Source organism: Microplitis mediator, chromosome 11 (genome assembly GCF_029852145.1).
Source record: "Microplitis mediator isolate UGA2020A chromosome 11, iyMicMedi2.1, whole genome shotgun sequence".
In the NCBI taxonomy this organism is placed as follows: Eukaryota; Metazoa; Arthropoda; class Insecta; order Hymenoptera; family Braconidae; genus Microplitis; species Microplitis mediator.
The window spans coordinates 12,111-264,586 of NC_079979.1; the positions used below are offsets into that span (position 1 = coordinate 12,111).

Genomic DNA, 252,476 nt, shown 5'->3' on the forward strand with positions numbered 1-252,476 from the left:
CCACAAAAAGTCCTGAGAAAAATTTATTTTTTGAGTTTCGACCCATATAAGGATGGCTGGACATGGGTGGAGATGGGTGGAGATGCCAAAATGTATTTTTTTGAAGAGTAGCCCGTAACTTTTGCCCTGTTGGAAATAACCCCACACAATATAAACGTTTTTTGTTCCTTATGGTGTCCTGTAGTAGAAAGACCACAAAAAGTCCTGAGAAAAATTTATTTTTTGAGTTTCGACCCATATAAGGATGGCTGGACATGGGTGGAGATGGGTGGAGATGCCAAAATGTATTTTTTTGAAGAGTAGCCCGTAACTTTTGCCCTGTTGGAAATAACCCAACACAATACAAACGTTTTTTGTTCCTTATGGTGTCCTGTAGTAGGAAAGACCACAAAAAGTCCTAAGAAAAATTTATTTTTTGAGTTTCGACCCATATAAGGATGGGTGGACATGGGTGGAGATGGGTGGAGATGCCAAAATGTATTTTTTTAAAGAGTAGCCTGTAACTTTTGCCCTGTTCGAAATAACCCAACACAATACAAACGTTTTTTGTTCCTTATGGTGTCCTGTAGTAGGAAAGACCACAAAAAGTCCTGAGAAAAATTTATTTTTCGAGTATCGACCCATATAAGGATGGGTGGACATGGGTGGAGATGGGTGGAGATGCCAAAATGTATTTTTTTGAAGAGTAGCCCGTAACTTTTGCCCTGTTGGAAATAACCTAACACAATATAAACGTTTTTTGTTCCATATAGTGTCCTGTAGTAGGAAAGACCACAAAAAGTCCTGAGAAAAATTTATTTTTTGAGTTTCGACCCATATAAGGATGGGTGGACATGGATGGAGATGGGTGGAGATGCCAAAATGTATTTTTTTGAAGAGTAGCTTGTAACTTTTGCCCTGTTGGAAATAACCCAACACAATATAAACGTTTTTTGTTCCTTATGGTGTCCTGTAGTAGGAAAGACCACAAAAAGTCCTGAGAAAAATTTATTTTCTGAGTTTCGACCCATATAAGGATGGCTGGACATGGGTGGAGATGGGTGGAGATGCCAAAATGTATTTTTTTGAAGAGTAGCCTGTAACTTTTGCCCTGTTGGAAATAACTCATCATAATAATAACGTTTTTTGTTCCTTATGGTGTCCTGTAGTAGGAAAGACCACAAAAAGTCCTGAGAAAAATTTATTTTTTGAGTTTCGACCCATATAAGGATGGCTGGACATGGGTGGAGATGGGTGGAGATGCCAAAATGTATTTTTTTGAAGAGTAGCCCGTAACTTTTGCCCTGTTGGGAATAACTCATCATAATAATAACGTTTATTGTTCCTTATGGTGTCCTGTAGTAGGAAAGACCACAAAAAGTCCTAAGAAAAATTTATTTTTTGAGTTTCGACCCATATAAGGATGGCTGGACATGGGTGGAGATGGGTGGAGATGCCAAAATGTATTTTTTTGAAGAGTAGCCTGTAACTTTTGCCCTGTTGGAAATAACTCATCATAATAATAACGTTTTTTGTTCCTTATGGTGTCCTGTAGTAGGAAAGACCACAAAAAGTCCTAAGAAAAATTTATTTTCTGAGTTTTGACCCATATAAGGATGGGTGGACATGGGTGGAGATGGGTGGAGATGCCAAAATGTATTTTTTTGAAGAGTAGCCTGTAACTTTTGCCCTGTTGGAAATAACCCAACACAATATAAACGTTTTTTGTTCCTTATGGTGTCCTGTAGTAGGAAAGACCACAAAAAGTCCTAAGAAAAATTTATTTTTTGAGTTTCAACCCATATAAGGATGGGTGGACATGGGTGGAGATGGGTGGAGATGCCAAAATGTATTTTTTTGAAGAGTAGCCCGTAACTCTTGCCCTGTTGGGAATGATCCAACACAATATAAACGTTTATTGTTCCTTATGGTGTCCTGTAGTAGGAAAGACCACAAAAAGTCCTAAGAAAAATTTATTTTTTGAGTTTCGACCCATATAAGGATGGCTGGACATGGGTGGAGATGGGAGGAGATGCCAAAATGTATTTTTTTGAAGAGTAGCCTGTAACTTTTGCCCTGTTGGAAATAACTCATCATAATAATAACGTTTTTTGTTCCTTATGGTGTCCTGTAGTAGGAAAGACCACAAAAAGTCCTAAGAAAAATTTATTTTCTGAGTTTTGACCCATATAAGGATGGGTGGACATGGGTGGAGATGGGTGGAGATGCCAAAATGTATTTTTTTGAAGAGTAGCCTGTAACTTTTGCCCTGTTGGAAATAACCCAACACAATATAAACGTTTTTTGTTCCTTATGGTGTCCTGTAGTAGGAAAGACCACAAAAAGTCCTAAGAAAAATTTATTTTTTGAGTTTCAACCCATATAAGGATGGGTGGACATGGGTGGAGATGGGTGGAGATGCCAAAAAGTATTTTTTTGAAGAATAGCCCGTAACTTTTGCCCTGTTGAGAATAACTCATCATAATAATAACGTTTTTCGTTCCTTATGGTGTCCTGTAGTAGGAAAGACCACAAAAAGTCCTGAGAAAAATTTATTTTTTGAGTTTCGACCCATATAAGGATGGCTGGACATGGGTGGAGATGGGTGGAGATGCCAAAATGTATTTTTATGAAGAGTAGCCCGTAACTTTTGCCCTGTTGGGAATAACTCATCATAATAATAACGTTTATTGTTCCTTATGGTGTCCTGTAGTAGGAAAGACCACAAAAAGTCCTGAGAAAAATTTATTTTTTGAGTTTCGACCCATATAAGGATGGGTGGACATGGGTGGAGATGGGTGGAGATGCCAAAATGTATTTTTATGAAGAGTAGCCCGTAACTTTTGCCCTGTTGGGAATAACTCATCATAATAATAACGTTTTTTGTTCCTTATGGTGTCCTGTAGTAGGAAAGACCACAAAAAGTCCTGAGAAAAATTTATTTTTTGAGTTTCGACCCATATAAGGATGGGTGGACATGGGTGGAGATGGGTGGAGATGCCAAAATGTATTTTTTTGAAGAGTAGCCCGTAACTCTTGCCCTGTTGGAAATAACCCAACACAATATTAACGTTTTTTGTTCCTTATGGTGTCCTGTAGTAGGAAAGACCACAAAAAGTCTTGAGAAAAATTTATTTTTTGAGTTTCGACCCATATAAGGATGGCTGGACATGGGTGGAGATGGGTGGAGATGCCAAAATGTATTTTTTTGAAGAGTAGCCCGTAACTTTTGCCCTGTTGGGAATAACTCATCATAATAATAACGTTTTTTGTTCCTTATGGTGTCCTGTAGTAGGAAAGACCACAAAGAGTCCTGAGAAAAATTTATTTTTTGAGTTTCGACCCATATAAGGATGGCTGGACATGGGTGGAGATGGGTGGAGATGCCAAAATGTATTTTTTTGAAGAGTAGCCCGTAACTTTTGCCCTGTTGGGAATAACTCATCATAATAATAACGTTTATTGTTCCTTATGGTGTCCTGTAGTAGGAAAGACCACAAAGAGTCCTGAGAAAAATTTATTTTTTAAGTTTCGACCCATATAAGGATGGGTGGACATGGGTGGAGATGGGTGGAGATGCCAAAATGTATTTTTTTGAAGAGTAGCCTGTAACTTTTGCCCTGTTGGGAATAACCCAACACAATATAAACGTTTTTTGTTCCTTATGGTGTCCTGTAGTAGGAAAGACCACAAAAAGTCCTGAGAAAAATTTATTTTCTGAGTTTCGACCCATATAAGGATGGCTGGACATGGGTGGAGATGGGTGGAGATGCCAAAATGTATTTTTTTGAAGAGTAGCCTGTAACTTTTGCCCTGTTGGAAATAACTCATCATAATAATAACGTTTTTTGTTCCTTATGGTGTCCTGTAGTAGGAAAGACCACAAAAAGTCCTGAGAAAAATTTATTTTTTGAGTTTCGACCCATATAAGGATGGCTGGACATGGGTGGAGATGGGTGGAGATGCCAAAATGTATTTTTTTGAAGAGTAGCCCGTAACTTTTGCCCTGTTGGGAATAACTCATCATAATAATAACGTTTATTGTTCCTTATGGTGTCCTGTAGTAGGAAAGACCACAAAAAGTCCTAAGAAAAATTTATTTTTTGAGTTTCGACCCATATAAGGATGGCTGGACATGGGTGGAGATGGGTGGAGATGCCAAAATGTATTTTTTTGAAGAGTAGCCTGTAACTTTTGCCCTGTTGGAAATAACTCATCATAATAATAACGTTTTTTGTTCCTTATGGTGTCCTGTAGTAGGAAAGACCACAAAAAGTCCTAAGAAAAATTTATTTTCTGAGTTTTGACCCATATAAGGATGGGTGGACATGGGTGGAGATGGGTGGAGATGCCAAAATGTATTTTTTTGAAGAGTAGCCTGTAACTTTTGCCCTGTTGGAAATAACCCAACACAATATAAACGTTTTTTGTTCCTTATGGTGTCCTGTAGTAGGAAAGACCACAAAAAGTCCTAAGAAAAATTTATTTTTTGAGTTTCAACCCATATAAGGATGGGTGGACATGGGTGGAGATGGGTGGAGATGCCAAAATGTATTTTTTTGAAGAGTAGCCCGTAACTCTTGCCCTGTTGGGAATGATCCAACACAATATAAACGTTTATTGTTCCTTATGGTGTCCTGTAGTAGGAAAGACCACAAAAAGTCCTAAGAAAAATTTATTTTTTGAGTTTCGACCCATATAAGGATGGCTGGACATGGGTGGAGATGGGTGGAGATGCCAAAATGTATTTTTTTGAAGAGTAGCCTGTAACTTTTGCCCTGTTGGAAATAACTCATCATAATAAAAACGTTTTTTGTTCCTTATGGTGTCCTGTAGTAGGAAAGACCACAAAAAGTCCTAAGAAAAATTTATTTTCTGAGTTTTGACCCATATAAGGATGGGTGGACATGGGTGGAGATGGGTGGAGATGCCAAAATGTATTTTTTTGAAGAGTAGCCTGTAACTTTTGCCCTGTTGGAAATAACCCAACACAATATAAACGTTTTTTGTTCCTTATGGTGTCCTGTAGTAGGAAAGACCACAAAAAGTCCTAAGAAAAATTTATTTTTTGAGTTTCAACCCATATAAGGATGGGTGGACATGGGTGGAGATGGGTGGAGATGCCAAAATGTATTTTTATGAAGAGTAGCCCGTAACTTTTGCCCTGTTGGGAATAACTCATCATAATAATAACGTTTATTGTTCCTTATGGTGTCCTGTAGTAGGAAAGACCACAAAAAGTCCTGAGAAAAATTTATTTTTTGAGTTTCGACCCATATAAGGATGGGTGGACATGGGTGGAGATGGGTGGAGATGCCAAAATGTATTTTTATGAAGAGTAGCCCGTAACTTTTGCCCTGTTGGGAATAACTCATCATAATAATAACGTTTTTTGTTCCTTATGGTGTCCTGTAGTAGGAAAGACCACAAAAAGTCCTGAGAAAAATTTATTTTTTGAGTTTCGACCCATATAAGGATGGGTGGACATGGGTGGAGATGGGTGGAGATGCCAAAATGTATTTTTTTGAAGAGTAGCCCGTAACTCTTGCCCTGTTGGAAATAACCCAACACAATATTAACGTTTTTTGTTCCTTATGGTGTCCTGTAGTAGGAAAGACCACAAAAAGTCTTGAGAAAAATTTATTTTTTGAGTTTCGACCCATATAAGGATGGCTGGACATGGGTGGAGATGGGTGGAGATGCCAAAATGTATTTTTTTGAAGAGTAGCCCGTAACTTTTGCCCTGTTGGGAATAACTCATCATAATAATAACGTTTTTTGTTCCTTATGGTGTCCTGTAGTAGGAAAGACCACAAAGAGTCCTGAGAAAAATTTATTTTTTGAGTTTCGACCCATATAAGGATGGCTGGACATGGGTGGAGATGGGTGGAGATGCCAAAATGTATTTTTTTGAAGAGTAGCCCGTAACTTTTGCCCTGTTGGGAATAACTCATCATAATAATAACGTTTATTGTTCCTTATGGTGTCCTGTAGTAGGAAAGACCACAAAGAGTCCTGAGAAAAATTTATTTTTTAAGTTTCGACCCATATAAGGATGGGTGGACATGGGTGGAGATGGGTGGAGATGCCAAAATGTATTTTTTTGAAGAGTAGCCTGTAACTTTTGCCCTGTTGGGAATAACTCATCATAATAATAACGTTTTTTGTTCCTTATGGTGTCCTGTAGTAGGAAAGACCACAAAGAGTCCTGAGAAAAATTTATTTTTTAAGTTTCGACCCATATAAGGATGGGTGGACATGGGTGGAGATGGGTGGAGATGCCAAAATGTATTTTTTTGAAGAGTAGCCTGTAACTTTTGCCCTGTTGGGAATAACTCATCATAATAATAACGTTTTTTGTTCCTTATGGTGTCCTGTAGTAGGAAAGACCACAAAAAGTCCTGAGAAAAATTTATTTTTTGAGTTTCGACCCATATAAGGATGGCTGGACATGGGTGGAGATGGGTGGAGATGCCAAAATGTATTTTTTTGAAGAGTAGCCTGTAACTTTTGCCCTGTTGGGAATAACTCATCATAATAATAACGTTTTTTGTTCCTTATGGTGTCCTGTAGTAGGAAAGACCACAAAGAGTCCTGAGAAAAATTTATTTTTTAAGTTTCGACCCATATAAGGATGGGTGGACATGGGTGGAGATGGGTGGAGATGCCAAACTGTATTTTTTTGAAGAGTAGCCTGTAACTTTTGCCCTGTTGGGAATAACTCATCATAATAATAACGTTTTTTGTTCCTTATGGTGTCCTGTAGTAGGAAAGACCACAAAGAGTCCTGAGAAAAATTTATTTTTTGAGTTTCGACCCATATAAGGATGGGTGGACATGGGTGGAGATGGGTGGAGATGCCAAAATGTATTTTTTTGGAGAGTAGCCCGTAACTTTTGCCCTGTTGGAAATAACCCATCACAATATAAACGTTTTTTGTTCCATATAGTGTCCTGTAGTAGGAAAGACCACAAAAAGTCCTGAGAAAAATTTATTTTTTGAGTTTCGACCCATATAAGGATGGGTGGACATGGGTGGAGATGGGTGGAGATGCCAAAATGTATTTTTTTGAAGAGTAGCCCGTAACTTTTGCCCTGTTGGGAATAACTCATCATAATAATAACGTTTTTTGTTCCTTATGGTGTCCTGTAGTAGGAAAGACCACAAAAAGTCCTGAGAAAAATTTATTTTTTGAGTTTCGACCCATATAAGGATGGGTGGACATGGGTGGAGATGGGTGGAGATGCCAAAATGTATTTTTTTGAAGAGTAGCCCGTAACTCTTGCCCTGTTGGGAATGACCCAACACAATATAAACGTTTTTTGTTCCTTATGGTGTCCTGTAGTAGGAAAGACCACAAAAAGTCCTAAGAAAAATTTATTTTTTGAGTTTCGACCCATATAAGGATGGGTGGACATGGGTGGAGATGGGTGGAGATGCCAAAATGTATTTTTTTGAAGAGTAGCCTGTAACTTTTGCCCTGTTGGAAATAACCCAACACAATACAAACGTTTTTTGTTCCTTATGGTGTCCTGTAGTAGGAAAGACCACAAAAAGTCCTAAGAAAAATTTATTTTTTGAGTTTCGACCCATATAAGGATGGGTGGACATGGGTGGAGATGGGTGGAGATGCCAAAATGTATTTTTTTGAAGAGTAGCCCGTAACTTTTGCCCTGTTGGAAATAACCCATCACAATATAAACGTTTTTTGTTCCATATAGTGTCCTGTAGTAGGAAAGACCACAAAAAGTCCTGAGAAAAATTTATTTTTTGAGTTTCGACCCATATAAGGATGGGTGGACATGGGTGGAGATGGGTGGAGATGCCAAAATGTATTTTTATGAAGAGTAGCCCGTAACTTTTGCCCTGTTGGGAATAACTCATCATAATAATAACGTTTTTTGTTCCTTATGGTGTCCTGTAGTAGGAAAGACCACAAAAAGTCCTGAGAAAAATTTATTTTTTGAGTTTCGACCCATATAAGGATGGGTGGACATGGGTGGAGATGGGTGGAGATGCCAAAATGTATTTTTGTGAAGAGTAGCCTGTAACTTTTGCCCTGTTGGAAATAACCCAACACAATATAAACGTTTTTTGTTCCTTATGGTGTCCTGTAGTAGGAAAGACCACAAAAAGTCCTAAGAAAAATTTATTTTTTGAGTTTCAACCCATATAAGGATGGGTGGACATGGGTGGAGATGCCAAAATGTATTTTTATGAAGAGTAGCCCGTAACTTTTGCCCTGTTGGGAATAACTCATCATAATAATAACGTTTTTTGTTCCTTATGGTGTCCTGTAGTAGGAAAGACCACAAAAAGTCCTGAGAAAAATTTATTTTTTGAGTTTCGACCCATATAAGGATGGCTGGACATGGGTGGAGATGGGTGGAGATGCCAAAATGTATTTTTTTGAAGAGTAGCCCGTAACTTTTGCCCTGTTGGGAATAACTCATCATAATAATAACGTTTATTGTTCCTTATGGTGTCCTGTAGTAGGAAAGACCACAAAAAGTCCTAAGAAAAATTTATTTTTTGAGTTTCGACCCATATAAGGATGGCTGGACATGGGTGGAGATGGGTGGAGATGCCAAAATGTATTTTTTTGAAGAGTAGCCTGTAACTTTTGCCCTGTTGGAAATAACTCATCATAATAATAACGTTTTTTGTTCCTTATGGTGTCCTGTAGTAGGAAAGACCACAAAAAGTCCTAAGAAAAATTTATTTTCTGAGTTTTGACCCATATAAGGATGGGTGGACATGGGTGGAGATGGGTGGAGATGCCAAAATGTATTTTTTTGAAGAGTAGCCTGTAACTTTTGCCCTGTTGGAAATAACCCAACACAATATAAACGTTTTTTGTTCCTTATGGTGTCCTGTAGTAGGAAAGACCACAAAAAGTCCTAAGAAAAATTTATTTTTTGAGTTTCGACCCATATAAGGATGGCTGGACATGGGTGGAGATGGGTGGAGATGCCAAAATGTATTTTTTTGAAGAGTAGCCTGTAACTTTTGCCCTGTTGGAAATAACTCATCATAATAATAACGTTTTTTGTTCCTTATGGTGTCCTGTAGTAGGAAAGACCACAAAAAGTCCTAAGAAAAATTTATTTTCTGAGTTTTGACCCATATAAGGATGGGTGGACATGGGTGGAGATGGGTGGAGATGCCAAAATGTATTTTTTTGAAGAGTAGCCTGTAACTTTTGCCCTGTTGGAAATAACCCAACACAATATAAACGTTTTTTGTTCCTTATGGTGTCCTGTAGTAGGAAAGACCACAAAAAGTCCTAAGAAAAATTTATTTTTTGAGTTTCAACCCATATAAGGATGGGTGGACATGGGTGGAGATGGGTGGAGATGCCAAAATGTATTTTTTTGAAGAATAGCCCGTAACTTTTGCCCTGTTGGGAATAACTCATCATAATAATAACGTTTATTGTTCCTTATGGTGTCCTGTAGTAGGAAAGACCACAAAAAGTCCTGAGAAAAATTTATTTTTTGAGTTTCGACCCATATAAGGATGGGTGGACATGGGTGGAGATGGGTGGAGATGCCAAAATGTATTTTTATGAAGAGTAGCCTGTAACTTTTGCCCTGTTGGAAATAACCCAACACAATATAAACGTTTTTTGTTCCTTATGGTGTCCTGTAGTAGGAAAGACCACAAAAAGTCCTGAGAAAAATTTATTTTTTGAGTTTCGACCCATATAAGGATGGCTGGACATGGGTGGAGATGGGTGGAGATGCCAAAATGTATTATTATGAAGAGTAGCCCGTAACTTTTGCCCTGTTGGGAATAACTCATCATAATAATAACGTTTATTGTTCCTTATGGTGTCCTGTAGTAGGAAAGACCACAAAAAGTCCTGAGAAAAATTTATTTTTTGAGTTTCGACCCATATAAGGATGGGTGGACATGGGTGGAGATGGGTGGAGATGCCAAAATGTATTTTTATGAAGAGTAGCCCGTAACTTTTGCCCTGTTGGGAATAACTCATCATAATAATAACGTTTTTTGTTCCTTATGGTGTCCTGTAGTAGGAAAGACCACAAAAAGTCCTGAGAAAAATTTATTTTTTGAGTTTCGACCCATATAAGGATGGGTGGACATGGGTGGAGATGGGTGGAGATGCCAAAATGTATTTTTTTGAAGAGTAGCCCGTAACTCTTGCCCTGTTGGAAATAACCCAACACAATATTAACGTTTTTTGTTCCTTATGGTGTCCTGTAGTAGGAAAGACCACAAAAAGTCTTGAGAAAAATTTATTTTTTGAGTTTCGACCCATATAAGGATGGCTGGACATGGGTGGAGATGGGTGGAGATGCCAAAATGTATTTTTTTGAAGAGTAGCCCGTAACTTTTGCCCTGTTGGGAATAACTCATCATAATAATAACGTTTTTTGTTCCTTATGGTGTCCTGTAGTAGGAAAGACCACAAAGAGTCCTGAGAAAAATTTATTTTTTGAGTTTCGACCCATATAAGGATGGCTGGACATGGGTGGAGATGGGTGGAGATGCCAAAATGTATTTTTTTGAAGAGTAGCCCGTAACTTTTGCCCTGTTGGGAATAACTCATCATAATAATAACGTTTATTGTTCCTTATGGTGTCCTGTAGTAGGAAAGACCACAAAGAGTCCTGAGAAAAATTTATTTTTTAAGTTTCGACCCATATAAGGATGGGTGGACATGGGTGGAGATGGGTGGAGATGCCAAAATGTATTTTTTTGAAGAGTAGCCTGTAACTTTTGCCCTGTTGGGAATAACTCATCATAATAATAACGTTTTTTGTTCCTTATGGTGTCCTGTAGTAGGAAAGACCACAAAGAGTCCTGAGAAAAATTTATTTTTTAAGTTTCGACCCATATAAGGATGGGTGGACATGGGTGGAGATGGGTGGAGATGCCAAAATGTATTTTTTTGAAGAGTAGCCTGTAACTTTTGCCCTGTTGGGAATAACTCATCATAATAATAACGTTTTTTGTTCCTTATGGTGTCCTGTAGTAGGAAAGACCACAAAAAGTCCTGAGAAAAATTTATTTTTTGAGTTTCGACCCATATAAGGATGGCTGGACATGGGTGGAGATGGGTGGAGATGCCAAAATGTATTTTTTTGAAGAGTAGCCTGTAACTTTTGCCCTGTTGGGAATAACTCATCATAATAATAACGTTTTTTGTTCCTTATGGTGTCCTGTAGTAGGAAAGACCACAAAAAGTCCTGAGAAAAATTTATTTTTTGAGTTTCGACCCATATAAGGATGGGTGGACATGGGTGGAGATGGGTGGAGATGCCAAAATGTATTTTTTTGAAGAGTAGCCCGTAACTCTTGCCCTGTTGGGAATGACCCAACACAATATAAACGTTTTTTGTTCCTTATGGTGTCCTGTAGTAGGAAAGACCACAAAAAGTCCTAAGAAAAATTTATTTTTTGAGTTTCGACCCATATAAGGATGGGTGGACATGGGTGGAGATGGGTGGAGATGCCAAAATGTATTTTTTTGAAGAGTAGCCCGTAACTTTTGCCCTGTTGGGAATAACTCATCATAATAATAACGTTTTTTGTTCCTTATGGTGTCCTGTAGTAGGAAAGACCACAAAAAGTCCTGAGAAAAATTTATTTTTTGAGTTTCGACCCATATAAGGATGGGTGGACATGGGTGGAGATGGGTGGAGATGCCAAAATGTATTTTTTTGAAGAGTAGCCCGTAACTCTTGCCCTGTTGGGAATGACCCAACACAATATAAACGTTTTTTGTTCCTTATGGTGTCCTGTAGTAGGAAAGACCACAAAAAGTCCTAAGAAAAATTTATTTTTTGAGTTTCGACCCATATAAGGATGGGTGGACATGGGTGGAGATGGGTGGAGATGCCAAAATGTATTTTTTTGAAGAGTAGCCTGTAACTTTTGCCCTGTTGGAAATAACCCAACACAATACAAACGTTTTTTGTTCCTTATGGTGTCCTGTAGTAGGAAAGACCACAAAAAGTCCTAAGAAAAATTTATTTTTTGAGTTTCGACCCATATAAGGATGGGTGGACATGGGTGGAGATGGGTGGAGATGCCAAAATGTATTTTTTTGAAGAGTAGCCCGTAACTTTTGCCCTGTTGGAAATAACCCATCACAATATAAACGTTTTTTGTTCCATATAGTGTCCTGTAGTAGGAAAGACCACAAAAAGTCCTGAGAAAAATTTATTTTTTGAGTTTCGACCCATATAAGGATGGGTGGACATGGGTGGAGATGGGTGGAGATGCCAAAATGTATTTTTATGAAGAGTAGCCCGTAACTTTTGCCCTGTTGGGAATAACTCATCATAATAATAACGTTTTTTGTTCCTTATGGTGTCCTGTAGTAGGAAAGACCACAAAAAGTCCTGAGAAAAATTTATTTTTTGAGTTTCGACCCATATAAGGATGGGTGGACATGGGTGGAGATGGGTGGAGATGCCAAAATGTATTTTTGTGAAGAGTAGCCCGTAACTTTTGCCCTGTTGGAAATGACCCCACACAATATAAACGTTTTTTGTTCCTTATGGTGTCCTGTAGTAGAAAGACCACAAAAAGTCCTGAGAAAAATTTATTTTCTGAGTTTCGACCCATATAAGGATGGGTGGACATGGGTGGAGATGGGTGGAGATGCCAAAATGTATTTTTTTGAAGAGTAGCCCGTAACTTTTGCCCTGTTGGAAATAACCCCACACAATATAAACGTTTTTTGTTCCTTATGGTGTCCTGTAGTAGGAAAGACCACAAAAAGTCCTAAGAAAAATTTATTTTCTGAGTTTCGACCCATATGAGGATGGGTGGACATGGGTGGAGATGGGTGGAGATGCCAAAATGTATTTTTTTGAAGAGTAGCCTGTAACTTTTGCCCTGTTGGAAATAACCCAACACAATATAAACGTTTTTTGTTCCTTATGGTGTCCTGTAGTAGGAAAGACCACAAAAAGTCCTGAGAAAAATTTATTTTCTGAGTTTCGACCCATATAAGGATGGGTGGACATGGGTGGAGATGGGTGGAGATGCCAAAATGTATTTTTTTAAAGAGTCGCCTGTAACTTTTGCCCTGTTGGAAATAACCCAACACAATACAAACGTTTTTTGTTCCTTATGGTGTCCTGTAGTAGGAAAGACCACAAAAAGTCCTAAGAAAAATTTATTTTTTGAGTTTCAACCCATATAAGGATGGGTGGACATGGGTGGAGATGGGTGGAGATGCCAAAATGTATTTTTTTGAAGAGTAGCCCGTAACTTTTGCCCTGTTGGGAATAACTCATCATAATAATAACGTTTTTTGTTCCTTATGGTGTCCTGTAGTAGGAAAGACCACAACAAGTCCTGAGAAAAATTTATTTTTTGAGTTTCGACCCATATAAGGATGGGTGGACATGGGTGGAGATGGGTGGAGATGCCAAAATGTATTTTTTTGGAGAGTAGCCCGTAACTTTTGCCCTGTTGGAAATAACCCATCACAATATAAACGTTTTTTGTTCCTTATGGTGTCCTGTAGTAGGAAAGACCACAAAAAGTCCTGAGAAAAATTTATTTTTTGAGTTTCGACCCATATAAGGATGGGTGGACATGGGTGGAGATGGGTGGAGATGCCAAAATGTATTTTTTTGAAGAGTAGCCTGTAACTTTTGCCCTGTTGGAAATAACCCAACACAATATAAACGTTTTTTGTTCCTTATGGTGTCCTGTAGTAGGAAAGACCACAACAAGTCCTGAGAAAAATTTATTTTTTGAGTTTCGACCCATATAAGGATGGGTGGACATGGGTGGAGATGGGTGGAGATGCCAAAATGTATTTTTTTGAAGAGTAGCCTGTAACTTTTGCCCTGTTGGAAATAACCCAACACAATACAAACGTTTTTTGTTCCTTATGGTGTCCTGTAGTAGGAAAGACCACAAAAAGTCCTAAGAAAAATTTATTTTTTGAGTTTCGACCCATATAAGGATGGGTGGACATGGGTGGAGATGGGTGGAGATGCCAAAATGTATTTTTATGGAGAGTAGCCCGTAACTTTTGCCCTGTTGGGAATAACTCATCATAATAATAACGTTTTTTGTTCCTTATGGTGTCCTGTAGTAGGAAAGACCACAAAGAGTCCTGAGAAAAATTTATTTTTTGAGTTTCGACCCATATAAGGATGGGTGGACATGGGTGGAGATGGGTGGAGATGCCAAAATGTATTTCTTTGGAGAGTAGCCCGTAACTTTTGCCCTGTTGGAAATAACCCATCACAATATAAACGTTTTTTGTTCCATATAGTGTCCTGTAGTAGGAAAGACCACAAAAAGTCCTGAGAAAAATTTATTTTTTGAGTTTCGACCCATATAAGGATGGGTGGACATGGGTGGAGATGGGTGGAGATGCCAAAATGTATTTTTTTGAAGAGTAGCCCGTAACTCTTGCCCTGTTGGGAATGACCCAACACAATATAAACGTTTTTTGTTCCTTATGGTGTCCTGTAGTAGGAAAGACCACAAAAAGTCCTAAGAAAAATTTATTTTTTGAGTTTCGACCCATATAAGGATGGGTGGACATGGGTGGAGATGGGTGGAGATGCCAAAATGTATTTTTTTGAAGAGTAGCCTGTAACTTTTGCCCTGTTGGAAATAACCCAACACAATACAAACGTTTTTTGTTCCTTATGGTGTCCTGTAGTAGGAAAGACCACAAAAAGTCCTAAGAAAAATTTATTTTTTGAGTTTCGACCCATATAAGGATGGGTGGACATGGGTGGAGATGGGTGGAGATGCCAAAATGTATTTTTTTGAAGAGTAGCCCGTAACTTTTGCCCTGTTGGAAATAACTCATCATAATAATAACGTTTTTTGTTCCTTATGGTGTCCTGTAGTAGGAAAGACCACAAAAAGTCCTGAGAAAAATTTATTTTTTGAGTTTCGACCCATATAAGGATGGGTGGACATGGGTGGAGATGGGTGGAGATGCCAAAATGTATTTTTATGAAGAGTAGCCCGTAACTTTTGCCCTGTTGGGAATAACTCATCATAATAATAACGTTTTTTGTTCCTTATGGTGTCCTGTAGTAGGAAAGACTACAAAAAGTCCTGAGAAAAATTTATTTTTTGAGTTTCGACCCATATAAGGATGGGTGGACATGGGTGGAGATGGGTGGAGATGCCAAAATGTATTTTTGTGAAGAGTAGCCCGTAACTTTTGCCCTGTTGGAAATAACCCCACACAATATAAACGTTTTTTGTTCCTTATGGTGTCCTGTAGTAGAAAGACCACAAAAAGTCCTGAGAAAAATTTATTTTCTGAGTTTCGACCCATATAAGGATGGGTGGACATGGGTGGAGATGGGTGGAGATGCCAAAATGTATTTTTGTGAAGAGTAGCCCGTAACTTTTGCCCTGTTGGAAATAACCCCACACAATATAAACGTTTTTTGTTCCTTATGGTGTCCTGTAGTAGGAAAGACCACAAAAAGTCCTAAGAAAAATTTATTTTCTGAGTTTCGACCCATATGAGGATGGGTGGACATGGGTGGAGATGGGTGGAGATGCCAAAATGTATTTTTTTGAAGAGTAGCCTGTAACTTTTGCCCTGTTGGAAATAACCCAACACAATATAAACGTTTTTTGTTCCTTATGGTGTCCTGTAGTAGGAAAGACCACAAAAAGTCCTGAGAAAAATTTATTGTTTGAGTTTCAACCCAAATAAGGATGGGTGGACATGGGTGGAGATGGGTGGAGATGGGTGGAGATGCCAGTATGAATTTTTTTGAAGAGTAGCCTGTAACTTTTGCCCTGTTGGAAATAACCCAACACAATACAAACGTTTTTTGTTCCTTATGGTGTCCTGTAGTAGGAAAGACCACAAAAAGTCCTAAGAAAAATTTATTTTTTGAGTTTCGACCCATATAAGGATGGGTGGACATGGGTGGAGATGGGTGGAGATGCCAAAATGTATTTTTTTGAAGAGTAGCCCGTAACTTTTGCCCTGTTGGAAATAACCCATCACAATATAAACGTTTTTTGTTCCATATAGTGTCCTGTAGTAGGAAAGACCACAAAAAGTCCTGAGAAAAATTTATTTTTTGAGTTTCGACCCATATAAGGATGGGTGGACATGGGTGGAGATGGGTGGAGATGCCAAAATGTATTTTTATGAAGAGTAGCCCGTAACTTTTGCCCTGTTGGGAATAACTCATCATAATAATAACGTTTTTTGTTCCTTATGGTGTCCTGTAGTAGGAAAGACCACAAAAAGTCCTGAGAAAAATTTATTTTTTGAGTTTCGACCCATATAAGGATGGCTGGACATGGGTGGAGATGGGTGGAGATGCCAAAATGTATTTTTATGAAGAGTAGCCCGTAACTTTTGCCCTGTTGGGAATAACTCATCATAATAATAACGTTTTTTGTTCCTTATGGTGTCCTGTAGTAGGAAAGACCACAAAGAGTCCTGAGAAAAATTTATTTTTTGAGTTTCGACCCATATAAGGATGGCTGGACATGGGTGGAGATGGGTGGAGATGCCAAAATGTATTTTTTTGAAGAGTAGTCTGTAACTTTTGCCCTGTTGCAAATAACCCAACACAATATTAACGTTTTTTGTTCCTTATGGTGTCCTGTAGTAGGAAAGACCACAAAAAGTCCTGAGAAAAATTTATTTTTTGAGTTTCGACCCATATAAGGATGGCTGGACATGGGTGGAGATGGGTGGAGATGCCAAAATGTATTTTTTTGAAGAGTAGCCCGTAACTTTTGCCCTGTTGGGAATAACTCATCATAATAATAACGTTTTTCGTTCCTTATGGTGTCCTGTAGTAGGAAAGACCACAAAAAGTCCTAAGAAAAATTTATTTTTTGAGTTTCGACCCATATAAGGATGGGTGGACATGGGTGGAGATGCCAAAATGTATTTTTATGAAGAGTAGCCCGTAACTTTTGCCCTGTTGGGAATAACTCATCATAATAATAACGTTTATTGTTCCTTATGGTGTCCTGTAGTAGGAAAGACCACAAAAAGTCCTAAGAAAAATTTATTTTCTGAGTTTCGACCCATATAAGGATGGGTGGACATGGGTGGAGATGCCAAAATGTATTTTTATGAAGAGTAGCCCGTAACTTTTGCCCTATTGGGAATAACTCATCATAATAATAACGTTTTTTGTTCCTTATGGTGTCCTGTAGTAGGAAAGACCACAAAAAGTCCTGAGAAAAATTTATTTTTTGAGTTTCGACCCATATAAGGATGGGTGGACATGGGTGGAGATGGGTGGAGATGCCAAAATGTATTTTTTTGAAGAGTAGCCCGTAACTTTTGCCCTGTTGGAAATAACTCATCATAATAATAACGTTTATTGTTCCTTATGGTGTCCTGTAGTAGGAAAGACCACAAAAAGTCCTGAGAAAAATTTATTTTTTGAGTTTCGACCCATATAAGGATGGCTGGACATGGGTGGAGATGGGTGGAGATGCCAAAATGTATTTTTTTGAAGAGTAGCCCGTAACTTTTGCCCTGTTGGGAATAACTCATCATAATAATAACGTTTATTGTTCCTTATGGTGTCCTGTAGTAGGAAAGACCACAAAAAGTCCTGAGAAAAATTTATTTTTTGAGTTTCGACCCATATAAGGATGGGTGGACATGGGTGGAGATGGGTGGAGATGCCAAAATGTATTTTTATGAAGAGTAGCCCGTAGCTTTTGCCCTGTTGGGAATAACTCATCATAATAATAACGTTTTTTGTTCCTTATGGTGTCCTGTAGTAGGAAAGACCACAAAAAGTCCTGAGAAAAATTTATTTTTTGAGTTTCGACCCATATAAGGATGGCTGGACATCGGTGGAGATGGGTGGAGATGCCAAAATGTATTTTTTTGAAGAGTAGCCCGTAACTTTTGCCCTGTTGGGAATAACTCATCATAATAATAACGTTTTTTGTTCCTTATGGTGTCCTGTAGTAGGAAAGACCACAAAGAGTCCTGAGAAAAATTTATTTTTTGAGTTTCGACCCATATAAGGATGGGTGGACATGGGTGGAGATGGGTGGAGATGCCAAAATGTATTTTTTTGAAGAGTAGCCTGTAACTTTTGCCCTGTTGGGAATAACTCATCATAATAATAACGTTTTTTGTTCCTTATGGTGTCCTGTAGTAGGAAAGACCACAAAGAGTCCTGAGAAAAATTTATTTTTTAAGTTTTGACCCATATAAGGATGGGTGGACATGGGTGGAGATGGGTGGAGATGCCAAAATGTATTTTTTTGAAGAGTAGCCTGTAACTTTTGCCCTGTTGGGAATAACTCATCATAATAATAACGTTTTTTGTTCCTTATGGTGTCCTGTAGTAGGAAAGACCACAAAAAGTCCTGAGAAAAATTTATTTTTTGAGTTCCGACCCATATAAGGATGGGTGGACATGGGTGGAGATGGGTGGAGATGCCAAAATGTATTTTTTTGAAGAGTAGCCCGTAACTTTTGCCCTGTTGGGAATAACTCATCATAATAATAACGTTTTTCGTTCCTTATGGTGTCCTGTAGTAGGAAAGACCACAAAAAGTCCTAAGAAAAATTTATTTTTTGAGTTTCGACCCATATAAGGATGGGTGGACATGGGTGGAGATGCCAAAATGTATTTTTATGAAGAGTAGCCCGTAACTTTTGCCCTGTTGGGAATAACTCATCATAATAATAACGTTTATTGTTCCTTATGGTGTCCTGTAGTAGGAAAGACCACAAAAAGTCCTAAGAAAAATTTATTTTCTGAGTTTCGACCCATATAAGGATGGGTGGACATGGGTGGAGATGCCAAAATGTATTTTTATGAAGAGTAGCCCGTAACTTTTGCCCTGTTGGGAATAACTCATCATAATAATAACGTTTTTTGTTCCTTATGGTGTCCTGTAGTAGGAAAGACCACAAAAAGTCCTGAGAAAAATTTATTTTTTGAGTTTCGACCCATATAAGGATGGGTGGACATGGGTGGAGATGGGTGGAGATGCCAAAATGTATTTTTTTGAAGAGTAGCCCGTAACTTTTGCCCTGTTGGAAATAACTCATCATAATAATAACGTTTATTGTTCCTTATGGTGTCCTGTAGTAGGAAAGACCACAAAAAGTCCTGAGAAAAATTTATTTTTTGAGTTTCGACCCATATAAGGATGGCTGGACATCGGTGGAGATGGGTGGAGATGCCAAAATGTATTTTTTTGAAGAGTAGCCCGTAACTTTTGCCCTGTTGGGAATAACTCATCATAATGATAACGTTTTTTGTTCCTTATGGTGTCCTGTAGTAGGAAAGACCACAAAAAGTCCTAAGAAAAATTTATTTTTTGAGTTTCGACCCATATAAGGATGGCTGGACATGGGTGGAGATGGGTGGAGATGCCAAAATGTATTTTTATGAAGAGTAGCCCGTAACTTTTGCCCTGTTGGGAATAACTCATCATAATAATAACGTTTTTTGTTCCTTATGGTGTCCTGTAGTAGGAAAGACCACAAAAAGTCCTGAGAAAAATTTATTTTTTGAGTTTCGACCCATATAAGGATGGCTGGACATCGGTGGAGATGGGTGGAGATGCCAAAATGTATTTTTTTGAAGAGTAGCCCGTAACTTTTGCCCTGTTGGGAATAACTCATCATAATGATAACGTTTTTTGTTCCTTATGGTGTCCTGTAGTAGGAAAGACCACAAAAAGTCCTAAGAAAAATTTATTTTTTGAGTTTCGACCCATATAAGGATGGCTGGACATGGGTGGAGATGGGTGGAGATGCCAAAATGTATTTTTATGAAGAGTAGCCCGTAACTTTTGCCCTGTTGGGAATAACTCATCATAATAATAACGTTTTTTGTTCCTTATGGTGTCCTGTAGTAGGAAAGACCACAAAAAGTCCTGAGAAAAATTTATTTTTTGAGTTTCGACCCATATAAGGATGGCTGGACATCGGTGGAGATGGGTGGAGATGCCAAAATGTATTTTTTTGAAGAGTAGCCCGTAACTTTTGCCCTGTTGGGAATAACTCATCATAATGATAACGTTTTTTGTTCCTTATGGTGTCCTGTAGTAGGAAAGACCACAAAAAGTCCTAAGAAAAATTTATTTTTTGAGTTTCGACCCATATAAGGATGGCTGGACATGGGTGGAGATGGGTGGAGATGCCAAAATGTATTTTTATGAAGAGTAGCCCGTAACTTTTGCCCTGTTGGGAATAACTCATCATAATAATAACGTTTTTTGTTCCTTATGGTGTCCTGTAGTAGGAAAGACCACAAAAAGTCCTGAGAAAAATTTATTTTTTGAGTTTCGACCCATATAAGGATGGCTGGACATGGGTGGAGATGGGTGGAGATGCCAAAATGTATTTTTTTGAAGAGTAGCCCGTAACTTTTGCCCTGTTGGGAATAACTCATCATAATGATAACGTTTTTTGTTCCTTATGGTGTCCTGTAGTAGGAAAGACCACAAAAAGTCCTGAGAAAAATTTATTTTTTGAGTTTCGACCCATATAAGGATGGCTGGACATCGGTGGAGATGGGTGGAGATGCCAAAATGTATTTTTTTGAAGAGTAGCCCGTAACTTTTGCCCTGTTGGGAATAACTCATCATAATGATAACGTTTTTTGTTCCTTATGGTGTCCTGTAGTAGGAAAGACCACAAAAAGTCCTAAGAAAAATTTATTTTTTGAGTTTCGACCCATATAAGGATGGCTGGACATGGGTGGAGATGGGTGGAGATGCCAAAATGTATTTTTATGAAGAGTAGCCCGTAACTTTTGCCCTGTTGGGAATAACTCATCATAATAATAACGTTTTTTGTTCCTTATGGTGTCCTGTAGTAGGAAAGACCACAAAAAGTCCTGAGAAAAATTTATTTTTTGAGTTTCGACCCATATAAGGATGGCTGGACATCGGTGGAGATGGGTGGAGATGCCAAAATGTATTTTTTTGAAGAGTAGCCCGTAACTTTTGCCCTGTTGGGAATAACTCATCATAATGATAACGTTTTTTGTTCCTTATGGTGTCCTGTAGTAGGAAAGACCACAAAAAGTCCTAAGAAAAATTTATTTTTTGAGTTTCGACCCATATAAGGATGGCTGGACATGGGTGGAGATGGGTGGAGATGCCAAAATGTATTTTTATGAAGAGTAGCCCGTAACTTTTGCCCTGTTGGGAATAACTCATCATAATAATAACGTTTTTTGTTCCTTATGGTGTCCTGTAGTAGGAAAGACCACAAAAAGTCCTGAGAAAAATTTATTTTTTGAGTTTCGACCCATATAAGGATGGCTGGACATGGGTGGAGATGGGTGGAGATGCCAAAATGTATTTTTTTGAAGAGTAGCCCGTAACTTTTGCCCTGTTGGGAATAACTCATCATAATATAAACGTTTTTTGTTCATTGTGATATCCTCTAGTAGAAAATGCCCCTCAAGGTCCTAAGAAAAATTTATTTTCCAAGTTCAGGCCCATATGACAGAGGGTGGACATGGGTGGAGATGGGTGGAGATGGTTTTAGATGATTTTTTACAGAGTGGCCTCTAACTTTGCTCCTGTTGGGAATAACTCATCATAATATAAACGTTCCTTGTTCATTATGATCTAGCGAAGTTAGATTAGACGTTTTAATTGTTTGACAAACTTTGTTTATTTAAGAGAATATATCGATCAAAGTTTCCATCCACTGCACAAGTGCAACAAAGATAGTACTGTTCTTGTACTTGAGTTTAGTAGAGAGAGAAGTACGAACCCTTATTATATTATTTTTAGATTAAATATAATTGAAAAATATTAATTTTATATTCAGATGAAAACCTTCTAGAATAGGATTTACTTTCAAGTATTTAATTCCCTGGTGGAAATTTTTAAGAATTTTCTCTGAAAAACTCAGTTTTAAAATTCTAAAGACTTTTTTCGAGTTTTTAAGGGAAAAAGTCCGAAAAATTTCCACCAGGGTTCTTATCTTTTTTAATACTTTTTGATGAGTATTATTATACAGAGATATCACACTCAGGTGAACATCCATAGGACATCATAACTCACAAAAGTTTCTTTGAATTTTTCGTCAAATTTACGTCAACTTCGGACTTTTCCGTTTTTGACGACAATTTATATACAATTTGCTATACAATTCGACATAAATTTAGTATCTGAATTAGAATTCAAATTCACTTGAAAAGTTTACTAGCAAAGGTTTATTGTCAATTTTCAGGCAAAGTTTTACATCAATTTATTGGTGATTTGACTTGAAAAATTGAAAAGTATTTTTTACCCTCAAATTGTAGACATACTTAATAATGCGAAATGACCGTCATTTTGAGTTTTGGTCACACGACCTGCAGATTCGGGCAGCAAATTTGAGGAAATTTTAATGTGAAATTACTGTCAATTTCATACTAATGTGGCTATTAGGGAAGCTACAAAATAAGAACGATATACTGATAGCCACACTTTCGCCTTCGGCTCGGGCGCCAATTTTCACGCTCGCGTCATAACCACAATCGCACTCGATAGATAAACTACTATTCTTGGAGACGTATTAGAATTTTTGAAAATACGAAATTTCTAGCCCTCTGTTAAGGTTTTAAAAAACGCTAAAGACTCTCTATTTTAAGTTTTTAGTGTTTGTCCGTAAATTAAATTGAATTGAAAATTGGTTTCCGTTACCCCTTAAATTTTCATTGAAAAATTCTTCCCCAATCTACCATCGATCTACCAAAGCTGAGTATTCAAATACTCCCGGGTGAAATAACCCAGTATAGATAATTTATTTATAATGATTTAATTAATCAACCTCCCGATAGATGGAGGGACATACACACATGACATTTCTTGTACGCAGTATATACAATATATACTGTTCTACTTTAACGACGTAGGACTCTACCTTGTCGTCATGTCGTCAATTTACGGTTATCATCCATCGTGTAATTTTATCCAACTTAGTGTTGATTTTTCAATTTAATGTACATTGTCAAATAAACAATAAATATATTTAATTATATTTATAGTGTTAATTATTAATATAAAATATTGATAGTTATTTTAATCATCATGGACGATTTGCAAAATTATAAGTTGCAATTGCAACAGGTATGGTTTTTATAGTATTTTTTAATTATAACCTATGAATATATATTTTTAAAAATTTATTTATAATTAAGGTTGAAGCTGCGTTAACAACAGATCCAGCAAATGAGGAATTAATAAAATTAAAAATTGATTTAGAGGAAGTTATAGAATTAACTCATGACTTGATTAAATCACAACAACAAGAAAAAAAACAATCCAATGGAATGGATCCTAAAGATCCAATATTATTAGCTGTTTTAGCAAATAAATGGAAACCAGGTGATGAATGTATGGCTCCTTGGAGTGAAGATGGAAAGTAATTATTTCATTTTTTTTAATAAATTATAATAATAATATCAACATTCCATTTTAAATAACTTCAATTATATTTAAACAGATACTATGAAGCCACTATTGATGCTATTAATGAAGATGGACTAGTTAATATAACATTTAAAGAATATAAAAATACAGATGTAACAATGTTGAATCAATTAAAATCAGTTGCTAAAAGACCAGCATCTGATTGGGCTGACCAAAAATCAAAGTAAGTTATTTAAATTATTTCATATCTTTATAAAAATTATTACGTGTGTTGGAAACTCTTAGTCAATCAATTTATTCATGTTTAATTATCTAGAAATTAGAAAAAAAAAAAATTTGTTAATGATATTTTATGTATTTATTATTACATATTAATTTAAATTCTTTTTTTCTCCCCTATTCTGTGATTACGTATCCTGTGTGTGTATACTTATTCATCATCGTACGCAAACTATCCCCAACGATTACTTACTTATTACATACATTAAATATTGATATACAATATATATACATACATTTCCAAACATAATTTGTGATTATTTCGTTAAGAAAAAGGTAAAATTATTCTTCGATAATATGTATGTATTTAAATGTTTTTATTATTACTCGTTTTGTTACGACTTGTGAGCACTTATAATTTTATAAATTGTATAAATCAAAACACATTGTCAATTTATATTATTAATTTTAATTAATATTAATAATGTTTTCAAATACAGAAAACTACAAGCAGCTGGAACTGATCCAAATAAACAACGTGAATATTTAAAAAAAAAGAAACAAAAAAAGTTACAACGTTTTAAAGAACTTGAAGAAGAACGAGAGCAAGAAAAAAATAAATGGCTAGCATTTACAACTAAAGTAAGTATTATATATTTATAATCTTATTCTTATCATTATTGTTGATATAATGATTTTTATTATTATTTTAGTCTGCAAAAAAAGGAGTTGTTAAAAAAAGTATATTTGCAACTCCGGAAAATGTCAATGGAAGAGTTGGAATAGGAACTTGCGGAGTAAGTGGTAAGGAAATGACTAAATTTAGTAACGGTGAAAAATGGAGAAGAGGAGCTTAAAATAAATAACATTAACAATAATAATAATAATAATAACCCTTGTATGAATAATTATTTAGAGGAAAAAAAAAAACTTTTTCTTTTTTTATTTTCTCTGTTTGAATCTTAAATTAACAATAGCAGTAACTGTACATACCATTCAATACAGTTTAATAATAATTCTGCTATTAATAATAATCGATTATATGGTTCCATGTCGTATCGACAATAGCCGCAACACATACAATTATTGTTATGATAAATATATATAGATATGCATCATCTGTGTGTTATAAGTAAGTGTGTATGTATGTATGTACGTATGTGTGGATGTATTAATACGTTAGAATGTTTAAATTAATTAATAATGTAATAAAATTATAAAAAAATTAATCATCTACTTATCATTAAAAAATTTTTATTTTTTTTATTATAAATCCAATGAATTTTTTTTGTCTAAGGTAAATTATTATCTTTTTAAATATATTTGTCATGCCTATTATGTAATTTACTCTATAATTGATAATAAGTAAATATATTTTTTAAGATTCTTTTCTTTTATGGTTTTTTCTCTTGTTAAATAATAAATAGGCACACTGATATAAACTTTGTTCGATATATCAATATGAATTCGATACGAGAAATGTGTATGTAAGTATACCTTAATATATAATACATTGTACCCACCACAGTCAACTACAGTCTACACGTCTACAGTGTATTATTTTATGATATATAGATATAATATATATATACTTTTAAAATATTTATTAAATATACATATTTTAATTATGAATAAATTTTTCATTTAATTAGAAACATTCTTTTACTCAGTATAAATACGCACAAATTATTGTATATATGTAAAATTCATATTCAAATTAACATTTCATATGATTTATAATAAGTATGTGTTTTACAGTTATTTAGTTTCATTATCTATATATATTACTTGTGTAGTATGATTTTAGTGACAAATAAATAAATAGATAATTATAAATAAATAATTATTTTACCAATTAATTAATTAACTTATGGAGGTTAGAAATAATATTAGTAGTAGTAGTAGTAGTAGTAGTGGTAGCAGAGGAGACCATCAACAAGATAACAACAAAATAAACTGGACAAAATATGGTCTAGGTGTTAATGACAATCATAATAAAAATGATGATCAACAGTTAAATAAAACACAAAATTTTGACACTATATCATCAAATAACAATAATAATAATAATGATAATATAAATTATGATGGTATCGGATCAACTGGCAATGCAGCTATAAGTGCTAATATTTATCCATCAGGTGACAATGAATTATATGCCCAAGAATATGTAAGTAATTTTATATTTAAAAAAAAAAACAATATAATCAAAATAATAATAATTTATTTGCTGTAGAATGCTGATCCTTGGTGGAAATCAAATTTTTTCATATCTCAACCAGTGTTATTTGGTACTTGGGATGGTGTATTTACATCATGTCTTATTAATATATTTGGAGTTATTGTTTTATTGAGATCAGGATGGATTGTTGGACAAGCTGGAGCTTTAAATGCCGTCTTAATTATTTTTTCAACCGGTAAAATTATCTTGTTATTATTATTATTAATATATTTATTATAATTTTTATATATATTTTGTTTAGTTTGTGTAGCGTTAGTAACTGTGTTGTCAGCAGTTGGAATATGTGAAAGATGCAGAGTTGAAAGCGGTGGAGTTTATTTTTTACTTTCACATGTATTAGGATCAAGATTTGGTGGATCCATTGGATTACTCTATTGCTTTGGACAAGTATTTATTAATATTTAATCACACATTTATTAAAAAAATTAATAATAATTATTTACACATTACTATCTATAGGCAGTCGGATGTGCATTAAATGTATTAGGATTTGGTGAATCAATGGCTGAATTAGTTAATCTTGAAACTCCATGGACACAACGTGGTTTTGCGTGTGCTGCTGTTATTTTATTATCAGTTATAAATATTGCTGGTGTTAAATGGGTTATTAAATTACAATTTATTCTTCTTTTAATATTATTACTTGCAGCTGGTGATTTTATTATCGGTAGTTTTACTCACATTGATTCAGGTATTATTTTTTATATTTATATAATAGGTATTTTGTAAAAATTTTAAATTTTATTATTATTATTTTAGCGGCAGGATTTGAAGGTTGGTTATCTGGTAATTTACGAAATAACACATTTTCACAATATCAAAGTGATTATGGATGGTTTACTGTTTTTGGTGTTTTTTTTCCAACTGTTACTGGAGTATTAGCTGGAATAAATATGAGTGGTGATTTACGACACCCTTCAAAGAATATTCCTAATGGTACATTAGCAGCATTAGGAACTGGGTAAATAATATATCATTAATATTATTATTATTATTATTATTTCTTATTTAATAAAATTTTTTGTTTTTTAGGGCAATACTTTATTTAATATTTTCTCTATTTCTCGCAGCAACATGTACAAGAGCTGCATTACTTGATAATTTTATGATTGCATCAACTGTTTCGGAATTTTCAGTTTTATTATTAGCTGGGCTTTATGTATCATCATTTAGCAGTTGTTTAGGAGCAATGTACGGTACACCACGTGTTTTACAATCAATTGCTGGACAAAATGTTATACCTGGAATAAGTTGTCTACAGCATGGTCGTGGCCCAAATAAAGTACCAATATATGCAATGATTGTTGTTGCTATTGTTACATTAACATTTATTATTATTGGTGAAATAAATACACTTGCGCCAATAGTTACAATGCCATTTTTATTAACATATGCATGTATGGATTATGCTTATTTTGCATTGGCACAAACTTTTGATCTTCAACATACACGTGAACAAAGATTTAGAGTTCAACAAACACCAACTTTTGAAGATAATAATTATGGTACTGCAGCTAACAACATTGAATATAATAATCATAATTTCAATAATCAAAATTTTTATAGTAATGATTACGATACTAACAATGATTTAGACACATTATTTCCAGAAAGAACTCGGCATAAAAATTTAATGGTATGTTATAATACTAAAAATAATTAGTTATTTACAATAATAATAATAAATTTACATTTAACAATAGAGAAATTCAAGTATTACTTCTGAAAATAACAGTACAATTGGAAATAATGATTTATCATTATCCTCATCACCCAGCAATGAAGATAATCAAAATAATATATCATCAAATAATACGACAGCAGATTTAAATCGTCGTAAAAATCCGCATATTCATGGTAAATTAGGAAATTGGTACAGTCCGCTTTGTAACAGATGGTTTTCATTATTTGGAGTAAGTTTTTTAAATTTATTTAATTATTATTATTAAATACATAATTATAATAATATTTATTACAGGCACTTGTTAAACTTTTAATAATGTTTCTGGTACATTGGGGATATGCAATAGCAAATATTGTTGTTGTATTTGTTGTCTGGAGTTACGTAGGTCATGCAAATCCAGCAGTTAAACCTGGTGTATCCGCTGAATTTAAATTATTTGAATGGTTAAAAAGTTGTATATTAAGACTTATTGGTCGTAAAATTTATGATTATGAACAAATTGTTGTAACACCAATACATCCTGGTGTTGATATATCATCAGCCCAATTAAATGAAGAAAATCAAGATTTTGCTGGACGACGAAGGTATCATCAGACTGCTACTGTTACAGGTCAATATGTTCATGTTGATTAATATACAGACTGATTAACAATTTTTATTCTTTTTTTTTCTTTTATTTTTTTACTTAAACTATTATATCCATTATTATTATTTTATAACATATAGTTTTAAAAAAATAAAAGTGTGAAAATTAATATTAAGTATTAATCTAAGTTTTTTCCATTTTAATACTCTGTAAATACCAAATAACTATAATAATACTAAAAATATATTTATATGATATTTAAATTGAATTTTTATTTTATCCTTATTAAATTATATTCAACTTATAATAATAATAAAAATTATGGCGATGATAGTTGCGCGACTGGGATCACGATAAATTTTACCGTCAGTATACCTATATAATATATCTATAAAATTATACAAATTAGTACGTGTGATACTGTATATATATAGTAATGGTTGCGGTGGGGTTGACGATCTGTTGGTGGTAGTGCGAGGATTCACCCTGTACCGGCGCTTCAAACGGCTTCGAAATAGACGAAAGAGGAAAGACGAAACAGTTCAGTGCGCGACTGGCCATCGACGTGCCTTCACGACTGGTGGTGCTCCTGAGTGCTCCAGTGTATCTATGTATTATACATATATATTTTTTTATATATGCATATATGTGTATACAAATACACATTAAAAAGGATCCATCTATTAATCAACAACAATATTTTAGTGAGTTAAATATTAAATGCTTTTTATTATTAATTAACTTTTGTCATGCATGTGCTTAATTTATTCATTTGATTTTTATATTATTGACAGTATAATTAAGTTTTTTAATTTTTTAACGAACGCGAGTTATTGAGATTAGCAGTAGAAGAATAAAAAAAAAAAAAATGTGTAAATAATTATATTACTTTAGACACACACACTTAAACAAGAATCCTTTGTATATATATATATATATATGAGATAAAATAAATTGACAGAATAGTTGATTGGAAAAAAAATTAATTACTTTTACTTTAAACATAATAAATTAATTAATTAAAAAAAACAATATCATAATTATATTTATATTTTTCTATTAAGATATATGTATTGTTTATCGTGCAGTAATAACAACTAAACAGTTTAGTAAAGTATATTAGTGACTACTGGTGTAAGTTGTACTAAGGGGGATAAAGTTTGTGTTGTATTTAGTACGTATACTATAAGCAGTAGCAGTAACAGCAGCATAGCGTGTCTGGTGTACTATACTGGATTCATGAATGAACGACCACTTTCTCTACTTTCTCTCTCTTTCTCTCTCTCTTTCTCTATCTCATCGTATCGCGGGGTGTATAGTGAAGTGATGGTGGTTTGGAGGTAGTGGTGGTAGCAGCAGCCTCTAATGGGCTTCCTTTCTCTTTTACACGTATAACCGTTTATTTTTCCAACCACTTGACGCATCTATTTATATAATGTACAAAACCTCCCCAACGCATATAATTTATCATCACCTACAATTATATATATTCTATTTATTCATCTTCAATTTAACTACCCCAATATCTCTATAGGACATTATTACAATTTAAATTTATTAACTCTTTCTGTAATCCTACGAGTAAAAGTATATTTTTTAAATTTTATTATCTTACAATTCTGTCAATTTTTAAGTAGATTTCATACAAGTCTATCTTTTGCATTTGTCCTAATGGTGGAATTTTGTCATAATCTATCATAATTCATCGAGTAGGTTCCAAAAATACCATTGGTTCGAAAGGTTATATATATGTAATATAACGCGCCATGTTGCGACGATAGCGACCACAATTTTTAACCGATCTTAATGAAACTTGGCACACTCATTCTATGAACGATTTTTACGTTTAAGTTCGACGATGCACAAAATCGGTCAACTAGTTTAGTAATGGTGGACATTTTAAATTCTGAAAATAACGAAAAATCCTACTTTTTAACGGCTATATCTATCCTTATTATATAAAAAAAAACTTGATAACCGATAGAAAAAGCTATATTTTCCTTTTTTTATTTTTTGTTTTACAATAATTGTTTCACTTTTAATAAGGGTTCAAAGTCACATAATTGACTCATGTGTTATGGTGATAATGCCATTGTTTATATCTTTGAAAATGTTTGATGGGTGATTATTAAATTATATATACTTATTAAAAGTGGAACAATTATCGTAAGAAATCTACTTCCATTTCGGATGCCGAATGGCTTTTTTTTTTTTTTTTTTTTTTGTTTTCAAATTTTTATGACTGAAATCTTTAAATGAATAATATATAATATAGCTATGCGCATGTATATATATTTAAATATTTTTAGAGATAAGAAAAAAATAAAAACCATATTACAAATAGGAAAATTATGCTATTATATTGTAAAAATTAATTTCATAATTTTTTTTATCAAGTTAAAACATAGTGGAGTGTCTTATTCTTTATAAACTGCGCGCATACGTAAACACAATGACACTAAACTTTTGAGCTAATTGGTATAATACGTATTATAGACAATAAAGAAAAAGCTTTTAAAAAATAAGATTGCTCAACTATCAATTAAAGAAAAAAAAAATGTATGATCTTAAGTTTTACTGTGGTCAGTCAGTAGATTTTTTAACACAAAGCAGATCGACAGAGAGTAAACTAAATTTATCACATATTTTATAAATTATTATTATTATCAAGATACAACACTAGACCTAATATCGTCATTGCTCATAATAGTCATAATGCATTTCATACATACAACATGTCCATTGCTCTCGATCACTATTATGTGCTTGCAATATGGGAAATTCTCTGTCGCATACCAGTCAGAGGATCAAGTATCTCTTATAATATATAGATATATACATCATGTATATATTCAGTGTACCGATGATACTACTAGGTAGTACTACTTTATATATATATACAATACATTAAAATTGAAAGCGTTTGCGCAAACCCGTCACTCGTTTACTCATATATATAAATATATCCTTTCTGGACTAGCAGAAAGATTTAGCGTCTTGGCATTCGAAGCGTGAAATCGCCTAGCGTTGCAATTTTTCTTTTTTCAAGTCTTTCTTTTACTTCCTCTCTCAGCTTCCGTCGCCACTATCAAGCCCAGGATTACTTTATTTTACGATCGTCAAGGCCTGCCACCGTTCTATAAAATTCCAAAAAATTTTTATACTAATAGATAATAAAAAAAAATTTAATTCAAAAAGTATATTATATATAACATAAAATTTATAATAAAGTTAAAAAGGGAAATGTAATGTAATTGTACACAGCTAACATATATTTAACAATTATTTTTTATTTTTTTACTCTAAATAAGCTTTTTACGTTACATAAATATATATATATATATATATATATATATATATAAATAAAAACGCACCCTTGACGGATAATAAAGTGAATGGTACTTGGTAGATAACACATGGATAGCTTCTTCATTCATGATAAGTATACAAAAATGAAAAAAAAAAAAAAGTATTATATGTCATCGACCTATAGTGTAGTAGCAACAGTGGCGGCAGTCGTTATTACGACACAAATATATACTTCTTCTACTGTGTATTATATATATATATTTACATAACGTGTAGTGTGTAGAATATTCAATGTGTTATATATATAATAGCTATTGTTAAGTGATACAAAGAATTTTACATCACAAGAGCGAATAAAGTGTCACGTGTGTCTGTTCTAGAGAGCATGTATCGTTATTTCTTCCATCTACACTTGACTCATTTTTTATTATTTTTATATACTAATAGGGGGTATTAGGGAGTCTTTTACGGGAGTAGTCGTAGTCTCATGAAAGCTAGCTTTCTCATTATGATTAATGTTATTATATAATCAAAACATTAACCACTAAAATTGTATACAATTTTTTGCTTACTTATCTAAATTGATTTATTTATTTATTTATTTATAAATATAAGAAAACAAATAAATAAATAAGAAAAAATAAATATTGTATACTATTTTATTTATGTATTTACTTATAGTAGTGTCGATGCTGCTAGTGGTCCTGGTGAGCCCTCCAAGTCGACTATTTCATCCAACCGCAAATTCGATTTCGTGCGAATGCGATTTGAGTTTACCGTAATCCCGTTATTTCCTTCTCCTCTCACCACCCACTCGATCCCTGGAATTTACTTCTTCATTCCTCTCACTCACGCTTCCTGGTTTTCCTCTTTCTCTACCTCTTTCTCTACCTCTTCTGCTGATGCCCTATACTATCTTTTAATCCGTGCGATCCGTCTACTGCGCTCATTTATAATTTTATTTTCCTACCGTTTCGATTTTTTTTTTTTTTTTTTTTAACTACCTCTGACTCTGCTATTCGTTTACTGATGCAACTTGGTGTATATATATATATATAGAATTAATAATTTTTATACACTTAACAATAAAAGGGGGGGGGGGGCAAAACAGGGCCCTTAAGGAAATACTAAGTTTTCGAATTCATTTTTGCGGGCAAAATGAGGTACCCACTAATAAAAGTGAAAAAATAAAAATTTCCGGATATTAAATAGATTTGATTAAATTAAATTTTTTTTTAAATTAATTTGCATAGAGTAAAATTACATTTTACCTGAAATATTGGGTACAATGGAAGAAAAGAAATTTTTTAATAGTTTTTGTCATAAAACAAAAGTCATTAACGTTTTTGGACTGACATTCGATTTATGAAAAATTTCAACAAAAAAAATTCAAAATAATGCTCAATTATATTTACAAAAGAGATTTTGGAATGTTTGAAAAATATTTAAAGAAACAAAACTCTTTTTTTATAAAATTTTGCTCGTACCCCCCGACCTCTATATATATATGTTGAATAGAAAAATAATTTTACAAAATATCTTAAATTTGAAACAAATATTCAACTTTAAACCAAAAACTCAGTATTTAATCTTTATCACATGTATATTATATCCATCACTTACACGCAGATAATTTTTGAGTGAAAATTATTTAAATATTTAGATATTTACCACATGTTCTCACAATATCCAACTTTTTGGGTAATTTTCTATCTGCGTGTACCTAACGTATGTAATAATTTGTGGTAAAGCCAGCAAGTGATAATACAGTGCATCAGTCATCCACTCTCACGACTAATCAACGGCTATTTTTTTTTCTCTTTAATATATTTAAATATACACACTAGCAGCAACGCTTGTATAAATTTTGTTACATCAATTTATACTTTAACTCTGTATTTTCTTATATGCTTCATAAAATAATAATTATTACTTTTTCTTTATATTTACTACCTAAACTAATTGTAACTTTAATGTAATGTTTTGGTCATGATCATAAAGAGCATTGCTCCATGATCGAATAATAAATAAATAAATAAATATACACAGAAAAAAAGGACTTCTTAATGCAAAAAATTTTTACTCGCCACTAGAAAATTTTTGCATTAGAAATCGAAAAAAAAAATATTATCTTGGGACAAGAAAAAATTTTTTATAACTCCTGCGTTTATAATTCAATATTTCAGGTCTATGCCTTTGGCTTGACCTTTCGGAGATTACCTACAGTCTCCAACGTGCATAGATATCCAAATTTTGTTAAATTTGACCATCTTAGGGGCTTAAGAGGTAACAATTTTCCCACCTCTCAGCCCTCGATAGTCATTTGCCGGCTAGCGCGATTTGTTTTACGCATCAATTCGCGATCTGATCTTCAGTACGCTATTGTTTTTCGATGTGTGTACATGTCCAAAATATAAACGTTGTGTAACGTTCGTTAAAACTTGTTCGCTAAAAGTGGCTATTTTGGGGCGAAAAAAGATTTTTTGCGTCGAGAAATTTTTTGTTTTCAATTTATAATATAAAATATTTCCTACGCCAAGAAACTCTTTTTTTTGTACACTGTAGTATATATTTATATATTGCAATATATTTGCCCTGCTTATAACTATGTATATTGTCAGATATAGTATGTATGTATATACATATGTATTAAACAAAAGTACACGTGTGTAGATATATAGTTTTTCAGATCGAATATCACATATACCATGATACGCGACGACAAGAAGCCTTAATTTATCTGGAATCGAATTCTGATACGCGTGAAGCCACATTATAATCCACATCTATCAAGTTAATATATAGTATAGGTATAAACTATAAAAAAGGGAGTATTAGACTGGATTCCATTTTAATACCGGCGTATCTATAGTATTTCTTGGTGGTCATGTTATAATTCGTAAATTTTATTTTTCGAATTTATCAGAGATATATTTAATTCAAAATTGCTATATCATAATCAATTAAATTTTTTTTAAATATCGATTAGCAGTAGAAAAAATGGTAATAGCTTAATCGGTGCTATTTTAACACCACAGCAGAAATTAAATTTAACACCCAAAAACTTCTTAACACTGGACACCGCGCAGACTTTACACCGATTTTTTTTTTTTATCAACAAAAAAAAAAGAAGCAAAATTGTAAAGGGCGCAAGCGCTGGACACCTGTACTATGTACGACATATATGTATACCTACTACTGCTATGTCTGATGGTATTGCTGTTGGCGCACAGAATTAAATTTTTTAACGAGCTACTATCATCCCTTGTGTCATCCATATGACTAGTTCAACTACTCGTAGAATAAAACATATATACGTTACTCTATAACTATATATATATATATATATATATTTGTATCGTGTATAATATGTACATAGTCTGCAAAAGACAAATACGCACAAATAATATACTATACTATTTATAAGTGAAAAAGAAACCTTAAAAATCTAATAACATAAAAAACAAATTACGAAGAATTAAATGTGTCCTGTTGTACAGAATAAATAAATATATGGACTCATTGGTAAATAAATTCGATTAAACGATAAGTTTAATACCTAGAAGGGTGCATTTTCAGATACGCCAAAGTATTATAGTTTTATATTATAACTCGCGTCATAGTAGTAGTAGTAGTAGTAGTAGTAGTAGTAGTAGTAGTAGTAGTAGTAGTAGTAGTAGTAGTAATAGAACAAGCAGTAGAGCTTACTACAAAGCTCTGTTTGGTTGTCACCGGTGTGCAAGAACCTAACCATGATAATATCTTTGACTTTGGTGTGTCCAGTAGCAAGCCGGGATTTACACTCTGAATTTTATCTCAATATACATATACCAAAGACAATATAACTCTCTTTTCATTATTTACTCAAAGACCATTCCCCCTTCCCATATCATACAATACATGATCGTATAAGTATTCAATACTTGTGTTTTGTTATTAAACAAGTTTTTACTTGTTTGTTTTATCATGATACATCTTAAATATCTGGGAAAAACGGAGCAAATTATCATATTTTTAATTTTTCGACGCCGATATATTCTGAACTAATTAACCGATTTTGACGTTCAATGTGGCAACCGACGCGTTTTACTGGGTTCTAGAGCTGCCTAGATTTAGGAATTGGTCAAATAAGTCACTTCAATAATAATTGAAAAATACCGTTTTTCACAATTTTTTTCTCCCACGATATCTTTGAATTTTTTTTCAAGCGGGAATATTTTTTTTGTTCTATAAATTGTTAGTTTTTCAGGTAGGACAGAAAAAAAAATATTGCCTAAATATGAAACACCCTAAAACACCCTATATATATAAATATATATATAGGAGAGAATATGTGCGATTCGTTTCGACGCACAAGCTTGTACCAACCACTATACTACCGCACGACTATTTAAATAATTACCCACGCTGCCTCTGTTAATTTCGAGGGTAGCCACGTACTTCATATATATATATGCACTATTGCAATAATAATAATAATCAGTGAGGAAATATACCTAATACGAATAAAAGGTTTATAGAAATCGTTATTTATTTTTTGTCATATCAACCGCGAAAGTTGGATTTTCAAGCAACATGCAGAGGGCGCAAAAACTATACGATTTCTGGCAATCTATAGTTTAGTTAACTTTCCTCGAACTTGTATCGAAAAGTAACTTCTCTCTCTCTATTTGTCTCTACATTCCTACACGACTTAAAACATTTTTGACTGTTTCTCTCTCAAATTCAACTTCCGCCGTTGATATGACAAAAAATTTTGTTCGATACTTTGTGCTCAAAGGTAGGAATAGAACCCTGACAGACTTGAAATGCAAGCACACGTTTGAGGCTATGGATACATTCTCATCAAGACTTCGTACTATAATGGTCTTGATAAAGAAAGCGATCATAGCCTCAAACTCGTGACGTCACTTCAAGCCGTCAGAATCCCTACCGTTCCGTATACGTATCGAAAATAACTAATACCATGCATGATGAAATTTATTATCGGCCCTTAATGATATGTAATGAAAAATTTTTTAGAATTTATATTAATGATCAAATTAACCGAATCGAATCATAAAAAGCAAGATTACAACTATCAAAAATATAGCTTAGCTTATTGATTGTAGAGATGATTGATAAACGAATAATAAAAGATATAGTAGTTGTGTATAGTATTATATATGTACTGAGATATGAGGTATTATATATACATTGAAACTGCTCGCACGTACCACTCACCACCACCAACAGCAGCAGTACTCGCTACCGATGGCGAGTATAGAATTTCCATCGAGGTCTGTTAAGTCCTTAAGCGGCTTACGATTTTGCGTCCAATGCTTTATTCTCTTTATCTCTTTTTTTTTTTTTTTTTTTTTTTTTTACGAGTGATAAAAAAATGAGTAAATTTGAAAAAAAAAAAGATAAGCTAATAGGTTGCGGTAGAGTCAAAAAATTCTATGGTTAAAAAAAAAAAGGAAATAAAAATAGGAAACTATTTCATATATTAATTTTTTTTTTTCAATAAACTATGTTTATGGAAAACTAGTTGATAATAATAAAATGATGGGCGAAAAAAATATCCTATGACATTTCGTAATAACTCGGACAGTTTCGAGAGAAAAGTGAAATCGTGATGGAATTTAATATGGATTCAATTTTGAATAACTTTTAATTACTTTTTAAAAATTATATTTATAATAAAATGATAATAGGCCAATTTTATATAAGGTTTGGATTGGAAAAAAAAAGAAAGTTAATGTCTTTAATATAAATAAAAATATCAAACGTAATTATAGATTGGTAACAAATTTTAAAGAACATTTAGATCAAAATGTAGTTTTTTTGTCCATGCATTTAATTTTAAAGCGGTTAAATACCCGTGACAGAGTAGTAATGACAACGGCGAACGTTACCACTCCGCCTACGCGTTTATGCTCGACCTACCGTGTATTTGGCCATTGGCCATCTATATTGCTAGTGATACACTGCGCAGATGTATCTATGTATACAACTATACCCTTTAACTCACGTCAAGGACCAGCCACCGTGTTATATAGTAATAGTGGTGGACTATCTACCATACATATATATGTTCCATATATACAACATAAAATATATATGTATAGATGTAGTATGTCCACCCACATCGCATTTATAAAAATATAAATCGACATTGCATTATTCAATTTTTATGTACCAATCTGTATAGTAAATATATACTATATTATTTATTTGCCTGCTTGTCTGTATGTCAATACACTGTAAAAAATTCGCGGAGTGAATGAATTTTTAATTATTCACTCCCCTCAGAGTGAAATTCACTCCAGAAAGGAGTTTTGAAAATATTATTAATAAATAATAACTCCACTAAATAAAATCAAAGTAAAAACTCGCGTATTACATGACTGATTAGCTGATACGCACACACATATTCGGGCACACACACGCACACGCAATAGCGCACTCATGAGTGGGTGCACCCACATATGTACACCCGCTTGCACCCGAACACATTTTTGTTGTAGATAATTTTATTTTTAGATAAATTTATTGTTAGAGCTTGAAAAGCTCATAAAAAAATAATTGCATGTCACAGCATTTTCGAGATCGAAGAGCTCGAAAATATATTCACAGTGATGTTTTCAAGCTCCTTGAGCTTGAAAACACAGGCAAGTTTTTGGGCTGGTCCACAGGGCCAACCAACGCCCAGATTTTTTTTCTTGCGCAAAAAATTTTTTTTTGTGTTGAACTATAATTTTTTCCACATGCACTTAAAAAAAAAAATGTTGCTCCGAAATGACGTACCCTAATATATATATATAGATGGTTTAGCAGAGAGTGTGATAGTGGAGAATTGCTACTGTTGTTACAGTAGCAAGTAGTATATGAGATGAATTCACCCGAACATACAGGACATGGTCAGCAGCATCACATAAACCATATAATATATACACACACGACTACATCATTATATTTGTGTATTATGCATATATATATATTTAAAACTAGATGACTACTAGTATACTATTATACAATACCTAATTCAAGCATTACAGCATCAGAGACTGACATACACCAGCATATATACATATATATGAGTTTTGGGCTATACAACTACGACTACATACGATGACTACGTCGACGACGACAACGACGACGACGATGATAGGGATATATGTGTAGCCGTCACTGTTGCGTAACTATATGTTCTATCATGTAATGAATAGGACATAAATCTCTGGAGGCTCACTCTCCAGCTTATTCTCCGTATGACCAGCCCTGTTAACTCTATGCACTAATGGCCAGTGATACGTAATCAACTTAAATAAATATATATACACCTTCATGTTATACACTGTAAAAATTTCCCGGAGTAAACACAGAGTAAATCAAGATTATGTATTCGTTGCGAAACATAATATATGTTTTTTTTATTGTGAATAAACAATTATAATTAAATAATTTTTTGTTAAAAAATATCTATTTCTAATTATGTAATCGATCTAAAAGTTTTTAAACAAAAAATTTTTTTTCATAAATTGACATTTAATTACAAATAACTCAAATGTTTTCAGGATTTCGAAAACTTGACAAGAAATAATTTTAGCACGCACATACTCACACACATACATACATACACTCGGACATGATTCTGAAAATAGTCAGAATAGCTTCCTAGGATCTTAAAACGTCGACATCTGATGAAAACTCAATTTTTGAAAATCGAGGTGAAAACAATAACTTCCCGAATTTTTCGAAAATTGTCGATTTTCATAGCGGGAAGTTAAAAATTTTTTTCGGCATAAGCTAGTGTATATACATATATATGATAACAATAAAATGTTGATGAATATTCAATAAGAAGATGATGAGTTTGACAAACTATAAAACTGTAGATGGAGAGACGGTATTATGAAAAGTGCAGACAAATAGACAATCATCAGAGCTCGACAAAAGTCTATCTAGCCGGAAATTAAACTTGCCGCTTAACCGTCCAGTTTACTCAACTTGACCCTTCATTTCCGTAGACCCAAGTCTGTACAGCATATAGCACATAACGATAATAATTATATACTTAAATTTTTCATTTGTCTATTCATAAAAGACGAAAAAAAAGTTTTTTTATATTTGAATAAAAGAAGAAGAAACGAAAAGTTTCGTCGTTTTCGTATCAAAAAATATAGTACTGCAAAAACTATATAGTAATGAATGTGAAATTTAAAAGCAAAACATAATTTTTTTTCTAAAATCATATTACACTTGAAATTGCTAAAATCAATTAATGCGTAAAATTAAGCTCAAATGAAATTGTATTTTCCTAAAAATATGTGCATAATCTGTTATTGCTTACACTGGTATGCCAGTATTTATGATCTATTGTATAAAATTTTTTAATTATCGAGAATGAGTAAGTTTTTGAAACCATATATATATATATTTTTTTTTTAATTTAGTTGTTTGCACAAATATCAGAAAAATATATATATTTATTTGTGCAGTAACTATTTGTTTGACAAATTGAAAAGAAAAAAAAAATAAATAAAGGGAAATGAACAAGTAAAAGAGATGAGAAAGAAGGGACGATGTATTTTTCACTAATTACCACTCTTTTGCGCGCAAATAGAAGGTATATATATATATATGAATAACTTTGATGAACATAGATTAAAAAGTGTTCGACGAAAGGAGACGTCGTGAAAACAATGAGTGCAATAGCCCATTGTTTAAATCACTGAATATCTTACAAATCGGTCAACTCTACGCTAAAACTTGCATGCTAAGATATAAAAAAAAACATGTCTATAGTGTGTATTGTTTTACTATAAAAAAAAAAAAAAAAAATTCATTTTTCTATCATTTGTAATAAGAGCTACAACTATATATGTATATAAATGGAATTGACGGGTGACACGCACAGTCGGCTTATAAACTTATATATAATCTATACCATTATTACAGTTTCTTTATACGTATCCTTATATGCTTATATTTTTTATTTTATATAATATATAAAATTAATTTATCCGTAATTTTTCAAAGTAAAAATATATTATACTGAACATTTAATATTTATATAATTTGAACAGTAATTATTATTATTTTTATAATTATTATTAAAGAGATTTTTGTAATTGAACCATTACGCGGATTAATTCATCTATTCGGGTCAGCGACTCGTCCGGTCGCGGTTGCACCACGACGAAGCTCGACAAACGTTGCCAGGGATGAGTGAGAACGAGGGTGGGAAAGAGGGTGGGAAAGAGTAATCGATCGGGTTGCGCGCCCGATAGATACGATACGCCAGAGAGAGCGGATCAGTCTAATTTCGGACGAAAACTGTCTACGTCATTCCCGGGAAATGGGGAAATTCTCCCTGTGCCTATTCTGCTGTGTATCTATATGTTCCTATACAGCTTATAGCCATTACTTAATCTATTTATGGGCATACAAATTATTAGAAAATAGGCAAAAATGGAAAATACAATACAATTTATGTTTTAAAAATTAAGTAAGCGCACATAAAATACTATAATTTTTAATTTTTTTCTATTATATATACAATTTGGTATAACCGTAAAAAAAATTTTAAATAAAAAAAAAGTTCTAACAGTATAATATTAACGTACGTATACATTTTAAGTATAAGAGAGTTTGTAATATGTCAGTACAAGAGTATAAAGGTGAGGGGATAACATTATCTCTCAGTAGAGTGCTACTAGACTAGAGTAAGGCTAAAAATTTTATATCTTTTAATAGCCCACTCTACACTTGATGGTAAAATATACTGAAAGTTATGCATAACTCATATTACCGTTTAAAAATATAATAGATAATACAAAATCTTATACTTTTTGTAATAACATATATATACAAGCCGAAAAATATAGAGGTTTAGTTTATAATAGTTGTGTAATTATGGGTGTCAATATAATAGTCAAAGTTTGTTATAAACAAGTTGAGTAGTCGCGTGCGCGGTGCACAAGAAGAGAGCAACAAGTGATATTATTAGATAGGTGAGCGGGTAAATAGTGAATGATAATGCATAACTCTTGGTCCCTCTCTTATTCTCTGTCTTTCTTACTCTTAGGTGTCTTATATCCATGTAACATATAATGTTATACTCGATCGTTGACAACAAATACGACACTGGCGTTTATACTGCAGCCAACTTCTCACCCTACGTACACTACCCATAACATTTCTACTACTATTCTACGACTCTACAAATTTCAATTTATATTATGCAGCTACGCTACTTCTGCTTTATTTAAGTACCGGTTTAATTCTTCCCATTCTATATTTTCTTATTGTAAGCAATACGGTAATAGTATATAGATAAAAGATCAAATTCAAATTATTAACGCGTTTAATTTCTATTTTATATCGTAAAAAATTATTATGATTATTATAAGAATATATATAAATATATACATAATAATAATATAGTATACAACGTCAATTATATTATATTTTTTTTAAAATACGAGAAAAAGTATAATTTTTTTTTAGTGTCATTATTTAACTTGGTTTGATACAATGAGATCTTTCACTATCCTGTTTATCAGTATAAAATATATTTTTTAAAATCGTAATAATTCTAAAATATCTCTATAAAACTAAAACACACTTATTTTTAAAACTTTATAAAAAGGGGATTTTTTAAAAGTATTACATTATTCATATTCATTTTTCATAATGGCTAGCTCACAACACGGCTCTTGTATATATATATTTATATATGTATCTCTCTCTTACGTCTACTCATTCTTATCATTGTCTACACTGATCGCTCTGGTTCTATATCTTAGGAACTCATTGACTTTTATACGTCGCTCCTTGTTATTCACAACTACTATACGTCGAATTTGAAAATGATGACGATCACAATAATCACGATGGCAGCCCTCATGAATATTCATCTATAATATCTATATATTATTATTATACACCACTCAAGTTTAGCTTGTATGTGTGTTTTGTTAATTATTTATATAATATTTTTGAATACATTATTATAAATATATATATATATTACAAAATCCCATGACAAAATTTTCCACCACGAGTTGGGTATTTTTGTTTGGATTTTGTGCAGTGATCTTTTGCACACCCAACACCCACCGGAAGCGGATGTCCGCAGTCCATGAAAAATGGCCGTCGTCGTATTTCCGCCATCGCGAATCGTGCTGCTGTTGCTGCTGTTGCCGCTGCTGCAGAGTAACTTGTCCTCTCTTTTTCATACTCACTTCCTTTTTCCAGTTTATTCTAGCTCTCTTTCGCTCTATACTTTATTTTCTGTTTATTGCTATGCTGATATACCCTACTACTGTAGTAGTGTACTTTCCCATCTCTCACCCTTTTCATTCTAGTTATACACAAAATATATAATAAAAAAATTATATATATCATCAATTTTCCATACACATCATTCTTTATATATGAATGCATATTTGCGATGATTATTATAGAAATATACAGTATTATATAAATTTACAATCATTTTTTATTTATGTTATTGTATCAATTACAGTTAATTTATCATTTTTTTTTGCATATTTGTACACATGAAAAAATTTTTAACAATTAAAAACTACTTTATGAATTTAATTTATTATACATAAAGAAAGAAATTAAATATGAAATATTTTGTAAACATTAAAAAAAAAAAAACACTAAACAAATATTTAGTGTATGTAGACAGTACGTTGTATAAAGAGATATCCTCTAGATCTATATATATATAACTAGTTTGAAGTTTTGAACAAGCGTGCGCACAATATAATCTAAAATGCAACGATAATGAGACTTGTGCAAACAAAGTTAACATTTATACTTGTATAGATCAAAAGTTTACTTTTTTCGTTGAGCAATGCATATAATATATATTTTTTCTATGCATGGAATTTAAGTATATTATTATTAAATATGATTATCCCATTAAATACATACATATACTGTATTATATTATTAAATATATAATATAGTGAAAGTTGTGCTTTAGAATCACTGGTTGGTTGGTTATCACTTGGATCCTTTGATCCCTTGACACTGTTTCCCTACTTTTGCGTGTGCAGTTTCCACCTTTGTAACACGACCTGTCTCTGCCCGCCGGCAAGCGGGAATCTATTGGATGTTTCAGTAAAGTTTCGAGAATGCACTGAACCGAAAAGCTGTATGAAGACGAGTGGCGAGTGTGGACTGTGATGGCAATGGATCCTACTTCACTATTGCTACTACTACTACTACTACTTATCAGTGAGTTTATCAATATTTATTATACATTAAATATATATATAACTTTTGAGAATTCCTAATTGAACATTTCAGTTTACAAATCGTTATATTTGCCGTAAAGATTATATATAAATACAACTATCTTATAAAACATATAATGTGTATCGGTTGATTATTTTTTTTTCTTTGTTATATGAATCAACTTTTAAAAAAGTGAAATACTTGCAGTATATAGTATGTGGCGTGTTGCCAACAACAATAAAAAATTGCCATCTGCGATTAACGTAAATTCATACAGAAACAAAGCTTATCATGTATTGCAATAATATTTTTTAAAATTTTATTATATTTCCAAAAATTAATATTTTGTACAGTAAAAAAGGGTTAGTTTTTTTTTTTAAATACCTTTAGATCAATTATCGGATATGTATATAAAATATATATAATTGTTATTGTATTTGTCAATAAAGCTAATAGTGAAAAGAAATATATACATAGTTTACGATATTGAGAGTAGTAAGTAACCTCAGGATGGATTTAACGACGTTAAATTTTAGCTTGAAGATCTCAAAAATGGCTGAAATTTTTTGAGTTGGTTTTCAGAATCTCCTATTAATTTTAATTAATAAAAAATTATATTTTATATTGAAATCATTTACATAGATATGAGATTTTATTTATATGAGAAAAACATAGTACACGGAAAGAAAATTATGGCAAGTTTTGCTATGCATTATGGGAATTATACCTATACTATTATAGGGATGGTTCTCATAATATATGGAAATAGTTCCCATAATATTATAAAAATTTTTTTTTGCAAAATAGTGTAGAAATTTCCCTCATGATATGAAGAGATTCAAATCAAGTTTCCTCGACGCTACATTTGTTAAAAAATAAAAAATTTTTCTAAAAATTTTAATGTATTTACCAAATGAAAATTTTTTTTTCAATGTTTGAATTTTTGTTTTTATGCTTAATAATATTTCTGTGTATTGTAGAAGTGATTTCCACACTTTTCTTTAAATTAATATTTTCATGATAGTATGGGAACCATTCCCATAATATTATAGAAACCATTCCTATAATTTATGGTCGTAATTCTTATGATGGTATAGGAAAAAATTTCACAAAATTATGGGAACAGTTTTCATAATTTTCTTTCCGTGTATTAATAAAAATATTAAAGATATAATTTCGAATAATTTAGAGTGAATAAAATAAATGAACAAGTGACAGAATTGAGGATCCCTGAGAAAGAAAATATATATCTGTACAAGATTTACAGTGACATTAGAAGGTAGTAGTAGTAGCTAATGCTAGCATTATTATTGTTATTAATAGTAGTAGTAGTAGTAGTAGTAGTAGTAGAAGTAGTATCGGAGGCCGGATTTTGTAAAAAATACAGACAGAGCGAAAAAAAAAAAAGTAGCGGTGGCAGATCACCCGCGCGACTACCCTCTTCCCATACATTGGGATGGTTTCGTTCGTCCCTCTGTATCGATTTCTCTCTGACGATATATAGACAGAGAATATATTTTCTAGTGATACTAAAACCCTTTTCTGGCACCTCGTGCGCCGACTAGCATCACATTTCGCTTACCTCTTCGTGTGTATTATCTTCCATCACGATCATTTCCTTTCTCTAAATTATTTAATTTCCTTAACTTTCTTCGATACTCAATATCTATCTATCATTTATTATTTATTAATCCATTATTATCAATACCATTAACTTTATTCAAGTATTTTTTATTTTTGTTATTTTTATCATCATCATCATTAACACATGTATAAAGTATAATTTATTATTATCATCAGCATAAGTTGCTTGTCTAGCAACTCCGTGTATATCAGCCTTATATTAATTAGCTAATTCATGAGACTGAATTTTTTCTCGTCACCCATCACCGCTTGCGCCGTTGCACCGTTAGCGCCCGTAGTTCATTTTTTTCATGAAACCAGTGTACCGAGAATTTATTTATATATATACATATATATATACTTGTACCTAGAGGAATTCAGAAGTATCTCTGGTATTATGCAGGCGAATTTATCATGTCTCTCATATATACACATTTCTATATATGTACAAGTATAGATTTTTACAAAGAGTAACATACTTACGACAGTAATCCATCATCGTGTAAACATTATTTCACCGCACATAATCCATCTTCGCAACTCTATACACATTTTATTCTTATCATTTTTTAATTACTTATCAAATATTTATAAAAAAAATTTAATTCAATTCTATATCAAATTGAATGATAATTAATAATTTCAAACAATTTAATTTTTATTAAAAATGAGACCAATAAAGTGATCTTATAAATGTTCCATCATGGACATGAAACAAAAAAAAAAAGTAAAGAGTTAGTTATAAGAGACGAATTAGTAGACTCCGTAGTAGTTTTTGTTGTCCGTGTAAAAAGTAACGCGAGTCACAAACTCCTATGCAGTATCGAACCTTTTGTTTCTCATTCCTGGCGATTCAATGCAATTCAAATAACGTGTGTGAATGTGCATTATATATATATAGAGCTGACAAACAATCGTTGTCTCTCTAACGCGCACTTTCAACACCCATTTATATATGTTCTTGAATATACATATATGGTAACGTAATAACGTTCGATTATTGGCAGTCACGAGCCGCATGGCATGTATGAGTCTTGCTCGTATGTCAAAGTACATAACAGCACACTCGCGCGCCAATACCATATATACACGATCGTGTCGCATACGTAGCTTTAGCTACCCCTCTATACTCTACTCTACTCTACTCTACTGTACGACCATACCCTCTACCTTTCATATCACTACCACTGTACTACACTTACACATACTCTCTCACTTTAGACCGTCGTCGTCTATGTATACCGCCATATTCCCTTTATCATTTTCACCCACTACTATACATATATATGAATATAATAAATGTACAACACAAGCAATCACACGGTCATTCTCGTATGTGTCTTTATATATATATATACCCTTATACAAGCCAAAAAATACATATATGTACATAATATACGAGAAAATTTATATAAGAATATTATTTATATTGAAATGAATAAAAAATAAAATATGAAGAGTGAGAAAGAGATAAAAAGAAGAAGAAATATATTAAGTTTACTATATATTAATATCTTTTGCACACGCGTTCACAATTCATTTCTATCTTTCCTTCTTTTTTTTGTTTGTTTCGCGTCACAAACTATTTTTTCGTTCACACCCTATTCGCTCGCCTGTTTATGTTATTTGCTATTCATTTTGTTTTTTTTAAATTTTCACTATCTCGTTGATATTTTCTTCATACAACATCGCAACACCCTTATCTTTCTTTTTATATTTTTCCCTTAACCCCCCCCCCTCCCACTGATTATCCGCCATTTTTACCCTATTCAAATATTTTTTTCATTTATTATCTCGACAGTTTAGTCATCTTACCTTATATTTATCTTTTTTTCCATAAATACACAGGTGACTTTACGCTCTTTCGCAATAAAAAAAATTTAAGATTTTTTTCTCTTTCATTATCTGCTCATGACTTTCAAGCCATCAGTATAGTCCTCTTTTCTTTTGCTGTTTATAGTAATATACTTTTTCTATCATTTTATTTTTTTCTTTTTGTTTTTTTATTTTTCCAGTTTCATTTCCGGTGTGTCCGCTACTATCACACTATTCGACGGGGAATGAAACTGTTCGAATGAACGAACAGGCGAGTGGAGTATATAAGATTCTGAGAAATAAATTCAAAGTATATAAAAGTATTCTATCATCTTATATATAATATACATGTATATAAGATGATATATAAAGAAGAATTATTTATAATTCGAATTGAACCTCAAGTCATTGATCCCTATTGAAACTTTTTTAACAATGGATTCGAAATATTTTTTAGTAAAAATTATTTATAAAAGAAAGAATATCTTTACTTTATTTAACATATTGTATTAATACTTGAAAAATAAAAAAAAAATGAAAGGATAATATAAAAGCTGTTCAATAAAAGTAGTAATAGTGATGATGATATTGATGTTGATGTTGATGCTGATGATTATGATGATGATGATGATGATGATATATAGGCAATAGCATGAGAGTATCAGAGGGAGGAAACACGGTGACTAGACTGGCTTCAGTGGGTTACATATACTGGTTCTTGATCTAGCATGCATCCACTCTAGTAGTACTATGAAATGCTGTAGCACTACAGCAACACACTATACTATACATCAAGCACTAGTACTAGTGATCCTAGTGATGTTGCTGCTGCTAGTACAGCTACAGCAGCTACAGCTATTACTGTATTGTATCTGGTATATGACGACGATCAGGGGAGAAAGACCGACGAATGGCGTGCCGATATAATCGGCTTATGAGCGTCGCGGCGCCCTCGACATTTATATATGTACATATATACTTATACTCTGAGCGAATGGTTTCAATGTGATCCTCTAAAATCCACCTCTCGATATTCCCTCCTATACAGCAAAGGCTGCTGTATTAACGCCAACAATCTATACTTTCTATCTATCTGTATATATATTATATATAAATAAAACTATATTTTATCCAGTTTTATATATTGTATCTCTATAAAATATATTTATTTATTTATAATATGTATTGTATGAATATATATATTATATAAAGATGAAATAGACAGTGGAGTATATAGTGATACAAGGCAGTATATTCATCGTACAAGTAGTATTGATGCATATAAATATATATAGATATATAGGTCTGGTTGAGAGACATCGATGACACTATAGATATTGACAAGACACTCGAGTAGTCCAGCACCACCCACTGTCGACGACGTCAGGTTCTAGTCGCCCAGTGCTCTCTCGTCGAGCTGAACCCTCTCATCCTAGCTCAAACGCTACTGCTACTACTACTGCTGCATATATCTATATATCTATATATCTATATACCTAGCATATATCCATATTAATTGTAAGTATGACGGTACATATACTTCTTTCCCTTTTTGGCGATCCAATCTCTTACTCTACTACTACTGCTATTATTATTATTATTATATAAGTATATTGTGTAACATAGATACACATAAAAAATATTTTATATAAATTAAGAATTTATTTTATTAACAAACATATTATTATATTAATGTAGTTGTAAATTTTATTATTGAGTTAAAGTAAATAAAAAGATTTAAGTATATCTTAGGGGTATGTGCATAGTTCGAACTTACGAATTGTTCGTGTTGGATCGAATAGAATAATTCCAAAATTTTCTTTTGAGCGACTTAAAACTTTAATAGTTTTTCAAATAATTCAAATTTTTGTCTGAGATAAATAGAGTACAGACACAAATTTGCAAAAAAATTATTTTTGATTACTTAAAAAATTAAGTTCTCCATTACATAAAATTTGAATATGCGAAAGCTGATCAGAATTTTCTCAATTTGAATTGAGTAATTTGAAAAGTCGAAAATAATTTAAAAACTTTTGGATAATTCCTAAATTGACGAATAATTCGATTCGATTCGGAAATTCGATTCGATTCGAACCCGATTTACACAACCTTAGTATAATATATATATTAGGATCACAAGACGAAACATATTGGTATAGAAAAAAAAGAAAAAATAATTAATAAATAATCGCAATACAAAATGTATAAAATTCAGTGTGTTTCCTCAACCGACTATATATGCTGTATATAATTTATTTTGTGTATTTTTACTCTGTGTGTCTGGACGACAGATAAGAGTCGACAGATGAAAAGTATAAAAGAGTGTAGAAAAAGTAGAAAATGGTTGATGTGATGTTTGATGATGGGAATAAGAGAGAAAGAAAAAAACAGTCGAGTGGTATAAAGTCGTAAAGAAACGGGAATGGAAGATGTAAAAGCCAAGTGAAAGAGCAAGTCGTGAAATATAAAAGAAATAAAAAGAATAAAAAAAAAAGAAAAAAATAAAGAAGACGAAAAGCTCATAACGTTCCACCGCGTGCACGAATCTAAAATCTAAAGACCGGTCAAATATTTGCCAACAAGTTCGTATCTTTTTCGCCTCTGCAAGCCCTTTAATAAGTTTTTTATTGGACTTAATCTTTATTACTTATCAGAGTAATGAAAATCATCATAGATCGTTCGAGATATATATAGGTATATTCAATTACATTTTCCCCTAGAGCTAATGCTATAACTATTAAACAATATTATAATCTTCGAAAAAAAAAATATTTAGAATGCCTTATAACATATATATTATGTGTCACGTAAATAATCAATTGGATTCAAATTTTTTTATTACTATTGCAGCAGTCATAATGTGATTTTATTTTGTTGTATACAACAAACAACAGACAATGATAATAATAATACATATAAGGAAAAAAAAAAACATAGCTACGAGCTATATCCTACATCCTAGTCTTTGAGCTTACTAATTAAATTAAAAAGTGTCCCTCTTTTATTTTTTTCCAACCACTCGCTATTCTTTCCCCACACAGGGGTGGGCTACGTGAGCGCACTACGAGCTACATGTTACGATGCACAAGTGTCTCTTGTTTTTCATTTCAAGATTTATATATATATATAATAAGTGGAGGGACGGAGACCAAGAACGCATCATATCACATCACGGAATTTCGTTATATTTACATTCCACTCGTCTTCACAAGGGCATCGTGCATCAGCAGTCATCATATATATATATATATATATTTATAAATATTAGCATGACGTGGGGTATGTGGAATCGATATCTGCTGGTACAAAGTATATATATTGGTAAATAGATATGAAGGAAAATTTTACATTAAAAAATTTAATTATGATTTAATTTCATGAATTATGTCACATAAATGAAATATATATTATGTAGTAATAATTAATATATTAGGATAGTTATCATTAAAAATTTTGTGATTGTAATAATTACGATTTAGATATAGTATATACTATAGGAACTACAATGTTTTTCTTTCCGTGTACTGGTGCAGAGTACATGATTATAAATAAATATGTAGTTCTATATCTGATATGATAAAGTAGAGATATGTAAACATCATGGGCATTCATTTTTTACTATATACATACATTGCAGTATTTTCAAATAAAAGTTTTCAAAATTAAATTTTTGATTGGTTTATAAAAGTTACGGGCATCAAAGAAACTAATGAAATGTTGATTGTCTATATATATGTATCTGAAAAATAACGAAAGCGATATTATATAAGTGCACCGAAAGACTTCGGATAAAGAAACCTGCATGATTATTTCACACACCCACCTAATTTGAAATCAAAATAATATTTGATAATCGTCAACGATAAAACATCTTAATTTTTTTTTTGTTTTTTGTTATTATTTTATGAAATTAAAAAATAAAATGATAATTGGAAACAAAAGACTATTTCATTATTATTATATTTTTATTTTTATTTTTTATTTTTTTGAACGATCGAAGCGATTGGAGAGTAAATTAACGTGAGTAATGGAGTGACTGACACGATGATAATGGGCAACGATCGGGCGTTCGTGACGCGAATGTGAAATCACCTCAGCTGTAGCTGTAGTTGGGTGATGCTGGAACGAGAATTTCTGGTCCTACTCGCACCTCCGGACACTTGGCTCATTCATTCTTTCTCCAGTCTACCGGAACTCCCCAATCCTCCGTCGCCGGTACTTTTATTGCAATTTTTTTTTTTTTTTTCTATTTAACTCCCTTCATTCTCCTTCTACTTCTACCAACATCCTTTTTTTACATACACACACACATATCTATCGGTATATTTGGATTTTTCTACTTCGTTTTGTTATTCTTGCCTATACTTTAGTACGTCTTGGCGCAGTCACGGGTCTCGCACGTGCTCAACCCATAAAAATTAAGCCCTATTCAGTGCGCGCGCGAATACTACCTTGACGAATAAGAACGAAAGAAAGGAAGACGCCGAGGAAATTAAATTGACAAAATAAGAAAGACCGGGACAGTAAAAGTATAAAAGAAACTTAGGTACGCGTGCGCAGAGGCACAAACACTCTAAGAAACGTTATTCGCTTGTACGCTTTTCCAACTCTTTATATATTTTCCTTCTTTGCTTTATTTATTTATTTATTTATTTTGTTTATTTTCTGAGCGAAATGTCAAAATAAATGAAAAATATAAAAAGAAATGGTGAATTATTTTTAAACGACTCGCCACGCTAACTTGTCCTGAGGTATTTTCATTATTTTATACTTAATTTTTTTTATTTTTATTTACATTACTACAGGTAATAGAAAAAGTAGTTTGAAAAATATTTAAACTTTATATTATAAAATTATAGATACAAGTCACAAAATGAATTCAATTGATTTTTTTTTTACTTTTTCTACCTCTAAGATATAAAAAAATGTATTTGTCTATTTGTCTATAAAAGAAAAAAGTAAAAGAACAATTGTGCTTCTGTCACTATATACATATATTGTGAGAGTAAAAGACAATTAAAGATAAAATTACAATTCTACACAAATATAGATATACACATCAGACATCACATTCATTCAACACAAACTACCATGTTATGTTGTCGCCACACATCAAGTGCTTTTGAGAGATTTTTATTGACATTTTGACGAGTATAGAATAACGAAAAAACGAAAAAAACGAAAAAACAAAAAAAAAAACTTTCAGACCAAATAATATATTTTCTTATAAATAAATAAAATTTATTGAAAAAATATATATATTTTATGTATATAGTAGATAAATGAAATGTCAATTTATGTAGAGTATATATAAGCTGGTTGAGAAAAGTAGATTATATGGTTAGCCTGATGGAATAAACTTTTTTTATGCATATAGAGAAAACCACCAGGTATATATAATATATATTATAGAGACTTTTTTTTCTCTTTTACCCGCAAGACAATTTTTCGAGTAGTTTAGAATACGTTATCATCCTGCTCGTCGTTTTTATATTTACATATATGAAAATGACGATATGGTCCTCTTAACCATTGCCATTGATCGCTTATATATGCATGGTTCATGTTTTATCTCTACAAACTTTTAACTAATAAATTATTAATTTATTAATAATAATAATTTTAAAGCATTTAATCTAAATCTCAAATTTAAAACGTTATTGCTCGGCGGTCTCTTTGGATCAGAGCATTATAGTATAATAGAAGTGCATGGTAGAAGAGACAAGTCGACCAATTAAATAATTCATCCGATGAATTATTTCCATGGTTAATACTACTCTGATGCCTGGCGCACCACCGTCACTGCCGACGCGGTATGCTGGTATATCGATTTAACTCCAGAACGGATCTCGATTATATTTTCGTCTCGGGTCATATCATATATCCGTCGACCTGCTACTGTCATATACACTTACTCATATACCTACAGATTTACGTGTGACATTGCCCACGTACATCACAGCAATGATATCCAGAATTAGATAAAATTTCATCATCATCATCATCATCATCATCATCATCATCATCATCAATGGCCTCTATACTAACCGCTCATCGTCACCATATATCATATCTTCAATCATATATATATATGTAAATTTATTTAAACAACCTATATATTCTCTATTCTATACATATATTGTGTATACACAATACAATCTCTCTCACATTACAGAGTAGTATTTGCTATTAAATTATTCGACTATTAGTTCAAGCACTGGACACAAATATTTACACACATATACGTGTAGTAGTATCATCACAGAGAGACAGTAGCAGGGTAAATGCATACTCGCAATCCGCGCCTCATTACAAAATGAATAAACGTAATCGGGGATTAACCTCCCAGGAAAACTATATTCCCTTTTTACTCTTGATTTTACTCGCCGAGTTTCCTATTTATTCGACTAATCTTTACTTTTTTCCCTGATTATTATTATTATCATCACTTATAATATGGTATATATTTATGCTCAATCCCATTAATCAATAATAACACTCGTGTGATATAAATAAACCAATACAATTGTTAAACTCTAATTATTTTATCTTTTCCTTCCCCTCCCAGCGTTATTCTCGCAAATAACCAACATTACTGATATACGTAATTATTAATTGAACCAGTAGCATTGCCACCATTATTCAACTAACAACAGATCATCAGCATAATTATTATACATACATATATAATATTAACATTGTGTGCAAAATCCATATATTTTTATTATTATCAATTATTCAAATCTTAAATTTCGATTATTAAACAGGAAACATATTTAATTATATAACAGAGGAGTTATTTTTTAAAAATATAAAAAACATTTTTTTTCTTTATAATGATGTAATTAATAAAATTTATATATATAAATAAATAATGATTATTTTCAGGTGATAGCTGTGTTACTGTATTTGGTCAACAGGGTCCAGTATTTGTGCTTGAACCACCAAGTACTTTGGTATTTTCAAATACAACAGGTTCACAATTAAGCTGTTCAGCTCATGGAAGTCCAACGCCTCATGTCACATGGATTACAAGTCCAGATCAAAGGACCGTCACAGCTGTTCCAGGTCTCAGGTATATACATTTAAATAATTATATTTTTTAATCAAGTACTATACACTCCGATATACCTTAACAAATCTCTCTCTCTCTCTATCTCTCTAAATATATATCTGTGCGGAATATAATCTTAACACAGAAATAAATATTCTATTACTGTTATTACTGCTAAAATACTAAAACTACTACTGCTACTGCTGTTGCTGCGACCGTACTGGAAAGCAATAGTTGGCAAAATCCATTTCCTTTGGTTAATCGAAATCTGGATTTCCTTCTTAATATCCTACTCTTAGACATGTATATATATATATATATATATAATTATATGTGGACCAAAAGCAGAAAAAAATATTATAAAAGTCATTTAATGAATATTTTTTTCTTTTGTGATTAATAGAAATTAAAATTTTACTTAAAGTAATACAACAATTAAATAATATTATCAATAAAATTGTTATATAGATCATTATTATTATTTTTATTTTTTTTGAGATTTTATAATTATATATATTTTTGTTTAAATACGTATATAAATATAGATATATAAATAGTGTACAGAAGAAAATAAGGCAAAATAAGACAAGCAAATCAATACATGTAGCAGCAGTACAGCAGTTCGAGTAACTTTTTTCGCGTTTTAGAAGAGAAGATATATACCAGATATATACCAGGAGTAAAAAGTGTCCGAGTCGGGAACCAAGATATCTCCTATCGATCGTCTAGTATAGTCGTTTGGTCGTCGTTGAGAGTTAAATGGTCTGCAATCGTAAAACTTTAAGGGATATGCGATTTTACTGCTGAATGGGAAAAAAAAAAATCCTAATCCTAACGTGCATACATATATATATACAGTAGCTATAAACTCTCGGCCTTTCACTATAGGCGTAAATTTTATTTTTAGCAGTATAAACTTTTTTAATTTCCCGATAAGAAAATTGAAAATTTTCAAAAATTCGGCAAGTTATTGGTTTCACCCCGATTTTCGAAAATCGAATTTCTAACAGATCTTGACGTTTTGAGGTTCTAGGAAACTATTCTGACTAATTTAAAGATCATAGTCGAGTGTATGTATGTATGTAAATATCTACTGTAACTTTTGAACGGATGAACCGATTTTGATCGTCGAGGTGGCGTTCGACGCGGCTTGTTAATATCTTGAAGCTGTAAAAATTGAGCTTGATCGGTAGGGTGCGTTCGGAGATATTCCAAAAATTAAATTTTTTCAAAAATGTTTTTTTTTTATAACTTGTAATGTAGTCGATGGATTGATTCTAAAATCTAATCAGCTCTAAAACTTTATAAGCCGCATTGAATGCCACCTCAACCATCAAAATCGTTTCATTCGTTCAAATGAAACCGTTGTCGAAAGAATTAAAAACAAAAAACAAAATTTTTGTTAGTATTTTTGAAATTTCTCAAAAACGACTAGATAAATCAATTCCAAAATCTAATCAGCTTTAGAACTCAATAAAACGCGTCGATTGTCACCTCAACCGTCTCAATCGGTCAATTCGTTTGAGAGATATCGTTGGAGAAAAAATAGTAAAAAAAGTTTTTTTTCAAAAACAACTTCTTACAAAAGTATTTTCGAGCTCCTTGAGCTCAAGGAGCTCGAAAACAGCGACAAGTTTTGGGGCTGGCCCGCAGGGTCAACCGATATAGACCGATTTTTTTTTAAGCAAAGTTAATAAATTACTTATACTTATTATTAAATTTTTATCACATTGGTTCTACGTATGCCTCAATAAAAAAATTTGATAGTTTTCGCAGACAACGCGAACCAAAAAATGATATTATTTTTGTTTGAAAGTCTTTTATTCCATAGCTAACGATATTTGCTTATTTCATATGCTTTTCGCAGACAGTCAAAGAAAATACGGGAAAACGACAAGCTCCTGCAGAAACATGTCAAATATGTATAAAGACTAGTAGTCAGCTGACATCGTGTTCACCGTGATCGTCTTCTTTGTATATAGAATATATATTCTTTTATAAAGTTTATAAAACCTTAACAACACACATCACACGATGACGTGATTTAAGCTACTTCTTATATTAAAATTAAAAAAATTTCTATATATGTTTAAGGAAAAATATTATTTTGATCAAAGTATAGTATAGAGAGAATAAGTTTGATGATAGTTATAATGGTTTTGTTTAATTTTTTTATTTCAGACAACTATTGGGTAATGGGACTCTCTACTTTCCTCCGTTTCTTGCACAGGACTTTAGAGCAGAAGTTCACAACGCACGATACCGATGCCGAGCCAGCAATTCAGTTGGTACTGTTATATCTCGTCAAGTTACACTTCGTGCTGGTATATTTTTTTTATTTTTATAAATTATTTTAAAATCAATGCTAGTGTTTAAATTTTATATATTTATATTTGTATCAAAACAGTTATTACTTGATAATAAATTCAAAAGCAGTATTATTGCACGTGTTATGAAGGTAATAATCTTACCTATCTAGCTACCGCGATCCTGTCTTACTATATATATGTAGGGATAATAAGAGAGAGAATGCGAAAGAGAAAGAGAAAGAGAAGGGGTGAGATAGTTGATCCTACACTTTATTCTCATCCCCTAGACAGCTTGTCCGTGAAATACCTTCTCCACCTTTCCTATACACATTGAATTTAAACCTTCATCCATAGTATGTACCATCTACATTCAAGACACTCAGATCCAATTACATCTCTCGTGTATCAGCAATTGAATTCGAATACGATGACAACAAAGACGAGGAAGACGACTACAAAAACAACAACACTTTTTTCATTTATTTTTTTCATCTTATATTCCTGATGTTGTTCTTATCTTGTCAAGTACTTTAGAATATATTATTGTAATTTTAATTTCATTTAATTTAATAATATTGATATTATTATTATATAATTTATTGAATATCAATAAAAATTTTCAAATTCAATTCAGTACATTAAATTTTATTATATAATATAATAAAATGAAGAAAATAAAGTATGATTTGCGCATGGACTAACCCGGGGCCCCGTGCACGTGATATGCCATTTAAATAGCTGATTATCCCAGCATACACACCATCAGTTTATGTATGATAAGCTCTACTTCGTACATCTTTTCGTCGTCAATTCCTTTCCTAGTTTCCTACATGCCCGTCCTTACATCTATATATCTCAGTTTTAGATCTTTCTTTTACATCTTATATATTCTATATATCATGCAATCACATCAGCATTTATATCATATGAAAAACTGTCATTGTTATTATTGTTTGGGTCGAGATGATATACGATAGCGGCTGGCAAAATTGGATATCTAAAAACTTTTTTCGACACACTTTAGTTTTACTGCAAAAATTATATTTTCTATTTCACTATGGAAATAATTTTATTAAACTTTCTAATATAAATATAAAAAAAATTTACTTTTCATGGCAATTATATCATGTATAGAACAGTAAAAGATATACGAGTACTTAACTCATAAAAAATTTTTATTTTGCTCAGCTCTCGTCTATAAACATAAACTATTTTGACACATTGTAAATAAAATGTACAATTATAGATATTCAAATTATACGAAATTCTGGTATTGCTTCAATTATTATATATTTGATTTTCTTTCCACGCCAAATAATATAAGTAATATTAAAATATATAGACTCTATACCCCCTAATTAAATTGCTATCAGATTTCTATGCCGCCAACGTCAGAAACAAGATTGTATGAGTTTGCCGCAACAGAATATATGTATTTAAAATATCTCGTATTTGACGTCAATTCTATTAGGTCTGGGTATTTTTCATCATATATATATCGTGCAGTACTACTCTCTTACTGAGTGATGTTTCATTACCCTTTGGAAGTAGGCTGCAGAAAGAGCGCAAGTGGCGCTTATGCAATATATATTTTCTAAAGACTCTCTCTTGGATGTAGAAGAGGAACGTTCATTAAAATATGTTTCGTTCTACGCAGTAATTACATATTTAATTATTTAAACGAGTGACCTGGCATTCATCAACATTTCTTGCGAATTTTTTCTTATTTCTGTCTCGCAGTCGTGTGCCTGTCACGTTCGTTAAATACACGTCCCATACCCCAACTATATATTAATTATTAAAACCCTAAAAGCATACTTTCTATATATATATTATAAAAAAAAAATAAATCCTAGTTTAAAATTTAACAGTAAATTATTTCGTGTACGCTAAAACTTTTTTTTCGTATAATTAAATCAATCTAAAGCGTATTATGAATATATAAAAGTAGATATATATGCGACATCAAAAAGAGAATAATTAATCATGAGAAAACTTTTCCCCCGTCTCTACGAAGACTACAACGACGGACGATTCAATTTATGTATCCTCAGGCATTCAAGAAGAGGATATAAATATATATATATATATCGGAATAGTGCATAGGGTGGTATCTTACTTCAAGTTCATTTACTTCCTCTTTCTAGATCTTACGGTCTTGTATATATAGAAATTATATAGCATTCAAAAAGCATAAGTGATTGCACACTTACAACTCTTGAATGCTTTCCCCCCAACTCGTGTTCCGCCCTCTTATTATGATCTATATAGTATATATTTTATCTAGAGTTACAATCTCATGTATATGTTCAACAGAAGAGTAAGTGCAAACCTTTGGAAGGCCAAAGACGCGACTAAACAGAATTGAAAAGAACCTCGACTTATCTAAAATGACATCGGACCAAACAGTTTTCGAGAGGGCTTATTTTTTTTTTTCCTTTTTTTTTTCATTGTTTTTTTTTTTTTCTATAGCTCATATAGTCATTGTTAAACTTTATTCTTTTATGACAGCCCTTCTCGCGCTTTTTACTCTCCGCCTGCTCTTATTCTCTTTTTCAGTAGCTCTCTGTTATGCCGCTACTGTTGTTACCTATATGTACTGATGCATCTTACCCACCCACCTACCAGCACCTGCTTGCACTCGATTTTATCAAGAACCCTTTACTATTTCTTTTATTTTATTTTTTAATAACTTTAAGGCTTAATACTGAAACTATATCTCACATAATACTCATTAAAATATTTTTTAAAATTATATGCATATATTTAAAAATTTTGTAACAAGCGCGAATATTTTTCTAAATTTTACAGGATTAATACTGTTTAATATATTTATCTAAAAATTAAAATATTATAACCTTGAACGTATATAATTTAGAAAAAATGTAGGTCGTAACAAATCTCCTGTAATGACACCGAGTACATTTTGCTTTCGAATTAAAAAACAGAAGAGATAGAGAATTATTTTCTTAATCTTGTACTTTTTGACAATGTTTATATAAAAAATTTTTTTTATGAATTCATATATTTCTCGATATTATTCATTATTCTCTTGAACGATGTAAACAGATTTATAAAATATATAATACATAGGGCAATTTTCCAATACCGAAGAAAAGTTAATTTTGATCAATTTGAAAAAAAAAAAAAAATAAATAAATAAAATGAAAATGCCTTTGAAACGTAAAAAAATATCATCACTGAAAGTTGTATATCCATCAGCATTGCGCTCCGATTGAGATCCTATACTTTCTCAGGTATATTGGCTTCATTTTCACATTTTATATCATCCGTCTCGTTTCACCATGATTTTATTTACTTTCCCCTCTCATCTTCATTGCCGTCGTCACCACGTAGTCAACGACGCCATCGTCGCTTATCATTCGGCCTCAAGCTATATATACTATACTATATAATCATACATATGCATACAACAGTAGTGTAGTAGCTTTAAAGCTAGTGATACTACTAATACTACTACTCCTTCTGCGACTATCGTGCGTGCGTGTATGGAATATCCTTTTCAATTTTATTTTGCTTTTTTTTTTTTTTTTTTTTTTTCTCTATGTTATGGACTACTCACACAAGGAACGGAAGAAAAAAAATTGACATTTTTCACTGGTTTATATTTTACTCATAAAAGAATGATCGATTGTTGAATAGAACCACTCTGTATATATATATATACATACATAAATCAGACTGATTTTCATTCGCAACTCTTGAGTTGCACATCACACATCACAATGAATAAAAGCCGCTACATATGTATATACTATGTGCAGAATATATATATAAATTATAAATCGGACTAGAGCATAAAAATCCTCTTTGCGTCGTACTTGATTGGATCGTAATCAATCACGTGGTATTTCTTATACGAGTACAGCAACCGATGATAAAGCTTTACGGAAAACCCTTTCAAGTCAAAGTATATACATATATAAAAACAGAAAAAACTGAAAACTGTGCTTACTAGATAGGATATATGTATATATGCATGTCACATAACTATAAAACATATATCGAAATAAAAAAAAAAAAACTTTTTTTTTCTCTTTCATTTTTTCCTCTGATCATGTCGTAGTAGTAACTAGAAATCATGTACGTACAGGTGCTTTAGCAATCGTACTCTATGACGAAAAAAGACTTTATGTATATATATAACTTTTTCTTTGTTACATTCTATGCTATATATATTTATACGTTTACTTTTTTAAATTTTACTCTCTTATAGTTCTCACTGTACCTGGATACGACGTGAGGGTAAACAGATCGCCGGTTGTCGAAGGTTGTAATGCTGTATTGTCTTGTACTGCGAGAGAAGACGTTAAAGAACATTTAACAGTGACGTCATGGTATCGAGACGATGCCATTTTACTACCTGGTAGTATTGATACAGGTAAATTATTCATAATTATATAACTTGTACATAATAACAATATAGATAATAAAAAGTGTTTTAAACTAAGTATAGTAAACGAGCCAGATAATATAAAACGCTAGCGTCTAGATCCATTACATATATATATTTATATAAAACTAACTTGAACCCTTATTACGATCATTTAGTATTTCGTCTTAACAACAATCACTGAGACTTAAACTCACTGTACTGTAATCTTTTATTCGTGAGCTCTTTTGCTTATTATTCTTACTTAGTTGCTTTATATAATAATTGCCTTAATATCATTATTATTTTAATAAACAAACCGCAGTGATCAGACTATTTATAATGCAACGGGTATTTCTAAATAAATCACGTGTATACTCTCTTAAAATGAATCAGACAAAAGTGCTGCAAATCAGTGAATATTCGAATCTTTTCAAATAAAAAAATCTGAAAAACGATTGACCCTGTGGACCAACCCCAAAACTTGTCGTCGTTTTCGAGCTAAGAGAGCTCGGACACGTTATTATTGGTAAACTTTTTGAGCTAAAAAACGGCTGGACCAGAAATATATACATTTCACTGAAAAAAAGGAGCTCGTAAACGTTATTTGCAATGTATATTCGAGCTCGTCAAGCTCGACGATACCCAGTGATATACATTAGTATTTTTGAAACTAATTCGAAATTAATGAGAATAGCTTCCAAGGACCTGAAAACGTTGATATCTGTTGAAAACTCGATTCTCGAAAATCGTATACCAAAACCAATAACTTGCCGTTTTTTTTTAATTTAAAATTTTTTTAACAGGAATTCACAAAATAATATCTCATGTGAATGTTATTAAAAATTTAAAATTATACTCAATTTACTATAACATTTGTTTAATCATTCTCAATCTCTATGTACTTAGTCTTATTAAAGAAAAAAAAAACGTTTTATTTTCTCTCATAATTATCAACCCTCGACCTCATATGTAAACTGGGTATATATATATATATATATATTTACTGAGTGGATATCCCGTAGTTGACATATACATACAAGACTATCAGAGTCAAATCTCTTTTGTTTTTCACATTTTTTATTCTCTTGTCTATTTCCTCTCTCTTTTTTCTCTATACAACTATTATGCCTTTGTATTTTCACTTCGACAGACTCCCAGGGACTCTTTCGTTCTTTATCTTTATTTTTTTTTTTCTATTCCACTATTAATTTTCTATTTTTTTTCATTTTTTTTTTTTTTTTAATACTTTTTGTCTCTTTGAATGTGATTCTTTTTATTTTATAATCAGTTTTTATTTTAAATTTTAACGTTAATCGACTTGTCGAATAACTATGTATCGAAAAATTATGTCGATAATTTAAAAAATATAATATGTAACTGTAATAAATCATTATAATATTAATAATTATCTAAATATGTCTAAAACATATACGAAACAAGTATTTATTTTCCTCTAATCAATATAATTTTTCTAATAATTTTTAAACTTTTCCTATGAAATGAAAATTAAAAATTTAGTTGCAAAAAAAAACTTAGAAATTAGATTATGTAAATAATATTTTTTAGTTAAAGAGCTCATTGAGCTGAAAGACACCGGAAAGCTTTAAGGCTGGCCCTCAGGTTAAGCATTTTTTTATATTTATATAGAGTATAAATGTTTACATAACACTCAAATGTAACGACAAACTTTACTCGATTAATATAATAAATATATACATATAAGATTCGTTTTCTACAACTTTATAGTCCTTTTTCGTATACCTTTATCAAAGTTCTCTCTATATGTATACTATATATGTATAATTCTGATAACTAGTATATAGTGACCAGTACATAGTCCATACTATACCTCACGACACTTAAGCATTCATGTTCCATACATATTTATGCAACTTGGTTTAACGTAACAGGTTATACTTACTATATAGCACCACTACTACTACTGCTACTATTACTACTACTACTACTATTACTATTACTATTACTATTACTATATAATATTATACGATTTGGCTTAGGAGTAGCATGCGCGCCCTACCATTCAGGTTTATCCCGTCCACACACTACTCCAACCCTTGTTCAAGTATCTCTCTCATCCCTATCTCCGATTTTACACCAACACAACTACTTGATATCCTATGTATATATATATATATATGAATAATACTGTGCAGGTCGTATCGTGCGGGCGTGTCGAGGTGTGATACGTTTGTTTTATACCTCCACAAATATAAATACCACATATTGTATTTTAGTGTGTATACACACAAAGTCTATTACCTATTTCTCTAGCTTTTCAATATTATCCATATAACTCAAATACACGCATGCCATTAATTTACATATTACTTAACCGTAAGTGTTATACATTTTTAAATGGAAAAAAATTTCCAATAGTATACTTTTATCGATTTTTACCATATCACTACGAAAATTAAAAATAAAAAATTTTGCAAAGTCGGGTCCTAACATGCCCTATTTTCTGAAACAAGTTTTGCAGTTGGCCCGTAAGGTCAATCGTTTGCCAGATTTTTTATATAAATTTCCAATAATAATAATAATAAAATCGTTAAAGCGTTATTTAATCTATTTATATATACACATATATATAGAAAAAAGTAAATAAGTTAAATTGAATTGATTGAAAAAATAGCTAGAGAAAAGAAAATGCAATTGTATATTACAAGTTTATATATGTATGTGTGCATGTTGTAGGCGAATGGTTGTGAGTTATAGAGTGAAAATTTGAAGAAATGAGTAAGATATATCTACAGTATATATATATATATATTCTACACATGAGAAAATAGATAGAAGTTATATAACACGCAGAGGGAATTGTGGGAATACCGGCTATTTATCTCAACGTATTTTTATTCCATCCGCGAAGGCGATATTAAATTGCTTCTTCTTCTTTTTTTTTATATTTTTTCTTCTTTTTCCTTCGCAGTAGTATAGACGGAGAGAGCATCAGACGCACGCTTTGCCGCCACCAATACTCAACCCCTTTTTCATCTTTTGCACGTATCCACTTCATACTATACTTAATTTTTTCGTAAAGCTTCAACACACTAGATAACTCCTACTACCTATTACTGGATATTCTTTTTATACATTTTTTCACTTTACTCTTATACTTGTATTAATAAATTACCCTGTCCGATATTAAAACTTTTAAATTATAAATAAATAAACAGGTGGAAGATTTGTCGTAACTTCTCAGGGTGATCTTCACATTAGAAATACTCGAGCAGATGATGGTAGAGCTCTTTACTGGTGCTTAACTTTACATACTTTAACTGGAGAACGCAGAAAAAGTGAACATGTTACATTAACAGTCACAGGTATAAAAAAAAAAAAAAAAGCTTAGAAAATATGGTAAGAAATTTGACGAATATTAATAATTATTGATTATTTAAAAATAGAACCTACAGGATCAATGCCCCCAAGATTGATGCAACATTCACAAATAGCAATATCAGCGGAGAGAGGATCAGATGTTCATTTAACTTGCTCAGCACAAGGTAGTCCACCTCCTCAATTTACGTGGTATCGTGACGTCAATGGTCAGTATTAAAAAAGAAACAAGAAAAAAAGTAGAGAAAAAAAAAGATTAGATGGTAATTACATGTGTATATATAGGACATTCGATACCGGTAGAATCGTTTGGACGAATTCAACTTTGGGGTGATTTAATGCAAATCCGTCGGGTTGATGCCCAAGACGCCGGAAGGTATATATGCCGAGCAAGTAATCAATTTGGAGAGCAAAGAGCTGAAACTCATTTATCTGTAACGTCAAAGTTAAATGCTCGAATTCAACCACGACTTCAAGTTATTAATTCTGGAGAATCAGCAACCATGAATTGTACAGTTGAAGGTTATCCTGTTGAAAGTGTTGAATGGTTACACGATGGAGTACCTGTTCTTAGTTCACAGGATACAAGAATACGATTATTAGCACCTTTAGTTCTTATTGTTGGATCCGTAGGTCGTAAAGACAAAGGAATGTATCAGTGTTTAGTAAGAAGTGACAAAGAAAATGCTCAAGCAACTTCTGAATTAAAATTAGGAGGTAACATCAACACAATCACTACCAATAATGACAATATTATTTAAATAATTATAATTTTTTATGTATTATTTAAAAGATACCGTTCCTGAACTGCAATATACATTTATTGAACAAGCCTTGAGGCCCGGTCCCCCAGTGTCGTTAAGATGTTCGGCAACTGGTTCACCACCACCCTCATTCATCTGGTTATTAGACGGTGAACCCTTGAGCGAAATTGCTCAGGGACACAGGTATATAACTATTATTATTATTAATACTTGTTTAGAATTTAAATTAATAGTTGTAATGTTATTTATGTAGATACGCTATAGGACAGTATGTTGATCAGTCGGGGGATGTAATAAGTCACTTGAATATAACATCAGCTGGTGCTGAAGATGGTGGACTATATGCATGTGTTGCAAGAAATACTCTTGCTTCAGTTGAGCATAAAGCACGATTAAATATATACGGACCACCTTATATTCGTTCAATAGGTCCAGTACGTGCTATTGCCGGTATAGATACAACAATAGCTTGTCCATATTCTGGATATCCAATAACAACTGTCGAATGGTCAAGAGGTGGAGTTGAATTACCTTTAGATATGCGACATCGCGTTGATACTGAGGGATATTTAACAATAGCAACAGTTGATCCAGATGATGCTGGTACTTATACTTGCACTGTACGTGCCAGTACTGGAGAAACTGCCAGCAGAGATATTAAATTAACTGTCAGCAGTAAGTTTATTTAATAACAAAAAAAAATAAAATAATAATAAAATAAACATAATAAAATAGGTCCACCAGTAATGAGCCCATTTGCATTCCCACCAAATTTACAAGAAGGTAGTCGAGCACAAATCACATGTGGTGTTACTTCTGGCGATCTACCAATTTATTTTTCTTGGCTCAAAGACGGTGAACCTTTGCCTTCATCACTTCGAGTAACTCAATTATTATTATTATTATTATATTTATTTTATATTATTGATAATTAAAAAAAATGATTTAATATTTTAATAACAATAGATTGAAGAAAGAGGAGCTGAATTTTTTAGTTTACTTGTTTTCAAAGAACTAACATCACGACATAGTGGAAAATATACATGTGTTGCAACAAATAATGCAGCTAAAGTTAATCATACGACAGAATTGTTGGTAAAAGTTCCACCACAGTGGACGTATGAACCTCAGGATGTAGCTAGTCTACTGGGTAATCCATTAAATGTTCACTGTGAAGCCAAGGGTTTCCCACCACCACGGATTACCTGGCTCAGAAGTAGAGGAAGAAATTCAAATGACTATCAGCAGTTGGCTGAGAGTTTGGATAGTAGGATTATGATTCTACCAAATGGATCTTTGTGGACTGCCGCAGCGGGTCCTCTAGATGAGGGCCACTATCTTTGTCGAGCTAACAATGGTATTGGCTCGGGTCTCAGTAAAGTTATTTACGTTTCAGTTAATGGTAATAATCATAATAATAATAATAATACTATTCAATATGTTTATATATTATTATCATTATAAATTTTATATAGAACCTGCTAGATTTGAAAGCCAAAGTAAAAATGTAACAATAAGACGAGGCGATGCAGTAACACTTGACTGTATTGTTATTGGTGATAATCCAATAGAAGTACAATGGTTACATAATAATGAAAGAATAGATACCAATAGCCATAGACTGAGTATAAGTCAAGTTAAAACTGATACTGGATTAAAATCACAATTATCAATAGGTATAAGTGATAGACAAGACTCGGGAGTTTATCGATGTACTGCTGACAATGCATATGGAAGAAGTGAACATTTAATTTATTTAGCTGTTCAAGGTATATTTTTATGCATAAATAGTTTTTTTTTTATTTTTACAATTACTAATATAATGAAAAAAAAATTTATGTATCCATCAGAACGACCAGATCCACCTACAGCACTAGAAGTTATTGAAATTGGCTCGAGATCAATTCGGCTATCGTGGCGTAGGTCTTTTGATGGAAATAGTCCCATCAGAAATTACATTATTCAATATAGAGCTTTAAATCACGGTCCAGTTGACGACTGGGATCCTTCGAAAACACATAATGTTACATTTACCCCGGGTAGTAATTCAAATATTGCCAGTAATAATATTATTATTAATACCGGTGGCTCTATAAATTCAATTCAAAATCAAAATAATATTTTATTATCAACATCATCATCACCATCTTCAATGTATGAAAATAGTGGAAATGATGATCAAGAAATAGCATTAGTGGGTGGTCTTCATCCAGCAATAACTTATACATTTCGTATTATTGCAATAAATTCAATAGACGCAAGTGAACCAACAGAACCACCAGTTGTTGCTAAAACTCAAGAAGAAGCTCCTACAGAGCCACCACAAAATGTTAAAGTACAATCAGGTGGATCTGGTGAATTAATAGTAACATGGCAACCACCACCAAAAGAATCATGTAATGGTGATTTATTGGGTTACATTGTTACTTGGTCAGAACACTCGGCATCAACATCAGGTGTTAATCAAAGTAAAAGTCTTACTGTTAATGGATGGGCCACTACTAAAGTTCAATTAACAGGATTAAGAAAATTTACAAAATATGATATTACAATAAAAGCATTCAATAGTATTGCTGCTGGGCCTGCTAGTCCAACAATTGTTGGTACAACACAAGAAGGAGGTAATTAGAATAATTAAAATAAAATTATAACAATATATGGCGCATTTCACGCCAAATCGACCACGTTTGACCCCGACCCCTTTCGATTTGGCTGAAAAATTTTGAAATTGAAATAGCGATGATAAACCAAATGGCAATTTTTTTTTTTCATTTTCTTTGTTTTCACGTGTAGTTTTTGAAAAAAATTATAGTAAAATTATTTATAGGTATCTTCTATTTTTTTTCAATTTTTAAAAAAAAAATCCAAATTTTTTCGAGGATTATCACTTTCAATTAATTTTTTCGTCTTAATTTTTCAAAAACTGAAGTCGTCAAAAATTTCCAGAGTGATGTTTTATAAAATAAGCCCATTTGGGCAAAAATTTTTTCTTCAATTGATTAGAAAAAATAGAAGGAAAATTCCGCCCACTCTGGGATTGGCGTGAAAAATCGCAGAATAAATTGAAATTTTTTTTGAGAAAATAAAAAAAAAAAAAATAAAAAATGGCCAACTTTAAGAAAATTATAGTTTTTCTCAAAAAAGTCGAAAATTTCATAGTTTATCATCTTAAAATTTTTTTGTATCTTTTTCTGAAAAATACATTCAAAGACAAAAATTAAAAAAAAAATGTCCCAATTAGTCAATTTTTAAAGAAGCTATAGCTATTTAAAAAAATAAATGCCTTATTTTTGAAAAACTCATAACTTTTTTTGGACTGGTCAAAAAAATTTGAAAATTTCCTGAAAAATGATTTTAATGGGGTAGAAAAGGAAAAAAAATTTTCAGCCAAATCGAAAGGGGTCGGGGTCAAAAGTGGTCGATTTGGCGTGGAATGCCCCATATAAATATTTATTTAATAATTAAAATTATTGTTATTATTATGTAAAGTACCTGAAGCACCGCCAACACAAGTTATTTGTTCACCACTATCATCACAAAGTGTTAAAGTATCATGGAGTTCACCACCAGCTCATCAACACGGTGGAATTATTCAAGGCTACAAGGTATATTACAGACCAGTACCAACTGATAATATGGAGATATCAACAGTTGGAGAAGTTAAACGTACATCAAGTGAAGAAACATATTTACATACTTTATATAAATACACAAATTACTCAATAAGAGTATTAGCATATACAGGCGCTGGTGATGGTGTTTTAAGTTCACCAATTTATTGTACTACCGAAGAAGATGGTAATAAAATAATAAATAAATTAAAATATTTATAATTATTATATTATTTAAATAATTTTACAGTACCAGGACCTCCAGCTGGGATTAAAGCACTTGCTCTTACAGCAGAAAGTATTTTAGTATCATGGTTACCGCCATTACAACCAAATGGTAAAGTATCTCAGTATACAATATACAGTAAAGAAGCAGGAGCAAGTCGACATAATACTCATACAATGCATGAACCCCCATCATCACCAACAGATACTCTTACAATGGAATTACGTGGTCTTACAGAAAGGTAATTAATCTAATGATGATGATAATAATAGTTATAAATATTACTTAATATAATTTGTTTCTTTTTGCAGCCAGTTGTATGAATTTTGGGTATCTGCAACAACGGGATTAGGTGAAGGTGAACCAACAACAATTGTTACTCAAACAACAAATACTCGAGCACCAGCACGAATAGCATCATTTTCACAATTATTACGACGTGCTGTTAAATCATCAGTTAGTTTATCGTGTTTAGTTGTTGGTAATCCAACACCACGACCAATTTGGAATTATAAAAATAATCAAATATCAACAGGACGTCAATATGAAATAACTGGTGAAGGTAATTTAAATATTAATGGATTAGATAATTCACTTGCTGGAAATTATACTTGTTCAGCGAGTAATCTTTTTGGTGATGATTCAATAACATATACAGTTGTTGTTGTTATGCCACCAAAAGCACCACAATTAGAATTACAATATACAACAACTCATAGTATTAAATTACGTTGGAATCGACCAGAAAATGGTGGTGCAACAATACAAGGATATGTATTAAGTTATAAACGTGATCAAGGTGGTTGGGAAGAAGTTATGTTGTCACCAGAACAAACAGAATTTACATTAAATGGATTAAAATGTGGTTCATATTATTTAGCACATTTAACAGCCCACAATCGTGTTGGTACTGGTGATCCAAGTTCGGTTATTAGTGCAACAACAAAAGGAACAAAACCCCAATTACCTAAAGAACGTGATATTATTATAACAAATTCAACATCTGTACGATTAAATTTATTATCATGGCCAAATGGAGGTTGTCCAATTCATTATTATACTGTTGAATATCGTAGACGTATTAATTCCGAACCATGGATATTGGTTGCCAGTAAAGCAACTGAAAATTTAATAATACGTGATTTAAAACCAGCAGCTTGGTATACCTTAAGATTGACTGCTAACAATGATGCTGGTGCTACTCAAACTAAAATGGAATTTGCAACAACAACATTGAGTGGTATAAATATTGGTCCACCAAATGACTTAATAATGGATGATGAATTTGTTAAAAATCAACAATCAAATAAAATTTTTTATATTGTTGTTGTACCACTTATTTGTGCTATTATTTTAATAGCATCTGCTGGTATACTGGGATATGTGATACTAAAAAAAAATAACAGATCATCTGGTAGTAGTTATTTAGGTGAAATTTTACCACCAGGACAATCCTCAAATCAATCTGGATTAGGAATAAATCCACAACATCATCAAACTCATCATCTTCATCATATGTCTAGCTGTATGTCAACAGTACAATTGAAATCGACAGCAGAACGTGATAATCGACGTAATCATCAAGTATATACTAGTTCTCCGGTTAAACAACAACAGCAACAGCTATTACAACAACAACAACAACAGCTACAGCTACAACAACAACATCAGCAAGATAATAGCTTACACAAAGCTACTGATCATGGATCAGGTAATTATTATTAATATTAATTAATGAATGCCACTACGCTGCAGTTGCACGGTCTGTTGTTGAGCTGCAGCGCATTTCGAAATGCACTCCAGTTGATTTAATTTGCGCACTATTCGAACATTATTATTAATAATATTATTTTTTTCAACAGAAATGTATGAAATAAGTCCATATGCAACATTCAGTGTACCAGGAAGAGAAAATCGATCAGTAACAACAGCGACATTAGATTATACCATGCAATTTAAAACATTCGGTCATTTAGAAAATGAAGACATAAATACAATTGATTATGAAAGATCAACAAGTGTTGTGGATTTTGAACGGTACTTAATTTTTGATTCATTTTATAATCCCTATTCCTTTATATAAATTCAATTTGTTGTTCTTGTTTGTGTACAATGCTTGTAGATCTAAAACCCCGAGATGGCACAAACAACGTTATTTTCCAAGTATTGCTGAAGCCGAAAGTAAATTACGTGCATCAAGTCGTGCTGCCGTAACAACTGGTGGCTCTGGAAGTGATACATCTGGTAGTCCATGTGGTGAATGTGCTGGTCCTAGTTATCGTGTACCAGTAAAACCTTGTCGAGGTTTTTATAATAATAATAATAATAATAAATAATAAATATTAATATATTTATTTTTAATATTATTTTAATTTTTGTAGATGTATTTTCACGTGGAGTAGAATCAAGTACAGAATCAAATAATGAGGGATCACCATCATTAGGACGAAGACCAACAAGAAGTCGCCAACAGTCGACCCGGTCCACTCGCAGGTAGCCAAGGTTTGTTTGAATTTCACGCAATAGTATACACTTTTTTATTATTAGTTATCATCATCATCATAATATATATAATAAAATAGATTATAAAGATAAGTGATAGTTAATATTTGTATGTTAAATAAAATACAATATATAGTTCAGTGGAGGATATGACGCTTTTACCACCAAGTGGTTTTAGCGATAGCCGCGAACTTAGCGAAGCTGAATGTGATCGTGACCGTGATTGTCATCAAGGATTGTCTATTGCAACCACCCGACATGGTGGTAGTCTTGGTAGACTTCCCATTGAAGCTGTCGAAACAATGCTTGCCAGGTATTTTATATCTTTATATTTTATAAATATCTTTAATTATTATTAAAATTTATGACTTTGTTTCTCTACAGGTATCAGCAGAGAAAAGAACAAGAGAAACTAGAATTTACAATACACGTATAATTTAAGTATAGTTTCACCATAATATTTAATAATTAGTTTAGTAGAAATAAATAGCCATCAGTAAAATAAATTTGGTCAATAAATCTTCGCGGGACGATGAGCATCAATGGCCGATAATTATATACCAATTTAATATATATAGTATTTGAAAAAAAAAACTAAATCAATACTAATACACAAGATTTAAAATCTTTTCATTTGAAAAGTAACTAAATAAATAGTTTAGCCTAATTACTTATAGAATCCACATCCATCTGAATAATAGTAGTATAAATCTACCCACACATATTATATACATCCGATATTATACAACATAAAGCTTTGTCTGATTAAGAGCCAGTTGTAAATAATAATTACTATCAGTATTGATATATATATGACAATTATATAACTGCCACACGAAATATACAAGACTGCCCTTCATATTGTAATACTAATAATATTTTAAGGTTCAACAACAACAACAACAACAACAACAATAAAATATATAAGTGTATAAATGATTATTAGTTTAGATTTACTATGGGGCAATAATAATAATTATAATAATGAATTGAATGAGAGAGCACACAAGTCTAATATTGAAGAGAGTATAATAAATAAATAAATAAATAAATGAAAATGTCAATAATAATATAGGCGTTTACACCATTATTATACACATAATTATTATTAATAAAAAAACCTAATGTATTATTTAAAAAGATTTTTATATCGAAATATTTGTTGTTTTTTTTTTTATAAAATGATTTTAAAATTGTATTGCGCAAAAAATTGTAGATAATGAATAATTTATGAATTATTTGTAATTAAATATACTTTTTAACGTTGAATTTGGATACGAATATATTGTTGTTGTTTTTATTTATAAATAATTATCATGCATTTAATTTTTTTTCACTCACCATTGGCTGGAACCTGCAAATTGAGTGTCAGTTATTCTCTGCTCCTACTGCTAATGATTTTGCTGTTCTATAAAAATACATTTTTTCATTTAATATAATGATAATAAAAAATATACACAATATTTTTAAAAATTATTACCATTATTTAAGATTAGCCTGTAATAATTTTAGCCAATAAATTTATAAGTCGATTATTTAAAAATAAAAAAATTTTGACATTTTTACAACTCGATACTTAAAAATTTATCAATAATACTATTCATCTAACCGTAAATTAATTTTAATTATATAAATTATTATTATAAACACAAAATATTCTCAATTAATAAACCGAGAGGAATAAATTTAAAGCCGCGCACTCACTGGACCTTCCACCATTTTGTTTTTTAAACTTTCAAATCCCCCTACCCCCTAGCCGCAGTACAAAGCTTTTGGCGCCATCTAATTTCAAAACAATTTCTAACTTATCAACAATTTTTTTTTTCGTGCGCATTAAATAATAAAAAAAAAAAAATATCAAGTGATTCGGGAGACAGAAGTATTGAAGGAAATAATTTTGGTAAATAATTAATTATTTTTTTAACTATTAAATTTATTATTATAATTAAAGTTATTTATTTAAATTTATTATTAAATTGATTGAGTATATATTATTATATAAATATACAAATTTATTTGGTGTTTTGATTTTCGAGCGTACTGTCAAAATGTAATCCATTAGATTTAGGTTAATTTTATTATTTATACATGTTGAATTATATAACAAAATAATAAATAAAAAATAATTACAGAAAATGTTGCGAGTTCCTCTAGTGCTGAGAGGAGGGCAAGTTTCGTCTTCAACTCAAAATCTTTCATCAAATTGTATTAAATTTATTTGTAAATCTGGTATTGCAACTTCATCAAAAAAATGTCAACAACCAGCAGCAGCAGCAAATGATTTAATTGAATTATTTATTGATGATCAATCAGTAAAAGTACCACCAGGTACAACTGTACTTCAAGCAGCAGCTAAAATCGGAATTGAAATACCAAGATTTTGTTATCATGAACGTCTTGCTGTTGCTGGTAATTGTCGTATGTGTTTAGTTGAAATAGAAAAACAATTAAAACCAGTAGCAGCTTGTGCAATGCCTGTTATGAAAGGATGGCGTGTTAAAACAAATTCTGATTTAACACGTAAAGCAAGAGAAGGTGTTATGGAATTTTTATTAGTTAATCATCCATTAGATTGTCCTATTTGTGATCAAGGTGGTGAATGTGATTTACAAGATCAAAGTATGGCATTTGGTAGTGATCGTAGTAGATTTACCGATATTGATTTTAGTGGTAAACGTGCTGTTGAAGATAAAGATATTGGTCCATTAGTTAAAACAATAATGACACGTTGTATTCATTGTACTCGTTGTATACGTTTTGCATCAGAAGTTGCTGGTATTGATGATTTAGGTACTACTGGACGTGGTAATGATATGCAAGTTGGTACATATGTTGAAAAAATGTTTTTATCTGAATTATCTGGTAATATTATTGATTTATGCCCAGTTGGTGCATTAACAAGTAAGCCATATGCATTTGTAGCACGTCCATGGGAAACACGTCGTACTGATAGTATTGATATATCTGATGCTGTTGGTAGTAATATTGTTGTATCATCAAGAACTGGTGAAGTATTAAGAATATTACCACGTGTTAATGAACAAGTTAATGAAGAATGGATAAGTGATAAAGCAAGATTTGCTTGTGATGGTCTTAAACGTCAAAGATTAATAACACCAATGGTGCGTATTGATAATAAATTAGAAAATGTTGAATGGGAAGGTGCATTATTAACAGCAGCACGTAAACTTGAAGCATTACCATCTGGTAAAACAGCTGTTATTGCTGGTAAATTAGCCGATGCTGAATCACTTGTTATATTAAAAGATTTTGTTAATAAATTGGGTGGTGAATTATTAGCCACCGAACAAACTTATCCAAATGATGGCTCTGGTATTGATTTACGTAGTAGTTATTTATTAAATAATAAAATACAAAATATTGAAGAAGCTGATGCTGTATTATTAATTGGTACAAATCCACGTTATGAAGCACCATTGATAAATACACGTTTAAGAAAAGGATATTTACATAATGAACAAAATATTGGATTAATTGGACCTAAAGTTGATCTTACTTATAATTATCAACATCTTGGACAATCACCAGATATTATAAATCAGTTAAAAGATAATAAACATCCATTTAATGAAATTTTACGTAATGCTAAAAAACCAATAATTATATTGGGGGCTGATCAGTTGACAAGAAAAGATGGACAACAAATTCTTTCTGCAACTCAAGAGCTTGCTAAAGTTTTGGGAGAAAACACTAAAGTATAATAAAAATTCATCAAAGTTATTATTATTTATATTAATTTTTAATTTTTTTTTTTTTCAGGTCTCTGATTGGAAAGTATTAAATATTTTACACACAAATGCATCACAAGTTGCAGCATTGGATTTGGGTTATGGTACAACAACTTTAAGCGAAATAAAAAAATCACAACCAAAAGTTTTATTTTTACTTGGAGCTGATGATTCAAATATAACACGAGAAGATTTTCCAAATACATTTATTATTTATATTGGCAGTCATGGTGATCATGGAGCAGCAATTGCTGATGTTGTATTGGCAGGAGCTGCTTATACTGAAAAAACAGCAAGTTACGTAAATACTGAAGGGAGAGCACAACAAACAGCACCAGCATTAACACCACCAGGTATGGCAAGACCTGATTGGAAAATAATTCGAGCTCTCGCTGAATTTTCCGGAGTTGATTTGCCATATGACAATTTATCTCAAGTTCGTGATAGAATTACCGAAATAGCTCCACATTTAGTACGATATGGTGATGTTGAACCAGCAAATTACTTTGCCCAAGCTCTTGAATTATCCAAAGTAAGTATTATTTATTTTAAAAAGTTAAAAAAGTTAATATTAATAAAAATAAATTTATTTGTTTAAATAGAAAACCGGAGGTTCATTTTTACAAGATCCAGTTGATGTAAAACAAAAATCATTGGAACAATTTTTCATGACTGACGTAGTTTCAAGAGCATCACCAACAATGGCAAAATGCGTTCAAGCAGTTTTAAAGCAACGTCAACTTCAAGCTTAATTCGTTACTTTTTTTTTTAATTCATTTTTTTCTAATTATTATTATAAACTATGTAAATGTAAATAGAAGATGTAAGGAGTAAAAATAGTATGATGAAATAATTATTTAAATAAAATATTAAAAGTAGTAAATAACTTATTTATCTAATAGGTAATTACTCACCTGTGGATTATTAATAAGTTAAATAAATAAAACTAAAAATATTATAGTAGTTATTATTATATATATATATTTTTTTTTTCTTATTTTTTATTTTTTACTATAAATAATACCTTTGTGCATTTGGAAATGCGGAATAATATTAATAATAATAATAATTTTAATTACTTGACTCTGGTTGGTCGTCAGTATCGTCATCAACTTCACCGGAACTAACTTCAGATTCAATTTTTTCACCCAAGGCCGTCAATTTTTCTTTATACAAGATTAATTTAGTATCTTGATCAGCTAAAAGTTCTAAAAGATCTTCTTGATCTTTTTTTAATTTATCAAGCTCGTCTGTTTTTTCTTTATACAATGTATCAATTTTTTTAATTGCTTCTTTACTTGATTCCTGTTCTTGTAATTTTAATTTATACTCATTAATTTGTAACTGTAATTGTTGTATAATATTTTGACACTTAATTAATTCTTGTTTATCATGATTAGTAACATCAGTAGCAGAACTGTCCTCAATTTTAATAATATGATTTGTTAATGAATCTTTTTCATCATTTAAATTTGTTTGGGCAGCTCGTAAAACAATATTCTGATCTTTTAAATTACTCACTTCTGTTTGTAATTCTTGAACCTTGAGCTATAATTTAAAATAATAATTAATAATAATAAATAAATAAATAAATAATAAAAATTACCTCAAGCTGTTGTTTTTCTTTTATCAAAATTTCATTAGATTGTTTTAATTTTTGAATTTCATCATCTTGTTCTCGTATAAGATCTTTGTATTGAGAAACAAGAGCTGAAGAATTACCAGATAAATTTGAATTTATTTGGTTATTTGAATTTTTAATAGCAGATTCATTAACAGAATTACTTCCTTTAATTATTGATTCAGAAACAGCTCCTATTAAAATAAATAAATAAATAAATAATAAAATAAAAAAAAATAAAAATTTTTGTAAATAATAAATACCTTCAAGAATTTTTAATAAACGACAAAATTCATGATCAAGTAATAAATCAGATGGATTTTTAGCTGATGGCTGTGGATGTTTTAATGTACGTGAATAAATTTCATGTCTTGTTGTACCACCAATAGCATCTTGAAATCTTTCAAGACCAATACGTTTATCAATTAAATTACATAATTTATCTTTAGTATACAATGGTACTTGATCATCATTAAAATGTACACACATGGCTAATAAAAATGCACACATACTTTGAACAAGATTTTCTTGTACATCTTCATTATTATCATGACCAGATAATAATGCTGTTAAATATGATACTGATGAATCAATTGATAAAAATGTTTTAACAGCCAATGGACAATAACTTATCCATCTACATAATAATATTAATAAACCTAATTTACTTTGTAATTTATTATTACTTTGTTGTAATAATAATATACACTGTTGCATTAATGTTACTGGTGGTTTACCAATATTTGTTGCCAATAATACACGTAATAATTGTTCTTTTTCATTATTATTATTATCATCAATTAATGCATGTGATAATGCTACTGATGAAAACCAATTAGATAATGGATCTGGTGAAAATAAACCACCGCATAATAATTGTCCAGTTGTTAATAATTGAGTTTCATTACTTTGTGGTAATAATGTTTGAATTAATTTATTTTTACCAATATTATTTTTATATAAAAATGATTGAAAACAATATAGTACTGCACATCTTAATTGAAATGGTTGTTTTTCATTAACCATTGACATAAGTAATACAACAATTGCTGGTCGTGGTGGAGTACTTGGTGCAGTAACATTTGATAAAAATTCTTGATTAATATTATTACCTCTTATAACTTCAGCAACAGCATTTATTGTTTCTGTTAATACATCTGCTGGTACACCACTGGCCATTAAAATATCACAAAGTGATTTAAGTAAACCACAAGCATGCATAATACGTTGACAACCAGATATTATTTGAGCAGAACAACTTGGTGCAACAAGTGCACGTATTACTTGTATCATACAGTGTACATTTGCAACTTTTTGTGGGCTCCATCCAATAATAACATTACTACTATTATTATCATCTGAATTTACATCATCAATTGATGGTAATTTAAGCATTGGTGTTAAACGTTGAATATAACTTCCTTCTTTAAAAAAATTTTGATTACTGACATTACCTTTTAATAAATTTAACATCAATAATAAACAATCTTCAACAACAATACCACCTTCAGCACCACCCTCTTGATTAATAACATCAAATATTCTGTCAAATGCATTTTCAAATGCAACTATTTTTTGTATATTTCCATTACCTTTTGTTAATTGGATTAATAATAATAATGCATCATTTCTAATAACTTCTCTACTGTCACTCAATAAATCCATTAATTTCGAAACTCCCATTGGCATTATTAATATTATTTCTTGTATATCTTTTGGTCTATTTGATATTAAATTAGCAAGTAATTTTAATGCCGGCCATCTTACACGAAAATCAAAATCTTCAAGTGCAGACAATACAAGACCAACACTGTCCTGATGTTTTATAAATATTTCGGTAAATTGTTCACCAATTTTAGAATTTTTACCATGTTTATCAACTTCTTCGTCAAATGTTTCTGGACTTGTTATATTACAAAGAGTATCAAGAGCTAAACCAACAATCTCACAATCAGTACGATCCATTTCCAATACTTGTCGTACTGAATTCATACCTTGAGCACCAACTTCAACTCTATAAGTTCGTGATAGTGCTTTTAATGCACGACATGCATCTCTACGATCATCTAATAAACTCGAAGACTCTAATCTATCCACCAATCTTTCAACCTACAAATAATTAAAATTATTCAAATAATTCAAAACAATATGTTTTAATTTATTATCATTATTATTTTGTAAACTTACAGTGTCAGCACCAGTTGGTTGATTTTCAGGATCTGGTGCACCCAAAACAGATTTAAAACTATTTTTAAAAAATTCCATTTTTATTTATTATCAAATTAAAATATAAAATACAACCCGCGAAATTATAAAAACATTATTTTTATTCAACACAATTAAATATCATTTATATTTTATTACAGACGTGTCATGTTAATTATCATATGTGTACTTTTTACCTATACACATATCGATTATCAAACAATCGATTATTTCAGTTTTCGATATACAAAAAAATAAATTTAAATCATTTTCCCGCGTTTATATTATTTATATAAAAATACTGTAAATTATTTATCATTTTATTTTTTTAACTAATTAATTTTTATTATTTAATTATTTATTATAATTACAATAATACTAATTGTTTTTTTCTCCATTATTACCAGATGCAAATAAAAAATGATTTGCTGTCTCTCTCTCTTTCTTTTTGCGTTCGCTCCTTTTTCATCATCATCTAATTAAAAAATTAATTATTGATAATTAAATTAAATATTAGATCATATTAAATGTTTTTTTTTATTTCTATAAATTACAGTTTAAATGTGGAAAAATTTTCGCGGAAAAAAAAATTTGACATGCGCAAATTTTAGCGCATGCGTATTAAATTACTAAAAGTTGTCTGCTCTCTCTCTAAAAGAACGCACAACCAATGTGTGTTGTGTGTGTAAATTTGTGTAAATGTGTGTTTTCAGTCACCTGATGATGATTATAGTAACCTGTCAACTTTTTGACATTATCTAAATTACAATTACAAATCATAACAATATTCGTTTTATTTATTTAATTATATTGCACATGAATTTAAATTTTCTAAAAATATTTATTTTCTTCTTCTATTTGAAATGTTATAAAAATAATAATTGATTGTCTAAACAATAACATAAACAATAATAATAATAATAATAATAATAATAATAAAAGTAGTAATCCTTGAATATTGTATAAAATATGTTTGTGATAAAAAAGAAAAAACAAGTGTTTAATTTAATATAAAATAATAAAAACAAGTGTTATGTGGTGGTGGTTTGATGATGGGGTGGATGAAAATAATGTCAATATGGGCAGTGACATGGTCTTTTTGTTTAATTATAAATGGATTGGTTAATCCTTCATCGTTGCCACAATCCTCATCTTCATCATCATCATCATCATCATCCTCATCAACATCGCAAAATGTCAAACAAGTACCTTGTGATAAAACACGTAAAATATTTACTGATTCATGGGGAATTATAAGTGATGGACCTATGGGATCAAACTACACTCAAGATTCTCACTGCGAGTGGCTCATTAAAGGTTTCTATATTTTTTTATATATATATTAATTAATTAATTGTTAATAATAATAATAATTTACAGCAAATAATAGCAGACAATTTATAACTTTGAGCTTCAGAACAATGGGAACAGAGTGTAGTTATGATTATGTATTTGTTTATGATGGTGATTCATTTCGTTCACCGTTGCTGGGTAGTTTTAGTGGTAAAACTGAACCTCAACAAGTTACATCATCATCTGGTTATGTGAGTTTTTTTTTTTTTTTCTTTTCTTTTCTTCTAATAATGATAATAATTATATGATTTATTATTTTTAGATGCTAATTTTATTATACAGCGACACAAATTATGTATTGGATGGTTTTTATGCTGAATTTTCAGTAACAGATTGTCCAAATAATTGTACAAAACATGGAAAATGTATAAATAATATTTGTGTATGTGAAAATTATTGGGGCGGTAAAGATTGTTCACGTGAATTATGTCCAAATAATTGTAGTGGAATTAAATCTGGTAGCTGTGGTATTAAAAAATGTCAATGTCGTAAAGGTTTTTCCGGTCAATCTTGTTCATTGAATAATATTAATCCTGATGGTAATAAATGGCACTGGTTATCACACTCTGAAGGTGGTTTGACACCACGTGCTGCTCATACTGCTATTTATGATAATAAAACAGATTCATTATATGTATTTGGTGGTTACAATCTTAATAATGTATTGAGTGATTTACAAATTTATCGTTTTAATACAAGCCAATGGGAAAATGAATATGGTGAAATATTAGAAGGTGCATCTGCTACTGAATATTTAGATCCAATGCTTATTGCTGGTGAATTAGAACGTATTGGATTAACGGGAACAGAAGCTGAAGAAAAATATGGAATATCATCAAGTTCATTGGTATGGAAAGTACTTAATAATATAAAAAATAATTCAAGTGCTTTTAATTTTCATGATGCTAATAAATTACACCAACAACACCAACAATCATCTATTATTTCTGATACTAATAAAAAAAATAATTGGAGAGAATTTATTAATGGTCGTGATTATCGTTCTACTAAACGAAAAAAACGTCAAACTAATCAAGATAATAATAATAATAATAAAGAAGAAGAAGAAGATAATGAAAATTATCCTAGTCCACGTTATGGACATGCTGGTTGTAAATATAAAAATGGTTTTGTTATTTATGGTGGTAAATTATCAAATGGTTCATTATCAAATCAATTATGGCATTATGATGTTGAATTAAAAATTTGGACATTAAGAGGAAAAAAATCAAAATTTATACCACCAGCATTAACACGTCATACATTAACACTTACTGATGATGATTATATATATTTATTTGGTGGTAGTACTAATGATGGTGAATTTTCATCAAATTTATATTGTATTAAATTAAATTTAACAAATCCAGATAATGAACAATGGAGAAAAATAATATCACGTGGTGGTAAAGAATTAGATGTACGTGTTGTTGCACATACAACAGTATATCATAAATCAACAAATTCATTATTAATATACGGTGGTGTTGTTGCAAGTGTTGCACGATTTAGTAAATTATCAGATCGTATGTTTGTATTTCAATTAAATCGTAAAGTATGGTCAGAAATAAATTATCCACGTGCACATTTAAGAGATACTTATGTACCACGTGAACGTGCATTTCATACATGTAATATTATTGGTAATTATTTAGTTGTTTTTGGTGGTTATTCACATCGTCATAATAAAGAAGAAATATGTTATGATAATCAAATGTATTTATATCATTTGGGTTGTCATGTTTGGGTAAGTCATGAAGTATTTGGATCATCAATAATAAATGATAATATAAATAATAACGGTAATGGTAATAATAATTATCCAAAACAACAAGGTGTATTTGCACATGCTGCTGATGTTAGAAATGGCAATACATTAATTTTAGTTGGTGGTTATCATGGTAATGTTAATGGTGATTTATTAGCTTATACATTACCATCAATGTTATCACCTGGTGATAATGATTATAATAAAGGATTAGAACCAGAACAATTATGTTATAAACATAAAACATTTACTGAATGTTCATCAAATCCAGAATGTGGTTGGTGTTCTGCTGATGAATTATGTTATGGACGTACTATTGGTAGTAATTGTACAACAAATTTACAAACATCACGTTGTCCAGGTGTATGTCCAGCATTAGGTGATTGTCATTCATGTTTAATTCATGGACAATCAAATACAAATAATGGTAGTGGTAGTGGTAGTTGGGGTATTAATATACGTAATAAAAAATCAATATCAAATAAATTAAATCTTGATACATGTACATGGTGTGTTGAAAATGCACGTTGTCATCATAAAGATGATAATTATGGTGTATGTGGTTTACGTGATGATACATTATCACAAATACCTGGATGGTGGGGATCTAAAGGTACTGAAATAATAAGAGTTGATGAATGCCGTCAGTATGATCGTCGTCCTGGTTTAACATTTTTAAAATATAAACCACCAGTTAATTTAACCCAACCAGATTATGTTACTATTGTTAATGCAACGACAATTGATTTTAATGTACCATCAATGCAAGGTGCTAAAACAGAATCGGGTCTTGGTGGTGAAATGATAGCACGACTTGTTGGTTTTTTAAGATTACCACAATATTTTTGGGATGATAATGCAGAAAATATTAAAATATGTGTAAGTTATAACAGTGCAACACTACGAGTTAGTCATAATCTTGACAATAATATCAATAATAATGATAATAATTATGATGATGAATTAGAATTAGTTGCTAATTTAACTGCTGAAACATCACAGTGTATACCAACAAAATGGTCATCAAATGGTAATAAAATGTTATTACAACAAAATGGACGTTATTTATTAGATTTTGAATCAAAACGTATGGTAACTGTTAATTATGCATATCCAAGTAAAATGGAAATAACTCATAGTAAAAAATCTGAAAATCCTAAAGTATTTACATTTGAATATCTTGAGCCATATAAAAATGGTACATGCCAACAGTATAATAATTGTTTACATTGTTTAACAGATTCATCATGTGGTTGGTGTGAATTAAATAATAAATGTTTATCACGTACATTAAATGAAACTGAAAATTGTATAACAACAATTGAATATAATAATAAAAATATTACTGAATGGCGTTATTTAACAATAACACCATCAACTTGTGCCAATTGTTCTAATTATATAACATGTAAATCATGTGTTATGACTAATTTATGTGAATGGTGGACTGAAGAAGCAAGATGTGCTAGAATAGGACGTTTACCAAACAGCGTATTAAATATTGAACAATGTCCAATACCATGTCGTCATAGAAAAAATTGTACTCAATGTTTAGATGAACGAGGTCGTTGTGTTTGGTGTGAAGCAACACATGAATGTTTTTCATTTTCTGTTTATACATCAGAATATCAATTTGGTTTATGCCGTGAATGGATGGATCAAGCTGGACTAATGGGTGTTACATCAAGATCATCAACATCATTGTCATCATCATCATCATCATTATCATCATCATCATCAGAATCAATATTTTCTTCTAATAATAATAATTATCAATGTAAAAGCTGTAGCCGTCATACAAATTGTACAAATTGTCTTCATTCATTGAGTTGCGGTTGGTGTTATAGTTTTGATAATCCAATTACTGGTGTTTGTGTTCAAGGTGATTTTAATAATCCACATGTTAATTGTAGTATTGCTATAAATGATTATTATGGAATAAATGAAACAACATTAATAAATCGTGATTCTGGTTGGGCATATGCACAGTGTCCAGATGTTGATGAATGTGATCTTGGATTACATGATTGTCATATAAATGCTATTTGTACAAATACACATGGTAGTTATAGTTGTAAATGTAAACGTGGTTTTAATGGTGATGGACGTAATAATTGTACTAAAACATGTTATGAAAAATGTATTAATGGTTATTGTAGTGAATCACCAGAATATAAATGTAATTGTTATCTTGGATGGACTGGTCCTGATTGTCGTACTAATTGTGGTTGTTACAATCATTCAACTTGTATTACTGGTGTCGGTATTTGTGATGAATGTAAAGATTGGACAACAGGTAAATATTGTCAAGAATGTAAACCTGGTAGTTATGGTAATGCAACAACAATTATTGGCTGTCGTAAATGTAATTGTAATGATCATGGTAATAGTTATTTAAATTATTGTGATGGTATTACTGGTAAATGTTATTGTAAAGATAATACTGAAGGTGAAATGTGTGATAAATGTAAAAAAGGATATTACGGTGATCCACGTAATGGCGGAATGTGTTACTATGGTTGTATGTCACGTGGTATGTTAACAGGACAACAAGATGACGGTGGTATTAATAGCAAACAAGGTCTAGGTAGTCGTTATTCACAATTATCATTGTGGGAAAGTCATCTTGCTGGTAGTCAAACACGTGAATGTTTATGGATTGTCCGTCCATCAAATAATAATAATAGTAATAGTAATAATAATGATAATGATAATGATACATTAACAACAACAACATCATCGTCTTCATTGTCATTGTCACAAAGTATTATACAATTTACAATAAATGATGATATAAATGTAAGTTGTCAGGAAAATAGCGTTTATGTTTATGATGGTTTACCAGATTTTGTATCATCAACAAATAGTCATCAGAGTCAATTATTGGGTGTTTATTGCACTGAAAGTACAAATTATCCAGTAACTGTTGAAGCTAAATCGGGTACACTTACCGTCCATTATAAACAACTTGATGAAATAGAAGGTTTTAATGCAAGTTATATTATAATGACATGTGGTGATGATGATATTAATTGCCCGGCAAATCGTGAATGTAGAAATGGCCAATGTTTATGTAAAATTGGTTTTGTTGGTATTAATTGTGATATTGAATTGTGTCCAAATAATTGTACATCATTAAAAAAACAAGGAATTTGTGATAAAAGTTATGGTCATTGCGTTTGTTCAAATGGTTATGGTGGTCGTGATTGTTCAATTAAAATAAAATCACATCAATTGGTATTTACAGAATTATTTAATTCAGAATATCTTGCTGATAATTTAGATCATTTACGTAAAACATTACCACGTTTTGGTCACAGTCTTGTTGCCGATAGACGTGGAAGTCTATGGATGTTTGGTGGTTATTCATTGAGTCATGGTCCATTAAATGATATACGTTTATTTGATACTAAAAATAATACATGGATGCCAGTAACTGTTGAATCAACATCTGAAGCATCAATGCCACAAGGACGTTATTTTCATGCTGCTGAAATAAGTCATAGTCGTCAACAAATTTATGTTTATGGTGGATTATCACGTAAAGAACAAGGTATCAGTGGTTTATCTAATAATACATTGAGTGATTTTTGGAAATTTAGTTTACAAAATCAACGATGGAGTCTTGTAACAAAGCATCCTTTAAAATCATCATCACCTGCAGCAGCAGCAGCACCACCACCACCACCACCATCACCATTAGAATCAGAATCATCAGCAACAGCAACAACTACATCAACCACAACAACAACAACGACAACTACAACACCAACTACAACTACAACAACAACAACAACCACCACCACCACCACACCAACACCATCGTTTTCTTCATCATCATCATTAAATTTTGAATTTGGATCAGTACCACCACCATTGGCAGGTCATACATTGACACTACGTCGTAATGGTGAATCTGAAAGTTTAATTTTAATTGGTGGTTTTAGTCCAAAATATGGTTATATGGATAATGTATGGGAATTTAATTTAGAAACTGAATTATGGTCATTAATAGTAACACGTGGTAATGGTCCATTGGGTGTTTATGGACATTCAACAGTTTATCATTCAAAATCAGATAGTTTTTATGTATTTGGTGGGTACATGTATGCTATTAATCGTACATTTATATCAAATAAATTATATGCACTTAATTATAAAACATTTACATGGTCAGTATTACCACCATTCGATGATGACAATATTGATGATGATGATGATGATAATAGTAGTAATAGTTTACCACAAGCAAGATTTTTACATTCAGCAGTTACAACAGATGAATATATGGTTATATTTGGCGGTCGTCAAAATCCATACAATACAAATGATTCATTGATAGCTTATGAATATGCTTGTAATTTATGGATTAAACTTATAACAAAAGATACTGAAATAATTGGGACACCACCACCACCAGCTTATGCCCATGCAATGACTCATGCTGATCCTGAAATAAATACAATTTATGTTGTCGGTGGTTTTGATGGGGGTATAAATAGTCATGTTACACAAATAATAATTCCCGATGATTTATGTAATTTATGGACTGAAAAAAAAATTTGCCGTAAATATTTTGGATGTTCATTTTGTTCAGTAACAACAATATCTGGTAATAATGAATCTTATTGTTTTTCAAATCAACAATCATCGTCATCATCATCATCATCATCATCTTCTTTAATGTCATCATCAATAAATTATCGTATTGATAAATGTAATACAAATGTAACAATGTCACAACGTTCAAATGGAATTTATTGTAATTATGATTGGATGGCAAGTCGTAAATGTCAAAATTTAAAAACTTGTACTGAATGTTTAGCCCAATGGCCTTATTATCGTGACAATGATAATGATGATGATAATAATAATGATAAAGATATTAATCGTCCTATTTGTAAATGGTGTACTAATTGTCCAACACCAAATGGTAAATGTATACCAGTTGATAAAGATTGTGATGAGCATAATAAATGTAATTTACGTAGTAAATTATCAATAATTGATGTTAATCAATGCGGTGAAAGACAATGCCCAGCAAGTGATTGTGATAAATGTAGTAAATTAGATGATGATTGTATCTGGACACGTCAGGTTCTTAAAACATCAGAATTTGGCGTTAAAATGACAAGTGAACCAATTTATGATTGGAATTGTGTATCTAAAGATATATTTGAACGTTCAAGTATTAAAATGGCAACAAGTAGTACGCAATGTGAATCAAGATGTTGTCATCATAAAGATTGTTCAAGTTGTTTGCGTGGTACTGGTGCTGAAGGTGGTTGGCATGAGTGTAGATGGTCAACCCAATTAAATGAATGTATTTCACCATCATATCAACCATTATATTGTGCTGGTGGTGTTTGTGGTTTAGTATTACGTAATTCTGATATTTTACAATGTCCAGAACCTTGTTCAGTATTTAAACAATGCAGTACTTGTTTAAAACATTCACACTGTGGATGGTGTTCACTTGATTCTGATAATTTAACCGGACAAGGAATTTGTACTGAAGGTTCATTGGAAGCACCAACAGATCATCCTGCCGGTGGAACTTGTCAAATGCTTTACGATAAATTAAATCCTTCGCCAATAGAACGTAAGTAATTATTATCTTTATTAATTAACATGATAAATAATTAATTTTTAAATGTTTTTTTTTTTTAGCCATTACAACAACAATTTTACCACATGATTTTACGGATACTAGTTTTGTAATCGATCAAGATTTTAGTTTAACAAATGAAACATTCCCGCCAATCGTTGGTTTAACTAAAATATTTTCTTGGCATTATGTACGTTGTCCTCCAGAAAACGAATGTTTAAATGGACATCACACTTGTTCTGCAAAAAGTGAAAAGTGTCTTGATCTTGATGAAGGTTTTGAATGTATATGCGGTGATGGTTATAAAAATGAAACAACTTGGTCAACTGCAACATCATTAACATCATCTGGATTAACAACATTAAATGATTATGGACATAAAATGTGTGTGCCAATGTGTACTCAAGGTTGTGTAAGAGGTACTTGTATTGAACCAAATGTATGCCGTTGTGATTTTGGTTACGTTGGTGCCAATTGTTCTATTCAATGTCAATGTAATGGACACAGTAATTGTCGTGGTCCAGATAAACTTGATGAATGTTTAAAATGTCATAATAATACAATGGGTCCACAGTGTGATAAATGTGAGCCACTTTATGTTGGTAATCCATCAGATAATGGACAATGTGTACCATGTCTTGAATATTGTAATGGACATACACGTATTTGTATTAATGAAAGTATGACTGTATCAGATCCAAATTCAGTTGATCGTATGTCTATTGAATTATTACAAAAACAACTTATTGAAGGACCTGTTGCTAAAGCTAAATGTGTTAATTGTGGTAATAATACACGTGGTGATAAATGCGGTGAATGTGTTTCCGGTTATTTTCGTGGTACTGAAGATTTACGTGATATATGTAGACCATGTCAGTGTCATGGTCATGGTAATACATGTGATCCAATAACCGGTGAAAAATGTAATTGTGGTAATAATACTGAAAGTGAACCACTTTGTACAAGTGGCCCATCTAAATTATCATCATCATCATCATCGTCGTCGTCGTCGTCATCATCGTCATCATCAACAAATTCAATAAATGCCGGTGGTAAACCTTGTTGGATGGTACAATGCAGTAAATGCCGTGAAAATTATGCTGGTAATCCAACAATGGGACATCAATGTTATAAAACAGTTACTGTTGATAATAAAATGTGTTTTGATTCAAAATTAATTGATGAATGTAAAATAAAACCAAAACCACTTAATCCTGGGCAAACTGTTTTTTATATGGTACAACCAAGATTTATGAATGTTGATATAAGAATAATGGTTGATGTAACACAAGGTGCACTTGATTTATTTTTAAGTCCTCGTGATGATTCATTTATTGTTACAATAAATTCAACAACTGGTTATCAAGATGTTGAATTAGATGGAAAATTTAAATTTCGTAAAAATAATTATGAAAATTGGTCTCAAGATGATTATAATATTGTTGAATTTCATCCACATCATCATTCATCAAATTTTTCATCTTCATCAGATTATCAACAACATCAACAGCAACAACAAAATTGGAATACTGGACCACAATTTTTATTAATGGAACGTTATGCAACAGATAATTTAGCAACATTTGTAACAATTGAACAAAGAAATACATTTTTGATAATACGTAATCTTACAAATCGTTTGGTATTGACATTACCACAAGATAAACATGAATTAGGTCTTACTAAATTTCATATTGCATTGAGAGCAATTGATCCACCTTATATTGAATCAACAACAAATGGACGTGCCGCCTATGGAATGATATTTTTTCGTCAAGATCAATTACACATTGATCTATTTGTATTTTTTTCTGTATTTTTTTCTTGTTTTTTTCTTTTTTTGGCAGCATGCGTTGTTGCCTGGAAAACAAAACAAGCAGCAGACGTACGGCGAGCACGAAGACGTCACGTTGTTGAAATGTTACATATGGCTAAACGTCCTTTTGCCTCGGCAATTATTCTTTATGATCGTGACAATAATAATACTGATGATCGTAGTCCAACATCACCTCAGCAACGTAAACCTGGACGTGCGAGAAATCAAAAAATTGTTAATTTTCACAGTGACGTAAGACCCGTTGCCGTTGAACCGACAGACGATGGTGTTGCTGCAGTAGCAACAGTATTTATAAGACTTCCCGGTGGTCCACATGCTCCAGTTAAATTAGCTCTTGGTAGTTCATTGATTTTATTGACTCGTGTCTATCCAGTGAATAGTAGAGTATTTTTACGTCGTCGAAACAGTCACGCTTTAAGTTAAAGAACAAAAAAAAATAATATATATATATTTTTTATTTAAACCATGACCGATTTTAAATCACAAGTCAATGTATTATATTGTGCTGCTATTTTTATTTTATTTTTTTTTTTATATGTAAATAATATACTTGTGTCTTTTATTTTTATTTTATTGTAAAAAAAAAAAACAAAAAAAAAGTATAATAAAATTCTGTATAATTTTTTATCTGTACAGATTTAAATAATTGTCCAATTACTATTAAAAAAAATCTATATAATAATTATCACTATTTATATTGTAAGAAAAATGAAGAATCTTCCATTAATTAATTGATATTAATTAACAAGTATTTAATAATATAATAAATGAACAAAAATTGATGTAATTTTTTTTGCAATAATAATAATATTAATTAATGTAATTGCCTCATATTGTATATAAATAATTTATGCATTTATAAATAAAAAAAAATATTTAAAAAAATATATAAAGGGGACTTTTTGTTTTGATTTCGTTGCCTTGGAAACGGATGGAAATGACAGGTGCAGTTGATTATAAAAATTTTCTAGTTTATTATTTAATAAAATGAAGTTCAAAGTATCACTTTGGGATAAAAATGGTCATAATAAAATAGTAACATGTGTTGGTTGGAATTCACCAGAAGATGTTTACTCAATTGGAGAAGATCATTTACTTTTGTGTTGGCATTTAGATGGTAGTTTAATTCAAACAAATAAAATTATTCAATTTTCTGATGATTTTAATCCAACTGACATGCAATGGCATCCACGTGCAATACAAAATACTGGAACAAGTATTAAAAAACAATCACATGATGTTTTATTGATAACAACTGCTGATGGTAAATTTTATTTGGTAAATAAAAATGGGAGAATTGAAAAATCTGTTGATGCTCACAAGGGTGCAACTTTGAGAGGAAAATGGAGTCATGATGGCTCTTCACTGCTGACTGGTAAATCTTATTTATTTAAACAATTTCTTTTAATTTACTTGATTTATTTATTGTTTTTTTTTTTTTTTAAATAAAGCTGGAGAAGATGGAATGATTAAAATATGGTCAAGAAGTGGAATGCTACGTTCGACAGTAGTTCGTGGTACTCATGCCGTTTTATCAGCAGCATGGAGTCCAGATTCATCAGAAATAATTTATTCCCAAGGATCGCAATTGGCATTACAGCCACTTAATTTTAATTCAAAATTACGAAAGTGGTATGCACATGAAGGATTAATTTTAACGGTATCTTGGAATCGTAACAATAATTTAATTATTTCTGGAGGTGAAGATTGCCGATATAAATTATGGGACAGTAATGGCAATATTTTATTTACAAGTGCTATGGGTGAATATCCAATAACTTGCGTTGAATGGTGTCCCAATGGTAATTATTTTGCTGTTGGTTCTTACAATACTATTAAATTATGCGACAAAACTGGAGTAAGTCAACAAAATAAAAAATAAAAAACTATATTCATTTAAATAATTATAATACATATTTTTTTTTTTTTTTTTTTTTTATATTAATCAGTGGTCTCATTCATTAGAAAAAGTAAACACAGGAAGTATATACAGCATTGGCTGGTCCAATGACAGTACCCAAGTGGCAATGGCTTGTGGAAATTCAACCGTTTTAATGGCTCACGTTATTGACAGGTTTTATTTATTTATAATAATGATTAAAAAAATACTTATTTATTTAATATAAAAATTATAGAAAAGTTGAATGGGATAATTATGAAGCGACATTAATTAAAAGGAAAACAATCCAAGTAAGAGAAATTAGTAATAATAGTGGAATTGTTGAAATGCTTGAAATTTCTGATCGAGTTGTTCACATGGAATTAGGATTTAATCATTTGGTTGTTGTTACAACAAATCAGTGTCATATTTATTCATCAACAAATTGGAATACACCGATAATATTTGATTTAAAAAATTCAACAATATCTGCTATTATTTTAGCTGAAAAGTAATTTTATTCATTTCTTTTAATAAGTAATCGAAATTAAATATAAGTATTTTTATAAATTATTATTGACAGGCATTTTTTGTTGATTGAATGGAATGTTATGACGTTGTACAGCTATCAAGGACGATTACTCAGTGTCCCAAAGTGGAAAGGAATTACTCAAGATGAGCGACTTTATCCTCCGTGCATTGCACTCTGCTCTGATACTCTTGTTCTTCGTGATCAAGTCAATGAAAAATGTAAAAATTATTTTTTTTCTTTATTTTTATTTTTTTAAATTTATTTTATTATTATAATATTTAGTACTACATATATTGGAATTGTCAAGCAATAAACCGGTAAATGAAATTCAACCGCATTTACACACGTGTAATATTAATGAAATTGCAATAAACCAAATTGGAGGAATTAATTATCGGCAGCTGGCGTTCATTGACGTCACTAGAGATTTATATTTAATAACAATACGTTCCAGTGGTATTGGGCGTATTTGTAAAATAGGTAAACTAATTACTTCATTTAAATTACCAATAAAATTAAATTTAAATGAAATTAAAATTTTTTTTTTAGCGGCAATGGCACAAAGTATTGCATGGGCAATCGATGCTAATATTTTAGCTGCAATGTTGGACGCAACTCTGTCAATTTGGCTTTGTCCTAATTGTATTCATTACAGTGATCGTAAAATAATACGACGGACTCGTATAGACAAAGAAAACAAGTATGTCATTTTTTTTTAAATATTTAAATTTATGGATAAATAAATTTTTTTAAAATTTTTTTCAGTGAATTTGGTAAACAGCCTAGTATTAAAAATGTTAAAAATGGAATGGTAACAATAAGACGGAGTGACGGAGCATTGATTGCTGTGTCATTTTATACATTCTTTACAACACTGCATCATCATGTTATGAATAATAAGTGGCAAGATGGTTTATCACTTTGCCGAATAACACAAAATGATATTCTTTGGACATGTATGGCGGTAATGGCCACTGAAAATAAACAACTTAGTGCCGCTGAAGAAGCGTACGCTGCAATAGAACGTTATGATAAAGTTGATTATATTCAGCAGATACAAAAAATATCAAATAAAACAGAAAAATTATCAGAAATGTCATTACTTTCTGGTGATTTACTTGCAGCTGAGGGAATTCTTCTTCAGCATGGATTTATTGCTGAAGCTATTCGTATTAATATTCAAATGTATAATTGGAACCGAGCACTCGAGTTGGCAGTTCGTCATAAAAAACAAGTTGATCAAGTTCTTGAAGCACGAGAAATTTATCTCAAGTTACTTGACAAAAAAGAAACAAATTCAAGTTATATTTCTTTAATTAAAAATAAACGTAAATCAATGGTAATTTAATTTATTATTATTATTATTATTTATTTAAATCAATTGTTAATTACTCTAATTATTATTATTTAATATACAGAATAGTATAATCACAGAAACGGAGGTAGAGACTGATGACAACAATAAATCTGATGATAATTAATAAAATATAAATATCCGCAATAATAATGCAAGTCCCATAATAACAGTGGTTGAAATAAGTAAAATTAATGTGTCACGTTCTTGCCATGTGTCTGAATCAATGCTTGTACGGCATCTATTACTTAATGCAATCTATAATATTTTAATTTAAATAAATAAATAAATATTTATTATTTTAATTAGTAAATAAAAAAATTACCCATCCTCCATTAGCTTGAATCCAAGACGCTAAATCTTCTTCAAGGACATTTGTCATTGCTCGTTGAATAGCTCCTATAAATTCGGGTTTCCCTTGACGTACACAATCAACAGCAACACCACCAGCCACTGAATACAATGATATTATTTTACTCCATGTCATTTCACCGGTTCTCAATAATTCACGGGATACATCAGTGATAGCTTCCGCAGCAGATTGTTCATTTGAAAATGATCCAGCTCCTATTTGCCGCGCAATATTTTTATACAATTTTGGATACATTTTTTCTAATTCAGCTCCTAAATTATTTAATACCGGACATACTTCTGCTATAATTAGTAATCCTTCAGATGACATCATTCCTCCACTTCGCATTCTTTTTAATCCCAATTTTTTTTGAAATATTCCCGATCGTTTCAGCCGATTTTTAATAAATTGACCGCAAAGTACTGAACCCTTTTAAAAAACAACAATTTTTTTTATAACAAACTAATAATTTAAAAAAATAAAAAAATAAATATGTAAATTACCTGCATAACAGCAAGCTCAACATTTGCACCAACAGATCGCCAGCCAATAGTATCTGATATTTTTTTCGACACAACATCACTGACGTTACTCAATCGTCGTCTAGCAGAACCCGCGACACCTTGAAATGACGAACTATCCGGCAAATTTAATAATGACAAGCTACTTCTTCGTACATAATCATTTACAGGTGGTACGGATAATAATTTATCGTCAACTTTATTAGCCACACGCGATACCATTGGAATATATTATTAATTATTATTATTAATTACTAACACGTCTTCTGATAACTCACAAAAAATGTTTTAAAAAAAAAAATCTTTTCAAGTGCACACGTACATTATGACAGATAAAGTATAATATTTTAAAAATTATGACATTTTTATAATAAAATTATTAACAATTTGTAATGATAAATAAGAAAAGAGACAAGAGAGCAAGAGAACAAGTAGTGCGTTGAGTGTACGCGCGACTAAACGACTAAAGTGAAAATAAAAGTAATCGGGTTTACTGAATTGTAAGTGTAATTTAACGACTACTCAATAGTTTGTAGTGTTGTAATATTCTATATACAAGAGACACGTATCAAAGTCATCCAGGTATAATAATAATAATAATAATAATAATAATAATAATAATAATAAGTATATACACCGAGTAAGTAATGATGATGTATTTGGTAAGAGGGCAAACACAGACACAGAGACTTACTTTTTGTATCACTTATTCATGTCACTATCATTCGCATGTACTCACATACAAACATCTATTCATAAAAATTATCAATAGTCCAATAAGAAATAAAAATGTTAATTACTTTTCTTAAGAAAAAAATTCCTCTTTTTTTTTTTTTTCTTATTATTTTTTTTCATTTAATCATTTTTTATTTATATGATTTACTGTAAATTGAATAATACTATATTTTGTTTTTGTTTACATATAATTTAAATTGGCCATAGTCTGGTTAATTGTAATTACACGTCGTTGTATCAGAGATAAACTAATAAATAAATTTATATATTTATATATATATATTTTCACTCAACGTAACAAATAGTCAACGGATTAATATATTAAACACAAGATTATAATATATATTTGACATAGAAATGTAAGCCGTTTTTTTTTTTATATTTTTTATTTATGATATGCAACCCCACGGGGTAAAAGTCTCGATGGTTATTTAAATGAATTATTTTTATGTTCTAATAGATCTACATATTGTACTTAATCACCGAGACTATAAACTTTAAATATATATACATTATAATCAGGTGAAATTATAAACTATCCTGTCGATGGAACAATCATTTTCGAAGCAATTTAAAAAAAAATAAAATTAAAAAAAAAAAGACAACAAATCTATCAGATATAAGAATTTTTAAAAAATTACCAAATTATTTTAAACTAATTATTTACAAATTGATTTAATTGTTAATTAAAAACCAATACTTTAATATATATGTATATATTTTTTTTTTTTTATCGCATCTGATAAATTTATTTTACATAAATTACAAATAATATAAATGAGTAAAATATAATAAACATTAAAGAAATTATAATATAAATATGTACAGGAATATTAACTATTTCAGGTCCAATGAGTACGACTTTGAAAAACAAAAAACAAAAAACAAAAAAAAACAAGAAAAAGAATAAAAGTTTAACAGAAAATTCATTTTACTTAAACTATTTCTCAATATTTATTGTCGTCAAAAATATTATTATTATTATTATTATTTTATAATTTGAGGCTTGACCTTAAAATATATTAAATATACATATTTATATAAAATAATCAGGACTTGATTGACTTTGGAATAGAAGAAAAAAAAAACTAAAAATGATTAAATCTCTACACTTTTCACAATTACTTTCTTTTTTTTTTTCTGCAATAAAGAGAGCCTTACTCGATAGACAATAATCGACTAGGCGCAGTCATATTTATTATTAATTGTTAAGTCTATATATAAATTAATTAATTAATTAAATAATAATAATAATAATTGTCTCACTCAATTGCTTCTTCATTTTATTTTATCTCATAAATAATAAATACGCGCTCAATTGTTCCCAACGCAAACTTACGCCTATTGTTTATAACAGAAGCAAAATTATTATCCTGTTTAGTGACTAATATATGTACATATATTTATATTTATATAGATATATATATATATATAAACTAAGAAGAAAAAAAAATCTATATAATGCAATTGAAGCGTTAACGATTAACTAGAGTCATTATGTTTTCTTTTCTTTTCTTTTCTTTTTTTTCTTTTTTTTTTTTTTTAAATTGTACAGTCATAATAATTATTATTTTTATATTCTTTTTTAAATTTTAACAGCTGACTAATTGGCAATTCAAGTCTAATAATACTATTGTTTAAGCAGATTATATATATGTATATATATATATAATTTAACATCGATGACACACGAAATTTAATTTAAAACTTTCAGCTAATCGACACAAATATAGAGAGAATATTTAATGGCAGTAGATTTTTTTCTTATTAATTTCTTTTTTTTTAAATTAAAGGATATATATATGTAGATAGATATATATTAAGCTCCGGAAAAACCATATACTTCCAATACTCTTATTTCAAAATCACCGCTGGCACAGAGAGGCGGATTGTTGAATGTCGAACAGTGATCAGTTTTTCCATATCTTATATTTTCATCCATCCAAATAGCTTGACCGTCACTTAAAAATAATAATAATAATAATAAATAATAATAATTAATATTTATTTAAAATAATAAATAATTACCCGCCGCCAATTGTTATCATTTTAGAATCAGCAGCCATAAATAATTCTGCTGAATGATGAACTTTTATATCATTGTGCGTTGAATCCATACCAACCCATGGATATTTAGCACGTTCTGGATATAAACTGAATAAAAATGTTTCTCCAGTACCAAAATATGCTTGTCTATGTCCTTTGTCATCTTTCATATTACGCTCACACCATCTCGTTGAACAATACGCACCAAATACCTTATCAAAAATAATATAATATGATTCAAATATTCGAATTAGTTATTAATTTTTAAATAAATTACCTCATTGTTACAGGTTTTAATCATTAATAAAGTTGGCTCATGTTGTTCAACTCGTAAATAGAATGTCGTTAATGAACATCCGTGTTCTTCAGTAGTATATAGTAAAGTAGGCTGGTACATTGTTATCCTGACTGGTAACCACGACCACAACGTAAACAGCTAGTGGAATAAAAACAATAAAAAAACTAAATTAAATTGAATAAAATAATATTTTACTTTCCAATTAACATAACTCATAAATCATGCATAACACACAATTTATTTAAATAAATAAACATTATTTTTTTTTTGTATTTTCAAAATAAAATCATGCCCAAACTTTTTTAGTCTCATGCAATCTCATTTTATTTTTTTATTTTAATAATTATTATAAATTAAATTAAATTAAAAAAAAAAAGTGAATGCATGGAGAAGCGCAGCAATAAATATATAATAAAATAAATAAATAAACAAATGAAAATGTATGAAAATTTATTTATAAACTTTTTTTTCCTTTAAAATATATAATAAATAATTAATATTACAACAACAGCAGATGATTGACCATCATCCTCGTAATAAAAAATAATAATTATAGCTCTGCAATAAATATAATAATTTAATAGCATAATTAATTAATTAATTAACTAAATAAAATAATTTATAATAATAACAACAACAAATAAAATTCCAAATTATCAGTGGTTGCAGCCAGACACCTAATGGACGATGACAATTTTACACTCTGCTACTTTTTTATATATCTTTTTTTTTTTTTATTAATGAATACTTACATTTTCATCTTCCTCAACGACTAGTGATTTAATTCCCTGTATGGGATAAGCTCCCATTGCATAAGACCGCGGTTCCGGACTATGTGAACCCTTTTTATTTTTTATTTATTATTTTTTTAAAATCGTAACACGATTAATCCATTAATGCAGCCAAACACACACAATATTATGATTAAAAAAAAAAAATAATAATTATTAAAAAAATAAAAAAAAAATAAATGAACAATGGCAGGTTAATCTTAATTAATTAAATCGCGAGGATGAGGTCTTTTAATTAATTAATTAATTCAAGTGATTAAAATGAAAAGCTCTCGCGATAAAATTTAATAATTGGGCGAATATATATGAAAAATATTAGGTAAATAAATAAAAAAGTGGTAGAGTAGTTTTAGATCATCACAATGGCAAAAAATAGCACATTAAAATAAACGACACATTTGCCAAAAATATAATTATACAATACCCTGTCTTTGAATGTTTCTTCACACTCTTTCTGAAAACAAATCATCAACAATAATTCAACAGAAAAAAAAAAAAAAAAAAACGAAAAAAAAAAAGAAACTGATAGATTTTAAATTGAATTTATCACGATTAGCAACCCAAATAATAATTGACGTAAGAATAAAAAAATAACAATAATAATTAAAGGGAAATCGTTGGTTATGTGTTATTATATATGATTAACATTGCCAATAATATTAAATATGAATAGTTATTTATAAATTATATAAAATAGTATTACCTCTCGTATAGTAAGTGTGTGTGACATCATCTGTATGTTGACTTGAGATTGACTTGTTGGTAAATTGTCCGATGATCGAGATCGTGCAAGTGATCGCGAGCCTGTTAATACAGTCCTGCTTTTTAATGTTAATTCTGTACGTAAAAATACTTTTGATATGTAAGCCGATGTTAGTCCGCGAATTCCAAATGCTATTCTTAATAATTTTGCCGGGCTTACCTAAAAAAAAATAAACAATCAATCAATCAATCAATTTATTTGATTTATTTTTAAAAAAAATTAATTACCGGTATTTGGCGGCAAAATTTTGATAATGCTGTATCTAATCCATGTTTAACTATTTCTTGCATCCATTCCGATGACTGTGACGATGAATGTTTATAAAATAATAACAATATTGCCATTGCAATGCGATAAAATACCTTTTAGAAAATAAATAAAATTAATATTCATAATAATAATAAATAAAAATAAAAATAAACATTACCTTTGAACCCTCGTGTAAAAAACAATCCATTACCCTGACAATATGTTGAAATGGAAGTAATTGAAGAATCCACCAAATCCAATCAGAATAAATTCTATCACCTCTCATACCACTGTGTCGTGATAAATGCGCAGCTGCTGATTTCTATAATAATAAATTTAATTAATAAATGAAATTTTAAATTATTTTAGTTGAATATAAAAAACTTACGACATATTTTTTAGCTATTTGTTCGACAGTTTTCCACGTAACTTCAAACAATAATTTTGTTTGTGTTACAAATACTTTATCTTTGCAAGCAACTAAACTTGCCATACAGTGATAACAGTCTTCCTCAGTCATAAAATGTAAAAGTAATGCCGTAAATGGATAAAGTGTTGGACTGTATGTTATATCTGGGCATGAAAATCCTAATACAGATACTACACGATCAGCAATATTTCTACCCTTTCCAGTTAAATTGTACGATAGACAATGACTGCTGTCAACAAATGACGGCAATACTATTGACTTTTCTGATAATTCTGTTAAATAATAATTGTTATTAATATTTTTTTTTTAATTTAATAAATTTAATTATTTTTATTAAATAGCGAATAATTAAAAAAAATGAAAAAAAAATTGAAGCCGCCTTACTTTCATCAATTAATTCAACAATTTGTGAAGGAGTGGCTTTAGAGGGAAAAGTAATACCCTTTCCCTCTAAACCTTTTATAGGACTTTTCTTACTATCTTTATCATTCTTACCAACAGTACCAAATAATGAGGTAACCATGGCCCAATAAAAACCATCCTCAGCTTTTGTAAATATATTTTTAGCTGATGTATGTTGCTGACAAAGTGCCGGCCATAAATGTGCTCTTATTCCATTATTTAATGGCCAAGCATTTTCACGTAAAATTATTTTAACTTCACGTTTTCTATTACTTTGTATCAATGTATTTACTTCATTAAATGATTTAAGAGTTTGTTTTTTACTAGAAGGTGATTCTGGATTGATTACAATGTTTGTTGCATCAACATGAGGTGGAAATGGTTCATCAGTAGTAACTGTTCCTGTTGTTGTTGTTGTTGTTGTTGTTGTTGTTGTTGTTCCTGTACCTGTTGTTGTTGTATTTACTGGATCTTCTTCAATCATTGACATATTTGCTGCTGCTGCTGCTACTGCTGCTACTGATGATGATGATGATGATGATACTGGAGGTGAATGACTTGTGTTAGTTCTATTTGAGCTGGTTGTAGTCGTTGTTAATATCATGGCAAACATTTATTGTTTTTTGTTTAATTAAAAACTACGGTGGTACTGGACCCCCGTCCATAATTTGATTGATCAAGTTCTTTATCATTACCACCGTTTTATGTCAAGTCTACAGTTGTTACTATTTTCATCTGTAATAATAATTTATAGTTAAAATTATTCAAGTGCTACAGTTTAATAATTTAATGCATCTCTGCTTAAATAACCTATGGAATAAAATTTAAAATGATCTAAAATTAGTAACTTGAGGTTCTTAACAGGCATCATCATCATCATTATCATGATAATGATAATGATTAAAATTTATTACGACTAATATTCTTGTACTTGTACTCGAAAAAATTTTTATCATCCTCATTAATTTTTTAAAATTTTTTTACAGACCTGTAATGGCTAAATCTTTAAATGTTTCCATTATTAGAGTGGATAAAAAGGCGTGTGTGTATTTATGGCAACTGTCCAAATCACATGACATTATACATGAACCAAATGCCAAAATATATTTTATCTTTTTTTTTTATTATTATTTTTAATTGTTAATCATTTAATAGTTTATTAAAATAGAGTTTTAATAACAATAACAACAACTAAAAATAATAATATTAAATAGAGATTATAATAATAAGTATGCAAATATTATTATCAGTATTATTATTATAGTTATTTACTCAAGTATTTAACTTTAAGTTTATGCATCTTAATTATATAAAATATTATAAATCGTATTATCTGTTGTATTTATAGATATCAACAATAACAAGAATTAGTAAATTTATAATATATATAGAGTTTAACACTACGGTATATAATAATAATAACAATAATAATAATAATAATAATGATGCGTGTGACGCTGACATTGCCATTTACCATTTGCCATTAATGCGGATGAAATCGTGGTTTCGAATTAACGAGGTAAAATTGAAAGGGCGGAGTCTGTGTCTAAAGGGGCACTGTATACATATATAATATATAATACCAACAGAGATAACCAGCAAGAGCTTTTGCGACCTCGCTTTTAAAAATTTTATTATTATATATCATATTAAAAAATTAAAAATTAAGAAAAAAAAAAAAAATGATAATAATAAAACTAATTACCGCCAATGTGACTTGACACCATAAATCCAAACAAATCGTTGCTACTTAAAATAATAACGAGATGATGAAATTTAAGTTATTTTATTATTATTATATTTTTTATATCCCGGTTATGATAATTTAAATTTATGTGTAGCAGCATTCATCAGTAATCAGTAACCTGATGAAAAAAAATAAATAATTAATTTATTTAAAAACAATAACACTATCACACTACTGATAATACACTTGACAATATCACTGTACCAATTATTGTTATTATATTATTTTATTTTATTGGATTAGTTGTCTATAATATACACAATTGTTATAGAAAGATCCACCAAGAGCAAACACCACCACCACTATCACTAAAAATAATAATTATTTAAATAAATAACTAAGGAAAAATGTTTTTTTTTAAAAAACCAAGTCAGGTGTGTACGTGTGCAGTAAAGATTATAAACTCTCTTACTCTTTGGTAGAGATTCAGATTATTATATATAATAATATTTTAGCAGCTACCACTGAGTAGTCGCACTAGCACATCACCACACATCACACATCAGACACTCGACACTCTAATAAATACACACAGACTGATATACATATATATATATATATATACATATAATTATTATAGATATTGTACAAGACATATATGTGTATATAAAATAAAATAAAATCATACGTGATACGTACTGATGGTTCCTCGTCGTAATCGTCCCTGTTCCTGTCCCTGCTTACAATTTTTTATTCTTCTTATTATTTATTTATTTTTTTTTTTTAACTATTTCTACTTGTCTTCGTTGTTTTCTATATCAATGCAGATACCGAGGGGTTGAAACTATTAGAGCAACAAAGACACCAGTTAAATTGTTGATTACAACAGAGACCACAATATCTATTTATTGACTACAGTTTACATGGATATCATTTTTTTTTCTCCCGTGTGAATTAAAAAGAAAAAAAAATTTCAATAATCAATTTGATTTATCAGCGCCATCTTTTTTATTTCTGTCGGTAAGTTACCGATTCAAATTACGCGCGATTTTCAACTGACAGTTGTAGCGGCTCTGACATGTGTGTAAAGTAATTAAATCATAATAATAATAATAAATAATAATAATAATTATGCATGATGAAGCTTATTATCAAAGACGTATACCGAGAAGAAATTTAGGAAATTGGAATAATTTTTTAAGATTTATTTGGGATAATGACACGCGCGCATTTTTAAATCGAACTTTCAAAGAATGGGGTAATTATAATTATTATTATAATTAAATTTATAATTTTAATAATTATAATATGTAAAAAAAAAGGTCAGTTGGGATTATTTTATTTATGTTTTTACGGAGCATTATTTTCAATATTTATATTACAACTGTGGATTAGCTTTAAAAATATTGGATTTGATCGTCCATACATCCAGCATTCATATGAAAAATCAATTGAATCTAGAATAATATATTATCAACCTCTTAATCGTGATTTACATACACAAAATCCAGGTAATTATAATTTTAACTAATTATTATTATAATAATAATAATTAAATTTGAAAAAAAAAAAAAAAACAGGTCTAGGATTTATACCAAACATTCATATTTCTGTGGCACCAATAATTTGGATAAATAAAAATAATAAAAAATCACAAGCTCAAGGTTACATTAGAGCGATTGATAATTTTTTAAATTCATATCGCAATAAAATATATAAAAATTCATCGCTTTATTTTGACATAAAATTATTAGGAAAATGTTCTGTTTCACCATACGGATATTTTGAACATAAACCATGCGTTTATTTAAAATTAAATAAGGTATTTATAATACATATTTATACTTAATTGATAATAATAAGTAATTATAATTATTAGAGATTTGAATGGTCACCAGTTTATTACAACAAAACATCAGAATTACCGGAATACATGCCGACGACATTGAAAACACTTGTGCGATCTACTTCTCAGGTACGAATTTAACTAATAATAATAAAAAATAAATAAATAATAAATAATAAATAATTTATTTAGCCTTATATTTGGATATCTTGTACCGGTGCGACAAATTTTGACAATCAACACATGGGAATTATTGATTATCTTCCACTTGCTGGTTTACCTGTCAATTATTTTCCTTTTACCGGACACCCCAACTACTTGTCACCAGTAGTGGCATTAATTTTTAATAATCTTACTGGTAATGGATTTATAATCACTAAAATAATAATAATAATAAATAATCAATTAGAGTTTTTAATTACAGCTAATAGACTGATAACAATAAAATGTAACATGTGGGCTTATAATATCGATCAAAGCAGCCCATTGTATTTTCAAATATTTAATGAAGATGATGATGATGATGATAATAAATAAATTTTGTTGTTATTTGAATGACGTAGTGGTCTGTAGTGTTATTGGAATTTAATATAAGAAGTAAGAGTATGTTGTGTGTTAGTATGTTAGTTTGGTATCTGGTGGGGAAGGGACTAAAATAAAGGTAGAGGAAATGAATAAGATTGTAGATTGTAGTGAGTAGAGCAGACAAGAGTATACAAGAGCAACAGTCGTGGGCAGTAATCATTACATTGAATAGACAGCAGTCGAGTGAAAGAATTTAAATAGCGGGGATACTTAATCATATTTTTTATTTTTATTTTTATTTTTATTTTTATTTTATTTATCATCACTCGTGCTCACGAATTTGTGTTGTTAAAATGAGTCGTAGAAATAATAATGAAAAAGCAAATGAATATACTGATGATTATATGAGAATTCCAATTATTAAAAGCAAATTTAACAAATTTAAAGATTTTTTTTATAATCCTGAAAAAAAAACAGTGTTAGGAAAAAATAGAAAACAATGGGGTAAATATTATAATTTATTAATTTTTAAATATATCTAATGTTCTACTTTTATTTTATCTATTTTCTACGCGCTATCTATTTATCATATTTATTATCACTCAGTAAAACTAACATATAAAGACAGTTATTTTTATTATTTTTAAAATTGAACTTTCATGATTTGAAATTTCAAGGATTTGTCCTTGTTGAGTTCGTTATATATTTTATAAAAAAAAAAGAAAACTTAATTCATATGTAAATTAAACTCGTTATATTTTTTAAAATGTATATACAAAAAAAAAAAAGATTTTTTTTTTTTTATCTTTGTGATAAAACTTTACGATCTCGCGTGATAAGCTAAACATATTTGGTTTTTTTTTCTTTATTTTTCCTCATTAACTGTCTTGTCACACGTGTTGTGTAATATAATTAAAATTACACAACTTCTATTGTATTACTTTTTTTTTTTCCTTTTTTGTTTAACACAAAATAAATAATAATAATAATAATTGTTTGTAAAAATTATCAGTATCAACGTAAATGTGATAATGAATATTTAAAATATATAAATAAAGTCCACGTGATTTCTGTATTTATAGTATTGGAGTACTGCCATAATTGAATATATTTATAGAATAAATAAATAATTATTAATTTTTTTTTTTTTTTTTAGGTATTACTGGTCTTTTTTATTTAGTATTCTTCAGTGCATTGGCAGCATTATTTGCAGCATGCATGGCAGCTTTAATGGCAACAGTAAGTACTGATAGACCAAGATGGACACTTGACCAAAGTTTGATAGGAACAAATCCAGGATTAGGATTTAGACCAATATCAGAAAATCCACATGAACTAGCATTAATTTTTTACAAATCAACTAATCAAACTCAAAGAGAAGTTTGGATTAATCGACTTGATGATTATCTTAAAAGTAAGTCGTAAAAAAAAGAAAAAAAATCAAAACAAATTATAAATAATAATAATAACTATTTTTATAGATTATATAAATAAATCTAGTCTATCAAATGGTGGAGTAAATCATCAGATATGTAGTTATGAATTTCCAAATTTAAAAAGTAATCATGTTTGTGATGTTAATTTACAAAAAGATTTTGGAAATTGTACATCTGAGAAACAATATGGATTTAATAATTCATCTCCATGTATTTTTATTAAATTAAATAAGGTAATTATTATTATTTTTTTTATCTACTCCGAATTTAATCCACATTATAATTATTATTATTATTTTTATGTATTAGATATTTGACTGGGTACCAGATTATTATGAACCATCAGAATTACCAGATGATATGCCAGCGGATCTTGTAAAACACATTAAATCATATAGTAATAAATCGGAATTGAATACTGTGTGGGTTAGCTGTCAAGGTGAAGAAGCTGAAGACAGAGAATCACTTGGACCAATTACATATTATCCTAAGATACGAGGATTTCCTGGTTATTATTATCCTTATAAAAATATACCTGGTTATCTAAGTCCACTTGTTGCTGTCAAATTTGAACGGCCTGAGCGTAAGTTATTTTAATTTCATAAAATAATTTAAAAAAATAAAATAATTGTTTTAATTATTATTTTTAAACAGGAAACAAAATAATAAATGTGGAATGTCGTGCATGGGCTAAAAATATTAAATTCCATCAACGACAAAAAATTGGTATGGTTCATTTTGAATTACGAATTGATGATTGATCTGTTTAAATAATTTTAGGTATAATTATTTATTATTTATCAATAAACGGTATCAGGGATTAAATATGTCAATTAAAAAATAATGTACTTACATTTTAATTTAAATTTATAAATTTATTAGTCTTTATATTTAATATATATTTGTTCAAAATCACAACTTACGTATGTTCAATTTTTTTTTGTAAATTTCATAAAATTATAAAATATAGAGATTCATTTTCTTTGTTGTAAATTACTACAGTAATTTTAAAATATCAGATCCATTGATTTCTTTTTTGTAAATGCGCTTATGTAAAATTAATAATAATAATTTAGCGAATTGTTGTCGCATTTAAGATTCATTATAAAAAATAATATTAATAATAATAATAATAATAATAATAATGATTTTAGTCAATTAAAAGTTCAAAGTGAACTGATCCGATTTTATCATTACGATTATGTTTTATATTTCTCGCCCAAGCTTTGCACTCGACATTAATAAGAATTCCAGCTGTAAATAAAATAAAATAAATTAAAATAACTAATAAACAGAAAAAAAAAAAAAAAAAAAATAAAATAAAATAAATTACTTTTTGGTCTTTCAAAATGAACGGCAACTAATGGACTGAGATAACCTTCAGTATTTTCATAAGGATAATAGTATCCTGGAAATCCTTGCTGTGGAATATATTTAACTGGTCCAATATTTTCTTCATCTGCTGGATTTTCTCCTTGGCAAGACACCCAAATAGTATTCAATTGTTTTGATTGACGTGCAGTTAAATTACCAATTATTGTTTTTAAATCACGGGGCATTTTATCCGGCAATTGGTCAACTGATGTATAATATTCTGGTCTCCAGCCATAAATCTAAATTTAATTTAAATTCAATAAAATAATTATAAATTTAAAATAATAATAATAATTTACCTTATTGAGTTTTATAAAAACACATGGACCAGATTTATGATAACCAAAGAAATTTTCTTGTGTACATGGATGCCATTGTCGTACATTTACAACACAAACTTGATCAGGAACTGGTAATTTATGATAATCACAATCTGTTATATGAGCACCTAGACCAGCTGTCGATCCCAATTTCTTGTACTCTAAATAATTTTTTTATTTTTTAATATAAAAATGATATAAAATATAAAAATATATAAATTAATACCTCCTAAAAACTCAGTCAATTCATCAACCCAGTGCTTGTAATTTTCTGGATCTGTTCCCTTGAACCAAATCAAAGTACTTTCAACATTAGACGATGGTGGCATTGGTCTAAATCCCAGACCTAAATAAATAAAATAAAATAAATCCAATCCAATCGAATCCAATAAAATAAAATGAAATAAAATAAAATATAAATACCTGGATTTGTTCCAATAATTGAACCTTCTAATTGCCATTTAGGTATTCTCATATCAAGAGTTTGGAAAAAAAACCAAAAGCATATTGCTACCAATGCAGCAAGTACTCCATAAAATATCAAATAAAATAATCCAACTTTTCCTGTAAATTTAATTTATAAACACACACACTTTATATCATCACTTTACGGGTATTGTTACAATTTATAAAAGGATTAATACTATGCCCTCTAACAATTGGAGCAATTCAATTACATAAAATGATTATTCAATGTTGTGCCAAGGTTATCATCAACATCCTACTTGTAAAATGAAACCATCATATTAAATAACCTTTTATATATCCGTATATATATTTCGTTTTTTTTTTTTTTAAATATTTATGCCCTTTAAAATATATCATTTAATATTAATAGACCTCGTTATATATTAAGGGAAGTTGTAACAATTGTCCCGTATATGCACCATCACCATCATCATAATTATTTGACAATAAAAAAATTAAACAACAAGATGATAGCAGGAAAGATCAGCTGCTCAATTTAAAAACACAGTGACTGACAAAAATAAAATTTTTCAAATATCAATTGAATCATGTTCAAAAAATAATAAAAAATTTTTCCCTTACTGTGTTTTTAAATTGGCCAGCTGAGATGATAAAAATGAAAAAAAAATAAATGGTTGGAATGTTCAATATTTAAAAAGTATGTAATTAGTGTCGGTGATGAATGGATGATTCATGCAAGGTGGAGTTAATTTTATGCGATAAATATAAAAGTTTTAGTTACCCCAACTGCTGGGTGTCCGGCCCATGATGGCTCCAGTTTCTTTGTTGTAAAAAAAGTTTTTAAATGATTGACGTGCTGATATTTCTGGTGGTTTTTCATAAGGATTCATTGATTCCTCCTTAACTCCTAAATCTTTTTTGCTATCCTTAGCCACCATTGTAATAGTTATCACTTTTTTTTTATTATTTAAATAATAAATTTACCACGTTTTTTATAAAAAATATAAATAACAACAAACAACAAGAGTCCACTGCTCCCGGTGGACTACTAGAGAATAAACTGAATGAGATTGAATGGACAAGTTTGTATAATAATTTTAGTTGGCGTTCTCAGTTCTCAGTTCTCAGCGATCCAGTAATCCAGTCATCAGCACATCAGCATACAAACGTTACAAGCAGTTACAAACTTACGAGGTATCTATTATTGTTCCCCTTCCCTTTCATTTCCATGCTTTGCTTTTAAACTTATAGACTTCTCGCTCCCACTTTTTTAACTTCCAGGCTAACGCCCTCTTCTTCTCTCTTTACTTCTCTATAATTTTCTATTCATTCTCTCTTACTCCCACCTTTTTATCCAGAATTACACATCAAACTATACATAAAAATATATGTATAATTCTTCAGGTAACTAAAGTACTATACTTTATACTTTTACCTGAGTCTTCGATCCATATCTACACCTTTCCCCTCAAATATTTTATCACAACTAATCGACTGATAATTTTTTTAAAAATTGTTCAAAAATTTTAAAAAATTGTCAATTGTCGGCTAAATTCACTCTCGTAATCAATCACAGAAAAAGAAAAAATAATTAATCATTTTTTTTTTTAAATTAAAAAATTATTAGACAGCCAACTTCAGTATCAAAAAATTGTCAAGTAGATTTGGACAATTTTTTAAAATAAATCCAACTAAAACTGGTTATCACCTCATATATTATATATATAATTCTAAATAATTTATATGAGTCAGACCGAAAATGCAGTCTCTTTTAAACCAATTGACTACATCCTGCCTAGTATGTGCTGCTTTTATATCACCATTTTATCATCATCATCATCATCATCATCATTATCATCGAACCCGTGACAATGAAATCTAATTGTCATCGAGGTAACACATAAATTATAATTACAATATAATATATATATTTTTTAAATTTATTTATTTAATCGTAATATTTTTAAAACCAATTTTTTTGACATTTTGATTTTTATTATTTGTTAATTATTATTATTATTATTCCGCAATTAATATTTTTATAAACCAATTACATTGTAACAATATTATTATTATTTTTTTAAAATTTAATTATTATTATTATTATTTTTAAATTATAACAATTGTTAGAAATTTTTGAAATTTAGCAACTGCAGTATAATAATATTATTCATCTATTTATTATACAATAATTTTTTTTTTAAATATTAATAGCAATTAATCAAGCAATTAAATTATTAAATGCTTGGACATTACACGCTTCGTTTTATTAACAATTACAATAAATAATAATAATAATAATAATAAATTAATTTAACAATAGTTTTTTTTTTATTATTAGTATAATAATAATCACGATTTGAGTACTCACTTGCCGTAGGATTGCTAATTATATTTTTTAATTTTATTAATCGACATTTTTTAAGCCTTAAATATTTACCGCCAGATGGCTACCACTCCATTTGTTTTTCTCACACTCAGTAATATATTTTTTATCGATTATATATAAACCCAAGGAAAGAAAATAATAATAATAATAATTATTATTATTAACTGTTGGTACTGTCGATTATTATTATTAATTATTATTATTGCAACCCTACTTTTTTTTTTTTTTTAACTACAATATTATACACTAATTAAATATATCTAAATAATGTATTTTTAAAAACACACATGTATTAATTTAATACTAAATTTAACTAGTGAACGCATTATTCACATTTTTTCTCAAAATTCCTATACGTAAATTAAGTATATTTGGTACATTGCGCAAATAATTATTTATATAATTAATAATTAATAATTAAAATTAAATTCACAGATGCAACATTATAAAAGCGTGATGTATCATCAGCAATTATACTTTTATTTTTAAATTTCAACTCTAGTTACTATAAATGAATATTAATATTATTATTATCATTAATATTATTCTTATTATTATTATTATTATATTGATAAATCTCTAGTAGATTGTGATGGAAACATCAAATAAGTACAAAAAATTTTTAAATTAATTTCAAATATTATTTGTTATTATTTTTTTTTTATTCAATCATTCTCTTGCTAATAATTTTGTGCATTATTATTTTAAATAATAAATAAATAATAATGATAATAATTATTGTTGACTTGGATAATGAAGATCATGAGTTTATTAAATTTAAGAGAAAGAGAATGATTGTTTTTTTTTTTTCGTTTTTTTTCGTTTTTTTTTTTAAATAAAAGCATCAAAGTTGTTTGTTAAGTTGCCGATGACTTAGCAAAATTACTGAGATTTATAAATTAAGTATTTTTTAAATTTTTTTATGTATTTAATCTATCATGAGCTCAAAGTGGACGGAGCCACGTCGATCTACCCGATCGTGAATAATGTTTCGAGCCCATGCTTTACATTCAATGTTGATAAGTACGTTACCTATAATTATCAAATATAAAAAAATTTAAATAAAAAAAAAATTTTAATTAAAAATATCAATAGTAATAATAAAAATTACTTACGTTTTGGTGATTCAAACCATACGGCAACGAGTGGACTGAGATATCCAGCATTATTTGTGTACGGGAAATAGAAACCAGGGAATCCAGATCGTGGCTTGTATTGTATCGGTCCAATATTTTCAATATCCGCTGGATTTTCACCTTCACAAGATACCCAGATTGTCTGCAACTCTTCGGGATTACGTATTTTGGCTCCTTTGATACGATTCTTCAGGTCATTTGGCATATTTGCTGGAAGATTTTCTGTGTCATTGTAGAATTGTGGCTGCCAACCAAATATCTGCAACAAGTCAATAAATTATTATTATTATTTTTTTCTTCAAATGTAATTAATTATGAGAACTGACTTTATTGAGCTTGAGGAATATGCAAGGCTGGTAATCCGGGTACATGTACTGTTTAGGTCCAGTGCAGGGTGTAAACTTTTCTAGGTCAACTTCGCAGGCTTTTCCAGGTGCCGGAGGTTTTCCGTAGTCGCAATGAACACGATTTTCCATTATTTGTTGAACTCCAGCTACTCCAGTGCTGCCTGGTTTCGGTGGTTGGTATTCTAAATAAAATAAATGAAAATAAAAATTTGTTTTATAAAAATAAAAAAATAAAAGTTTTTACCTTCCAAAAACTTGTCAATAGCATTGCTCCAGTTTTCATAATTTCCTTTGTTACTGGCTTTGTACCAAATAAGAGTACTTTCAACATTACTCGTGGGTGGCATTGGTCTGAAACCAAGTCCCGGATTATCTCCAATCAATGATTTATCCATTTGCCATTTGGGTGCTCTGTGATCAAGAGTTTGATAGAAAACAGCGAGCATCGCTCCAAAAAATCCCGACAGTACTCCATAAAATATTACGTAAAAAAGCAATATCTTGGCTGAAATAATAAAATGACATACATTTCATACATATATACGACAGTTAATTGGGTTTAATTGTTTCAATGGATAAATAATAGCTCAGAAAACAATTAATAGAGATCACAGATCAAAATTATGTCAATTCACTTGATCGACCAGATACTTGTCATATTTAATATTTATAAATATTTAACTGCTATTCATTTGCATCAATTAATATATTTATATTAATTAACACCCAATAATTATCGCGTTCCATATATATTATATAACAATTATATTTTACCGTATGAGCATTAAAGTTAATTTTTAAATTAATTTAGCGTTTCAAATGTCTACCTAGTTATATATATGAGGGCGGGTATAAAAAGGGGGGTACGATCAATGTCTTGTTATATATATAGAATATATATACATCTTTTCTTCGCGTAATAGTTTCATTTCATTTTTTTTTTCTTTAAATAAATATTTTAAATAGAAATAATTTATAAAAAACAGACATTTTTTTCTTTTGTTCTTAAAATCAACCCTTAGAAATTCTATAGCCAATTGTCTGATTATTGATTTCTTGAGGTACATTTCCGGTTTATGTACGTAATAGAAGAGTAAATTATTACCAATTGATTATTAATAATTTATTTTATTTATTTAATGGAAAAAAAAAAAAAGTGGGTGAGTGGGTGGGGGTGGGGTTGGGGATGATTTTTTATGAAGAAAACGCCCGAGTATTGAGCGTTGCTGAGGAGAATATTGATTATACCGTTAAAATATATATATGAATATGAAAATAAATGAAACTTACCCCAACTGGAACCAGTTCGGCCAAGAAATTGTCCAGTTTCCGAGTTCCATAGGAAAGTACTGAATGCTTCCCATTTACCGAGTTTTGGTGGTGGAGTATAATATTGAGAATCGATTTTTGACTTATCTTCCATGGTATTGTCTATTTAAAATTAAATAGTTTTTCACTGGAGTAAGTTAAAGTCTTTTCTAGTCTGAAGAGGAACCAACGGGTGCTGCAGACAAAGACGCAGTGAGAGGTATTACTGGGAATGATAGTGGACGCGAAAAGACCAGGGGGATGAATATTGAGCGATCTTAGCAGACCCCAGTCCCAGTTTTTCCATCGGGGGAAGAAAATGCGCAATCGCAGTAAACACACATTTACACACTGACTTAATATAACATCGATATGATTGTCAGTTTCAATAATCCCCTACTGCGCAAGAGTATAGCAAACCTTATTTAACTATTTACTCTTTATTTCTTTTATTTTTATTTTTATTTTTACATATCTATTTATCTTAATATCTATAAATATCCATATATACTAGTATTATTTTTAAGGGACCTTTGACTTTTTTTTTTTTTTTTAATTTTTAAATATAATATTTTGTACAAGCAGTTGATTATAATCTTTAAAAATTCGTAACTTGTATAATAATTGAGATTGATGGTCTTTCTTGGGCTTGTTTTAAAGCTTAGACTTTTATCTACAATTTTTAATTTTAATTGATTTTGTTTTGATCGATAGTTTTTGAGGTATCGATTTATATAGATAGTGCTAAATTTTGGAGCAAAAATTTTAGTATTTAATTTTAAAAGTTAATAACTTTAAAATAAATTTAGATAAAGGGCTATAGTTGGGCTCATTTTAAAGCTAAGACCTTCAGGAACAAATTTTATTAATGTTTTATAAGTCTACAGTCAGTAGTTTTTAAAATATTAATTATTTAAGACGATATCTTTTGTCGGGATAAAAAACAAAAGTTTTTAATTTTTAGTTTCATGTCTTTAAAATTTATAACTTTCAAATTGAAGGCCGTTCTTGGGCTCATTTTGATTCTTAGACTTTTTGCTACGATTTTTAGTCATATTTATTCAAGTTTCAATCATTAGTTTTCCGGATATTAATCTATATAGAAAGAGCTAAATTTTGACATGTAAAATTTGAGTTTTTGATTTTAATTTAAAATTTAAAAAATTCGTAACTTTTAAATTACCAGGGATTAAAAGTCCGTGTAGGACTTAAATTAAAGCTTAGAATTTTTACTACGAATTTCGATTTTATCTTATTGGTCTACGATTAATATTTTCCAAGATATTTAAATTCAAATTTAATAGTAAAAAATCCTAATTTAAATATCTATCAATAATTAATTATTTCAACACTTTCCGATGAAATTAAAAAATAATATTAATCTAAAAGCTGCTTGATATAAATATTTATATTTAAAAAAAAAAAAAACATTTGCTGTGTAATCCCAATTTTTTTATTTTTTTAAATCTATTTTAAAACACTAAAGAAGTTATGAGTAATAAAAAAATACGTAATGTAGTTTTTAATAAATATTTTATTACACAAGATTAAAATATTTTGTAAATTTCAAATCCGCACAGATAACAGAGTCTACAAATCTATTGCAATACATCACAATTTTTTTTATTTTTTTAAATTTATTATTATTATTTATATATATATTGTTATATTGCAAATATATGTATGTACATACAATACATTATAAATTTAATAAATCATATGTATTTTTTAAATTTATTTATCTGTACATTCTGCTGGATAATTGTTATCATTTTTTTTTATACACGTCAATTATTTTTACATTCTCGCGATTTAAAAAAAGATCCGATTTAAAAAAAAAAAAAAAAAAAAAAAAAAGAAAAAAGAAAAAAAACAAAGCTCATTGATAATAAAAAAAAACTTGATTATTATGCAGACTTAAAAATGCAAAAAAATTAATATTAAGTCGATCAAAAAGTAAATACAAATTTTAGTAAAAAAAAAAAAAGAAAAAAAAGGCCAATTTAAATTCGATAAAAAAATTATGTTTTAAAATTTGAAGTGAAGAAAAAATAATAACAACAACAACAAAGTCACTCGGCCATTAGCGTAAATTCGTTGCAATCGTTTATAAATCTAAAGCAATCAACACACAAAATAATAATAATAATAATTAATGATTAAGATTAAAGCCGACAAAATAATCGGAAAAAAAAATAATCAAGTCTAATTACAAACTTGAATGATAGTACGATAAATAATGAGCAATTATACAATTACTTTTTTTTTATTTTTGTTTTGTCCTTTTTTTTATTCTTTTTTTTTCGTTTTTTTTCTATTCTACTATCACTATTATTATTATTTTTGTTTTTTAAAATTTACAGATCGTTAGTAGCTGATTTATAATACAAATTAATTGGCAGGTTCTGAGATACTGTTCTCTTAAAAATAAATCGTATATATATAAACGATAGTCACGCCCACTTTTCTATTAAGACACAATCTAAATTTAAAATTTAAAAAAAAAAACGAAAAATAAAATAAAAGCTTACCCCCTAACACTTGTAACACACTCGTGATGATTAATATTTTATATTAATAATTATAATTATTTATATTATTAAAAGATTAAAGAGGTCAATTAGGTGATTATTCATCATTGGGACAGTCTGTAGATTGTTTGGGTATCGTGAAATCCAGTCGATATTGAGCTGAAATAATAAAATAATAATAATAAAAATGAATTTAAATAATTAATAATTATAAATAATTACCTCGCCTGGTAAGATCTTCCATTGTTTGTTCTTTGCAATCAACAGCAAGATGACTGTTACTACCACAATTGTAGCATGATATTTTTTGATGATGACCCATTGGTATAAGACCTGTTACTATTCCTGGAGGTGGTAATGGAGGTGGTGGTGGTGGTGTACCTGGTTGTGGATACTGATAAATTAATTCACCATTTTGTTGAAAACCCTGTGGTGTTGTTGGTTGAAATCCTGGTGCCATTGTTACAGTTGGTCGTGAATAAATAGTGTGGGAATAATTTGTTGAATATATATTTGTATTATTTAATGGTAATCTTGGTGTTGTACCAGGAAAATGATGATTGCCATGTGGTAAAAATGTTATTGGATGATTTCCCGTTGATTGAAATCCTGACATATGTTGTTGCTGCTGCTGTTGTTGTTGTTGTTGTTGTTGTTGTTGTTGTTGTTGTTGTTGTTGTGGTGGGGGTGTTGATAAATTAATTGATGACGATAGTGGTATTGGAGCAGGTGATACTGAACAACTTGAATTATTAGTCACTCCATTAATCATTTGATTTTTCGGTCTCATTTGATTTTTTTTCATACTTCGCGCGCGATCATTATTAATTTGCTGCTGCTGCTGTTGTTGCTGTTGTTGAATAGCTGAAGTATTTTGCCGAGATAATGCAACTGTTGAATAAGACAATACTGAAGTACCAGGTGTCTGTTCACTAGTATTTGATGTTGCAGTAACTGTTGTTGTTGTCACTGATGTATTTTCATTTATGACAGTACTGGTTGCTATCAATGTCGAGTTGCCAGACCAAACTGCCGGTGGTGTACCTGGTGGTGATCTACTACCAGTACTACCATCTGAACTACTGCTCTGTGAACAATGACGACTACTGTCTGCGTCTAATCTCAATGCTTGTAATTGTGCTACGCAGTACATGTGTTGTGCATTGCACCTGGGATAGCGATTTTGCATGCCGACAGTAGTCGTAGCAGCAGCAGCAGGAACTGTAAGACAAGCATAGCAAGGATTCTGAGTCGCGTACACTGAAGGCGGTGGAAAAACAGACAGCTGTTGATTAGGATCCATCGGCGGTGGCTGCATTGTCTGGTAACGTCTGATGCTAGTAATATTTGCAAGATGACTGTGGTGATGGTGATGATGGTGGTGATGATGATGAATTGACTGATGGAAATCTTGAAAAAATGGTAACGCTGGTCCAGGAATTTTCGGACTATAAAATTCATTAACTTCTTGCTGCTGCTGTGAAATCTGAAATAATTCATCAATTCATTAATTTATTATTATTGATTAAAGTTTATGATCATTAACCTCATCAGTTTGTTCAGTTGCCGAATAATTATCAATTTTGTTTTTGTCGATTTGATTTTGGCCGTTTGTTGAAGTTGAACTTTGAGGACGTATAATATTTCTAAGCTGACCTACTGCGTTTTGTGTCAAACCAATTTCTCTCAGTTCTTCGTCACTTATTCTTCTTATCTGTTTATAAAAATAAAGATATTTTTCTCTATAAAAAATTATCAATTTTAAATAAAAATTCGTTACCTCTTCCATTGAATAATTTTGCAGACAGGCTTTATAATTTGGCATTTCTTTGCCGAGGGTTTCACGTAAAGTGTCATTGTTTATTGTTGGAGCAGTACCAGTGATTGATGTTGAAGGAGATCTTAATTTAGCTGGTGGATTATTATTATTATTATTATTTTTAATAGATGAAGTTGAAGATGTTGTACTAGTACTGGTACTGGGAGTAAGACTGTTGTGACGTGAATATGCACCAGAAGTTGGTGTAGTCATTGGAGTAAGTGTAACTGGAGGAGCAGATCTTGATCCAGATCCAGATTGATTTGATGAAGTAACATTTCTTGTTGTAGTACTGGTTGTGTTTGTTTGATTAGCATTAGATGTACGTTCTTCAATAGACCAAGAACGAATACTGCGACGACCTGGTGAATCACTGCGACTTGGTGGTGATCTTGAAGGAGGTGGTGGATGATTTGAAACCGGTGAAGATGGACGACTAACCAATGGGGATGCAGGATAAACAATCATATCACCACTGGGTGCTGCAGTATGATACATCATTTGATGATGATGATAATGATGGTGATTATTTCCAATCATCATTGGAGTTTGTCCAGTCCAGGGTCCTATCGAATTAATTGCTGGGAATCCCAAGTGAAGATACTGAGCTGGATTATGATTTTGTGGATGATTTATAATTTGTTCTGCTGGTGGTAAACAAAGTCCTGGTGGTGGTGGTGGTGGCATTGACATATTTGGTGGGATTCCACCAGCTACCATTGGATTTCCACGGAATATATCAGCATAGTGTTGCTGTTGGTGTTGCTGTTGTATCGGTGGTGGCATCATACCTGACATACCCCCAGCATCTAATCCTTGATCACACAAACGTTCATTAGATCCACAAGGTCCACATCCTGGTGGTAATCCCGGTTTATATCCACTATTTATTTGCTTAGCATTAATACGTGATTCTTCTTCTTCCTTTAATTTCAAAAATATATTACCAAATGTTGTTTTCTGATCATAACTAAAAGCCGGATGATTTAATGCCATTGTATACAAAAGAATTAATTCTTCAAGTGGTTCGTCCTGATTGGCCAATGAATTAGCCATTTCTTGGGTATCAAAATTAGCAAGACTTTTATAAAATGTCTTGGCACATTCATAATTGCATCCATGAAGTAAAGCTACATAGAGAACCAGTTTACGTCGAGCACGTGTGTCAGTAACACCACCGAGATTTGCTAATTCTGCTAAATCAGCAGGATTATTAGCATGATGCTCAGTATCACGTAAATCATTGTAGTCACGCTTGCCCCGATCTTCAATACAAGTACCCAGATATCGGACTTCAAATGGCAGGCACATATTTAATAATGTGCACATAATATCGATTCTCTTATGACTGAAAAATAACAAAAAAATTTATTTAATTATAAATTTAATTTAAAATAAATATTAAAATAATTAATTACCTGGACAAGTTTCCAAACCATGACACGACATTCTCTTTACACACCATTGCCAGACAACATTGATACTCACTTAATCCGAGGATAATTATTTAAACGCAAAGACGCGTTTAATAAAGATAATAATAATTATTATTATTATTATTTATAAGTGATGATGATTATGGTGATCGGAGACTATCAGGAATATGCTTGTTGATGATTCGATACTTGTATAGTTAACAATATATATATATATATTTAAAAAAATAAATTTAAAATAATGAAATTTGGTTGAAAATAAAAATTAAACACTCGATAAATTACTGGCTATGGACGTATTACGACCATCACCTTCAAGCTTCAAGACACACTAGTGGGGATAAAAAAAAAATAATAAAATAATAAAACAAATACCTAAAGTATTGTCTGGTAATTTTATACTCCAATGGAGATAAATAATACTTGCAAGTTATTAATAAATAAATAACTAATTAATTAGCATACGCACTTAATAATAAATAATAATTATTTGTCAAGTCGCGTAATTCGTATGCTAAATACCGTAATGGCCATTTTATAAATCCGCTACTCATGTAGCCGCGAATTATTTTTTTTTAATTCAAACTTGGAAACGCGCCTTTATTTTCGCATAACGGAATTTTATTTTTTTGAATTTTATTGTTAATGACAATTAAAAAAATTTTAATTGATAAATATTTTTATTTGATCCTAGAGCCGTAGCTCTCTAAGGGCCATAAAAAAAATACGATCCTGAACTTAGCAGACAGTTACAAATTGTCGGATTTTTTTTTTCAACAAATAAATTACAAAAAAAAAAAACTAAAAATATACACATGTAGAAAATTTAATAAAATGTAGGTGCAATTTTTCAAAATATTTTTTTTTTATAGTTAATCGTTTTTAAAAAAATTTAAAAACTGTCAGACGTCTTCTAACTTCAGTATCATAAAAAAATACAAAAAATCTAAAATATATACATATGTACGTTTTACAGTTTTTAACAAAAATATTTATTAATTAATTAATTAATCATTATTCAAAAAATGATTTAAAAAAACAAGCAATCGTAAATTATATAAAAGTTTGTATTGTCATTAGTTCTGGCGGTAAATAATTCCATGAATTAAAAACGAGTTTTCATATATTGTTGATCAACATTATGGAATTCTTAAGTAATCTTGTCTAATATTGCCCCTACGTAACAAAACAAACAGAAACTATAATTTTGATTCAAATAATTGATTAAAGTTCAAATGAATTTCTTTGTAAATTAACCAACCTAATCTTTTATAATACGCACTGACATGTTCAAACTTAGCAATTTTATAAATGAATCTTACACACGCATTCAGTTTCCTTTGTAATTTAAGTTGTAATATTAGTAAAAGCTGCAGCACGATAATAAAAAATTTTTATTAACTTTTAATTGTGACAATATTTTCCCATGATAAAGTGACAATTGACTGGTGATTATAAAAAAAAAAAAAAAAAAAAAATATTTTTATATAATAGATAATTTTATTAATTTGATGTCTATATAAATTGATATAAAAAATAATAATTGATTATTAAGTCAAGTCTTGAGGTAGACTGATAAATTGGTTGCAATGACACTGTCGCTGTGCTCAGGTAAACTAAAACCACCAGTAGAACTTGTGCTAGTGGTTGTTGTTTTCGTTGTTGAACTTGATTTTTCACTTAATGAATAAAAATTCGGAATGTTTGGTGTTGATGTACGCGCTTTCATCAGCACTGTTTTTTCAGTACTTTTATTTGTCGTCGTTTCTTTTATGGAAATTGACGAAACGTCACTGAATCCTGGCAAAGTCCAATTAGTTGCTAAATTACCATTAACTAATGATTTTTTAAATGGTGATTTTACTCGTTTTAAAGCAATCGTTATATCGGAATTTGATGAGGAACTCAACGCACTTGCTTGTTGAGTTTTTCGTGCTATCGGAATCAGCCAGGCAAGACCTAAACCCATCAAATAATCTTCCATTTTCTCTGGTGGTGATCCAATGTCTGTATCTGATACTGATACTGGAGTACTCAAAATATCTGATATACCAGAAAAACCCGAAAAACTATGAGAGCTACTTGTTGTTGTTGTTGATGTTATTTTATCACTTTTTATATTTTCAATTGAATTTCTTGTGCTACAATTTATTAAAAATGAATCTGATGATTTATTTGAATTTTTAACTTTATTAAACGGTACCACTGATTTATTATCATGATCGTCGGGTGTCAAAATATTTGAAGTTGGAATACTCAGAATACCAAGCGATGACGACGATGATGATGATGGTGTTAATTTATTATTTTCATTTGACGATTTTTTTTCTAATTCTTTCTCAGAGTCTTTGAACGACTGACCTAAATTATCAGAAATACCAAAATTATTTTTAGTATTCAAATCATTACCGTTAACCAGACGATTTTGCGGCGTATTAGCCGATTGAGATAAAACTCTTATCAATTTTCCCGGACTCCTTACACTCCTCTGGCTTTGGTTTCCAGTATCCGGAGTATCCAGTTCTTCAATTGTTGATAAATCATGCGGCAGCACTGGTCTTGTTGGAAATCTAAATAAAAAAAAAACCAATATAATATATTTTTAATTTATTCAATTATTAGTAAAAATACCTGACGTGGGCTTCTACGTCATGTCCATTCTCCATTGGAACTTGCGGTAAATCAGCAAGCATTCGAACAAAATCATTTCCCTGTTAAGTAATTAATAAATGTCATTAAAAAATTAAAAAAAATTTTTTTTTAAATATAAAATTACCTCTTTGGGTGGTGACGGTTTTTTGAATCCCTCAACTTTTTTGCTCTGCTCCAAAATTTCTTGAGATAATTTAGCGACCATATTGTCATCATTAGAAACAGATTTACTATCTTTTGATTGTTTAAATTTTTTAAATTTACTCAGATCATAATTTGCCGGTTCGTTGCTAATTATTTTAGGCTTTACTTTTATTTTTTGTTGAACAGGTGACGTTACTGGAGTAGTAGATTCAAAAGCTGGATCAACTTTATTTGAATTCAGATTTTCGCGTACCGTTGAACTTATTTTTGATTGAATATTCCGAACGGCATTTGTCATCTGCTTGATATTATGTAAATTTGTTGAAAAATTAGTCTCAGCTTGGTTGCGATTCTGGTCAATAAGAGCATCCAGTTTATTAATTTTTTGAATGCATTTCTCTTGCTCTTGCTGGTATCGTCTCAACTGTTCAACTTCATAGTCAGAGAGCTCTATTGGGTCTTGAGACATTTTACGTTGCTGACAATTAGCGCTACCACATGGACACTCTGACATACGGCTTATCAATGACAGAGTGTTGTCATCAGTATCAACTTGATCATTAAACTCTAAAATTTTAGCAATACGTTCAGGGCAGGGTATATTTGATGGTACGTTCATTATTCTAGGTGATGGAGTCTCTGGAGTCGAGACCGGTGATATATTTAGGGCCGAAAATTTATTTCTAATACTGTCATTGGTTGACAAGTCCAATAGTTCAAGTATCGAAGTAATATTACTGAGAACAGATAAATTAGAACTTGGTTTTATTGCCGCTAGACTTGCGTACGATGAAGAAGCTTGTGAATTATTTTCATAAACAATATTGTTTTTTATTTTTTCATATTTTTTTTGTTTATTTTTATGTTGACGGTGATTTCGTTTGCTGTCATTAATATCTAGAGAGTCTTGAGAACTTGAATCTTGACGCAGTGACGGACTAGTGACACGAGAAGCTGGCGCTGAATTATAAGGCAACTCTTTGGTAGGAGATTCAACTCCACTGGACGATAATGGACGAATTTTAGGAGAGGGATCTTTGCTCTTAGATGGTGAGCTCACTTGGATTTTACCATTTCCTACATTTATGACAATGCTACGACGTGACAGGTCGCTGTTGCTCGGTGTGTCTGGATGAGTTATAATTGTAACGATCGGCTCAACGTACTCGAGTTTCTCCGACGTATTTACTGGATCGGGAATGTTTTTTTGGTTTGATGGTCTCTCTGGTGATATTTCGACTTGGATACTCTTGTCTTTGCCTTCTTCTTCGTGCCTAGATGTCTGGACAGCTATTTCATTTCTATCCAAAGCTTTAACTTTTTTATTTATTTTGTCTTTTCGTAATTTTATTTTTTTATCTGACGCGTTGGATAAATTTATTACTTGGATTTCAGGTGAAGCTTTTCTTGTTGGTATTGGTTCTGGTATTGGTGCTGGTGATGATTCTGGTACTGGTATTGGTACTGGTGCTGGTACTGTTTTTGATAATTGATCTGTCGAATCTTCAACAGTTTTACTTTTATTACTGATATTATTAAAAAGTGGAGTCATGCTGGCGTCAAAAATATCATTTGGCAACGAAGCACCAAATTCTAACAGCAATAATTTTTTTTGTCTCTCAACTTTTTCCAACATTTCCAAAATTTGTTCGTCACGTGATGATTCTTTACGTTTGTCTTGATTTTTTGGATAAATCTGATCTTGAGGATCAGAAACCGGAAGTTCCCAAGATGCTCGAACTGGAGACTTTGAAGTTTTTTTATTACGCGGCAAAGTTATTATTTTTTCAGCCACTTGATTCTGTCGTTGATCCGGTAAAATTGCATCCAAGTCATGATCCATCAGTTTCTGTCTTGCTTTTTCGATTCTTTTTGTTCTCAACTCAGCTTGAGCTTTCCCACGATCTCGTTCCCGATACTCATTAGATTTTCGTATCTCAGCGTCATTTATTTTAGAAGCTTTTAATTTTTTTTCTTCCCGCGACAAAGTGTCTAAATTTTTAATTAAATTATTGTAATCACGTTTAACTTTTTCCCTGAGCAAAGCATCAGCACCACGTCGTCTGGATTTATTAACATTATCATTACTCTGTGTAATTATTTCTTTTGCAACTTCCCGAGCAGCATCTTGAGCATTTAATTCACCTTCAACGCTAATTATTCTTTCAACAACATTTGAATTATCACGAGTCCCTGGAGTTTTGCTTCTAGAACTCGTAGTTGGTCTGGTAGTAGATTTAGTAGTTGGTATTGATGTAGTTTGTGGAGGAATGTCGGAAAAATATGAAGAATCATCACTGACTGATGTAGTACTGACTAAATCAACATGATCATGAGGTCGCTGACGATAATCATCAGGATTGTATTTAAAATCACTTTGCTTTGAGTAAATACAAGTACAACAATCAGCACAGAGACATTCATTTGCGACGGTATCAGCTGGTTGGCTAATATCATCCTCTGATTCCTGCTGTTCTTGATGTATCTCAACGATAACTTGTTGTGGGGATTTAACTCTGGTTTTGACTGGTGATTTTTTAACAGTTTTACGTTTTTTAACTGAAGTTACTGGCGGATCACGAGTTGCTTTAGCCGGCAGACTTGAAATAATAGCTGATCTTACATTTTCAACCTCACGGACCTTCCGTAATCGTTGATGCTGTTTGGAAGCAGCGGAAGGTTCATTTCTTTTATGATTTATCAGTTGACTAGCTTCCTTGGCACGTTCGACAGCCGCAACATTATTTCTATATTTTTCAGCCTCCAAAATGACTTGAGACTGGGGCTGGATCGTCGCAGAATCATGTGCTAATCCAATATTATCCATTTCATCTTGATACCGCTGGTGTATTTCATTTATTTTTTTATTGTGCATACGCCGGAGCTCAGAATCTTTATTTTTTTCCAACTGATCCAATTCTTTGCGCGCGATATCTTTCGTACGCTCTAATAAATTACTTGATATGTCTTTTGACTGCTGCCTCACCTTGAATAAATAAAATAAAATAAATTAAATTTTAAATAATAATAATTATTTTAAAATAATTTACCTGCTCAATACGTAACCTCCGACGACGTTCACGTTCGAATTTTTTTATTTGCTCACGATCTGACAGCAAACTTTTTTCTCGACGTACACATACTGGATTAACTGTCACATAAACAGACATTTTAATAAATTACCTATACATTTATTATTATTAATTAATTTAATTAATAAATAAATATATATTTATATATATAAAATAATTATATCAACAACAAAACAACGGTTAGATTTTTTATCTCTTTCTGACATAAAATGGCGGCGGAATAAAAACCCAGCGACATTATTTTTAATTTATAATTTTAATTAACTAGAATTTTTAAATTTATATTTTTTTTATTTAACATTTTTTTTTATTTATTACAATTACGCCATTTTTAATAACAAAATAAAATTATTAAAAACTAATTTCAAACTGTCGGTAAATTATCATAAGATTTTTTTTTTTAATTAAAATTATATTTAAATATATGAAAAATATAATAAATATATAAATTTATTATTTATATGAATTATTATTAATAATTAAAATTAATTTTATTAAAATTTTTAAATGTCACTTGTGCGCAGACAGTATGCGCAGTTTGAATTAAACGCGCGCATGGAAAAGTTTAAAAATCGCCCGCTATAGCGCTGAGAGGTGACCAATTGTCCGACACTTTGGACAGTTTTCACAGAATTACAACAGCCGTAACCAGTCGTAACTTTACAACCGACCACTCCACTATTATTTTAATAAATCGCGCGTGACAGCTTAATAAAAAATCATTTAAATCCAATAGAAAAGTAATAATTAACAAGAAAAAAAAAATATTTAATTTCAAAATAAAAGAAATGGATTTGTGACAAAATGGTGAGAAGTTTTTTTTTCATCTGTTCCTTTTTTTTTTCTCATCAATAAGCTTCGACGTAATGGCTGTGTATTGAGCTTTGAGTCTAACGATTTATTGAGCAAAGCACGCAAATAAAATGCGTATTAAATAGCTCGTGTTTTAATTATTTTTAGTTTATTATTATATTTATTTAATTGACAAATCAAGCGCGGGAAAAATTTAAATTTATAAATTCCGAGGTTATCCCACAGCTGTTTGATAATTCTTATTTATTATTTTTCTGTCAATTTATTTTAAAATCGATTTATTGATAAAATATAAAATGGCGGGAATTTTAAAAATTTCAAAAAAAAAAAAAAAAAAAAAATTTCCAAGTCACGCGGATAAAATGACTAGTTGCGTAATTTTATGTTTGTTTTAAAATGACAAGTAAACCGCCCCCATAAAAGTTGTGATCGATAATTTTTTACGTCACACGTTATCAGTTATCTGATAAAACAAAATATCGTGGGCGTATAATAGAATAGGTTTTAGGGGACTAAAGGTCATTGGACTTTTAATAATTTAATTTAAAAATAAATTATTTATTTTTCAGACTGATTATGTCCAGGAGCACAAAAATTTGAAAAAAATCAAAACCTAGATTAAAGTTGTCAATTATGTGGTGGAGATAAATTTATCCTGAAGATTTTAAATAAAGAGATAAAAAGTTTAAATATTTTGGGTGAGTGTTAAAGTGAAGTGGGTCTCGGTGAGATGGCCTTCATGATGAAGAAGAAAAAGTACAAATTTTCAGTTGATCTTGTTCTGGAGGAACTCACCGCAGTGCCTTTTGTTAGTGCGGTTTTATTTGCCAAGATGCGATTGCTAGACGGTGGATCTTTCGTTGATCATTCAACTAGGTGAATATTATTATTATCTATATTTATCTTAAATTTTATGTCGATGGGTAATAAACAACCGTCACTTCCGGGTTTTGTACCACCCACGTTTTGTTTTTTGTTGGCTAATGGCCAGAATCTATGCCGATGACGTTCGAAACAGTATCCAGACCTGGAATTTGTTGAAAAGCTAAAAAAAGATTTTCCTTGGACGATAGATATTACCAATTACTCAAATACTTTTTAGATGACAAAAGTTTTTTTTTTATTAATCATTTTTTTTTTTTTAGACATTTATTTTAGCGAGACTGAGTAATGGGAAAGTTATCGTTGACTTAAATAATTTATAACTATTTTAGTAGTTTCAAATTCTGATTAAAGTTTAAAATATTCATAACTTTTGAACTTATTGAGATTAAGAACCCGAATTGGGCTCAAATTAAAGCTTATACTTTTTGCTACAATTTTCATTAATTTGTGGTCAAGTTTCGATTAATAGTTTTTAAAATATCGATCCATATCGACAAGAATTAAATATTTGAATTTTTAGCGGGAAAAATCTGGATTTCAAAAGTTTAAAAATTCATATTTATTAAACTAATGAAGATTTTGATCCGTAATCGGTCGTAAATTAAAGCTGAGACTGTTCTCAACAATTTTTATTCATATGTGATTAAGATTTGATCAATAGTTTCCGAAATATCGATCGATATCAAACATTTGAATTTTTGCGGGAAAAATTCGGCTTTAAAAATTAAAAAAATTCATAACTTTTAAACCAATTGAGATTTCCGTTCGGAATTGGGCTTAAATTAAAACTGAGCCTTTTCTTAACAATTTTCATGCGTGTTTGATCACGTTTCGAGCAATAGTTTCCGAGATATCGAATTTAAAAATCGTAAATTCAAAAATATTTTTAAATGACGCAAAAAAAAAAAACTTCCGTATAAGCGTTAAAAATATAAATATTTATGTAAATAAAATTCTATCAGTTTATCTCAGAATCATGCACGAATAAAATGCGGAAACAGTTTAATTTTAAGTACACAATCTAAACTGAAGCAACTGGTGTCTAAAATCAATAAAAAAAATATTTAAAAAACTAAAGCCGAATAAATAATTAATTGGTTACGGAAATGGAGTCGCGTCTAAAAATAATAACTTAAAGTAAATAAAAGCTATAATGCGGGTTAAATAAATAAATAAATAAATAAACAGAGCAATGAACTTGACAATAATAATCTAAAAATAAAAATAATTAATAAAAAGGTTATCCTTGAGCATTGATAACCTTTATTGTGATTATTTAAAAACTAGTATATGTATAAATGTCGTGCCGCACTGCGGTTTGTTCTGGCTACGATTTAATTAGGTTAACTTTATTAACATTAATACCAAAATAATTCATATTTTTTTTTCCGATAATCCTATGGCTTATAAATTTAATTTATCCAAACGCTCATTTACCTATGGCTTTAATAAATAAATGAATAAATAAATAATTTATACTTCCCTTTGAGTTATTAATCAAATGAGAATGAAAACCCATAGCTGTACCATAGTCGTAGTGGTGATTAATATGAACAATATATGAAGATAATGGACAATGTCCGTTGAGGACACGGCTTTTGATGAGGAAACGTCATATTATAAATTGTTTTATTTATTTTTTTTATATTTTTTTGCTGGGATACAGCCAAATTGTAAATTCCCGCGTCCTTGACCGCTATTACGAATTGCCAAAAACTCGGTTATGGAGTTTGAGGACAAACTGGACATTTTTTTTTTTTTTTTTTTAATAGAATAATATAAAAGAGGTATTGATTTATAGGTGTCTTATTAGGGAATGGTATGTACGGTAAATTAGTACCACATATGTAAATCAATAACCCTTGGCTACGTCATTCAATCAACTGATTTTTTTTTTTTTTTTTTTTTTATAAAAATAGAAAGTAAATTGATAACCTTTGGAAATATTGAGATCAAAGCTCGTTATCAGGCTGGAATTTAAGATATCATTTTTGGCTACAATTTTTGCTTTTAATTTAGTCGTTTTTGAATGATAGTTTTTGAGATATCGAATTATAAAGACTGACTTTACAAAACTAATCAGTAATTACTTTGATTTAAATTTTTTAAACTGCGAAAATTCCATAACTTTTTAAGGAAATAAGATTATGAAGCGAGATTGGTCTCAAATTAAAGCTCAGACTTTGAACTCCAAATTTCATGTTTCGTTGATTCAGTTTCGACTAATAGTTTTCGAGATATCGATCTATGTAGCTAAGGCTAGATTTCGACGATAAAATTTAAGTTTTTAATTTTACTTGAAATTTAAAACTTCTATAACTTTTAAATTCATTGGTATAGAGAGCTCTAGTTAGTCTCATTTTAAAGCTTAGACCTCTAGGAACAATTTTTGTTTGTGTTTTAGTAGTCGACAGTCTGTAGTTTCCAAAATATCAATTTTTTAAGACAATCGCTTTTGTTGGGACAAAAATGAAAAATTTTGTGTTCTGAATTTAAACTTTAAAAATTCGTAACTTTTAAACGAATTGAGATTAAGAGCTTCAGTTGGTTTAATTTTCAAGCTTAGACCTATAGAAACAAATTTCGTTTATGTTTTAATATTCTATAGTCTATAGTTTTTGAAATATCGATTCTTTAAGACAATCGCTTTTGTTGGGACAAAAATAAAAAATTTTGTATTTTGAATTTAAACTTTAAAAATTCGTAACTTTTAAACGAATTGAGATTGAGAGCTCCAGTTGGTTTCATTTTAAAGTTTAGACCTTTAGGGACTAATTTCGTTAATGTTCTAAATGTCTCTGATCAACAGTTTTAAAAATATTAATAAAAACTAATAGTTGGTCTGTAAATAAAATATAAAAATTTTTTACTTTCAAACAAACGTTCCACTTTGCCTCCACTTAATTTCATTGTCTCGTTATTGGCCGTGACCGTGATTGCCAGACATAGACAATAAAAATAATAATAATTGTAATAATATTCATGAATAGACATTACATTGAAAAAAAAAAAAAAAAAAAAAAAAAAAAAAAAAAAAAAAAAAAAAGAGTCATCCCAGTAAATGTATGATCTAACACTTGTTATTTGCATTTATATATTTTTACAAATGTACTCATCATCATCATCCTCATGATTATTATTAAATATCTACGTAATTATTTAATAGCCGATGACTTAATAATTTAAATTAATGATAAAAAAAAAATTTTAATTGATTTTTAAATTAATAACCGATATGCCAATCAAATGATTATTTTATTCCACGGCTGTGATAAGAAATAAATAATAAAATAGAGTATATTGATATCGAGGATTTAAGATTGAGAATAAAATGGAAAAAAATAAATTTTATTCGGGTGACTTTAGAAAGTTTATTCACTGGATTATGAAATAAAAGTTAAAAGCCTTGAACAGCCTTGCCACCACTTGTCTTACAGCCTTATATTATTACCCGACCATCGTTTATACTCTATATGTAATGAAAAAAAAATAAAATAAAGGTTGTGTATAAATTAATACTTTCCTTGATTTAATTACGTAACCGATTATCGGGAACTGCAACAAGTGAAAGAAGGCTACAGCCTTTTAAATCTTTTAAAATACTCAATTCACCTTTTTTTTTTTTTTTAAATATAAATATAAATATTTGAATAATAAATTTTAATAAAGACGGAAGTTTGATCGATTGAAAAAAATTATAATGGACCACTTGACCTCACTTGGAGTTAAATGATTGCATTCTCGATCGATTTACTGTTTTATATTGTCGTGTTGGTTTGACACTTGTCTGTTTTAAATTTATTATTATTTTTTATACTATTTATAACAAACGTTATTTTAAATATTTTTTAAGAAATTTGAATTTCAGAGTTTTTGAAATTTATAACTTGTAGAAAAATTGAGATTAAGAGATGAGATCATGCTCAAATTAAGGCTGAGACCCTTAAATACAAATTTCGTTTTTGGTTGATAGAGTTCCGATAAATAGTTTTCGAAATATCGATCTATATAGACAGAGGAAAATTTTTTTGTCAATTTCAATTTTTAAATCTGAAAGCGGGAACTTTTAAAATTCATAACTTATAGGAAAATTAAAGTTTTGAGATGGAATTGGGTTCAAATTAAAGGGAAGAATTTAATAAAGAATTTCTGTTTTTGGTTGATGGGGCTCCGATCAATAGTTTTCGAGATATCGATCTGTATTATGAATTTCGATGGAAAAAATTAGACTTTTATACTTAAAAAATTAATAAGTTCTAGAAGAATTGAGATAAAGTCTTCTTCTTGGTCTCATTTTCAAGTTTAGACCTTCCGCTATAATTTATGTTTATATTTAATTAGGTTTCGATCGATAGTTTTCGAGATATCGATCTATGTAGACAGAGGAAAATTTTTTTGACAATTTCAATTTTTAAATCTGAAAGCGGGAACTTTTAAAATTCATAACTTATAGGAAAATTAAAGTTTTGAGATGGGATTGGGTTCAAATTAAAGGGAAGAATTTAATAAAGAATTTCTGTTTTTGGTTGATGGGGCTCCGATCAATAGTTTTCGAGATATCGATCTGTATTATGAATTTCGATGGAAAAAATTAGACTTTTATACTTAAAAAATTAATAAGTTCTAGAAGAATTGAGATAAAGTCTTCTTCTTGGTCTCATTTTCAAGTTTAGACCTTCCGCTATAATTTATGTTTATATTTAATTAGGTTTCGATCGATAGTTTTCGAGATATCGATCTATGTAGACAGAGGAAAATTTTTTTGACAATTTCAATTTTTAAATCTGAAAGCGGGAACTTTTAAAATTCATAACTTATAGGAAAATTAAAGTTTTGAGATGGGATTGGGTTCAAATTAAAAGGAAGAATTTAATAAAGAATTTCTGTTTTTGGTTGATGGGGCTCCGATCAATAGTTTTCGAGATATCGATCTGTATTATGAATTTCGATGGAAAAAATTAGACTTTTGAACTTAAAAAATTAATAATTTCTAGAAGATTTGAGATAAAGTCTTGTTCTTGGTCTCATTTTCAAGTTTAGACCTTCCGCTATAATTAATGTTTATTTTTAATTAGGTTTCGATCAATAGTTCTCGAGATATCGATCTATATAAATGGAAATCAAATATTAGTTGGAATTTTCGCGGGAAAAATTAGACTTTTGAACTTGTAAAATTCATAATTTTAAAACTAATACAGATTTAGAGGCGTCTTTGGGCTCAAACTAAAGCTTAGACTTTTCTTTAAAATTTTCATTTATGTTTAATAGATTTACAACCAATATTTTTTAAGATATAAATAATTCTGGTATCAAAAAAAATTTTCAAAATTTTAAACAAAATAATAAATTATAAAATCTTGTGTATATTCAATTGTCCATTTTACTACGGACTTAGTACCTTAGTGTAATTACAATATAACACGCAATGTTATTTTTTTTCTGAGTAGCATTAATCAATACAAAAGCCACGGTCATATTTTCTTAATCCCGTACATTTAAATCCATTTGAAATAATCTTCTATAAGACTCTTAAATTCATATATATTATTTTTAATCACGTACATAGACTTTTATTTAATATATAATATATATAGATATATGAGCTAAATAGAATAAACTTTCTTATAAAGTAAAAGAGAATACTTTCATCAGTTTCACAAGTGAAAATCTTAAGCTAATTTAGCTAAAAGTATTCTCACTCACGCCAACTAAATAAATTTAATTATTTTTTTTCTTTATTGGAATAAAAACAAAAGAAATGCCTCAGGTGAGGATCGAACTCACGACCTTAAGATTATGAGACTTACGCGCTGCCATCTGCGCTACTGAGACGTGTTATATGCCGAAAAATTTAGAACTTATTTAACAGGGGTTCGCATTTATCTCTCTGTTACACTCAAGTCCACGAACGGTACTGTCTTTGTTGCACTTGTGTAGCAAATGGAAACTGTGGCCAAGTTTTTCTCTTAAACAAACGAATATTATCGAATAATTGAAGCGCACTTAACTAGATTAGACAGTAGTGCATCGAAGTACAGTCTGCATTTTGTATTTAGAGAAACCAGGAATTAATTTTTCATTAATTAAATAAATTTTTATGTTGACATTAGTGTCGAGCGGTAAATTTCCGTTAGTTTGAGTACCCACAACCTATACTTATTTTGAATATTTACAAAGTCGTATAATATGGTCACATTTATTTCAAAATGTAAATTATTATTATTTCAGGGAAGAAGTTCAGGAGCACACGGTACGATGGAATGCTAAATTTGAATTTTTATGCAAAATGAGTGCCAGTGCTTCTACTGGAGTCCTCGATCCTTGTGTTCTGCGGATATCCATAAGAAAAGTAATTTTCTTAAAAAAATAAATATGAATTGTAATTAAAAATAATAAATTAATTTTAGGAATTAAAAGGAGGTCGATCATTTCAAAAATTAGGATTCACTGATTTAAATCTTGCGGAGTTTGCTGGAGCTGGATTGTGTAGACGCAGATGTTTGTTGGAAGGCTATGACGCGCGTCATCGCCAGGATAATTCGATGCTGAGAGTCGCTATCAAGATGAACATGCTCTCTGGAGACATTCTTTTTAAAGTGTAAGTTTATTATTATTATGATTTATATAAAATGGGCTGTCAATTGACTGGTAAATTAATTCTAGACCGTCGCCGTCGTTGAAACAAACTCAGCTAACGGTTCCTGGTGCTCCAGGTGCTCCAGGAATTGCTGACGAAATAATTGGCGGTGACAGATGTTCTAATCGCGAGGACTACGTATCAAGTGGTTCTTTAGCTGGCAGTACAGCGAGCGCTAGCAGTGGGTTTGGTAGTCTTCCTAAAAAGAGGCCTGCGCTTTTTTCTTCCGGTAAGTTTATTTTTTTTAATTTAAAACTTTTAAACTAATTTAAATTACGGGCTGGGGTTGGGCTCAAATTAAAGCTTAGACCTGTAGGAACAATTTTTTATTTATGTCTGATCTACTTCCAGTCAATAGTTTTCAAGATATAGATGAATATCGAATGTTTGAATTTTCGCGGGAAAAATCCGTCTTTCAAATGTTAGAAAATTCATAATTTTTAAACTAATTAATATTAAGGGTAAAGATTGGGCTTAAATTAAAGCTTAGACTTTTCTCTACAGTTATAATTAGTGTTCGATAAAATTTCGAGCAATAGTTTCTACGATAATAATTACAGCTGATTTTAAAATCAACAGAATTGCTCAGCGGGACGGAATCCTACGACCCAATGACATTAAATGAAGTGGTACCTTCAGCAGTGCCTCCAGATGTACTGACCGAGGTTCACACTGAGTCAGGACACTCTCGAAACTCGAGTAACACCAGCCAGCTGAGCAAAGGCTCCGGCTACGGTTCTCTAAACTCCCACAGTCAGCACAGCAGACAAAGCAGCAGCGGTGACAGCGGACACATCAGGTAATAAATTAATTCTATTACCTAATTACCCACTTGTAATATCCATTAATTATTTAACACTAGGGTTCATCTACTAATAAATCATCAGCTCTACGGAATTTCCTCAGCTAGGGTTATTTTATTTTATTTTATTTTTTAAATGAAAATATATTTTGTTTTATAATTTTGCATGAAAATATTTTGTGTTAATTATTATAGGTCACCCTCTTGGCCGGTATGGGCGCCACGGCTCCCTACCCTGTCACAAAATGAACCTTACCAACAAAAAAGTTCCCTAAATAATCAGACATTATTAACTCCCCCGTCACCGCTGTCTCGATTGAGTACAGAAACGTCAACTCCAAAGCGTTTTTGGACAAACTCTATCCCACCCGAGCCCGTTAGATCCTTGAGTAATGTCCTAAAAACAAGTTGTCCAGTTGGTTCAAATGCCAACGGCACCTGCTCTACCAGAGACAGCATTAACTTCAAAAGACCTCCGCCGCGAATTTCCCAGTCAACCTGGCGCAATATGTCCAAGACTTGTGACTGCATTGATCACCAGCCAAGTCCAGTTTTATTGCGCCTCGGTGACCAGGCACGTGCTGTCTCATCACCAGATCCTCTTCATCGGCCCGAAACTCCTCGCGCCTCCTCGTTTATCTCCGCCGCTGCTCAGACCCTCAGGTAGGTTATCACCGGTTATTAATTATCTTATGGGTTATCGGTTTTGCCTCGAGTTCTTACTGGTTTCCGAAGCTTTTCCTAACTGATCTCATCAAATCATATATCAGATCTAGGCGCTTTCATTATCATTTATTTATTTAAATCTTAAGATTTCCGATATCTTTACACTAAAATTTCCATAACTTTTCTTCAAATAATCGTATCGATTTGAAAAAATTTTTTTTTAAAAGCTTTAAGCCTCTACTTTGATGTCTACTATGATAATATTTAAAAAAAAAAGTTTATAAAAACCTACAGGACTTGTCATGACTTTTTTCTAATTTTCAAAATTTCTTTGGGTGAATTTTTGGTGTGAAAAAATTTTTCTGGTACTTGGTCATGTCAGACATAAAAAGTAGAAACTTTGAGGTTTAATTAAAAATTTTTTCGAATACTCTATGATGATTTAAATAGAAGTGGTTGAATTTTAAAAGGAAATTCTTATGATAAAAAGTAAAAGCTTATTTAGAAATGTGGATGGCTTTTGTTTGGAAACTTGCAGAGGCATCGGAGGTGGGCACAGAAAATTACTTGATGGTACGGGAGGGAAACTAGCAACAGTTACAACAAGTCCAGACTCTGATGAATCGATGCTAAGTGTCCCATCAGATGTATCGACTGCTACTTTGCAGCATCGTAACAGCATTACCCCATTGTATGCTTTATCTTATCTATTTAATATTTTAAAAACTAGCTTGTGCATGTGCTTATCATTTACATTATTAGTTCCTAATTATATTTATCACTATCATTATAAATTTACTAGTGTTTTTAATTGATCTTTTTTTTTTTTTATCGAAGAAATCCTTCTGGTGGATCGGGACTCAGTGAAACTGGATCATTGGATCGCGCAAAAGCAGCACTTGAGCGGCGGAAAAAAGCTGAAGACTCGACTGGTAACTCGGTAGCATGCAGAGTTGAAGTGACACGTCCTAATCCGGACTCATTGATTGACGAATTGCTTAAAGCAACAAATTTAGAGCAGACTGATCTCGAAAGTGCTGAGAGTAAGTCATTTTTATTTAATTTACTTGTAAAGTTTATTTGATTAAGAGATCAGATTGGTTTCATTTTAACGATAAGACTTTTTACTAGAGTTGATTAACTTTCGATTAATAGTTTGTGAGATATAAAACTTATAAGACGGAATCAAAGTTGGGAAATTAAAACTTGGAGTTTTTTTTTTTTTTTTTTTTAATGAACTTTGAAAATCGATTACTCGAAACTTAATTAAGATTAAGGAACAAGATTGGTCACTAATTGAAGCTTAAACTTTTTAAAATGAATTTCATTTTTGGTTGATTATCTTTCGATGAATAGTTTACGAGGTATCGATCTATATTTTGATATTACGGTGAAAATATTGGTCGTATGAAAAAAATTTTTAAGTAAAAGTTGTAGGAAATTTAATTTTCTAACAAAAGTGTCTCTTATAATTTTTTTATGAGACTAATAAAAAAGCCGTAATTTCAAAATTAAGATTTTTATAATTAACAAAAATTTGAATAATTCATTATAAATCTTAATTTTAGAATTTCGGTTAAAATATCGGTCATATAAAAAAATTTTTCTAGCAAAAGTTGTAGGAAATTTAATTTTACAAAAAAAAAGGTCTCTTATGATTTTTTTATACGACCAATATTTTCACCGTAATTTCAAAATTAAGATTCATAATGAATGATTCAAATTTTTGATAATTACGAAAATCTTAATTTTGGAATTACGGTGAAAATATCGGTCATATAAAAAATTTTTTTTAGCAAAAGTTGTAGGAAATTTAATTTTACAAAAAAAATGTCTCTTATGATTTTTTCATACGACCAATATTTTCACCGTAATTTCAAAATTAAGATTCATAATGAATGATTCAAATTTTTGATAATTACGAAAATTTGAAATTTGAAATTACGGTGAAAATATTGATCTTATGAAAAAATCATAAGAGACATTTTTCTTAGAAAATTGAATTTCCTACAACTTTTGTTTAAAAAATTTTCTGATCAGACCAATATTTTTGCCGTAATATCTAACATTAGGGTCATTCATTTCAAAATTAAGGCAAAAATCTTGTCCCTATTTTATGACTTTTAAACAAATTGAGATAGAAGGCTCTAGTCGGCCTCATTTTAGAGCTTAAACTTTTGACAAGGATTTTAATTTTTGTTTAGTCTAATTTAAATAATTAGTTTTCGAGTTATAAAAGTTAAAAATGTAAAATAGTTAATTATAAATAAAAAATTGTTGTTATTAGCGTCTGGATTGCAATTATTTATTGGAAAAGACGGTACAACAGCACTTGGTAGTCATGAAATAAAAAGCCAAATGCCGGCAGGTGTATTTAAACAAGTTGTTATGGAAGAAAACAATAGGTAACATCAGCAGATTACGACGACAATGTCGTCGACGTCTGGATCCTCACTAAGAAGACAGTACTCGTCATCACGACAGTCAACAATACCACCAACATTTTCCCTAGCTCTTGTACCGGAACTCGTTATGGAAACTTCCGAACCGAGATAGTAAAAAAACATTATATTTTTTAACAAATATATTATTTATCCACTTTATCATTTTTTTAAAAAAATTTTTTCGGGAATTTCTGTCTGATTTCTACAGTCCACCGAATTCTGATCACGTCTGAATCGCACATGAGACTAAGACTTTATTTTCGTTATTTTTACTCTGTACTAAATAATTATTTAAAATATTTTTCTTCCTGGACTAAAAAAAAATTCGTAGTTAAAATAAAATTTAAAAAAATTAAATAGATAGAAAAATAAATAAAAGTTTTATCAATTTTTAACTACAATTACTTGCATCAATCTTTATTTAAAAATGTAAATATTTTAATCAAATGGCTACGGTGTTTTTTTTTTTAATTTTTAATTTTAAACGAGCTTGAATTAATTAATATTTCGATGCAAGTTAATTAAATGTTAAAAATTTGTATATATTAATTATTAAATATTAAATTTAAAAATATGTAGTTGTTATTTAGATAAGTGGCGCTTCAAACAGACAAATAATAATTTAAAATATTTAGTTATGGCTCTGGAAATTTTAAATCATAAAAAAACAATGAATACAAATTTATTTAATGATCATAACTTTTTTAATTTTGAAATTATCGATTCGCGGATAAGGACCTTTTTTGTAGGAAATTTAATTTCCTACAAAAAAGTCTTATGCCGCGAGTCGATTAGTTCAATGTTTAAAAAATTATGGAAACAATTAAAATCCGCGGGGTTAAAATTTTTAAATAATTTTTTATTGTTCAAAATAAACGGAGCCAGATCTAATTAGTTATACAAACATCAATCGATACATCAATATTATTATTTAATTTAAAAATAAAATAAAATTTTGTTCGCCACTTGATGGATGCCATAAATTCCAATTTAAAAAATTAAATAATTAAAAAAAGGTGGAATTGAAGGATATTTATTATTTAAATAATTAATTAATAAAATTAGACTTGCCAAAATATAATTACTATTTTTTTTTTTTTCGTTATTTTCGATTATTAAATCATCACGTGACATCACTGACTGATTTCTTAAGGTATTAATAAGAATTATTATTATTATTAATTATAAAACGCAGTGGCTTCTTAATTATATCTCAGTGACTATTTTCTTCCAATTGTATGAAAATATAAAATTTTTTAATTATATAAATATTTTGTAAAGAGAATGATGAGTTTATTCGAATAATATTTTTATTACAAATATCTGTACTTTGTTTTTTTTTTAATAAAATTTGATATTTGTAATAAAATATTTTTATCATTCTCTGTCGAGTAATTTTTATTGTATAATTATAATTATTATTACTATAACAATTAATTGATAAATTAATTTTTTCTTTCTTTTATAAATAATTTGCGCGTGAAAAAAAAAAAAAAACAGATATTATTGTTGTGATATTTATGATAATTGTAATAATTTAATTATTACTGTATTGTCAATTGTATTATACGTGTATATGTATATACATATACATATGTATACATATATATATTGATTTAAAAAAAAATAAAATAAATAATAATTAATTTTTATTCTTTATAAGAAAATTTTTTCTTATGCCAATTCAAATACTGACCGGCTTAATATTTAAAGAGCATGCGCACAAAATTTTGAATTTTACGTTTTACACATAAAAATTATTTTTTCCTGTATTTAAATTAACGGAAAGTTGAAATATTTTTGTTTGCATTTTTGAAGCGCATTATAAAAATTCGAAAATTAGAAAAATTACAAAATTTTACATTTGATTTATGCGCGTGTAGTAAATTTTGTAAATAAAAAATTTAAATAATGCGCGCGTAATAAATTTTTTAAATCAAAAATTTAATTAACGCGCACAGCAAAGTTTTAAAATTAAAAATTTGATTAATGCGTGCGTGAAAAAATTTCAAAATTTTAAATTTAATTAATGTGGGCATAATAAATTTTAAAAATAAAAAATTTAATTAATACGCGCAGCAAAGTTTTGAAATTAAAAATTTAATTAACGCTCGCGCAGTAAATTTCTGAAATTAAAAATTTTATTATCACGCGCGTAAAAAAATTAAAAAATTTTGAATTAGATTTATGCGCGCGTATTAGATTTAAAAAAAAAATTTAATTAACGCGCGCAGCAAAGTTTCAAAATTAAAAATTTAAGTAATGCGCGCGCAGTAAATTTTTAAAAATAAAAAATGGAAAAAAAATTACACATATAAGGATTGTTTAAAAGTTGTCTCTAATAAATATATATAAATATATAAAAGAAATAGTTTGGTATTTAATACTTATAGAGAAGCGGAACTGTAAACTTTCTCTGGGGTCCAAAGACTTGATCTAACTTATTGCCACTGATGTAACGTCCGTTTCATTTTATTTCCACGTATTCACTATCAATATATAAATATTACGCTTTCACGTTACAGCAAATGCTTTAGAATTATATTTTAAAACAAATATTGATCACTATAATTATTTAAGTGTGATAGCTCAAAAAAAGTTAAATAATTTTAATGACTCAATTAAGTATCTCATAAATTTAATTATTAAAGTTTTAGCACAATCATTAAATTATTCAAATAATATGTTACCGTAATGTATGGTAACTTTTTTTTTTTTAAATAAATCTTTGTGATATAAATTATTTCCTCCACTTTCCGCGGACTCGCGAACTCCCGGTCCCGTGGACTCGTGATCTTTTAGTAGACGCAATAGTTTTCTTTACAATCACAACTATAGAGACCCTGGAGATTAAATAGACGTTAGAAATGCACCAGTATATTCAATTAATTATTATTATTTTTTTATTTCCGGTATGGGCTAAAAGTGATTTTGAAAAATATTTTCCCGCTTATGCGGTGGCTAAAAATAGTAAAATTATTAAAAATTCAACGTGTAAAAATCAACTTGAAAAATTAAAACTTGGAATTGATGAAAAAATTTTATGGAGTTTGAAGGGTAAGAAAAATAATTATAATTTTTAAAATTTAAATTTTCTAATAAAAATTTTGAAAATAGTTTTAGATGCAAGCGGTGAACCAAAGCCGGGATTTATTTACGGTAATAATTACTGGTTAGGCTGGAAGAGCCAGTGCTTTGATTTAGAAATTCGTGAGCCGTTGGAATTAGACAAAGAATTTTTGAAAAATAATTCGATATATCGGAATAGAGACCAAGAATTCCCGCCGTTTAATTTAAATTATTTTATTGCGCGGTTTCATCACAATAGCACGATCCAGTATCATTTTCGTATTAAAAATGAAGTAAGTTTGTGATAAATTAAATTTTTATTTTCGTGGCTAGTGGATTTATTTAGTAAACTAACGGTCACGTAAGAAAATTTTTTAAATAAAAATTGTAGAGAGTTGAAAATCCTGTAAAAAGAGTACCCACAAGCCCTACTTATTCCTTATCTTTAATAAAGTCAGTAATAATATCACTTTTGACACTTGATATATTCATCTCGTAAACTATCGGTCCTACGAAAAAATGTAGAGTCAAAAATTGTAGGAAATTTGATTTCCTGTAGAAAGAGTACCCACAAGCCCTACTTATTCCTAATCTTTAATAAAGTCAGTAATAATATCACTTTTGACACTTTATATATTTATATCGTAAACTATCGGTCCTACGAAAAAATGTAAAGAGTCAAAAATTGTAGGAAATTTGATTTCCTGTAGAAAGAGTACCCACAACCCCCACTGATTATAAATATTATTCAGGATGTAATAACACTGGGACTATGTCTACCCGCATCCTGTTCGACTGAAGACTTAAGCAGAATTTTGACAAACATCTTCAAGTCTCGTCTTCTCGCAATCGGCGACTTATTTTCAGCAGACTTTAGTCTCATCGACGTCCAAGATCTCAAGGATGATCATCGGTGGCTACTTAACTGGCGAATAATCACCACGAGGTAACCAACCAAACCCTGAAACCCTCATCTAAAATCTAACTAGAAAATTTTTTAGCTTGATTATAATATTGACAATAATCCTTGCGATAATCGGAACCGCTTACGATGTGATCCTACACCAAAAACGTCACAAATCTAAACCAACAATTGTAGTTAAAATTCTGCTCTGTTTTTCTGTCTACACAAACTCGAAAATAATATTCAATACAAAAATAAGTAAAGATTCTCTGACATCAATTCACGGTCTTCGTTTCTTTGGGATGCTCTGGATCATGATGATCCACACGGTTTTTTATTCAAACGACTACGTAGACAACAGAACAACCGTCTGGCGTCTTTCCGAAGATCTGATGGCTCAAATCCTCAGCAACGGGAGCCTCTCCGTGGACACTTACTTCTGTCTAAGCGGTTTCCTCATCAGTTGGCTTTTTTTTCGACAAAAATATCGTGAGAATCGTGTTCGAGTGATGAAATTTCGTTGGTCCGATTACTTTGGACTCATTACCAAGCGAATCATCAGGTAATTAATCCCAACTAGTCCAATTTTTCATTTTTCCTCACCTGGAAAATTAATTCCAGACTCACTCCAGCCTATTTACTGATAATCGGAATCGCCGAAATAAATTTCGGCTGGTACGCAAAGACATCAGCATTCAAAATGGCCGAGAAACCTCAAGAAAATTGCGCCATCTACTGGTGGAGGAATTTACTGTACATAAATAATCTGTTTCCTTGGAATGAAGCCGTAGGAAATAATGAAGTTTATTAAAATTATAATTCAAAATCCATGTAATTAATTTTTAATATTTCTAGTGTCTGTCCTGGAGCTGGTATTTGTCAAATGAAATGCAATTTTATTTAATAGGGACATTTTTGCTTCTCCTATCTGACTTGTAAGTCCAAAATTTGACTTGTATATTAATCCAACTCACGACCTCTGGAGGTATTAAAACAAACTGTAAGTTTTCCAGGTACTTTAAGACCGCGACTGGGCTATTAATTAGTTTGTTAATTATTTCCGCGGTAATTGATGGTCTTATTTCATCAGCGTACGCTTATACGACCATGTAAGCATTGAAATTTACTATCACGCTTTTTTTTCGTTATTTTATTTACTAGTTTATTAAAAAATTTTAGGTTAGATCAGCTGTGGAATTTAATGGACGTCGTTTACTCGCCGCCATGGATGAGAATCGGGCCATATTTTATTGGAATTATTTCTGGATATATTTTAACAAGACTGAAGGGTAAATTGGTTATGAAACGGGTTAGTAACTCAAATATTTTAATTATTAGAACGGACAGTTTCAAATAGTAGAAATTTTTGCAAGTTAGGAAGACTTGTTAATTTTGAAAGCTAATTTGAGATTAAAAAATATATAAAATAGTCCCAGTAAGAGTGTACTTTACGTAATTTGGGTCTTTACTTTCACTCTGGGTCTTCTGTGCACTAAATATTCCCCCACTTTTCTCTGCGCACGCGCAGATTTGAAATAATCAGTAGTGGGGGTGATCTGAAGTTCATTCTCTTTCTGGGACAAGTTGAGACACTTTGCAGTCTAGAAAAAAAAAACAAGTAGGACCAATTACGAACTTGAAAAATGATTTTAGGAAAATTTTTCAAAGTAAGGTGATAAATAATTTTTTAAAAATACACTAAGACCTTTCCCGAGCTTATCAGAGAAAATTCTAGAGACATTTTTGGGGTGAAAAAAAATTACCAGAGTTACTAAAGACATTGAAAATATGACTAAGATTCGTAAATTTAAAATTTCTTAAGTTATTTGTAAAAAAATTGTTAATTATTCAGAAAACGTTATGGTTATTTTGGACGATTGGAAGTCTGTGTAATCTTTTGACACTTTTTGGACTCTACGGTCGGCATCTTTCAATAGAAGCAACCGCCACCTACGTCGCATTGAGCAGAATTACGTGGGCAATTGGGATTTCTTGGATTTTGATTGCTTGTCATACAAACAATGCTGGTTTTTTAAACAAATTATTGTCTCTAAAAGTGTGGATACCATTAAGTAGACTCAGTTTTTGCGCTTATTTATTGAATCCTTTGTTAATTAATTCGGTTTATCTGCAATCAGAGTCTGCAATTCACGTCGACTTTCTTCCTACTGTAAGTGAAAATTATATAATTCAAAAATTTTTGGTAAATATTTTTAATAAAACTTTGATTGTTTTATTGTTTCAGAAAACAACTTTTCTAGGAATCGCATTAATGACTTATTTGTGCGCGTATCTAGCAACGATTTTACTTGAAACTCCTTATATTTTATTGCTCAAAGTATTAACACAAAAATAATTTTTATTTTAAATAAAGTGATATATAATTTAGAAAAATTAAATATTATTTAAACCCGAGATTTAAGTTCCCTCTGAGATAATCACATTACTTATGATTTTTATTTCTTGTGCTGTTCCCTAGTGGAAAAAAGTCCAAAGAGTCCTAAGAAAAATTTATAATTTGACTCCATGCTCACATGAGATGATGAGAATAAATGAAGATGACTATCTATGAAGTTTGGCCAGTAACTTTTTTCTGTTAAGAATAACCCATTACAGTACTAAATTTTTTGCTCATTATGAATTCCTCTAATAGGAGAAACCCAAAAAAGTCCTGAGAAGAATTTATTTTCCGAATCCAACTCCATATGAGGATCAAGGAAAAAAAATTTTTGCAACCACAAGATAAAAGAGAACTTACGGTAACAAACTTCTGTCTTAATATACAGATAAAGAAACATTCGTTATGATTACGATGTTTTTGTTGTCCCTATAGTAATGGTTTGTAACTGCGAAAAAATTGTTGTTACTGTAAAAAAAGTGATTTGTTAAAATAACAGAGTGGATTTATAACACTGACTTGTGCTCATTGTCGACGGCAATAGGTCTCTTGACAGAGAATCTATCGCTTTCCATACTTGCTAAAGTAATTTTTCTAGTTCAGAGGGTCATATTCAACTCACCTGAGCAGTTATTGCCCAGTAATTTAATTTTCAAGATACCAGCATCGAAACTTAAAATTTCAGTGTTTCTGCAGCCAGCCGAAACAAGCTAATTCACAAATACCTTCATACAGGGGGCAAATAAATTTGTGTTTCTTCCCTCGGGAATGGTATCATGCATAAAAATAAAATTACTGAAAAATGAGTGAAAATAATATTTTTGATCAAAATCTTTCAATTAATATAAAAGATATCGACGACGAAGAGTTGAACAAATAACATTTTATGTCATTTTCCCCGGATAAATCATGATACAATTTACTATAATGTCTTTGAGTTTGAAAATCTCATAAGAAAACAATGAGATCCAAAAGAATTTTCGAGCTCAAAGAGAACGTTTACAGCATCATTATAATAATTGTTATTATATTTTAAATACACACACATGTTATGATTGTAAACATAATAGAAATTATCGTCATTTTCAAGGCTTGTTCAATTATCAGAAATTATCAAAATAATTAGTTGTTATCGGAAAAAAACTTGTATACAAAGAAACAATGACAATTTGTTGAATGAAAATTTATGAATAAATAATATTTAAAATATTTATTTCCAAGAAAGCTCAATAATTCTTATAATAATTTATCAATCTGGATAATTGTAAATCCTAATAAGTAATACAACACAGTTCACTTATTATTTTTTCTGCTATTGTTTCATGCATGTATCATCCTCATTTTTCTCCGTCAAATTGAAGAGTCGGATAAAAAATTGCTTTTTCATACGTAGAAAGAATAATTATTATCGGGTTAATAAATAATTATGATTATTATTGAGCTTCTTTGGAATAAAATATTTATAATATTATTCATTTCTAAATTCTCATTCAACAAATTGCCATTGAATACAAGCTGTTTTTTCCGATAACAATTAATTATTTTGATAATTTCTGATAATTGAGCGACCGTTTAAAGTAACGATAATTTTTATGTTCGTAATTATAACGTTTAAAAATAATATTTTCATGGCCAGTTCAAAGTTAAATAGCATATTATCACTTTTTGTCTGTAATTACGTGTGTGCGTGTGTGTGTATTTAAAATGTATTCAAATATACCAATTATAATATAGTATGATACTACAAACGTTTTATAATTATCGATTATCCCTGGTTGAGAAATCGATTCACTTCAATAGAATTTAATCGGAGTAATAAAAACACTATTTTCCGATTGGAACCGATTCATTCCGATTAGAAATTTTGAATGGGATTAAATCGGAAAATAATATTTTTATATTTATGCATTTTTTCCGATTGGAACCGATTCATTTGGATTAAACTCAATCGGATCCCAGTTGGATTTCAATCGGAATTCTTAACCAGGAATGTTTTCCCTTGATTATTTTAATGCATAATTTAATATTGCATATTCACTGTTCAGAAATTATGTATATTTTGAATATTAAAATATGATGGATATAATAAATATTATTATAATAATAATTTTTAATTATATTTATAATGTTTAAAAATCGAAGTTAACTAACAACGAAAATTTTAATTTAATTACTATAAATGTATATCTATCCTTATATTAATAAGAAAATATATGTCTTTCGCAAAATTGTGTATGAAGAAATCTATGTCAAGATTTGCGTATGTCTTGCTCATGGTACCGTACTCAAGAATATTAAAGATATCTTGAACACGGTGCAATGAAAAAGTGTCTGATGCATTTCTTGCACCAGTAACTTGCAGTAGGTACTTACGCATGGCTTGCTCAAGATCTGCTCAAGGGTCAAGGTCAATTTTGAGCTTTGAGCAGATCTTGAGCAAGCCATGCGCAACTATTTTCAACTATAGTCTTCCTCCAGAATTGAATTATAATCTGGCACGAATTTATTGTGTAAGGCTTGCAATTTAAATCTGGTCACAAGTATCTGTAGTTGCTACAATAGCAGCTTTAGTTGAGATTACTAAAAGTTTAAGTAAATAAATGCCAACTCCAACTTAGAAGAACTTTAACTTGACTTGCAGTAAAGTCAGTATCCTTTTACTACATATTGGAATACTCGCAACTAAAAATATTTTATTACAATGTTATGGTGAAAAGAACTACAATTTTTTTTCCATGTATTCATTCCTCGTTGATAATTTAAAAATATTAGAAAAAATTCATATTCTTGGTAAACGCTTATAATTGTAATGGTTTCTGGGTCAACAAGTTTTTCCATTATCACTAATAACTCCAACGAGTATAAATAGAGCTTTTCAATATTTCCGTGGCACTCTTCAAATGTTCACCGTATTATCGACTACTTAGTCTTGTTTTGTTGTAAGTAAAAAAAAAATTTTACATTTTTTTCTGCCAACATATTTCGACCGAAAAATTTTATTTTTTTTTTTCAACTATAATTTAAAACTTGCCTGAAGCTGAATAAATACTAGATTTATCAAGATATGGAGTTTTAAATTTTCATACTAAATTTATAAGATTTTATGAAATCTTATATAATTTTTGAGGAACTGATAATTTCATAATAGAGTATGTAACATATAATAACTCGAGAAAGAATATTATCATGAAATTCCATTGAATTTTTTTAAATTTTATAAGAATTTACAAAATTTAAAAAATTTTCCCGAAGTTTTATTGGAAAACATGAGATAATTTTCATAAAATTTGATGAAATTCTAACTAATAGCTATATATGAATAAGTCCATGGATTCTACAATATTTATAATGAAGTAAACGCTAAATTTTTATAAATTCAATTCTTTTGTTGCAGATATTATTTTGACATACTATTTTCAAAATGAGAATTCTGCATTTATTCATCGTCTTAACTTTTTTCGTCTCTGTAGCTGTCGCTTATACTTATCAAGGATGCTTGATGGCAGATTCCAAGGTATGTGAAAAAAGAAGAAATCTGTAAGATTAAACAATATTTTTCTATTCAAAATTTAGATTAGACTATGACGAATCCGAAATGTAATTAAAATCTATTTATAACAATTTTTCAGTAAAAAATATAGTATCAATTTCTGTTTTATGATTATTACTATACATTTAGTAATAAATAGTAAAAGAAATGCACTCATTGATTTGCATTAGTATTTTTGACTTAAATATTAAAATATGTTCGAAAAAAAAAAAAAAATCAAAGTTTACGGGTATTTTAAAAAAAAAATCTTTCCACGCTCTGAAAAAGTACTTAATGTTGACATTAACAGCTCAATTTTTCAGGAAATTTCTTTTTATTTTTTTTTTGACATTTTCCAAAAAATTTTCAGTTGGACCAAAAAAAAACAAAATAGTCGTCAAAAAAAGCGCCCTATTATACATATTAAAGTAAAAAAAAGTACTCTAGATTAAGATAATTTATAAAAATAAAAAATGATAAAATATATATTATAAATTGACGCAATAATTAAATAGAAATTATTTTTAAATTTTTATTGTTACTTAATTTGAAAAATAATTTTTATTAAAAAATTTTGAAAATTCGCTTTCCATTCTGGCTGTCAGGTGGCATTTTTTAACTTGCATTTAGTTTATTTTGATTTTGATTTATTTTGATTTTTAACTTAAAAATTGAAGTCACAAATAAAATCTAAGTCAGATTAAGATACTGAAGTTAGCCGACGTCTAATAATTTTTGGATTTTTTTTAGGCGGTAAATTTACAAAAAAAAAAAATTTGAAAAAATTGCACCTGTAGTTTTTTAAATTTTGTACATGTGCATATTTTTCGCTTTTTTTTTTCTTCAAATTTAATTGTTAAAAAAAAAAACTCCAAAAATTTTTAATTGTCTGGTAACTTCAGGGTCGTGTCACATTAACTTTTATTTTATTTAGTTGGCGTAAAACAGTGCGAGTAAGATAAATTAGTCGAAAACAAATATGTTATTTTCATATCTTGAAATGTGTTTTTCATCTCACAAAAAAAGAACTTAAACTTGTCTTGTTTTTTTTTCTGTGTCTTATATATTAGACTTCCTTTATTTTCAATTCTTGAAATAACGCCAACATTAAATTATTTTTTAGACCAAGAAGAAATCTACTTCCATTTCAGTTGTCGAATAAAAAATGTTATGAGCGAAACGTATGATTGAAAGACTAATAATTTTAATCATTTTATTTGGTTACAGTGTAGTCTAGAAAAAGGAGCAGTAAAATGTTGCCCTGGTAGTACATGCACTAAGATCAATTGGTTCTATCCAGAGTGTTATGATCCAAAGAAGAAAAAAGAGGAAAAAAAATCATCTTATAGTATATGGGGCTAACCACCAATGAAACGATTTATGTTTTGCCTTTATTATAAAATTATGTATCGTTTCTAATACGCTATGGGAATATACATATAGATATATATTTATTTTTAATTTACTTAATCACGGCAGTGAAATTAAGTTCAGTCTGAGTCAAAAATATATATTTTAGAACCAGATTTTTTTAAAAATCAGATATTTTATTTAAAAATGTACTTTCCTTAGACTTAATTATTTATTTCCGCAAAGTATTGGACAGCAGCTAAAGTTTTAAATCTAAAACTAATTTCTTATAAACTAAAGTCTTAATTATTTTTTTACTGGGAACCTTTAAAAAAAAAAATTAATATTCGTATAATTGTTGTTTATTGAAATATAAAAATTATTTAATTTGTACAGAGGTGATAAAAACTATGAAAATAAATATATACAAGTTTGTAAAATAAATAAATAAAAACAAAAATCAAGCAGCCAAACAATTGACCTCTGCAGTATGATTATAAGTTGTTGTTCTAAAAGACCTATGAGATACAACATTAAGGTCCCTGAAATGGTTTTTGAACCAACATATCAAGGACGTAAAATTATTAAACTTTTCTTCGCGAAATTTGAATCCCTCTGAGGTAACACTAACATACTCATGGTAACATCTAGATTCAGGCACATAAGACAGTAAAAATTTACCAGGATAATTTTTAGACGGCGAAATAAGGTAAGGAATATTGCGAGGATTGATTATCTTCTGTTCCTTCAATATTTCCTCAGCTTTGTCTTTGAACCCAAGAACCTCACGGCGATAATACTTAAATTTAAGTATGTCTGCGACGTTACCAGCCATCATGTTGATAAGTCTCGCAATGATTTCATCCAGGTCTTCATATTGTTCAGTGCCGATCGACAAACTTCGTCCCAATGAAACAGAATCTGGTTTATCTGTTTCAATTATGTCAATGTGTTGATAAACGTCATCGGTCACTTTCCAAGTGAGTGTTAAATGATCGGCTCCTTTGCTGCTGGGTCTGGTAATAGCTTCCCCTTGGTTCATGGTCTTCATGAGTTTCTCAGCTTCAGCGAAACTTATGTTGTGAAATGACGAATGGTCAATAAGACGTCTAGTATAAGTGGGTTGTTTACTTGAGCTCCTGCTCTCTTTTTCTGCTCTTCTATCTTCCTCTTCAGCCTCTGTATCGTAGTACGAGTCCTTAGCAGGTCGCCAGATATTATTGACGTCAGAAAGATCGCTGCTTTTGCTGGAACATTCGCTATCGAATCTATCAACATCAACTTTAGTAACACGACAAGTTATCACTTGTTGGATATGCACCCGGTCCTGAGGATTCGCGACATGACGATCAGATATATTTTTAGTATGAATATATCCAGGCAGTCCATTGTCCAAACGGAGTCTAACGCCGACAGCTTTTCCTGGACAATTTCCCGTGTCAAAATGATTCCATACTTCAGCGAGTTGAGAAAAGTCATCTTTGGAACAGAATGGACACTGCCAGAGTCCGGTATCGTTATTTTTAACGGGTTTTGCATGATCCAGTTGTTTGCCTTCGGGTTTTTTGAAATTGAACCCAATCACTGTTGCCTGGACTAGTTTACCGACGTAAAAAGTTTCTTGCGTCTCTTTGGTTAATAGAGTAAAGATTTCTTTAGGAGATGGAGATACATACGGCACTCGTGGATCTTTGTAACGGTCAGTTAATTCAGCTGTGACGTCATAGAGAGTCATGATTTTATTTCCAAAACCTTGTCTCTCTAACTCGGCGGCAAAAGCTTCGAGATCTAGGTCCTGAAGTTTTTCGGGAGTTTTTATTGTCTCTTCGATTGCTGTACCTAGATCTGAATTTTGGTTCTCGTAGTCTAGAGCATCGACGGCCATTTTACGCGCCCACTCGTACGATTCTGGATGAATTCTCGTGCTGTCCAACACCTCAATGTAGACATCTGAGTTGTCGTCGAGAGTAGCCGTGTCTATTTTTATAAATCCACCGCAATTTATAAAAACTTTTGGTCCCATATGACACATAGTCACCAATTGAGTACGATTTTCTAATTTAATTTTTTTGCATTTTAGTATTTTTAATAGTTCTTTACTTTTTCTGGGGCCTAATCCACATACGAATTGCAATAAATTTTTATTGTAGATGTTATTGCTGCTCAAGTCGACACCAATTTCGTTGACTCTGTTGATAAATTCTGCATACAGGTCCACCAAAAGCTCTTCTTTTGAGAGTAAATCTTGAAGAGGATGGAATTTCAAGCACAGCAAGTCTTCATCTGGATTACAAAGCTGCGAAAATTCCCCTAGAGGATTTTGTAGGCGTCGCGCAAGTGAAATCGATTCTCTCAGTAGTGGAGGAAACTCGGGAAATTCAGCTACTCCTGTATTGCTGGTAGAAAATATCTTCGCTACATTACTGTCACATATTTCAATTCGTATGGCAGGATACTGATCTTCTTTAGACAGCGTTTTCAAACATTCCCTGATGTCATTGTAAATTGTTTGAGCATCTCTGGATTCACCACCAATTACTACAATATGTGGCTTATTTTTGCTAATGAAATTTCTCAGAGAAATTAAATCAGCTTCTTTGAGAAGTCTTTCTTTTTTGTTAAAACTATTCTTACGTTTTAACAAATGAGGCAGTTTTAAAAAGTCAACGCACTCACCATTCGGAGCGACGATTGAAGCAAACGCAGCTTTATTGATGTCTGGAACATAAGCAATTCCCATCGACCTGATGCCTTCTCCGGTGTTCCAAGCTTCATCATCTAGGCCATAAAATTCGCAAGTGTATGGAGCAAACTTTATCCAGTTGAACAACCTGCGACAGCATAAGTACGTGATGGATTCCTTTGCTTCAGCGGTGATATTAGCTCTCAATTCATTCTTCAAGTCTGGAATAATATATTTTTTAAAAGCCATTTCTACACTACCACTACGTAAATTATTCCAATCTTGGGCATTTCTGTTGAATTCATCTTTGATGTACAATTGCTTGGAATCACTGATGAAGTCTGAGCCGATTATGCTTTCAACGGTTTCGCTAAATGAGATCGTTATCAAACCGTCAGCCTCAGCAGTCGATAACTTGAGCCACATTTGATCGACAAGTTCACGGACTGGCTTGTCCTTCAAGTACTTCATGGTATGGATCGGATGACTTTCATCTATTTCCTTGATACCTTTTTTAGTCGGGCGTACTGATAGCTTAGCACGATCCATGTACATTTCACGAGCACATTTTCGTACAATTGGTTCACGTGCCAGTTGGATGGCCACCATGTGTTGAACAGCTTGCAAAACTTGTTCTGTGGACTGAAAACTTTCCCCAAGGAACTCTCGCGCCACTTCATCAGGATGAACTGGATCTTGAACGATTTCATGACGCTGATAATTATCCTGTAAATTTTCAGCAAACTGTTCAGGAGTGAGACCGAATTTTTTCGCAAAACTGCTGAGCCCGGCACATACATAAAGTGTGTAAGGTCCACTTCTGACAGCCTGCTTAAGAGTATGGTCATTTTTTTCTGACTCTTCAGCATCTTCATCTTCAAGCGGTGGATCTTCACTATTTTCTTCAGTCTCCAAAAGATGTTGTTGACGTTTCCTTATTTTTTCCGATTCTCGAGCTTCCATCTCCTTCCGTCTCAAGATTTCCTTCATTTGCGGAATGTCGCGACTGTAGTAGAGCATGAAAAGATTATAAAAATCATTTCTCTCTTCGTTTGTTTCAACGTTCTTCAACTGCTCAATATCTTGGTCTTTGATAACCCGAACTTGATCTGAAAGTGGCGCATCAGGATTCTTCATTAATTCGCCCAATTGAAAATCTCTCATATTCTCAACCAAACTCAGCAATTTTTCTTTTCTCTGACGAAATTCACACCACTTAGCATCAAACTTGTAGACTTTCCACAAATCATTGACATTTAATTCTGGTTCCACTAGTTCTTTGCGGTAAAAAGCTATAAAAGGAACTTCAAACTTTTGATTACGCATCAAATCCAACGCATTCTTTATTTTCTCCACCGTTTTTGGTCCTTTAACAGATCCAAATGTAGCCATACCGTTTGAAGAATCCCTAACTTGTCGCAAAATGTTTTTTTGTGTAAATGCACGCTTATAAATCCACTCGGCCTCTTGATCAAGCTCGCTGGAACCTTTAGGTACAGGAGTAATCGGCGTAGAGCGCAACTGCATTCTTTCAGGAACGTCCTCGCAACGGATCTCATGATCTCGGCTTGTAAAGAACGCGCGTTTTAAATCGACGGGCTCGTATATTTCGCAAATATTGTGGCCTGTAGATTTTATGGTTATTCCCCTGTCGTCTTCAGCTTCCACATCTTTATCTCCCAGATGCATGTCATCGTCGTAATTAAACTCGACGCCAAATATTTCCCTGGCCTCGTCCAGAGCTGGATCCCCTACAGAGATATATTTTTTCTTGGCTATCGGCTTGTCATCATCGCCGACGATGAAGTCGTCTTCGGATGAAACACTTTCATCATCCTCGCCAAGATAAGAGCCCTCATGCTCTGACTCGTGACTGGGTTTTTGAGTATCCTAAAATTATGAATTATAAATTAGAATCCATGAAATAAGGTGAATGTCCCAATACCAGAACAAGACCCAATACCGGAACGATTTGATAATTATTATATTATATTTTATCTCGTACGCGATGAAATTAAATAAAACTTTCTTTATTTCAAACCTTAATCTTTCAATTACAAAATAGGATATAAAAAATATTTTAGAATATATCCGAAGTATGGGAAAAAAATGTTAATTACAGCAACAGTCTCGAATCCATGACTTTTTCATGTGTCTTAATGGTTGTGCTAAGAAATCAGTCAATGGTCTTAAGCTTATAGAAAATGTATAGAATTACTTTTCAATCATTTTTTTTTTGTATATACATCTTGAATGGCATAAAATTTAAGAAAACATATTAACAATATGAAAAAAATAGTATTATTATATTAATTTCACTGTACGTCGATTGGTACACTAAAATGAACCCAATGTCCAGTACCGGAACAGTCAGTCATATTAATGTTATTAATGTTACCGATAGACATTAACGGTGAGTTTTATTGACTGGAGCCCTAATATTTAATGCAGTATGTATGATTGTTATAAAAAATGCATTAAATATAGATAAACTCTAATTTAAATCATAAAAAATAAATTTATGTGGTTAATTTTGTTTTGTTAATTAGTTTTATAGTATAGACTTTAGATGATTTATTTTGTTTCTATTTTTCAGTTCAAAATATTTATTTTCATTGAATATTTAATCATTTAAAAATTTTAAATACATTTTGCATTATGAGTGTGAATGTAGCAAAAATCAAACAATTTTAAAATTATTAATAAGTCAAGTAAATAATTAATAAAATAAAATTTTAAAAAATGTGTATTTAAAAAATTTTGAAATTATTAGTCCTATTTTTATAAATATTATTATTTAAATTATTTATCTTATTTATTTATAAATTTAAATTTGTCTGATGTCTGCTACATTCACACTCGTTTTACATTAATATTATTTCGCGTCCCTAGTGCCAAAAAGGCATATAATTTTTTTTTAATTCACCTATCGCTTCAGAGTGACGAAATTGATCAAAAAACGAAAATTAAAATATTAATGCCAAAATGGCTTATAACAGCAAGCATATGTCTTTTTGGCATTAATTTTATTTTTAATTTTTTAGCTAATGCCAAAAAGGCGCATAAATAAAAAATCAATAAAATCAACGAATTGGTTCAATTAAAGATTTATTAACAAAAAAATGAATGAATTTAATATTTCAATGATTTTTTATTTATGCGCCTTTTTAGCATTAGCTAAAAAATGAAAAATAAAATTAATGTCAAAAAGGCATATGCTTGCTGTTATAGGCCATTTTGGCATTAATATTTAAAGTTTTGTTTTTTGATCAATTTCGTGATACTAATACGATAAGTGGCTCCTAAAAAGTTTTCCCCGAAAAATCTGAAAATTAGAATCGTCGAGCTTCAAAATGTTTTTTTTTTTTTTTTTTTTTTTTTATCTCACGATACGACCACTGTCCACATAAATACAGCTACTCAAAACTCACTTAAAAATTTCGAAATTTTTTTTTACTTTAATTTTTTCCCTTAGTATATTTAAATTTGAATTCACAGGCTTAACTTCATGGTAATATACTTTTTTTTTATATGCCTTTTTGGCATTAATGATCATTGTGCCTAAGAGCAAAAAGGCTTATATATATATATATTTATAGGCCTTTTTGGTTTTAATTTTTTTTATTATCAAAATATTCATTTCAAATCATTTCTAAGCGATTGAACAAAAAAAAATTTATATGCCTTTTTGGCATTAGGGACGCGATTTAATAATTGTTAATATTTTCTCTATGAATAAATACAAAATATAACTCATTTTATTTACTGTTCCGGTATTAGAACAACCGAATTCCGGTATTGAGTCTTTTAGGTGTCATAGAAAAATTTTTTTTTTTATTATATTAAATTTGAGAAAAATGGATTAATTTGATCAATTTTGAATAGGTAAATGTCTATTCTATATGATATAATAAATTATTTAGGTTTCTAATCTATTTGAATATTTTTAAAACGATAAAAATCACTCGTATACCATTCGTCGTTCCGGTATTGGGACATTGACTTTAATTAAATAAAGAAAAATAAAATAATTATTATACAAATCAAAATACTTACATCTTCCATGCCATTTTCGAACAATTCATCAGCAATGGACTCCTTCTCAGTCCTTCCGGTTTCATCTTCGTCGTCAGATCCGCCGGCTGGCATCTGTTTCAACCGTTTAAATCGTCGACGGTCAACAGTTATGCCCAAATTTTCCTCGATTAAGTCATAATCGTCGTCCTCCAAACGATCATCAAACTCATCGTCATCGTTATGACTTTTTTTTCGTTTGCTTCCGTGGACTTCGTCATCGTCGTCGTCTCTCTCACTTTCCTCACTTTCACTGCTACTGGTTCCATCGTCGTCGCTTTCCACCACGCAATTCTTAAATTTTCTCCTAATGTTCACCAATTCTTCGTGCTCCCCATTGTTCTTTAACTGCAAATTGAAATAATATTTATTAAAAATTATTTTCAATTTAAAAAATCACATTAAACTCAAAATTCGACTTAAATTATTAAAAAAAAAGAAATAAGAAAACTTACGCAATTCATTTCGGCAGGAATAATTTTTTTATTTCAAAAAATAAAACGAGTAACTTCTGTGATGATTTTCAACAGTAAGATAAAGCGTGGTCGTGATGCTCAAGAGCTACAAGACAACTAAACTAAATCAGGGTGTCGGTTGTACTTTAAATAAGCACCAAGTCCTTTTCGTTAAAAGACACAAATTAAGGAAGTGGGGATACCCATTGCAAGTCCATTGGTCAGAAGAATTTTACAAAACTCATTTAACGTCAATAGTAGTCACCAAATTTAAATAGTAACTCAAAGGAGACTGTTTATATTATAAGGGACAAAGATTTTGGCCGACAGACTAATTACCCAGGTAAAAATTCATAATTACAGTCTGGCGCCACTAAATAAATCCTCACTTATGTACTTTAAATGTTTTTCTTTAATCCTATAATGACTGAGACTTTGTCTACTTTTCATCAGAAAATATTGGATTTAATTATATGGGTACTTAAATAATTACACCTTAACTGTGAAATATGAATTTTTATAATTATCGTTTTCTCTTAATATTTTAAAAGATTCAGGGAAATAATAATAATTATTCTCCTTAAAATAATATTTTATATTTTTCTTTTAAAAGCGACGTTAAAGGGTAAATTCAAAATCTATATTTTGTATTAAAGGAAAAATAAACCCGTTGCTAGTGGATTTTTATGATCTTAAGTATTGGGTTCGATCGCAGGAAATCTTTGACGTCATATGGCCCAAGTGCTGTACAAATTTAAGGCATTTATTTTAGAAAACAGGAAAAAAAGATGTCATAGGTCATACTGTTAAATAATTTTAGAAAATAAGTGAGTCTTAAGGGTGGGCAGTATGAACCATATTTTGGAATTTTATTTTTTCGATTGTACGGAGCAATAGAGTTAAAGATTTAATGTGTTAAAATTTACACATGTCTACAAATTTTTAATGTGTTGTCAACCAAATTTGAAACAAGAAGTTAAGATGACAAAAAAAAAATCTGTCTATCGGTTGAATTTGCAGACCAGCCCCAAAACTTCCCGTTGTTTCCGAGCTCCTTGAGCTCGAAAACATTGCTGTGAATACATTTTCAAGCTCATCGAGCTCGAAAATACTTCTGTATGCCGTTCTTTTCGAAAAAAAAGATTTTATACAATTTCTTTCTCCCGCGATATCCCTCGAACAAATTAACCGAGTGAGATGGTTGAGATGGCAATCGACGCGTCTTATTAAGTTCTAGAGCTCATTAGATTTTGGAGTCAATTGTTTAAGTCGTTTCTAAGGAATCAATAAAAAAGTAAAAAAAAAAAATTTTTTTTTTCGTAATTCGGCAATATTTTGAAGTCTACTTGATAAAATGATCTGAAATTTTCAGAAAAGTTGATGGCCAACAAGCTCTTTCGATTGCCGCCCTAACCATTTAAATCGGTTTACTATTTAAAAAGTTACAAAGAGTTTGCATACACACACACACACTCACACACATACATACAGCTCGGACATCATTCTGAAAATAGAATAGCTTCTTCCTGGGACCTCAAAACGTCGACATCTAATGAAAACTCGATTTTCTAAAATTGGGGTGAAAACAATAACTTTCGGAATTTTTTGAAAATCATCGATTTTCTTAGCGGAAAGTTAAAAATCCATACGAAATCCAAAGAAAATTCATAGAAGTTAGAAGTTTCATAGAAAATTTGGACTCGTCACCGTCTAAAAAAATTCATAAAATATTTAAAGAAAATTCAACAAAATCCATAGAAATTTTATAGAAAATTCGGATTTGCCACCGTCTCAGATATTCCATAGAGAAACTATAGAAAACAAGAACGTGTAATTTTCCGAGAAAATTCGTAGAAAAACCGAGAATTCAACATTTTCTTTTTAATTCAAGATCTACCAGAAATCTGGAGATCTGGGATCTGAATTATCGGGATCTGTGTAATAAACATCTGTTTTAATGAGACCACCGTTGCGCATGCGTTAGTGGATCAGTTCGACATCATTGAAATTGAAATACAAAAAAAAACGCAGCCCGCACAGCACGAGAAAGCGGTCAATGATATATATAACCTTTAAACACGTGCTCTATTTATTTACAATATATTTTATTAAATATTTATAAGCAATTATTATCAGTTCTGATGATTGCACAATAATGAATTGCGTTAGGTTACTCAATACATTCAAGAAAATGGTTATGAATTCTCAATATTGTACGGCAAATTACCAGGTACGTTTTCGCGCGTTTATTATTTTTGAATTTTAATGCAGAATATGAATTTATATTTTCATTCTAAGAATGCTATTGAAGCTTTAAATAATCTCCAATCAAATGCTGCGTACCTGAAAACAGCATCGAGATATGACGTGGGTAATACTACCCTCAAGGAAACGGAAAAATATTTAGTGAGGTAATTATTTTTTGTTTTTTCACGGGTTAAAGATATTCTATTGAAAGCAAATTAAAAAAAAAAATTCGTATCATGAAAGAAATTAATAATAAGTAGGGCTTGTTGGTACTCTTTCCAGAGGAAATTTAATTCTAGACCATATTTGACTTTTTATATTTTATCGTAAGAATGATAGTTTTCGAAATAAATGTTAGGGGTAATGATAAATAAAATAATTATTATTATTTTTATAAATATAAATAAAAAATAGGTCTTGTGGGTACTCTTTCCAGAGGAAATTCAATTTCCTACAATTTTTGTCTGAGTAAATTTTCTCCTAAATCCTTTAGTTTCCAAGATAAATTATAGAGGGTATTAAAAATACAATTATTATTAAATTAAATAATAAGTTAACGCAAGGCTTGTGGGTACTCTTTCTTCGAGAAATTTAATTTCCTACAATTTTTTACTGATTAAATTTTCTTCTAAACCCATTAGTTTTCCGGATATGACCACCTGCTCTAAAAATTGAATTTAAAATAATAAAAATTATTACTTATTTTAGATCAGGCTTAACTTTAGAAGACTTAAAAAAGTTATCAGTGATCCACGTAGCAGGAACCAAAGGGAAAGGATCAACATGCGCGTTCACCGAGTCGATTCTTCGTCATCACGGTTACAAAACCGGACTCTACACATCTCCGCACCTCATATCAGTCCGAGAACGCATACGAATAAACGGACAGTCAATATCTGAGCAAATTTTCGCCGAGGAATTTTGGCGGCTTCACAACTCACTTTCTTCCCAAAAAGATCACGAGGCCGACATGCCTCCGTATTTCAGATTTCTGACCATTCTCATGTTTCACGTCTTCCTTCGCGCTTCAGTTGACGTCGCCATAGTCGAAGTTGGTATCGGCGGGCTCTACGACTGCACCAATATAATTCCCCAGCCCGCCTGCGTTGGGATCACTCGCCTAGACCTAGACCACACCGCACTTCTGGGTGACACTTTACCTTTAATTGCTGCCCAGAAAGCGGGAATTTTCAAAAAAAATGTTCCCGCTTTTTCAGTAACTCAGCCGGCAGAGACAATTCAAATTTTGCGCGAGAAAGCCAACACCATCTGTTGCCCATTGAATTTCGTGTCCGCCATTTCGTGTCACAAATTTAAAAAAAATCCACCGGAGTTAGGAATTTCTTCGGAGGTTCAATATTCCAATGCTGCTTTGGCAATTGAATTATCGCGGACCTGGTTAAGTAACAGACAAAATTCAATAGATAAATCGGTAATTAATTTTGATAAAGTCGAAATTGCCCTGAAATTATGTAAGTGGCCAGGACGGACACAGATTTTGAGGACCGAGAGCGTGGATTTTTATTTAGATGGCGCGCACACGCAGGAAAGCATGAGCTGCTGCGTCGAGTGGTTCAGCAAAAAAAAATCCATGGGAAAAAAATCAGTTTTGATTTTTAATGCGACAGGAAATAGAGACGCGAAGAGTTTGCTAGAGATTTTGGGAAGGGTTCAATTTAGTGGAGCGTATTTTGTACCGAATTTCCCGGGAATTTGTTTAAAAGAAATGGAAAATCGAGTGCTGCCGGTTGCTGAGCAGACGAAGAGGTGTCAGGTTAATTACGAGCACTGGGTTGTTAATAATAATAATAAGGGTGCGTGTGCTAATTCAGTTAAAGAAGCGCTGGAGATGATTGAGTCCGAGTTTAAAACCGAACGAGTTCAGGTTTTGATCACGGGGTCACTGCATTTGATTGGCGCTGCTCTGGCGCTCCTGGATCCAGAACTAAAAATGAACAGTGATTAATGTAATTTGGAAATTGTTTAAAGTGGGGGTTGTTGGTACTCTTTCCAGAGGAAATTTAATTCCCTACAATTTTTGTCTGAGATAATTTTTTGAAATGAGTGATAGTTTTCGAGATAAAAGTATGAGTGATTAAAAAATGTAATTATTGTTATTATTTTTGTAAATTTTGGAAATAAGTTAAGCTTGTTGGTACTCGTTCTACAGGAAACTCAATTCCCTACAACTCTTGTATCATATTAATTTTTTGTACAAGCGATAGTTTATGAAATGAAAGTATGAGTGATTAAATTTTAATTTTTGTAAATATGAAAAATGCGTAGGGCTTGTGGGTACTCTTACCACAGGGAATTTCATTGTCTAAAACTTGTAAAAATAAAATATTTTTTAGTCGTTATAAAATAATAACTTTATTATTCTATTAGGTCTACTTAACATCGAATATCAATAAAACAATTATCACGTTGATCGGCTATCACTGGCACGAATCTCTTAAATTGTAATATAATTTATTATTTTTTTAAAAATTATTTTTGTACTGGATTATTAAAATATGTACATGTCTTGATAAAGACGTTATAAAAAAATTGATTAAGGAAGAAATAAATGGTAATATTTTTTTACAAATTAAACAACTTTGGGTGATACTCTAACTCGGATTCCGCTTCCGTATCTGAGAGACTCATCGAAATTCCTGGGCGACGTCTCAAACGATTGTCATCAGGACTCTGTAAATAATTTATTTTTATTAATGAGTGTCATTTTCAAAAATTTGATTTTCTTTCCAGTTTTTGGGTCTGAATTAATTAAAAAAATTTTTTAGTTGATATTTGGAATAATTGTACAAAGACCTTTTAAATGAGTACCCACATGACATACTTTTATAACTAGTGATTAATTAGTTCTGATTAATTAATTAATTCAAGTTGATAATTTTTTCAAGTATAGATTGTTTGAACTCGTTCAAAAGGAAACTTGACAAAGAGTTTAGCATTGATATTTATTTAAAAAAAAAAATTTTTTCATAAATTATTTTGTTTAATTATTGAGTCAAAATTAATTCAAAAAAATTATTATGACCCATTTTCGAAATAAAAATAAAAAAAGCTTTCAAATGAGTACCCACATGACCTACTTTTAAAACAAGTGATTAATGATGAATGGTTAATTAATTAATTATTGAAACTAATAAATTTTTTTAAGTATAGGTTGTTGGTACTCATTTGAAAGGAAATTTGACGAGAAATTGAGAATCGATATTTATTTTTGCGAAAAAAAAATATGAAAAAATTTACCTGATCTAAAATACCAGCAGTAGGTTCAGAAGCATAACCAACTTCATGAGTATCTTCCTCAAGATCAGCTTCATATTCCTCGAATTCATCAGACTCGGAATCAATATCCAGATCGTATCTGCGGTTTCGCGTGGAAACTTTGCAGACCATCTGAGCTAAATCAGTAAAAGTATAAGAAGAAATGCTGTCCTGATTTGATTGATGTTTAGCACGTAGAGCTTTAGCAGTCTCGCGATCGGCATTGAACCTCGGGAGTACTCCAGCTTTGGACTGTCCCTCAAAATAAGTTCTCCCGTGATGGTAACCCACGTCTTTGATTTCATCAAAGTTCGCGAACTGCAGGGTCTTGTATTTGTCAATTGGAGGTCTAATGTACTCACAGTAGTCTGATGATTTTACTTCCTCTAGTTGTCTTACGCAGCTGACGTACGCCAGCCGCGACTGGATGTCAGGTAAATTGGGAACTTTTACTGGAGTCGCAAATGGGTTCCAGCGTTTCCAGAGCAGCCACCATCCAGACAATGAATCTCCGTAATTAGTTAGATCGGTGTCGTCTTGTGACCCGACGTCAATCGCTAGAATGTGATGCGCTCCTTGTCTCAGCATGATGTCAGCTTGCAATTTTTTTTTTCGTTAATTCGTAAATAAATTTTTTGCAGAAGTAGGGGTTGTTGGTACTCGTTTGAAAGGAAATTTGGTAAACTATCCAGCAGTGATATCAGTTTTAAAAAAACAGAATTTTTCTAATTAATGGAAATGATTAATTGCATAAATTTTTTTTTTCAGAATCTGATATTATTACTAGATAATTGATAAAATTTCCTCTCAAACAAATACCCACATGATATATTTAAAAACAAAATATATATATCATTATTAACTATATACATTTAAATATATCAAGTAGTACATGGATCTAATACTCAAAAGTATACGATGTTGGTATTCATTTGAAAGGAAATTTTACTGACTATTCAGCGCTCATACTAATTTTATAAAAAAAAAAAATGATAAAAATTTATAATTTGTATGACCCAATTTTTTTTTTTAATTTCACTGATATCAGTACTAGATAGCTGATGAAATTTCCTCTCAAACGAGTACCCACATGACATACTTCAAAAAAAAAATTTACTAAATGTCATCTATGATTTTTTAAGATTTAATTCTAATGATTTTTGATGCAGGGAAATAATTACCTGGGACATTATTAACGTAGCACCCGTCGACTAAAAGATGCCCGTCTACTGGGTCGCATATTGGAGGAAATACTCCAGCTATTGTCATACTAGCTCGCACGTACTTCCATAATGGGCCTGATTTTTTTTTTTTTATTAAATTTTAAATTAATTGATAATGAAAAAAAAAAAAAAAAAAAAAAAATGTGATGCATCTTTTGTCGACGGGAGCGAGTTATAAATAATAATAATAACAACAAAAACAATGAATGTAAGAAATTATGAATTTAAGTAAAAAAAAAAAAAAATTTACCTGGCAGATTATTGACGTACCCGCCGTCAAGAAGAAGATGGCCGTCGGTTGGATCACACAACGGTGGCATATAACCAGACAATGACATCGAGCTCCTAATGTAACGCCACAGCGATCCTAAACACGTATTGTCATTACGATTTTTTCTTTTCTTTTTATTTACAAAATTTACAACTGGGAATTTTATAATTTTAGCAAATCTACGCGCGAGTACGTCAACAATTACTCCAATATTATTTATAAATAAACTCGCTCCCGTCATTTTAAAATAAGCAGATGATCGAGTGCGAGATTTAAGTGTTAATAAAGCTTTTGCTAGTCTAATTACTAATTGCTAATGAATTTAAATATTCTCATTAAACGGTTATGGTATTAGTGCAATTATCTTAGGAACTTTTTGGAATACATAGGGCTTGTGGGTACTCTTTCCAGAGGAAATTTAATTTACTACAATTTTTAACTCATTACTTTTTCTCCTCAGACCGATAGTTTACAAGATCAATATACTGGATATTAAAAATGTAATTTCTATAATTATTATTTTTAATTTTGAGATTAAGTAGGGCTTGTGGGTACTCCTTCCAGAGGAAATTTAATTCTAGACAATTTTTGACTCATTCCTTTTTATCCTCAGATCAATAGTTTTCAAAATGAATATTAGGGATTTAAAAAAATATTATTAAGATAATTATTGAGCGTAAGTATAGCTTGTGGGTATTCTAACTATAGGAAATTTAATTTCTATCAAGTTTTTTTTTATTACATTTGGTTCTAAGATTAATAGCTTCATAAATAAATATAGTAAATACCAAAAATGTAATTACAGTAATTACTATACTAACTACTAAGAGTAAGTATATCATGTGGGTACTCTTTCCAGAGGATTTTTAATTTCCTACAATTTTTGACTCTTTATATTTTGTCGTAGGGCTGATAGATTACGAGATAAATGCACTAGCCATAAAAATAAAATTTATATAAAAGCTTATATTTGAACCGTATAATGAGAATACCTTTTAGTTAGTGATAATTGATAAAATTTTTATAAAATGATACGGACCATGTGTGTGCGTGCGCATACAAGAAGCCGTGATGTCTGTCGTGATTATAAAGAAAGGTAGCCATAGATCTTCAATATAAGTGTCTCCAAACGTTGCCTGAATCGTTTTATTAAAATCCTTGCCAGAGAACATCGAGGTCATCGGATAGGTCAAGTCCAATATTTGCCTCCACCACTGGGTCATTTTCTGAAAATCATTCATTAGAAATAATAAAAAACCAACAATTTAATTAAACGCGACATACTTTAGACCATTCTCTAGCCTTTTGCGTCGTCGTCGTGATATTTTTCTCCATGCACCAGAGCGCACCCATAAAAGACCCGATACTGACACCGCCGACCATATCGATAGGGATTCCAGCTTCCATTATAGCTTTCAGCATCCCGATGTGTGCAGCACCTCGTGCTCCTCCACCGCCAAGAACTAATCCCACTGATGTCCCCGTGAGCCAGCGCGCCAGTCGGCTGAAATCGCTGTGCACATTTGGCTCCGACATGAGCACTTTTGAATACAATTCATTCTAAAATAAATAATAAAAGTAAATTGTAATTATCTTAATGAAAATTACGAATAATTAGGGCTTGTGGGTACTCTTTTCAGAGGATTTTCGATTTCCTACAATTTTTGACTCTTTAAGTTTTGTCGTAGGACTGATAGTTCTCGAGATAGTATACTGGGTACTGATAAATATGATTTTTTTTTTTAATTACATTAAGTAGGTCTTGTGGGTATTCTTTCCAGAGGATTTTTGATTTCCTACAATTTTTGACTCTTATCATTTTTTCCTCAGATCAATAGTTTACGAGATAAATATAATGAGTACTAGTAATTATTATTGTTATTAATCCCATGGTAAAAATTCAGAGTAAATAGGACTTGTGGGTACTCTTTCGAAAGGAAATTTAATTTCCTACAATTTTTTACTCTTTACATTTTTTCCTCAGAGTGATAGTTTACGAGATAAATATAATGAGTACTAGTAATTATTATTGTAATTACTCCCATGGTAAAAATCCAGAGTAAATAGGGCTTGTGGGTACTCTTTCGAAAGGAAATTAAATTTTCTACAATTTTTGACTCTTATCATTTTTTCCTCGGACCAATAGTTTTCAAGATAAATGCACAAGGTATAGAAAAACGATTTACTTACAATCCTATACTGTGACCTTCTGGTGAACATTCTCTTGGGACATTGAATATGATGATGACTAGAGACCCAACTGCGCATATTTAACCACTCGACAGTATTGCTAGGCTTCTGGCCATGTTCTTTATGAAGAAGCACCAGCTCTTTTTGCGTCCGCATCGCTAGTCTCTCAACCTCTCGCTCAGTTCTTCCAAGAGTCGGGGGTTTGTCACCAAGACCAATAATTAAAATACAATCTGCTTGACGTACGCATCTCTGGGTCCAAGCGGAGTAAGTCGAGTCGCATTGATAGAGAGAAATTCGGTGCTGGTCTTCCTGTTGGGCCAACCAGGATGTCAATCGGTACTCATTCGGTGTCTCCATGATACTGGTCCCCAAAGTCTTACGAACTACATCAGAGGTCAGGCGTAGACAGGGTCCAATTGCACAGAGCGAGTGATAGAGCTCATAAGTAAAAGCAGTAAGCGGAACATCTTCGGAGACTGGAACTATTGCGACTGTTGAAAAGTTAACTTGGGATGGTCGGGCGTCAAAGGTCGTCGCTGTTGTTCGGTGCTGGCTTTTTATTGATGACCTAGTGGTAGCCGCTTGCTGCCAAGTTCCAAGAATTCGGTGACCTGCAAACATTTTTTTATTTCATTCTTTACTTTATTTCTCGATATCTCGTAAACTATTGATCGAAATTTGTTCAAACAAAAATGAAATTGTAGCCGCAGATTCAAACTTTAATTTGAGCCCAACCCCGTCCCTTCAAGTTCAAAAGTCAAATTTTTCCCGCTAAAATTTATTTGTTCTGTATATCTACTATATGGATCGATATCTCGAAAACTATCGATCGGAACCCTATGAACCAGAAACAAAATTTATAGCTGAAGGTTCAAGCTTTAATTTGAGCCCAATTTGAGCTCTTAATCTTGATTTTTATAGAAATTATAAATTTTGAAAGTTCAAGTCAAATTTTTCCCGCTAAAATTTATTTGTTCTGTATATCTACTATATGGATCGATATCTCGAAAACTATCGATCGGAACCCTATGAACCAGAAACAAAATTTATAGCTAAAGATTCAAGCTTCAATTTGAGCCCAACCCCGTCCTTAAATCTTCAATAGTTTACGGAAAAAAATGTCTGAAATAAAAATGAATTCTTACCTAATAAATTAATTAATCTAGTAACAACAATTGGATATCGTAATTTAATAACATTGAAGAGTCCTTCTGGTAATTTAGCAAGCTCTGAGTCCCTGACAGCCATTACAGTCGTAGATCTTGGTGTCTGAGTTACCATTTCCACGATTCCAACAAGATCACCTTTTCCATACTCGGCCACTAATTCCTTTTTTCCATTTTTGTGAGTAATTACTGACCGCAATCGACCGCTCAGTACAATAAAGGTCGAGTCTGACTCATCTCCTTGGCGGTAAACGGCCCGACCGCTTTCCAAAAAGAGCCAGTCCAATGCAAAGTCGACTTGTCTTACAAAAGGACTCAGCCTTTTGACCACAGTGTTGGCGACGTGCAAAACTATCGTTGGTTTTTCTCGCATTATTGCAAAAAATGTTTGTTTGCTGAGTAGTCCAATCCTGCTTGGATGTTTTGCTCTGATGGTGTAGAATGACGGCTCACCTATTGAAATAAATTTGTTTCTTATCATTAATTTCGAAATTCAATTACTTAGAAACTAATGGTTCCAAAAAAAGTTATTGTCTTTATTAATTAATAACTTGAAAAATATTGTTCTGAGATCCATTAAACAAAAACTAAAATTGTTGTTTGAAGTCCAAGCTTTAATTTGAGACCAAGCACGAACCTAAATCTTGATTAGTTTTCCCGTAATTAATTTTTAAAGTTCATAAAAGAAATTAATTATCCAAAATTTAAATTTCAAAAATTGATGCCGTCTTTAATAATTAATATCTCAGAAACTATTGACCGGAAGTGCATCAACCAAGAATATAATTTGTTCCTCTGGGTCTAAGCTTCAAAATGAGCCCAACCTGAGCTCTTAATTTCAATTTTTCTAGAAGTTATGAATTTTTAAAGCTCAAAAGTCAAATTTTTCCCATCGAAATTCAGTTATTTTACGTATCTATTTATAAAAGTCGATATCTCGAAAACTAATGACCGGAAGTGGATCAAACAAAAACAAAAGTTGTAGTGGAAGGTCTAAGCTTTAATTAAAGACCAATTAAAGCTCTTAATATTGATTAGTTAAAAAGTTATGAATTTTGAAAGCTCACCAGTCAGAACTGCAAGACCACCAACAACTTCGCCGGCGTGAGCACTGAACATGTGAACCTGCTCACTGGAATCAAAGCTGCGGCCTCCTTCAGATCCTCTCTGACTTATCACCAGTGATCCTGAGAGCACATAGACCAAGGCGATGTCTTTATTGGACTCTTCCTTCATCAAATAAGTTCCTGCGGCAACTTCGCGGATCTGGACCTTGCCGTCTTTTAGGACCGAGTCATCTTCAAGACCCAGTTCTTTAACAAACGCATCGGTTGCGATCTGCACCAGCTGAGCTTCATCCTGGGGTGCTGATATCAGCGGCACGTCAACTGCTGACCGTTTCCGACTCCCAGGATGTGAGGTATCAGACCAGTGATGATCGCACTCTGGTACCATGTCCGGAGTCGGTTCATCAGAAACTTTCCACTCGTGCTTTGGCTTCTTGGCGTTGATGCTCACTGGCTGCGTCGGTGTCTGATGTAAAAGATCTAGAGTCTTGTCCGTGGGTGTCAGATCAAAATTCTCACGAGTTCGCGATCGTACCGGAGATCCAGAGAATGGGCTCTGTTTTTTTTTAGCTGTCGTTCCTTGATTTACAAGCTCTGCTGATAGCCCAAGATACTGATGCAATGCTGTGAACGTTACTCGTTGAAGACGGACCATAATTACCTGAATGACTCTAATAAAAGCATCCGGATGATCCTGAAATACTTCTTGGAATGCGCTCATAGGTAATTTAACCACCACCGAGTCTTCAACAGCTCTCGCGGAGACGGTCTTGTAGGTGCTGGTGTGCCCAGTCAGTACGTCAGTAAAACTCAAAAGACTGGTGACACTTTCTCCAGTTTTCACGAGCTTCAGCGGAATCTGCGCCCCATCTGACCCGGTAATGTAAACATTAACCAGCCCCTGCTGCACAATGAAAACGTTTTCATCAGGATCTCCAATTTTAAACAACGCAGTTCCCGCTGGCAGGTTCATAATCTCCGTGTGCTTGCACAGTTTCAAAAAAACTGGTTTTTCAAAATGTCCAAACACGCGAATACTCTGAAGAATGTAGAGCGCATCTGGTGGTACACGTTCACCAGGACCTAGATCTTCTTCAAGATACTCAGCAGGAGGTTCTAGAACTTTAAGCTGCTGTGGAACAGTTTCTTTCTTTAATTGCAGCAGCCTCCTGGCAAATCTCATTACAGCTCGTCGTTTTTTTCCTTGTCCTGATGATGAATTTACTTGTCCGCTGATACTCTTTACTTTTCTCAGCATTTTTCTTCCATAAAATAATACTTTGTCTCGTTTTCGAAACCGGGGTTTCCCACTTACTCCAACAAACTCTTTTACTTCCGGTAAAAATTCTTTGTTTTTCCATTTTCTTAGGATTACAAACAAACTGATGAACAAAATACCCAGGAAACAGGCCAAGGTTATTATTATTACACGTGATGATATCTCGTACTTGTCTAGCAGCGGACTTATCCACTTCCAGGGGAAACTCGTGTCCAGACTTTCATTTAAACGATCAAATAATTCTATTACCTGAAAAATTTATTTATTTTTAAAAATAAATATTTATCATGGAAATAAATTTTGTGATAAAATCAGTACTTACTTCCATGGCTGAAGATAAACGCATGCATTTTTTAAAATTTTAATTAATTACTCAAATTGATAACATCGGGAATTTATACTTTCAGATGTCATATTTATTTTATTTATTCGCAATTACAATAAATATAAATATGATCTCTTTATCTTTTTTACACAACGATCTGACACCTGACCTTTGATTTTCACTTCTCAGCCATTTTGAATTTCGCGCCTGCGCGGTATCAGCGCGGGATTATTTTACGTTTCAAATTATGACAGGAAAGAAAATGATCCTGAAGTTAGCAGACAATTAAAAATTTTCAGATTTTTTTTTTTTCGGAAATTTAATTACAAAAAAACAAAAAAAAAAATGCACATGTAGGAAATTAAAAAATCTATAGGTGCAAATTCTTTAAATATTTTTTTTTTTTATAATTTATCGTTTTGAAAAAAATCCAAAGATTATTAAACGCCGGCTAGCCTTAGAAATGAATGATACTGAAGTAAGCCGACGTTTAATAATTTTTGAATTTTATTTAAGACAGTAAAGTATAAAAAAAAAAATTTGAAAAAATTGCACCTGTAGTTTTTAAAATTTTCTACATGTGCATATTTTGAGTTTTTATTTTTTTGTCATTGATTTGTTGAAAAAAAAAATCTGAAAATTTTTAACAACTCAAATTAAAAAAAAAAAAAAAAACTGAAAATATGCACGTGTAGAAAATTAAAAAAACTATAGGTGCAATTTTTTAAAATATTTTTTGTTTTAATTTATCGTTTTTAAATAAATTTAAAAATTATCAGACTTCAGTTAATTTCAGTATCATCTTTAGAATCATAAGAATTTTTTTTTTGTGATTCAATTAATGAATAAAATTATGAATTTTTAATTTTTACTTTTTAAAAAATATTCATAGCAAAAATATGTTGTGTCAAAAAAAAATTTTCGTGACGTTGCTGTCATTAATTAATGAGTGTAAAAGGAGCAGACATCAAACAAATTTAAAATTATAAATAAGTATACTTGTTTATAATTTTAAATTTGTCTGATGTCTGCTACATCCACACTCGTATTAATTAACAATTATTAGATTTTTGATAATTAATTAGTGACATTTTAATCACAAATTTACTTCTGAAGAGTTTTTTATGACACTCGAACTCTGCTGTCAACGCGGGAGTCAATTTTATCATCGGTAATTTTTAAATAAAAAAACTCTAGATGGCGTGATTTTAAAATTCCCGCGCATTCTCATATCGTCATAATAATAAAATCCTTAGGGTGTGGGTACTTAGTCAGTGGTTTATAATACGGCGGACATGTTGTAAAATATCAGATAGAATTGATATATAAGTATATTAAAAATATATAAAGCTTATTGCAATAATTAATCTTTATAATTAGATGTGCGTTGGAATATTTTATTTGTGTTCCCTTGCTCGACAATGAGTTGGGGCAGTGAACTCTGGGTAAGTTTTTATTTTTGTAACTGAGGTATGGCCGTAACTTTTTTTTTTCCCTCCTCCCCGTCACCGCCAAGTCGTTTTATTCCCTATCTATGTCACATTATCAACAAATCTTTTTATTTATGACTCATATATATTTTATTTGTCATTAATTTATCAGTTCATTTATTTTTTTTATCATACGCATTTTTTTAGTTTTTTTTATTTATTTTTATTTAAATTTTTGACATTCCAACCCCCCTCCTTTTACTTTCGACCTCGTACCTGATACTGATCCAATTAATTATAAATAAATTTTTCTCTTTTTTTTATTTAATTTGACGAAATTCAAGTATTTGTTTTTTTTTTGTTAAATAGAACTTTTCCCTTGGGGTCGATGAGGGTGAGGCGCCCCCAATTTATGACTCATGTTTTATTATTTTATTAAGGAAATTTTAGTTGTTCGACCTCATGAGAAAAAAAAAAACCGGTTTTGTACCAAAAATGGAAGTTTAATTTTTTTTTATAAATTTTATTTTTTAGGATCAGTACGACAATTTGTCGCTACACACGCAAAAAGGGATCGATTTTTTGGAGAGATATGGACATTTTATTAGGGATAGATGTAAAATTGAAGTAGAGTATGCGGGAAATTTAAGGTAAGTTATTTTCTTTTGGGAAAGGGTTTCCATTTCTCGGAAACGGTGTGGTTTTGAGAGAAAGTTTTGAGGTGTTACGTTGAAAAGAAGGAAATTTCCGGTGGAAAGAGTACCCACAAGGCATACTTTGATATCATATTTTGTAAAGTGATGATAATAATTATATTTTTCCTATAGTCATATATTTATTTCGTAAATTATCAGTTCTATTAAAAAATTTAATCAGATAAAAATTGTGGGAAATTTAAATTCCTTTAGAAAGAGTACCCACAAGCCACATTTTTTATAAATTTTTACCATAGCTGTCATAAAAATAATAATTACTAGTACTCATTATCTTTATCTCGTAAAGTATCACTCTAAGAAAAAAATTATAAGAGCCAAAAATTGTAGGAAATTAAATTTCCTCTGAAAAGAGTACCCACAAGGCATATTTTGATATCATATTTTATAAAGTCCTGATAGTAATTATATTTTTTAATAGTCATATATTTATTTCTTAAATTATTAGTTCTATAAAAAAATTAAATCAGATAAAAATTGTGGGAAATTTTAATTCCTTTGGAAAGAGTACCCACGCCATATTTTTTCTAAATTTTTACCATAGGTGTTGTAAATGTAATAATTACTAGTGTTCATTGTATTTATTTCGAAAACTATTGACCTAAGGAAAAAATTATAAGGGTGAAAAATGATGGAAAATTAAATTTTCTCTGGATAGAGTACCCACAAGCTAGACTTATCTTCAATATTAACAGTAATAATAATAATAATTATTATTATTTATAGGAGGTTAGTAAAAAATTATTTGCCAAAAAAGAAAGAAGAAGAAGATTATCAATACAGTCCTTGTCGTGCATTTAAACTCGAATTAAATGAAGTAAATGACCAGGCAGGACAACGGGAAGTGATAGCAGAAAATCTTCAGGCTAATGTACTCCGTGAGTTGACGATACTGGTGAAGGATTTCAAAGAGGATCGTAAAAAATACTTGCAAGAAGGCGCGCGACTGATGTCAACTCTTGCAACGCAGATTGGTGGTCTAGAGCGAGCTCGTAAAGCCTACGAAAAGGCATTCCGAGAGGCTGAGCGCGCACTCGAAAATTATCAGCGTGCTGACGCAGATTTAAATTTATCGCGCGCGGAGGTGGAGAAGCAGAGAATGAATATGACGATGAAAACACAACAGAGTGAGGAAGCGAAAACTGAGTATGCTAATCAGTTACAGAAGACTAATGAAATGCAGACGCTACATTATCATACTGCTATGCCACAAGTTTTTCATCAACTTCAGGTTATTATTATTTTATTTTATTTTTATCAATAGATTTTCATTGATACTCAGATTCGTCACTTTAAAATTAGATATCTCTGGAGATAATTGTTAAAAATAGACGACTGAGCTGTCAAAATTGTAGCCAAGAATCTGTTCTTCAAAATTAGACTCACTACTGCCCTCATTATTGATTAGTTTTGGACTTATGAATTTTTTAAATTAAAATTTCGAAATTAGACTTGATCTAATTTTGAAAGCTTGGCTTCAAAGTTCGATATCTCAGAAACTATTAATCGAAACTTGATTGAACAAAAATGAGAATTGTAGAGAACAGTCTCAGCTTTAATTTGAGCCCAGCCCGAGTCTTTAGTTTCAATTTTTCTAGAATTTATAAATTTTAAAAATTCAAAAGTCAAATTCCCGCAAAAATTCAAATATCAAATTCTTATCTATAGAGATTGATATCTGGGAAACTATTGACCGGAAGTGGATGAAACATTCATGAAAATTGTAGCTAAAAGTTTAAGTTTCAATTTGAACCCAACCCTGGTCCCTAATCTCAATTTCCCTAGAAGTTATGAATTTTTTGGAACTAAGAAAAAAAAAATATCTTTTATTTCAGGAATTAGATGAAAAGCGAATAAAAAATATGCGTAACTATATGTTGAAATCAGTAGAAATCGAACGAGCAGTAGCGCCAATAATATCTCAGTGTCTCGACGGTATTGAAAAAGCAGCAAATGAAATAAACGAAAAAGAAGACACGCTATTAGTTATAGAGAGATTCAAAAGTGGGTTCACGCCACCGGGCGATTTTCCATTTGAGGATCTTTCTGTCGCTAAATCATACGACAGCAACACGCAATTGTCCCAAACCGCGACAATGCAGCCCATTCATAATCATCTAACAGTAAAAGGCACTGTCTCGGGCGGTAAAATTAAAAAACGCGTTGGAATCTTTGGAATATTCAGCAGCAACAAGGTAATTTATTTATTTATTTATTTATTAATTAATTGATTAATTATTTTAATTACGGGCATAATTCATTTATCTTTTGCTTCGCATGTTTATTTTATAAATTAATTTAAATTATTCTTTTTTCTCGGGATCGATCTCTATATTTATTTATCTACAACATGTGCAATGGGATTATTTATATTTCTATACATATATATACATATTTATTAGTAAGTACTAGTCGGGATTAATTGTCTTTTTTTTTTTTTGTTTAGTTGCTTTCACGTTTTTTTTTTTATTTTCCTGAAAAAAATTAAGGGATTTAAATTTATGCAACTCGAAGATGATTTGACATCAAAATTTGACAAATTTTTGAATTACTGGTAATAAATAATTTGAATTGCGGAGAGTGAGAAAGTGGTTTTGAGTTTAATAATTCTTTAAGTCAGGCTTTAAAAATCTATAACTCGGAAACTATTGATCGAATGTTGATTGAATATTTATGAAAATTGTAGGGAAAAGTTCAAGCTTTAAAATAAGACCAATTACACATCAATGTATTGATTAGTTTTCGGGTAATCAATTTTTTAAGTTAATTAAATAAAGATCTTTGCTAAATTTAAATTTTCTAATTTTGTCAGGGTCTAAAAAATTCGATATCTCGAAAGCTATTGGTCGGAACACAATCAACCAAAAACAAAATTTGTTCCTCAAGGTCTCAGTTTCAAAATGAGCCCAACCTGAGTCCTTAATCTCAATTTTTTTAGAAGTTATGAATTTTTAAAGTTCAAATGTCAAATTTTTCCCGCTAAAATCATTTTTTCCATATATCTAACTATATGGATCGATATCTCGAAAGCTATCGATCGGAACGTAATCAACCAAAAATAAAATTTGTTCCTCAAGGTCTTAGCTTCAAAATGAGCCCAACCCGAGCTCTAAATCTCAATTTTTCTAGAAGTTATAAATTTTTAAAGCTCACCCTTTATTTCGCAGTTTTCACAATCGATCAAAAAATCCCTTAATTTTCTTTCTTATCTAAATAAAATAGATAAATAATTTGTGTGTCTTAATTACCTGCTTTTATTAACCATAAGAATGATAAGCTTATTTGTCATAATATGTTTCATGCGCAAACGCCAGAAGTTGATCGAGGTGTGCATAGCTTTAAAGGTCTGTCAACGCAATTCATTTTCTTAAATTTTTTTTTCTATTTTTTTTACACATTTGCGATGTTTAAGTGTTTAATTAAGCTTAATAACCTTTGATTAATCGATTAATGAATTAATTGCTTGCTAAATTAATTAATTAATATTTAAACTCTAGAATAATGTACCTGGTTACGGTGACGCTGCGAAGGAGGACTGCAGCGATCTCCCGCCAAATCAGCGAAAGAAACGACTGCAGCAGAGATTAGACGAGATACAGGCAAAAATAGCCCAGGAGACTGCAGCGAGGGATGCGCTGATGAAAATGAAGGGCGTGTATGAACAAAACCCTGCGCTGGGCGACCCTATGAGTATAGAGGGCCAGCTTAATCAGTCGAGTCACAAATTAGATAAGCTTGGTACTGAGTTAATTAAGTTCCAAGGTTATCTTGATGATGCCATTAAAACTGGAGTCGGTTTATCCAGGTAATTTTATTTATTTTATTAAATATCTTGGTAATTATTCAAGTTGAATAGGGCTTGTGGGTACTCTTTCCAGAGGAAATTTAATTTAAAACAACTTTTCACTGATTACATTTTTCTCTAAAACCGTTAGTTTACGAGATAAATGTAATGAGTATTAATAATAATAATTATTATTATTATTTTTGTAATTATTGGAAATAAGTTGGGCTTGTGGGTACTCTTTCTACCGGAAATTGAATTCTCTACAACTTTTGTCCCATAAAATTTTGTCCTATGACTGATAGTTACCAAGATATTAGTACCTAGTATTAAAATCGAGTATTTAAAAATATAAATAATTTATAAAATAGTCCAAGTCAAGCACAAAGAAAAGCCCCAACGAGTAACGGGTCATCAGCACGAGTAAGTTCACGTCGATCGAGTCATTCAGGCGGTGAAGAAAGTTTGTCGCGGTCGGCATCGGACTCGAGTGTGGGTAATGCTCATGCCCAAGCACATAAACAGACAACGTCACCTAGCACACCTCAGCCTACACATGAGTAAGTTTTTTTCATTAATTAGTGATATAGTTAAATTAGTTAGAAGATAGTAAATTTGGTAGCGATGATTTGAGTTTTTGAGTCATCGCGTAATAGGCAAAAAATGGTATTAGCTTTACCGTACTCATGCACAGTTCCACGAATAGCCCGGAGTCTGGTCTTGGTGCTTCGAGAACTTCACTGCCTGGCAGCGGTGCTGGAGAGGAGTATGATGCTGATGAACTCGACGCTCAACCTCCTCTGGGAACTTGTCGTGCTCTCTATCCATTTGATGGTAATTATTTTTCATTTTATACTATATCTCCGGAACTAATCATCAGAACTTCATTAAACATTAATGAAAATTAATCTTTGAAACCTAAGCTTTAAGTTGAGCCCAACCCCGGCCCTTAATCTCAACTAGTTTTGTAGTTATGAATTTTTAAAGTTTCATGTAAAATAAAATTTACAATTTCACAAAATGTGCCCTTATTTAAATAGATCGATATCTCGAAAACTGTTAATCGAAAGCGAGCCAAACATTCATAAAAATTGTTGCTAGAAGCCTAAACTTTGATTTTAGCCCAATCACGACCTTTCATCTCCATTTTTCTAAAAGTTACGAATTTTAAAAGTTCCCGCCTTCAGATTTAAAAATTAAAATTTTTTTAAAAAATTTTCTCTGTCTATATAGATCGATATCTCGAAAACTATTGATCGAAATTCGATCAAACATAAACAAAAATTGATCCTTGAAGCTTGACCTTTAATTTGAGCCCAATCGCGACCTTTCATCTCCATTTTTTTAAAAGTTACGAATTTCAAAAGTTCCCGCCTTCAGATTTAAAAATTAAAATTTTTTTAAAAAATTTTCTCTGTCTATATAGATCGATATCTCGAAAACTATTGATCGAAATTCGATCAAACATAAACAAAAATTGATCCTTGAAGCTTGACCTTTAATTTGAGCCCAATCGCGACCTTACATCTCCATTTGTTTAAAAGTTACGAATTTTTTAATTTCCCGCCTTCAGATTCAAAAATTGAAATTTTCAAAAAAAATTTCCTCTGTCTATCTAGATTTATATCTCGAAATTTATTGATCGAAACTTAATTAAACACAAATGAAATTTGTTCCTTGAACCCTCACCTTTAATTTGAGCTCAACAACAAACCTGTATCTATAAAACTTTTCCTTCTATAAATTTAAAACAAAAACTTATTTTTTCAGGTACATCCGAAGGTTCGATTCCTATGTACGATGGCGAGGAACTCTACATGATAGAACTAGACCAAGGGGATGGTTGGACGCGAGTACGTCGCATGTCTCAGCCCATCGAGGGCTTCGTCCCCACCTCCTACATAGAGTATCAACTTTTCGACACATAACCTTCCTGCTAAATTATTTTTTTCAACAAAAAAAAAAAAAAAAACTAACAAAAAAATTCAAAAAAAAAAAAAAAGTACTAATCTAATCGTTTTTAACTTGGGTAAGTCGATTCAAATACTCAGATAAGAACAAAACGCTAATCGTGCAATCTGTTCTCAATTTAATTATTATAATTATTATTATTATTACAATTATTATATTTTATTTACGTCGACACGCAATACGAGAAAGGAAAGTGCTTATATGAACAATTATAATTAATTAATTAATTAATCAAAAAATGAAAAGAAAAAAAAATTGCTTAATCGAGAGATAATGGATCGATTTATAAAATGCTTCATTGTCGTTCGATTGACGTGCTTGTGTCACACTACGTGTGCTTTTTTTAAGGTATTAAAAGTCTCGTGTATCCTTTTTATTAATTATTAATTTAATTAATTAAAAAGAAAAAAAAAGTATATATATAAATACAAATATAAATATATAAATAAAACATGTATATATGACGGTGGGTTAAGGGTAACTATAAATTTATTTAATTAGCTCTCTGTACACGGGGTTGTAATTTGTTTAATTTAAGTTTTTATAGTGCACTGGAGTTTTAATGAGGAAATAAGTTGGGCTTGTGGGTACTCTTTTGAGAGGAAATTTCATTTTGAAAATATTTTGACTCTTTGTATTTTGCCGTAGGAGGGATAGTTCACGATATAAATATACTAGGTATTAAAATATAAATTATTTTTTTATGAATCAAAAATAAATAGGGCATGTGGGTACTCTTTCTAAAAGAAATTTAATTTCCTACAATTTTGGCCCTGATAATTTTCTTCCTACGATCAACCGTTTCTAAGATAAATACCGAGTCATACTTTCAATTCCTCTAATTACTCGAACAAATATTCAAAATAAGCAGGTCTTGTTGGTACTCATTCTTCAGGAAATTTAATTTCAAACATATTTTTATTCTTTATGTTTTGTCATAGGAGTGATAGTTCACGAGATAAATATACTAAGTATTAAAATATATATTATTTTTTTAAAATCAAAAATAAATAGGGCATGTGGGTACTCTTCCCAAAGGAAATTTAATTCCCTATGATTTTGGTCCTTACAATTTTCTTCCTACGACCAACCGTTTCCAAGATAAATACCGTGTCATACTTTTCAATTACTCTAATTACTCAAACAAATATATAAAATAAGTAGGTCTTGTGGGTACTCATTCTACAGGAAATTCAATGCTCTCCAATTTTAGTCTTATAAAATTGTCCTCTAAACTCAATAGTTTACAATAATTTTTAAAATTTATATGTAAAATTAATATGAAACTCTTAAAGTGCACTATTATTTAATCAGTACAGAGAGTTGAGTTTTTAATAAATGTCTTTTTATTTTATTTACTAAACCGTATCTTTATTATGTATATTTTGTGATTTTATATCATTATAAGTATTGTAGATACTCGACTCAATAACTTTATTGTAATATTTTAATTTTATTATTATAATTAATTAAATAATTAATAATAAAAATTAATAATACAGGTACTAAAAAAAAGTATTGACTGATCAGTGTCAAAAATTTGATTTATTAAAATACAATCGTTAGTAATGTTAAATATTAATTATATAAAAATTGTGCGCTAATTATAATTTATTTATTAATTAATTATTGATAATTAATGTATGCTAAAAATATATGACTAGAATTAATCAATAAGGTAATTAGTTATTAAGTATAAATGTTTTTATAATTATTATTTTTCAGCTGACGGCAGTTTACTCGTGACAACAAAATTATAATTTATTCTTCTGATGTTCAGGCCGCTAACTTTTTTTTTACTTCCGGTTAAGGTTCATCGTACTCTCAATAATTCTGGAGATTTTTTTGACAATTCGATCAATAATTTTTTTTTATTTTTAGAGAAAAAATAATTTTTTTATTATTCAGAAAAACTTTGATTTTTTACTTGGGCTTAAAAAATTCATATCTTGGAAACCAATGACCGGAAGTGCAATAAACAGAAATAAGAATTATTCCTTGAAGTCTGAGCTTTGATTTTAGCTCAAGACCGGTCGTTAATCTCAATTAGTTTCGGACTTATGAATTTTTTAAGTTTGATTTAGAATTAAATTTAAAACTTCCCAAAAATCTATCATGATCTATATAGATCGATATCTCGAAAACTATTGATCAAAACTTGATCAAACACAAATGAAAGTTGTTCTTTAGATCCTCACTTTCAATTTGAACCCAACCCGAGCCCTTAATTTCAATTTTCCTAGAAGTTATAAATTTTTAAAGTTCCCGCCTCCAGATTCAAAAATTGAAATTTTTAAAAAATCAGACTTTATCTATATGGATCTAAATAGATCGATATCTCGAAAACTATTGATCGAAACTTGATCAAACGCAAACGAAAGTTGTTCTTTAGATCCTCACTTTCAATTTGAACCCAACCCGAGCCCTTAATTTCAATTTTCCTAGAAGTTATAAATTTTTAAAATTCCCGCCTCCAGATTCAGAAATTGAAATTTTTCAAAAATCAGCCTCTATCTATATGAATCTAAATAGATCGGTATCTCGAAAACTATTGATCGAAACTTGATCAAACATAAACGAAAATTGATCCTCGAACCTCAACCTTTAATTTGAGCCCAAACACGAGCCTAAATCTAAATTTTCCTCGGAGTTATGAGATTTAAAAGATTTGACAATAAAAGTTAGCGGTATCAGTAAATAGTGATATTTGTCAATACAGTTTAAAATGCATTGACGTTTAAATAAAGATCACAAATATTGTAATAATACTTGGCCAATGAAATGCATTGACTCATTGAGCAAATATCACATTTTCTTATTATAAAAAAAAAGTCATAAATTAAAAAATAAAAATAAAGTTATCGCTAGACAGTTAAATCCTCCCACTCTTCAAGTTGACGTGGCGTTAATTCAATTTTAATTGAATTTAAATCTTTCAATGAATCATATATTTTTGGTGGAATTGTGTTGTCACATAAATCGATGAATTCCAGCGAAGGTGCATTTTTTAGTCTTTCAACATCGACATCTGGAAAATTAAATTTTAAATTAATTCAAATATTTTTTTTTTTTTCGTTTTTTTACTAATAATAGTAATTACCTATTATTGAATTATTGTTAGCGAATAATTGCTTTAGTTGTGGGATTCTATATGTAACTGGTGGTAACGATATAAATGTATTGTGTGAAATATCGAGTCTCTCTAATTCTTGTAACTCGGCGAGCTCATCAGGTAATTTACTTATTTGATTATGACTTAAATTTAAATCTGAAATTGGAAGAAAAAAATTTTTTTTTTAATGACAACTTAATAATTGAAAAATAAAAAAAATATTCACCAGTTATTAACGAAAATTTAACAGCAAATTTAGGTGGTATTTTAGTAATAACATTACTGCTTAAATCACATGATTTTAGTTCAGTATGTCTCATTAAATGATAAACTGCGTCAGGTACTTGAATTAATTGGCACTCTGATAAATCTGTAACACAAAAATTATTATCATTATATTATTACTCATTAAATTTCCTCAAGTTTAAGTACCCACATCATAGTAGTCGAAAAAAAATTTTTTTCAAAAATTAAAAATCAAAAAAAATTTTTTTGAAAAGTTTTACTAATATTTCTGAGTTCCTAAGAAAATTTCCTCTTCTTTGAGTACCCACATCACTATATTTCCATTATTATGAAAATTTCAATTTTATTTAATTAATGTTAATTAGTAATTACACTAATTACTGATCTTATCCGACCCTAGCGTTGTGGGTACTCGTTTTACAGGAAATTTTATCCACTATCCGAATACATAATCTATTTTTTTTTTTTTAATGAAATTTGAAAAAAATGAAAAATCGATAATTAAAATGTATGAGTACTCGTTCAAAATATATTATTGTTGGTACTCATTCAACGCGGGATTACGTCAGCTGTATGAATATCCAACAATTTTTCTCATAGCTCCCATTGGGGGGTAAAATGGTCAGCGGTTAATATGGTGCGAAATTAAAAATATGTTTAAGTAAAAGCGTAATAATTGTTTTATTTAGTAAAGTTAAGTAATTAGACGGAATTGATAATAAAAATAGAAAAAAAAAACAATAAATGTAAACTTTCACTTGCTTTCGTTTCTCATACGGAACTAAATTAAAACAAAGAATCAACTACCGCGTCCGTGTTCCTTAAAAAAAAAATGATTGTTAAATATAAAAGAGTTAAAGTAATTAATTAATACCAAGTTTATTATTTTTTTCAGCATCTTCGCACCGTAAAATAACTCGCGTAACAGCGCTGGCCATTTTGTTTTTCCCTTTGAATGTACGGCAACACGACTACGAAACACTAGTCTATTCTAAATAGTTCTTTGTATATATTTAAAAATAGAAACCGGAAGTACGGAAAAAGTTTAAATGTCTAGTAGACTAGTTGGTGGCCGAGCGAGATAGAGATGAATCATCTTCGTGCTGTTGGTGCACAAAGAAAATAAATAAATAATAAACCGTATGTGGAAATATAAATATGGCAATGGCATTGGGCATTTATCCAGATAAATAAAAAGATAATAAACTTTTTTATTTCTTTTTCTTTTGTGTACGACATCTGTCCCAAGGTCTTGCTATTTTTTTTCAGCTGTTAATTTCATTTATTTACATTTTTTGAACAAAGGAAAAAAAATTTTTTGAAAAAAAAAAAAAAAAAAAAAAAAAAAAAAAAAATCGATATATCGAATTCAACAATCGATACATTGGTATGAAATCGATATATCGAAGTCTACGTCGATATATCAAATTATTGCGTTGAAATATCGAAGTTTCCATGTTGGAATCGATATATCGATGTTACGTTTCGATATATCGATGACTATAATCGATATATCGAAGTCTAGATCGATATACCAAATTTTTTCATTGAAATATCAAAGTTCAAATCGTGAAATCAATATATCGATGGAACTCTTTCGATAAATCGAAGATTATAATCGATATATCGATGTCTAACATCGATATATTGAAGTTCAAAATTTTCAAATTGATATATCCAAATTTAAAATCAATATATCGAAGTCTGCATTAACATATCGAATATCCGCATCGATGTATCGCGGTATGAACTTGGGAATCTATAAATCAATGTTAGATTTCGATAAATTGGAGTCGATAATCAATACATTGGAGTCGATAATCGATATATATTAAATTTTAGAATCGATGATTCGAAGTTCAAAATATGAAGTCGGTATATCGAAGTCTAAAATCGATATATCGAAGTCTAACATCGATATATCGAAGTCTAACATCGATACATTGAATTTTAAATTGATATATCGAAATTTAAAATCGATCACTGAAAATTTTCCGGTAGCAAAATATTCCAACTTAAAACTCTAATATCTCGCGATCCACTGACTCAAATTAAAAAATTTTTTTTTTAAACTAAAGCCAAAAGTCTTATCTTTTACCCTCGCCTATACTTACTCCCAATCTCTTAAATTTCAAGCCCCATAAACCCCCAAATTCACCGAAACCAAATTTTTTTTTTCCCGCGAAAATTTAAATTTATATTAAAAAAATAAAAATTACCTAAATTACAATTATCCTGAGCTTCTTCACACCTCGAAACAACTCTGATAATCGCACGTCCAGCCAATTGGACACAAATAGCTGTTGCGACATTACGTTCGCCTTCTTCTTGAGACAATTGCGCGATAACACCTTCCGTGTTTTCGTATGGCGGCTTCATTATTTTATAAATTAATGAACAAATAAATATATATAGATAATAATTATTATTTATTATATTAACGCTTCAGTGTACAAACATTTACTTTCACTCGTTATCTAAACACTGAACTCGGAATTGAAATATAAATAATAAAAATAAAAATAAAAATAATACTTTAGTATAAAAGACTCGCGAGTTACTGCCGCGGATAAAGAGCACCAGAGCTATTTAAGCTTTCCCGCTATGATATATATCTCCCACCGGGCAACGCACCTTACCCACATGTTCTATTGAGTCAACTCAATTTTTATTTAAAAAAAAATAAATAAATTATACGAAAAAAAAAAATATTTATTTAAATTCTTTGTTTGAATTTCAAATTACGCGCCAATTTTATAGCCACCGAAATAAATTTATTATAATTTAATTGATCATTTTTTTTTTGGTGGGGAAAAGTAACCGGTGGCGGGGGTAAGATAAAAAAAAATTAATTAATTACTTAATACGGAATAAAATTGACAAATAGACTGGACATGAGCCAAAAAATACTGCGTTCTTGATCAAAAATAGACCAAAATCCCCCATGACTTGAGAGTTTTGGCTTTAGACTTTAAAAACAAATAATAAAAAAAAATATGACGTACTTGTAAATTTCCGTTTTTAAGTCAGAGGACCTTGGAGGAGTCAATGCTTTTGCTTTATGCGCTTTGTTTGGATTATTTTTAAGTTTTTGTAAATATTTGTTCGGGTAAATCGGCTAATCAGGATTATTGGGTGAAGGGATCGTTTTATCGAAAAATTGTACGAGAGGAAAGTTTCAGAGGGTTTGATTTCCTGAAGTTTGAGTACCATGACGATAGGGTTTGGAGGTGAAGAAAAAAACCTTGGGTTAGTTGGGTAATTTAGGGAGTAGGGAACTTATTTAAGAAACGGTGGGTTTTAGGAGGAAAGTTAATAATAGTAAAAGGTAGGACTTTAAATTTCCTTTGAAAAGATTACCAACAACACCCATTCATTCAAAATTTTTATCCTACGACTGATAATAATAATAATTATCAGTACTCACTATATTTATCTCGTAAACTATCGATCTGATGAAAAAATGTAAAGACATAAAAATTGTAGGAAATTAAATTTCCTTTGGAAAGAGTACCAACAAGACCTATTTATTTCGAATTTTAATCATACGATTCATAATAATAATATCGGTACTCACTATATTGATCTCGTAAACTATTGATCTGAGAAGAAAATTATAAGAGGGAAGAATTGTCGGAAATTGAATTTCCTCTGGAAAGAGTACCCACAAGCCCTATTTACTCTGAATATTTTAAAAAATAATAACAATATAGATAATTTTAATTAATATATATATTTAGTAACATTTAATATTTTTTACAATGTGCATAAACACAATATTTTATAAAGCTTATATTTGGTGTTCTTTGGTGCAACAGTGCAATTATTATTTGCAATTGACATATTTATTTTTTAAAATTGACGAAAAAGCATTTTATAATTTTAGGCCGTTTTTTTGAACTCTTGGGCATGTTGTAGGCCCGCACAATAGTGTAACAGTAATACAGAAAGTGCTTGAACACGTAAATCACTCTGTGCAATTAATTTTCCACTGTCAGAGTCATTTGACTGTGACAATTCGTGTCTAGAATTTGTTTCCACGTCCAATGCAGCTTTCAATTTTCCCATCTGTAATTAAAATTAAATTTAAAATAAAAAAATGAACTGTTTATTTATATTATTTAAATTACCATAAAATTCAATTTTTCAATTCGCTCATTTGGCTCCAGGTCACAGTACAAAAATTTACCCGTTTCTTTGGCATGAGACATTAGACCGTCATTTAAATCTCCAGCTATAAGAGGACTTGCTACACTCGGTTCTGCCCCTTCAAGTAAATCTGGACTTATTCCTAATCCACCTACTAATGAATTCTGAAAGTAAAAAAGTCACCGGAACATATCAATGTGGGTACTCAAATTAGAGGAAATTGGTTAGTTAACAAAAATATAACATCAGTTTTTCCGATAAAAAGTTTTTCAAATTCCAAATTTTTATTTAAAAAAAAAATAAAAAGTGACTTAAACATATCGATGTGGGTACTTAAATTAGAGGAAATTGGTTAGTTAACAAAAATATACCATCAGTTTTTCCGATAAAAATTTTTGAAAAATTCCAAATTTTTATTTAAAAAAAAAAATCAAGTTACCCAAACATATCGATGTGGGTACTCATTCCACCGGAAATTGAATAATCTACTCTCCTATATGCATAACTTTTCAATAAAAAAAAATAAAAACTTAAACATACCTTACGACTGGCACAAGGACTTGGCGGGAGACTGCGTGAGCCCAAGCCACCTGAAGACGTCGGTGGGGCCAAGTTACTGGTACTACCGGCTTTCTTAAGTCCCAGCAAGGTGTTAGCTATCGCAGAAGCCTTCACAGCCACTCCCTAAATTTTTAATTAATTTTTTTTTCTTTTTTTTTTCTAACGTCCAATAAATAAATTTATTCCCTGTATTGTACCGTCAGCTGAATAATTTGAATGTAGAAAATAACCAGCTCAAATAATATCGAAATTTTATTTTTTTTTTCTTACAAAGTAATTATTTTTATTTATAATTAATGACTAAGCTAATTAAAAAAAAAAAATAAATAAAAATGAAGCAGAGTTTAGAAAGAAAAAAAAAAAAGAAAATAAATAAAATGGAAGTTTGTACTATGTGTTGTTGCTGATGCTGCTGTTGTTGATGTTATTATTGACGTATACCTGAACGTTTTCATCACAACTTGTTAATGATATTTCGGGATTTATGTCTCCGCTAAGCGAAGAATTCGCTGAGCCCTCAGTCGTCAGCTCGTCGACTTCGAACGCTAAATTTGTTAGACTTTCGGCTCCGCAGGCGGTTGAGGTTTGGCAGCGGGTTTGACATTTTTTGTGACAGACCATTCCACAGTCTCGGCACTGAGTTGCGTCTTTTAGCCAGATCTATTATGATTAGTTCATTTAATTAAGTAATTATTTCAAAAAGTTAGGGGTTCATTTTTTTTTTTTTCACTTAAAAAATTCATAACTTCTAGAGAAATTGAGATTAAGAGCTCGGATCAGTCTCAAATTGAAGCTTAGACCTTCACGAACGAATTTCATTTGTGGTTGGTCAAGTTTCGATCAATAGTTTTCGAGATATCGATTTGTATAGACCGGGATCGATTTTAGAAAGCTTCAAATTTGGATCTAAATGAAATTTTCAAAATTCATAACTTTCGTACTAATTGAGATTCTAGACTGGTCTTGGGTTTAAATTAAAACTGAGACTTTTAGACACAAATCGATTTATTGTTTAATGGGACATCAAATCCTAGACAAAAAAAAAAAAAAAAAAAAAAAACACAAAAATAATAAAAATTACCTTTTTTGAACAGAAATCACAGTGAGTCGCACGATGAAAATGCGTGCGTATAAAATCATGGCTTTTTTTATCAGCAGTATCACCACCAGCAAAAGCTGCAGTGTTTTTAACTTCTTCTTTTTTACTCGAATCTCCACTGGCATTGCGACGTTTCGATTGACTAGATGTCCATCGGTAAGACAACAAAATGTCACCATAACACAGACTTGGATCAAATCCTGAGTATCCTTGTAATTTAGAATTAAGTGTTGCAAATGAAGCTGAAAAAATAATTCATCATTAGCTACCCATTGTAATTATCTCGTAAACGATTACTTTTATGAAAAATTACAAAGAGTCAAAAATTGTAGAAAATGTTATTTCCTCTGGAAAGAGTACCCACAAGCCCTATTTATTCTAAAAATTTACAAAAATAATAACAATAATTACATTTTTGGAACCCACTATATTTATCTCGTGAACTATTGGTCTGAGAAGAAATAGTAAAGACATAAAAATTGTAGGAAATGTGATTTCCTCTGGAAAGAGTACCCACAAGCCCTATTTATTCTAATAATTTACAAAAATAATAACAATAATTACATTTTTCTAACCCACTATATTTATCTTGTAAACTATGACTTGTACGACAAATTACAAAAAGTCAAAAATTGTGGGAAATAAAATTTCCTCTTGAAAGAATACCCACAAGCCCTATGGATTCAAAAAATGAAAATAACTAACCTGTGTCCGGTGGAAGCAGCGGATGCGGTTTCAAATAAAATCCCGTGGTGGAGGTTGAGCACTGACTCAGCACCAGTTTCATAGGCACATTAAGATACCCGACAATTTTCGGCGCCGTATCACCTCCCCTATGTCTCGCCCAGACTCCGACGTTCAAGTACTGGAACTCGGACTCAATCTGAAAGGTTCTCGTCTCCTCGAAGGTTATCGTCGAGGCGTAAGCCTTCTCTTTGGTCATCGAGGTGAGATCATTTATCGTCAATGGCTCGTCGGACCAAGCGTTGCTCGATCCAGTCGACTGGTTGCTTATCGTCGATATTCGTCTACTCAATGGCTCAAGTGCCGGTGAGTCTTCAGGTACATGGACGCTGCTTTTGCGTCGACGGAATAATTTAATTCCCGTGTCTCCTCGCTCCATCGGAGTCTCATTATCCGAATGATGTTCTTTTAAATCAGAAAATTTTATTTGTGGCTCATGTTTACTTCCTTTTCCTAATCCATGTGCAGTAACACAAAATGGCGCCATGTTACCATGATATGGCTGCGCAGTGACATTTGACGTATGCGCAGTTGCTGGAAAATGATGATGTAGTCCATCATCTTCAGATTTTAATCCACAATTGAATCGATCCAAGTCAATTTTTAAATATTTACGTTCAACTCTTATAATAAAACGTCTTTGAGCAGCATTTTTAACAAATTTCCCAACTTGATTCATATTTGAAACTTTTTTACCATCAACTGATACCAAAATGTCTCCCTTGCGCATTTCAGCAATCGCCGCTGGACTTCCAGTGACAATATTTTCAACTACAACACAATTTTGGCCAATTTCTGGTACCGTTTCTTGCTTGAAAACGACTCCTAGTTGATGATTTGTCGTCTTGCTGATAATCAAGTCGAGGACCATGTAAGGAACGCCGCCATATTGAGTTAAGTAGACCCAGGGAGTGGAATCGACGCTAATGGTACAGTAAATTTCGACTAGAGATAAATCGTCGAGGGTCAGATTACTCTGGGCCAGATTGAGGCGGCTGATTTCAACCAGAACGACATCTAGGTGTCCTGGAGTAAGCTGGACATTGACTACGTCAGTCAGGTCAATGTCCTCGTCGTTTAGGCGACGGAAAAATGGCTTGTATCGCATTTTATAACGAGGTAACGTGTGTTTGCGACGAATTGCTCGTCTAATTTGACCGATTATAAGAGAAACTATTTGAGGTTGAAGCTGACGGCCTTGGAAATGAGACTGGACTTCGAGTTCGAGGACGGGCTCCGTGTAGAAACTAAGGGACCAGTGGGTGTAAGGGATTCGGGTGAATTGCAGACGTGCTTTGCCTGAAATCTGCTTTACTTGAAGAAATAGATATGCGGTTTTACCCAAAAGCATTTTTACGTCTATTGAAAGCTGGAAGTTCCCGGAGTAGTGAAGGTCTAAGGCCAGGTCTAAGGTTTCGAGGAGTCCAGTGTCTTTGTCAATCACCGCGGCTGCTACTTCAAGACCTTTGATCGTTGGAAACTGGCTGCCGAGGTTCAGATCTCGGAGCTGGAAGAAATTGATTAATTGTTGGATTTTTGTTTTAAGAGCTAGTGCATTTATCTTGGAAACTACTGGGCTTACAAAAAAATTTTATGAGGCAAAAATTGTAGGAAATTAAAAATCCTCTGGAAAGAGTACCCACAAGCCCTACTTATTTCAAACTTTTACTTTAGAAGTAATAATAATAATAATTACTAACATCCCTTGTATTTATCTCGTAAACTATCGGTTGTATGAAAAAATTTTATAGGACCAAAATTGTAGGAAATTGAATTTCCTCTGGAAAGAGTACCTACAAGCCCTACTTATTTCAAAATTTTACTTTAGAAGTCATAATGATAATAATTTCTAACACCCCTTATATTTATCTCGTAAACTATCGGTTGTATGACAAAATTTTATAGAACCAAAATTGTAGGAAATTGAATTTCCTCTTGAAAGAGTACCTACAAGCCCTACTTATTTCTAACTTTTACTTTAGAAGTCATAATGATAATAATTACTAACATTCCTTATATTTATCTCGTAAACTATTGGTCTGAGAAGAAAAAGTAAAGAATCAAAAAGTGTAGGAAATGAAATTTCCTCTGGAAAGAGTACCCACAAGCCTAATAAATTTCCAAAAAAATGCACTTGAACTAAAAAATAAAAAATACCTGAACACTGTCAAACAACCTTCCAGTAGTTGTCTGCGTCAACAATTCCTTGAACTCATTATTCAACTTTCTGTATAACCACAGCCTGACCCGCTCAGCATTTTTAAGTTCATTGAATAAAAACTGGAGAGTCAAATTAATTGCCAAGTTTTCATTACCCTGAGACGGATAGTGTCCCCTAGTGCCAGTAGACGACGAGCTTGTTTTTTCTTTAAGCTCATCGTTTATTGATTTAATCAATTCGTCAGGTAATTCGGCTTTTCCATATGACGTTGTTATTTTTTCTGTCAATTTTGATGCCGGACCATATTCGAAATATTTTTTCAATATATAAAATTCTATAACTAACGTACATATTATTCCACATACAAATATAAACACAGCCAGAATTAACATTAAAAATAAGTCCATAGTAATTGGACAACATTTAATGACTCATTAAATCCATAAGTACTTTTTTTTCACTACTTAGTTATTTTTTTAATTATTGCTTCTATTACTTTGTAATAAATTCTACTAATTTGTACTAGAAACTACTTTTTTTTTTTTTTTATTATAAAAATTTAAGAAGGGGTAAATTCGTATTTATTACATTTATTACGAACTGTATTGATTTTTCCGCCATTTTTGATTCTACGCCTCCGCCATTTTCTCAATCAGTAAAATAGGCAGCCATCTTATCGGTAGAAGATAAGACTTGGATTAAAATTTTTATTTCAAAACAATTTACAATTTGTATTCTAATAATTGTTTGTAAATAAGTTAATAAATAAATAAATAAATAAATAAATAAGCAAGCAAACTTATGACTGATTTTTTTTTAAAGTTGATGCGTTAACTACTTAAATCAACAAATTTATTAATGTGATTACGTTTCTTTTATTTTCCTGTAATTAAAAAATTCTGGAAATCGGTTGACCCCGCGGATCAGCCCCAAAACTTTCCGCTGTTTTCGAGCTACTTGAGCTCAAAAACTTTGCTATTGTTAATACATGTTGGAGCTCTTTCAGCTCAAAAATACCTTCAAAGACATCGATATTTTTGAGCCCTTCGAGCTCGAAAAAAATGGAGTTTCGTATTAATCTTCGAGAGTTCGAGAAATTAAAAATAGTCAATAATGATTGTTTTTTTAAGTTTTGCTCGCGATTATGCTTGATAAATTAAATTTTTTTGAACAGAAATTCATAGAAATTATCGATAGGAAGAGTCACGTGAACTTTAAATAATAATAATCTTTATTTGCATATACTGTACAAATTCCGTTTTTTTCATTCTTATTTTATTTATTTAGTATTTTCACAAAAATTCTTACTCTAGTGTAATTTGGTCCCTAGTTTTCTCGGGCGTATTGAACTATACTGATAATTACTCTATTTCTGACTTGGTACTGACTACTAGGTTTCTTTTTCTTCTTTTGAAATTATCTATTTAAATTTTTCTTGCTTCATTTGTCTTTTTTCTGGCAAAGTTTTCAAATTTCATTGTGTAATCTATAATTTCCCTATCTCTAGTGTTCTCATACTCTGTCTTGCTGGTTTTGTTTACTTGCTTTGTGCAAACATATGTCAACTTTAAATTAAACCAACGAATTAATATACGAAACAAAAAAACAGCATCAAAAGTCGTACTTCTTCACAAATTTAATATTATTTAAACGAACCGATTGCAATAATTTATATAGCGATCATCAAAGACTACATGAAGCCAAAAGGCTGGTATGAGTTTTGAAACATATAAGGAATTGCAATATGCATTTTCCGAAAAAAACCAAGTAAATTGTTATTTTTTAAATTTTTCATCGTCGATATTCTTCGAACTAATTAACCAATTTTGATGTTTGAGGTGGCATTCAACGCAGTTTTTCAGCCTCTTACGCTAAAACGTTATTATTTTGTTAATACACTTAATAATATAATTAAATTGATACCAACTTTATTCAAAAATCGTTAGCCCTAATAGCTCAGTTTAAAAATTTCTTGATTCCAAAATTTTTCAACTCCATTATATCATTATTCCAAGACAATTCTACCCAAATTTTAAAAAAAAAGTTAACAGCTCGGTAAGTAAGAAAATGTCTCTATTCTCTATGATTCATACGATTAGCAGATGATTGGACATATCGCTATTTATAATAAAAGTATTTGAAAATTTAATAAGTCGATTTCATTACACGATCATTAAATTAAAAAAAAAAAATTCAACACCTTGCTCTGTAAACTTTCTCTCTTTTATTTATTTATTATTTTTTTCTAACTGCGTATCATTATTAATTTTATCGATACTAAATAAATCGAAATTTAAGTGCTGCCACCTAGAAAATAAACTCGACTCCAATTTAAAATGAAAATAAATAAAGATGGCGGCGACTTTGTAAACTTGACTTTTGACAATTAGACATTTGACAGCAAATAAATAAATAAATTATTTGCAATTGAATTGGTAATTAATTATTTAAAGTAATTAGAGTTTATTTGAAATAAATGTCATATCCAGTGAGTAAATTTTTTATTTAATATTTTAGTATTGGAGTAATTAATTTTTGTAAATTAATTTTAATTGACTTATTAATTGAGGAATCAATGTATGGTACGATGGGTGATCACCAGGTCCAACCGGAAGTGAGACAGTGGTTTGAAGCTGTTGATAGAGATCGCAGTGGAAAAATAAGTGCACTTGAATTAAAAGCTGCACTAGCTAATGGCCAGGGTGGTACTTTTTCTGATACCGCTTGTAATATGATGATTGGTGAGTTTTTAGTCAAACATTTTATCACGTCAGATATTATTTTTCATGTCCGGGTCATACCTGGGTAAATAATAGGAATAAGTCAAGCTTGTTGGTACTCTTTCCAGAGAAAATTTAGTTTCCTACAATTTTTGACTCTTTACTTTTTCTCCTCAGACCAATAGTTTACTAGATAAATATAATGAGTTCTAGTAATTATTATTGTTATTACTCCCATGGTAAAAACTCAGAGTAAATAGGGCTTGTGGGTACTCTTTCCAGAGGAAATTTAGTTTCCTACAATTTTTGACTCTTTACTTTTTCTCCTCAGATCAATAGTTTACGAGATAAATATACTGAGTATTAAAAAATGTAATTATTATTATTATTTTTGTAAATTTTCAGAATAAATAGGGTTTGTCGGTACTCTTTCCAGAGGAAATTTAGTTTCCTACAGTTTTTGGCTCTTTACTTTTTCTCCTCAGACCAATAGTTTACGAGATAAATATAATGGGTTCTAGTAATTATTATTGTTATTACTCCCATGGTAAAAATTCAGAGTAAATAGGGCTTGTGGGTACTCTTTCCAGAGGAAATTTAGTTTCCTACAATTTTTGACTCTTTACTTTTTATCCTCAGATCAATAGTTCACGAGATAAATATACTGAGCATCAAAATAATAATTATTATAATTTCAAAAAATAAATATGGCTTGTGGGTATTCATTTAAACGAAAATTTGCCGCCTAACAAAAATATTAAGTCCAAACTCTTCTATCTCACAACCACTGTTTAAACCAACAAGTTTTTTTTTAAATGAATAATTAACGAGTTTAATTTGTAGGAATGTTTGACAAAGAGAAGACAGGAACAATTGACTTAAATGAATTTCAAGCTCTGTACAATTATATAAACGCCTGGTTGAGCGTTTTCCGTGGGTACGATCGCGATAACTCGGGCAGTATTCAAGAAAGCGAATTGTCAGCAGCTCTTACACAGATGGGCTACAGATTTACTCCCGAATTTATTCAGTATTTAATTAAAAAAAGTGATTTTAATGATCACTCTAGTATTACTGTCGATCAGTTCATCGTATTGTGTGTGCAGATACAAAAATTTACTGGTAATTAAATTTATTTATTAATAAAAAAATACAAAACATTAATATTTATTTTTTTTTTCTTGCAGAAGCATTCCGTGCACGTGATACTGAGCAAACAGGAGTCATAACCATTAGCTTTGAAGACTTTTTAACTGTGGCCTTAAGTTGTAATGTTTAATTTTTAATTCCATTTAAACTAATTTTTTTTTTTTTGCACATAGACTTAATTAATCGTCTGTAGATTTTTTGTTTTCGTCCGTTGGCTTCTCCTCAACGGATTCTAATAATAAAATTAATATTTTAATAATTAATGTATGTAAATTTTATTATCACTTTTCTTATTTTACGTTACCACGTTACCCTCTAAAGTTTGCGTTGACCTCGAAATTTTTTTTATCCGACGGCATTTTTCCCCTGCTTTTGTAGGGTCCATTGAAAAAGACTGAAATTAAAAAAAAATTATATTTAATTACAATTTATGATTTCTAATTATATATTTATATATATAATAAAGATATGTAGGGCTTGTGGGTACTCTTTCCAGAGGAAATTCAATTTCCAATCATTTTTGACTCTTATGATTTTTTCGTCAGATCAATAGTTTACGAGATAAATGTAATGAGTAGTAATAATTATTATTATTACGGTGGATATTGGGAATAAGTTGGCCTTGTGGGTACTCTTTCCAGAGGAAATTTAATTTCCAATAATTTTTTACTCTTATAATTTTTTCCTCAGGTCAATAGTTTACGAGATAAATATATCAAGTACGTAAAGTGTTACTGTTATTGACTATTAAAAATTAAAAATAAGTACAGCTTGTGGGTACTCTTTCCACAGGATTTTTAATTCTCTACAATTTTTGACTGATTGAATTTTTCCATAGGACTGATAGTTTCCAAGGTAATAACACTGCGTCTTATAATCTCACCTTAAAATCGTTTATCATCGGAATTAATTTTTCCAAAGAACGATTTCTTGTGCCATTAAATGCAGCACTACAAATTGGACATAAATCAACTTTTTTAACACACAAGTGACATAAATCGTGTCCTTGTGTACACTGAAGAATATTTCCAGTCGGTACTTCGTAACAAATTGGGCACTCGATTAAATCCTCCAACACGCAGCACCACTAAAAAATTAATAAAACTCATTAGTAATAATTATGACAAATAATTTGTTAAAAATCAACTTACATTTTTGTTGTACTCGACGAATATTTCGTCAACTTCCGTCTGCGATTCACTTTTTTCAGTGGCCATCACTACAATCTTATAAGTATCAAATACTTAAATAATTACACAAAAAAAACTGGTTGTTACATATTTTAACCAAAGTCTTATAATTATATTTATATAAAAAATATATACACTATATTTTTTTTTTGGTTAGGTAGCGAAAAAAAAAAAAAGAAAACAAAGTTTTAAGTTATCGTGAATGTTTGTACGCAAAAGTTTGACTGTATGATTTAACTCGAGTTTCTTTTGTTCTGAGAATTTTGTTTATCTCAAAGTATTAGCTTTCGCGCCCCTGTTACGTTTTCGTAAACATTTAACCGGTAAAGTTTGAATTTTATTTACCGGAGCTCAGTCATTGGATACCGATTAAATTTTATAAAAGAAATGGAGCAGCAGAGAGTTTTTATTTCAAGTGACAGATGACACTGGAGTCTAATTTTTAAATGGACTTTTCTGTTGGAATAAAAATAGTGAATTAAACTTTCGGTTAAATTTTTGTAATTCATTTTAAATTTTGAACTGATGGAAATTCACGGGTGCAATGGTTCTGATTTTAAAAGCTTAGACTTGAAGGAAAAATTTAATTTATATTTGATAAGGTTTCGAACGATCGATTTTATGATATTAATTTATATAGAGGTGGATTTTTTAAAAAATTTCGATTTTTGAATTTAAAAGTTGGAACTAAAAATTTATAATTTTTGAAAAAATTGAAATTAGTGTTCGTTCTTAGTCTCATTTTTGGAGCTTACATTTTTCGCTACGATTTTCGCTGATGTTTGATGAAATTGTAGGAATAAGCTCAGCATACATTTTTGTGGGGAATTTAATGCTCTACAAAAAAAGTCTCTTATATTTTTTTGATAAATCTTTACTTTTCCGGCGAAACTATCGAACTTATCGTAAAATGTCATGGAATTTTTTTTGTAGACAATTTTATTTCCTACAAATTATCTCTGACAAATTTTTTTTAAATTCTTCATTGTTGTCTAGTTACATCCATTTTAATGCCAAGCTCTTAAAAAAATAGTGTTCTGATCGATATTAAGAGCTTGGCATTAAAATGGATATAACTATAAAACAATGCAGAATTTAAAAAAAATTTATCAAAGATAATTTGTAGGAAATAAAATTGTCTAAAAAAAAAATCTATGACGTTTTACGATAAGTGGTGGGAGCAATGACGGATGCACTATACTTAGTATTATAATCTACACTAATGCAAAAAATTAAAGGAGCAGAAAAATTTTATAAATATTTTAGTGACTTTTGGAAGGCTGTAACTTAGTGAAAAATAATCGTATCGAGATTTTAAAAAAGCATTTTATAGCTTAAAATCTCTAGTTTTGGTGCATTTTTTTCAAAATTTTTTAAAAGCTCCGGTTATTGCGCAAACATGAGAAATACCGCGGGACAAAAAATTTCTAAACTTTTTTTTTTTTTCGAAGAGCCCACGGACCGCGGAAAAATTCTTTCAACTAAACGAATGCATAGCTCGTTTAGCAAAAAAAATTGAAACTTTTTTTTTTGTGTTCTAAATTTTTTTTTTGACATTTTTTGGAAATTTTTTATTTTTTTTGTCATTTCCTTGCATTTGCTGAGTCACCAACGCAAAAATTTGAGAAAAGTCAAAAAAAAAATTTTTTTCATATTGATTATGATTACACAATTAAAGGAACAAAACTTGCTCCTTTAATTGTTTAGCAAAACTTTGATCGATGATTCCCAAAAAACGGTTCGATAGATCAATTTAAAAATTTACAGGGGTCTTGGGGGTACATTAAGCTAAAAAAGTCCCTGGCAACATTATTTTTTTTATCGATATTTGCAGAGTAGCGGTTGATTTACTAAAAAACCAAAAAAAGTCATTTTTTAGTACTTACTTCTGATGGATGTTAAAAATAAAAAAAAATTTTTTATCCAAAAAATGATGACAGAGTCTTGTAGGGAATTTATTCGAGTTTTCACCGCCGCCCTTCAACATTCTGTGCGATCATTGGTACCTGAAATATCGATAATCAAAGCCAAAAGGATCATTTTCTGTTTGAAGGCTGATATCTCTGCGACAATTGTCCTACGAGGTTAAAAAAAAAACCAAATTGAAGCTGAATAAATTTGCTAAACGAACTATGCATTCGTTTAGTTGAAAGAATTTTTTCGCGGTCCGTAGGCTCTTCGGAAAAAAAAAAAAAAAAATTTAGAAATTTTTTGTCTCGCAGTATTTCTCATGTTTGCGCAATAACCGGAGCTTTTAAAAAATTTTGAAAAAAATGCACCAAAACTAGAGATTTTAAGCTATAAAATGCTATTTTGAAAATCTCGATACGATTATTTTTCATTAAGTTACAGCCTTCCAAAAGTCACTAAAATATTTATAAAATTTTTCTGCTCCTTTAATTTTTTGCATTAGTGTATAATGTACTAAATGTGTCTGAAATCATACCAACTCTTTCTCTTTATAGTCTCTTTCGATCATCAGATAATGTCATGTAACTTGTTCCTTAGTTTTAAACATATTGTCAGCAAAAAATTGAAAAAACCCAGTCTTCAATGTTTTTCTCGGATATTCCATATATTATTGCTCTGACCTAAGTCAAAACTCATTCAATTCTTGATTTTGATCACTGACATTGATTTCTGCCTCAATACATTTATTTCAGAGAACATAATCGAAAATAAAAATTTAAAAGCCGCTTCTTCATTAATGATTTTTGATTCTTAACTTTTAAACTCTAGCATAAAACGTTACTTGTTAGATCTTAAAAAGCTCATAAAAAAATGATTGCATGTAATAGCATTTTCGAGCTAAAAGAGCTCGAAAATATAGTGATGTTTTCAAGCTCCTTGAGTCGAAAACAGCTTCAAGTTTTGGGGCTGGCCCGCAGGGTCAACTGATAGACAAATTTTTTATTTTAAAATCATCAAATATAACTTAGATATAATTATATAAAAAATATTATTCGTTTTACAGTAGAAAAAAAAATTTTAAGACATGTTAGCAATATTTTTTATCACAATTAAGCGGAAGTCCTTCAACAAACATTATTATTATTTTAGATAATAATAATTTGTTCGAACATATGTAGTTAAATGCAATCGACCAGTAATTATATATAATTATTTTTTAGATATCGTTCTTTTCATGTGTTTTTTCACGTATATAAATATCCCCTATATCATAAGCCTTAAATATAATTTTAATATTTTCACCAGAGTCAGCACCTGAACTCAACAAAACCTGTAAGTAAAAAGTCCTTAAGAAGTACGATTTTATTTAAGTATTTGAATTATTTATCAGCTTTAGTATTAATTAATTTTCTAATCATTAGTAATAGTTTTCAAGTAATTCGTAAACTTTCGAATTATCCTTAAATTTTCTCATTATATATTCGTTTATTTTGGTATTATTCGATTTAATCCTTTCTTCACGGTGGTTCGACCTGCCACGGTAAAAATACTGTAAAACTGTACGATAAATTTACGACTCTACTGTACTTGACATCCCAGTAAAATTATCATCACTGTAACATTACCGCTCATTGCGGTGATTTTGATCTACCAGAGTAATCGAATAAATATATTTGTAATATATTTTTTTACAGACCAACTTATTATTTTAAAGAGTGAATTCTATAACAATGTCCAAGTTAACTGTTGTTCTATTTTTGGTTACATTGTTGGCGATTGGCTCTTTTGCTTGCATAGAACATGGAAAAGATGTAAATATATATAATTAAACTTAACCAATAGTTTAAAAAATGTAAATATGAATACAAATATATTAAATGTATCATTGTAATTGCAGTGTACTATGGATGGCGAACCATGTTGCGGTCGCTATTTTTGCAGAAAAAATGATTTTAATTATTTGACATGTGGCTCGACCTCGGAGTCCTATAAAGTACAGGATTATGGAGGTGACATGTTTGGCTAAGTCTACTTTTCAATTTTTTTATTTCAGATATAATAATATTTATTAATATTGTAACGGTTATCATCTGAATAAAAATAATTCCCACCATAAATATCTCTAAGTTGTTTATGTATTTTATATTGTTTTCGGTTTTACTATCTTTGGTAGCATTGTCTATACAAGATTGTTTTGCTCAAGATGTGGTAGTAAAGTTACTTACGCGTGCCTTGAGCGAGTCTTGCAACAGAAATTACTTGCAGACACTAACGCATATTTTGCGGCAGATCTGCGCAAGAAGTCTCATATACTATACACAATCTATCTTTCTTCTGTCTCTGCCACTTTATCCTCTCCATTGGCATACGGTACAGGATCCTTAGGTAAAGTGACAGAAATAGAAGTGAGATATGAAGTTGGTGTAATATGAAAAACTTGATTGGTAAGAAGGTCAAATTGTAGTCGAAGATTTGAGCTTTGTACATAAGATTTTAAATAAATTTTTATATTTATTAATTTATAAGTTATAAATTATTGAATTGAATATTTTTTTAATTTTTACATAAAATTTATCTTTGTGGGGAAAAAATAATCCATAATTTCGTTATTATTTATTTATTTTAAATTCATCAAATAAAACTATTAATATAATTATATAAAAAATATTATTCGTTTTACAGTAGAAAAGAAATTTTAAGACAAGTCAGCAATATTTTTTATCACAATTAAGCGAAAGTCCTTCAACAAACATTATTATTATATTAGATAATAATAATCTGTTCGAACATGTGGAGCTAAATGCAATCGACTAGTAATTATATATAATTATTTTTTAGATATCGTTGTAATCGTGTGTTTTTTTATGTATATGAATATCACCTATATTATAAGCCTCAAATATAATTTTTATATATTGACCAGAGTCAGCACTTGGACTCAGCAAAACCTGTAAGTAAAAGTCCTTAAGAAGTACGATTTTATTCAAGTATTTGAATTATTCATCAGCTTTAAGTATTAGTTAATTTTCGAATCATTAGTAATAGTTTTCAAGTAATTCGTAAACTTTTGAATTGTCCGTAAATTTTCTAATTATATTTTCGTTAGTTTTTAAAGTGTTCGTTAATTTTGGTATTATTCGATTTAGTCCTTTCGACACTATAGATATGGCTGCATGCAAAGTGAGGTCGATGAAATTTTCCAACGTAATTTGATGCGAGGAATCCGATTTTGATAGTCATAAAGTCTTACGATGGTCCACTCTCTTAAATTTGAAATAGTGAAAATAGTGACTATTCACTATAGTGAAAAGTATATCATTAATTCAAATAGTGGTATACTTTTGACTGACAATAAGTAAATATTTATTGCCAAATAGTGATTTAATAAATCGCGTGCTTAAAGGTAAAAGGGCTTATAGCTAAGGGTTAATAGGGATTTGTGGTGAAAGGGCGTATAAAAAAATTTTTTTTTGCCATTCGGTTTGAAATTGTCTGAAACGTAAAAATTTGTGAAAAAAAAAAAATTGGTATCCTAAAGCTGAAAGGGCGTATCTCAAGACATACGCCCTTTCACCTTTAAGAAAAGTACTACTTAAAGGTAAAAGGGCGCATAAAAAAAAATTGTATTTTTTATACCAAATGTTAAATAACGCGTTACTAGAACCAAAAGGGCGTATAAAAAAAAATTTTTTCCATCCAATCAATGTAAAAATGTAGAAAACATTAAAATCTATGGAAAAAACAAAAAAAAAATTTTTTTTTGTCATACGCCCTTTTGGTTTTAAGAAAAAATTTTTTTAAAGTCATAAGGGCGTATCCTGTTTTTTCGGTTGTTATCAATTATAGGTCAGAGTAAGAGAAAAAATTGCAAGGGTAATAAAAATTATCACTCCATTACTTAATTGATCTGAACAAATATTTATTTAAGTAAAAAACTAAATTTTTTTATTTAATTTTGATCGAATCTTAAGTTTGTTATATTTTTTTTAATTCAACAATTAATGTAAAAAATATGTATAATTCGAGAATGAAAAAAATGCATTTAAAAAATTTGAAATTTTATGAGTGCAGTGAAAATTGATTTAACCAAATTAATAAAATGTACTTTTAGATTTTTTAATTTTTCAAAGGTGCATTTTTTCATTTTTCAATCAAGGTTTCATTCTCTATTTTCTGTTTTTTTTTTTTTTTTTTTTTTTTTTCATCGGTATTATCAAAGTCCAATTTTCAGCGATGATAATAGTTTATAAATTTTTTTATTATTATCAAGTTATGTTCTAAAAAAAAAAATAAAAAATCTTTTTTTTTATAATCTTATAGGTACAGATGATCCTGACGATGGCGATGGCATAGGACCAATACCCTGATGAATTTAATTTTCCTTCATTTTTCATTCGTTTTTTCACTTGAATAAATATTTGTTCTTATAAATTAAATTGTGGAGTGGTAATTTTGATTGGAGTGACATTTTTTTTTCTTACTCTGACCTATAACTGATACTAAATCGAAAATACAGGATACGCCCTTTTACCTTTAGATCACCAAAATTTCGAATTCTTAAAAGTAAAAGGGCGTATAATTAAAGACATACGCCCTTTTACCTTTCAATTTTTTTTTTTCAATTTTAAGCGTAGAATGTGTCTACAACTCGATTGGCAATAAAAAAAAAAAGTATGCGCCCTTTTACCTTTGCAAAGGTAAAAGGGCGCATAAATTGTTATAAGCCCTTTTACCTTTAAGCACGCAAAATAATTTAATTGTTTAAGCCTAATTTACAGCAAAACTATTATTGTTAGCACTAAAGTATTTGTGAAATCGTTTAGCTTTTCGTCTATCCTCATTACTTATTGAGATATAGCGAAATTAATAATAATAAATTTTCTTCCATAGCGTTAAATGTATAGGCTATAATTATTTTAAAAAATCCTGATGAAACATCAATACTTGTCACGGAATTTTTTTGTTTAGGATATTTTTGTCTTGAATTAGAATGGTAGGATATTATGACCGAAAATGTTAAGATACTTGTTCAAGTCTATTACAATTCTGCATGAAAAAATTTAAATTACTATGCTTGAACGAAATTTTATATCTTTTGCTTCAAGTATTTGGTCAAAGACTCTGCCCCAAAAACTTGCATATCGTTTCAACTAGAAGTCATTTCATAGCAACGAAAAATTACCGCATTTTTATAAAATTACTGCATTACTAATGTACATTAAAAAAAAAAAACACTGTAAAACTGTACGATAAATTTACCACTATAATTAAATATACTTGACATCCCAGTTAATTTATCATCACCGTGATATTGCCGCACATTGCGGTGATTATGTTCTACCAGAGTAATCGAATAAATATATTTGTAATATATTTTTTTTACAGACCAACTTATTGTTAAAAAAATGGATTCTATAACAATGTCCAAGTTAACTGTTGTTCTATTATTGGTTACATTGTTGGCGATTGGCTCGTTTGCTTGCATAGATCATGGAGAAGATGTAAATATATATATAAATAAACTTAGCCAATAATTGAATAAATATATAAATACAAATATATCAAATGTATCATTGTAATTGCAGTGTACTATGGATGGCGAAAAATGTTGTTCTCCCTATTTTTGCAGAAAAAATGATTTCAACTATTTGACATGTGGCGCGACCGCCGATTCCTTTGAAGTACAGGATTGCGCAGGTGGCATACTTGGCTAAGTCTACTTCTTAATTTTTTTATTTCAGATATAATAATAGTTATTAATATTGTAATGGTTATCATCTGAATAAAAATAATTCCCACCATAAATATTTCTAAGTTGTTTATTTATTTTATATTGTTTTCGGTCCTACTTTCCTTCGTAGCATTGTCTACTTATTATTTTTTTTTTTAATTAAAATAATATTTATTAATAAACACAATCATAAAAAATATTATTCATGTGACAAAAACTCGGACAAAATGTTTGATAATTTTTTAGTAAAAAGTACGAGTTATCGAAAAATATATGATTAGTGCAATTAAATGCATTAGGTCAGCAGTTTGTTTAGATATCGGGTGTTTTCAAGTATTATGTAAGTTTCAACATAAAGTGCATGTTTACTCGAAGCGTATGTTGGACTATAAACTTTATTTTTCAACAAAGGCAGATTGTAAACAACAAATATGAGTCTTAGGTAGATCAGTATCTTCAGTTATCATCAGTCTTGGACAAGTCTGTGTAGGCAATATCTCAAATAAATCTGTAGTATTGCCTACTTAAAACAACCCTATTAAAAATATACGAAAAACGGTTGACCCTGCGGGCCAGCCCTAAATCTTTCCGCTGCTTTTAAGCTCCAGAGTTCGATAAATTGAAAATGATCGATAAGCATCGTTTTAGTTTTGCTAACAATATTTCTGTAAAAATTTCATATTTTTTAAAAAAATTATTCAATTAAATTCAAGTTTCCAAATTATCAAATGAATAAAATTTTACTACTCACTCATTTGGCCGTTTAGCGGGCGGTCGACTACCAACAGACTTTTTAAAATAGCTATTTTCGATACGTAGGATTAAAAAGAGGGTTTGCGGCATGCTTGGATTGGCGACACAAGTCTTGGGTTATGCCGCATTCTCAACGTTGTGAATGTAACATATCCCTAGACGAGTGTTGACAATACATGCATACCGTATCCCTCTTTTTAATCCTTTGTATCGAACAATATTTTTTATAACGACTGCCTTTAAAGTTTAATCGAGAGGAATTCAATCATTTAAAGAATAAAAAATTACTTTCTAAATATAAACAATTGTACAAGTGTAAATAATAACAATCTATTTATGTTTTATTTTTCAATTGAATTCTATTAATTAGTTTATTAATTTTATTAATTAAAATCTCTGACTGTTTTTAATAATGTGAAAATTTTTATTGAACGATTAATAACATGATAATAATATTATTTTCACAATACAAACACACAAGTTATGATATTCAATAAGAATAAGAAACATATGATCACTATGCAGGTTTCCAATTGTCGTCTTTCTATTTGCGCATGTGTGAATTTCAGGATAAATGCGACAGTAGGAGTATATGGAGAAAAAAGTATCACTATCTTTTTCTAACTCGAGTGAACGACGGTTGCTAGGTAATTTGTATACATTTCCTATCGGCAATTACTTTTCAGCACAGTAAAATCATGCTGAAAAGTCCAACAGCTGATTTTTTGACATCGTTCTATAGTTTCGTCGAGCTATCGAGAGAAAGACCTATTTTACTCGCGCCACACGACGCTCGAATATTGAACTTTAAAGGCAGCAGTTATAAAAAATATTATTCGTTTTACAGTAGAAAAAAAAATTTTAAGACATGTTAGCAATATTTTTTATCACAATTAAGCGAAAGTCCTTCAACAAACATTATTATTATTTTAGATAATAATAATTTGTTCGAACATATGGAGCTAAATGCAATCGACCAGTAATTATATATAATTATTTTTTAGATATCGTTGTTTTCATGTGTTTTTTCACGTATGTAAATATCCCCTATATCATAGGCCTTAAATATAATTTTTATATATTGACCAGAGTCAGCACCTGGACTCAGCAAAAGCTGTAAGTAAAAGTCCTTAAGAAGTACGATTTTATTCAAGTATTTGAATTATTCATATCAGCTTTAAGTATTAGTTAATTTTCGAATCATTAGTAATAGTTTTCAAGTATTCGTTTATTTTGGTATTATTCAATTTAGTCCTTTCGGCACCATAGATATGGCTGCATGCAAAGTAAGGTCGATTAAATTTTCCAACGTAATTTGATGCAAGGAATCCGATTTTGATAGTCATAAAGTCTTACGATGGTCCACTCTCTTAAATTTGAAATAGTGAAAATAGTGACTATTCACTATAGTGAAAAGTATATCATTAATTCAAATAGTGGTATACTTTTGACTGACAATAAGTGACTATTTATTGCCAAATAGTGATTTAATAAATAATTTAATTGTTTAAGCCTAATTTACAGCAAAACTATTATCGTTAGCACTAAAGTATTTGTGAAATCGTTTAGCTCACATCAAAATACGTAATTAATGTTTAAATCACTTTTCGTCTATCCTCATTACTTATTGAGATATAGCGAAATTAATAATAATAATTTTTCTTCCATAGCGTTTAATGTATAGGCTGCGCGTAACAAATTGTTGTTGATAATTATTTGAAAAAATCCTGATGAAACATCAACATTTGTCATGGATTTTTTTTGTTTAGGATATTTTTGTCTTGAATTAGAATGGTAGGATATTATGACCGAGAATGTCAAGATACTTGTTCAATTCTATTACAATTCTGCATAAAAAAATTTTAATTACTATGCTTGAACGAAATTTTATATCTTTTGCTTCAAGTATTACTAGTGTACATTAAAAAAAAAACACTGTAAAACTGTACGATAAATTTACCACTATAATTAAATATACTTGACATCCCAGTTAATTTATCATCACCGTGACATTGCCGCACATTGCGGTGATTATGATCTACCAGCCCGATGAAAAAAGATTTTATACAATTGTATAGAATTATATATCAATTATATATGGACTATATATAATTATATATAGACTATATATAATTGGATAGAAAAAATGGCCCGATCCAATTGTATACAATTTGTATAGAAAATTGTATACAATTCTATACAAATTGTATACAATTCTATATAATTATATACAATTCTATATATTGCAATTATATAGAAATGTATATAATTATATAGAATTGTATATAATTTGTATAAAATTGTATATAATTATATAGACTTGTATACAATTTGTGTAGAATCGTATACAATTTCTATACAGTTATATACAATTGGATCGGGCCATTTTTTGTATATAATTTTATACAATTGTATAAAATCTTTTTTCATCGGGAGAGTAATCGAATAAATATATTTGTAATATATTTTTTTTACAGAACAACTTATTGTTAAAAAAATGAATTCTATAACCATGTCCAAGTTAACTGTTGTTGTATTTTTGGTTACATTGTTGGCGATTGGCTCGTTTGCTTGCTTAGAACATGGAAAAGATGTAAATATATATATAAATAAACTTAGCCAATAATTGAATAAATATATAAATACAAATATATTAAATTTATCATCGTAATTGCAGTGTACTATGGATGGTGAAAAATGTTGTCCTCCCTATTTTTGCAGAAAAAATGATTTTAACTATTTGACATGTGGCACGACCCCCGATTCCTTTAAAATACAGGATGACGATGATGAACTTATTTGCTAAGTCTACTTTTCAATTTTTTTATTTCAGATATAATAATAATTATTAATATTGTAATGGTTATCATCTGAATAAAAATAATTCCCACCATAAATATCTCTAAGTTGTTTATTTATTTTATATTGTTTTCGGTTTTACTGTCTTTGGTAGCATTGTCTACTTATTATTTTTTTTTTAATTAAAATAATATTTATTAATAAACACAATCATAAAAAATATTTTTTGTGACAGACACTTGAAATCTACGACATTTAGCGCCTATAGCCGGGAGCTAAAAATATTAAATAAGATACAGCTGGTAAAAAGATACCTAATCGTTCTAATAGGGATGTCATCATCGGATCAAAAAATATTTTTTGGTTACATGGGCGATAGCAAACGACCAAAAAATATCGAAGTAACTTAACGAGCCATCTTGTGACAAAATTTATCATCATTTTTATTCGTCCACTTACCGACTTCTCTCTAATTTTCAACAAATACTCAAAACAATCTTAACAAATAAATAAACGCGCATTTATAATCTGCCATTTATAGGCACTAAATGCAGTAAATTTCAAATATCTGTCACAAAAACTAATGTATTTATCTAGTACAATCGAGTCTAAGACGCTCGTATGTTGGTACTCTCGCCTTCGGCTCGGGCACCAATCTTCACACTCGCGTCTTAAACACGATCGCACTCGATAGATAAACTACTAATTCATGTGATAAAAACTCGGACAAAATGTTTGATAATTATTTAGTAAAAGTACGCGTTATCGAAAAATATATGATTAGTGCAATTAAATGACCGTGAAGTTAGCCGACACCCGCCATTTTAAAAATGAAAAAGCTTATAACTTTAGAAAAAAAAAAATTTTCAAATTTAAAAAAAATGCTCGTGTAGATTTTTCAGTTTTCTAGACGAGTATTTTTATAAAAAGATCAAAAAATAAATACTCGAGGTACAATTGGAAATTAAATTTTAAGGTTACTTATTTTGTATTCAAAAAGTTTTACAAACCTCATTACTTTTTGAAAGTAAAAAATGCCACTCCAATCAAAATTACCACTCCACAATTTAATTTATAAAAACAAATATTTATTCAAGTGAAAAAACGAATGAAAAATGAAGAAAAAATAAATTCATCAGGGTATTGGTCCTATGCCATCGCCATCGTCAGGATCATCTGTACCTAAGATTATAAAAAAAAAGATTTTTTATTTTTTTTTTTAGAACATAACTTGATAATAATAAAAAAATTTATAAACTATTATTATCGCTGAAAATTGGACTTTGATAATACCGATGAAAAAAAAAAAAAAAAAAAAAAACAGAAAATAGAAAATGAAACCTTGATTGAAAAATGAACAAATGCACCTTTGAAAAATTAAAACAATTTTCACTGCACTCATAGAATTTAAAATTTTTTAAATGCATTTTTTTCATTCTCGAATTATACATATTTTTCACATCAATTGTTGAATTAAAAAAAATATAACAAACTTAAGATTCGATCAAAATTAAATAAAGAAATTTGGTTTTTTACTTAAATAAATATTTGTTCAGATAAATTAAGTAATGGAGTGATAATTTTTATTACCCTTGCAATTTTTTCTCTTACTCTGACCTATAATTGATAACAACCGAAAAAACAGGATACGCCCTTATGACTTTAAAAAAAATTTTTTCTTAAAACCAAAAGGGCGTATAACAAAAAAAAATTTTTTTTTGTTTTTTTCCATAGATTTTAATGTTTTCAACATTTTTACATTGATTGGATCGAAAAAAATTTTTTTTATACGCCCTTTTGGTTCTAGTAACGCCGTAACATTTGGTATAAAAAATACGATTTTTTTTTATGCGCCCTTTTACCTTTAAGTAGTACTTTTCTTAAAGGTGAAAGGGCGTATGTCTTGAGATACGCCCTTTCACCTTTAGGATACCAACTTTTTTTTTTTCACAGATTTTTACGTTTCAGACAATTTCAAACCGAATGGCAAAAAAAAATTTTTTTATACGCCCTTTCACCACAAATCCCTATTAACCCTTAGCTATAAGCCCTTTTACCTTTAAGCACGCGACATCATTGTCAATACATGTTCGAGCTCATTGAGCTCGAGAATACCTTAAAATTTAAATACATTGGTATTTTCGATTATTTTCCGAGAGTTCGATAAATTGAAAATGATCGATAAGCATCGTTTTAGTTTTGCTAACAATATTTCTGTAAAAATTTCATATTTTTTAAAAAAATTATTCAATTAAATTCAAGTTTCCAAATTATCAAATGAATAAAATTTTATTACTCACTCATTTGGCCGTTTAGCGGGCGGTCGACTACCAACAGACTTTTTAAAAAGTCGATTTAATTTTCCAGGTGGCAGCACTTCAGCTATCGATTTATTCAATATCGATACAATTAATAATGATATGCAAGTTTTGAAAAAAAGAAAAAAAGTAAATAAGAGAAAGTCGCAAACGCCCAGAGCCAGGTGTTGACTTTTAAAAAAAAAAAAAATTAATGATCGTGTCATTAAATCGAATTATTAAATTAAATAAATTATCAAGTATTTTTATTAAAAATAATAAAATAAAATTGTACTCAAATAAAAATAATTATTTTAATAATTACAATAATAATAATAAAATGTTCGAGTACCCAGAAGCTAGAAGGGATGACACCAAGGATGTTTACCACGGAGTTGAGGTTAGAATTTTATTATTAATTTTTAAATTAAAAAAAAAAACCGGGAAATTTTTTTAATTTATTTATAAATTTTTTTTTTTAGATTCAGGACCCGTACAGATGGCTAGAGGATCCGGAGGCTGAGGAAGTAAAGGCGTTTGTTGATAAACAAAATGCACTGTCACGGCCATTTTTGTCGACATGTGATTCTGTTGACCCGGAGGTTATTCTCGAGAGGTTGAAACAACTGTGGGATTTCCCAAAGTACTCGTGTCCGAGAAAACATGGGGACAAATATTATTTTTATAAAAATACTGGTCTGCAAAATCAAAGGTAATTTTTATTTCATTTCAATGTCTAGGTCATGAAAGTGGGAAAATTAATCAGGGAAAGTTGGGCTTGTGGGTACTCTTTCCAGAGGATTTTTGATTTCCTACAATTTTCGTCTCTTTACTTTTCGTCCTCAGATCAATAGTTTTCAAAATAAATACCACAAGTACTAGTAAATGTAATTATTATAATAATTACGATAAATTTTGAGTAAAAGTAGGGCTTGTTGGTACTCTTTCCAGAGAATTTTTAATTTCCAACAATTTTTATCTGATAAAATTTTCTTCTAAAGTCATTAGTTTACGAGATAAATGTAATGGGAGTTAAAATTACGATCAATATTAATATTATTCTAAAAATTAATATTAAGTAGGGCTTGTGGGTACTCTTTCCAGAGGAAATTCAATTCTAAACAATTTTTAACTGATTAAAATTTTTCATAAAACTACCGGTTCACTAGATAAATATACTGGGTACAAATATTAATTATTTTTATAAACATTGACTTGAAGTATGACTTGTTGGTACTCGTTGTAACGTAAATTTATAGTTTTACACGGAAATTAAGTCAAAATTTTTATAAAATTCATTTCATACCTAATTTATATTAAGTATGACCATATTATACGACTTAAAAAATACTAAAAATAAGTTGGTCATGTGGGTACTCATTTTCTCTGTAATTTACCGCTCTATTGAACTATCAACTCAATAGTTCTCTTAATTCATTTGGTTACAATTAAAATAATGATTTAGTCTCTGTACATCAAACATAAAATTATGAAATTAAAATTTTCAGTGTAATTTACTCGCAAAATTCACCAACCGATCCAGAAGAAGAAGCAAAAGTGTTCTTTGATCCCAACACACTTTCGGACGATGGATCAGTTGCGATCTCCAACACCGAGTTCAGCAAAGACGGATCAATTTTTGCTTACGGACTTTCTAAAAGTGGATCCGATTGGAGCGAAATTCATTTCAAGAATGTCAAGACTGGAGAAAATTACCCGGAAGTATTAGAAAAAATTAAGTATTCAACAGTCGCATGGACTCACGACAACAAGGGAATTTTCTATGCAACTTATCTAGAGCAACAGGGAACCGTCGACGGCTCAGAGACACTCGGGGCACGTGACCAGAAGCTCTGCTACCACAAAATTGGCACCAAGCAGTCCGAGGACGTAATTGCTGTTGAATTTCCCGAGGAACCTCTTTGGAGAATGTAAATTACAATTTATTTATTATAATTTATTTTACAATAATAATTCATTTATTTATTTTTTTCAATTGCAGATCCAGTGAAGTATCGGACTGTGGGGAATATTTAATTGTTTCACCTCGCAAGGACTGCAGAGATAATTTAGTCTACTTTACTAAGCTTCCAAAGGACAATAAAATTGATAATTACAAAAATCTTAACTTGGTCAAAGTTGTAGATAAATTTGAAGCTGACTACGATGTAAGTTTATTTTTATTTTTATGCCTTGTATATTTATCTCGTAAACTATTAATCTGAGGACGAAAAGTTAAGAGACAAAAATTGTAGAGAATCAAAAATCCTCTGGAAAGAGTACCCACAAGCCATACTTTTGTTGAATATTTATTGTGATCATAATAATTACATTTACAAGTACTTGTAGTATTTATTTTGAAAACTATTGATCTGAGAGAAAAAAGTAAAGAGACAAAAATTGTAGAGAATCAAAAATCCTCTGGAAAGAGTACCCACATGATATATATATATTTAATATATACCAAGATATATAATTAATTATAATTATTTTAATTTTTTTAGTATGTAACAAACGATGGAGCTCAAATGATATTTTCAACGAATAGAAACGCTCCAAATTACCGTCTAGTTCGCATAAATTTCGAAGATTACGCAGAAGAAAAATGGACAGATTTAATTCCCGAGGATCCAAAGCGAGTGTTAGATTGGGCGCTGGCAGTCCATGGTGACAAATTAGTTGTCTGCTACATTCAGGATGTCAAACATATTCTGGAGCTGCATTGTCTGAAAACTGGCAAACTTTTGAAGACATTTCCACTCGACTTGGGAACAATTGTCGGAATTAGCGGCGAACGCGAGTACTCTGAGATATTTTATCAGTTCACGTCCATCCTGACACCGGGAAAAATTTTCATGGTCGATTTGGCCAAAGAGGAAGAGCCCAAGATGTTGAGAGAAATAAAAGTTAATAATTTTGACTCAACGGCCTATAAAATGTCACAAGTTTTTTACTCGAGCAAAGACGGGACCAAAATCCCCATGTTTATTGTCACCCGCACGGATGCTGTTCTTGATGGATCTCTGCCTGCTCTGCTCTATGGATACGGAGGTTTCAATGTCAGTATCTATCCGACTTTCAGTGTCATGCGCCTCGCGTTTGTCCAACATCTTCGTGGAGTTTTCGCGATAGCGAATATCCGCGGTGGAGGGTAAGTTTTATTTTTTGCTTATGAGTAGTCATCTATATAGATCGATATCTCGAAAACTACTGACCACAGACCAACGAAACACAGACAAAATTTTTTCCTCATTGTCTAAGCTTCAAAATGAGACCAATCCCATTCCTTAATTTTGATTGGTTCAAAAGTTATGAATTTTAAACCAAAATTTAAAAATCACAATTTTTATCCCGACTAAAGTTTCTGTCTCAAATTATTTTTATTTTGAAATCTATTGATCACAGACTAACAAAACATAAACAAAATTTGTTCCTCATTGTCTAAGCTTCAAAATGAGACCAATCCCATTCCTTAATTTTGATTGGTTCAAAAGTTATGAATTTTAAACCAAAATTTAAAAATCGAAATTTTTATCCCACCAAAAGTTTTTGTCTTAAATTATTTTTATCCTAAAATCTATGGACCACAGGCAAACGAAATATAAACAAAATTTGTTCCTTAGAGTCTAACCTTTAAAATAAGACCGAAAAAAGCTCTAAATTTTTATTAGGTCAAAAGTTATGAATTTTAAACCAAAATTTAAAAATCGAAATTTTTATCCCGACTAAAGTTTCTGTCTCAAATTATTTTTATTTTGAAATCTATTGACTGCAGACCAACGAAACATGAACAAAATTTGTTCCTAATTGTCTAAGCTTCAAAATGAGACCAATCCCATTCCTTAATTTTGATTAGTCCAAAAGTTATGAATTTTAAACCAAAATTTAAAAATCGAAATTTTTATCCCAAAAAAAGTTTCTGTCTCAAATTATTTTTATTTTGAAATCTATTGACCGCAGACCAACAAAACATAAACAAAATTTGTTCCTCATTGTCTAAGCTTCAAAATGCGACTAATCCCGTAATTTATTTTAAACTTCTCCAAAAGTTGCAAATATTTAAACTCCAACTAGAAAAAATTTTCACAAAAAAAAATTAAATTTTCAGAGAATACGGGGAAAAATGGCACAACAGCGGTCGGTTGGACAACAAGCAGAATGTCTTCGACGATTTCCAATGTGCCGCCGAGTACCTCATCGCCAATAAATACACCGAAGCTAAAAAATTAACAATCCACGGCGGAAGTAACGGCGGTCTCTTAGTCGCCGCGTGCATAAATCAGCGCCCGGAATTGTACGGCGCGGCGATTGCTGACGTCGGGTAATTAATCAACAACAAAAAAAAACACATAAACATAAATTGAATAAATTATTAAATGACTCAGGGTAATGGATATGCTGCGTTTCCACAAATTTACAATCGGGTACGCGTGGATTTCCGACTACGGCAGCTCCGATGACGAGAAACAATTTAAAACTCTCCTGAAATATTCTCCGTTGCACAACGTAAAAGTACCAGCGAATGATGTACAGTACCCAGCAACTCTACTGCTTACTGCTGATCATGACGATCGGGTCGTTCCACTTCACACTCTCAAACTAATTGCGACACTCCAACACGTGCTGGGAAAATTACCGCAACAAACAAACCCGATTTTAGCGCGAATTGATACTAAAGCCGGCCATGGACGGGGTAAACCGACTACTAAAGTCGTGAGTTTTTAATCTTTTATTTGTTTTATTATCTATTCAAAGTTATTTTTATAATTTTTTATCATTAATTATAATTAATAAATTTTTTTTTTTTTTTTAGATCGAAGAAACCAGGGACATATTGGTATTTATTATTAAAACTCTTAATCTTAAGTTCTACAATTAATTTGAGGAAAAGTTTGTATCAGCATTTATTAATAAACAAATTTTTTCGATTACTAATTCGATTTTTTTTATCAGATTTCACTTGAGGGAAAGTGAATGAATTTTTTTTTTTATCTTTCGAAATTCATAACTTCTGGGGACATTGAAATTGAGGGATGAAGTTGGGCTCATATTGAAGCCTAGACTTTTTACTACAATTTTCATTTTTGTTTTATAGACTTCCGGCCGATAGCTAATGACATATCAATCATTGAAGACGGCAGCGCTTTGCATAATTAAAATTTTGGAAGTTTGAATTTTTTTTATAAACTGAAAATTAATTACTCAGAAACTAGTTGAGATTTAGGGACCGGGTTGGGCTCAAATTGAAGCTTAGACCTTTGGCTACAGTTTTTATTCTTGGCTGATCAAGTTTCGACGAATAGTTTTCGAGATATCGGAATTTATAACCAAGTACTTTTTGGCGCGAATTCAAAACTCGATTTATTTTAAAATTAAAAAATTCATAACTTTTAGGGAAATTGAAATTGAGGGATGAAGTTGGGCTGATTTTGAAGCTAAGACTTTTTACTACAATTTTTATCTTTATTTTATAGACTTCCGGTCGATAGCTAATGAGATATTAATCATTAAAGACGGCAGCGATTTGCAAAATTTAAATTTTAGAAAATTGAATTTTTGTTATAAACTTTGAAAATTAATTACTCGGAAACTAATTGAGACACAAAGGCCTGGTTGGTCTCAAATTGAAGCTTAGGCTGTAAGGAACAGATTTCATTTATGTTTGACCCACTTCCGATCAATTTTTTTCGAGATATCGATCTATATAGACACAAAGACATTTTGGGAAATTTCAAATTTTATTTAAAATAAACCTTTAAAAATTCATAACTCCGAAACTAATTGAGATTAAGCGACGGGGTTGGGCTCAAGTTACAGCTTGCACTTTAAGGAACAACTTTTGTTTTTACTCAATCAACTTCCGATCATTAGTTTCCAAGATATTAATTAACAAATCCAAGTTTTTTTTATTTTCCTTAAAACTAATAATTAAAAACTTCGTTTTTTATCAACTTTTCCTCCCCAGTTTCCAATATATCAGCGTCCACAGACCCCAATGTTTAAATTTCAATTAAAATTAACACCCATAATTAGTATCCCTAATCAGTCTCCTTTTTTATCCCGAATAAACTTTTTAAATCCAGTATCCACTTGAAACGCATTTACAATTTTTAATTTAATTTCCCCGATAAAAAATCCAGATCACCCAGATATCAATAAAAAAAATAAACCACGCGATCATTTAAAATAAAAATAATAAATTTTTTTCAAAATCTAGACTACAATGTTGCGACTTTCATCACTTTTCTTTAGAAAAAAATAATTATCAGTGATATTCATTTGACCTTACGACAATAATCTATTTGAGAGAAAAAAATCTATTTATACCAAAAAAATATATATGATAAATATCATGTATGACCCATTGTATATAATTATCAGTAGAGTATTAAAATATAAAAATCTGAGCAATTTAAAATCTGCGGTGCGTTGCGTGTGGTCATGCGCACCAGGAGTTTCAATCACATGCGCAGTTAGAAATATAACAGAATGTACTTTGCGCTGTTGATAACCTCAAGACCTTTTGCTACCACCTCTCCATCGAGTTAATACTCTTCACATACCCGACTTACATATTTAAGGTATTACATATTTTATTTTAATTCATTTTATAAATTTCATTACTCAAAACCGCTAATAATTTAAATTCAAATAAATTTCTCTTGCCGCCATTTTTTATTTTTACATTTTATCATTAAATAATTTATTGTTACAATAAATTATATTAATTACCAACTAAATAATGGCCCCAGGCCATTTTTTGAATAAAAATATAATTTTAATTTAAATATTTAAAGCCCGCGAATTTTAAAATTTAAAAAACTTATTTTTAGGTTAGAAAATAAAAATAAATTAAATTTCTTTTATTTTTAAATTGTCAGTACACAGAGGAATGCAAAAAGACTGTCGAGATTGTTTGGGTATACGGTACCGTATCAATACCCTGGACCAAACTTGGAAGTGGCTGCACCAGACGATTGCGCTCCACGAGTACCTGATCAACATCACCAGCAAAAGTGACGTTACCTGTTATTTTTATTATTAAATTTAACCAGTGCTGATATAAGACTGAGTGCTAAGACTGACATATATATATATATAAATATATATAATGATATTTAATAAAATGTTTGCTAGATATTGCAGACGTGCGTTCACGCAAAGAAATTACAGCAGCAGTAAAATAAGTGAAATTAAAAAATCGGTATTTATATCCCAGAGCACAGACATTTTTAAAAATTTGGCGCTCGAAGATTGGCTGTATCGTTACTACGATTTAGAAAATCATCACGTTTTATTGCTGTGGAAAAGTGACCCGTGTGTGGTAATCGGACGTCACCAAAATCCTTGGATGGAAGCAAATGTCAAAGTTTTAGAAGACAAGGGAATTTATTTAGCGAGACGTAACAGTGGTGGGGGTACAGTTTATCATGACAATGGTAATTTAAATTTATCATTTTTAACACCGAGGTCTAGATACTCGAGAAAATATAATCTTGAAATAATAACGAGGGCTTTATATCGTAATTGGGGAATTGAAAGTTTTATTAATAAAAGAGAAGATATTATTATTGAGGGTGATTATAAAATATCTGGTACTGCTGCTAAATTGGGACGTCCTAATGCTTATCATCACTGTACATTGTTGATTGATGTTGATAAAAATAATCTCAGTGGAGCGCTGGAGAAAAAAGAATTGGGTATTGTTACTAATGCTACTGAGTCTATTAAATCACCAGTTAAAAATTTGAAGGAAATTAATAGAAAGGTTAATTGGGATGAAATGGTCAATGCTGTTGGATGGGAGTTTTTGAGAACTGATGCGATGCGAGTTAAAGATGGAGGCAGTGCTCTAGTTTCTAAACAAAAAGGATTTCAGATGATTAATCCAACGGAAGATTGGTTCCCAGGTAAATATTCGGGTTAAGTTCCATAGAAAAACTTCTGCTCAATTCAATAAAAATATGACCATATTATACGACTTGATAAATATTTAAAATAAGTAGGGCTTGTGGGTACTCTTTTCAAAGGAAATTTGATTTCCTACAATTTTTGTCTGATTACATTTTGTCGTAAAGTCAATAGTTTTCGAAATAAATGACCCTGGTACCAGGAACGAAAATTTTTAAATAAATTTTATAGGACAGTCAAGCTTGTAAATACTCGTGACAATGAAAATTTAATTATTAAGACTCATAATTACGTTGGAAATTCCTTAAAAAATACTTTCGGTTAATTTAATAAAAAATTACCATATTATACGACTTGATAAATATTTTAAATAAGTAGGGCTTGTGGGTACTCTTTTTAAAGGAAATTTGATTTCCTACAATTTTTGTCTGATTACATTTTGTCCTAAAGTCAATAGTTTTCGAAATAAATGACCCTGGTACCAGGAACGAAAATTTTTAAATAAATTTTATAGGGCAGTCAAGCTAGTAAATACTCATTACAATAAAAATATAATTGTTTAGACTCATAATTATGTTGAAAATTTCATTAAAAAAACGTTCTGCTAATTTAATAAAAATATGACCATATTATACGACTTCATAAATATTTAAAATAAGTAGTGCTTGTGGGTACTCATTTTAAAGGAAATTTGATTTCCTACAATTTTTGTCTGATTAAATTTTGTCCTAAAGTCAATAGTTTTCGAAATAAATGACCTCGGTACCAGAAGCGAAATTTTTCAAATAAATTTTAGAAAGTAATCAAGCTTGTAAATACTCATTACAATGAAAATTTAATTATTTAGACTCATAATTACGTTGGAAATTCCTTAAAAAATACTTTCGGTTAATTTAATAAAAATATGACCATATTGTACGACTCGAAAAATATCAAAATAAGTAGGGCTTGTGGGTACTCATTTTAAAGGAAATTTGATTTCCTACAAGTTCTACCTGATTACATTTTGTCGTAAAGTCAATAGTTTTCGAAATAAATGATCTCGGTACCAGAAGCGAAATTTTTCAAATAAATTTTATCAAGTAATCAAGCTTGTAAATACTCATTACAATGAAAAATTAATTATTTATACTAATAATAAATTTAAAAATTCCTGAAAAATTTTTGGTTAATTTAAAAAGAAAATATGACCATATTATACGACTTGATAAATATTTGAAATAAGTAGAGCTTGTGGGTATTCATTTTAAAGGAAATTTGATTTCCTACAATTTTTGTCTGATTAAATTTTGTCCTAAAGTCAATAGTTTTCGAAATAAATGACCTCGGTACCAGAAGCGAAATTTTTAAAATAAATTTTATTAAGTATTAAAGCTTGTAAATACTTATTTCACTGTAAATTTAATCATTAGTATTCATAATTAATTTAAATATTTAATTAAAAATTTTTTTTGGCCAATTCAATAAAAATATGACTTAAAAATTAGAAAAAATAAGTAGGGCTTGTGGGTACTCATTTCAAAGGAAATTCAACGCTCTACCCAAATAACGTCTTAATTTTTTTTTTAAACTTAAACATTTCTTATAAAAATAACTTTTTATTTTCAGGTCTGGACAAACTGACATCAGAATTCAGTTCCTGGGAATGGATATACGGAAAAACTCCGTCTTTTACCGTAAACCGTTTGTTGAAATTTCCTCGATCCGACGTAACTGAAAGCGACCTCCTGAACCTTACGCTCCAAGTAGAAAAGGGAATAATCGAGGACATAAAAATGTCTCTGCCGTCAGATATAACAAACGAGACAAGCAACCGAGAAGCCAGCGTGATCAGTAATTTACGTGGCACTCGGTATCATCACAAAGTTATTGAAAAGATAATCGCCGCCCTAGGATGCATCGCCATCGCACCCGCACATGCACAAAAAATAGACAATATTGCTTTGCAATAGATTTTTAAAAACAAAAAAAAAAAAAAAATGTAAATAATCATAATAAAAAATGTATCTAAAAATTAAACGCTATTTTTACCAAAGCCTATGACTCGATTAATTCGTCTTAGACTTTATTACATAATAGCTAATAGTTAATTTTAATTTATCCAAATACAGTAAATTAATAAATAAATTAATTAATTATTATTTTTATTATTATTATTTCAGAACAAAGTGCACAAAAGATTTTATTGCACATGCGCGTAACAACAAGAGAGTGGATGCACTCGGTAATTTAAGATACTCCGACATTATTTCGTCATCGGTCTTTCCAGCTGACATATACCGAGGCCGTTAATTATTATTATTATTATTATTATTTATAATTTTCAACAAAGTGAAAAAAAAAAGAAAATAATTCAGGTAAAAAAATATAAAATAATTTTTGGCGATCGCGTAAATTAAAACTAATGCGCGCGCGTAATTAAAATTTTTGATTAAAGAATAAAAAAAAAAGGTAATTAGCGACTTTGACAGCAATGTCAAAGCTCAATATGTCGTTATCGATGACAAGTCGTCGATTGGAGGGGATAAAAATGAGCTAGTGGAATATCTTTGGGTTACAAAATACCCGATGCGGTGGTGGTTAAGCCAATGGGAAAAGTAGGTCAGTTATTTAAGCCAATAGGAGTTTGAGAGGGAGATCACGTGGGTTTGTTGTTATCTATCAGCTGTTTGAATCCTGGTGGTGGCCCGGGTGAGCGGTGGCGGCCGTGGCGGGCCGGCCGGCGGAGTGAAAGCCGCGATCTAACGTTGGCTCAGTCCCACCCGGTCGCTCTCAGCTGTGCGTCACATGGTGATACCATCAACAGACCATACATTGATACTCGGCCTCAACATTTTCTGTTGACTTAGCCGTCGTCGCCGGTTATTTAAATACCTGGTTTTTTAAAAATTATTATTTATTTTTATTTAAAATTTTATTATTTTTTAAATAAATTATAAATATGGATACAGACTCGTTGATAAAACACTGAGTGGACTTGAAAATAATAAATTTAATTTGTTATTTATTTTCATTTAAAAAAAAAAAAAAAAGAAAAAAAATAAAATGTCAACAGGAAAGCGGTTGGCGAAGCGAAGTATTATCGGGACGCGTGTTTGTGCTCCGGGTAATGATGGAAAATATTATAGTGGAGTTATCCATGCGGTAAAGACTCCAGCCTCGACGATGGCTGGTACCGAGTCCGCTGGATTGAGAATTACTCCGAAAACCAGATACTCTGTGAGATTTGATCCGGTCCCGGGTAACCTTGGGCCCAGTAATGAAAGACCACCGAGTCCGAGTACTGAATACGCTGACAGGGATCTAATTGGTCCGGGTTTCGGGTCAGTTACCAGCGCGAGACTGGTACCTGGACAAAGAGTTTATCTTACGTACAATGGACGCGAAGTAAATGCTCAGGTTACGCAGCACAGAGAACATCTGGATGAAGTTGACGTTGTCTTTGCGCCTAATGGTCAGGAGGTAAGTTTTTATTTTTCGTTACTTTCCTTAACTTTTTAATGTTTTGTGACCGGGTCCAAGTTTTTAGTTTGGAAATAGGTGACCTATTTAATAAGCGACTGCGCAGTTTAGTGCATCCAGTCTATTCCCTTGACAACAAATATAGAGCTTTCTATTTAGTCACGTAATAATTTACACGAAAGTACATCAACCGTAAAATAATTTAATAAGAGAAAGATTCTTATGCAGAAAACTTTCCAATTGGGCGTGGTTTTTTTTTTTCATTATTTATTATTTTTTTGGTTTGGAGTAGAAAATTTTTGACAGTTTGAAGAAATATTTTAATTAAATTGTTGGGAAAGTCATAACTTTTGGAGTAATTTGAATTAAGAGACCGGGTTCGGCTCAAATTTAAGCTAAGACATTTTTGAACAATTTTTGGTTTTGTTTGATTTGCTTCCGGTCAATAGTTTTCGAGATATCGAAAGAGTATTTTGATTTTTGACAGAAAAAATTTGACTTTTAAACTTTAAAAATTCGTAACTTTCAAACTTATTAAGATTAAGAGACCGGGTTGGGCTCAAATTAAAGCTTAGACCTGTACCAACAATTTTCATTTTTGGTCGATCAAGTTTCGATCAATAGTTTTCGAGATATCGATCTATATAGCAAAAGTATTTTGATTTTTGACAGAAAAAATTTGACTTTTAAACTTAAAAAATTTGTAACTTTCAAACTTATTAAGATTAAGAGACCGGGTTGGGCTCAAATTGAAGCTTAGACCTGTACCAACAATTTTCATTTTTGGTCGATCAAGTTTCGATCAATAGTTTTCGAGATATCGATCTATATAGCAAAAGTATTTTGATTTTTGACAGAAAAAATTTGACTTTTAAACTTAAAAAATTTGTAACTTTCAAACTTATTAAGATTAAGAGACCGGGTTGGGCTCAAATTGAAGCTTAGACCTGTACCAACAATTTTCATTTTTGGTCGATCAAGTTTCGATCAATAGTTTTCGAGATATCGATCTATATAGCAAAAGTATTTTGATTTTTGACAGAAAAAATTTGAATTTTAAAGTTTAAAAATTTGTAACTTTCAAACTTATTAAGATTAAGAGACCGGATTGGGCTCAAATTAAAGCTTAGACCTTCACAAACAAATTTCATTTATGGTTGATCAAGTTTCGATCAATAGTTTTCGAGATATCGATCTATACAGATAAATGTCTGAATAATTTTGACAGAAAAAATTTGATTCCAAAAGTTTAAAAATTTGTAACTTTTAAACTTATTAAGATTAAGAGACCGGGTTGGGCTCAAATTAAAGCTTAGACCTTCACGAACAAATTTCATTTGTGGTTGATCAAGTTTTGATCAATAGTTTTCAAGATATCGATCTATACAGATAAATGTCTGAACAATTTTTAAAGGAAAAATTTCGTTTTCAAAAGTTTAAAAATTTGTAACTTTTAAACTAATCAAAATAAATAGACCAGATCGGGCTCATTTTCAAGCTTAGAATTTTCTCTACAATTTTCATTTATATTTGACCAAGTTTCGAGCAGCAGTTTACGAGATATCGAATTTTGAACCGACCAAAAACTAAAATTTACAATTTTCACTTTTAAACTTTAAAAATCCATAACTTTCAACAAAATAAATATTAAGAGTTCAAATTGGTGTCAAATTAAACTTCAGACCATACAATTTTTATTACCCCAATTAATATTTTTCCGAATAAAAATTTTCAAAATCCCCATACAAAAAATTTTGTTCCTCTTAAAAAATGAATATCTTGTAAACTAATTAAAATAAAGGAGCTCAATTAGTCTAATTTTAAAGATCAGATTGTTGGCTAGTATTTCGACAGCTCATTCGTCCAATTCCGACCACCAGTTTCTCAGATATCTCAATCCAAAGCTCAAACTCTAGTTTCAAGCAAACAAAGAATTAATAAAATTTACGAACTTGTAATGAAAGGCGTGATTAATAAATAATAAAAAAAAAAAAAAAAGGGCTGGTCATTAGTATGTCGACGAGGCCTTATTGAAATTGATTGAGCAAGCGTTGAGTAGCGCGAATCCAAAGATAGATTTGTCGTAGTCACTAGTCAGTACATATACTCATACATACATATATATAATATATATATATATATATATTAGAATAGTGGATGCCGGCCGGCGAAACGTTGTACCAAGTGCCGGCTCAGCCAGCCGGTCGGCATAACCAGTTCAGCCAATCCCCTTCCTCCCCCCACTTCTGAATGTCTCCCCCTCCCCCTCAGCCACCCGCGGATCCCGCGTTACTCCCACTGGGTTCGTACAGTAGCCTAACAAAGGAATCTAACTTGTATATCTATCTTTGTAACAAAATCATGGTGTAATTTTTCCTTGGTCCCTACTTGGATCCTCACGTTACTGATACGAGTACGGGCATGGGTTCGAATCCCGGTCCCGGTCTCTCTCAGTATTTCAATCGATTTTATTTATAAATAAATTATTTATGGGGACTATGGTGTTGGGCTCGGATACGTACAAGGAGACTACTCGGGAATATCGTAATGTCAAATAGAAGGGGGGAGAGACGGGGAAAAGTGGGAGCCAAGGGGAGGGGTATTGACGTAAACAATGTGACGTCACTTATCCGGCGTTTTAACGCTGGCTGTCATTGTAATGTCAAGTTATTTATTTTTATAATTATTAATTGTTTTTTTAAATATTTTTTTTTATTTGTTTTATTTTATTTTATTTTTTTAAATGACTGGGAAGTAGATAAAGATAAAAAATAAAATAAAATAAAGTAACAGGTGTTGGTTATTTTCTTGTAAACTCATTGAATTGGTGGTAATAAAGCCAAGTAATTAAAGAGTTTAATGATAGAGCGGACTTTGCTCTATGTATAATTCATTGACTCTACAATTATAATTTATATATTTATATATATATGGAAATCTCTTTGTTAATAAGGTTATTATTTAAATATGGGGCCTTCCGTTACACTTTTGTTCATTAAATGCTGAGATTTTTTTTTTTTTATTCAGATGGGAGAAAATTTTTTTGTGGAAATTGTAGGGAATACTGTAGGCTTAGATAAAGTTACGGGAATGCTTGATATTGAAGTATTTTTTAGTTGGAAATTTAGAAAGTTTGAAAATTTTAAAATTTTATTTGGAGCTTGGAAAGAAAAATTTATTTAGGAATTAATATTTAAAAAATTACTTATGGAAACTCAGGGAAATGCACATGAAAATTGTTGGTGCAGGTTTCAGGTTTCATTTGAGCCTAATTATGGTCCTTAATTTTGATTCGTTTAAAAGTTATGAATTTTTGAAGTTTAAAAGTTAAAAATCAAAACACTCTTGCTTGATAGATCGATATCTCGAAAACTATCAATCGAAACTTAAACAATTATTAACAAAATTTGTTTCTACAAGTCTAAGATTCAATTTGAGACCAAGTAGAGCTTGGAATTTTGATTCGTTTAGAAGTTATGAATTTTTTAAGTTCAAAAATTCAAATTTTCCCCGCCGAAAATCCGAATATTTAATAATTATCTATATAGATCGATATCTCGAAAACTATCGATCGAAATTTGATTGTTCCGAGATAAAATTTGTTCCCACAAGTCTAAGATTCAATTTGAGACCAAGTAGAGCTCGGAATTTTGATTCGTTTAGAAGTTATGAATTTTTAAAGTTCAAAAATTCAAATTTTCCCCGCCAAAATTCGAATATTTATTAATTATCTATATAGATCGATATCTAGAAAACTATCAGTCGAAAGTTAAACAACTATTAATAAAATTTGTTCCCACAAGTCTAAGATTCAATTTGAGACCAAGTAGAGCTTGGAATTTTGATTCGTTTAGAAGTTATGAATTTTTAAAGTTTAAAAATTCAAATTTTCCCCGCCAAAAATCCGAATATTTAATAATTGTCTATATAGATCGATATCTCGAAAACTATCAGTCGAAATTTTAACAATCGTTAATAAAATTTGTTCCTTTAAGTCCAAAATTCAATTTGAGACCAAGTAGAGCTTGAAATTTCAATTTGTTTAAAAGTTACAAATTTTGAAAGATTCAAAAGTAAAATTTTTCTGTCAAAGTAAAAATATTTGATACTTTAATACAAAATTACACCTACTAAAAAAATCATTGTTCGGAACCCCATGAAACAAAAACAAAAGTTCTTTCAGAAGGTCTCAGCTGCAATTGAAGCCTAATCTCATTACTTAATCTGACTTTGTTAAAAAGTAACAAATTAAAAAAAAACAACTCTCAGAATTTAGTTACGAAATGTACATATTTATATAAATATAAACCTTGACAGGATTTAAATAACCAAATAATAAATGATGACATTATTAATTACAGGGAACAATGAGACTGACAAAGCGCATTGACGAGATCCGTCTCTTGGAATCGCGAAAGAGCGCACGATTAGCGGATCAAGACACAGACTTCGCTCGGCTTGCAGATATGGCCGGCGACCGCAAACGCGCCTCCTCTCACTCAATAGACGTGCCACACGTACCGGGGTAAGTTGGTCACGCTAAATTACATCACATCGTACATTTTATCCGTAGCTACTATTCATCCAACCAGCGGACTCCGTTCGCTATACCACCAGATCCATAGCCAGCACCAGCTCAACACTTATATCAACTACAAACTCGGTACGGGCCGTTTTAAAAACATCCATCCATCCAACCGACCAATAAAATTAACACTCGGATACGTAAAATTACGCTACTGTGTCAGTAGGTCGAGTTGTTACGTAATTTCGGTCGCGCAATTTAAACAACTGAGCACAATTCTTGTACATAACAACTCTAGCTCCATGCCGGCCGGCTTTTTTTCGAAATCAGGTCAATCAATACTCCCCTAAATATTTATTAAAAAAAAAAAAAACGAAAAAGAATGAGAGACAAATAGGTCAAGTGCATTTTGTTTATCAATTTAATTTATTAATTTAAATAAATATATTATTTTTCACTGGATAGATAAAAGTTATTTGAGAAAGAGAAGGTCACTTGGGAGTGGGTGAGGTGGGAGGGAGGGAGGGAGAGTTAGAATGACGACAAAATTACAGGGTCGCTGTTGTAGCGCTACGCCAAGCAGATCGAGGCCGATCGATGCAGCAGCTGCGTGTGTGTAGCACACAAATTCCTAGCTATTACTGTACTTGAGATTTAACAAAATAGGTCAGGTCTTAGAAACTCTTTTTTTTTTTTTCCTACTGCTGGTGCTGGTGCTGGTACTGGTGCTGGTGTTTTTTTGTTACGCGTTACTGTACTGAGGTTTCGATTATCGGAAAAGTAAATTTGAGGAAGAGGAAGGAAAACTGGGACAATTGGAGCGAAGGTTGTGGGCATATATATATGAGAGTGCAGCCGCATCGGCTGCCTACACGTGTGCAACACACCCACGTGCCAGATACGCCGCATTCCGAAGCCGGGGCTCGAGCTTCTGCTGACACAATGCACTTTTTATTTATAATTTCAAGTGGGCTTGGCTTTTTAATTGCATATCTAGAAAAACTATTGCTCTAAACTTTATTGGGTATAGAGAAAAATTTTAGAGCAAAGTCTCAGCTTTTAAATCAGACCAATGAGGGCTTTAAATTTTTATTTATTTAAAAGTAATTAATTTCGATTGCTGTCTATGTAGATCGATATCTTGGAAACTATGGCTCGAAACTTGATTGCAGAGAAAATTCTAAGCTTTAATTTGAGCCCATGAGCGAGATTTTATGACAATTTTCCTACAAGTTATAAATTTTTTTAATTTTACTCCCAGATTTAAAAATTTAATTTTCCGAAAATCGAAATCGATATCTCGGAAACTGTTGATCGAAATTTAATCAGCTGCTAATGAAATTTGTTCGTGGAGGTCTAAGCTTTAATTCGAGAACAAGAAGAGCTCTTAATATTGATTAGTTTAAATGTTATGAATTTTTGAAGACTTGAAAGTGAAATTTTTCTGGTTAAATTTCAATTATTCAGATTCCCATCTATACAGATCAATATCTCGGAAACTATTAATCAAAACTTAATCAACCCAGAATGAAATTTGTTCCCAATTACCTGAGCTTCAATTTAAGACCAACAAGAGCTCTTAATCTAAATTACTTTAAAAGTTATAAATTTCATCAAAATATTAAGTATCCATTAGACTGATTCAAAAAAATCGAATAATTTTTGTTTTCTTCATTATATCGAAAATATTGTTGGAAATGACGAAAAAAAAATACTGTGAAAGTTTGAGCTCTTAATATTAATATTAACAGCTGCCGCATCGCGATTTTCTATTTCCCGTTTAAATAACATGGGAAAATTTATTTTTTAAGCTTTGGAATTTTGTAGCTCTCGGTGGGACCAATACTTTTGAATGTTCAAGACATATTCTTATGGGAAATTTGACGCTCTACAAAAAAGGTCTCTTATAATTTTTCGATATTTTTATTTCTTCAAAAGTAATTAGAAGTTAAAATTAGATTGACGATAAATTTTTACATTTTTTAAATTTTTTTACGCAACCATCAACTTTATCCAAAAATTTTAGAGGACATTTTTTGTAGAGCATTTTATTTCCTACAACTTATCTTAAAGAAAATTTTCGATATTTCACTTAGGTCGTATGTAATTTGCAATTAACTGAAAATTTTCTTAAATAATCTAAATTTTGTTGCTCCAAATTAATTATATTGAATTTTCAGTTAATTGCGAATAACTTACGACTTATGAGAAATATCGAAAATTTTCTTTAAGATAAGTTGTAGGAAATAAAATGCTCTACAAAAAATGTCCTCTAAAATTTTCGGATAAAGTTGATGGTTGCGTCAAAAAATTTAAAAAATGTAAAAATTTATCGTCAATCTAATTTTAACTTCGAATTACTTTTGAAGAAATAAAAATATCGAAAAATTATAAGAGACCTTTTTTGTAGAGCGTCAAATTTCCCATAAGAATATGTCTTGAACATTCAAAAGTATTGGTCCCACCGTGAGCTACAAAATTCCAAAGCTTAAAAAATAAATTTTCCCATGTTATTTAAACGGGAAATAGAAAATCGCGATGCGGCAGCTGTTAATATTAATATTAAGAGCTCAAACTTTCACAGTATTTTTTTTTCGTCATTTCCAACAATATTTTCGATATAATGAAGAAAAAAAAAATTGTTCGATTTTATTTGAATCAGTCTAGTATCCATGTCCCAGAACCACTGATCTAAACTTGACCCGCCAAAACCAAGAATCCCATCTCAAGTCTTATCATCAAGCTCCCCAATAACAAAAATTAATAACTGTAGGAATTTCCCAAACCCAACAAAAAATATAAAATAAAAAATGAATCAAACTGTCAGACTAAAGAGGAAAGAGGAAAGCCAGCGATAAATCTAATGGTGTTACACCCCAGAGCTCCCGAATCGGGTCACGAGAATGAGGTTATCCGGGAGTTATATCGACGTTAACGAAAATGGGGTCGGTCGATCCAGGTCGGTCAGCCCCATAGCCCATAGTCCATATCCACCATGACAGCCACCCTCTGACCTATTTATCTCCTGTCCCAATTTCCAATTGGTTCACCGGCAAGACCGGCGTGGCAGCCCCCAGAGCTCCTAAGCCCCAACATAACCCACCCGTGTCCCGGTTACCCGTGTCCCGGCACACAAAGCTCGGGAAAGTTAACTGGGTCAATGCTGCTGGTATCATTCTATATTTCTAACAGTCAGACCGCGAATTACAGCAGAGTAATACCCAGAATAATACTGACAGAAAAAGTATTTACTTAAATTATATCAACGTTATTATTTTAAAGATTAAAAACGTTAATATGTATGACCTAGTTTAACCAGCAGTACTCTACAGTATAGTACAGTACCAACAAAAGTACCAACCAGAGAAAGTATATTTTATATGCAACACGTTCACGTTCACGTACACGGTTTTTGGTTTCGAGCCTTTACTCAGCATAAGCGCAATCTACAGCATTTATATTATACGGTCATACTGATGGGAGTAATGTAGCATTTCACTGACCCACTTTCCCGGATTACCTTGCAGAGCCGCGTAATATGACACACTATTTCGTAAATAAAAGGTGGATTTTAAATATTATTATTTTGTAATACAATAAATTTATAGAAAGGTTACACAGTATACAGAACCATGGGTTTTTTATAAACACCTTCACTATGTGGATACAAGTAACGTTACTTAATGACGAGCTATCGGCTGGGATCGATTACTGTACTCACTTCCGGTTCGTTGAATAAATTATTGAGCTGTCAAATTTTTATTTTTTAGTTTTTAGTAACGGGAAGCGGGAGTTTTACCGAGAGGGAGAGAAACGGGAGAGTGAAAATTGTGGAAAGTATGGAAAGGAAAAGTAATTAAATTGTCATTACGAAGTTAGAGTTTTTTTTGGTGTTTTTGATGGATTGGGAAGTAATATCTGGGAAGATATTCGTTGGAGATGAATTTAAAGGATACGAAAATTATAGCGGCTCTGAGCTTTTAAATGAGACCAATTTCTATCTACATCTCGAAAACTATTAATTGAAGTTTGATTAACCATCAATCAAATTTGTTCCCAACGGTATGAGCTTCAATTTGAGATCAGCGAGAGGTCTTAATATTAATTAGTTTACAAGTTATGAATTTTCAAAGTTTAAAAATTAAATTTTTCCCGGCAAAATTTAATTATTCTGGATATTTGTCTACAGACATCGATATCTCGAAAACTATTAATCGAAACTTGACCAATGGCAAATGAAATTTGTTCGTAAAGGTCTAAGCTTTAATTTGAGACTGATCCGAGCTCTTAATATTAATTAGTTTGAAAGTTATGAATTTTCAAAGTTTAAAAATCAAATTTTTCCCGGCAAAATTCAATTATTCCGGATATTTGACTATAGAGATCGATATCTCGAAAACTGTTAATCGAAACTTGACTAACCACAAATGAAATTTGTTCGTAAAGGTCTAAGCTTTAATTTGAGACTAATTAGAGCTCTTAATATTAATAAGTTTACAAGTTATGAATGTTCAAAATTTAAAAAATCAAATTTTTCCCGGCAAAATTTAATTATTCTGGATATTTGTCTATAGACATCGATATCTCGAAAACTATTGATCGAAACTTGACCAACGACAAGTGAAATTTGTTTGTAAAGGTCTAAGCTTTAATTTGAGCCTAATTAGAGCTCTTAATATTAATTAGTTTGAAAGTTATCAATTTTCAAAGTTTAAAAATCCAATTTTTCCCGGCAAAATTTAATTATTCCGGATATTTGTCTATAGACATCGATATCTCGAAAACTATCGATCGAAACTTAATCAACTATAAACAAAATTTGTTCTTACAAGTCTAAATTTCAATTTGAGACTAATTCGAGCTCTTAATATTAATTAGTTTGAAAGTTATGAATTTTCAAAGTTTAAAAATCAAATTTTTCCCGGCAAAATTCAATTATTCCGGATATTTGTCTATAGACATCGATATCTCGAAAACTATTGATCGAAACTTGACTAACTATAGATGAAATTTGTTCGTAAAGGTCTAAGCTTTAATTTGAGACTAATCCGAGCTCTTAATATTAATTAGTTTGAAAGTTATGAATTTTCAAAGTTTAAAAATCAAATTTTTCCCGGCAAAATTCAATTATTCCCGATATTTGTCTATAGAGATCGATATCTCGAAAACTATTGATCGAAACTTGACCAACCCTGAATAAAATTTGTTCCTCAAACTCTAAGCTTTAAAATGAGACCAATCCCATCTCTAAACTCCGATCAGTTAAAAAGTTATGATTTGTTAAAAAAATTCTAGATCACGAAAACGGCGACCAAGTTCCGGAAATGAATCAGACCGGAGTTCATACAGCGGTAGCTGGGCTCCAGAGAACGGAATAAAAGTCGGATATCATCTCAACTGCTTCAAAGATGAACACTCTGGATGCGTAGCAGAGTGTACAGCAGCCATGGTATTAATGTCGCTATCAAATTCACCCCACAGTCCTCGTTATCCCCTACAGCATCACTCATCAGCTCACTGTCAATACTCCGGCAACAATCGTAAGCTTCCTCTTATCCTTACTTGTAAAAATTAACAAAAGGGGAGAAAATTAATTACCATGATGGTGGGTGTCCAAAGGAATGGGGGACAGCGTGATCGTCGGCACGCCACCCAGCAGCAGCAACAGCAGCTGTGACGCTTCATGGCGAACTGGGACACCCTCGCCGACTCTAAGTGAGGATGCGGTACCTCTGGCCCCATCATCGCCCTCAGCTAAACCCTCAACTTGGCCGGTCCCAACGGGCCCAGGTACTTCCCGGTCAGTCACCGAGCAGCTTAATTTTGACAACAAATTCGGAGGATCGTCTGGCAGCACGCCGACTTCTGGCACCTGCGACGAAGGAATCGTCAGGGACCTTGACGATTACCTTGAAGAAATGCAGCCACGTAAGAAAAAGGTAAATATGTACATGTGTGCTGTCTTGTTACGCGGGGCTTTAAATTTTTGACCGCGACCTTGGACTCTGAAATGCGGAACTCGTTTTCTCTTTTAACCATTTAATCACGTACTTTTAAATTACTTAAATATTTTTTACTTTTAGTGACGCGATATCTTTTAAACCAATTATCAAAAGTTCATTAAATATTTATGAAAATTATACTGGAAGATGTTATCTTTCTAATGAGACTCGTAATCATAATTTATTTAAAAATTACATATTTTTTAAATAAAGATTTTAATTTGCGATAACTGTTTTTTTAAATACAAACATTTTTAAAAATCGATATCTCGAAAGCTAATTATCGAAAGTTCGTCATACATTAATGAAAATTGTTCGCTCAAGTGTGAACTTCAATTTGAGTCTATTAATGGTAATTAGATTTGAATACTTTCGAAGTTATCAATTTTTTAAGTTTTGAGACCGGAATTTATTTTATGCCGCATTTAAAATTCGGTAACTTTGAAACTGTTGTTCGAAAGTCGATTCAATATTAATGAAATTTATAGCGGAAGGTCTAAACTTTAGTTTGAGACCGAAGAGAGCTCATAATATTGATTAGTTCAAAAGACATTAATTTTTAAAGTGAAAAAGTCGGATTTTTTTTGTCGAAATTTGAAGATATTGATCGATATCTTGAAAACTATCAATCGAAACTTGATCAATGATTAATAAAATTTGTAGCAGAAGTTCTTAGCTTTGATTTGAGACCAAACAGAGCTCATAATATCGATTAGTTCAAAAGATATTAATTTTTAAAGTGAAAAAATCTGATTTTTTTGTCGAAATTAGGAAATTCGATGATATTGATCGATATTTTGAAAACTATCAATCGAAACTTGATCAATGATGAATAAAATTTGTAGCAGAAGTTCTTAGCTTTGATTTGAGACCAAATCGAGCTCATAATATTGATTAGTTCAAAAGATATTAATTTTTAGAGTGAAAAAATCTGATTTTTTTTGTCGAAATTAGGAAATTTGATGATATTGATCGATATTTTGAAAACTATCAATCGAAACTTGATAAATGATGAATAAAATTTGTAGCAGAAGTTCTTAGCTTTGATTTGAGACCAAATCGAGCTCATAATATTGATTAGTTCAAAAGATATGAATTTTTAAAGTCAAAAAGTCGGATATTTTTTGTCGAAATTTGAAGATATTGATCGATATCTTGAAAACTATTAATCGAAACTTGATAAATGATTAATAAAATTTGTAGCAGAAGTTCTTAGCTTTGATTTGAGACCAACAAGAGCTCATAATATCGATTACATCAAAAGATATGAATTTTTAAAGTGAAAAAATCTGATTTTTTTGTCGAAATTAGGAAATTTGAAGATATTGATCGATATCTTGAAAACTATCAATCGAAACTTGATCAATGATTAATAAAATTTGTAGCAAAAGTTCTTAGCTTTGATTTGAGACCAACAAGAGCTCATAATATCGATTCCATCAAAAGATATGAATTTTTCGAGTTTCAAAGTTAAATTTTTCCCATAAAAAGTCGAAATTATTGATCCCTATCTATATAGATCGATATCTCGAAAACTATTGTTCGAAACTCGATAAAATATATCCAAGAATTTCAGTTTAAAATGAGCCCAATAAAAGCTCTTTATCTCAATTTCTTTAAAAGTTAAAAATTTTTCAACCCAAAATTCTACTGCTTAAAAAAACTGACCTAATTTACAAATTTTTCAGCGAGACTTCAAAAATCACTCAGATCGCAAGAGTCCCATATTGAAGACAAAGAGCTACGAGTTTGAAAAATCGGTAAGTTTATCTCTTCCGCAATTTCGCAGTTTATTTAATAAACAAAATAAAAAAAAACATAAATAAAACATACAATTTAGTATCCAGTGTGTGTTAGCACACACGCACACACACTCACACACACAAAATACATTATGCGGTAGATGCATTACATTGGCATACACGTGACGTCTTTTTTGCCAAAGAGGTTGAATAGAGCTCGTGGTGGTCGGCGGTGATGCAGTTTCTAGCTTACATATATATATATTAAATAGATATATATATATATACATAGATAAGAGATACTCATACAGTCTAAAACTCAGTGCAAGGTAAAGATGGTGGCGGTATCGCGGTATCGTAAGAGAGAGAAGGGGAACGTTAAGGTCACACTGGCCCTGACAACTGCACACTCTATACTCGTGAAAAATATAATAATAATAATAATAATAACAATAATAACAATAATAATAATAACTTGAGCGTTTACGTTTACGTTTTCTATAAAATTGTTTCCAGAAATTAGAAAGTATTGAGATCGCAATTGCGATTACGATTGTAATTGAGATTGAAATTAAAATAATTGTTATGGGGATAGGATTTGAATTTATTGTTTAGATACTGGGATTTGGATTTAGATTTAATTTGAAAGTCCTTGATATTCAACGTTTGTGTAGTATGAGATCAGAGGCCTTGAGTTAAAAGGTTAGATCATCATCAAGGCAAACGCGTACGCATTTTAATTGTCTTATCGGGAGGAGTTTAGTTGTGTCACATTAACAATTGAATTTTTTTATCGGAAATGGGTCGGGGACCTTATGTTGTATTGTGTTACGCACAAAGAACGAGGAATGGTCTTATCTATATTTGTTTTTAGATCTAAATCTCAGAAGAGACTTTTTATATTTAGGACTTTGGAAGTTTGTAACGGGGAAATTTATTTATGGGTGAAAAAAAAATTTTGTGAGCTTTGGAATGAGGTCACTGAAATCGTTTCATTTTTTTTCGTTAAAAGTTACTAATTTTGGAAATTTTATTAAGATTTATTTAGTCATCTACATAAACCGATATCTCGAAAACTAATGATCGAAATGCGAAAAAGTAGGAATGAAAATTGTAGAGAAAAATGTGAGCTTCGAAATGAGACCAAGAAGAGCTCGGAATTTTGATTAGTTTAGAAGTTATTCATTTTTTAAGTGGAAACGTCAGATTTGTTTCCGCCGAAATTAGGATATTCGAAGATATTGATCTATATGGATCGATATCTCGAAAACTAATGATCGCAATGCGAAAAAGTTGAAATGAAAATTGTAGAAAAAGGTGTGAGCTTCGAAATGAGACCAAGAAGAGCTCGGAATTTTAATTAGTTTAGGAGTTATTCATTTTTTAAATGGAAACGTCAGATTTTTTCCGCCGAAATTAGGATATTTGAAGATATTGATCTATATGGATCGATATCTCGAAAACTAATGATCGAAATGCGAAAAAGTAGGAATGAAAATTGTAGAGAAAAGGGTGAGCTTTGAAATGAGACCAAGAAGAGCTCGGAATTTTGATTAGTTTAGGAGTTATTAAATTTTTAATTGGAAACGTCAGATTTTTTCCGTCAAAATTAGGATTTTTGAAGATATTGATCTATATGGATCGATATCTCGAAAACTATTGATCGAAACTCAATCAACCCAAAATGAAATTTGTTCCTAAAGTTCTAAGCTTCAATTTGAGACTAATCCGAGCTCTTAATATTAATTAGTTTAAAAGTTACAAATTTTCAAAGATTTGAAGCCAAATTTTTCTCGGCAAAATTCAATTATTCCACACATTTGTCTATAGAGATCGATATCTCGAAAACTATAGATCGAAACTTGACCAACCATAAACGAAAACTGTAGAGAAATATTTAAGTTTCAATATTACAGTAATTAGATCTCTTAATTTAATTTAGTATAAAAGATAATAATTTTTTAAATCTGACAAATTTTTTAAGTGATTGAAATTTTGGAACAATGGCTCTGATTGTCGTTATCTTAGAAACTTATTCTTGGAAGTTGATAAAGTAACAATAGAAAGTGTAGTAGAAGGTTTGAACTTTGAAATATGACATGTCAGAACTGTAAATATTTATACAAATTTTTTGAGTCATGAATTTTAAAAGTCAAATTTTATAAATATTTGTCTTATCAAGGTCGTGTTTTTAATTTGATAGCTGCTTATCAACATTAAACTGATAAAAAATATAAACAGTACTCAAAAGTATACTCTTCACAAGGAGACCTAATTTTGTATCTTCATTTTCTTTCGTTTAAAAATTTTAAATTATTGAAGTTAAAGTCTGAATTTATCTAAAAAAATTTGTTCTATGTCATCTGTATCTCGAAACTTATCAATCAAAACTTGATAAACCACAAATGAAAATTGTTCCTTGAAATCTTTCCTCCAATTTAAGCCCAATCTTGTCTCTTAATCTCAATTTTTCTACAAGTTATGAATTTTCAAAGTTTAAAAGTCAAATTTTCCTCTGTCACTCCAAATATTTTTTTTATCTATATAAATCTATATCTCGAAAACTATTTCTTAGATAACACAGATTGTAGCCACATGTTCGATCTTTCAAATGAACCCAAACCCATCCCTTAATTCTTATTTTTTTTGAAGGTATTAATTTTTAAAGTTTAAAAATCAAAACTTTCCCGCCATTAAGTTATTCAAATGTCTGTCTATATAGATCGATATCTCGAAAACTATCGATCAAAACTCAATCAACCTGTGATGAAATTTGTTCGTAAAGATCTAAGCTTTACTTTGAGACCAAGCAGAGCTCGAAATTTGGACTTTTTGAAAAGTTATGAATTTTTAAAGATTAAAAGTCAAAGTTTTCTTGTAAAAAATTCAGTTATTCGATACTTATTTATATAGATCGATATCTCGAAAACTATCGATCAAAATTGAATTGTTCCAAACAAAAATTGTTGCTACAAATCTAAGCTTCAATTTGAGACCAATCAGAGCTTGAAAATTTGATTCTTTCAAAAGTTATCAATTTTTAAAGTTTAAAAATTCAAATTTTCCCCGCCAAAAATCCGAATATTTTATAATTATCTACATAGATCAATAACTCGAAAACTATTGATCGAAACTTGATGAACCAAAAATGAAAATTGTTCTCAAAGGTCTAAGCTTTAGTTTGAGCCCAATCCCGTCTCTTAATCTCAATTTTTCTGTAAGTTATAAATTTTTTACTTTCAAAAATGAAAATCTTCCCATGAAAATTCTATTGTTCAATGCCTATATCTCTATAAATCTATACCTCAAAGCCCCATACTAAATCATCTAGAAAAATCAAAGTCGTCGAATCTCAAAACCAACTGTCGTAGATCTAAAATATAATCGATGGAAATAAAATGAAGGTAAAAATGGGCCCGAACATTCCTTTCTCCAAAAGTTTATTATAAAAAATGCAGCGTACCGGTAGTGACAGCTATCATACGTAAACACCGTTACGCAAGTACAGTTTCGACATAAAACAGCAGCTAGGTGTAGGCTGCAGGTGACTTTCTCTCCACCATTTTATAATCTACAAGCAACAACTCAACACAACGAAACTAAACTCCCTCTAATCGAGTCGAGTCCTAGGAATCCTAGCAAACAACAATAATTTTACGATACCGTTCACCACGCTCTCTTTCTTTACATTAAACAATTAACAAAATAGCGGAATCGCTAAACAAAAGACCGTTGGGAATTAACGAGACACTTTTCCTCATAAGCTCGCTCTGTAAATTCAGTACAGTCCGTACCTAATGTCATTGAACCTGCAAGGCCCTAAACTCTACAGTCTACGCCATCTTGAATCTACTCGGGCCCTAAAAAATAATCATAGTCCCCAGCAAAATCTCTCTACCCAACAATTGAATTTTTTCTGTCTGCGTTAATTTCAACAAAGAAAATTCTGGGAGAATGCACAGAAAAAATTTTGTAAAAACAATATTTTCTCAAGTGATTAATCAATAAAAATCATTGCGTTGTTGATCATAAGAATGATTTTCTTTACATGAAAATTTAAATTCAAAATCAGAATTTTTCGCGCTGTAGTGAAATTTATTTGATTGCTCTTGAAATCTTGAAATTTTCCCACCGAAAATTTATTAGATTTAAAATTTCCAGTATCATAATTCGTAGAAGCAAGAAAATGTTTTTTTTTTCTCAGTCTGGACATTGGTCTTTGTTGGATTTATCCCCAAGTTCTTTGCACCCAGGAATCTAAACTGCGCAGTTTTAAAATCTTGTCAATGCCGTTTTTCAAATGGAAAATTTAAAATATCTAGCAGCTGTTAACTTTCTAATGATACAGATCCTGTATATTTCGCGGCTCGGAGGGAAAAGGAGGAAAGAGGGAAAGGGATTTGAAGGAGGAAAAGGTAAAAAAAAAATGACGGAATTGGTAATGTTGGGTTGTGAAGGTGCTGCGGGGTAAGCTGGTTTTGTAACGACGTAGATGCGTGCGATGGGTACGAGGAGGTAAACTAAACCCACTAGCTGGTCGTGCTGCTACAAGCTACAAGCTGTTGAGTACGAGTTGATATTGAGGCTTGATGGGGTTCTGGGCGCACAAAGAAGGTTCAACGACCGACCCTCACTGCACAACCGAGCCCCTTCTTGTCGACCAAACTATATGTCTTGTGTGTGTGTGTTTATGTGTGTGGTTTATGTACACGATACACGCAAGCGCACGGTTTGTTTTGATTCTCCGGACGTTGGCCCCGATGCCGGCCGGCGTGATGACTTTTATCTCTCTTTGCTTTTAGAGTCGATGGAAATGCTGGATTTTTAGGATTAAAACCTCTTGTGTAGTTTCTTTACTTTTTTTAGGGGAAGACGATTTTTGGGAATTCAATTCCAAGGAAGTGACGTTTCAAATTCTATTGTCTAAGTCTTTGTTCGGATACTTTTGGTATTTTTTAGGCTCACGGCTCGATATCTCGAAAACTAATGATTTTAAATGTAGAAAATAGCAGGGAAAATTGTAGGAAAAATTCTGAGGTTTAAAATGAGACCGGGAAGAGCTCGAAATTTTGATTCGTTTGGAAGTTATGGATTTTTTAAGTTTGGAAGTTTTAAAAAATTTTTTAAAAGTTATAAAGGAGTAGAATTAAAAATTTGATTTCTTGGAAACTATTGACCGGAAGTAAATTTAAAAGTGGAAAAATTTTTTCTTTAAGGTCGAAGCTTTGCAATGAAACCAACGAGAGCTCGAAATTTTGATTAATTTGAAAGATATGAATTTTGAAAATTGAAAAGTCGAATTTTTACCGTCAAAATCGAGGTATTTAAAGATATAAATCGATATTTCGAAAACTATCGATCGAAACTTAATCAACTATTAACAAAATTTGTTCTCACAAGTCTAAGTTTCAATTTGAGACTAATCCGAGCTCTTAATATTAATTAATTTGAAAGTTATGAATTTTAAAAGTTTAAAAATTAAACTTTTCCCGGCAAAATTCAATTATTCCACATATTTGTCTATAGACATCGATATCTCGAAAACTATCGATCGAAACTTGACCAACCACAAACGAAATTTGTTTGTAAAGGTCTAAACTTTAATTTGAGACTAATCAGAGCTCTTAATATTAATTAGTTTAAAAGTTATGAATTTTAAAAGTTTAAAAATCAAATTTTTCCCGGCAAAATTCAATTATTCCGGATATTTGTCTACAGAAATCGATATCTCGAAAACTGTTGATCGAAACTTGACCAACGACAAATGAAATTTGTTCGTAAAGGTCTAAGCTTTAATTTGAGACTAATTAGAGCTCTTAATATTAATTAGTTTGAAAGTTATGAATTTTAAAAGTTTAAAAATCAAATTTTTCCCGGCAAAATTCAATTATTCCGGATATTTGTCTATAGAAATCGATATCTCGAAATCTTTTGATCGAAACTCAATCAACCCAAAATGAAATTTGTTCCTAAAGCTCTAAGCTTCAAAATGAGACCAACCCGAGCTCTTAATATTAATTAGTTTAAAAGTAACAAATTTTAAAAGTTTAAAAAATAAAAAATCTACAAAATTTATCTAAACTCCAGGGAAATAATTTTATAAATTTTAAAAAATTAAACAGGAAACAGTATCAATGGTGTTCAAATGCACTTGGCCAGGATGCACCGAAATACGTACAACATGTCCCCAGATTGAGAAACACGTTCGTCAGTCACATCTTGGGTAAGTTTGTCACAAAATCAATAATATTGACAAAAACTCTGCCCTTATATTCTTTGTTCTTTGTTCCCTTTATATATGTATAATCTTTGATTATATTTTATTTCAGTCCGAAAAAGAATCCCGATGAGGACGAGGCCTTGTCAGATCACGAAGAAGAGTTTTATTACCAAGAAATAGCCGTTAATCACATGAGCTCACCGCCGACAATGTCTCACCGCGATATGGCGCGACCACCGCACGAAGATCCCGAGTATCAAAAACAATTACGTCTTGAAGTAAAACAACCAACAAGTCCAATTGTAAGTGTTCCAACATCCACATCCGTCGCTGGACAAATAACTGCCGTCAAAGAAAGATTTTTTAATTTTAGAATTTCCCCCATTCGTCCGCGATCACCCGTAAGTTACTAAATTCAAAGTAACTCCTGTTTAAATAATCGGATTATAATTTTTTAAAATTATAATTAAAGCTTTCAATCCTTCCATCCATCACGGATCTCTAAAAAAAAATTTTAACCACCCGCGGTCCCCGAAAAAAAATTTGAAAAAAAAGAAATTTTCTATTTTAGGCCAAAAATTAAATGAATTATTTTTAAAAAAAATTTTTTATAAAAAAAAGGTAAAGTAGACATCGCAAGCTTTAATTTAAAATTTTTTAGATTCAAATCCGATAATTGTAACCCAAGTTACAGCAGTTTGTTTATGAAAAAAAAACTTTGTTTGATTTCTAACCTAAAAAATATTTTTTCAGGCAACGCCAATAAAATCAATGAAACAATCACGGCAGCTTAATCATCACAACATAAACATCGTTGCCGCAGTAACAGCAACTCTCGGAAAAACTCCATTGTCTTCAATGCCACGTCGTGCTCGTGGCGATACTAAAAAGTGCCGAAAAGTTTACGGAATGGAAAATCGGGAGCAATGGTGCACTCAATGCAAATGGAAGAAAGCCTGCAATAGATTCATCGCAAATGCATGAGACAGGCCTTCGTCTCATCTTCGACGCTCGCGTAGATCATAATTATCACAATCATGATCATTATCATAAATTAGCTTATTTTATTTCGCTGAAAAGCATTTTTTTACAGTAAATTTATAACCAAACAAATATTTATTTGAGGTTATCGTACAAAGGATCGGATTGTTTTCTTGGCGGGAATTTTAAACAAACGGAATGAAGATTAAGAAACATAAAAAAAAATCTATAAAGACACCAATGTTTTAATACTGCCAGATTAATAATAATTAATAACAATAATAATAATATATTTCTAAAAAAAATGTGATCGCGACTTTTAAATAAAACAATCGCTTTTTATATATAAAAAAAAAAAAAAACGAAAAAAAAAACGCGCAATATCTGGTTTAAATTTGTTGCTTCGTCATTTGATTGTACAGAAAATTGTACAAATAAACGACTATAGAGTCTTTGATTAATATATATATAAAAAATATATTGTATATAAATATAAAAAATATATAGAAAAATTTTTAGGTTGCGTTAATGACAACGAAAGATATCGTATTATATATACATATAAAATATATACAGACATGATTTAATGCGTCACCGGATATTCGTTAGATCAATTTAGCTTTCCGCTTTGTTTTCTTGCTCGAGTTTTTTAATGGATAAGGTTTTGGGTTTATTGAGGAGACTGGGGGTTAGTTTACAAGTTAGAAAGTTTCTTTGTTCGGTTTCGAGGTTAGATCGCGGATTGTTCGGGAACTAGAGGCGCTGGGGAGGATTTCTAGCCGCCATTTTGTGTTCAGTGTTCAGATTGTTTCGAAAGTTGTTTTTATTTGTAGAAAAAAAAGGAAAGAGTTTTTAAGAATTTTAGTTTGAAGAAAATAAAAAATTTGTGAATTAGGAAAAATTCTATATCTCGAAAACTTTTGTTTGGAAGTGAAATGAACGTAAAGAAAAATTGTGGAAAAATTTCTGAGCTTCGATTTGAGCCCAAAAATGTCCCTAAATTTAAATCAGATCAAAAGTTATGAATTTTATTGATTCATTTCTAAAATGTTTTTAAAATCATCTGTATTGATCGATAACTCGAAAACTATTGATCGAATCTCGATCACCCATACGAGAAAATTGTTGCTACAAGTCTAAGCTTTAATTTGAGCCCAACTTCGGTCCTTACTGTCAATTCATTCAAAAGCTACAAATTTTTAAACTTTAAAATTCAAATTTTTCCCGCCAAAATCCTTTTCAATCTATTCTGACCAATATCTCAGCAACTATTGACCGGAAGTAAATTAACCAGAAACAAAAATTGTAGCTACAAGTATACTCTTCAATTAGAGCCCAAGCAAAAGTTTTAATTACAAAAAGTTTTCGAGTTATTAATTTTCAAAGATAGAAAAATTTAATCCAAAATCTCTCAAGTCTCCTCAATAAATAAAAAAAAAAAATAATAGAACAATTCATTGGCAAATACTATAATTAAAATACCGTCCATAAAAAAAAGAGAATAGTATTAAAACCAGTGGTACGTACAGGCATTTTTTATTAAGAAAACAAAGCGAGTAAGAAAGCAATTAATATAAAATTAGTTTAATTATAAAAATATAAGCGAATATCGCCTGCGTTCGAAAGCTAAATCATGTCTAGCGATCTCATATCTCTTTTTAAAATAATAATAATACTAATAATAATAGCAACAATTATCTTCGTACAACATATAATAAATATATTAAATAAATATATACAGTAATTAGTTTAATATATGGATACATTAACAATAATAATAATAATAATAGACAATGATAATAACCTTAGATAAATTAATTTTAAATATATAAGTAGCGGTACTTGCAATAATTGTTATTATTACTATTATTATTATTGTCAATTAGTTGAATTTTATTTTATAAAAATTATGAAAGAAAAAAAATCACAAGATTATTTTTTTTTAAATGTAATCGTTTTAAAATATTAGGACAATTGTTAAATACTTGGTAATTTGAGTTTACATGGCTAACTTATTTATTGCAAATATTATGAAAATAAATAGGGCTTGTGGGTACTCTTTCCAGAGGAAATTTAATTTCCTATTATTTTTGACTCTTTACTTTTTCTCCTCAGACCAATAGTTTACTAGATAAATATAATGGGTTCTAGTAAATATTATTTTTATTACTCCTATGGTAAAAATTCAGAGTAAATAGGGCTTGTGGGTACTCTTTCCAGAGGAAATTTAATTTCTGATAATTTTTGACTCTTAAGATTTTTTACTAGGACTCATAGTTTACGAGCTAAATGTAATGGGTATTGTAATTATTAACATTATCATTAAAAAAAAAAAAAATGGGAATAAGCTGGTCTTGTGGGTACTATTTCCAGAGAAAATTAAATTAAAAACAATTTTTGACTGATTAAATTTTTTCACAACATCGATAGTTTACGAGATAAAATATATGAGGCTTATAATATTATTTTTAATATCGCGGTACATATTATAAATAATATATTCAAAGTACTCAATGTCATATTTGCAATAAATTTATCTCGTTAAATTTTAGAAATAAAAATTTTTAAAGTAATTACCGTAATACCGAATTACAGTAATTACTTTAGTAATTGTTAAAAATAATTGAGGCTTGTGGGTACTCTTTCCACCGGAAATTGAATTATCTACAACTTTTGTCTCGATAAATTTTTCTCTAAACCCTCAAGTTTACGAAATATTTGCATGCGCTCTAAAAATAAGAATTTGCCAAAACTCAAATAATCACGTATTTTAGTATTTATTTAATTTAAAAGTAGATCTCATTATTCATTTATCACTAATTAAGTACTCTTAACATACATCCTATTAATTATTAATATATATAAACAAAAAAAAAAAAATATATAGAGATCGTATTTTTTTTTAGCGAATGAAATTTTTAATTAAAATCTATATCATTGTTATTATTTAATTACTATATATTTATCCGACATTATTATGATTATTTTTTTTTTTTTATTAATTTTATTTCCCACTAATTTTTTATCTAAACAATTAATAGAATAATTAACTAATGAGATTGTTACTATTAAAAATAATAATAAATATCATTAAACAATTATTAATTATTATTAATAAACAATTTTAAACAAAATTTATCTGTACTATTAAAAAAAAATAATAATTATTGAATTAATTAATCAATAAATGTTAAAACTATATTATTAATATTAAAACAAAAACTACCACATTATTAAAAATATATACATACATATATATATATAATATATATATTTTAACGAGCAATAATAATGTCTACGTACTATTTATCATTTTTTGTTATTTATTTACCCGAAACTTATTATTTATTTTTTAAAAATTTAAAATTCCAAGAAGAGTTTTCAAATTTATAACTTTTAAACGAATGAAGATTAAGGGTGCAAACCGAAATGCGCTGCGAGCAGCTGTAGCGTAGCACATTTTGTAATTAATTATTCTTTATACTTGCGCGGTAAATTTAAAAATTTGGAAAATCCAAAAATGCACGCCTCGAAAGCTCATGTTATGATTTTTTTTAAAAGTTAAATTTCGAATAAAATTGAATATCCCGCTCTTTTCCCATAGAAATTTCCATGGTAAATATACGGTAATAAAAGTAAAAAAAAAAATAAATAAGGAGAACATTCCTAATAAAAAATGGCGGCAGTGTGTGTTTGTTTACATGTAAGATTGCCGGTTTTAACCGTAATGATTTATTTTTAAAAAAACGAGAAGGCCTACAGTAGTGATTTTCGAAAGGAACCTTCTTTGCTTATTTCTGAAAATTTTGAAAAAAAAATTAAGTAGTTTCGTCAAGTCGTTCTCGAGATATCCGTACCACGCCGTTTTTTTTAACCACAGACTAATGGACGTCCACGATAAATTTTTTTTAATGAACTTTTTTTTATATTAATACATATTAGACAAATTAAAAAAAGTATCAGGATTATTTATTAGTGTTTCAGCTTTATATTGATGTGTTTTTCATAATGTGTAAGAGTAATAGAAAAAAAATATATGCACTTTAATGAGTGGAAATCGTGTGACCTTGACAGGTCGGTTATAAAGCACAACCTCTTCGCTTCGCTTCCGAGGCGTGCAATATTTGAAAAATAAATTATTAGAAATTGGGGGAAACTAAAAATCGTACGTCAAAATAAATTGGCGGCAGAATATGATAGAAAAATATTTAAAAAATAAAAAAAAAAAACACTTAAGTGTTTGAACAAACCTTGGTAGGAAATAATATGCAGAAGGGTGTCCTAATACACTTGGAGATTTAATTTAAATTGCTTCGTGTATTGCAGCTAAAAAAACGTCACTTAACTGCTATTTCCCACCAGACGATGCCAGATGATTTTGCTCAGGAACTAGGAAGTTATCAGCATCAGCAATCTGCAACACTTTACACTAGCACTGAACACTCAACACTTAACTACACCACAGACACTTTGCACAATTTAAATTTTTCAAACACTGCATATTTTAATTAAACAATTACTATGAGCAATAAATTTAATGGATTCCTGTTTCTATTTAAACGTAAAGACGGATCTTGACTATTACTGCCATTGTCGATGATACTGACTGCCGCTATTGGACCGTCAGTTGATACAAACCAATCGATTGTGCAATTGATTCGACCGCTCCCACTTTACCACAAATTTGAACGTTGAATACAGCAACGCAGTAGCGCCAACTTGGCGCGAAATTTCAAAACTGAAATTTATCAACTATAAAATTTATTTGTGTCAATAATTATATTAATTAGACTATAAAGTATACGCAAAATTTTACGATCCTGAAGTTAGCAGACAATTAAAAATTTTTTGATTTTTTTTGAACAATTGAATTTAAAGAAAAAAAAAACTAAAAATATGCACATGTAGAAAATTTGAAAGACTATAAGTGCAATTTTTTTAAATATTTTTTTTTTTATAATTTGTCACTTTTAAAAAAAATCCAAAAATTATTAGACGTCGGCTAACTTCAGTATCATGAAATTTTTTATTTTTATGAATTATTCTTATTACTTGCGCGGTAAATTTAAATATTTGAAAAATAACTTATTAAAAATAGGAGAAAAATTAAAAATCGTAAATATAAATGAAATGGGGGCAGAATATGATAGAAATATTTGAAATTTTGAAGAAAAAAAGCACGCGTGTTGAATTTTGTGAGGGGATACTTTTTATAAGAAATTTGAAATTACAGTAGTGAGTTCTCTTATTTTGAAAATTGTTAACTTTTGAACTAATTTAAATTAACGCACGTTTTTGGGCTTAAATTAAAGCTTATACTGAGAGTTACAATTTTTATTACTGTTTAATTCACTTCCGGTCAATAATTTTCGAGATATCAATCTATATAGATAGAAATTTATCAAAATTACTTTGCTGAATTTTTTTTTTTGACATAAATATTAATTACTTTAAAACTAATTAAAATTAACGCTCGTAATTAGTCTCAAATTGAAGCTCACACTTCAAGCTACAATTTCCATATATATTTAATTGACTTTCGATCACTAGCTCCCGAGATATCAACTCCTACAGATGAAAATTATTAAAAATTTCTTTTACGAATTTTAAATTTTCTACTTAAAAAAATTAATTACTCTTAAAATAATTACAATTAACACTCATAATTAGACTCATCCAATTTTTCAAACTCTCAGTTCTAATTTAACTTCCTAGTAATTAATTTTCTCCCATAAATTTAAAACTTTTCTCTATTTAACTTTTCCGTAAAAATTATTTTTAATAAATACTCATTAATTACTAAATTAATTACTTTAATATTAATTAATTACACTTAAATTTTTTAGTACTCTATAATAATTAATACTTACCCAGTAATTACTCTTATTACCCCCATAAAATCCATAAATTTTCCTTGAAATAGTGGCCGTATTTCTGGTCCCCATTTTTTGAATTTCAAATTTCCCGCGCTTTGGTTAAAATTAAAAATGTCTATATCTCGGGCTTGGCTTGCAGGCACACCGTCAAAAGTAAAAATTTCAGAAGTATACCAACTTCAGAAACTCACAGTTAGGAATGTAAAAAATAAAGATGGTTCATAATTCAGAATGACAAATTATCACCTTGTCAAAAACATCGAATCTCTAATCTTTATATCAACACATACTCAGAATTTACAATATTCATTCTTTCGTAATAAAGAATTAACAATATTTAGAATGACAATATTTCAGAAATCCAATACTTCCGAAACTTCGAACTACGAACGCCAATTCTTCAGAATTACATTTTATACGAATGACCATTTTAGTAAAATTTTCTAAGCTTTGCTGACAGTCGGTTTTACAGACTTTCCCTATGAATTTACCATTATCATGTGAGTGCTTTGGCGGATTGATTGGGTTTAAAAAATTTGTATGACTCGTTATGTAATAATTATATATGAATTTTACGAGTTTAATTTGTATGAAACGATTATATTGAATGTACTGAATTAAGATAGAAGTGCTATTTATGGCCAGTGTTTTATTTTTAGACCTTTAATATTTCATTTTAATTAATGGAGAAGTATAAAAAAAAAAAAATTCATTCTAATACAGTAAAAAAAATCGGTCTGTCAGTTGACCCTGCGGGCCAGCCCTCAACCATCAAAATCGGTTCATCCGTTCAAGAGTTATGAATATTTACATACATACATACGTACGTACGTACGTACGTACACACATACATACACTCGGACATCATCGTGAAATTAGTCAGAATAGCTTCTTAGGACCTCGAAACGTCGACATCTGATGGAAATTCAATTTTCGTAAATCGGACCGAAACCAATAACTTCCCGAGTTTTTGAAAATTTACAATTTTCTTAGCGGGAAGTTAAAAATTCCCTTTAAATGAATTAAAAAAAATTCATCATATCATTACGTACTTTGCGTATTATTTTATTAAAATTTTTGAAGTAACCAAAACTGGTACTAAAGTGGCCAAAAATGGTACTTCTATCCTATATGAATTATAAAATAAAATTCAAATAAGATATTGAAAATAATACACGGATCAATGTCCAATAGAATGAATCAATTATTCTTGAATTATAATTATTATTTAAAATATTGGACCTAATAAAACATAAACATATATGTTAATTATAAATTTATAAATAAAAAATGCATCTGGATTTGATTTAGGCTGTATTTTTATTCATCACACAAGCATTAATAATAATTAAGTTACAATAATAATAATCCGAAAATTCCCATAGAATCCAATCACATGCGACAAAAACGGCATTGAAACCAATACAGTCTATAGGATTCTATGCGGTTTTTGTCGCAGTTACGTGGATTCTACAAGAATTTTTGGACAGGGTATATACTGATATACATCAAGATTAGTTTCGATTAAAATTTAGTTTAGTTAAATTGATAATATTTAAAATCTATAAACTATTTTTAAACAGATGAGATTATATTGTTTATTAGTATGTGTTAAAAAAATTATGTCACTAATTTTACGATTTTATGTTGAAGCTTAAATAATTATAACTCAACTATTCTTTCTAAACATGAATAAGTCAATATTCACTAATTCTGAGTGCCAACCGAACCACTTTTTGAAATTAGTGGTTCGGTTTGCACTTGGCATTAGTAAATCTTCACTTATTTTCACTTATTCATGTTTAGAGAGTTATTAGAACTTAATTATTACTGGCCAAAAATAGCACTTCTATCTTAATTCAGTACATTCAATATAATCGTTTCATACAAATTAAACTCGTAAAATTCATATATAATTATTACATAACGAGTCATACAAATTTTTTAAACCCAATCAATCCGCCAAAGCACTCACATGATAATGGTAAATTCATAGGGAAAGTCTGTAAAACCGACTGTCAGCAAAGCTTAGAAAATTTTACTAAAATGGTCATTCGTATAAAATGTAATTCTGAAGAATTGGCGTTCGTAGTTCGAAGTTTCGGAAGTATTGGATTTCTGAAATATTGTCATTCTAAATATTGTTAATTCTTTATTACGAAAGAATGAATATTGTAAATTCTGAGTATGTGTTGATATAAAGATTAGAGATTCGATGTTTTTGACAAGGTGATAATTTGTCATTCTGAATTATGAACCATCTTTATTTTTTACATTCCTAACTGTGAGTTTCTGAAGTTGGTATACTTCTGAAATTTTTACTTTTGACGGTGTGCCTGCAAGCCTATATCTCGTACTTTATAACTCGAAATATCGATTTTTCGATACATATACAAGTACATAACCTTCAATTAAACTCAAATTGCGCCTTGTGCATTAAATAAATATAATAAATAAATAAAAAGTATAAGAGATTTTAAAAAATTTAGCGGTAAGTAAAATTTTAATTATTTATAAATAACAAATTAACGTAATTGAATTTTTGAATAATGTGAATTTTGAATGTGTTATTAGATATCAAAATGCTGGAAATAACTTGCAATGACCGTTTGGGAAAAAAAGTACGAGTTAAATGTAACCCAGACGACACAATTGGAGATTTAAAAAAATTAATTGCCGCTCAAACTGGAACTCACTGGGAGAAAATTGTTCTAAAAAAATGGTATACAATTTACAAGGACCACATAAAACTTCAAGACTACGAGATTCATGATGGAATGAACCTAGAATTATACTACCAGTAATTGAATTTATTTAATAAAGCTGCTGGTTGCTGGTGATCCAAATGTAAATAAATAAAAACATAATTATTATTTTTTTTCTAAAACATAAATTTATTTAATCAACAAAAATATATTACTTTACTTAATTATATAAATATTTTGATTGTTAACATCGATAATTTATAGATATATATTTAAGTGATAAATTAGTGAGGTCTTTTGAGTAAACCATCAGGATAATTAATTGGGCTTTCCGACTCCACGACAACTCTACCGGCACAGTCAGCTAATAGATCTCTTATGTGTTGTACTATCAAGTCTATCGCCACTGAAACATTTTTTATTTATTTTACTTTTTATATAATATCTAAGTATTTATGGTAATTATTAAAATAAGTTGGTCTTGTCGGTACTCTTTCCAGAGGAAATTCAATTCCCTACAATTTTTGACTCTTTACATTTCGTCGTAGAACTGATAGTTTACGAGATAAATGTAATGAACTATAATAATAATAATAATTATTATTATTATGGTAGATTTTAGGAATAAGTTAAGCTTGTGGGTACTCTTTCTAGAGGAAATTCAATTCCCTACAATTTTTGACTCTTTACATTTTGTCGTAGAACAGATAGTTTACGAGATAAATGTAAGGAGCAGTAATAAGTACTATTATTATTATTAGTTTGATGGATATTAGGAATAAGTTGGTCTTGTGGGTACTCTTTCCAGAGGAAATTCAATTCCCTACAATTTTTGACTCTTTACATTTCGTCGTAGAACTGATAGTTTACGAGATAAATGTAATGAACTATAATAATAATAATAATTATTATTATTATGGTAGATTTTAGGAATAAGTTAAGCTTGTGGGTACTCTTTCTAGAGGAAATTCAATTCCCTACAATTTTTGACTCTTTACATTTTGTCGTAGAACAGATAGTTTACGAGATAAATGTAAGGAGCAGTAATAAGTACTATTATTATTATTAGTTTGATGGATATTAGGAATAAGTTGGTCTTGTGGGTACTCTTTCCAGAGGAAATTCAATTCCCTACAATTTTTGACTCTTTACATTTTGTCGTAGAATTGATAGTTTACGAGATAAATGTAATGAACTATAATAATAATAATAATAATTATTATTATTATTATGGTAGATTTTAGGAATAAGTTAAGCTTGTGGGTACTCTTTCTAGAGGAAATTCAATTCCCTACAATTTTTGACTCTTTACATTTTGTCGTGAAATTGATAGTTTACGAGATAAATGTAAGGAGCAGTAATATTATTATTATTAGTTTGATGGATATTAGGAATAAGTTGGTCTTGTGGGTACTCTTTCCAGAGGAAATTCAATTCCCTACAATTTTGAACTCTTTACATTTTGTCGTAGAACTGACAGTTTACGAGATAGATGTAATGAGCAATAATAATTACTATTATTATTAGTTTGGTGGATTTTGGAAATAAGTTGGGCTTGTGGGTACTCTTTCCAGAGGAAATTTAATTCCCTACAATTTTTAATTCTTATAATTTTACGATAAAACTTATAGTTTACAAAATAAATATACTGAGTACTAATTAAAATGATTATTGCATACATGGATAAAAAATTGGGAATAAATAGGTCATGTGGGTACTCTATCTTAATGAAATTAGATTCCCTACAATTTTACTCCTCATAAATTTTGTCCTAAGACCAATAGTTTTCCATAAATCATCACCTTCTCCCAAATAGCGAATTTAAAAATAAATTAAATAACGCCCAATAAAGGCTAGGGGAGTAAATGTAACGTACAATAATATTTTTGATACGTTTTATTACTGTGAACAGTACATAATTATAAATGTTACTACCAGTAATAATAAATAATTAATAATTAATATTATTATTAAAAATTACAAATATTGTAAAGTAAATTTAAATGATGGATGCGATGAAATGACATGCCGTTTCTGTTTAAATTTATGATATATAAAATAATAATAAAATAAATCATCTGCTGAGGGTGTCTGATGATGTAGAAATGCGCCTACGATGAAGGTATGGATGCTGCCCGGGCACTGGTGCCATTTCAGCTCCATTCATTTTTTTTGAATGCAAAATGTCCCAGATGTGGTGCACGATAAGGTCTATCGCCACTGTAATAAATACAATTATTTTTTTTTTCTTTTTTTTAATAATAATTTTTTTTTTTCTTCAAAAAAAATCCACCGGACAGCACCCATTTTTATCTCAATGAAATTATTAATAAAAAAAGAAATATTGATTAATAAAATTAATGTATTTAATTACCTGTATTGTCAGCACCGCGAGGTATAATAACGTCAGCAAATTTTTTAGTCGGCAGACAAAACTCTTCGAAGGCTGGTTTTACAAAATTCATGTACTGGTTCAGCACATACTCGAGGTCACGGCCACGTTCATTAATATCCCGAGGAACTGTTTATTAATTAATTAGTTAGTAATTCATTTAATTGATTAATTGTAAAAAAAAATTCTTACCGCGACGTGCAAGTCTTGTATCTGAGTCTGTGTCAACAAAAAGCTTCATGTGAAAAAGATCACGGATTTTGGGAAAGTAGAACACGAGAATTCCTTCGAATAAAACGACGTCTGCGGGATAAATTGTTGTTGTCTGGTCTCTCAATCTAAAAATAGTATTAAATGGATAAGTTACTTTTATTTTAGACAAAAAGACCTTTTAAATGAGTACCCACATGACATACTTTTGAAACTAGAGATTAATGATGAATTAATTAATTAATCAATTTAATTACTTTTTGTCATTATTTTAAGTATGCGTTGTTGGTACTCGTTTGAAAGGGAATTTTACAAGCTTTTCAATGCTGATATATTTTTTATAAAAAAAAAATCGTGGTTATATATAACTTGTAGTAACCACAATTTTTTTTTTTAAATTTATATGAACGAGACAACGAAAAAAATTTCCTCTCAAACGAGTACCCACATGACATACTTTTGAAACTAGTGATTAATGATGAATTAATTAATTAATTAATTTAATTACTTTTTGTTATTATTTTAAGTATGCGTTGTTGGTACTCGTTTGAAAGGGAATTTTACAAGCTTTTCAATGCTGATATATTTTTTATAAAAAAAAAATCGTGGTTATATATAACTTGTAGTAACCACAATTTTTTTTTTTTAATTTATATGAACGAGACAACGAAAAAAATTTCCTCTCAAACGAGTACCCACATGACATACTTTTGAAACTAGTGATTAATGATGAATTAATTAATTAATTAATTTAATTACTTTTTGTTATTATTTTAAGTATGCGTTGTTGGTACTCGTTTGAAAGGGAATTTTACAAGCTTTTCAATGCTGATATAAATTTTATGAAAAAAAAATTGTGGTTATATATATAACTTGTAGTAACCACAATTTTTTTTTTTAAATTTATATGAACGAGACAACTAAAAAAATTTCCTCTCAAACGAGTACCCACATGACATACTTCAAAATAATATATATTATTATTGATTATATGTTTCTTGATATATATAAATATATATGTGGACGAAGTAATCAAAAGTATGCGATGTTGGTACTCGTTTAAGAGGAAATTTCGTCAGCTTTCTAGTGAAATAATCAGTTTTTTAAAAAAATCAACTTTTAAAAAAAAAAAATAATAACTCACAAGCTATTGGTCCGATAATCATAAGTAGCAACTTCGCACTTGACTCCAGCAAGAATATCTTGGAGAGTCGAGAGAATGAGATCGTTGTCAAAAGCATCGGGATGATCAAAGTTGAATTGTCCTTTCTCGGCCCTTATTTTTTCAGCAGGAGTAAGGTCACGATAAAATGAATCCTGGGAAATACAAACGACCTGCCGCTCCGTGTGATCCATGTCCACTTGGCCCAACTTCTCCATTATTCTCTTGCAGACCGTCGACTTGCCGCTAGCGGTTCCACCAGAGACTCCGATAAGAAACGGAGTCTTACCTTCAACTCCATTGAACCGATTGTTGAAACCGTATGACATTTTACGTGTCATCGGACCCAAATCAATTATTGGTACATCAGCCATTTTTTAAATTACACTTATTTTTATATATTTAATGTGAGCACTTGAGGACACGTTCTTTCTGCTTCACTGAATAACCTCAACCTCCGCAACCTTTTTTTATTTACCCCAGGTATTGCTTTTCAATGGCAGCACTAGTGGGTGCAGTATTTAGGAACTCTGTGTCGGTCAACACGCATGCGCGATGAGATGCGCGCGTCTAATGTAAAAGGCGTTAGCGCGGAAATTTAAAAGGCATACTTGAGTGGATGTTTATTACATAGATCCCGACAACGCAGATTCACTTTCTTACTTCCGACGAATTCTACACAAGACCTAAAGAAAGTCCATAGAAAATGCCTAGATGTCGATAAAAAATTTAAAAAAAATCTGTCTATCGGTTGACTTTGTGGGCCAGCCCCAAAACTTCCCATTGTTTTAGAGCTCAAGAAGCTTGAAAATACTATTGAGTGCAATTTTTTAACTTCCCGCTAAGAAAATCGACGATTTTCGAAAAATTGGGAAGTTATTGTTTTCACCCCGATTTGCGAAAATCGAATTTTCATCAGATGTCGACGTTTTGAGGTCCTAGGAAGCTATTCTGACTATTTTTAGAATGATGTCCGAGTGCGTGTGTGTGTAAATACACAAATTACAGATATTTATTATGGTGCACAGAAAAAAAAAATTCTCGACTGAAGGTAAATATTCTTGATTCAAGAAAATTTTTTTGGAGACCTAAATTTTTTCAGATAAAGTAGAAATCTTCTCCGTCCAAGATGAATTTTTTTTAACCAAGACAAATTCTCTTGGTTCAAGAAAATCTTGACTTGGTTCCCGAACACGTTTGTCTTCAAAAATATTTTCTTGACTCAAGATAACTTTTTTTTCTGTGTGGTAATTATTTTTATTCAGATGATAACCATTACAATATTAATAATTATTATCATATCTGAAATAAAAAAAAGTAAAAAGTAGACTTAGCCACGAAACGGGTTATCGTCGATAAAAAAGTCGATGATTAAAGGACTCTTCGGTCATGCCACATGTCAAACGTTTAAAATAATTTTCTCTGCAATTATAGAAAGCACAACATTTTTCACCATTCATAGTACACTGCAATTACGATGATACATTGAATATATTTGTGTGTGTATTTATATTTATTAATCTATTGGTTCAGTTTATTTTTATATATTTACACTATCTCCATGTTTTACGCAAGCAAAAGAGCCAATCGCCAACAATGTGACCAAAAATACAACAACAGCTAATTTGGTCATGGTTATGGAATTCATTTTTTTAACAATAAGTTGGTCTGTAAAAAAAATATATTTATTCGATTACTCTGGTAGACCATAATCACCGCAATGTCCGGTAATGTCTCGGTGATGATATAAATTTACAGGGATGTCAAGTATATATTATAGTTGTAAGTTTATCGTACAGTTTTTTTTTTTTAATGTACGCTATTAATGCGGTAATTTTACCGTGGCAGGTCGAACTACCGTGAAGACGCGATTAATTATACACGGAAAGAAAATTATGGGAAGTTTTGCTATGCATTATGGGAATGGTTAAAATAATGGTATGGGAATAGTACCTATACTACTATAGGGATGGTTCCCATATATTATGGGAACCATTCCCATAATAGTATGAGAATAGTTCCCATACCATTCCCATATCATTATGGTAACATTCCCATAATGGTATAGGAATCATTCCCATACTATTATGGGAATGGTTCCTATAATAGTATGGGAACTATTCCCATAAAATTATGGGAATGATTCCCATAATGCAATTGGAATGGTTCGTATACCATTATGGGAATAATTCCCATAATATTATGGTAACATTCCCATAATGGTATAGGAATCATTCCCATACTATTATGGGAATGGTTCCTATAATAGTATGGGAACTATTCCCATAATATTATGGTAACATTCCCATAATGGTATAGGAATCATTCCCATACTATTATGGGAATGGTTCCCATATTGGTATAGGAACTATTCCTATAATATTATGGGAACTATTCCCATAATGTTATGGGAACCATCCCTATAATATCATAAAATTTTTTTTTTGCACAATAGTGTAGAAATTTCCCAAAATTTGAATTTTCTTGAATGTTTTGTGCTGACAAAAAATTCTTGTTAAAAATTTTAATGTTTTTTTGCCAAATACAATTTTTTTTTTCAATGTTTGAATTTTTGTTTTTATGTTTAATAATATTTCTGTGTATTGTAGAAGTGATTACCACACTTTTTTAATATAATTTTTTCATGATAATATGGGAACCATTCCCATAATATTATAGGAATGGTTCCTATAATAGTATGGGAACTATTCCCATAATATTATGGGAATGATTCCCATAATGGTATACGAACCATTCCAATT

The 252,476-nt window shown here is 30.5% G+C and overlaps 30 protein-coding genes, 2 long non-coding RNA genes and 1 other non-coding gene across 56 annotated transcripts; 19 read left to right on the plus strand and 14 right to left on the minus strand.

Annotated features, from left to right (window-relative positions):
• The first annotated feature begins 22,842 nt into the window (after nt 1-22,842).
• LOC130677441 (survival of motor neuron-related-splicing factor 30) lies at nt 22,843-24,658 on the plus strand. Its single transcript, XM_057484203.1, has 5 exons — nt 22,843-23,046; nt 23,118-23,341; nt 23,423-23,572; nt 24,069-24,210; nt 24,282-24,658. The coding sequence occupies exons 1-5, from the start codon at nt 23,008-23,010 to the stop codon at nt 24,423-24,425; spliced, it is 699 nt and encodes a 232-aa protein (XP_057340186.1). The 5' UTR covers nt 22,843-23,007; the 3' UTR covers nt 24,426-24,658.
• A 638-nt stretch (nt 24,659-25,296) lies between these two features.
• On the plus strand, nt 25,297-28,343 carry LOC130677440 (solute carrier family 12 member 8). Its single transcript, XM_057484202.1, has 8 exons — nt 25,297-25,738; nt 25,805-25,985; nt 26,052-26,197; nt 26,270-26,501; nt 26,570-26,771; nt 26,843-27,446; nt 27,514-27,723; nt 27,789-28,343. The coding sequence occupies exons 1-8, from the start codon at nt 25,439-25,441 to the stop codon at nt 28,125-28,127; spliced, it is 2,214 nt and encodes a 737-aa protein (XP_057340185.1). The 5' UTR covers nt 25,297-25,438; the 3' UTR covers nt 28,128-28,343.
• Nucleotides 28,344-28,638: 295 nt separating this feature from the next.
• LOC130676864 (cell adhesion molecule Dscam2) lies at nt 28,639-72,804 on the plus strand. The gene is made up of 21 exons (XM_057483362.1): nt 28,639-28,784; nt 53,956-54,142; nt 56,303-56,445; nt 60,668-60,832; nt 64,024-64,170; nt 64,252-64,392; nt 64,469-64,900; nt 64,977-65,130; nt 65,201-65,622; nt 65,683-65,828; nt 65,914-66,349; nt 66,423-66,716; nt 66,798-67,568; nt 68,437-68,745; nt 68,809-69,025; nt 69,096-70,495; nt 70,647-70,821; nt 70,907-71,088; nt 71,166-71,277; nt 71,423-71,599; nt 71,671-72,804. Exons 1-21 carry the CDS (start codon nt 28,727-28,729, stop codon nt 71,720-71,722), a joined length of 6,120 nt encoding a protein of 2,039 aa, XP_057339345.1. The 5' UTR covers nt 28,639-28,726; the 3' UTR covers nt 71,723-72,804.
• Nucleotides 72,805-73,101: 297 nt separating this feature from the next.
• On the plus strand, nt 73,102-75,991 carry LOC130676866 (NADH-ubiquinone oxidoreductase 75 kDa subunit, mitochondrial). The gene is made up of 4 exons (XM_057483364.1): nt 73,102-73,186; nt 73,419-75,002; nt 75,067-75,567; nt 75,638-75,991. Exons 2-4 carry the CDS (start codon nt 73,422-73,424, stop codon nt 75,785-75,787), a joined length of 2,232 nt encoding a protein of 743 aa, XP_057339347.1. The 5' UTR covers nt 73,102-73,186; nt 73,419-73,421; the 3' UTR covers nt 75,788-75,991.
• On the minus strand, nt 73,418-79,058 carry LOC130676865 (general vesicular transport factor p115). Its single transcript, XM_057483363.1, has 4 exons — nt 78,844-79,058; nt 76,920-78,765; nt 76,642-76,850; nt 73,418-76,583 (listed from the first exon to the last, which is right to left on the minus strand). Exons 1-4 carry the CDS (start codon nt 78,919-78,921, stop codon nt 76,107-76,109), a joined length of 2,610 nt encoding a protein of 869 aa, XP_057339346.1. The 5' UTR covers nt 78,922-79,058; the 3' UTR covers nt 73,418-76,106.
• Nucleotides 79,059-79,690: 632 nt separating this feature from the next.
• On the plus strand, nt 79,691-90,084 carry LOC130676868 (multiple epidermal growth factor-like domains protein 8). The gene is made up of 4 exons (XM_057483365.1): nt 79,691-80,178; nt 80,242-80,405; nt 80,477-87,584; nt 87,653-90,084. Exons 1-4 carry the CDS (start codon nt 79,911-79,913, stop codon nt 89,848-89,850), a joined length of 9,738 nt encoding a protein of 3,245 aa, XP_057339348.1. The 5' UTR covers nt 79,691-79,910; the 3' UTR covers nt 89,851-90,084.
• Nucleotides 90,085-90,276: 192 nt separating this feature from the next.
• On the plus strand, nt 90,277-94,035 carry LOC130676870 (intraflagellar transport protein 80 homolog). The gene is made up of 9 exons (XM_057483368.1): nt 90,277-90,802; nt 90,879-91,285; nt 91,377-91,501; nt 91,563-91,817; nt 91,890-92,056; nt 92,121-92,318; nt 92,388-92,538; nt 92,604-93,177; nt 93,257-94,035. The coding sequence occupies exons 1-9, from the start codon at nt 90,415-90,417 to the stop codon at nt 93,317-93,319; spliced, it is 2,328 nt and encodes a 775-aa protein (XP_057339351.1). The 5' UTR covers nt 90,277-90,414; the 3' UTR covers nt 93,320-94,035.
• Nucleotides 93,197-95,496, minus strand: LOC130676877 (bcl-2-related ovarian killer protein homolog B-like). The gene is made up of 3 exons (XM_057483385.1): nt 94,048-95,496; nt 93,518-93,973; nt 93,197-93,450 (listed from the first exon to the last, which is right to left on the minus strand). Exons 1-3 carry the CDS (start codon nt 94,285-94,287, stop codon nt 93,316-93,318), a joined length of 831 nt encoding a protein of 276 aa, XP_057339368.1. The 5' UTR covers nt 94,288-95,496; the 3' UTR covers nt 93,197-93,315.
• A 429-nt stretch (nt 95,497-95,925) lies between these two features.
• On the minus strand, nt 95,926-102,304 carry LOC130676871 (GTPase-activating protein skywalker). Of its 10 annotated transcripts, XM_057483370.1 has the most exons (13): nt 101,939-102,053; nt 101,731-101,834; nt 101,485-101,644; nt 99,762-100,514; nt 99,336-99,649; nt 99,126-99,269; nt 98,926-99,060; nt 98,639-98,857; nt 98,360-98,389; nt 97,897-97,986; nt 97,124-97,282; nt 96,829-97,058; nt 95,926-96,761 (listed from the first exon to the last, which is right to left on the minus strand). In XM_057483370.1, the coding sequence occupies exons 4-13, from the start codon at nt 100,390-100,392 to the stop codon at nt 96,620-96,622; spliced, it is 2,094 nt and encodes a 697-aa protein (XP_057339353.1). In that variant the 5' UTR covers nt 100,393-100,514; nt 101,485-101,644; nt 101,731-101,834; nt 101,939-102,053; the 3' UTR covers nt 95,926-96,619. The 10 variants fall into 10 exon arrangements, with proteins under 10 accessions (XP_057339353.1, XP_057339352.1, XP_057339354.1 ...); XM_057483369.1 differs by lacking the exons at nt 101,731-101,834; nt 101,939-102,053 and adding an exon at nt 102,166-102,304; XM_057483371.1 differs by lacking the exons at nt 101,731-101,834; nt 101,939-102,053 and adding an exon at nt 102,155-102,282.
• Nucleotides 102,305-102,468: 164 nt separating this feature from the next.
• Nucleotides 102,469-104,217, plus strand: LOC130676876 (sodium/potassium-transporting ATPase subunit beta-2-like). Of its 2 annotated transcripts, none has more exons than XM_057483383.1 (6): nt 102,469-102,724; nt 102,789-102,977; nt 103,047-103,288; nt 103,346-103,441; nt 103,505-103,670; nt 103,722-104,217. In XM_057483383.1, exons 1-6 carry the CDS (start codon nt 102,598-102,600, stop codon nt 103,847-103,849), a joined length of 948 nt encoding a protein of 315 aa, XP_057339366.1. In that variant the 5' UTR covers nt 102,469-102,597; the 3' UTR covers nt 103,850-104,217. The 2 variants fall into 2 exon arrangements, with proteins under 2 accessions (XP_057339366.1, XP_057339367.1); XM_057483384.1 differs by having other exon boundaries at nt 103,737-104,217.
• LOC130676875 (sodium/potassium-transporting ATPase subunit beta-2-like) lies at nt 104,186-110,106 on the plus strand. Its single transcript, XM_057483382.1, has 5 exons — nt 104,186-104,341; nt 104,994-105,251; nt 105,319-105,506; nt 105,583-105,856; nt 105,928-110,106. Exons 1-5 carry the CDS (start codon nt 104,191-104,193, stop codon nt 106,032-106,034), a joined length of 978 nt encoding a protein of 325 aa, XP_057339365.1. The 5' UTR covers nt 104,186-104,190; the 3' UTR covers nt 106,035-110,106.
• On the minus strand, nt 106,387-108,334 carry LOC130676873 (sodium/potassium-transporting ATPase subunit beta-2-like). The gene is made up of 6 exons (XM_057483380.1): nt 108,178-108,334; nt 107,391-107,531; nt 107,194-107,313; nt 106,947-107,128; nt 106,607-106,886; nt 106,387-106,527 (listed from the first exon to the last, which is right to left on the minus strand). Exons 1-6 carry the CDS (start codon nt 108,332-108,334, stop codon nt 106,424-106,426), a joined length of 984 nt encoding a protein of 327 aa, XP_057339363.1. The 3' UTR covers nt 106,387-106,423.
• A 585-nt stretch (nt 110,107-110,691) lies between the features above and the next one.
• On the minus strand, nt 110,692-112,741 carry LOC130676874 (sodium/potassium-transporting ATPase subunit beta-2). The gene is made up of 5 exons (XM_057483381.1): nt 112,559-112,741; nt 111,513-111,773; nt 111,248-111,450; nt 110,901-111,180; nt 110,692-110,817 (listed from the first exon to the last, which is right to left on the minus strand). Exons 1-5 carry the CDS (start codon nt 112,689-112,691, stop codon nt 110,714-110,716), a joined length of 981 nt encoding a protein of 326 aa, XP_057339364.1. The 5' UTR covers nt 112,692-112,741; the 3' UTR covers nt 110,692-110,713.
• Nucleotides 112,655-118,899, minus strand: LOC130676869 (alpha-protein kinase 1-like). 2 transcript variants are annotated; one of them, XR_008991509.1, is made up of 6 exons: nt 118,345-118,893; nt 116,888-118,274; nt 116,654-116,821; nt 115,330-116,593; nt 114,836-115,266; nt 112,655-113,067 (listed from the first exon to the last, which is right to left on the minus strand). XR_008991509.1 is itself a non-coding variant. In XM_057483366.1 (6 exons), the coding sequence occupies exons 2-6, from the start codon at nt 118,389-118,391 to the stop codon at nt 115,205-115,207; spliced, it is 2,928 nt and encodes a 975-aa protein (XP_057339349.1). In that variant the 5' UTR covers nt 118,392-118,693; nt 118,832-118,899; the 3' UTR covers nt 114,102-115,204. The 2 variants fall into 2 exon arrangements, 1 of the variants encoding a protein (XP_057339349.1); XM_057483366.1 differs by lacking the exon at nt 112,655-113,067 and having other exon boundaries at nt 114,102-115,266; nt 118,345-118,693; nt 118,832-118,899.
• A 583-nt stretch (nt 118,900-119,482) lies between these two features.
• Nucleotides 119,483-124,471, minus strand: LOC130677302 (uncharacterized). Its single transcript, XM_057484004.1, has 4 exons — nt 124,209-124,471; nt 121,139-124,144; nt 120,994-121,073; nt 119,483-120,932 (listed from the first exon to the last, which is right to left on the minus strand). Exons 1-4 carry the CDS (start codon nt 124,326-124,328, stop codon nt 119,918-119,920), a joined length of 4,221 nt encoding a protein of 1,406 aa, XP_057339987.1. The 5' UTR covers nt 124,329-124,471; the 3' UTR covers nt 119,483-119,917.
• Nucleotides 124,472-124,871: 400 nt separating this feature from the next.
• On the plus strand, nt 124,872-137,780 carry LOC130677379 (EEIG family member 2). Of its 3 annotated transcripts, XM_057484119.1 has the most exons (10): nt 124,872-125,057; nt 125,633-125,939; nt 132,177-132,297; nt 132,356-132,546; nt 132,612-132,814; nt 133,165-133,384; nt 133,583-134,050; nt 134,592-134,744; nt 134,891-135,096; nt 136,341-137,780. In XM_057484119.1, exons 2-10 carry the CDS (start codon nt 125,794-125,796, stop codon nt 136,460-136,462), a joined length of 1,830 nt encoding a protein of 609 aa, XP_057340102.1. In that variant the 5' UTR covers nt 124,872-125,057; nt 125,633-125,793; the 3' UTR covers nt 136,463-137,780. The 3 variants fall into 3 exon arrangements, with proteins under 3 accessions (XP_057340102.1, XP_057340103.1, XP_057340104.1); XM_057484120.1 differs by lacking the exon at nt 134,592-134,744 and having other exon boundaries at nt 124,873-125,057; nt 136,341-137,779; XM_057484121.1 differs by lacking the exon at nt 133,583-134,050 and having other exon boundaries at nt 124,875-125,057; nt 136,341-137,771.
• On the minus strand, nt 131,708-131,780 carry Trnam-cau (transfer RNA methionine (anticodon CAU)). The gene has a single exon. It is a non-coding gene; the product is annotated as a tRNA-Met (tRNA).
• Nucleotides 137,781-138,746: 966 nt separating the features above from the next.
• On the plus strand, nt 138,747-142,869 carry LOC130677693 (nose resistant to fluoxetine protein 6-like). The gene is made up of 10 exons (XM_057484534.1): nt 138,747-139,554; nt 139,615-139,859; nt 140,319-140,512; nt 140,568-141,032; nt 141,092-141,257; nt 141,326-141,405; nt 141,484-141,579; nt 141,650-141,779; nt 142,323-142,640; nt 142,716-142,869. Exons 1-10 carry the CDS (start codon nt 139,365-139,367, stop codon nt 142,824-142,826), a joined length of 1,995 nt encoding a protein of 664 aa, XP_057340517.1. The 5' UTR covers nt 138,747-139,364; the 3' UTR covers nt 142,827-142,869.
• A 2,805-nt stretch (nt 142,870-145,674) lies between these two features.
• LOC130677653 (uncharacterized) lies at nt 145,675-148,168 on the plus strand. Its single transcript, XR_008991681.1, has 3 exons — nt 145,675-145,807; nt 146,263-146,382; nt 147,625-148,168. It is a non-coding gene; the product is annotated as an uncharacterized LOC130677653 (long non-coding RNA).
• On the minus strand, nt 148,100-155,107 carry LOC130677652 (transcription elongation factor SPT6-like). Its single transcript, XM_057484477.1, has 3 exons — nt 154,960-155,107; nt 154,487-154,852; nt 148,100-152,320 (listed from the first exon to the last, which is right to left on the minus strand). The coding sequence occupies exons 1-3, from the start codon at nt 154,966-154,968 to the stop codon at nt 148,208-148,210; spliced, it is 4,488 nt and encodes a 1,495-aa protein (XP_057340460.1). The 5' UTR covers nt 154,969-155,107; the 3' UTR covers nt 148,100-148,207.
• A 1,864-nt stretch (nt 155,108-156,971) lies between these two features.
• Nucleotides 156,972-159,560, plus strand: LOC130677096 (folylpolyglutamate synthase, mitochondrial). The gene is made up of 3 exons (XM_057483686.1): nt 156,972-157,189; nt 157,258-157,370; nt 157,915-159,560. The coding sequence occupies exons 1-3, from the start codon at nt 157,115-157,117 to the stop codon at nt 159,170-159,172; spliced, it is 1,446 nt and encodes a 481-aa protein (XP_057339669.1). The 5' UTR covers nt 156,972-157,114; the 3' UTR covers nt 159,173-159,560.
• Nucleotides 159,561-159,760: 200 nt separating this feature from the next.
• LOC130677095 (neuropathy target esterase sws) lies at nt 159,761-168,206 on the minus strand. Of its 2 annotated transcripts, none has more exons than XM_057483685.1 (9): nt 168,004-168,206; nt 166,403-167,930; nt 165,315-165,788; nt 164,167-164,780; nt 163,261-163,536; nt 163,016-163,202; nt 161,664-161,780; nt 160,465-161,078; nt 159,761-159,897 (listed from the first exon to the last, which is right to left on the minus strand). In XM_057483685.1, exons 1-9 carry the CDS (start codon nt 168,025-168,027, stop codon nt 159,790-159,792), a joined length of 3,942 nt encoding a protein of 1,313 aa, XP_057339668.1. In that variant the 5' UTR covers nt 168,028-168,206; the 3' UTR covers nt 159,761-159,789. The 2 variants fall into 2 exon arrangements, with proteins under 2 accessions (XP_057339668.1, XP_057339667.1); XM_057483684.1 differs by lacking the exon at nt 161,664-161,780 and adding an exon at nt 161,956-162,072 and having other exon boundaries at nt 168,004-168,205.
• Nucleotides 168,207-169,260: 1,054 nt separating this feature from the next.
• On the plus strand, nt 169,261-178,014 carry LOC130677923 (formin-binding protein 1-like). 5 transcript variants are annotated; one of them, XM_057484844.1, is made up of 9 exons: nt 169,261-169,451; nt 169,971-170,086; nt 170,876-171,380; nt 171,985-172,344; nt 173,464-173,493; nt 173,647-173,954; nt 174,305-174,493; nt 174,640-174,767; nt 175,704-178,014. In XM_057484844.1, exons 1-9 carry the CDS (start codon nt 169,428-169,430, stop codon nt 175,859-175,861), a joined length of 1,818 nt encoding a protein of 605 aa, XP_057340827.1. In that variant the 5' UTR covers nt 169,261-169,427; the 3' UTR covers nt 175,862-178,014. The 5 variants fall into 5 exon arrangements, with proteins under 5 accessions (XP_057340827.1, XP_057340826.1, XP_057340824.1 ...); XM_057484843.1 differs by having other exon boundaries at nt 173,467-173,493; nt 174,628-174,767; XM_057484841.1 differs by having other exon boundaries at nt 169,262-169,451; nt 174,628-174,767.
• Nucleotides 177,428-181,839, minus strand: LOC130677924 (leucine-rich repeat-containing protein 57). 2 transcript variants are annotated; one of them, XM_057484847.1, is made up of 4 exons: nt 181,482-181,839; nt 179,243-179,386; nt 179,005-179,172; nt 177,428-178,932 (listed from the first exon to the last, which is right to left on the minus strand). In XM_057484847.1, exons 1-4 carry the CDS (start codon nt 181,639-181,641, stop codon nt 178,769-178,771), a joined length of 636 nt encoding a protein of 211 aa, XP_057340830.1. In that variant the 5' UTR covers nt 181,642-181,839; the 3' UTR covers nt 177,428-178,768. The 2 variants fall into 2 exon arrangements, with proteins under 2 accessions (XP_057340830.1, XP_057340831.1); XM_057484848.1 differs by lacking the exon at nt 181,482-181,839 and adding an exon at nt 180,137-180,289.
• Nucleotides 181,840-183,004: 1,165 nt separating this feature from the next.
• On the minus strand, nt 183,005-188,669 carry LOC130677922 (PDZ domain-containing protein 8). Its single transcript, XM_057484840.1, has 7 exons — nt 187,973-188,669; nt 185,777-187,322; nt 185,054-185,313; nt 184,414-184,632; nt 183,952-184,095; nt 183,393-183,575; nt 183,005-183,330 (listed from the first exon to the last, which is right to left on the minus strand). The coding sequence occupies exons 1-7, from the start codon at nt 188,381-188,383 to the stop codon at nt 183,145-183,147; spliced, it is 2,949 nt and encodes a 982-aa protein (XP_057340823.1). The 5' UTR covers nt 188,384-188,669; the 3' UTR covers nt 183,005-183,144.
• A 1,606-nt stretch (nt 188,670-190,275) lies between these two features.
• On the plus strand, nt 190,276-192,061 carry LOC130677925 (peflin). 2 transcript variants are annotated; one of them, XM_057484850.1, is made up of 4 exons: nt 190,276-190,411; nt 190,494-190,717; nt 191,540-191,818; nt 191,884-192,061. In XM_057484850.1, the coding sequence occupies exons 2-4, from the start codon at nt 190,552-190,554 to the stop codon at nt 191,973-191,975; spliced, it is 537 nt and encodes a 178-aa protein (XP_057340833.1). In that variant the 5' UTR covers nt 190,276-190,411; nt 190,494-190,551; the 3' UTR covers nt 191,976-192,061. The 2 variants fall into 2 exon arrangements, with proteins under 2 accessions (XP_057340833.1, XP_057340832.1); XM_057484849.1 differs by having other exon boundaries at nt 190,306-190,464; nt 190,546-190,717; nt 191,884-192,059.
• Nucleotides 191,540-193,480, minus strand: LOC130677926 (uncharacterized). 2 transcript variants are annotated; one of them, XM_057484852.1, is made up of 4 exons: nt 192,997-193,480; nt 192,729-192,932; nt 192,150-192,239; nt 191,540-192,077 (listed from the first exon to the last, which is right to left on the minus strand). In XM_057484852.1, the coding sequence occupies exons 1-4, from the start codon at nt 193,060-193,062 to the stop codon at nt 192,021-192,023; spliced, it is 417 nt and encodes a 138-aa protein (XP_057340835.1). In that variant the 5' UTR covers nt 193,063-193,480; the 3' UTR covers nt 191,540-192,020. The 2 variants fall into 2 exon arrangements, with proteins under 2 accessions (XP_057340835.1, XP_057340836.1); XM_057484853.1 differs by having other exon boundaries at nt 192,158-192,239; nt 192,997-193,451.
• Nucleotides 193,481-196,123: 2,643 nt separating this feature from the next.
• Nucleotides 196,124-200,747, plus strand: LOC130677709 (uncharacterized). The gene is made up of 6 exons (XR_008991694.1): nt 196,124-196,278; nt 196,641-196,757; nt 196,844-197,390; nt 197,785-197,896; nt 200,332-200,447; nt 200,532-200,747. It is a non-coding gene; the product is annotated as an uncharacterized LOC130677709 (long non-coding RNA).
• A 5,914-nt stretch (nt 200,748-206,661) lies between these two features.
• LOC130677858 (prolyl endopeptidase-like) lies at nt 206,662-211,461 on the plus strand. The gene is made up of 8 exons (XM_057484750.1): nt 206,662-206,926; nt 207,009-207,238; nt 208,035-208,457; nt 208,529-208,694; nt 209,031-209,677; nt 210,635-210,847; nt 210,912-211,239; nt 211,340-211,461. The coding sequence occupies exons 1-8, from the start codon at nt 206,741-206,743 to the stop codon at nt 211,403-211,405; spliced, it is 2,259 nt and encodes a 752-aa protein (XP_057340733.1). The 5' UTR covers nt 206,662-206,740; the 3' UTR covers nt 211,406-211,461.
• A 2,116-nt stretch (nt 211,462-213,577) lies between these two features.
• LOC130677861 (lipoyltransferase 1, mitochondrial) lies at nt 213,578-216,472 on the plus strand. Its single transcript, XM_057484753.1, has 2 exons — nt 213,578-214,436; nt 216,046-216,472. The coding sequence occupies exons 1-2, from the start codon at nt 213,638-213,640 to the stop codon at nt 216,387-216,389; spliced, it is 1,143 nt and encodes a 380-aa protein (XP_057340736.1). The 5' UTR covers nt 213,578-213,637; the 3' UTR covers nt 216,390-216,472.
• A 340-nt stretch (nt 216,473-216,812) lies between these two features.
• On the plus strand, nt 216,813-239,709 carry LOC130677860 (zinc finger protein 704-like). 2 transcript variants are annotated; one of them, XM_057484752.1, is made up of 8 exons: nt 216,813-217,899; nt 222,261-222,424; nt 227,720-227,964; nt 228,044-228,363; nt 230,115-230,186; nt 236,291-236,391; nt 236,498-236,690; nt 237,142-239,709. In XM_057484752.1, the coding sequence occupies exons 1-8, from the start codon at nt 217,483-217,485 to the stop codon at nt 237,370-237,372; spliced, it is 1,743 nt and encodes a 580-aa protein (XP_057340735.1). In that variant the 5' UTR covers nt 216,813-217,482; the 3' UTR covers nt 237,373-239,709. The 2 variants fall into 2 exon arrangements, with proteins under 2 accessions (XP_057340735.1, XP_057340734.1); XM_057484751.1 differs by having other exon boundaries at nt 216,820-217,899; nt 236,498-236,789.
• Nucleotides 239,710-245,324: 5,615 nt separating this feature from the next.
• On the plus strand, nt 245,325-246,156 carry LOC130677497 (ubiquitin-like protein 5). The gene is made up of 2 exons (XM_057484266.1): nt 245,325-245,736; nt 245,820-246,156. The coding sequence occupies exon 2, from the start codon at nt 245,828-245,830 to the stop codon at nt 246,047-246,049; it is 222 nt and encodes a 73-aa protein (XP_057340249.1). The 5' UTR covers nt 245,325-245,736; nt 245,820-245,827; the 3' UTR covers nt 246,050-246,156.
• Nucleotides 246,157-246,191: 35 nt separating this feature from the next.
• LOC130677496 (uridine-cytidine kinase) lies at nt 246,192-250,231 on the minus strand. 2 transcript variants are annotated; one of them, XM_057484265.1, is made up of 4 exons: nt 249,697-250,231; nt 248,535-248,680; nt 248,325-248,471; nt 246,192-246,356 (listed from the first exon to the last, which is right to left on the minus strand). In XM_057484265.1, exons 1-4 carry the CDS (start codon nt 250,086-250,088, stop codon nt 246,235-246,237), a joined length of 807 nt encoding a protein of 268 aa, XP_057340248.1. In that variant the 5' UTR covers nt 250,089-250,231; the 3' UTR covers nt 246,192-246,234. The 2 variants fall into 2 exon arrangements, with proteins under 2 accessions (XP_057340248.1, XP_057340247.1); XM_057484264.1 differs by lacking the exon at nt 246,192-246,356 and adding an exon at nt 247,830-248,170 and having other exon boundaries at nt 249,697-250,228.
• Between the last annotated feature and the right edge of the window lie 2,245 nt (nt 250,232-252,476).

What these genes read in the sequence shown, in the direction of transcription:
- LOC130676876 (XM_057483383.1), top strand. Translation starts at nt 102,598, where the DNA reads ATGCATGATGAAGCTTATTATCAAAGACGTATACCGAGAAGAAATTTA. An exon ending in TTTACATACACAAAATCCAG is followed by an intron (nt 102,978 to 103,046) that starts GTAATTATAATT and finishes AAAAAAAAACAG; the next exon opens with GTCTAGGATTTATACCAAAC. An exon ending in AATTTTTAATAATCTTACTG is followed by an intron (nt 103,671 to 103,721) that starts GTAATGGATTTA and finishes ATAATCAATTAG; the next exon opens with AGTTTTTAATTACAGCTAAT.
- LOC130677924 (XM_057484847.1), bottom strand. Translation starts at nt 181,641, where the DNA reads ATGAAGCCGCCATACGAAAACACGGAAGGTGTTATCGCGCAATTGTCT. An exon ending in TAAATTTTCGTTAATAACTG is followed by an intron (nt 179,173 to 179,242) that starts GTGAATATTTTT and finishes TTCCAATTTCAG; the next exon opens with ATTTAAATTTAAGTCATAAT. An exon ending in TAACAATAATTCAATAATAG is followed by an intron (nt 178,933 to 179,004) that starts GTAATTACTATT and finishes TTAATTTTCCAG; the next exon opens with ATGTCGATGTTGAAAGACTA.
- LOC130676873 (XM_057483380.1), bottom strand. Translation starts at nt 108,334, where the DNA reads ATGGTGGCTAAGGATAGCAAAAAAGATTTAGGAGTTAAGGAGGAATCA. An exon ending in TTTTTATAAAACTCAATAAG is followed by an intron (nt 106,887 to 106,946) that starts GTAAATTATTAT and finishes AATTAAATTTAG; the next exon opens with ATTTATGGCTGGAGACCAGA. An exon ending in TCATTTTGAAAGACCAAAAA is followed by an intron (nt 106,528 to 106,606) that starts GTAATTTATTTT and finishes TTTTATTTACAG; the next exon opens with CTGGAATTCTTATTAATGTC.
- LOC130676865 (XM_057483363.1), bottom strand. Translation starts at nt 78,921, where the DNA reads ATGGAATTTTTTAAAAATAGTTTTAAATCTGTTTTGGGTGCACCAGAT. An exon ending in TTTATTAAAAATTCTTGAAG is followed by an intron (nt 76,851 to 76,919) that starts GTATTTATTATT and finishes TTATTTTAATAG; the next exon opens with GAGCTGTTTCTGAATCAATA. An exon ending in AAGAAAAACAACAGCTTGAG is followed by an intron (nt 76,584 to 76,641) that starts GTAATTTTTATT and finishes TTTAAATTATAG; the next exon opens with CTCAAGGTTCAAGAATTACA.
- LOC130676866 (XM_057483364.1), top strand. Translation starts at nt 73,422, where the DNA reads ATGTTGCGAGTTCCTCTAGTGCTGAGAGGAGGGCAAGTTTCGTCTTCA. An exon ending in TTTTGGGAGAAAACACTAAA is followed by an intron (nt 75,003 to 75,066) that starts GTATAATAAAAA and finishes TTTTTTTTTCAG; the next exon opens with GTCTCTGATTGGAAAGTATT. An exon ending in AAGCTCTTGAATTATCCAAA is followed by an intron (nt 75,568 to 75,637) that starts GTAAGTATTATT and finishes TTGTTTAAATAG; the next exon opens with AAAACCGGAGGTTCATTTTT.
- LOC130677095 (XM_057483685.1), bottom strand. Translation starts at nt 168,027, where the DNA reads ATGCGTTTATCTTCAGCCATGGAA. An exon ending in TATGCGCACGCACACACATG is followed by an intron (nt 161,781 to 163,015) that starts GTCCGTATCATT and finishes AAAAAAAATCAG; the next exon opens with GCCCATTATGGAAGTACGTG. An exon ending in CTGCTGGTATTTTAGATCAG is followed by an intron (nt 159,898 to 160,464) that starts GTAAATTTTTTC and finishes AATTATTTACAG; the next exon opens with AGTCCTGATGACAATCGTTT.
- LOC130677379 (XM_057484119.1), top strand. Translation starts at nt 125,794, where the DNA reads ATGGCCTTCATGATGAAGAAGAAAAAGTACAAATTTTCAGTTGATCTT. An exon ending in CGTAACAGCATTACCCCATT is followed by an intron (nt 134,745 to 134,890) that starts GTATGCTTTATC and finishes TTTTTATCGAAG; the next exon opens with AAATCCTTCTGGTGGATCGG. An exon ending in TGATCTCGAAAGTGCTGAGA is followed by an intron (nt 135,097 to 136,340) that starts GTAAGTCATTTT and finishes TGTTGTTATTAG; the next exon opens with CGTCTGGATTGCAATTATTT.
- LOC130677440 (XM_057484202.1), top strand. Translation starts at nt 25,439, where the DNA reads ATGGAGGTTAGAAATAATATTAGTAGTAGTAGTAGTAGTAGTAGTGGT. An exon ending in AATTATATGCCCAAGAATAT is followed by an intron (nt 25,739 to 25,804) that starts GTAAGTAATTTT and finishes TATTTGCTGTAG; the next exon opens with AATGCTGATCCTTGGTGGAA. An exon ending in GATGGTTTTCATTATTTGGA is followed by an intron (nt 27,724 to 27,788) that starts GTAAGTTTTTTA and finishes TATTTATTACAG; the next exon opens with GCACTTGTTAAACTTTTAAT.
- LOC130676874 (XM_057483381.1), bottom strand. Translation starts at nt 112,691, where the DNA reads ATGGAAGATAAGTCAAAAATCGATTCTCAATATTATACTCCACCACCA. An exon ending in TATTGACAAGTTTTTGGAAG is followed by an intron (nt 111,451 to 111,512) that starts GTAAAAACTTTT and finishes TATTTTATTTAG; the next exon opens with AATACCAACCACCGAAACCA. An exon ending in TATTCCTCAAGCTCAATAAA is followed by an intron (nt 111,181 to 111,247) that starts GTCAGTTCTCAT and finishes GACTTGTTGCAG; the next exon opens with ATATTTGGTTGGCAGCCACA.
- LOC130677923 (XM_057484841.1), top strand. Translation starts at nt 169,428, where the DNA reads ATGAGTTGGGGCAGTGAACTCTGG. An exon ending in AAGTTTTTCATCAACTTCAG is followed by an intron (nt 171,381 to 171,984) that starts GTTATTATTATT and finishes CTTTTATTTCAG; the next exon opens with GAATTAGATGAAAAGCGAAT. An exon ending in ACTGGAGTCGGTTTATCCAG is followed by an intron (nt 173,955 to 174,304) that starts GTAATTTTATTT and finishes TTTATAAAATAG; the next exon opens with TCCAAGTCAAGCACAAAGAA.
- LOC130677922 (XM_057484840.1), bottom strand. Translation starts at nt 188,383, where the DNA reads ATGGACTTATTTTTAATGTTAATTCTGGCTGTGTTTATATTTGTATGT. An exon ending in GTTGTGATGAAAACGTTCAG is followed by an intron (nt 184,096 to 184,413) that starts GTATACGTCAAT and finishes TTAAAAATTTAG; the next exon opens with GGAGTGGCTGTGAAGGCTTC. An exon ending in TTGAAAAATTGAATTTTATG is followed by an intron (nt 183,331 to 183,392) that starts GTAATTTAAATA and finishes TTTTAATTACAG; the next exon opens with ATGGGAAAATTGAAAGCTGC.
- LOC130677860 (XM_057484751.1), top strand. Translation starts at nt 217,483, where the DNA reads ATGTCAACAGGAAAGCGGTTGGCGAAGCGAAGTATTATCGGGACGCGT. An exon ending in GACGTGCCACACGTACCGGG is followed by an intron (nt 222,425 to 227,719) that starts GTAAGTTGGTCA and finishes AAAAAATTCTAG; the next exon opens with ATCACGAAAACGGCGACCAA. An exon ending in TCAATACTCCGGCAACAATC is followed by an intron (nt 227,965 to 228,043) that starts GTAAGCTTCCTC and finishes GGGTGTCCAAAG; the next exon opens with GAATGGGGGACAGCGTGATC.
- LOC130676864 (XM_057483362.1), top strand. Translation starts at nt 28,727, where the DNA reads ATGTGTATACAAATACACATTAAAAAGGATCCATCTATTAATCAACAA. An exon ending in ACCTGGTAGTATTGATACAG is followed by an intron (nt 60,833 to 64,023) that starts GTAAATTATTCA and finishes ATAAATAAACAG; the next exon opens with GTGGAAGATTTGTCGTAACT. An exon ending in TTGTACTACCGAAGAAGATG is followed by an intron (nt 68,746 to 68,808) that starts GTAATAAAATAA and finishes ATAATTTTACAG; the next exon opens with TACCAGGACCTCCAGCTGGG.
- LOC130677925 (XM_057484849.1), top strand. An exon ending in CGCTTGTAATATGATGATTG is followed by an intron (nt 190,718 to 191,539) that starts GTGAGTTTTTAG and finishes TTTAATTTGTAG; the next exon opens with GAATGTTTGACAAAGAGAAG. An exon ending in GCAGATACAAAAATTTACTG is followed by an intron (nt 191,819 to 191,883) that starts GTAATTAAATTT and finishes TTTTTCTTGCAG; the next exon opens with AAGCATTCCGTGCACGTGAT.
- LOC130677858 (XM_057484750.1), top strand. Translation starts at nt 206,741, where the DNA reads ATGATCGTGTCATTAAATCGAATTATTAAATTAAATAAATTATCAAGT. An exon ending in GCGGCGATTGCTGACGTCGG is followed by an intron (nt 210,848 to 210,911) that starts GTAATTAATCAA and finishes TAAATGACTCAG; the next exon opens with GGTAATGGATATGCTGCGTT. An exon ending in GTAAACCGACTACTAAAGTC is followed by an intron (nt 211,240 to 211,339) that starts GTGAGTTTTTAA and finishes TTTTTTTTTTAG; the next exon opens with ATCGAAGAAACCAGGGACAT.
- LOC130677497 (XM_057484266.1), top strand. Translation starts at nt 245,828, where the DNA reads ATGCTGGAAATAACTTGCAATGACCGTTTGGGAAAAAAAGTACGAGTT.
- LOC130676869 (XM_057483366.1), bottom strand. Translation starts at nt 118,391, where the DNA reads ATGGTGTGTAAAGAGAATGTCGTGTCATGGTTTGGAAACTTGTCCAG. An exon ending in CAACTGAACAAACTGATGAG is followed by an intron (nt 116,594 to 116,653) that starts GTTAATGATCAT and finishes GAATTATTTCAG; the next exon opens with ATTTCACAGCAGCAGCAAGA. An exon ending in GGAAGATCTTACCAGGCGAG is followed by an intron (nt 115,267 to 115,329) that starts GTAATTATTTAT and finishes TTATTATTTCAG; the next exon opens with CTCAATATCGACTGGATTTC.
- LOC130677496 (XM_057484264.1), bottom strand. Translation starts at nt 250,088, where the DNA reads ATGGCTGATGTACCAATAATTGATTTGGGTCCGATGACACGTAAAATG. An exon ending in GATTATCGGACCAATAGCTT is followed by an intron (nt 248,681 to 249,696) that starts GTGAGTTATTAT and finishes TACTATTTTTAG; the next exon opens with ATTGAGAGACCAGACAACAA. An exon ending in TCGCGGTGCTGACAATACAG is followed by an intron (nt 248,171 to 248,324) that starts GTAATTAAATAC and finishes TATTTATTACAG; the next exon opens with TGGCGATAGACCTTATCGTG.
- LOC130676871 (XM_057483372.1), bottom strand. Translation starts at nt 100,392, where the DNA reads ATGTTTGCCATGATATTAACAACGACTACAACCAGCTCAAATAGAACT. An exon ending in AATTTTGCCGCCAAATACCG is followed by an intron (nt 98,858 to 98,925) that starts GTAATTAATTTT and finishes ATTTTTTTTTAG; the next exon opens with GTAAGCCCGGCAAAATTATT. An exon ending in ATGATAACAATTGGCGGCGG is followed by an intron (nt 96,762 to 96,828) that starts GTAATTATTTAT and finishes ATTATTTTTAAG; the next exon opens with TGACGGTCAAGCTATTTGGA.
- LOC130677302 (XM_057484004.1), bottom strand. Translation starts at nt 124,328, where the DNA reads ATGTCTGTTTATGTGACAGTTAATCCAGTATGTGTACGTCGAGAAAAA. An exon ending in GGAGGTTACGTATTGAGCAG is followed by an intron (nt 124,145 to 124,208) that starts GTAAATTATTTT and finishes TATTTATTCAAG; the next exon opens with GTGAGGCAGCAGTCAAAAGA. An exon ending in GACGTAGAAGCCCACGTCAG is followed by an intron (nt 120,933 to 120,993) that starts GTATTTTTACTA and finishes TTTTTTATTTAG; the next exon opens with ATTTCCAACAAGACCAGTGC.
- LOC130676877 (XM_057483385.1), bottom strand. Translation starts at nt 94,287, where the DNA reads ATGGTATCGCGTGTGGCTAATAAAGTTGACGATAAATTATTATCCGTA. An exon ending in TTGAGCTTGCTGTTATGCAG is followed by an intron (nt 93,974 to 94,047) that starts GTAATTTACATA and finishes GTTTTTTAAAAG; the next exon opens with GGTTCAGTACTTTGCGGTCA. An exon ending in TTCAAGCTAATGGAGGATGG is followed by an intron (nt 93,451 to 93,517) that starts GTAATTTTTTTA and finishes AAAATATTATAG; the next exon opens with ATTGCATTAAGTAATAGATG.
- LOC130677441 (XM_057484203.1), top strand. Translation starts at nt 23,008, where the DNA reads ATGGACGATTTGCAAAATTATAAGTTGCAATTGCAACAG. An exon ending in CCTTGGAGTGAAGATGGAAA is followed by an intron (nt 23,342 to 23,422) that starts GTAATTATTTCA and finishes ATATTTAAACAG; the next exon opens with ATACTATGAAGCCACTATTG. An exon ending in TGGGCTGACCAAAAATCAAA is followed by an intron (nt 23,573 to 24,068) that starts GTAAGTTATTTA and finishes TTTCAAATACAG; the next exon opens with AAAACTACAAGCAGCTGGAA.
- LOC130677926 (XM_057484852.1), bottom strand. Translation starts at nt 193,062, where the DNA reads ATGGCCACTGAAAAAAGTGAATCGCAGACGGAAGTTGACGAAATATTC. An exon ending in TCGTCGAGTACAACAAAAAT is followed by an intron (nt 192,933 to 192,996) that starts GTAAGTTGATTT and finishes TTAATTTTTTAG; the next exon opens with TGGTGCTGCGTGTTGGAGGA. An exon ending in CGATGATAAACGATTTTAAG is followed by an intron (nt 192,240 to 192,728) that starts GTGAGATTATAA and finishes TTTTAATTTCAG; the next exon opens with TCTTTTTCAATGGACCCTAC.
- LOC130676875 (XM_057483382.1), top strand. Translation starts at nt 104,191, where the DNA reads ATGAGTCGTAGAAATAATAATGAAAAAGCAAATGAATATACTGATGAT. An exon ending in AAAAAATAGAAAACAATGGG is followed by an intron (nt 104,342 to 104,993) that starts GTAAATATTATA and finishes TTTTTTTTTTAG; the next exon opens with GTATTACTGGTCTTTTTTAT. An exon ending in ACTTGATGATTATCTTAAAA is followed by an intron (nt 105,252 to 105,318) that starts GTAAGTCGTAAA and finishes CTATTTTTATAG; the next exon opens with ATTATATAAATAAATCTAGT.
- LOC130677861 (XM_057484753.1), top strand. Translation starts at nt 213,638, where the DNA reads ATGATATTTAATAAAATGTTTGCTAGATATTGCAGACGTGCGTTCACG. An exon ending in AACGGAAGATTGGTTCCCAG is followed by an intron (nt 214,437 to 216,045) that starts GTAAATATTCGG and finishes TTTTATTTTCAG; the next exon opens with GTCTGGACAAACTGACATCA.
- LOC130677096 (XM_057483686.1), top strand. Translation starts at nt 157,115, where the DNA reads ATGAATTGCGTTAGGTTACTCAATACATTCAAGAAAATGGTTATGAAT. An exon ending in ATTGTACGGCAAATTACCAG is followed by an intron (nt 157,190 to 157,257) that starts GTACGTTTTCGC and finishes TTTCATTCTAAG; the next exon opens with AATGCTATTGAAGCTTTAAA. An exon ending in ACGGAAAAATATTTAGTGAG is followed by an intron (nt 157,371 to 157,914) that starts GTAATTATTTTT and finishes TACTTATTTTAG; the next exon opens with ATCAGGCTTAACTTTAGAAG.
- LOC130677652 (XM_057484477.1), bottom strand. An exon ending in TCGAAAATGGCATGGAAGAT is followed by an intron (nt 152,321 to 154,486) that starts GTAAGTATTTTG and finishes TCATAATTTTAG; the next exon opens with GATACTCAAAAACCCAGTCA.
- LOC130677693 (XM_057484534.1), top strand. Translation starts at nt 139,365, where the DNA reads ATGCACCAGTATATTCAATTAATTATTATTATTTTTTTATTTCCGGTA. An exon ending in AATTTTATGGAGTTTGAAGG is followed by an intron (nt 139,555 to 139,614) that starts GTAAGAAAAATA and finishes TTTTGAAAATAG; the next exon opens with TTTTAGATGCAAGCGGTGAA. An exon ending in TTGCTTCTCCTATCTGACTT is followed by an intron (nt 141,406 to 141,483) that starts GTAAGTCCAAAA and finishes TAAGTTTTCCAG; the next exon opens with GTACTTTAAGACCGCGACTG.
- LOC130676868 (XM_057483365.1), top strand. Translation starts at nt 79,911, where the DNA reads ATGATGGGGTGGATGAAAATAATGTCAATATGGGCAGTGACATGGTCT. An exon ending in TTACATCATCATCTGGTTAT is followed by an intron (nt 80,406 to 80,476) that starts GTGAGTTTTTTT and finishes TATTATTTTTAG; the next exon opens with ATGCTAATTTTATTATACAG. An exon ending in AAATCCTTCGCCAATAGAAC is followed by an intron (nt 87,585 to 87,652) that starts GTAAGTAATTAT and finishes TTTTTTTTTTAG; the next exon opens with CCATTACAACAACAATTTTA.
- LOC130676870 (XM_057483368.1), top strand. Translation starts at nt 90,415, where the DNA reads ATGAAGTTCAAAGTATCACTTTGGGATAAAAATGGTCATAATAAAATA. An exon ending in TGGCTCTTCACTGCTGACTG is followed by an intron (nt 90,803 to 90,878) that starts GTAAATCTTATT and finishes TTTTAAATAAAG; the next exon opens with CTGGAGAAGATGGAATGATT. An exon ending in AATTATGCGACAAAACTGGA is followed by an intron (nt 91,286 to 91,376) that starts GTAAGTCAACAA and finishes TATATTAATCAG; the next exon opens with TGGTCTCATTCATTAGAAAA.